Raw genomic sequence first — 288,358 nt, 5'->3', positions numbered from 1 at the left:
GGATGCCTGGAAACTGACGGCACTCATAGCTGGTTTTGATCTGTCGAAGAACAAGCAGCCGAAATAAGCAACTCTCACAACATATAATGGCATAGTTGTAGTCAACCAGAAAAAAGAAAACAATCTTCCATTTCCTCTGTGAATGCCCTGCCCTATAGAAGGTTAGAATGTCAACACTGGGCAAACCGCAGTTCGAGAGTCTCGGACATCTGTCGGGCTTAGATGTCAACAACATAATAAGGTTCGTAAACCGCACATACTGGATATAGTCATGCTTTAAATGAGCGTTAAACGAGGATGGTAATGAGGATGTGGCAACAAAATGGTGCAGAAGCGCTAGTAGGATTCTGGGTGAATCACCACTTCAGCCAACCAACACACAGGTATTTAAAGCTTACACCGTTAAGTTGGAAATTACTAAATTTAAAAATTAAAAAAAATATAAAATAAATTAAGTGATTACGAATTTATCTGGCCACTAAATAGTTAGATATAAATATAAGGAGGAAAGCCTATGCAAATGAAAAAAGTTCCGAAGTGAACGCACAATACAGCAAAACATTCATACCTACGTGTATCTGTACATTCAGGGGTATTTGGTATATATAATATTATTGTATTGTGGTTTGTTAACTTTAACATAAGTGTGTATTTAAATTGTGCAAGTATTGGTGTATTTGCCCTATGCACATGAGAAGACATATGTTATCGCGCAACGACATTGTGTTTTGGTCACAACGCCAACGATAAGGTGAGGATAATCCTCTTTACGAGTCTGTGCGTGTAACGAAGGCTTCTACTACCCACACACACCTAATGGCAAGTAAACATTGAGGAGAGTAACAACAATTCACAGGCAATCTATTGCCAATAATATTACCAGCTAAACTGGCAACTACTACTCACTAGCCAGCAAGGACATTGGCACAATTTCTAAACCTAAACAAGTTTGCCAAGACAATGTCTAAAAGGGTTGACAAATTGTGTGTGATTATAGTGATAGTAGTGGGTGGAGGTCACTGCGGTGGGGTAGTGGGAGTGCAAAAGGGATAAGCAATCGAGTAAATTTCGTCTATAAGTGCGTATATAATTTGAAATTCCGATTCAGAGGAGATTGGTAAACAATTTACGCAAAAGGCATTCATTGGAACAAACACAAGCGAAACACAAGGGGGGAACACACATGCGCATACACACACACACACCCACACATCCAATTGTGCGTACTTATACGGCATACTTGCAGAGGCAACGGAAAACGATATGCTCATGGGTGTTTATTTGTTGCTGTCTCCATCTGCATGTATGCAAGTGGGCATGTACGGGAGGCATTGTGCGACAAACCAATTCGCTCAGTATGCGATTGTGATTTACCATAATTGCGAAACCTTTTGGATAATTGGACCCCAGAGTCGTGTATGAAAGCCATTGTCGTTTATGCAACTTTGTTGTTATGCAGGGGCCTACGGCCAAGCAGGAAAAGGCTGAGCAAAAAACATTTTTTTTTCCTATATTTTACGAAATTTTTTCATTGTATTTATACTTGCGAGTATAAGAAGTTTGTACAAAGTGGCGTAAAAGTTATCCCCCGATATTTTTAGCTGTACTTTTTTTTCTTAAATGGAAAAACTTTGGTTCTACTTATGGGCAACGTTTATTTGAAGGCTTAATTTTTTTGTATTAATATGAGGAGAACTTGATTTTGTTGTTGTTATTGTGCCGGTAAAACCATTCCCCATACATGTACGGTGTGTGACGCAGGATGTTGGTCATGAAGTGCAACATAAATCAATTTTACGGTTAGGTGCCACTAATGCGATTCTACACTGAAGAATCCGGGTCGTTCCGGTAACGCAGAACCGACTGTCGGGGGGATGGGGGAGATATTGTCGGAGAAGTTGCTGTTCTCAGAATTTCTTCTCAGAATTGATGACCATACAAATGCTAGAAATTCCTGCGATAAGTTCGCGTACCTCCTTAGCGGATATTCCTTTTGAGGACTTCAAGTTTCTGAGGCGTGTTGACACAGATTCGTGGCTTTAAAAACTCCTTAAAAAGAAGTGTTGTCGCGCTCATTATGACTCCATAAAGATCATGCGTTGTTGCTCAATTGTGTGGCATGCCGTCTCGCCGAGACTGCGAGTTTTTCTGAGACATCTTCAGTCACAGTTGCGGTATTGTCAGCAAAACGGCCAGATCAGACAGAATCTCGTGTTGTTTCATACACTTTTAGGTGAGCGGCTAAGCGCGGTAGTCCTGTCCAGTTGGTATCGGGGACTAAGAAATCTACGACGAAATTCATGCTGCGCCAATACCACCTACGAATTGAAATTGAAAAAAAGAAAACATTATCGTGCATTCCTGAGAAGTATAGCAATACATGTCTTCGTGACGTGTATTTTTTAGCTGCTTACCTTACAAATGTCAAAGCAGAATCGAAATTTCCCGCCAATTGCAATTTTTTGCAGCTTTTGGAAGAAAACTTAAGTAAATCAACTAAGTTTGAGCTGAACGTAGATCTGCAGCCCGCGAAGAAAAAATATATCACCTTAACAACTACACCACTTTTGACTACTTTTCTATTTTTGCACACTCATACTTTTGTTTAAAAATATACTAAAATATATATACATATAAAATATTGCCTAGCCAAGCCTAACCTTTTCAAACTTTGTTAAAAAATGTATAAAAATTGGGTAAATTCCATCAAAGTTTCAAATTTTTTAATTAGAATTAAATACCAAAAATTGGATATGCACTCTTATGCCTCATTACATTTTAATATAATAATACTCTAGTTTGAATTTGCTAGAAAGTCCCGTTAAATTTTTACGATTTTTTTTGTTGACGGTGTTGTGCTTTTGCTCTATTAAACAAATCTACGAGTTTTTTTATATGGAGAAAATTGGCAATACTGTCAGGAGAAAACTGATCAAAAATCAACGAGGTGCTTGAGTCACTTCAGATTTTCTCTTTATTATTCTATAATTTAATGGGCTAAACTGCGTACGAAAATTTTTTTTAATTCTAATTAAAAACTTCGAAATTTTTCCGAAAATTTGTCGAATATTTATGCTTTTTGTGTAAAGTTTGAAACACAGATAGATATAGCAATATATTTATTATAAAATGAGCCATATTTTAAAAAGAAAATAATTTAAATTAAAACATAAATAAATAAATAGTCAAAACTTGTCAAAATGTTGAGGTGCTATATATTTTTCGCGGGCTGATATGCACCAGGTATGCTTGAATTTATTGAAGTCAGGAAAATTTTAATAGAAATTAAATAAGTTTTATATTTTTTATACAATATATATATTTTTTTTCTCCTTGTTCACTCTTCTCGGGAACATAGGGCCTCGACAAGACTCTTCCATCGTACACGTTTCTGTGCTGCTGTTTTTGCACTGTCCCATGAGATGTCGGCATCTGCTAGTTCACGCAACATCGAACTTCTCCAAGTGTTTTTTTAGTCGACCGCGACCTTTGCTCCCTTGCGGGTTCCAGTCCAGTGCCATTCTCGTGATGCTATCTGGTTGTTTTCTCAGTGTGTGACCTATCCATCGTCATTAGTAACTAATTAAAGTCAAGCTTTAGGTCTCTTTCTTTTTAAGATATGGTCTACCAAGGTTCTCTTGTTGGTTGGATCACCAGAATCTTACTAGCGCTTCCGCACCATTTTGTTCCCACATCCTCGTTACCAACTTGTTTAATTGTATTTATAGCATAACTATATACAGTCTGTGCGATTAAAGAACCTTAATAGGTTGTTGATGTCTAAGCCAGCAAGTCATTCGAGACTCTTGAACAATGGTTTGTCCTGGGTTGACATTCTCTCCTTCCATAAGGCAGGGCATTCGTAGAGGAAAAAGGAAGTTCTCCTGTACCCAAAGTGCGCCAGCTCAAGATCAACGAATTGATTTATTTATTTTTTTATATATTTTATAAATACTATTTTTTTATAGACTAAGTAGAATACACTGCAAAATTAAAAACAATTCGAGTAAGCAAAACTATATTACTTATAAAAATAGTTTTAAAAAATTCGTAATGTAAAATCAATATGAGAATATCTCTGAATTCCCTACAGGTCACCTTGACTTCACGATTCCTTCGATTTGTGCAATTGTCTGGCCGTTGCGTTTGCTTTCATACATACAAAATACTTATTTGTTAGCTTAGCAAATTATACGCAAGTGAAACAGTCACGAAATAATGCGCTCACAAACACTTAAACAGAGGAGTTAAATTCCGTACAGAGATAAGAGCAAACGCGACAATACACACGTACCAAGGACATGAACACATTTCCGCAGATATAAGAATATTTATTACACCACAAAGCACCCAGTATAAACACTTGGGCTCAGAATATTAAGTTCCTTTTTCTTTTTACAATACTCGCCATATTTTGCATGAACATTTTTTTTCGTCGGATTTTTATTAAATATAGTGCATTATAAATATAATAAAGAGCTTATAAATTAAAGCTTCACACTTTGTAAATCAATTACAACAATTCTTAAAATCTCATAAAAATTTTTACTTAGAATATTTAGAAAATTTCTAGGTATCCAATTTTTATATAAGGTTGGCAAAAAAGTCTTGCGGTATTTCCGCAAGCTTGTCTTTGCAAGCGCGTAGTTCTAGTTGTATTCGTCGCAGCGGTTCACGCTAGAGCTTTTTGGAAAGCTCTTTTCACATGCTAACACGTGTTTGATTAATTGTTGTTTGCTTTTAGTCGTTCGTGAGTTATAGCGTCGCAAACATGGAGCAAAATAAAGATAAAATACGGCATATTTTACAGTACTACTACGATAAAGGCAAAAATGCATCTCATGCTGCCAATAAAATGTGTGCAGTTTATGGACCCGATACAGTTTCCATTTCCACCGCACAACGATGGTTTCAACGTTTTCGTTCTGGTGCAGAGGTGATCGAAGATGCGATAAAATCGCTGAATTGATAGAAAGAGACCGGCATAGTAGTAGCCGTAGCATCGGCCAAGAGCTGGGCATGAGTCATCAAACCGTTATAAACCATTTGAAGAAGCTTGGATTCAAAAAGAAGCTCGATATATGGGTGCCACTTGACGCAAAAAAACATTTTTGCCCGTATGGATGCATGCGAATCGCTTCTGAATCGCAACAAAATCGACTCGTTTTTGAAGCGGATGGTGACTGGCGATGAAAAGTGGGTCACTTACGACAACGTGAAGCGCAAACGGTCGTGGTCGAAAAGCGGTGAAGCTGCCCAGACGGTGGACAAGCCTGGATTGACGGCCAGGAAGGTTCTTCTGTGTGTTTGGTGGGATTGGCAGGGATCATCCACTATGAGCTGCTCCCCTATGGTCAAACGCTCAATTCGGACCTGTACTGCCAACAACTGGACCGCTTGAATGCAGCACTCATGCAGAAGAGGCCATCTTTGATCAACAGAGGCCGAATTGTCTTCCATCAGGACAACGCCAGGCCACACATATATTTTGTGACGCGCCAGAAGCTCCGGGAGCTCGGATGGGAGGTTCGTTTGCATCCACCGTATAGTCCGGATCTCGCACCAAGTGATTACCACCTATTTCTGTCCATGGCGAACGAGCTTGGTAGTCGGAAGTTGTCCACTAGAGAGTCCTGTGAAAATTAGCTCTCCGAGTTTTTGACAATAGGGAAGCTAGCTTCTATAAGAGGGGCATTATGAAGTTGGCATCTCGTTGGTAACTCGTCATCGAACAAAACGGCGCATATTTGATTTAAATCGCATTATTATAACCAATTTTATGAACAATTGAAAATTCAATAAAAATACCGCAAGACTTTTTTGACAACCTTATATTTCATTCAATTTTAAAGTCGTAAAGTGTAGCTTTGAAGTCGTCGAAAAATGAATGTTGAACATTTTCTTCCATTTGCGAACCGGAGTTTTATATATATATAATTGGCGCGTACACCCTTTTTGGGTGTTTGGCCGAGCTCCTCCTCCTATTTGTAATGTGCACCTTGATGTAGTTCCACAAATGGAGGGACCTACCGTTTCAAGCCGACTCCGAACGGCAGATATTTTTATGAGGAGCTTTTTCATGGCAGAAACACAAATACATTGCCTGCCGAGGGGCGACCGTTATTAGAAAAACGTTTTTCTGAATTTTGGTGTTTTCACCGAGGTTCTCTCTGTGAATTCCGAATTTTAGTGAGTTTTTTACAAAGTTTGGAACTTTGACATATACAATTTTTATTATATCATGAATTATATTTTTATAAAAAGTTAATGAAAAAAAAATTTGTATGAAAATTATTGCGAATATTGCAAAAAGATGAGGTAACTTAATTATTCGAGCGCAAGTGTACATATGTCAAAATTATTACCAACTGGAAGCCAAAATTTTTAGCGGAAAAAGCGTCCTCTGTCGAAATAATTTATGATTCATAAATATTTCTGTTTTTAAATTACTCTGGCTGTATATGATAGCGTACAAGTTGAAATATGTAGAGCAAAACTTTTCGTTTATTTCATCATCGCTTATCAACTTCAGTGAATTTCATAAGTTATCGCTCACTGGTTTGAAGTGCCCGGTTACGACTGGTTTTACTTCTATTTGGTGTCTGATCCATTTTGCCTTCCTTGCACTGCGCTACTTCCAGAATACTCTACTTTTTATCACACATTGTGTCTATGGTAAAGAACTTTCCGTTGAAGGTGCCTAAACACTAAATTTATATTTATATTTGGGCTTATTGTTTACCTTTTTGGGTCACTAGGAGTGTAGTCACTTTATTCCAATCAAATGTTTTGGGGTATTCTTGAAGTTAAATACGATATAATATTTGGTTGTTTGTTTACACAGGTAGGTGGGCATATTTGGGCCAGTATCATGACTTATCTGCAAATGACATCTACATTTTCACTGAAAGCCAGGCGGCGATGACATCCCTCACAAAATAGTCGACAACCTCTTAAGTAACCATGAAATGCCGCACATTTCTTACCGAAATGGCTGAGTCATTTCGCTTACGGATAATATGAGTTCCTCGACATAGCGATATTGAGGGTAACTTCAGAGCCGATGAACTAGGGAGACTCTTCACCAAGTTGACAAACATATAATATAAGCTACTCATGCTTGAAGAAATCGTAAGGAAAGCAAACGAAAGATGGCATAGTGACGCCACCTGCAAAATCGCCCGTCAACTGTGGGGACTCTAAATGCTAAGCACACAGAATCTTCACTAAGCCCAAATAAACACAGTTTTAGCACACTGATAACGGGGCACTGCCTAATAGGTAGCCACGCCCAAAGGATTGGTGTGCAAGCACATGACTTCAGTAGAAGTTGTCTTGATGAGGAAGAGACAATCTGGCACCTTCTGTGCCATTGTCCAGACGGAGATTTGCTATTCTAGGCAGACAGTTTTTTAACGAATTGGAAGATTTCAGTTCTGTTCTGCAGAAATACAAGGTATTCAAAAATTTTTGAAAATCACACACCGGTTTTAGGAGAAATAAGGAAAGCTTCTCACGCGGCAACACAATAGGCTATGTGTCTGAGTGTGTTCTACAGGACAACCGCTTCAACCTAACCTGGCCTAACCTACCATGACTTATATATGGTAAGTACAATAATTAATATTTTATTTTATTAACTTTTTCATATGTGGATGGACAGTACGGAAACATATTTCCAACATTTCTAAGGTTGTTGGAAATTCAAATTCATTTTTAAAACTGTAAAAACTCGAAAATGCGTGCAGAGGTAAATTTGCTCAAGACGGAGTAACTTTTACAAATGCCAAACAATGGGGATAAAATTTTGTTAGGAGTGGAATTCTAATCAGAGGTATGACAACGTAAAAAAAACAAAAAAAAAAAAGAAATAGAACATCAAATAATTTGACTTAGAGCGTCACTTGGAGGTTGTTCTGGGAACTTTTTGATTAACGTGGTATAAAAACTTACATACTTATGCAAACTAGATAGAAGCATGAGAAATAAATTTATAAGTACTACATATAAACGGTTTTCCAATAAGAGGTGTTATTTTGATATTCAAAGAAAAATGCTATTTTTTATTGTAATATAAATTATCGGATGTTTATTTCATAATGAAGTGGAAGGTATGCCGTTAATAGTGGAAAATTACATCAAGCAGATGGCTACCACGACCACGCTTACGGGACAATATCCTTTTCATGAAATTTTCCATAACCGTTTTGCAAAGTGGCTGCCCTATGTCCTCGATAGCCTCACGAATTGCATCTTCTAGGACTTGAATCGACCCTGGGCTGTTGGCGTAGACCTTCTCTTTCACGTGGCGCCAAGGAAAAAAGTCACAAGGTGTTAAATCACAAGATCTCGGAGGCCAATTGTGATCACCTCTTCGAGAGACAACACGGTCCGGAAATTTTTCTCGTAAAAGATCAATGGATTCGTTGCTTGTGTGGCACGTAGCGCCGTCTTGTTGAAAATAAACGTTGTCAACGATCAATAGCATCCAATTCCGGCCATAAAACTCATTAATCATCTCTCGATAGCGATAGATAACACCTATTATTGGAAACCCCTTTACTTGTTTTCACAATAATAAGGGCGCAGCAAATTGCAATTTTTGACTATTTATTTTGTTTTAAAGAGCTAGCCCACCAGGAACCAAAAAACCAAGTAAAGCCAAGTCCTTCTCCACCTGATCTTTCCAACGCAGAGGAGGCCTTCCTCTTTCTCTGCTACCACCAGGTGGTACCGCATCGAATACTTTCAGAGCTGGAGCGTTTGTATCCATTCGGATGACATGACCCAGCTAGCGTAGCCGCTGGATCTTTATTCGCTGGGCTATGTCCATGTCGTCGTAAAGCTCAAACAGCTCATGAGCATGAGCTTACATTTTTTTACCGTTGAGTAAATGTGATCAAGGCGCGTGCCCGATTCACTCATGTTGATAGTTGAAATAATTAACACAAAAATGTGAAAAGGAGAATGCGTACATTTGTTTATTTGCATTTGAATGCAATGTGTTTTTGCCATCAGTTTTAGTCATTTGCTCTGCATATTCGACAGTATATGGACATGTTTTTTTATATTTCTTGTTTGAATAACATAGCAAAAAAAAACTAACCTTTAGAAGAGCTAATAAAAGTCTTGTCTTCGAAGTGCCACTCAGACGATTGTTGCTTGGTTTCAATATCAAACTCATGAACCCATGTCTCGTCGCCAGTAATTATCCGTTTCATGAAGGTTGGATAAGTTTGGGATTCAGAAATCATCTCCTCAGCAACTATCTTTTGGTGGTTTTTGCACGAAATTCAGGTCCTTCGGAACGAGCCTGGCTGTAACGCGTCTCATACCCAAAACATCAACGACAATGTGTTGTGCTGCTCCATATGAAATGCCAAGTTCATTAGAAATCTCTCTTAAGCTGGTACGACGATTTTCAGGCACTATTTCTTTCACTTTCTTCACGTTTTCATCGGTGTTCGACGTCGATGGGCGACTGGAACAAGGCAAATCTCCCACCATTATACGACCTATTTTAGAGTCTTTATACCACTCGTATGCTCTTGTTCTTGATAGAGCAGATTCGCCAAATGCTTTTTGCGACATTGTGAGTGCATCGGAATACGAAATTTCGTTCGCAACACAAAATTTCAAACAAACTCTTTGCTCAACAAAATTATCCATGGTAAAATGCGACAAATTGGGAAAAGTTGACTAATATAGGGTGGGCCATGTAAAATTTACTTTTTGAATCCACTATAAAATAAAAACTAATCAATATTTTTTCAAACTTTTTTTTTTTTATTTGGAAGATTGAACATTGTCATTTATGAATAAAAAATAATATCGTTCAAATGACTGCCACGACTGGCTTTACAGTAGGCCATTCATTCGATCAACCACAGCTCCGAGGCGGCCAATTGATATCGGAATTTCGGCTGATTATTCGGTTTGCAAAAACGGTAGCCAAAAGTTCGAGTGTAACTTTGGCAGTGTGACAAGTTGCACCGTCCTGTTGAAACCAAATGTCGTCCATGTCATCCTCTTCAATTTTTGGAAACAAAAACTCATTGAGCATGTCACGGTAATGCTCGCCATTTACTGTAACCGCGGCTCCTCGCTCATTTTCGAAAAAATGGCCCGATGATGCCGCCAGACCAAAAACCCCACCAAATAATGACTCGTTGTGGATGCATTTGCTTCTCTACAGTAACGTGTGGATTTTCTGAGCCCCAAATCCGACAATTTTGCTTATTGACGTAGCCACCGATATGAAAATGAGCTTCATCAGAAAAGAAGAAGAAGACTCACCACTTTGGAAATAGGTTTTCAATATTTCCAAATTTTGTTCAAGCGTACAGCGTCCCATTTCGTAAATGTCAAACCTTTAAGTAAATTATGAACACATTTGCCATGTCATTTGTGTTGCCATTCTCAAAAAAATAGGTGATTCAAAAAGCAAACGCTGTATGGACCACCCTGTATAAACAAACGACAGTTAAACACTAATGATCCGATGGCGCTAAAAGGTGACGTATGTGTGTCTTACAGTTCTACCAACATAAGGAAAAGTTTTGGGCCGGTTCCCACGTGCGCGGTTCGTTTAAATTAAACATTCCTTGTACTTTTTTATCTTAGGGTATATCAATATCACTAAAGAGCCTTATAAGTTACCTTATAATAGGCTCACATGTAAAAAGTATACGATGGCATTCTGGAGGTTGACGCCATATGGTGTACTAGGAGTTAAAGGAAATCATATATATAAGTATTTAGGTATTTATTGTACAAAGGAAGTGCTGGCCTCTCTTCAGTTGCCGAATAAGGATTTTTACAATATTCTTCTACAATATATTAATGTTATATCAAAATATTCGGTACGAGTAGTGCTTGGCAAAATCTCAATAATTTTTTGGTCTATCACTTTGTTTAAAAGTATATTTGAACCTAAAACGTAAAAAAAAAATTTTGAGAAAATGTTCAATAAAGCCGAAAATAGATGACTTTGAAATACTTTATACCAAAACTTTCAACATTGAATAAATCTTAAAATTATTAATTTTTTTTCAATTTTTTTCAATTTTATACACGACGGCACAAAATTAATCACACTATGGAAGCGTTATCATAATTGGGAATTAGTCACCTGCAGTATATAAACAGGCAACCAATGGATCAAAAATAAAAGGATCTAAAAATCAAAATCAAAAATTTCTATTATTAAGAACATTTTTCTTATTTGGCAAAAAAGTGATTCAAAAACAAAATTGGATGATTAATTTTGCGCCATTGTATATATCCATCATCGTGATTTCTATTACTCAAAATATTTTTTTTTTTACTTACGGCGGCCGCCGTAGCCGAATGGGTTGGTGCGTGACTATCATTCGGAATTCAGAGAGAGAACGTGGTTTCGAATCTCGGTGAAAGACCAAACTGAAGAAAAAAGTTTTTTCTAATAGCGGTCGCCCCTCGGCAGGCAATGCAAACCTCCGTGTGTATTTCTGCCATGAAGAAGTTCCTTACAAAAATATCCGCTGTTCGGAGTCGGCTTAAAACTGTAGGTCCCTCCATTTGTGGAACAACATCAAATAGGAGGAGGAGCTCGGCCAAACACCCAAAAAGGGAGTACGCGCCAATTATATGTATATAGAAGTTTTTCAAGAAAAATTTACGGCAGCGTCCAAAATACTTGGCTCACTGGACATAAAATCGCTCAAATGCTCCAGTGCACGCGAACCGCATGGCAAATATTTCACGTGCATTCAATTTCAAAAGTATTGTAACTTATATCAGACACCATAGGATGTCGCAGCAGATCAATACCTCCAGTGATGGATTCAGGTATTTTGAGCGTCCAACGATGTTTGTTTAAATCATAATTCATGCATGTAGCTTTGTTTTAGTCGAAGGTGACAAGCGCTCAGTCGCAGCATCTATAAATATATATTTACAAAAATAAAACAAAAAAACGTATGAATTTTACACTTCCCGCACACGCCAATATTTGTGTAACCAAACTACAATGGTGGGCGATGGGCACCTCATACGCTCGCCGTCCCTTATCTTGGCCTAAATTGAAATTTTTTGCCAATAGAAATGTTGTTCATTTGTCTGCCAGTACTGCTTCACATAGCTTCGCCATATCCAACAAACTTCTGTATGTTCCAATCGACCAAGCAACTGAGTACATCAGAACATTCGTGTTACACTAGATTGCGCGTTTTTGTATTTTTTGTGTGCTTTTGCCAGTTTGCATTTTGGTTATTTTTCTGTTAGGCGATTGGTTGTTTGATTGGCCTGTCAGCCAGCGATAAATTCACCAGTATGCAGTCTGCTAGGTCGGTAGAGTAGACAAATATTTGGCGTCCAGCATGACAAATGGTTGCTGGAATGCCACAAATACACTGCCATACGAGCAACGCGCGCACACATATAAATATACTCGTGTGTGTATGTATGTATGTATGCAAGTATAGAAAGCAATTGAATGGCTGCTTGCGAGCGGGTTACCGTTGTAGTCAATTACTCATACGCCGTGTATACATCACGGCCGGAGCCTTCCCCCACGCTTTGCCCTACAAATGCATTTGAGGCGAATTGAATTGCAATGTAAATCGATTTTAGCGCACAATTTGAGGTGGACTATCGCACAGATAGTCAGCTAAATATTTGCTGTGCATTACATTGTGCTGTATGTATGTACGTAGTAGTGTGTGGGTATGTGCGTGTGTAAGTACTATTTACATGTGGATATGTGTATGTATTATCGTATAAATATTTGCCTAACCATCACGATGGTCAAACGCAGCTTTCATATGGGGCGCGTGGTCGCATTTGGCGATGATTTGTCGGTCTTGGTTGGCAGTCAGTTGGCAATTTCCGTTTCCATACTCGCATAGAGCGACTCAGCAATAGCATCGCACTCAGCTGTCGATATCGTAAATTAAATTTTTACTTTAATCACGATGCCGATGTTGGTGTGGTTTGATTAATTGTTTTCCGTTGAAATACTGTAACTAGGCAATATGACAGAGAGTGTGTAAAGAAAGCAAAAACAAATACATACTCGTACATATATATGTTACATGTGTATTCGCATGAAGCTGTGCAGCAACTGTTACAATTTTGCCCTGCTACATTTTAAACGAATACAGGAAATTACATCGACCATTGTAATTGGCTGTATTCACAAGTGTGCAAATGTTCATATACAAATATTGTACATATACATTTATGGTAGCAAAGAAGCATACGATATTCACCTTCGCATAGAAAATAATTGGCTCCATTCTCAGCCGCAGATGAAGACACCACTAGTGGACTGGAGAAGCAGTTTGTAAAAATAAAAATAAAATAGAAGCACAAAATTATGTTATGTAATTAGAGAACAAGAAATTCACACATTTGCGGCTTTAAAGCACCTTTCTGGTCTAGAGACGTGAAAATTGAAGGCATCGAAAATTGAAAAAAAAAAACAATCGGTATCAATTCAAAATTGTGGCCCGCCGTCTCATCATTCTCTCCGCATACTGGGCAGAGTACACTGTCTGAGATGCCCACCCTTTCCATATGCTTCACCTATAGAAAGTGGCACGTCAATAGTTCAACCTACGTTGCCTACAGTCCTTACTGCTTAATATCAGGAGGATCTACCACAGTCAGTCTGACATGACAGGTAACATCAATTTCGTCCATCTGCAGCCTCTCTCAGCTTACCAAGCTCGCTTGTGGGTTGCAGTAACTCGTTTGCTAACCGTGATTTTGATGGCTGCAGAATGGAGTGGCAGAACGGGCACCGGGCCCAAGAAGTTGGCCTCAGATCCCATCCCAGCTAAAGAGGCAGTGGTCTCGTTACCCAAAAGTATTAGACACGCTATTGATTACAGAATTTTTCATTTTAAAAAGTGGAGTAATGAATAGATCAGTTCAAATTAAAGGTATTAGGGATCAAAACATTAGGGACATGTAGGTCAGCTCTGTGATCCATATATTGTATAAGTACAAGATGGCTCGGTAATGAAGGCTTGGAGCTGGCAGCCCAGAAAACAGAGGTGCTCGCAAGCAAAAAAGGATTCTGAGGGTCACGGTTGGCGGACGTGAAATATTCTCACAGGAGGCGATTAAATATCTCGGTGTCATGCTCGACACGAGGCTAAGATGCTGCCGCATCATTTGGCAGCAGTTAATTGTAAAGCAGTGACCGTCAATGGCGCACTCGCAAAAATTCTGCCTAACCCAGGTGGCTCGCTAGAAGAGAGGATACGACTCATATCGACTATGATGAACTGAGGCTAAGCATAGCCATATGCGTGAGATAGTTTGCACCTACTGACGCAGCGCACTACGTACTGCCTGCGCTTATGGAACGATATCAGACGACGCAATATGCGTTGTTGCTAGAAAGATATCAGTGGATATTCATGCGATCAAGTTGTATTGCCTTTATGGAGTAAAAGGAGTGAAACCGACGGTAGCAGAAAAGGCGGAAGAAAGAACGCGATCGATGGTCGAATGGCAAAGAAGATGGGATGAGTCAACCAAAGGCCGGTGCACTTAGAAACCCATACCAAACCCAGAAGAGTGGATGAATAGGCAGCATGGCGATATTGGCTACTACCTAACTCAGATACTCACCGACCATGGCTGCATCTTTGAATATCTACACCGTTTCCAGCTGGCCGACAGGTCTTTTTGGCCGAGTTGCTCGAATACAGTCGAGAGCGCAGAACATGTGGCCTTTCACTTCTGACGTTTCCGTGAAAAGCGAGCAATGCTGGCGAAGGCATTCGAACACCCGCCATCCCATGCAAGATTTCTGCATGATATGCGCTTGACCATTATTAAATGGGACGCCGCAAAACCGTTCGCGGCTACAGTCGTGACGAGGCTCAACCGTATTGATTGCGAAAGGAAGACCCAGAAACGACAGCAGCAGTTACAACTGCAGCAACAACAGCGGCAGCACCAGTAGAAGCAGAAAGATAGATTAAGTATTCAATACTATTAAAATATTAATTTAAGTAGATAGCAAGGCCAGCTAGATTAATTCTTACATAATGTATTTCATCTAGCTAAATCATAATTCGAGAGTTTTTAGGAGAAAAGGAATGTAAATAAAGTCTATTCGTTTATGAGAAAGTTTTTGTACCTTTGCAAGCAGGTGGACAGTGGAGATAAACTGTTTTAGACAAACCGACGACAGACACAGACGCTTGAGTCAAACACTCACAACAGTACCAAACTGAAGACAAGACAATAGTTTGTGAGTATCGGGCTATTGCATATTCTCCGATGTTTCATTCTCCCCACAACCGCTTTCGAAGACAGTGGGAGGAGTGAATACTATCGATGGCATAAAATCTCTATACGTCTACCTGAGCGGAACCTGTTGTGTCAATAGACATAAAAGCGGCTCCACCTTGAAGAAATGCTAACACGGTTTCAGGGTGGAAATCAGTCGAGGAGGAGGAATGTTATAGTGTTAGGGGGAGCATGCTCCACATACCATTCGTGTGACGGCACCTTTGATGATGTTTAGGACATTTTGATTAACACCCCCTGACTAAAAAAAAGTATATATATATACAGATGAAGGGATCTACAATTTTAGGCCACCACCGAGTGGCAGATGGCAAATGCTCTCGGACTTTTGCCATTGCCTGCCGAGGGGCAACCGCTATTAAAAAAATTCTATCATTTGGTGCTTCATGCCCGTGGTTTCTACCGAATGGTAGTCACGCACCAAACATCCGACTATGGCGGCCGCCTTTATACCTGCCACCTTATATGTATACGAGTGCAGTGTGGGTTCCCTATAGACTCCCAAACGAATAAATTCAATAACACTGTGCGACAGTGATATCATACTTTCATGGAGACCTAGTACAACTTGTAGGTATAGTAAAACTAAGAAAAATGGGATAGGAGAAATTTCCAATACACCCCCAAAATCTCATTTTATGGCCATAAAACCGTTTTTCAGTAGGTTCATGTGAAGAATCACTCCTAACTTCGTCAATTTCCATCCGATTTCGAGTTTGTTTTTTTAGTTCGAATGAACAAAAACAAGCCTTTTTGACAGTGTGTTGACAATTTTTCTGAAATGACAACTGACGAGACTGTAGGCGGAAGTATTTGGAATTTTTTTATTTTTTCTCTATTTTTTGAACTTTGACATAATTTTTACGATATTATCCGATATTAAGGATTTTTTTTAGTACACTACTGTTATAGTAAATTTAATTTTGCGTCGAATGAGCTATATTTGATTGTAATTGAATTAAAATTAATACAGTTGTGTGAGTTTTAAGATTTTGGCCCTTATTATGAGCAACATTCGATCTTCGACTATAGTCGAAAGTGCTGATCGAACGAATTTTCATTTGGTATTATGGTGCTCATTCGTTGAAGAATAGGACTATTGTGAATTTCGATCGCGCGACGCATTTACAATAGATAATTTTTTCTCAGCTGATACAGCAAATCAAAATAAAAGAAAAACCGATTGTGTTGAAATTCTTTGCTAACAACATTTTTAAAAGTTAAAAAAAGTATTTTTTGTGAAAATGAGTACAACGGAGTTGTGGTTTGACGATTTATCGGACGATGAAAGATTAGTGGAACTAGCTAGAAGTAGAAAACAGTTGAGGGGCGCATCCAACCCCCTAGAAATGTCTTCTATTGAGTACGTTTAGAATTTTCAAAATGTGTTGATGTACTTAATATTACAGAAATTTCCTTACAGATTTTTAAAGAACTTTAGATTATCTAAAGAGGCGTTTATGAACCTACTGTCCAGTACAGAAAACCAGTTGCAGCAGTGCACCCGAGCCAAATCCATTCCATATATTTTAAAGCTAGCCACAGTTCTGCGATTTTGTGCTCAGGGATCGTACCAATTGAGTATTGGTAATGAAGGTATGGTAGGACTTGCTCAACCCACTGTGTACGATGATGCTGAAGATATTGAAGTGGAGTCAAATAACGGAGAAGCAGAAAACATACGAAATGAAATTCTTAGACTATTATAGAAAAATCTAAAAAGTATTAAACAGAAGCCTTTACGCCACAGTTTCTGTTTTATTTTTGTTATAAATTTTCTTTATTCAATTATTCGTCATTCGAAAAAAATATGTATTTCAGTTCCTCTACGTATTTCAGCCCATACCTACCAAGGGAAAATAAAAATGTATTTCTATAAACATCACAAAAAAAAACCATTATTAACCTTAATACATTTTGCTGCCGTTCTAACTGGTGGTCCCAAGCAATTCAGCTCCGTTGTAAATTCCTCCCATTTTTTTGCTGCTTGAACTTTGGTGCAAGTCCCTTTTGCGAATTGTGGATTCTCTTCCATTAATGAAACTAGGCTTTCTAATTGCTGTTTGGTACTCACGACTTTCGACCTGCATAAAATTAACAAAATTAGTATATATTTATTATTTGGTTACTATAAAACCATAAATAATCGCAAACAACTTACATTTTAACAAGTTTACCCACAATACGCAACACAATCGAAAACAAAATTGCATTCGACTCTAAATTCGGTATTCAACGAAAATTTCGACAGGGCTGCACCGCTCATAATACCAAATTGACATTCGATTTTCGATCTTCGACAACCAACGAATATCGAAGATCGAATCTAACTCATAATAGGGGCCTTTATTTTTTTTTTACTAATTTGGTATGTAGGTATAACTTACGCTAAATGGGAATAAGGGCGCATTTCGAAGCATGAAAATGATAACAAGTGTCATTATAAGCACATAATATTTATTGGAGTATTGTGCAGTGCAGCACTGTACGGTATGTGCGGTACGGTGCAGTACACAACGGAACTGGTTCCAAACTAAAAAATGCATTGGAAACGGCCCTTTGGAGTTTAGTATGGTACGGTACATTTGTCATTCTCTTCATCAGTTTTGAATACTTCTCTGTAAGAAATTCGATCATCAACATTCATCTGAAGTCGTCATCAACTAAATTTCATTGTTTAAATCGAGAAGCGAGCGTTTCAGATTGTCTTCCCAATAGAAGTAAATCACGAGAAAGATCCTGAAAATCTGAATTTGATACAATGTGTCCTTCTGAAGACTTAGAACCAGACGGAAAGTACTATTCATCATCAGGTTTATTGTTATCAGTTTGATCATCATCAGCAATGAGTTGAACTTCCTTCAGTTCATGACCTGCAGTTGAGTCAATCATACCGTCCAAGATTACAGGGTTCTTAAAAGTTGCAACATCAGCATAATTTGTGTGCTTTCGAGTTTTATAATGATGACCGTTTACGTCCGTTTTACAAAAATAACAATCATCTGGTTTATGATAAGGTTGATGATGCCACATCATCGGAGAATATTGAGAAATTCGGCTTTTCTGGCAACGTTTTGATTTATATCTCTTGAATTTCAATGAACACTCAGTACAAGCAAATTCCGGTTCATACCAGCGATCCGAAGTATTATATGTAAGCTTGAAGAAATCGTTGTAGCCATCAACAAGAGCTTTATTACTCTGTAACTTCAAACAATGCTTTTGATCCACAAACCAAATTCGAAATCGAATGGAAATTGGCGAAGTTAGGAGTGATTCTTCACATCAACCTACTGAAAAACGGTTTTATGGCCATAAAATGAGATTTTGGGGGTGTATTGCAAATTTCTGCTATACCATTTTTTTTTTGGTTTTTCTATACCCACAAGTTGTGCTAGGTCTCCTTAAAAGTATATTTAATTTTTTTTTTTGTCTGACACAGTGTGATTTATCATCATACGGACTTTGAGTAGCACAAAGTGATATAAACTAGTTACGTAATAATTTCTGAAACTAAAAGCGAAACTCAAAAGAGTAAAAAAGCTGCTTTTGGAACAGAAAATTCATGTATACTGGCATGTAAAACCTACTATCATGAAAAATGTCCTCTAAGGTAGAGCTGGAAGTAGGGAAATTTGGTAATTTAATCCTCACATCAATCGGTTTTATGCTATTTTATTCAGTCGAAACCACAGATCTTGGAGTAGGTTTCTTTTATAGAGAACAACAAAAGGATTGCTACTCAGTCACTCTTTCGCTTATCTATTTAGTTTAGTTCCTTTTTGCAAGTAGTTAAGCTTTTATATCTCAAATCAAAATTTATTCCGCGATCACGTTATAAAAAATGGATACAATCCAAATTCAATTATTGTTCTGATATTAATGAAATTTTGCATGGTGATATTCGATTGTCTATGAAATTTAGAAAATACCACTAAATTCGCTTACTTGTGGGGTCTATCGAAACTTGCCCGCAATAGTATTATTAACCTGTCTATCAATTTCTAAGTTAACTTTGAGATTGCATCTCTATCTACGAAACACTGCTGGAATGACATGAAATTAATTTTTTTGTGTTTCCTGCTCAATGGATGATAATGTAACTTCGGAACGACAAAAGGCTTTATCTATAATATCATGGAATTAGCAAGTATTAAATTTTACTTAGATAAGATTTGCATAGCGCAAAGTATTCTTTGTAGTATATTCTTTCGAATATCGAGTCGAAGTATTATAGTAAATACCCAACAACCTGCGTGATGTCTCTGGTACAATCCCTGAATATCTTAGCAATCTTAGCTCTGCTACTGAAGAAATGCTAAAGCGGTTTGAGGGTGGAAATCATTTCTGCAAGTGAAAAAAGGCTAGGGTGGTTTTTAGAGTGGAAATCAGCTGAGGATGAGTAATATTATAGTGCTAGCAGGAGCATGCCCTATATACCACTGGAGTCACGGCACCTGTGTTAATGACATTTTGATATCAACCGACTTACAAAAAGCAAAAAATCTCTGCTACGAATAGTTATTCCACCTTTAAAAGTAAGTCTCCGCTTATCCTACCAAAGCGACCATATTTTGTAACACTCTATACACATTTTGCAATATAAATACCATATAATTAAATAATTTCTCCATATGCAATATTCATATTAACTTCTTATTTAGCCGAAATATGGCTCTCATATCCATCTACTTGTCCGCCTGTTATGCAGCAATTATCCTCTACCACGTCGTGTTATCAAAGTCAACTTTAACATCTCGTCGCTTTCATCTTCATCGCCGTTTGCCATTCAAAAAGTTTGCTTTGACGCCTGCAAGTGGAAAAACAGTAACATAAATAAATTTTACATGATGAATTTTATTAGAATTAACAATTTTTGAAGTTCGTTGTAGGAAAAGTTTGTGAAGTGCACTTTGCATGTTGCAGCTGCGGCTGGATTGTGAATGAGCGTTGGGAATGCTAATGTACCAACCGGCGCATATTTGTAGTATACATAAAAATATATATACGTTTGTATGCATGCATGCATTCGTGAGAGACTGGTGTAGTGTGCCAGCAGGTATGTATGAGTGGACGCTTTTGCAAGAGAAAGACTGCGTTGGCGCATGTACGTTTGTAAATATACATATGTGTGCATATGTAGATAAAATATATCGCTACTGTGTTGGTGGTGTTAATTGCCTCGAAGCCTCAAATATCCACCTAAGTGGTTTGTGGAAGTAGTAAAGCGGGAATTTTTAATGGCAGTGTGTGATTGTGTGTATGTATAGTACATACATTTATGCTTCGTACGATAAGTGACTCTAATCAGCGATGCAAGAAATCAACTACTACACGAATGAGTAGAAAATAACATGTGGGTAATAAATGCGTAGTAAAAATTTACAAAGCTGTGAAAATGTCACTCATACGCCACCGCCTTCTTGGAGTGGAAAAATGATTGAATCAATATACGCATACATACAGTGTGTTAAATAATAGCACAAGGACTTTCTTACAGGTTTTGACAACTACTTTATTTTTAAGTAATTGCGATAATTTATTTTGGAAAAGTATAGCTAATTTCCCTACTAAAATCGTATAAATTCAAGTTTTTAACTTAGTTTAAGAATTCGGGAGCTTGCTCTCGCTTATGCAACAACAAAACACCACACGTTGATGAGTCCCCGGCCACTTTGGAGTGAAGCGAAATGAAAGAGCGGATAAGTGGGCATGGAAAGGCTGAGCTTGACCTTCAGCGAGTAGTAGAGGACATAAGCTTTCGTCTACACGAACTGTACACTGTGATTGACTTGAACGTAACGCGGAAACCAATAGAAGGTGGTCTGTGACTTCTAACTGTAGGGTCTCCAAAGCTCTCGAAACTGAATTTTATAAGGACAAATAGTTTGCTTGGATTCAATATAACAACTACCAGCGTCCTCATATGTAGTATAACGGGTCACTACACTATTTGTGCCGTAGCCAGTAGAATAGGTGTACCTCACAATGATTTCTACAGGAGCTGTGGAGATGAAGAAGAAATTGAGTCGGTACAACATCTCCGCTGTGAATGCTCCGCACTTCAGAGAAGCCGTGTCAAATATATTATCTTCGCAATTATTTCTTTGAAGGCCTGGACAATTTGCGAAATGTTTCATTGGTGGGACTAGTTGCTTTGTTAAAAAGATCTAAGGCTTAAGCAGCTTAATTAGGGTATGGAAATTACATGCAGACATCAGAATGAACCTTTAGGCCAGCGAGTGTCTTGTCTTAGACAAGCAACCTGGTTAACCTAACACAAGTTTCAAACTTTGTACAAATTTAAAAAATTGTAGTAAAATTATAAAATTTTTAATTATCATAAATAATAATTTTTAGAAAAAATTCCGGTACGCAGTTCTACATTTTGGCGTAAAAAGTGAAACTTTGGAGTAGCTTAGAAATCGTATCGATTTAAAAAAAATTTTTTCTGGAGGTGTCTTGTGTTTCCTTCTATATAAAATTTTGTTTAGCATTGTTGTTGTAATAGGACTATGAATAAGTTCGTGCGGTTTTTTTCGAAATTTGAAACTTTATTGACGTAAAATGGTTACAAATTTAATATTCAAAGTATTGTCCATCGCTTACTACTACTTTTTCCCATCTTTCTGGCAATTCACGGATTCCCTTTGTGAAAAATTCGGTCGGTTTTGCCGCAATCCACGAATCGATCCATTTTTTGACTTCATCGTAATTACGGAAGTGCTGGTCAGCCAGGCCATGTTGCATCGATCGGAAGAGATAGTAATCGGATGGCGCAAGGTCTGGACTATACGGCGGGTGGGGTAGGACATCCCATTTGAGCGTTTCTAAGTATGTTTTGACCACTTGTGCAACATGTGGCCGAGCATTGTCATGTTGCAAAATAACTTTGTCGTGTCTATCGGCGTATTGCGGCCGTTTTTCTCGCAGTGCTCGGCTCAAACGCATCAATTGTCGTCGGTAGACATCCCCCGTAATCGTTTCATTCGGTTTCAGTAGCTCATAATACACAACACCCAGCTGGTCCCACCAGATACACAGCATAACCTTCAGGCCATGAATATTCTGCGCCGACGTCGATGTTGAAGCATGGCCAGGGTATCCATACGTTGCCCGACGTTTTGGATTGTCGTAATGGACCCACTTTTCATCGCCAGTCACAATTCGATGCAAAAAACCCTTTCTTTTGTGCCGTTGAAGCAGTTGTTCGCATGCCATAAAACGGCGTTCAACGTCTCTTGGCTTCAATTCATACGGCACCCAATGGCCTACCTTTCGGATCATTCCCATGGCTTTTAAACGTTTGGAAATGGTTGATTGATCAACTCCCAAAGTTTTTGCAACCTCTTCTTGCGTTTGAGCCGGATCTTGATCGAGCAATTCCTCCAATTCGGTATCCATGAACTTTGGCGGCGCACCCTCGCGTTCTTCGTCTTCCAAGCCAAAATCACCACTTTTAAAGCGTGCAAACCACTTCTGGCACGTTCGCTCAGCTAGAGCATGCTCACCATAAACTTCCACCAAGATACGATGACTTTCGGCTGCTTTTTTCTTCATATTAAAGAATTCCCCGCAAAAACACATTATTTGGCACGAAATTCGACATTTTCAAGTGTGGTAAAAATATTGTTGTTTACGCTTCAAATAAAAAACTTATACTGACGTTTGTGCCTTACGACAGTAGCTCTCCAATGAATGTTTGGAAATGTGGATCGATGGAATAATAATCAAGTTACGCCATCTGTTGTAAAACCGCACGAACTTATTCATAGTCCTATTAATTTAGGTTCATTTAATTTCCGGAACATGTTTTTGTGAAGAATCAATTATTATTACCAATTCTAGTAATTTTTTCACAACAATATTGTTCCTTTTCCTACAAAAACCATATAAATTCAAATTTAATATATTAAATAAAAATTTAAAAAAATTATATAAAAATGTCAAACCCTTTAAGCAAAATCTAGAAAAAATTTCAAATTATAGCTCGTGAATTTTTGTGGCTTTTGTAACATGGTTTACGAGGAAGTAACTATGTTGACCCATTTTAATATTTTTTTATGAAACTATTGCTCGTTTTTCTATAAAACCCAAATAAATCAGAGTTTCAAACTTTAAATTAAAAATTAAAATTTTAAAATGTTTATAAAAGTATTAAAACTTTCAACCTGAATTTTTAAGAGAATTTCAGCTATGTCATTTTATAACTCGTAAAGTATTGATATAAAAAAGTGCAAGTCCAAAGGGGCTCGAAAATCGTCTTGATATTTGACAATTATTTTTTCTGACGCTGTATTTTTTTTTTTGTTTTTTTGCTTTCACTTGTTCACTCCTCTCGAAAGCATAAGGCCTCGACAAGACTCAGTTTTGTATTGGTTTCGTAAATATATTTGATTTAGGGTAGGGTAGCTGATTAGCCTGCCTCTACCAGTCCTAAGTAGTGGGAATGCCCACCTGTCGTTGCTTAGGAATAACGCCTTCTTACTGCTAGGAGCGCCATCTGTGTTTCACATATTCTTGGCAGAAGGATCGCATAGATGGTTGACGACTTCGGTAAATTTTGTGCTATTACCGCGACTGCCCGCTTCCTCTTGCTGGCGCCACTGATGCAATGCCACTTATTTTGCTTGTTTTAGCAGTGACAATGCAAATAATGCGCTGAATATTGTGCGGGAGTAACGATGGAAAGTATGATGGATGATGGAAAGGAAGTTTTTGGAGTGAGGAATGATTTTTTTTGTTTTTTTTTTTAGAAACAATGCAAGTAGGTAAATTTGGAAAAGTGCGTGGACCGTGCTTCACGTGCGATTCGAAGCCACAACTTATGGGATGACAGTCTAGTGCACTTACGCTAGACGTCCAAAGCCGCTGACGGGTATACAAAAAAAAAATATATAGCTTGCATTTGAAGCTCGAATTGATGTGATTTTTTTGAACGGTTTGTGAAGAATGAACTATTTTGACCAATTTAAAAAATTTTCTTTACAAAAGTATAGTTATTTCTCCTACAGAAACCATCTAAATCCAAGTTTCGCATCTTGTGTGAACTAGATTTTTTTTATATACATTTCTGTTTTTTTAATATTAAAAAATAAATTATTGAGATATTAAATTTTTTCTAAAGTTACATTTTTTGACGTGATAACGTCTTATAATTCGATTTAACAGGCTGCACGCACGAAAAAATGTGTCGTTACCTTGCTCATTACTGTTCATATGTAGTTACCTTGCTCATTACTGTTCATGTGTAGTTACCTTACTCATTGCCGTTACCTTGCTCATATTAGTGTTACCTTGCTCATTACTGTTCATATGTAGTTACCTTGCTCATATTAGTGTTACCTTGCTCATTGCCGTTACCTTGCTCATTGCATTGAATGAACTGCAAGCGAAAGGGCGGAACGAACGACAAAGCAAACAAAGCAAACGAACGGCAACGTTCGATATCTTGCTCTCTCCTACTTAAGTGAGCGTATATATGTATGTATGTATATGCGCAAATGTACATATATAAATTCACGTATTTGTATTTGCATATGCCTTCTTATTGATTATTATTAATTTGATTCACTTGAAGAATTTAAAATAAAACCAAGTTTGTTAATAATACCTGTTGTTTTAATGTTATAATTATTAATTTTGACGTGATAACGTCTTATAATTCGATTTAACAGGCTGCACGCACGAAAAAATGTGTCGTTACCTTACTCATATGTAGTTACCTTGCTCATATGTAGTTACCTTGCTCATATTAGTGTTACCTTGCTCATATGTAGTTACCTTGCTCATATTAGTGTTACCTTGCTCATATTAGTGTTACCTTGCTCATATGTAGTTACCTTGCTCATTGCATTGAATGAACTGCAAGCGAAAGAGCGGAAGGAACGACAAAGCAAACAAAGCAAACGAACGGCAACGTTCGACATCTTGCTCTCCCCTACTTAAGTGAGCGTATATATGTATGTATGTATATGCGCATATGTACATATATAAATTCACGTATTTGTATTGGCACATGCCTTCTTATTGATTATTATTATTTTGATTTACTTGAAGAACTTCAAATAAAACCAAGTTTGTTAATAATACCTGTTGTTTTAATGTTATTATTATTATTTTTTTATTATATCTGAAGGAAAAAATGTATGGTAATATTTACCATATCTATACTTAATATTATAAAGAGGAAAACTTTGTTTGTTTGGTTGTAATGAATAGGCTCAAAAACTACTGGACCGATTTTAAAAATTCTTTCACCATTCGAAAGCTACATCACGAGTAACATGGATTATATTTTATTTTGGAAATAGGGCTCGAGATATAGGTCAAAACGTGGACCCGGGTAACCTTCGGATGTGTATGTACAATATGGGTATCAAATGAAATCTGTTGATAAGTGCTTTAATACGGGGTAATTTTCATACCTATTGATGACTAGGGTCTGGAAATATATGCCAAAACGTGGACCCGCCGTGTCTTTGAACCGAATTAAACCAAACTTACACACATTGTTAAGGAGGTATTGAAGATGGTTTCCGTATTGTTTGGGTACATATTGGTAGATATGGTCTCGAGATATAGGTCAAAACGTGGACCCGGGTAACCTTCGGATGTGTATGTACAATATGGGTATCAAATGGAAGCTGTTGGTGAAAGCTTTAGTTCAGAGTATTTCCATCCGCTCCATGACTAGGGTCTCGAGATAGAGACCAAAACGTGGACCCTAGAATGTGTTTGTACAATATGGATATCAAATGAAAGCTGTTGATAAGTGCTTTAATACGGGGTAATTTTCATACCTATTGATGACTAGGGTCTCGAAATATATGCCAAAACGTGGACCCGCCGTGTCTTTGAACCGAATTAAACCAAACTTACACACATTGTTAAGTAGGTATTGAAGATGATTTCCGTATAGTTTGAATACCCATTGGTAGATAGGGTCTCGAGATATAGGTCAAAACGTGGACCCGGGTAACCTTCGGACGTGTATGTACAATATGGGTATCGAATGAAAGCTGTTGGTGAATGCTTTATGATATGTTATGTTATGTTATGTTATGTTATGTTATGTTATGTTATGTTATGTTATGTTATGTTATGTTATGTTATGTTATGTTATGTCATGTTATGTTATGTTATGTTATGTTATGTTATGTTATGTTATGTTATGTTATGTTATGTTATGTTATGTTATGTTATGTTATGTTATGTTATGTTATGTTATGTTATGTTATGTTATGTTATGTTATGTTATGTTATGTTATGTTATGTTATGTTATGTTATGTTATGTTATGTTATGTTATGTTATGTTATGTTATGTTATGTTATGTTATGTTATGTTATGTTATGTTATGTTATGTTATGTTATGTTATGTTATGTTATGTTATGTTATGTTATGTTATGTTATGTTATGTTATGTTATGTTATGTTATGTTATGTTATGTTATGTTATGTTATGTTATGTTATGTTATGTTATGTTATGTTATGTTATGTTATGTTATGTTATGTTATGTTATGTTATGTTATGTTATGTTATGTTATGTTATGTTATGTTATGTTATGTTATGTTATGTTATGTTATGTTATGTTATGTTATGTTATGTTATGTTATGTTATGTTATGTTATGTTATGTTATGTTAATGTTAACTCATTCTCTATATCCATACAAAATATCTATCAAACAAATAAAATTAAAATTTTCTTTTGAAAAATGCAACCATTCAATCAGTATTTTCTTATGACGTTATCACGTTAAACTATCGTCAGTAAACCGACTTTACAAACAACCTCTTTTTTTTTAATTTTTAACAAAAGTTCGAGTAATCCGCTTTAAAGCTTATTAAATTCTGGTAAAGGAAGTGGAATAAAAAAAATTGAGCTATGACACTTTATAGCTCATTAAATTTTTACATAAAAAGTGCAATTTTGAAGTGGCTCAAAAATCGGTTTGATTTTCGACATTTGACTTAGCTTTCATTTGAAACTAGGATTGAAATGGTTTTTGTACAAGATGTATTTTAATGAAAAAATGGTTTAAATTATTAAGATTAAACGATAAGCAAATATATTGCCAAACCTCCTCAATAAATCTCTATGCTGCAATAATTTAAAGTACTGCACAACAAGAAGCAAAATAAAGGGTGGTTAAATTTCAGGGGCCAATGTTGAATGTTAACCAAACCTAAACGTCAACGACACTGTTGGACTTCTTTCTTTGGGGTTATTTGAAAGAAAAGGTGTACGTCGATAAGCCAGCAACAATTCAAGAGCTAAAGGATGAGATAATTCGGCACATTAACGGCATAAAACCGTTAGCGTAATCGAAAATTTGGAGCATCGGATGGAGGTGTGCCGCCGAGGTCGCGGCAGTCATTTGACCAATATTTTATTTTATGCGTAATTGAGCCATACCAATGTTATCATAATAAAGAGAAATGACAATAGTTTCCTAAAAAAATTGTATTTTATTCAAAATCAACACCGGTCCTTAAAACTGAACCACCCTTTAAACTAACTTGCAAATATTTTGTTTTTGTATACGAGTATTTTGGTTTGGTTTACTGCATTTTCGTATGCTTGCAAGCAATTCCGTAATAATGCAGATATCAAAAATATTGGCTCCATTTAAAATTGTGTCTCTGTGAAATATTCAATATTTTTCATGGGTAAACAATTTTCGCAATTGCCTGAAATATAAATTTCAGCAAATTCACAAAAATTGTTGTTAATATGTAAACAAGCAAACAAGTGATCTGGTAAGCTGATGAAGCCATCAAACAATTACGTTGCCAAAGCCATTGTATCTTGAACATTCAACAGAAAAATTCCTTTCCAAGTGTGTGTGTATGTGTGTGTAGTGAGCAGTGTGCATAAAGAAACTGCAAATTCAACAGATTTTTGGTAAAATTTCGTAAATCTTTGTTGTTGTATTTTTGTCTAAATGAAGTCCAAAGAGCAGCTGCTCAAAAACGGATATCTGGAGCAGTTTATCTTTGTTCACACTTGTGACCACAATTACATAAATGCAGGCGTGTGGGTATGTGTGTGTGTGGATGTGTGTGGATGTGTGTTATACATTTTACACATGTTAACGTAAGGATAACAACATAGCAAACACACACGACATTAGAAATATTTTCACATCTTCACATAAGCTTTTGTAGCGGAGGCAGATTCTAAGTATTTTATGCCATTCAGCCATGCTGAGCAGAGACAATTGCAATATTCCATTATTTTTGGTGATAGTAAGTGTTGTTTTAAGTGTTAGGAGTTTAGTTTATTGTTGCTTAGCTAGTTTTCGATTGTCATGTTTTTAACTCGATATTGTATTAAGTGAGTCTTCTTGAGAATAGTTGTGCTTAGCAAATTAGGTCTATTAAAATATGTACAGAAAGCCTACTTTCAGGCGAGTGTGAACACTTTGCTTGTGCAAGTACGGCCAAAGTGCATTCAAGTAGGTGCTTAATGAAATATGCAAGGATATAAATGTTATATTGAAAAAAATGAGCTACAATTGTTATATTGTAGAAAGACAATTTTTGTTTTTTTAACCCTTTGGGGACGAGTTTTGGTATATAGCCACCCAAGCCGTTTCACCGTTGAGGACGCGTGTCGGCGTTTAGAGAATCTGCTAACTTAACCACTAATAGAAGGGGTCACGCAAGAATACCAGACGAATACCCCTTCCTACAGCAAACGACAGACTTTTGTAGCGCAGTAGAGCTGTATTTAAACACATCCTTTACCACAACTTTCCCAACGAGAGAAAATTGGGACAATGCGGTAATGGACAATAGAAGCGGAATCAGATGGTTTCAAGCTAAATGATCAAGTAGGCGGAGGCCTTTCCGGTTACCGGATCACTGTAGTGCATTTCAAGCTGAAATTTTGGCTACCAGGGAAGGCCTGCTAGTACTTAATAAAAGTGCCCTCACCTGAAGAGATATAAACATATATTCAGATAGCCAATCGGCCCTGAAGGCTTTAAAATCGCCTAATATGAACTCGAAGGCATTAAAAGAATGTATCGACGTTTTGACGAAACTATCACAGTACTTTGTAATAAACCTGCTCTGGGGACCGGGTCATAGTGACGTAGAAGGCAACTGCAAAGCAGATGAACTAGCGAGATTGGGTACCCTATTACCGATCCAACCAGATAAAGGGAACATACCTATACCTTTAGCAACTTGTAAGATGCTTATAGATAAACACATTATCAGTGCTGCCAACAGGCTATGGTCTCAGTCCCTGACATGTGCAACTAGTAGAATGACGTGGGCGGAATGGAACATGGGCCGCACAAACCGACTGTTGAAACTAAACAAGAAAAACATGAGAAATCTTCTCGGGGCGCTAACAGGGCATTGTCTGATTGGCAGGCATGTCAGTGGACTGGGGGCGCCCTATAGCGACTATTGCAGAAGCTGTAACGACATTGAAGAAGAAGAGACTATAGAACACTTTCTATGTGGTTGCTTGGCTCTGGATACGAGGGTTGCCTTTTATTTGGCAGGATTTGGCAACCCTAGTGTTGCAATCTGGCAACTGACAGCTGTATCGCAAAGTTTGACATTTTTTGGCTTTTATGTACTCAGAACGTTTTGAAATACCAGCGCTATTTGTGTTGTTTGCAGTAACTTAAAAGATTCATCTCGGTCCAAAAATGGAATTAAATCGTGAACATTTTCGTGCGACTATCTTTTACAACTTTCGACGTGGATTAACTCAGCAACATTGCAGGGATGAACTTAATTCATTTTTTGGCGATGAAGCTCCATCAAGGACCAGTGTTTATCGATTGTATGGTGAACTCAAGAACAACGCAGAACATTAAATTCTGAGTGGTACACAACCATTTGTTTGCCAGTTGTCTTCCAAGAAATTAGGAAAACCAATCGCCAAAGACGGATCACTCTTCACCAGGACAATGCGAGCTCTCACACATCGGCTCAAACAAGTGCATTTTTGAGCACCCAAAACATCGAGTTAATGGGTCATCCGCCGTATAGTCCTGACTTGGCACCGAATGACTTCTTTTTATTTCCGCGGTTGCGGCATTCAGAATGCATGTTTTGGAGGTACCTCATTCAGAGTGGCAAAAGTGCTAAGTGTATAGATCTTCATGGAGAATATTTTGAAAAACAATAAAATGATTTTCGATGATTAAAATTTGTTTTTGTTCTCTAACCCCGAAATATAAAAGGCACCCCTCGTAGTAGAAGATTCAATATTTTAGGAAAAAGTTCCCTGAATAACTTGGCAGAAGTGGCCAATATAAAAATAAAAAGTCTTGTTAGATATGTTAAAAGCACAGGTTGGTTCAATGAGGACAATGTAGAGTGAGGAGAGAGGACAGCCAAGGTGGTATCACAATGGGCCTACAGCAGGCCTAGGTATGTCAACCAAATTAGTCGTTCTGAGTGATAAGATATGCATAGGTATTGTAAAAGAGTCACGTTTTCAATCAAAAACATTATGGGGGCATTAGCGAAGAAGTCTTATCTTCATTATAATCTAAACTTACGATGTGAGAGATGATACGTTGGAGAGTGACAGTTCTGACGAATATTACTTTGAATCTGGTAAGACGGAAGATGACGGAATAACTTCGTCAATTTGAACGACACCACACAATTCCAGAATATAAAACGTGTACATAAATACGGGTGGGCCATATAGCGTTTACTTTTTGAACCACCTATTTTTTTGAGAATTGTAGCACAAATGACATGTCAAATATGTTCATAATTTACTTAAAGGTTTGGCATTTACGAAATGGGACGTTATACGCTTGAACAGAATTGGGAAATATTGAAAACCTATTTCCAAATTGGTGAGTCTTCTTCTTCTTCCGCGGTTACAGTAAATGGCGAGCGTTACCGTGACATGCTCAACGAGTTTTTGTTTCCAAAAATTGAAGAGGATGACATGGACGACATTTGGTTTCAACAGGACGGCACAACTTGTCACACTGCCAAAGTTACACTCGAAGTTTTGGCTGTCGTTTTTGAATTCCGATATCGATTGGCCGCCTCGCAGCTGTGATTTAAGCTCGTTTGACTATTTTTTTTGGGTAGCCGTTAAGGACAAATGCTATGCGAACCATCCAGAGACGATTAATGCTTTAAAACACGAAATCGAAGTTGCCATTCGTGAAATTGGAGCCCAAACAATCGAAAATGTGCTAAAAAATTGGGTTGATCGAATGGCCTACTGTAAAGCCAGTCGTGGCAGTCATTTGAACGATATTATTTTTCATTCATAAATGACAATGTTCAATCTTCAAAATAAAAAAAAAGTTTGAAAATATTTTGATTAGTTTTTTTTTTTATAGCCGATTCAAAACGCAAATATTACATGGCCCACCCTATACAATCAATCTTCTTTTTGTTGTTTGTTTTTTCAATTTGTTTCTTTATTATTATTTTTTGACTGTATGAAAAAATTTACTTGTATTAAATAAAGCTTTAGTTTTGAATGTTGAACGTATTTATTTTCTTTACTGTGCACTCCAATACCTCTCCTCCTCAGCGACGCTCGCCCGTCGAGCGGCTCCATCCCCAAGGGTTATTTTATAATTATTTTCAATGCGAAGTAAATTTTGTTCGCCTAAATGTGTTGTGACACCCTATGCTCTAATGAGAGTTAAAGAAAAGTGTTAAATTCTCAATACATATTTTTTTAATTGCTTATAACTTTTATTTTGCTACAACAGCGCTTTATATGAAGCAGTGGTTGGCGAGCTCCAAAGAAGTAAGGCCCCACGTCGCAAATCGACAATTGCACTGTGCATCGGTTACGCTAGGAAGATTGGTATAACTTCCGCTTCACTTCGCCAAAATGTACTGTTTCCCCCATGGTTGATGAAAGAGCCTAATTTTATATTAAACCTAGTGAAATATGGTAAAAATCACACCAATGTTACTGTTTACCAACGTCTCTTTACAGAAGTCACAACTCCTCTACTTCCCGATTGGAGCTTCATTTTCAATGATGGGTCAAAAACTGATACTAACACCTCGTTTGCAGTTGTCAACTCGAAAGGAGAAACAATCACGGTCGGCATACTCCCTAGCTATGACTCCGTTTTTACAGCCGAAGCTGCAGCGATCCTTCATGGTATTACCTTCGCTGAAAACTCTTTACCGAAAGCAGTAATTTGTACGGATAGCAAATCAGTCATTTACTCGATAATGAACACAATGAACAAGACGCATATCATATCCTGTATCCGTAGCAAATTAGCATAAAACTTATGTGGGTTTCAGGCCATGCAGGTATAAGAGGGAACAATCCAGCGGACGAACGAGCTAAACTCGCTGGGAAAGAACCACTAATAACTTTCGACTATATTTCGAAAAAAGACCTATATAAATTTATACATCAGAGGCACTATAACGCACAAATGGTCAATTGGGGATCCTCTTCCCATCATTATATCGTAAATAATCCAAACAGGATAAAACCAAACTACCCATTAAATTGCAGTTGCAACGATATCAAATCATTTTTCCGCCTTCGTCTAGGGCACACAATCGCCACATATTTATACGTTTTCAATGGTTTCAGCCTTCCATGCTGCCAACACTGTCACTCACCATCTTTAACGGTCTGCCACCTACTCGACGACTGCCCACATTTTGAACAAATGAGGCAAAGTATCTTCCGAAACCAAAGACCTTCTACACTTTTAAGAACTACTTCCTCAGAAAATATATCAAAAATGTCAGAATTTCTAGTTAAATCAGGATTGAAAAAATTCAGTTGATTGTTGCTCCTCTAAGATAGTTACTATATTTTGACCATAGTCTTAATTAATTAAGGTTTCTAGTCTTCTTTTACATGTAAGACCTTTAAGCTAACTATCTGTTACTTTTACATCAGCGAGCCGAAGGTCCTGGCAGCCAGTGCTCCTTTTTTTACATGTAAGAATGATTTTATTATTATTTCACGTCTGTAAATAATAAATAAATAACTTTTATTTTCGTTTTTTTTTTCTTAACGTTGCACAGTCTCATATTTCAACAAGGTAGGTGGCCAATATTAACTCGGCTAAAATCGTGTAAGCATTCATTCCCCCAATCAAGAAGAAGAGAAGCTGATCAACATTATTTGCTTACGATTTTGCTTATTAAATGGATCAATTTTAAATAAAAGACATGTAATTTGTTCCTTTTCAATACAAAAATAGTCTAAATGAAAAGAAAGTCTAATACCAACCTACGCAAAAAAAAAACTAATTTCGGAGTGATACTTTGATACTAATTTTTTCGTCAAAAGATCTTCCTTGTCTACCTCAGATACCGTGCAAAATAACGATGAACAAATCTGTAGATGGACCAGTTTTGTGCTAGAAATCAGACATTAAGTAAAAAGAACAAAGTCAAATATTTCAAAGAATATGTAATTTTCAGAAAAATCTTCCGAGCAGTCAAAGATAACAGCAGACCATGAACCAGAACCATGAACTTTTCCAATTAAAGAAGGGAGAGAATGACGTACGCTTCATCAAAGCGTTAAGAGTCAAAAGGTTAGGTCATGCCATGAAAATGGAGCCAGCGGAAGCTGAACGAAAAATAATTCACGCTAAAACATTTACGAACAAAGCAAAAGGAAGACCAATATCAAGATGGATTGACGAACTGAAGGACGAGATGAGGAAATTCAAAGTAAAAAAAAACTGAGAGAAATCAACCAAAGTTACGGTCAAATGGAAGATTTTGTTCTGCAGGCCAGAGCGCACACAGAGCTGTTGTGCCAAACCATGATCATAAGCCACGTTGTGCTGTGAGCATAATCGAAAATTTAACCCTTATGTTGCCGGGTACCCGGGCGTACGTTTTGTTGAATAACTTTTTTGCTATGAGAGATAGGCCAACCTGCTCATGGATCCCCATGATTTGACTTATTTTGAGTCGAAATATGCATTAAACATATTTGAAAAATTTTTCGACTTTAAAATTTTTGCATTCGAAAAAAAGTAAATGTATTAGCCAACCGGGTGCGTGGGTACCTCTATACAGAAAACGCGAGATTCATATATTCACACATATAAATAAGTAATTAAATCTTAATGATTATTCTTTATCGTAATTCAAAATTATTGATCGCATCACAAACGGGCTTCTCGCACTCGGCACAACACTTCCTTGTCTTTCTTCGTTTACGAATAGGCTGCTCGTTGCAAATGCAGCATGGGTGCCCAACTACAGATTGTAGAAGAAAGGTAGCGGCAATCTGTAGATTAGCTCATCCACATTTGCTCCATAGTACCAACGCTGGCTTTGGTTTTGTTGTAGAATAAAATTATTTCTAGTTTTTGATGTGCTAAATCAGAGATCATAGCATCGTAATGCATCGTATTAAGAAGGATCACGGCTTTGCTTTTCTTTGGTACGTATGAACACATGGTAATTTGTTCATGAAAGCCAAAAAGAGTTGATAAAAGTTATCTGGAACTCGACGGTTTCATTTATGGAGGAATGTAGGTTTCTTTTTACTAACGAGGTTCCAAGAAAGAAGACCAGATCTTTTGTAAGCAACCACAAGTTCTTTCACAACTCGCTCTCCTTTGAATAGATTCACCTGTCGAGTATTTCCTTGCTTGCCTGTATAGAGAATCCCTTCCAGCAGATAAGCATTACTTGCACCGCTCACCCAAAATTCTTTGTGACCGTACTTAGCAGGCTTTGATGGCATGTATGGGGTAAACTTCGTACTTCCTCGATAAGGAAAAAGCTGTTCATCAGTAGTCCAGTGTTCGGTTGCTCTATACATCGTTGCTAGGTTTGCATTTAGCATGTTCCATACGTCAGTGATTAGCGCATCTTTGTCTGTGGCTGCTCATATACGGCATGTAATATGTTCATCATCTTTCCCTTAGACTAAAGGGGAGTACCAAAGATAGTGTATGAAGTTCGTACTACGTTACGTAGTTTGGAGAATATAACGTGATATCACTTATTGATATTGAAAAGTAGGTAAAACTCATAACCACATAAGTACTTTCTCTTGATCTGTAATTGAACCCTAGAAGCATCTTCACAATTCCTAATCGATGAGAAAACTGTTTGGTAGTCCGCGTAAAGTAAGTAACTAGAAAACGAAAAACAGCTTTCGGCCTGGGTAGTCTAGCGTAAGTGCCCTAGCCTGCCATACCAGAGGTTGTGGGTTTGAATCCCACGTAAAGCACGGTCCGCGCACTTTTCCAAACCTACCCACTTTCCTAGTCTATAAAAAAAAAAAAAAATCATTCATCAACCACCCCAACAACCTTATCCTTCCAAGCCTTACTCCCGCTCAAAAGTTAGAGCATTACTTGCATTGTGGATGCTAACACAAGCGACAGTGGCGCAAGCAAGAAGAAGCGGGCAATCGCGGTAATAGCGCAGACACACCAAATTTAGCGAAGTCCTCAATCATCTGTGTGATCCTTCTAGTAGAAAAATGTGACACACAGAAGGCGCTTCAAGCAGTAAGGAGGCGTTGTTCCAGGCACTACTTAGGACTGGTAGCCGCAGGCTAATCACCTACCCTGTCAGAAATGAAAACAGATTAACGAAACCAACGCAAAACTGAGTCTTGTCGAGGCCTTATGCTCCCGAGTAAAGTGAACAAGGAAAAAAAATCATTAATAAGAAGCAGAAAGAGTATAAAATTAGATTCTAAAATATTTCCCTGAGGTACGCCAAATGATGCTGATGACGCTGAACAACAAAAGTTGACCTTAGCGCGCGATGAACACTTTTCACAGGGCGTCGATTTTCATAATATAATTTTATGATTTGTAAATGTTGTCGAGGTGTAGGTCTTTCCACGATGAAATGTCAATGAATGCTGAAAAAAGTTGTGTATTTAGTTTGGTAGTAGTCACGGATGATCTGTTAATAAACCCTATTAGAAGAATTATCTCCAATCGGATCACCCTTTACAATCAACTTGGAACCCTGATAAAAACGTGTCAATGCAATATTCGCTAAAAGCCACTAGGTTGGTAAGCGTAGATTGTCAAGCGACAAAGCCATGCTGGTGAGGCGAGATTAAACTCTTAACGGCGAAATATATTTTCTCATTCACTATGCTCGTACAGTTTTACTACAACCTGTGGAATTTTTTGGAAATATTTTAATTTTTAATTGCCAATCAATCGCTGCTTGTCTCGCCCTGAAGTGATCATTTAATATTGAAAGTGTGTATGTATGTGATTGTATGATTTTTTATAGCGATATCTTTCTTGATATTAACGGTACATTTTTGTTTGGTATGCCAAAGTCTGTAATTGCAATCCAACTTAACTATTCGCTTGCAAAATTTTTCTTTAGTCACTATTCTTAGTATCGTTATTATAAATTTGTGTTGCGAAATTTGGTTTTCATATGAAATTTGTATATGGCAATCAGAGATCAGTATTGATTTGGCACGCATAGAGAGCAAGTTATCAAAAAATTTTATGTTATTTGCATTGGTATCATAAGGAAAAATGTAAGTAAAATTGATTACTTCTTTTGAACAAAGAATTCGAAGAACAAGGATTATTGATGGGTTAGTCTGTAGAATACCACGTGGAAGACATTTATCCGATGAAGAGCGTGGTGCGATTAAAGGGCTAAGCGAAAGTGACAAAAGTATTCATGAAATTACTGCTAGAGTACATCGGCATAGGAATACCATTAGCAACTTTCTTAAAAATCCAGAAACATATGGTCAACTCAAACGAAGCGGCAGACCAACTAACATCGATAGCAGATGCAAACGAGAAATTTGTCGCCTGGCTGTTAAAAAAGAAATGTCTTGCAAGGAAATTAAACACCATTTAAGTCTTAAGGTCACCGATAGATGAATACATCAAATTTTGGTCGGAACACTTAAATAGTGTTTGCAGGAGCCGGTAGCAAGACTATTAGCACGCCACATTAAGGCTCGTTTAGCATTTGCCGAAAAATATAAATTTTGGACTAACGAATTCCGAAAGTTATTTTCGGACGAAAAAAGTTCAACTTAGATGGTCCAGATGGTTGCCCGAAATATTGGCCGGACGTTAGTCAACCACGGCAAACGCGTCATAAGCGGAACCACGGTGGCAGGTCTGTGATGATTTGGGCCGCTTTCGGTCATGGTGGAAAGTCTCTAATTTGTTTCATTCCGACAAGAACTAACGCTAAATTCCATGTTGAAATATTAGCGGATGTTCTCATTGAATTTGCGGGAAACATATAATATATGGAGATGACGAGGTGTTCCAGCAAAGCAACGCCCCAATCCATACGGCTCGATTAACTAAGGTCTTCCTATCGTCAAGAAAGATTTCAGTTCTGAATTGGCCAGCACTAAGTCCCGATTTAAACCCAATTGAAGACCTCTAGGGAATATTGTCGACCCGTATTTATAAAAATGGTCGGCAGTTTGAGACACTCAAAGACCTCAAAGGTGCTTTAGTGGAAGAGTGCGATAAAATAGGTGATTCCACTCTTCAAAACTGGGCAGACTCTGTGCCTAAACGTATAAATGATATCCTCTCTCAAAATGGAAAACATATTAATTATTAGAAAATCGAAAGTTACAGAAACGTTGTAAAAACGTGTAAAGAAAAGCCGATGCACATATACATACTTATTTCATATGAAGTTATTTTAATTTCTTGTTTAATTTAATAAGTTTAGTCAAGTTGAATTTTTGTTGTATAATTTTTTGTTCCTATTTATATGATATAATATATATTAAAATTATTGGTTGAACCTTTCTCCTGCTTCTTTATAGTTTTTCATGTGAAAATATCCTTGCACATATTCTTATTTCTTTGAGGTATATATGCATGCCTGTGTATTAAGTTATTGTTGCCAGTTTTGCTTGTGGCTGTACTAAATCATATATTAATGTTCGCTTGTGGCTCAAAATTTTCTATTAACTAATTTTGCTATACCTTAGTTTTCATTTGGCTTTCATGGCTACTTCTAAATTTACGCCTTGGGTATAAAAAATGAGCATACCATTTTATATTTGCTCAAATCCTGCTCGTGCCCATTTCAATAAAATTTTATTTTACGAATATTTACTTCCTAATAGGGGAAATATGCTGGATAAGTAGAACAAAACATAAACGCATTTTGCAATTGAAGCCAATAATTGATAAGAACCAACTGGCAAGCCAACTAACCAAGCAAACAATGCATGACCCAATTCCAGTCCAAAGCAAATTTCTTGCTATATAAAATACCGTAAATTGGAGTACTTCCACTGCATACATAAATATAAATAAATATCTTCTCTAAACTGGCAACTATGGATAAAATTGCTGAATGTTTTTCAAGTTTAAATTCCATTGTAATGGTAGCAACTGAAATTATTTACTTGTATGTGGCAGTAAAACGATTTGGCTTATAAAGTATTTAGTATAATTAAGTTGCATGCAACAATATCCAATATTTCAAAGGAGATCAGAAAATTCACGGAGTGAAAGGAAAGTTAAATATCTACTATTTACACACTTAGGTTGCACTGCAACCGTATGTACGTTCTGGACGAATCTAAAACACTGCGCGAACTAGCTCAGTTCGCTGCCTGCTGCCGTCAGTTGGTGACGTCCAGTGCTGCCAGGTTATGCCTCGCTTTATATCCCAAATGCAGATTAGGCCTTAACAACCGCGCTGTTAGTTCTTCCTTTTCCAAACTAGATAAAGTGGCAAAGTGAATGGGTCTGGTGGTGAACGAGGACAAAACGAAGTATCTCCTGTCATCAAACAAAGAGTCGCGTATTGACATGGGTAATGTTGCCAGTCATTTCGAGGTTGTAACAAACTTCACTTATTTAGCAACCGGCATTAACACCGATAACAATGCCAGCTTTGAAATCTAACGGAAAATCTCTCTTGCCAACAAGTGCTACTTTTGACTCTCTCGACGAACAAAACTAACGCTCTACAAGACTCTCATCATGCCCGTGCTAACGTATGGCGCAGAAGCTTGGACGAAGACAACATCCGATGAAGCGACGCTTGGAGTGTTTGAGAGAAAGATTCTGCGACCTTTGCACGTTGGCAGCGGCAAATATCGCAGGCGACAGAGCGATGAGCTGTATGAGCTTTACGACTTGCATAGACATAGCGCAGCGAATAAAGATCCAGCGGCTACGTTGGCTGGATCATGTCGTCTGAATGGATACAAATGCCCAGGCTCTGAAAGTATTCGATGTGATACCAGCTGGTGGGAGCAGAGGAAGAGGAAGGCCTTAACTGCGTTGGAAAGATCAGGGGGAGAAGGACTTGGCTTCGCTTGGTGTGTCGAACTGGCGCTGGTTAGCAAGAGAAAGAAACTACTGGCACGCTTTCTTAAGCTCGGCCAAAATCGCGTAAGGAGTTATCGCGCTAATTAAGAAGAAGAAAAAGACTAGGTGTTCCTTTTCGTCGTCGTTCACCAGTGCGTTCCCTCCCGAAGGACTGCCGTGCCGGAGCACTTTCGTTCATCCGCTGTATTTTAATACAATGCACTAGGTCCATATCTCGGTATAGTTCATGCAGCTCGCTGTTTCATCCCATACGGAACTCATTATCACCTACGCAAAGAGGACCAACGACTTTTCGGAAAATTTTTCTCTCGAACGCTCTGGGTGCTTTCTCATGAGTTGTGTTCTTTCAAGACTCTGCGCCATATGCAAGGACGGGGATGATTAGGCTTTTATACAGCGTTGTTTTCGTTTTTCGAGAGTGGGCTCTACCTCTGAGTTGCTTACAGAGCCCAAAGTAGCACCTGTTAGCAAGTGTTATCCTTCGTTTAATCTCTAGGCTGACGTCGTTCTGGCCCTGACACCTAGATAAACAAAGTTCTTCACAATTTCAAAATTGCGCTTGTCAACAGTGACGTGTTGTCCAAGACGCGAGGATTCTTTGGATGTTGACAGCAGGTACTTTGTTTTACTCTCGTCACTTTTTTTTGAGAGCTCGATTCAAACGTATTAGTTGCAGTCGGCAATGATCGCCAGTGGTGGTTTCAGATGGTTAAAGGAGTTCATAATAGATAACACCCTCCTGATTCCATCAGATGCACAACATAATCTTTGAAGCATGAATATTTTTTTTCGCTGTAGATGGACCTGGTTCACTTGGCATTTTCGACGCTTAGGGTTATCAACTATCATCAGGGATCTATTTTTGATCGCCAGTGGCGATGTGATGTAGAAAATCTTTTCTTTTTTGCGGTTCGAGAAGCATCTCACACGTCACTAAAGGTCTCACAATCTCCGTCTCCTTCAATTTAAGTGTCACCCAGTTAGCTGCTTTCTGGACTATTTACATCGGATGTAAAAGTTTACCGACGGTTGATCAGTCAACATCTTGACTCTTTAGGCATATCATCATATCATCCACAGACATGCGTCTTCATCCAAAAATTGTTGTAGTTGAGCATCTTCGAATTTTTTGGTGCCCCTTCGCGATCTTTATCACTCCCGTCGAAATTTTCACTTTGGAAGCTTCGAAACCTCTCTTTGCAAGTTGTATTTGATGGAGCGTGATTACCGTAAATATTGGTCGATATACGACATGTTTCAGCTGTACTTTTCTTTAAAAGGTAATAATGAAGCACTCCTTCACGCAAATGGTTTTTTTTCGGGACGAACGTAGACATTTTTGACGTCCGATAAAAAAAGATCTTTACGCTTCAAACGAATGTCAACTACTGCGATCGAGACCTCGCATATACACCTTCAAATCACCAGTAAATTACTAGAGCGAACACAAAAATAGTATCAGCAGCGACACCTCTTTTATGATAAATAGTAAAATAGTAGAAAAACTATAAATGGCAAGGACTATCGGCCTGCTAGCTTTTTCGGTCAACGGCATCGATCATAATTCTTTGGCCGTGGAATATAAAATAATTAGTTATAATGAAAAGAATTCTATATGGACCGAAACCTAACATGTAACCCTTTAAATACAAGCTTAATACCTGACTGAATTTCTGTACTCGCAACTGTCTATAAATTAATTACATCTACGTATTAAGAAACGCATAGAAAAGCCAAAAGTTCAAGTTCATTTAAGTAATTAATATTTCATATACAATACACACGCACATTAATACATACATATGTATATGTGTAACTGTACCCTTCATTAGAAAACATTTTCAAGTGATGGAATAGACTCACAAACCCAATTACTAGTAAGTAAATCTTCTCGAATCGTTTCATACTACAAGCAAGCACATTTGCAACAATACATACATATATGCATATGAGCACACATACATACGTACAGATGCATGCATTCATCAGCTGTTTAAGTGCATGCTTGAGTGCGCTTGTATTTACTGTTGTTTGCGTTGATTGCTTGCAAATCAATTTCCTTTCACCTTGGCGCAAAAACATTGGAAAACTGCAGCACTTGGAAATGCAACGAAAACACAGATTGCAAATGAATTGAAGATGAAGAAGACAAATGATGCAATGATGCGAAAAAGGGGATGGGTAAATTGAAAAGTGAATCTGTAAATAGTGAAGTAAATGAGCAAAGCATTGAATAAACATATGCGTCTATGTATGTGTGTATGCGCATTAGGATGGAACAAAAACAAATTATTTTTACTTGATGCTACTCCCTAAATTTGTTTCTACTTGTTTAGTCAAAAAATTAGACCACTTTACTATTTTTATATTATAGACTAATTTATTATTATACTAAATAGACCTACTTTATTATTATTATTTTTTCTTTTTTTTATTTATTTATTTTTGAATCAATATTTACCCGTGCTGCCAACGCTTTGAAAATTGGAATCAACGCTGCTTCGCAGTCATACAGAAGAATGGATTTGACGTTTGAGTTATAAATATGCAACGCTTCACCGGCTTTTGTGATCCTAAACTTATTGTCATTTGCCTTTTTCTTAATTTTGGTGTTTCACCGAGATCCGAACCTTCCTCGATTTGAATTTGCTAGTTGTTGTTGTGAGACAGGCTTTGTGCCTTTTTGCAGTAAGTTTGCCTCAACCAGCTGACTGATTTATTATACTAAGCTCGTCTACAAGATTTTCGAACATCTTTTATCATTTAGCAGAATATGGACTTCGCTTCCTTCTTCTGTACCTCGTCCCGAAAACACTTAACTGGCCTGCGATGTTCGCTTAAGGCCCAAGTTTCATCACTCATCTACCGTTGCTTTCTAGAGAAAATTGATCAATATGCTTTAGCGTAATGCCACAAGTCGTTTATTATAATAGTTTCAGCCTACTGTGAGTAGAAATTGAAACGTCCAACTCTGCTACGAAATCATGTCGATTCGTCTCTCCTCTTAACTGCATCGTATCAATTTTCTGCTAGTTTTGTTTGCTTTTGGCGATTAGCTGTGGCGATTTTGAGTCGGACTATTGTCACAACAAGATGATGGTCGATTCCTATGTCGGCGTTTCTGTTCACGCTGACATCTAAAAAGCTCATTCGCCAAAGCTTGCTGACGCAAAGGTGGTCGGTTTGGTTTTCTGTCACGTTATCCGGAGATATTCATGTTGCATTATGGCAGCTTTTCGTGAAAGGAAAAAGGAAGCCCCGCAACGTTGCAGAAATCAATCAGAAGATCGCCGTTCGCATTTCTGACGCCAAAGTCGTGTTTGCCAAATATAATCGTATATTCCATACCGAGGTTAGATAACTTGCGTAACATTCATATTCGCCAATTTAGTGGAAGTATCTGGTTTATTTTTGGTAATATTTCGACACGTAAATACATGCAGCATCACAAGATTCTTTCTTTCATAGATTTCCAATCCAATAATGATTTTGCGGCTTTACACCTACAACGAGACGATGCATGTCGTTTCCACCAGAGAATAATAGTTCAGCGCCATTTTCAAGCTTTGTTTCTTCGAATCCTTGCATCTGTACACAGAAAGCCCTACAGTTCAAGTTTGAACCTTTGAAACTACGTTAAGAGCTGATCTTACTTTGCAGGGTTATTGAATATTCGAACATTCCAAATACAATTGATGTGTGTACAAATGTATGTGTGTACAACTGATTTTGCTTTGATTGTGAATCATACCGATATAAACGTTTTGTTTAAGTTTCAGTTGTAGAACTTCTTCTTCTTGATTGGTTCACACCAAGCTTACGTGATATTGGCCGAGTCGAGGTTTTCTTTTAATTTTCATTGGGAAAGGATTTTTACGCGGCGGGTCTCAAACCCAGCGCACAACCAGATACCCTGTGATGCTTCGCCTTCTCACATTAACTCGCTCTCCAACTTATGTTCGGGAGTTACCCAGAGGATACTTGGGCGAAGCCTGGAAGTTGTGAGGTACTTGGACCGTATGCAGAAGAATCGTCCTGGTTAGTTAAAATCGTTCCAAGTGAATGGCAATCAAAGACTTTCCACACTTGCGTGGAGTTTTACACACAAAACCGTCTTTATAGAACTATTTCCGCATGAACACAAATTATGCACCTCTAAATCCCATGTGCATGCATCCAGTGCCATAGCAGGTGGACTGTTCGCATTTCTGTAGGCACATCTTCGATAGTGCTGCACAAATAGTTGCACTTAATATAATAATTTTTTTTGCAGTTTTTTTCAGGGTTGCTATAGAAATTTTTTAGGTGTTAAATTGTTTTAAATAAAGATAGATTTTATGAGCATTTGTGAATTGAAATTAAAAGACGAGATTAAATAATATCGACCAATAGCTTTGCTGGCACTGGTAAATATCAAATAAAAAAAATAAAAATTAAAATTAAAAAATAAGTCTCCTTTTCTCTTGACCATGAAACAAATTTACGGGAACAAGAAAAAAATATCTTTTTTAGCCAGCCTAATGCCTATTATAACAAAAGTAGTCGTAGTTACTTGTACCAGCATGTATGTGTGAATGCATATATGATATGTATGTATGTGTGCATCTCTGTTCATGCTAAACAGACACCTTCAACATACACACGAACGATGTATACCAACTAGACATGTAAGTGAATAAGAGAGTAAATGATTGAAGAATCTAGTTAGACAATCTCAAGTGCAATCATTTGTAATGCAAAAAGATATAGCAACTACATACCCACACACACCGGCACACGTGCTATGTGGCATGCTGAAAGTTCCAAGGCTACAGGCAACAAGGCAGTTAGGATAATACGAGCGAGTGTGTTGTTAATGGAAGCTCAAAATTACATGCTTATACGTCAATACATAGACCTACTATGCACGTGTATAAGTATAAAAAGGAAACATTTCGTAAATGGAAGATATGTGGAAGGGTGGACGAGTTGGCGGCAGCTCCAACACTCTACTGCTGGTGGGATGTTTAGAAATTCACAGCAACAAATAAACGCAAAAATATAACCATCATTTTCATTGTTATTATAATTAGATATTTGTATGTATTTAAGCTTACGAGGGTCAAAGCAAAAAGTTTGCGGAATGGAGCGGTTGGGGAGGGAAATGACATTTTTTTTATATTCAAATTTTTTTTTTTACCGAGTGAGTAAAGTAGTGCATAAAAGGACTCATGCAAAAGTTCACAGGCTGGTGCGAAATTCAGAAAACTAAAAAAAAATTGGAAATTTAATTTATTTTATTCGGAATCTGTTAACCATTTTTTCGCTCTAGAAATATAGTGAACATCTTATTTGACTCGTTTTAGGAAATTAAATGCAATATGGCGATCGTCGATATGAATAACTTCAGGGTCTACGTAACATTGTCCTTTTATGGTGTTTTATGGAGTTTTCTAACAGAAAGCAGAATGTCAAAGTTAGAAAGTGAGCAGACGCTTTATCGCGCAACAAACGTTAACTTCCATTTTTACGGTATTCTGTTCGAACACGACGAATTTGACCAAAGGATCGGTCAAGTCTGAAAAAAAAAATACCAGTCTAACGGTTAGACTTGATAGAAGTGAAACCTTCCGTAAAACAAACTGAGAGAGAATAAGACGAAAGCAGCATTAGGAGCGGGATAATTATAGGTTCATTATAATATTGCTATAAAGTTCATATTTTATTTTCTTCATTTTATCATTATTCATCCTCAATGTTTTCAATTTCAACAAATCGCACCCTAAATACAAAAGGGTCACAACTCAAAATACCAAGATTTTCAGGAGAGACGAAAAACGTTTTATGTAAAAATTATTGTAATATTTAAAGAAAATATTGTTCCATCATGAAAATATACAACATTGAAGAAGGTTCTACTATATTTTTCTCAATTTTATTTTATGTTTGCGAAAATAAAACAAAATTTTGATTTATGACTCTTTAACTGAAATTTTTTCGATTAAGTAGTGATATTTTCTTAAGTTGTGCCTTTTTAACTGATAAAATGTTTTAATTTTATAAGTTCCCTAACCTAATTGAACTCACTTTTCACAACTAAAGAGGCACAATGCAAAATAATATACCACGAAATTTATCACTTTTTACAGTTATAGAGGCAGAACTCAAAATAAAACTCTTTATGTGTAATAAAAGTAATCAGCTGTTCTTGAGCCCATTAACGCAACTAAAAATAATTCTCTTTAATTGATCGTGCAAAAGCAACACACTTGACATAAAAATAGACATAACTGTATTTTTCCAGTTAAAGAAGATAGTTATGTGAACGAAATATTTGCAGCAGTTAGAAATGTGTACTCTGAATTAATTTATGCAAAAAACTCAGTTTTGGAAAATTTTGAGTTGTGACCCTTTTGTATTTAGGGTGCGAAATGATACGAGTGGCTTATGATAGATAAAATATGATACAAATGCTTTGGTTTCGATGTTGTCAAAAAAAAATACCCAAACGGACCGAAGAAACAGACTTACAAATTTCTTCCATTTTCGTCCACTTGTATTCATATAAAAATGTATGCCTCTTCCCACCAAAGCTAAATGTATTAGTACATTTTTTCTTGTATTTATTCAAGGCTGAAATCCCGGCGGTAATGTAATACCGGGTCAACCCGTGGCAGAGAAGGAGCAAGCCGCCCCTAAAACACTTCGCCCATTTCCAAAAATTAGTTTAACATTTGTTGTCCTCCGATGGAGGATCTATCAGATGTTAAGCTGATAACCACACTACCTAGTCAATACATTTTAAATAATAAACCTAATAAACCTTTTGAGAATTACACGCTCACAAAAAAAAAATTAATGTACGAAATATTTATACCGATTCACTTAAACTGACTTTCAGTATCTAAACCAAAAATAGAAAAGCCAAAAAACTGTTTTCAATAAATAATCAGAAATGTCCTACAATGCAAATTTCAAAAAAAAAAAAAAAAAAAAAATTATTTCTTGTGATTCGAACTAAGAATTTTGGATCGGAAGCTCACATTGCTAGCCGCTCGGCTATCGCGCCATACTGTCAGTGCTGGCCTAAAAGTTATTTAGTTCGTCGCTACGTTTATATGTTGTAATGCGTTTCACTTTTTCCCAAATCACTCCCAACGATTCTAAAGAAGTTTTCACTTCAAAAATTAATGTACGAAATATTTATACCGATTCACTTAAACTGACTTTCAGTATCTAAACCAAAAATAGAAAAGCCAAAAAACTGTTTTCAATAAATAATCAGAAATGTCCTACAATGTAAATTTCAAAAAAAAAAAAATTCCATTTTCGTCTACATGTATTCACATAAAAATTTATGGCTCTTCCCACCAAAGCTAAATGTATTAGTATATTTTTTCTTGTATTTATTCAAGGCTGAAATCCCGGCGGTAATGTAATACCGGGTCAACCCGTGGCAGAGAAGGAGCAAGCCGCCCCTAAAACACTCCGCCCATTTCCAAAAATTAGTTTAACATTTGTTGTCCTCCGATGGAGGATCTATCAGATGTTAAGCTGATAACCACACTACCTAGTCAATACATTTTAAATAATAAACCTAATAAACCCTTTTGAGAATTACACGCTCACAAAAATTATTTATATCAACATATAATATAACGCTTCGTAACTAAATAACTTTTAGGCCAACAACGACAGCATGGCGCGGTAGCCGGGCGACTAGCAATGTGAGCTTCCGATCCAAAATCCTCGGTTCGAATCACAAGAAAAAATAAAAGTTATTTTTATTTAGTTCGTCGCTACTTTTATATCAACATATAATATAACGCTTCGTAGCCAAGTAGGTCGTTTTTTTCGTTTCACTTTTCCTCAAATCACTCCCAACGATTCTAAAGAAGTTTTCACTTCAAAAAAACGGATGTTGTTGTTGTTGTTGTAACATAAACATTCCCCTTACGAGGAATGTGCTGAAATGGTTACGTAGAACCGACTGCCGTGGGATAAAGCAAACTGCTGTAGTTATCGTACTAAATGAAAAAGTTCGCGAATATTCCGAACAAACTCTGGATGATTACCAAGCAGGTTTCAGACCCAACTAAGCAGTCACAAACTTTCAAGACGCTATACGAATATGAAATTGACGTCTTCTGCTTTTTTGTGTACTTTAAACAAGCATTTGGCAGCATAGACAGAAGGCATACTAAATTATTGCTGCAGTCTATAGGCATCCCGCTAAAGCTAATGGAGTTTTCTATGATGACGCTTATAAATACCACGGCGAAGGTCATTGTGCAACGAGAGTGTTCTGAATCTTTTCCCATTATATCGGAAGTTAAACATACGCCTTATCAACATTGATATTTAACTTGATCATGCACGCAGCAATTACCGAACTAAATCCAAATGGGACTAAATGGGCCGTTCTAGCTTTCTGCATATGCAGATGATATACTTTTCATGGCAAAAAGTGAATTACAGAGTGCGTTCAAACAACTAGAAAAAAAGTACGAACTACTTGGCTAAGAATTAATACAGAAAAAACGAAGTTTATGGTCCGGTCCAGCTCCAGTTCAAGGCATGATGTCCTGCTTATCAAAGACTATGCATTCGAGAGTGTTCAAGAATTTACCTATTTTGAATATCAAAATATCAGCCAATAAGGATATGTCAATGACAATTAGTAGCAGAGTTTTTGCAGCAAATAAGTCTTAGTTAATGATCTTCCAAAGAAAAATTTTACGAAAAATGTATGGACCACTAAGACTGCAGGACGGTACTTATCGAATAAGAGCTGGAACTCTTAGCAAATCATGAAACTGTGATAAGATTTATAAAACCTGAGGGGATAACTAGAATTAAGAAAAACATTTTTCTAATAGCGGTCGCCCCTCGGCAGGCAATGGCAAACCTCCGCGTGTATTTCTGCCATGAAAAAGCTCCTCATAAAAATATCTGCCATTCAGAGTCGGCTTAAAACTGTAGGCCCCTCCATTAGTGGAACAACATCAAGACGCACAAATAGGAGGAGGAGCTCGGCAAACACCCAAAAAGGGTGTACGCGCCAATTATATATATGTATATAAGATGGCTTGAACACGTGTTAACTTTTCTTTAAGACTCATTCAACATTGCGCTACGCTAAGTTCGTCTTTGTTACAGACAAATCAATGATCTCCTGCCCTTGTTTTGGAGAGGTATTCTTTTTTTTTTAAGCGTCGCACACTGGGGATTTTGCGGAAAAAAGTCAAATTTGCAACATACCACCTACGCAATGTTTAATGGTATTTCTAAATTCCAGAATAGAACCAACAATAAAATAAAAAAGAATTACTAAACTCCGACTTACAGTTTTTTTTTATAGATATGTCAAAAGTATAATTTTTTTATAGTATTGAACTGACTAAGAAAAAACTTCAAAGCCCAAGGTGGTTTTTTTTCTTTTTGCTTGAGCCGACTTCCAATTTTTTATTTTTCATTTAGGGTACGATATTTTTATATATTTTAGCCGGAAGAACAAAGGCTGTAAAGCATTTGATTATCTATTTATAATTAATTTTACCAAGGTGGTTTTTTTTCTTTTTGCTTGAGCCGACTTCCAATTTTTTATTTTTCATTTAGGGTACGATATTTTTATATATTTTAGCCGGAAGAACAAAGGCTGTAAAGCATTTGATTATCTATTTATAATTAATTTTACGAAAAAAAAAATCATATTCCTTCATATTCTTGGATCTGCAAGTTGAGCTACATTTACCTACGGTCAGAAACTAGTATCAACGTGTTGCTTAATAACGTCTCTTTCAGTTTTAATCAATTGCAGGTGCCACCAGGCGCCACTGATTATTTTTTGGCAATGATAATAACTTAACGCTTTCTAGTGTGTGCATAATGATAACGAAACACTTTTAATTTTGTTTTGACATTTTGAGGGTAATTCAGAATTATGAACTTACATGTATCCTGTGCGTAAATATTTGCTGCCTTATATTAATAAAAACAAAAAAAAAAAAAATTAAAATTTATGAATTTAAAAAAAAATTTTTTTTTTAATTTTTTTAAAAAATAGTTTTTAGGCATGTTCTTTTCATACACAAATATATACAACTTCTTTAGTACTAAAAATGTAAATATTTTTTGGGATGTATACTTTTTTCCGCATCTCTGTACAAAAATCCCCAGTGTGCGTCGTCCAAGGAAGTCGCCAACATTTGAAACTTCGGTTTACCGTTGCAAGGATTTATTCATGACTGTCTTCAAAAACTTTGCTGCAGATGCACGTTACATTTTTGGACCTTTAGAGGGTGTACTCGTACAGGGGCACACTGCTTCAAATCATTTTTCATACGCAGAATTCATTTTGTAAAAATAACGGACGATTTTTAATTTTCTCACAAAACCAGTAAATTGCATAACTATAGTTGCTGTGTAGTAACATTTAAATTTTTTTTTTAACGGAACTCCAAGTTTGGATTTTACCGTTTTAAATTAACACAATAAAAAAACAAGCAATAGCAATAAGCAATTTAAATAACTTAAGCTAATAGGGCGATCTTGAAGAGCGCGAGATAGGTGAAGTCCAAGTTCACCTTTAGAATTTGCTCACCATATGCTCTAGAAATAGCATACTGAAGCATGAAGTAAGAGCCGTGACATTTTATTATTATTATTTATTTATTTATTTATTACTATTGTTTTTCTTTGTTTATATGATTTGAAGAGGTGTGACCCGTTTGAGACGCGGTACGTCGGTGTTTGGTTGAATTATTGGAGTGCATTTGAGTGGCCCGACAAACGACTGCTGTATTTGTCACTGAATCGTTTTATCTCTTTCCGTATTGAAATTATCCTCTTTTTGTTGCGTATTAGCTCGCTGCTGGACTAAATCGAATCTCCAGTGATTAATCGCAGTGTCTTTGCCTGAAAACTCTCTATGATGTCAATGTTCGTTTTCGTCGCCGCTCCCCATAGTATGCCGTGGATGCCGTAAGTCCAAATGGGTTTAATTACGGCTTTATAGAGAAGAAGTTTGTTTTCTAGAGACAGCACTGAGTTTCTTCCCATAAGCCATTGTAGAGAGGTGAGTTTAAGACCGAGCTGTTTGCGTTAGGTCATTATGTGTTTTTGCCACGTTAGGCGTCTGTCCAAGTGCATACACAAATATTTCACGTTATCCGCTGTATGTAACTTGTGTGGACTTTGTTGGGTTTATCTGTAAACGCCATCTATTAGGCCATTTCTGTATATTCTTAATATTTTCTTGTAGAAAATATGTCGCCAAAAAAAAAAAAACTGTTGTGACTAGTAGATATAATGACGGTATCGTCAACGTAAGTAGTTGCAGTTTCAACCAATTTTGAGAGTGGTAGATCCGCAGTAAATATTATGTATAATACTGGGCCAAGAACACTTCCTTGTGGTACACCTGCAGATATCGGGGCTAAATCCATGATTTCGTCTCCTAGTTTGATTTTGAAGTACTTTTCATTGAGATACGAGCGTAACACGTCATAGTAACTGTGCGGCAATGTTTATACAGTAAACCTGGGTGCGCCAAACTTTATCGAATGCCTGTGATGCAGCGAGGAAAGCCGCAGAGCAAAATTTTTTTCTTCTGGAGCTTTGCGTATGGTGTTATAGACTCGGTGAACTTGTTCCGTTGTTGCGTGCTCTTGGCGGAAGCCAAACTGATGATCAGGTATTAATTTGTTTTCTATTACTTTCGGCTTAAGTTGCGCTAATAGAATTTTTTCAAAAACTTTTGATAAGATTTGGAGTAGACTAATCGGTATGTAGAAAGTAACAGCTTCTACTGGTTTATCAGGCTTGGAGGTAAGGATAATTTCTGCAATTTTGAATTGCCTTGGGACATAACTTGTCCGCAGAATGGCATTCACGAGTTGCGTGATGTATTTTAAGCCTGCGTATGGGAATTCTTTTAGGACTTTGCCGGTTACAAGGTCACATCCTGGAGCCTTGTTTGCTTTGATGGCCATAATATTTTTTTTGATTTCCGATATTGTTGTACAGGGTGCCTAATGAAAGCCGCTACCAAAAAAAAGTTGAATAACTTTTTTTCTTTTTAAGTTATCTGTTCCATTTTTGTTTTAATTTGCAGATTGATCTTTAAAATTTATTAAAATGGATAACTGGGACACGCAAACAAGAATTTGGATAGTCCGCCGCTATCACGCACTGGAGTCCGTAGTTTTGGTACAGAGAGAGTACAGTCGGATGTTTGGCGGTGAGACTGGTGAATAATTTTGCTGAGCAAAGAACAGTCGCAAGAAGGCCTTATCATCGAAACCCACCAGTTCGTACGGAGGAAACGATCGCTGCTGTAGCTGCAGCTATACAAAGCAATCCAAGGGTTTCAACAAGAAGCTTATCTGCTCAACTTGGTGTCAGCCGACAGTCTTTGCAAACAATAATGCACACAGATTTAGACTTATTTCCCTACAAAATTCAAATGGTTAACAAACTGAATGCAGCAGACTTGCCGATTCGCTTGGAATTTTGCCAGAAGATCCTGCAAATGGTGGAAGAAGACCAAAACATGTTAAACTGCCATTTCATGTCTGATGAGGCCATTTCGATTTAAACGGCAATGTAAACAAACAAAATTTTCGAATATGGAGTACTTCTAACCCACAGATACTCCACGAGACGGAATTGCATCCTCTTCGCGTGACAGTGTGGTGTGCGGTTTCTTCACGCTGTATTGTCGGGCCTTATTTTTTTGAAGCCTTGTCTTTCTTTTTCTCGGCCGTGTAGTTTCTATTTTGTCTAAGAGATGGTTAAGCTTTGAGCAGTTATTTGCTGTGCTGATTTCTAAGACAGCAATCCAACAAAGACTGCTTGCAAATTACTTCAGCGCATCTCGTAGCTATTCAAAGTGGGGTATTCGCTTGATGTAGTTTCATTAATTGCATCCTATGAGACTCCACTAAGCCAATTGGTGCAGCAAAGGTAAAAATTTACCAATCAATTGCCTTTGTGCTGTCAGCAACATTTCCTTGCTTCCGACCCAAGTGCTGCCGACTTGGGTGTTGTGCACTTTGTTGCTGCTCGCTCTACACTTTGGTTACAATTGCACTTGTATGCAATAAGAAGAACAACGAGCTGTTAGAGGTAACACCTAAAACTTCAGCTTCCAGATTATATACAGTCAGTGCTGATATATCATACATCTTTAGGCCTAGCGCCAGTTTGACCTAATTCGCCTATGTTCTGATTAAGGCAACCATTGACTTCATAGGAAAGTGTGTGCGGTCTATTTGGCTTGGCTGACTCTGCATAATTGAGAAAATCTCAAAATGAATTGAAAATATTTTACTAGAGGACAATTTTTAATACAACTTACAACTTATCTTGCTTCTAGTGTCCTATATCAAAATGCAAAAATAACTCGAGATGCTGAAAATTCATCACAGTTTGTGGTTTTCATTAAAAATGAATGGAATGTTTGCTAGTTATTCTCCTTTATAACTCATCTAAAACAAAGGAAATGGAAAAAAGATTGAATAGGAAATGACTAAACCGAAATTAAATTCGAAACAATTAAAGCCCTGTGCATTCAAGCAAACGAATATGAAATGTTTGCACAAATGAAAAACAGCAAAAGACACATAAAAGCAGGAGAAGCAGAAAGTGTAGTGAGATGACGGAAACGTTGTGAACTAGCAATGGACAAACCTTAATTGCATTTTGAAGAATGTGGTGCGTCTATGAATGAGTAACACAACGAGTGAATCGAGTACGTGGAGGATCTGGGGGTGTAATGATAAATGATTTCGCACTGACAACTCAACTGGCCATCTAAAGGTACTCTGCACCACAATTGAAGGAATATTAAAGCAACTCAGGCTGCCCTAAGTCGGACAGTCGAACAGGTAGGAAGTGTAAGCAGCAGCAGAAAAACATGCCAGTTAGAATATTTTATACACTTCTACTGGAAATACATTTGTATAGGTGCCTGAGGTAGTGCTAAATAAGATAATATGAAAAGAGGCAAACATTCTTGCACCATTCACCACAGAGTTTTGGGATAGACATTTATGATGTGCAGTAATATCGATTAGACAAGCTCCTGCTATTCGACTGGCAAGCAAGAGTCCGCTGCGTCTCTTTCTGAGTTGGTTGGCGTTAAGTTTGTGATTTTTTGTGGTTTGTGAAATGAGTTACACATTTGAGATATAAATTAAAGTAAAATGAAACTTTTCTGAAGTAAATATTTTTGAACATTTTTACAGAAACTTCCATTAACCAGTTAACACCATATCGAATTAAACGCCCTACTTATACGAGGGGTGTTCAATAAGTACCCGCGTTAGAAATGAAGACATAATTTTTTGAAAATTTTTTTTTATTTTTTATTTTTCAAGGGACTATCGTTTTAGCAAGATACACTTCTCCCAAAAAATAGGATTTGTCGAATTCTCCGAAATACGCCTCTGTCTAGACGATAACTTCCTCGTTTGAACTCAATTTTTTTCCCCGCGACCCATTTCTTCATGTTAGGGACAAGAAAAGGTCACAGGGAGCCATATCGGGTGATGCTGCTGGAGAGATGAGGCTCGGGTCAATCAGCGAGCGCTAAGCTAGCATGCAAACGTGCAAGGTCGCGAGATCCTTCTGGCCACGGGTGGATTGGGGACGCTCGAGGGAACTCCTAAAGCTAACAAAGCCCCAGCTCTCGAGTTTGGTGGGTATCTTTAAGGGACATTGTCCGTTAGGTATCCATGCGGTGAGAATTGGCATTGCCTCAAGTCGGTTCTGCAAAAGCTGTCTTGAGGACGAAGTGAAATCATCTCAGCACCTTCTTCTCAGCTGCCCTGCTTTCGTCTGGCAAAAATTTCGACATCTGCGCTGTCATTTTTTCGCTACGCCTGCGGTTATAGCGGGTTTAAATATCACAAACCTGGTGAAGTTTATCGGTAGCTTATGGCGGCTGATTCCGAACGTAAATCAGCCACCGTCGGCGTCATTGTAGATGCATGATCATCATCCTCTAAACCCCAAGGCTTCTTCTTCCCTTCCTTCTCCTTTCTCCTTTCCCCTGTATGGCATCACAACGGACGAATTTTTGAATATTTGTCCAAGTGAGCGCCAAGATAGGGCTGCCTTTTATCCTAACCTAACATAACCAAATCAGGTGAATGCGAGGGGTGTGGCAGCAATTCATAACGCAATTCATGCAGTTTGGCGGCGTTAACTCCGGATGAAAGGGCTGGTGCGTTATCGTGGTGAAAGAGCATCTTCTTCTTCGCCAAATGCGACCCTGTCTCCTTAAAGCCTTGCGAAAGCGGTCCAATAACTCACTGTAGTATTTCCCAGTTACCGTTCTTTTTTTTGTAAAAAATCCATGAGGATGATGCATCCCAAAAATCGTCGCGATGACCTTTCCGAGCGATAGGACTGTCTTCACGTTCTTTGGAGCAGATTCACCGGGAGAAATCCATTGTTTAGATTGTTGCTTAGTTTTTGATGAATCCAGGATCCATCAACGGTGACAACTCGACGCAAAAAATCCTTCGGATATCGCTTAAATTGCTCCAAACACTGATTCGAAGTTAACAGGCGTATCCGCTTCAATGCTGCTTGTGAGCAATCGCGCCACCCATCGGCCTGACAAATCGAGAACTTATCTTGTAAATTATTAGGTGCGCAACTAAGTTCCGGCTGTTTGTCAATAGATGCCGCCAGCAGTGTGTGCTAATCTATTCTAACATAGCCTAAACGCCATACACCAAGCTTAAACAGGGGACTTGAGTTCCTTATGAGTTAAAACCAAAGGATGTTGAACGTCGTTTTTTCGCCTGTGAACAACTGCTGCAAAAAAGGCGAAAAAGGAAGGGTTTTCTTCACCGCATCGTGGCGGGTGATGAAAAATGGATTCTGTGTAGCAATCCAAAGAAAAGAAAGTCACTGGCGGGGACTGTCCGGTCATGCTTCTATAGTACGTCGTCGCCTCGGCCGAATATTCACGCTGCGAAAGTTATGTTATGTATTTGGTGGGACCGGGTTGGTGTTATTTATTATGAACCAAGCAAAACCATCACTGGGGATCGGTATCGACTTCAATTGATGCGATTGAGCCGAGCACTGCGCGAGAAGTGGCCGCGATACGCGTAGAGGCATGAAAAAGTGATTCTACAGCATGACAACGATCGGCCTCACATTGCCAAACCCGTTAAAACCTACCTGGAAACACTGAAATGGGGTAAGATCCCACCCGTCATATTCTCCAGATTTTTCGCCGTCCGATTATCACCTGTTCCGATCGATGGCATATGGTCTAACTGACCAGCAGTTCGATTCATATGAAGACATCAAAAAATGGCTTGATCCGTGGATAGCCGCAAAAGAGTTTTACTGCGATGGTATACGAGATCTACCAGAAATATGGGAAAAAGTAGTAGCCAGCGATGGGCAATACTTTTAATGATTGAAATGACTTGTAACCATTTTTTCAGAATAAAGTAGTATTTTTATCAAAAAAAAAAAAAGAAAAACAGCGAGAACTTAATTACGCACCTAATATGAATTGCCGTTCCGGTCGAAACACCTATGGCAACTCTTACTTCGCGCACATCGTTCATCGATCAACGGGAATCAAGTCGTGGACTTTCTGAATTTTTGATTCCTCGGTAACGACGTCTGCTGGGCGTCCTACTCGCTCCCCTTATGCGTATAGGAGTAATAGAATAATTTTGTAACACATACATGCACACTAGGGCGGGTCGATTTAAAAATTGCTCATTGCTCTATGAAAATCGTATTCTAGGGATCAAAATAAGAAACTTTGCCGAAGGAACCATACCTCTAAAACGAATTCTGATGTCCCCCAATTTGGGTCGAACGAAAAATCCCACTTTGACCCATTTAGAGTGCTCCAATCGAGTCCAAATGTATGACCGACCCCCACTAACTTTGGACGGCCGATCCACTCATGCCAGTGGCACACCCTCTGGAACTCCCCTGGGGGGTTCCCCATACAATCATTTCAAAATATCACCATTTTTGGCCTTTACATGAGAAAAGAAACTAAAAAGTTCGACCCAAATTAGGGGACATCAGAATTCGTTTTAGAGGTATGGTTCCTTCGGCAAAGTTTCTTATTTTGATCCCTAGAATATGATTTTCACAGAGCAATGGGCGATTTTTTTGCCTCCCCACAAATCGACCCGGCCTAATGCACACCATAAGTAAGTATGTCTGCGAGAAGGGTAGGTAAATTTGTATGGCACTAGTTTTTGAAACAGCTTTCCTGGAAGGTTAACACTTGAGCTATGCGCTAATTAAACTTTTTTTTATTATATTTCGCTAGGTACGAAATAGAGAAAAAACATTTTATACAAATTGACCCATCCTACTCTGTATGCTTACATGAGTTACAAAATCATGTATCTATTATTCATATACTATACCTATAAGATGTGCTTTAAACTGTTTTTCATCTACAACAATAAATCCACTATCCACATTCCGGCCGGAGTCAAGGTGAACACCACCTATGAAAAGTTGCACCATAAAACTCAGCCCTTTTAAACAGCAGGTGCTGCCACAGCGCCAATTCATGCCACCTGCGACTTTCGCTAGTTTTTGCACCAGTGGCAGCTATTATTCGCTATAAGCTAACTTTACACTTTTTTATTTTTAATGTTTTTCAGCCAAGTTCAGCCAAAGGTACATTAAATGTTACCGGCTAAAGTTTCGGAATGCTCCAGAGTGGCGCTAATTAAAGCTAACCTGCTGTTTGCGCTCCTACGCCCGCATGACTGCAATCAAATGTGTGAAAATTTTAAAACAACATACCCCACATATACCAACAACTTTATTGTAAAATGTTCGCTTTAACTTTAACAACAAGAATATCAGCAACACAAAGAAAAAAACCAACGAGAGGAAAAATGTTTTCGTAACTCAACTTTCAGGCTACAATTAGAAAATTGGTTAGTTTCGCGGGTAGTTTAATTAAAAATTGGCAGCGCTGGTACATTCGGACTATTAAATTAGTCGACAAATTTGTAAGCCGCAAAAAGTTATGCATTCGCACATTATGTGCGGTCAGCCGGGGCAGTTTTACAGCTCGAGCTGTCAGTTTTCGTTGCTCAACCGCTGTGCTAAGGTGGTAATGGGAACGTATGTGTGTATGTGTTCAGGCTCTTACACGTCTTTTGACTTCACTGAATAGCTTTAAGGTGTGACTTGCGCATATTTAGGCCCAGAAAATGGTTCACATAAATTTGAAAATTCAAAAATGCATTTATTTCTGCTATTTTACTCTTATTTGTCATTATATAGAAGAGCTTTTACAGGGTGCCGCTGTATGCTCGATTTTAAATTAGGGCATCGTTGCTCAAAGTGAAATCAGTCTAAAGAAGGTTGACCTCTGGAAGCAATATCTCAAGTGACATGGTAGACAATTTAAGCAACTAACACCGCATTTCGCTGAAATTCGTATAGATTTCTCTATCCGCAAACTGGAATTTGGGGATCGTGCCAGGGCAATCTTTCCAGGTAAGCAGGATTGGAATGAGGAGAAAATCTGTGCCAGCGCTGGTACCTCTGGCTTCACTGACGGCTCCACGATGGAATCAGGAGTCGGAGCAGCGCAGCGCATACTGCTAGTGTTTTGCAGGCAGAAGTCTTTGCGACACTGCAGTCATGCAAAATACGTAGGAGCGAGAAAGATATTAACATTTTTTCCGAGAGTCAAGCCGCCATCGAGGCTCTGACGACGCCATGATGCAGATTCAAACTAGTCACCTACTATAAGGAGGAGATCAGATCTCTTGGGTATGCAGGTAACATATCTCTGATCTGTGTTCCAGGACATAGGAACGTGGAGGGAAGTGAAATTGCTGATGAGCTTGTCAAGAAGGGAACTGAACTGGTCTCAGGGGCCTTCTACCAGGTCAACGGCATCCACCTGACTGTTGTTAAAAGGAAATTGCGCAACTCATTTCTCAGAAAAGTGCAGAAAAGATGGAGCTCCATTTCTTCGTGTGCTATTTCGAAGGTGCTGTGGCCTCAGTACTTTAGACGCAGGACATAGAAAGTTCTGGGGACGCCGCGCCATTAAATTTCCAAACTCGTAGCTATGTTCATCGGTCCATAGACGATCGGCACACAAGTAGAAAAGCTAGGGTTACCATTTACTCTCCATCGCAGAAGCTGTGGGAATTTTACAGAGGAGGTCCTTTCAGTGACGATTAAGGGTGCTTCTCTCTCTCTATCCTAGAGCAGTGCTCCAACCTAAATCCCATTAACCTTCTCCATTACGTCAACAGCTTTGATTAGCTGAAGACATCCGTTGGAGGTCTCATAATGGTATCAAAACGGGCTTTAGTAATGCTTGGGGAGTGCGAGACTGGTACTTCAACCATTTCGCCTACCTATCCACATAACCAGGTAGTTCAACGTCGTAACCGATGAGCCAAAACAACTAAATATATTGGCGTGCCACGCAGGACAATGACAAATAAGGCTTCTGACAGACTCTTCCTCCTACTCATTCTTGCAGCTTCAGCAATAATCGAAATGAGGTACTTTCAGTCAATGAGTATGCTGACCTGAGATACAGTAGCCTGAGATCAACGCAACTAACTTAGAGACATTTTTCTCTGACCAATTAAGTAACTCTTTTGAGAGCGTGGTATGCCATTTTCGTCAACTTCTTTTTGTACCGTTACATGTCAGACTATTAACCCATCTCCCGTTGGCTAAAGTGACAATGCTACTTGTACTATGCAGTTTGTAGGTTGAGGGGGTATATCTACATATCTCCATATCAAGAGGTATGTAATGAAAACTCATAAGACACGAAAGGGACAGTTGAGACAGCTGTTTATGCCAGTGAAGTTGACTCGATGAAAACCAGACATAAGGCTTCACCACCAGTTCGAACCTCGGTACCATCATCAGCAGCACGTTCTTCGACTTCGTCATCAATATCTTCGCTCTTAACCACATCTAAGAATTTGTATTAATTTCATTCAACAGTGATATTCGCTGCTGAAAATATACGGATGTTTAGCCGCGTATTATTCACCAGGGTAGTCGTCACAGAATGTTATAAGCTCCGAAATGACCCATGAATACAATGGAAACCTCATTTAGGTGGCAGATCAAAGAAATTTAACGAGAAACTCTAAAAAAGATGAGCTTCCCAGAATCTGCTATTAAACAGAAGATGAGGAAACTATTAGACATCGCCTTTGTGAGTGTAAGGAATTAGCTAAAAAAAGACTTGGTAGTCAACGCTTGGTAGTGCGAAGTTAAGCTCGTTTATAAAAGCCGCAAGATGGTTTAAAAAAGATCCCATAGTGTAAGGAAAAAGTTTCAGTCACAAGAGACCTACGACTGGTTTAAAGACCTTCCTGCTTACTCTCGGCAGAGCTTCTTTTTTGTGTGCGTGTTGATGTTTTCCACAAATGGGGTTGTTTATGAGCAGTTTTTTCATGACAGAAATACCCTTATAAGTTTCTCATTGCCTCCCGGAAGTCGATCGCTGCTATTTTTCTATCGTTTAGCATTTGATACCCGGGGTTTCGAATCTGGGCACTACCGAATGATAGTCATGCGCCAACCATTTGAAGCCATTCATCTTATTAAGCAGGCAAGTCTGAGTTATTTCGGCATCAGGAGAGTCTAGCCATCTAGCGTGTTCTGCATTCTTCTAAATACATTATTGAGTAAAAAATAATGTGGTCTCTCATTCTCCGGACCTTCCACAAAGGGACATGTTGAAAAGGAAAATGCTGAAGTAACTCCAGGTGTCTGCGAAATCGTTATGGAAAAGACCACTTTCTATTGTGCGATTCCATGTCAAGTGAACCAAGTATTTTGGACATTGTCGTAAATTTTTCTGAATATTATCTCATTTATGGGCTAGAGTATAAGAAGTAAGGGTAAAAAAGTTTTGAAAAACGAAATTTTATATTTTTATAAATTTTTTCAGCGCTGAAAATTTCTAAATAAAGTTCTCTAAAGAGAAATATCTTCGGTTTTCTTCAACATTTTCATATTTTTATTTTTCACGTAAAACATACTTTTTAAAAGAATTTTTACAATCTTATTTTGCTGTTGAAATAAATATTTTGTGTTGAAAATTTTTGTATAGAATTTTTTAAAGTATAATATCTTCGGTTCTTTCCAGCATTTTTAATTTTTTTTCATATTTTACGATAAAAAATAAATTTTAAAAGGGTTTTTTTTAATATCAATTTTGTGTTAAAAATATTATAATACCTCAAAAAAATTTCGTTTTTTCGGTAACATTTATTAGTTTCTTATTGAAAAATTATTGAAGTAATTTCATTTTTGGAAAATTTTTTATTCATACATATTTTTAGCGCTGAAAATTTTTAAATTGAGTTGAAATATTCGGTTTTCTACAGCATTTTCTTATTTTTTGTTTTTTAAAATTCAAGTAAAATATACCTTTTAAAAGAATTTTTCAATTTTATTTTGCTGTTGAAACAAATACTCTTTTTAAAAAAATTGAAAAAAATTTTTTTTGAAAATTTTAATATAAAATATTTTAAAGTGAAATATCTTTGGTGCTTTTCAGCCGTTTTATATACCTGTATATTTTTTCACGTTTTACGATAAAACATATTTTTTAAAAGAGTGTTTTTTAATATCGTTTTTGTGTCAAAAAAAAACAAATTCTTTTCAAAAAATAAAAAAAAACCTTTTTCATATAAGGGTTTTTTAATACATATCATTTTTGTGTTCAAAAAATTTCAAAAACAAAAATTTATTAAAAAAATATCTTTAAAAAAATTAGTTTCTTATTATTCAAATAATTTTTTTGTAAGTCATTTTTGGAAATTTTTTCCTTCAGATTGTTTTCGTTTTCATTAATATCCACTACTATGCTCAACATTATCTGAAAGTTTCATAGCCGAATTCTAACAACTTTTCGAGTTATATTTAAAAACATACCGCAAACCAGTGAAAAATACCGCGTATCTGCTTACAAATTTACGTAGTGACGCCTCCATCGACTTTTCAACGGACGTAAGACACACATAACACTGAGTTTTTCACAAATTTTACTTAATTTAAAGTTTTAGTTTCGAAAAACGTATCTAACTGTCACATCAAACCCAAAACTTACCCTGTACCCACACAAACGCTTACACATCTTTTTTTTGTGCCCTTTAGCTTTTTTTCAAATCCTCATAATTTACATCAACTCTGTTATAAAGTTAAAAATTGCCCGAGAGCATTTAAATGTTACTTTCAGTGTGCAAACAAATGTCGTGCTAGCCGCTACCGCTGCCGCCGCCTCTGCATGCGCACTCCACAGCTCCACGAGCGCCACTTGCGTGCCATTTTGAGCACTTCTTAATTCGCTCAACAATTGAAATACTGTAAAAGTTTTGCTTGCCATTTGAGTGTGTAAACAAAAGAGGAAAAAAAATCGAGAATGAGAAAAAAAACGGAAAACTTCATCCGTTACTGTACGTCTAATTAAGCAATTTTCCCGGAGTTTTACAGTGATGCCCTACGAGAAAGTTAATTATGAATTTGTTAAATTGCAGGAGTCAATAACTGAAGAAAATCGCATTTTTTTGCTGGATGTTTAAGGTCTGGCTTTTTAATTATTCCAACCAGTATGAAATAATTTAGCGTGCATTTGGACAGATGACAAGAATTCAGTGATTTAAATTGAAAAAGGTAGTATTAATAATAATATTTAAAGTATCCACTACTTTTGGTTTTTGAAGTGAAACTTCTTAGGCGTCGATGGACGAGCGAGAATGGAGAGTAAAATTTCAAGGCCATGCAACGTTTTGGGCATTTTCGTTCCGCGAGAGAGAAACAAGATATAACGTAGAGGAAAAGGAAAGAGAAAGAGCTATACCTTATATGATATGAATTCATCTTAGATACACTTTAGGCTATTTTTCCGGAGTTTTTTCTTATGGTTGCTAATTTATAGTGAGAAATAACACTGCCAACTTTTTGGCGTTTGTTTGTTGGTGCAAAATTGTAGGAAATATATTTTTGGTGCCTACTTTTTGGCGTTATATTTCCCTGGTGCCTACTGTTTGGGGCGATTTTGGTTTCCATTTTTTTGACGTTTTTTTTGTGCCTACTTTTTGGCGCTTATTTCCGTAGTAGACACGTGCATTCTCTTTTAGCCCCAACGGCCGCAAAACACGGCCACCAGATCTTAAAGTTGCTTAACCAGCATCCAATAAGGCAATTCCTGATTTAGTCGCACACAACTTTGATTATTTAGTTTTAGCGCATAAAATGTGTGCATATGTGTATATATTATTTTTTTTTGTCCGCGCTGCCTTAAGGCTTTAATCGTCACTTCTGACACTGATATTTTATTATTTTATTTTCTTTTCCACAGGCAAATGCGCATTGATTTAATCCTAGGCACATGCGTATTTAAGTATTAAGTCTGTTGTGGCAAATACTCGTAAAACAAATCACCCAGCAGCCAGTAGTCGCTCATTCATCCGTACGGCCATTTATTTATTTGTACTGGCAATAACGTTTGTACAAAAGTTGGCATCACTCCCTGGGGACAAATCAGTTTGAGTTTAACTTCACCTCACGCTGACTCTCGTTAAATGTTTGTGCTATTCTGTTTTTAACATCTTTTTCTTAGGTTACTCAGTTAGTCACGAACGCAGAACTTGTACGTAAACGCAGAAGGTACCAGTACTACGCTATGCTATTGGCATACGTATGCACTTTTCTTTTGACCAAAACCTCAAAATCGTAAAAAATGTTTTAAAAATCTACGATTTAATATTAAAAAAAAAAATTAAAACATGCTTTGATATTAGCATACGTATGAATTGTTGGTGAAATTTTTTTGCTTTTGTTAAAAGGAATGCTTTAAAAATTTTAAATTTAAAAGTTGAAAAATTATAAAAATTATGTAAATTTTTCATAAACACAAATATTAAAATGAAAAGATAAAATAACAAAATTGTCCTGATTAAAATTATTTTTTCTTTTCCACTTTGAGTCTGGAGAATAGTATTGTATTTAGTTTTATATATAGGAAACAGAGGTGGCAAATAGAGAAAAATCATACAGTATGTTAATTAACATAGGCTTGTTTTTGTACTTGCAATAAATTCTAATATATCTGTGCAAGTATTAGTGTTTGTTTTTACATTTTATGTAATGATGAGAACAGTAGATATTTGCATTGGGAATTACATTGTCAGAGCATGATAGTTGGGGAGAGCACCGTGGTTTTTTGTTGCTATTGTTTTTTTGCAATTTTTGGAATTTTTTGTTGCTCTTGAGTTTTCTTACCAGATGCCTTGGAGTATTTTTCAGGAGAAGTTTAATAATAGGGGACATTATAAAGGTCGGCGAGAGTGGTTCGGCTGCATCATATAGTAAGTACCGTTGTCGCGGTAATTGGCGATATGGTTGGCGATGTTATCTGATTGGAGTGTGCTCTTTGCTTGGTGGAGAGTTTGGTTGTCTCTGCTAGATTTTTTTCAACTGTTGCAGGTTACATCAGTGTTGTTATGCCGCTCTCTATAAATTTTTGTTGCTGTTGTTGAAGAGTTTGGTTGTCTCTGCTAGATTTTTTTTAACTCTTGATATTTGGGATATATTTGTTGTAGATCGTAAAAATTCAGCGCAGGTTACATCGGTGTTGTTATGTCTCTCTGTAAATTTTTGTTGCCGTCTTGTGGTTAACTTTTTCAATTGTTTTTATCGCCTCTCACGCTTTTTGTTGTAAAGATACTTCACATTTTTTATCAAGGGCATTGTGGTCACATTGTTCAAATTTGCTGTTGATACAGTTAATGCATGACGAAGGTTTGATGCATTTTTCATCGTCAGATAAGAATCAGAATCAGAATCATGTTTTATTTTAAGTATATGGATATACAGAAAATAACAGGAAAAAAGAACAGCACTAGCTCAAGGCCATCAGCTGCGTCAGATAAGAGGTGATATGCTTCGCTATAGTTGTGACATGTCTTCACACCGCTGCGCCATTTTGAAGTGTGATTTTATTTCCAGCATTTTACACATCTCATTGGAAGAGGATTGAAGGATCGTGCAATAGATTTTTCATAACCTACATATATTAGTTTTTTCTGGGAGAGTTATCGACTGGAATGTTAGAATAATCAATCAAGTTTCTTTTAGATTTTCATTTTCCCTTTTAAGAAATTCTCGAACCTCTTCAAACCTTGTTCATGTAATTCATTTAGAATTTCTTCTTCAGGTCATTGGTCAATTATTTTTTTGGTTCAATTTAATGTTTTGTGCTCAGTTACTTCAACTTGAATGGAAGAGTTGAGAGCGGTGAGACTAACAACTTTCTGCGCTTGTGTTCGATTTTTTGTAAGAAGTAGACGGGTACCGTTTTGAAGCTCTTTGCATTCTTTTATTTCACCGCAAATGGTTTTTTTGATTAGGAATGCAGAAATGCTCTTTAAATTTGTTTCACTATTAATTCGCGTCATTATAAGGTATTTGGCTCTGTGTGAAATCATAATTAATTTTTGTCCTTATTTAGTTGAAACCTATTAGGGTTTCGTATTACAAAAATATGGGGTGGATCACCCATTGCAATTTTCATAATGTGTAATCAAATTAATTCATTATTACAGGTATAATATATATTTTTTTAAATTAAATATTAGTTGAATAGTTAACTAACCAGACAAACAAAATTATACAGACAAAATTGTGTAACCCTTAGAGTACCGAGTCTATTTTGTAACATAAAGGACGAAGTGGCGTAATTTTGGTTCCCCCAAAGGAAAAACTTACCTTATAATTATAAATAAATTAATTATTGAATGCCACTAATAAGTTTTTATACAGGATTTAAAATAAAACTCTACTACCTAAAGGGAAAAAGAGAGAAATAAATTATGTACGAAGTTATTAAAGAAAAACTAATCTTGGGGGACCTAAAGTCCCCTACTCTGTACTCTAAGGGTTAAACTAGTATTCACAGAACTATAAAATAGTGTTTTCACAGTTAGAATTCGCAAATAGTTTTTCAGGCGAACAGTTGATGTGTCGATTTATGATCAAGCATACACGAATGCAATGCACGGAACTTCAAGAGAGTCCGACATTCCAACAATATTTTTGTTTTGTACAGGGTGGGCCATATAGGGTTTGCTTTTTGAACCGCCTATTTTTTTGAGAATGGTAGCACAAATGACATGTCAAATGTGTTCATAATTTACTTAAAGGTTTGACATTTACAAAATGGGACGTTACACGCTTGAACAAAATTGGGAAATATTGAAAACCTCTTTCCAAAGGTGTGAGTCTTCTTCTTCTTCCGCGCTTACAGTAAATGGCGAGCGTTACCGTGATATGCTCAACGAGTTTTTGTTTCCAAAAATTGAAGAGGATGATATGGACGACATTTGGTTTCAACAGGACGATACAACTTGTCACACTGCCAAAGTTACACTCGAACTTTTGGCTATCGTTTTTGAAAACCGAATAATCAGCCGAAATTCCGATATCAATTGGCTGCCTCGGAGCTGTGATTTAAGCCCGTTGGACTATTTTTTGTGGGGAGCCGTTAAGGACAAATGCTATGCGAGCCATCCAGAGACGATTGATGCTTTAAAACACGAAATCGAAGTTGCCATTCATGAAATTGGAGCCCAAACAATCGAAAATGTGCTTAAAAATTGGGTTGATCGGATGGCCGACTGTAAAGCCAGTCGTGGCAGTCATTTGAACGACATTATTTTTCATTCATAAATGACAATGTTCAATCTCCAAATTAAAAAAAAAAAAGTTTGAAAAAATATTGATTATTTTTTTTTTTTTTATAGCCGATTCAAAAAGCAAATTTTACATGGCCCACCCTATATTACCATTTGAAGTTCTCTAGCTCTTAAAATATCACCCGATAAGTTTTCTTTTACTAATATCTTCGTTTTTGCGCGCCGAACTGGTCTCTTTCTGTTTTCTTTTACACTTTTTCATTGTGGTTTCACCAACTTATTGTTTCTAGTTTCATTCTCTTTACCTTTCTTTACTCTTCTTTCGGCGTTTCTTAATTTTTCTTGTTATCGCTTCTGGACTTTTATGCGTCCCTCGCCGCACTTGTTGGGAGAATTAAACTCAAATCGGTTGCTGCTGCAGCCCGTGGATATTGTAAAAGTTTACCAAAGCATAGTAGAAGCGTGTAACGGAATTGAAGCTTCCAACTCCTTGAGCACCTTGGGCTCTGCATTGGGTTGAGTCGTAAAGTAAAGTTTTGCTTAATCTTACAGGATATGTGTGAACGCGAACGCTTGCATCAACGGCCGTTGGTGTTGACCGCATGTGCAACCATTCTTCGGTTCTTCTTCAGTCATGTGCGGCAAATAAAAGTAGCGGCTCAGCGCGGGGAATTGTAGCAGTTTGTTGATTTCGAGCGCACAATTTACGAGCAAAGTTCTTTGTGGTTTGCAATAACTTGTTTGTTTTCAGCTTTGAAGTTGAAATAGGAAAGAAAGAGAAGCATATTTTTTCGTCCTTTATAAAAATATATTTTAACTGGTATATTCTAGTGGCCAGTTACTGCTCCGCCGACTAGCCAAACGTTGCTTTGAATTAAATATACAACTATTCATAAGCACAAACACCTCAATTCAGCAATTTGACTCGTGTGCTATACTCGTAGGTAATGCAAACTTATTACACCATTTAGCCGCTCTGCCAGCACTAATACCATCATAACACTTTGAATGCTCGTCAAAATCGAACTTGTGCAAAGTAAAAACTTACGCATTACATACAAGCAAATAAATCCGCAGTCATGCGAATTTGAATAAATCGCCTCAGGTGTACTCCAAACAGCTTTGCTGCACTCTCAGCTCTTCAATAATACTCTCCTCTATCTTACACCCGCCTGTTGTGTTCTGCTCTTGTTGCGTGCGATTGCTTTGCATTGCAAACTTCCGGGAGAGATGGTATGAAAAATTGTTTACAATTCCATAAAAATGCAATTTAAATGCATCACATTCGAATGCATTTCAAGCGGAAAAATTGGATTTTATAAGTGTTTACGTTTGAATTGGTTTTCTGACTGCTTGACTATTACAGCAAGAGCTTCCACATATACTCGTACTACACTCACACAAGGACGTTTATATACACGAACGTGGCTACAAATCTAAAGGCACAAGAATGAAACGGTGGTTGGCAGAGAAATCGCAAATCTGTGGCTCATGCAACTTTCTCACTACAGTGGATACTTTGGTTAGTTATGTGCATATGTATGTGCATATGTATATGCATATGTAGTAGTATATGTGTACGGAGTCGCAGTGGTTTTCGAAATGTAATATAATTTGCTGAAGCTGATTTTATGCTGGTGATTGAATAACGGTTAACTGACTTGAGTAAAAGTTACTTTGGTGGTCAATGAAGTAAGTGAGATGAGCTTAGAGATACTAGGATTGCGTATCGATATGACAGACGAACTGGATACATTTGTGATGCACAGATAGCTGCCTCAGCTTGCCCTAAGTTTTCCTTGCTATTTTTTTATGTTTTCTCTAAACTATGTACGCCAGCCCCGTTGCTCCGTAATAAAAAAAAAATAAATTTAAAAGGAATGAAAAAAAGGTTTTTTTCTTTTAGCGATCGCCTCTCGGTAAGCAATGGCAAACCTCTGCCACGAAAAAGATCCTCATAAAAAAGAACCATTAAAGGCACCATAAAACTATAGGTGTCTAGATTTGTAGAAAAAAATATTAGGATGTATACCACAAATAAGCAGATGGGGTGCTAATTGTTTATACAGGGTGCATATACATAGTATTTGAGGCCACGCATATGTGCCGCTATAACTTCCAGAAACCATGGAAGACTATATTTAACTCAAGGAATGAAAAGATCGATTTAGAAATCTCTAATCATATTAAATGCGCCCATTCATTCGTTCATAAAGTTTGCGAATTGGAAGCATCTGAAGGCGATGCTGAATCTGTTGTAAAATACAAGAAGAGGAAGTCAACAAGTCCAAGGGATTAATGAGAGGGCCCTTCAAAATCAATGAGGGCCCTCGCGAGGGATCTTAAAGTTTCTGTGGGTCTCATCCGTCTAGTTGACTATGAAGATCTCCGGTCTCGAGATTTGCCGGCGATTACAAGCATCTGGCAGCGATGCAGAATCTGTTGCAAAACACAAGAAGAGGAACTTTCTGACACTGTCGAATCAGCAGAATTTATTCAACAAGTGCAAGGGATTAATGAGGGGGCCCTTCAAAACCAATGAGGGTCCTTGCGAGGAATCTTAATATTTCTGAGGGTCTCATCCATCCAGTTGACTATAAAGATCTCCGGCATAAGGATTACCAAGTAGTTGGCCTCCAGCTCGATTGGTTTGTGTGGAGAAGGCGCATGAAATGAGCCACAAGCAAAGGCTCCGATTGCATTTCTCTGAGGGGAAAAGCGAGTTGATCGTAGTAAAACTGGTGACTGAGTTTTAATACCTGGTCGAATTTGAAGCGGTTTTATAAAACTCCTTTCTTTTAACCGTAATAAAATCTACTGGAATAAGCAAACCTTTCTGAGTACTTCTTTTTCTTCTTTACAGAACTCTCCACGTATCCCCGGTAGCTTTGTTTTCGAATAATTATTTATCTTGTCAGTGCGTTTTATTCAATGAAAATCGTTTTTTGGCTTACAAGTGCCACGAGAAGTTGAGGAATTTTCCCCAGACTCATCTAGGTATCTGAACAAATGTACATATTTAAATTTGTTTTGCTTCAAATGATTATTTTGCGAGTTATGATGTACAGCGCAAAATAACTCATTTTCGAGGCTTTCCATATATTCACTGTCATTCGCTCAATTTGCCAAAATTATGCAATGAAAATGTGGATGAACCTGTTCTCGGTGAGCATTGCTGAACAACCCGGTATGCTCTAGCAATAGAGTCACATTTCTCACTCTCTGCGTACCGCCGCCGAAGAAAAAAATGGATTTTTACGATCACGAAAAATCAAGCAGCACAACTAGTCCTTCCAGTCATAGATTGCAGAAAAGAAAGACTCTGCCACGCTGTGATCGGACTGTCTGCGAGCCATGTACGATCGCTATCTGTTATTGCTAATTAAGAAACGAGATACCGAAACAAGTGAGTTCAAAGAGCTACCGATATTGACCGATTTCAAAAACGCTCGTAATTTTTCCAGTAAGCTCGGCGACTTATAGAAAGTTCCAAGGACAGTTCCATTCCCTGTAAGAACAAAGAAGGGTATCTTGTAATTGATGTCCAGAGCATGCTTAACTTGAATAGCGGTGGTAGTGGTGGTAGTGGGTGACACAGAGGAGGTGTTTCATCCCCTAATCGTTGATGATGAAACTGTCGATCTGCTGCTCGATCTTGCCCAAGTTACAATAAAAATAGTGCGGTTAAAGAAGAACAAAGCCTTGAGAATTGGGCGGTAAGGTATTCTCACATAAAAAGGTACATTCATCAGCTTGTGTGTCGAATAAGGTCAGCTGGATACATGCCTTTCGATTCGAATTTAAGTATGTCTTGTCCAAATCGTAAGCCCAGGTATTCATAATACGCCAAATCCTAGACATAGCTCCTGAGAAACGTGAATCGACGCACACCATCTCTTTGTCGATTCTAAAGCCGCTTTCGATAGCACGAAAATGAGTTCGCTATAGGCTGGAATATCAGCATTCGGTAGCGCAAAAAATGAATACGCCTGTATGAAATGACGGTGAGCAATACTAGCAGCTCCGTCAGAGTTTGTAAAGACTTCTCGTAGCCTTTTGATAGCAGGTTTGAGAGGTGTCAGATGGGATAGGCTACTGCAACAATTTAGCAGCCCTCGTGGAGGAAACTCTCCCATTAAACAAAACCACAAACCCCAATGATTCACTTTGGACTCCGAATATCAGAATGGAGCCGCGAAGCTATCTGGCGAACTCTGGATTCAATATTTCAATTTTTCGAAAAATGGCGTACGCTTCAAAGAGCTCGGTGTACTCATTGAATATGCTTTTGCTCTACCATGGAATTCTGTACCAGTCGAGCAATTCTTTCCAGCAATTAAAAGTATTTGGACGACCGAAAAACCCCGCTTCCATGTCAGAACTCTAAAGTCTATACTATTCAGTTAACATAATTTGGAACAAAGCAGCTTAAATTATCATCGCAATACAGTGGAAGTATCATGAGGGCGCTTCTATGTTGACTAATTTTGACGAAGAATATATGATTCGGCTTCCCTAAAATTTAAAATACGAGTTTATTAGAAGTGAAATACGTATTTTTTTCGTTTTAAATCAATGATTTCGTAAGTTTGTTTCATTAATTATTTCAGTGCATACTATTTCAAAAAAAAGTATCTCTCTTTAAAACAAAAAACCAAAAAATAAGCTACTCTTGACGCACCAAAGCCACACTCATCATGACAATTCTATTGTGTAACCTCTAAGATAGGACAATGGCAATGCCCGAAAAAAGTCGTCTTTTGATTCTTCGAGAGAAAAAATCCACGGAAAGTTTCAATTCCGCAACAGTATACCAATGGGCAACTCCGACAGGCTTGGGGATAAACACCGATAAAACGGACATGTTACTTTTTATTAGAAGGTACAAGATCCCGAATTGGCACCCCCTGGAGCTAAACGGCGTAAAACTGACTCTTAGAGACCACGACAAGTACCTTGAAGTAATTTTGGATAGCAAACTATCATGGAAGCACAATATATTGGAGAGGAAGAAAGAATGCTGAGAGGTACATGGGTGCTCTAGTGTGGTGGACTGTATTCAGTAAAACGACACACAGAACCCCTATAGAAAGTGTTCAACGTCTTGGTGCACTCTGCACTACAGGGTCAATTAAAACTACTCATACGGCAGCACGTGAAAGAATACTCAACCTACCATCGATTGACATTACGGCAGAAGGTCTAGCAGCTAGATTTTACCTGTAAAATATTCGCACATAGCTCAATAGGTACGAGTATGCGTTATCGGACCAATACGGACTATATGACTCCGAAATACAATTGGGTGAAGAGATTCCGAACAACAATAGAAGAAGAGGGAGGAAAAGTGGTATGAAACCTAGCCCCAATATGCTTAATATAGTTACTGATGGTTCGAAAATGATGGACGGAGTAGGTATAGGGATTTATTGCGCAGCTGACCATTGCAAGCTCTCTGGCCATTACAATATTTAGCGAATAAAGATCCAGTGGGTGGGGGTGTTCCAGCTCTGAGGGTGTTCGATGCGGTTCTTGCTGGTTGTGGCGAGCAAAAAGTCGGCCTCCTTTGCTTTGTAATGATCAAGTGGTGAAGAACGGGGCTACATTCAGCGCGTCGAACTGGCGCCGGTTAGCACAAGGAATATATGACTTGATTGGATTGCTAAATCTAGCCTTAGTCGCTTAAGTGATTATTTTCAAATCTCTCGTTCTACATTATAGCGAATTGTACATTAGGATTCCAGCCTACTTACCACAACATCTATGATATTTCAAGCCTGCCGATCATTTGAAGCGCCAAACTTTCTTCGACTGGACTCGGCAGGAGTTATATCATCTTTCTAGTTATGTTGAGCTATCCTGATTTTTGCAGAGATTTTTCATGTTTCGAGTCAGAGGCCCAGTGAGTTATGGCTCAATTAAATTCCCCACTTACATTGAATACTTAAGTGTGCATATCTTTTACACATCTCGATTCCATTATTCTCTCACTAATTTCCCCTTTGTGAACGCTGTTATTGCACTCCACTATATACAGTTGCCCTGTTCATTAAATTTTGCCACGCAATCGTGCAAACGAAGGTCAAGGCTAAACGAATTCCGAGCATCTAATAAATTTGACTATCAAAACGAAAACTGTAGAATTTATGCAACATCATGCAAAAAGGTAAATTGGGTTTGAAATTCACAACAAGTTTCACGCTCGCATTTCACAGTTTGCGCACATCAACTGTTTTGCAAATTATTTCATTAAGAGATGCTGAAAATAAACATGAATGGCGGGCTTATGTAAATGCTGTAAGTTCTCAATTGAGCTGAATGAAATTTTGCCAAGTTTAGTTTCGCTGAGTTGAATTGTCCATTCAGATTTGTCAACTCGCCTTGAATTGAATCTGTGCAAGTGTTTGTGCTGTACTGCGTGCAGTAGTGTGCGTGCAAATGAATCCGTGAACAACTTGAAGTGAATTTCCAATTTCATGAAATAGTGGCGTATCGTAGAGAGTGGCCAAGTCGTGGGAAAGGAAAGTGAGTGCGACACAGTGGAGAGGCTGATTGAAAATGCTACACTTAGCGGAAATTTAGTAACTTAAAGTAGCTTAGTAGTGTAAAAAAAAAATAAAAAATTAAAAACAATTTCAATTTGGCTGGCTTTTCATAGGAAAATCTAACGATTCAGCAAAAAGCGGAACTTATTTTCATTATTAAAACTAAATATATGAAAATCTCGTAGCTTTGGGTGGAATGTTGTGAACAAGTATGGACATCCCCAATAAGTGAGTGATTCAATGAGTGAGCCCACAGTGTCATTCTTTCTTATTATATGAACCGACGCTTCCCAAGTGAACTTCGAAAAATTTATCCAAAATAAAATTAAGAAAATAGAAGTAAAATTAAAAAAGGTAAAATTAAAAAGAAAAATTTTAAAACCTTATTTTTCTCAGTAGGACAACCAACATCATTCACAAAAGAAGAAAAAATGCCATATTTCTTTAGGTCTTGCCGAGATGATAATTCAGAATTTTACCTTGCAACATTTCATTGACGATTTTTGTTTGCCATAATTGAGATTAAAAAATCTGACTTGCTCTAAATCAGTGATCTTCACTGCTTGGCTCACCGAATATTTTATCTTTCAAACACATTTGATGTCAGAGAGGTGATGACCATAAAAGTAACTGTAATGAAGCATCTCCTATCATCAAACAAATAGTCGATCAATTCGCGTATCGGTATCCACGTCCCTTTTGAATGTTATGATTTCGAGGTTGTAAGAGATCTCGTTTATTTATGAATAAAATCAGCCTTAAAGTCCAACGGAGAACCTCCGAGACCTTGGACTAATCAGGCAATCGAGTAGTAAAATCCTCTCTCGGCGAACACACCTAGCACCTTCATACGTCTCTCATAATGCCCGTCCTATCGTATGGCGCAGAAGCTTGGACTATAATAGAACCGATAAAGCGTCAATAGAAGTGTTTGAGAGAAAGATTATGCGGGGGGAATTCCGGAATTTCACACGTTGGCGAAAGTGAGTATCGGAGGCGATGGAAGAAAGAGCCGTATGAGCTTTACATCGAAATATGGTTTATATACGAGGTTTGTTTGAAAGGTTCTTGCAAACTTAGAGAGTTCGCACTACTGGCGCGTTTTGAGGTTATGTTTAGTTAGTAGTATCTCTTGAACGAACACACACCAAGTTTCAGCCAGATCGATGTATTTCGCTGTGTTTGGCATTCATCTGAATCGAGGAAGTCGAGTGATTTTCAAGAAAGTCCTTTTCCATCACGACAACGCTCCAGCCACATCTGAGCGGTTGTGGTCGCAAAAGTAATGGAAATAAAATTCCAACTCATTTTCCATCCCGCCTATTCTCTAGACTTGGCTCCCTCGGACTACTGCTTGTTCTCTAATTTGAAGCAATGGCTGGCGGAAAATGACTCTATTCAAACAAGCAGGTGATTGCAGAAACGAATGGTTATTTCTAAGACTTGGGCAAATCCTATTATGCGGAAAGGATCAAAAAACTAGGAAGGCGTTGGACAAAGTATATGAACCTAAAGCAGATTATGTCCAAAAACAAAAAAAGAAGGTTTATCTCAGACAATTAAGTGGTTTTTACTTTTGAATTCATATTTGAAACGACAGCAGCAGCGAATGAAGATCCTGGAGCTGCGATGGCTTCTGAATAGATAAAAACGCTCCGGCTTTAAGGTACCAGCCCAGTCCATTAGTTCGTGCGTTTTTATAAAGGTGGTTTTAAATTAATAAAAAAGGTGTTTAAAGTATTTATTAATCAGTAATATATTTTCATTCATTATTTACAATGTCTTCCTAACGTTTAGGCAAATTTTTAATTCCCTGCTCAAAAAATTGTTTGTCCTTGGAGCCAAAATATGATTCGGTATCCCTTTTTATAGATTCTTTTCGGGAGTAGTTCTTATTACTCATATGGGATTGAAGTCCACGGAAAAGGTGATAATCACAAGGTGCAATATCCGGAGAGTATGGTGAATGGGGCATTAGCTCCCATCCGTGCTCGTTCAGCTTGCCTAATGTTTGCCTTGCGGTATGAGATCTTGCGATGTGGTGGCGAAACAAAACTTTGCGTCTATTCACTAAAGACGGTCGATTTTTTTCAAGTGCCTCATTCAGGTTTGATAGCTAATGGGAAAATTAATTAGCAGTTATCGTCTGGTTTGGTTCTAGAAGTTCAAAATAAATAATACCGGCCATATCCCACGAAATAGACAGGAGAATCTTCTTGGGGTGAAGGCTATCTCTAAGGGTCGGTTCTGGTGTTTCATCTTTATCTAACCATTGGCGTTTGCGAACAGGATTATTGTAAAGGACCCATTTTTCATTACCAGTAACGATACGGTTCAAAAAACTTTAATTTTCAAGCCGTTGGAGCAGCTGGTGGGCGACGGAAAGTCTATGCGGAACCCATTTTCCCAGCTTTGAAACCTTTCCCAACTGAACCAGATGTCTGTGAACTGTTCCATGCGATGAATTTAACCTCTGAGCTATCATATCGGCTGTCAAATTTGGCTCAGCTTCCACGAGTTCGAGCATCGATCGTCGGAGTTAAAGACTTCAGGACGACCAGCGCGCGGGGCATCCTCCACGTCGCAGTTACCACTTCGGAATTTTGAAAACCACTTTTTCGCAGTCCTTACACTCACGGTATCCTCTCCGTGAACAGTGTTTATTTCTGGAGCAATAGTTGTTGCATTTTTACCACTTTTATAAAAAATACAAAATATGCCTCTTATACCCGTCCGAATATTCCATTTTATTTTTTAACAACACGTGATTAAAATCACTTGTTGAATGCACAATATATCAAAAAAAATATAAATAGTTCCGTTATGTTCTGCGAATAGTTTTTTGTATGCAAAAATCGTTCAAAACTGAAATTATAGATTAAATACGTACGAACTTATGGACTGACCTGCTGTTTTATGCAGTTCCAGCTGGTGGTAGCACAGATAGAGGAATGCCTTCTTTGCGTTGGAAAGATTAAAGTTGAGGCGCCGGTTAGCACGAGGAAGAAGCGAATAGCGAGTTTTTTTAAACTCGGTCGAAACTGCTAAGCTTAAGAAAAAGAAGAATTTCTGCTTTAAATAAGAATTGTGAAAAAAAAAATCCATTCGGATACCTTTTAGTTTAATACGATTAGTGATCAGTCAAAACCACCTTTGTATCCATTCTTTTACTTTTTTCTGGTGTCGAAACAAAATATCGAAGAATGAATAAATGTCGGTAAAAGGTATCGCGTGTATGCTTATATTCACTAAAAAGTTAAAATTATAAAAATACGACAATTAAAAAAAGAATGATTGAACGCAAATTAATTGTTTGATATTTTGTTTGAATTTTTTGAAGAGAAATGCCCAAAAACTAAAATTTTACGTTTAGCATTACATATTGAGCTAAAAAATCTTCCTCAGAAACTAAGGTACAAAAAAGCAATTTCTCTAAGTATTTACCTGATAACCGGTTTCTTTTCCGCTGAGTTGTAATGCGTTTTCAGTACTGACAACCCAGAGTTTGCAGGGTGTGGGTTTGAGAGAATTGTCAACTGTTTTCACTGCGGATCGGATGGAAATTGTATTATAGGTTTGTATATATGGAAGTTCGCGAAATCCGTACCGAAAGAACTCGTTGCATTTTGAGGCTCTCCGTAATCATTCTGTTTTTGAGTTCGCCAGAGTATGTCCTCACCTGCACTTCTATGAGACTGGGCGTTATTATGTTGGAGAGTAACTGTCGTATCTTTCCAGTATACATTTTTCCTTACCTTCACACGTTTTTCAATATCGACCCCCTGTGGTGGTTTCATGCGGTTTTAATAGTCCATAACAAATCACATCGGGTTGGTCCCTTCAAATACGGAGCATAACCTTGATGCTGTGGATATTCGGTTCAGATACTTTGGTTCCATCGCTTACGAAGCAATTTTCACTAATTTCAGTCTAATTGTAAGTATAGACAAGCAGTGAGGGGAAGTTTTCTTCACAGAAATCGAAACTTATAATAACATGAAATATTTATATCTGCCTATTTTTACATTGCAAAAATTGTGCACATAATATTTGTGTCCCTTTAGAATTCGCAAACTCTCTATATTCGGAAGCATCCATAGTTGAAGATAATGTTTTACGGATCATCGATAAACTATAATTGGTTTCGGCAGTATTGAGTTTAGTATGCAAGCTTCGTGTAGTTTGAATTCACTGCATTTAAGCAGCGATAATGAAAGCCGTTAGTTCAGGTTTTCTTTTTTTCACTTGTGCCAAACTATATATGATAATTTTCCAGAGTTTGAGAATAAATAAATAATAAATTTAATATATTTAGTGGGGCCAATGGCCCTTTCGGCCACCATACAAGAGCGTATAGATGATGATCGGCCTAACCATCATGGTATTTATCCAATGGATCACTTTGCGCTCTAGACCCTACTCACACGTGTGACTTTTTCTATCACCGTTTCGTGGTGAGAGTTCGAATTTTGATGGTTATCTAAGATAACACCCAGGTATTTTAATTTGTTTGAATTGCTTATAGTAGTTCCTTCTACAAATATTCTTTCCACATATATGAGACGTCTTCGATTGGTCAAGCGTTAGCAAGTGGCGCCTGTGGAGAAAATAATTGATGAGGTATGGCCAACATCGGACTGCTAACCGGCTCTCAGCTAATTTGAAGAAACCAGCTGATTTGCTTACGCGACATGAGATGATGCGGAGATTTGAAGCTGGCATTGTATTTGTGATACAAGAAAAAATCGATGCAGGCAGTGCGCATGTAATTTGCTCATGTTCACGCTCATGTCGTCTGAACAACGACTGATTGAACGAAAGTCAGAATACGCACGGAATTACACCCAGATCCGAAACTATATTCAGATTTGTTGACTACAAGAAACAGCTTAAATGCTATACTTGTTGGTGATAAAATTCTTCATTTCAATAGACGCCACTCAAAAGCCACAATCAATGTTGAACACATGTTGTTGATCACATGACTGTTTTAAAAATTGGATAACTGATACCTTATGATCAGAAAGTAGCGGATATGTTTAAATGAAATAAAACAGAGTCAAATTTCAGGCAAATTTATTTTATCTCCATCAAAATATGACCCGTCTGAAGCAACACACGTTTATCCCAGTTCACCATTCACCCCTGGTAGGTCGACGAAGCGATGGCCTTCAGCTCCTTCGTCGCATTCTCTTTGATCTCCTCTATCGACGGAAATTTCCTTCCACGAAGTGGTAACTTCAACTTGGGAAACAAAGAGAAGTCGCACGAGGCCATATCAAGTGAATACGGTGCTTTCACGATGGTATTTACTTGGCGTTGGGTCAAATAATCCAGTATTGTTTGCATACATTTGCGGCCGTTTGCGGCGTACAACATCTCTCAAACGTTTCAAAGTGGATAAATAATATTCTTTATTGACTGTCTAAACCGATGGAAGGTTCTTATGGTGCACTACGCCTTAGCAATCGAAGAAAACAATCAATAAAACTTCCCGGTACTTTTTGATCTAGGTTATAAATAGTGACGAGACCGTCCAGGTCATCTATAGCAATAAAACATTTATAACAGACAATTATATTTGATAATTCTCCATATAACAATTGCACTATATTTTCCTGACACCGTCTCGGTAAAATAATGTTAACAGCCAATTTGCAGCATTTTCGACACTTTAACCCTCCGATGTTCATATGGGTCTGGCCAGACCCATTCGATCTTTAAATGTATGTAGATGTTTTATTTTTATATCTGAGGCTTCTTAGTCCATGACTTCCTAAAATGTAGTGTGCTAAACACAACGAAGTAGCAAAATTAAGATTTTTGCTATATTTGTTGTAAAAATAATAATCTTAAACTAATTCCGTTAATTAAGTTCACATGCGTCTGTGCAGACCCATATAAGCTTCTCATGTAAATTGGTTAACCGATAGGTGTAAACAACTAAACTGTTAGCGGAGGCAGCGGCAGCAGCACATCTATTACCCAGGGCCTTATATACAGGTCGAAAGATGGTAAGATGTGGAATTCAAATCCTCCACCACCTGGAAGGCCTCGTTGTCACAATGTTACAACTTTTACTCGTAAAGAGCCACTACGAGGAGCGTCACCGAGTCATAAAGCTCTTTTCAAGCTATTGCTGTCTCCTGAAATCGTAAGTATCATTGTGCGGGAAACCAACAGAAAAGCCATTGAAGCGTTTCGTCTATGGAATGAAAAGCATCCTAGTAATAAACAGCGTTCTTGGGTAATGACTAACGAAGAAGAAATGTATGCTTTTTTGGGATGCTACTTATTGCCGGTGTATTCCACTCGAATTCTCAGCCAGCGAAAAAATTGTGGGCCAGTTACAATATGCCAATTTATAAGGCCACTATGTCATTGAATCGGTTCAAGAGCAAGTAGTTATACTTTCATCCGTTTCGATAACAGTGGTGCTCGTGCTGAGAAGTTGAAGCAAAGCAAATCTGCTGCCTTGGACGATGTATGGCTCATGCTGTTGGCCAATTTAGAGAAAGCATACACTCCGGATTGACATGTAACCGTCGATGAACAGTTATTTCCATATCGTGGGCGCACTCGATTCACCCAATATATTTCGAGTAAGCCGGCAAAATATGGCATGAAAGTGTGGTGGATTTGTGACTTTGTTTCAAAGTACACTTTGAAAGGTATAATTTATACGGGAAAACCACCAGGTGGCCAGCGAGAAACGAATTAAGGTGAACGGGTCGTCATGAAATTAATGGAAAATTATATGGACAGCGGTATGACTGTTTATGCTGACAATTTTTTTTCAACATACCAGAAATGTTGATGGATCGTAGAGTGGCTTTCGTCGGTACCGTAAGAAAAAATAAGACCTTCATTCCGCATGAATTGCTTAACCCGAAGCGTGATGTTAAAAGCACTTTATTTTGTTATCACAATAATAATATCGCGCTGTGCTCTTATATGGCAAAGCCGAAAAACCCAGTAATTATTTTATCCACTGCCCATTACCGTCAAAGCACCGATCCATTGAAAGGATTCAAGCCAGATCAAATTTTGGACTACAATAAATTTAAAGCGGGGGTAGATACAATGGATCAAATGTTGACTGGCTATTCATGCAAACGCTCGACAAACCGTTGGCCACTGGCAATGTTTTATAATATGCCGGTTTGGCCTCATTCATCATCTATGACGAGCTGAATCCGGCAAAGCAGAGTGATAAGACGCGCTCATTTATCATTGAATTGAATTGATATTGAATATGACGAAACGGGCGACTAACCCATTAGTATGGAGGTTTGCTCATATAAGATAAGCAATGAATCTTTTCAATATCAAGGTGAGTATGAATTATATACACACCTACATATATCTCCGCGTATAAAGATATGTGTATGCATGTATTCATATTTACTAATTTAAAATAAATTATTTCGCTACTTTTAGGTACCGGAATCTTGTCCATCGACATCAGATGCAGCACAGCAACAATCATATGCTCAAGTTGCTTCAACACGGTCATCGTGCTACCATCGTGCTGCTTCTTCTTCGAAAAAACGACGTAAAACTCGTTATAACTGCAGCAAATGTAATCGTCCCATATGTCTTAATGAATATTCCATGCAACTATATAGTTGTAAACCCAATTGCTCTTCGTAATTAATACTAATCCGTTCAAATAAATAAAAAAAATTATTTTTAAAACCGTATTTCTTACATTATTTGTATGGGTCTGGGCAGACCCTTATGATGCACTTACCGCATCATAAGGCACCGAACATCGGAGGGTTAATGTGCCATCAAATTGCGTACTGAATTTTGTTTTTAAATTCTGATTAAAAAGTTTGAAATATTTACAGAACTTTGTCGAATTTTTATAAATCTTCAAAATAGTTTTAAGCTTTGACTTTGACGCTGTCTAGCGTGACCACCAAAATTCAAACTTAGAGCTCCGCTATAAAAAAATGTAAATGCTACTAAATGGCGTATCTTTTCCGCCATATCCATCGTGGAATTTGTTAGTTTTATAAGAAATTTAGAAGGCGTACGTTGTTTTAGAAAATGAGTTCCGCTCATGAAAAACAATTTGAAGCAGTGTTCCTACGTACGCAACCTAAAGGTTTAAAAATGTCACGTGTATCTGCAGCAAAATATTTAAAGAAGTCGTAGAGGATCATAAATAAATGGGTACAGCGGTATACCTAAGTTAATAACGTTGACGACTTCATTTGACGAGGTCTAAAAAAAATCTCTCGAAAGCAAGATCAGAACATCATTAAACTCTTTGTGTCCAAGCCGAACTTATCGTCGGGTTACGATAAAGCAGTTTTGTAGAAAAGTGATGTTAATGTGGCCAAAGCTATGATTCGATGATGTTTACGTATAGGAGACCTCAAAATTCTGGAGCACATCAAAAAACCACAACACCAAAGTTAAGAAAAACATTTTTTCTAATAGCAGTCGCCCCTCGGCAGGCAATGGCAAACCTACGAGTGTATTTCTGCCATGGAAAAGTTCCTCATAAAAATATCTGCCGTTCGGAGTCGGCTTAAAACCGTAGGTCCCTCCATTTGTGGAACAACATCAAGACGCACGCCAAAAATAGGAGGAGGAGCTCGGCCAAACACCCAAAAGGGGTTTACGCACCAATTATATATAAATATATACATATAAGACGGAAAGATCTTGTTGTAATACTTAACCCTAAGCTGCACTGGAAGCTGCACATAGAAAATCGAGTTAAGAAGGCTAGTATAGCCTTCTACGCCTATAAATCTATGTTCGGCAAAAATTTGGTCTGAAGCCACGTATCGTACTTAGGATGTACAACTTAGTGATTCTGTCAATTTTCACATATGGCTGCCTAGTTTGGTGGGTAGCTCTTCAGAAAGGCTACAACACCACTAAACTAGAGAGAGTGCAAGGAACTGCACGTGTGGACGTCACTGGGGCTTATAGGACATATACCACTGCTGCCGTCAACGTCATTCTGCACTTACTTCCCTTGGATATGCAAGTTAAGTTCATTGTTGTTCAGAGCGTTGTTAGGTTGAAAGAGATTGGCCTCTGGAGGAAACTTCCTGTAGGACATAGTATCATCTTGAAGTAGATCTCCCTTCCTTTTCTGTACTTCGCACTAATCTCTCCATCCGCAAACTAGGTTTTGAGGGATGCGCTAGGACTATCTTTCCGAGCAGGCAAGATTGGAAAGGGGTGAGAGTCGGCACTGATATACGTAGCTCTGTTTTTACTGATGGATCCCAGATGTAATCTGGAGTGGGAGCGGGGGTTTTCTCTAAATCAGCCAGTATTTCGGTATCCTTTAAACTGCCGGAAACGAGCAACGTTTTTCAAGCAGAGGTCTTCGCGATCTTGCAAGCATGCAAAATGCTTAGGTATCGCTGTTGGGAGAGAGACATAAATATTTTTTCCGATAGTCAAGCTGCAATTAAGGCCTTGTCGTCGCCGTATTACAGCTCTTTTCTGGTGAACTCCTGTAAGGAGGAACTCAAACGTCTCGAACGTGCAGGAAACATTTCCCTTATCTGGGTTCCTGGGTACAGGAATATAGAGGGAAATGAAATTGCCGATGAGCCTGCCAGGAAGAAGTCGACAGAACCGGTTTCATTTGTCCCCTTCTCAGACATTGGTGTCCTTTTGACCGTTTTTAAAGGGAAACTACACAATTTCTTTTTAAAAAAAGGGCAAGACAGTTGGAGGTCTGTCTCATTGTGTGCTATTTCGAAAATACTATGGCGTCAATACGATATAAATAGAACGCTTAAGGTGATGGGAGTTCCCCCCATTCAATTTCCTAACTCATTGCGGTGTTCACTGGTCACTGGGTGATCGGTACGCATGCGGAGAAGCTTGGAATTTCGTACAACCCCTATTGCGGAAGCTGTGGGGATCCTGCAGAAAAAGAGACTGTTGAACACTTTCTCTGCAAATGTCCGCCTCTGGCGGCTGGGCGCTTGAGATTCCTTAGCGTGCCCTTTGGGGATGGCTTGAAGAAATTCTTCTGCCTAAATCCCTTTTCTCTCCTCAACTACATCAACAGCACTAGATAGCTGTATCCGGTTTTCTCTTCCCTCAATTTTTTCGCAGGTCCATGTGGACCACATTATGGTATCAAAACGGCACGTAAGTGCTACTTGTAGTATACTTGGGGTACTCTTGCCATCTAACTTACTTACCTAAGACTGAACGATGTGAAGCCATCATAGATTATGGTGGTGACCATACATTTTATTGCATATATTTCGTCTTATAAGCCCATACAATGCAGTTTGTTTGTGATGCTCCCTGAGAAAGCTCGATTTTCTAGTTAACTAGCACTCCAATCAAGGATCCTATACGTCCTTTTGCTTCTGTTAATGTCGGCTGAAATTTACTCCCTTGCCATAAATTACCCTTACATAACTTCCATTCTAAGATGACCTAAGGGCGACTAAATCCTGAGAACGAGATTAATATTCGCATTACTTCAATAAGATTAAAGGTTTTATTGTTCGAATTTGATTTTAGTTGTTTTTGTCTCTTCAAAAATTTCACTTGAAATCTATTGTTATTCTTGTAGAATCATTAGTTAACCTAAATTCTGAACAAGGCCAGTCGAGTTGAAAGGCAAAAACATCTGGGACAACGATGTATTGTACTGTGGTTGGATACTCGCATAACACAACTCAACACAACAAGTCAACAACTTTATTTAATGAATTTCAATTGGCGGCATCGGTAGCAGCTGTTTGTCTGCGATGTTGTTTGCCTCTTCTGTGGGGTGGTAAGTGCGCTAGAGTGAAATTGTGTCGGCGCGCAGATAAACCACCGCAAAATATGGACTTGTCTTGCACATCTTCGCATTGACCTTCAGCGAAACGGCAGCGCAGAAGTTGTCGACAAGTGTGCCACTGGCATTGAAAGCAACAACAGTAAACTAATACACGAAAGTGAATGAAGAAAAGAAGCTTGGAAAGGCAACAATCTATAGAAAACCCCATTGGCAGTGAAACTGTAATGACAACAAGAAGCTACGAGACTTTGCCACAAACATGCAGGCTGCTGGCGGAAAGCGTTTACCGCAAAGTAGCAAAGTGTGAGGCGTAGAGGAAAACTTTGACGCATCAGTATGAGGAAGAGACACAGCGAAGAGGAGACACATTGGACAAACTGGTTAACAGCAACTCAGTCGCGAGTGGTTGTATGTTTGTATGTGTGTACAAGGGGATGACGGTAATGAAGTTGATAATTCATTAAAATTCCAGCGGCAAAAGCAACGCAAACAAATAAGACGAAGAAGACAGAGAGACAAGAGTACAAAAACAAAGATAAAATTAAAAAGTTAAAGATAAATGACAAAAAAGTGAAGGGCGAAAAAATGCACAGCACAAGAGCACAAGCACGAAGGTATAAAAAATTTGAATGGGTTAACAGGCTGTGCAAACAAATAAGCTGAGCAACCGAGCAACTGGAGCCAACAGGCCGTCAGGACAGGCCAGTCAAGCGCGGCCGACCGCAGAGTGTCAAGGATGCAGTAGTGTCGGCCAAGTAGTGGCTGCGTCGGCTAGTTGGTCACTTGGTCATCAGTTGAGAAGCAGCTGACACCTCAATTGTGCAACCGCACATTTGCTGCCGCATAATCGACAAGCGCACAGAAGTGATTTTCAAAATGAATTAAAAAGTGAAAAGGAGAAACCACTTCACTGCTCATCTACCTCGATAAACTATGTTACACTACATAGAGCGCAGCACTTCAACGCCTGGGGTGTAAATTAAAGTGGCGAAAGGCAAGTGGCAAAGTATCTACCAGCAGTTGAATTGCCGAGTTGTCATAGTGCAAGTACATGGGAGTGGGTCAAGCATTTTTGCGGAATGTTTTGCATACCAGGTAGCAGAGAAGTGCCGGAAAAGTTACCAAAAACCAAAAAAAAAAAAAATTGCAGCACAAACGACTATTAACGAAAGCTGGTAAAGTAAAAAAAAAACTAGCGTAAAAAAAATACCCGTTATTTTTCCAACGGCTATTCCGGCAATCTGCTAACTGTTCGGCCATTATTTGTAGTTGAAAACACTCAACAAATTTGGCCTCTACATTCAAGGTTGTTGTGAGTGTGCAGACGGACGGAGTGCTACGAGTCCACTGAAATGGCATATATGCATGTCTGTGTGTATGTATAGTAATTAGTAGTTGATGCAAAAAAGGCAGTCGCTCTTTAAATGCGCAGCCAGAGTCATTTGAGTGCAGCGCTGCCGTTAATTGAGTTTCGATTTGACTGCTGTGCTTGTGTCTTGTCAATCACAAGGCCAATCGTCAAATATCTTCGTGTGACGCAAGCCACTGTGGGCTGTCATGTGTCACTCGCTTGTCCCGCAACTCACGTTTTTTTTTTTTTGTTTTTTCATCGTATTCTTAATTTATTTCGCTTTTATACATTTTTGCTTCTGCTGTTTTTTAGAGCAACAACAAATAGCTCGCTGCTTGTTTATTCACCTCCTGTGTTTTTGGGTTACACAAATTTCTCAAAGTACGCTTTTGGGCGCATAGTAGCGCAAAGAAGTCTATCCCCTCACGAATACGAGTATAAGCACACACACAGCAACATCTTGCACTTTCGAAGACGTCCAAGGCATGTGCATAAACACGAGCACGTCTAGAACGTGTTATGTTATGGATGGATAGCTGGCTGCTTGGCTGGCTGCATTTAGAATTAGACAAGAATATGTTAGTGCACGTATTTAGTATTTCCATTGGACGGTGTTGCTTTTCGGTGAACTATGGCTTAAATTAAAATCTTTGAATAAAATAAACTATGTACATATATTATAAAGGAAAGTCAATGACAGTATATAAAGGGTGGTTAAGTTTCAAAGGCCGGTGTTGATTTTGAATAGAATACAATTTTTTTAGGAAATTATTGTCATTTCTCTTTATTATGATAATATTGGTTTGGCCGAATTATTTCATCCTTTAGCTCTTGAATTGTTACTGGCTTATAGTCCATATAAGTCCATAGTCTATATAAGTCCAACGGTGTCAAATCACATCATCTTGGGGGCCAATTGACATCACCATGAAGTGAGATATTCGGCCATCAAATTTTTCGCTCAAAAGAGCCATTTTTTCGTTAGCTGTGTGACAAGTGGCGCCGTTCTGTTGAAACCACATATCGTCCACATCCATATCTTCCAATTCGGGCCGTAAAAAGTTCGTTATCATCTCACGATAGCGAACACTATTCACAGTAACTGCCTGACCGGCCTCATTTTGGAAAAATACGGCCCAATGATGCCGCCGGCCCATAAACCGCACCAAACAGTCACTTTTTGTGGGTGCATTGGTTTTTCGGCAGTCACTCTTGGATTATCATTCGCCCAAATGCGGAAATTCTGCTTATTGACGAATCTACTTAGGTGAAAAGTGCCTCATCACTGAAGATGATTTTCTTCGAAAATTGGTCATTCAGTGTTGCCATTTCCTGCCACCATTCTGACCATTGATGACACTTAAAATGGACAAGCGGCTTTAGTCCTTGAGTCAATTGCACCTTGTAAGCGTGTAAATGCAAGTCTTTATGCATAATGTTCATCAACGACGAGCGTGAGAGGTACAATTGTTGGGCACGACGACGAGTTGAGGTGGACGGCTCTTCAACCACTTTATCGCGATCAGCAGCAATATTTTCTGCAGTACGAGCTGTACGAGCATGCACTGGTGTTTTCACATCTCTTACAGATCCGGTTTGCTCAAACTTTTCCACAATTTTGCCGATTGTACGCACATTGGGCAATTAAATTGACCGAAAAAATCACGAAGTGCGCGATATGCATTTTGATTTCAACGCCCGTTTTCATAATACGCCTGAGTAACTTTAACGCGTTGTTCGATTGTGTATCCTTTCATGGTTTAAATTGAATTAGTTTGAAATTGAAAAATATCAAACGAAATGCAGAAAAAAACCTGACGCTTAGGTGTGGTTGACCTTCAACATCGGCCCTTGAAATTCAACCACCCTTTATAATACACCATCACTTGAAAGCGACGACAATTCTTTAATTTTGAGAACAAAGTTTGTATGGCAACCACCAAAACCACAAGATTATCTCAAAAAATTGAACTTATGCTCCGATTTGGGTTAAGCCCCGAGTGTATGCAAACGATAGAAAGTTTTTTCTAATAGCTGTCGCCGCTCGGCAGGCAATAGCCAACCTCCGAACGTATATCTGCCATGAAAATGTTTTCGATTTTTCATTCCGACTCCTTAAAAAAAATATTTTTTTGCTTATACGCTTTCTTAAATATTTAATCGGATAAAGTGTTTGTCAATTAGCGCTTTCCAGAAACTAGTATAAGGTGGCGCAAAATTAATCACCCTTTCGGATGATTTATAATTTCTGCAAATGGCATCGTACGTCAATAATATTTGACACTTGTGAACTAAACAGCTGCAGTACATGAGTAGACAAGCAATGAAGCGGGTAAAGGTAGAAATAATGATTTCCATCACACAAAATTATTTTTTTTAGTTAGTACAAAAAGTTATTCAAAATTAAAAATGGATGATTAATTTTGAGCCACCTTATAAACTGTCCTTCAAAAGATGCGCAAAGTTGTTGTTCTAAAATAAAAACTAATTTTAATTCAGATTCTGTCAGGTTTCACTTTTATTTAAAATACGGCTAACATTATTTAAATATCCACCATGAGCACGTCTAGGCTGTCAAGCGAGAACAAAAACTTTCAAAGATTCGCTCACATATTATCGAATTAATTTTAGCATTCTCGAACCAAATATTTGTTTCGGCTCTGGAATTCTTCTTCTTCTTGATTGGCGCAGTAACCACTTCCGCGAATTTGGCCGAGTTTTACAAAGCGCGCCAGTCGTTTCTTTCTCGTGCTAACCGGTGCCAGTTGGACACACCAAGTGAAGCCAAGTCCTTCTCCACTTGATCTTTCCAACGCAGAGGAGGCCTTCCTCTTCCACTGCTACCACCAGCTGGTACCGCATCGAATACTTTCAGAGTTGGAGCGTTTGTGTCCATTCGGATGACATGACCTAGCCAACGAAGCCGCTGAATCTTTATTTGCTATGCTTTGTCTATGTCGTCGTAAAGCTCATACAGCTCATCGTTCCATCGCCTGCGATACTCGCCGTCGCCAAAGTGCAAAAGTCCAAAAATCTTACGCAGAATCTTTCTCTCAAACACTCCAAGTGTCGCCTCATCGGATGTTGTCATCGTCCACGCTTCTGCGCCATACGTTAGGACGGGCATGATGGGAGCCATGTAGAGTGTTAGTTTTGTTCGTCGAGAGAGGACTTTACTACTCAATTGCTTACTTAGTCCAAAGTAGCAGTTGTTGGCAAGAGAGATTCTACGTTGGACTTCAAGGCTTGTTATCGGTGTTAATGCTGGTTCCTTCGGCTACGGCGGCCGCCTCTCAGATCCGTAATCAGAGAGTTTTTCTTACTCTTTCGCCACTAACTTGGGATTTTTTATTTTTATTTTTCCGATGTGATATTTCAGTTTCTCTTTCACTTTTTCTTTCAGTGGAACATTTTCGAAACTTTACTTTGTGAAACAGTAAAAGTTGTCCAGGAAAATGCTCGCACGCACAAAGAACTTCGATTTTATATGGTATGGATTCTACCTGGTAATCCTGATTACTCAGTTTTTTATTTTCTCATATATTTATTTACAAATTTTTTTTTTTTTATTTACAAGTTACAGGGTACCAAACTTTCAAATATATTTTCAATATTACTATCAATGTGAAGCGAAAGGTGACGTACTCAGCTTTAAAAAGCAAATTTTTTAGAAAGAGAAAGAATATCCTTTGAATAATTTATACTTAGATATCCTTGAAGGTTCCTACTGAATTCTTTTGAAAAAAATATTTGTTAAAGGTATATTTCTTGCTGTCTGATCTTTTATACCTACTAATCATACTACCTTATCTGGACCCAGTTATTAAGGGGTTATACGCAGTTATGAAGCAAATAAAAGACGGGTTGTCAAGGATTTATCCTGAAGAAACTTCAGCATATTTTAATTTGAAAATTTTTGGCGGTTATAAAAGCATCCTTCAAGAACGTAACAAAATTTTTTATTTATGAAAATGTTGATTATAGAGATTTCTGGAACCTCCTTTAAAAAAAGACGATTTACGGTGTACATCGTAACTCAGAATTGGATTATCTGAAATCAAAAAACCAAACAAAATTTGTTAATATATTAGATTATCTAGTAATTAATCGTTCGGCTAATCAAAATAGTGAATTTTCACAAAATGGCAGCTTTTAAAAGAAATGATTTCGATTTTTACGTTAAAATTTGGCCGTAAATTGATTATAAAATGGAAAATAAGTATCAGATTTACAAAAGGAACGATTAATTACTAGAAAATGTATCTTTAAAGATTGAGTTAAAATGGTTGACCGATCAAACAAGCCGTTTTCAAGATATCGTGTACACCGACTTGAAAAATACCGTTTTGAAAAAAACACGTTTAAAGTTTCAATACCTACCTTAAAACGTGCCGAGGCATCTCTACATATTTAGGTATAACTCCGAAAGTATTGCTTAGATCTACTTCAAATTTCGTGCGTATACTTTTGAACACAAACAAATACATTACAAAAATGCAATTAAAAAATTCGATTTTTTGAAAGTCATAACTGCGTATAACCCCTTAAACTTAAGATAGAGCTGGGTTGGACTGAGCGTGTATGCTTTTCTTCTAGTTGCGACTGACCGATATGTCTTAACTTTCTCCGCGTTATAGTGCTGCATTCAAAGAGAAGGTGAATTGGAGTCTCCGGGGACTGGTCGCAGAAACGAAAATAGTCAGTGGACCATATCTCAATCCTGTGCAGACGAGTGCGCAACCTGCAATGAATTCCCGTGATCATTTTCAGTTTATTTTTAGAGTGGGTTATGTGTTTCTCAAACCTCTTTTGGGTATACGCACCCAGTAGAGACTTCGCCTGGCATAGCCCCATGATTTGGTGCCAGTTCACATCTCTTAGCTTTAGCTCTTTTCATATAGCAAGGAGAGGATTAGGTTCTATTAGTAGCGAACGAAATAGTAGATGAGATAGCAAAAAGTGCTGTTAGACTACCATTTGAACAAGGGAGCGACATATGTACCAAAACCGCTAAATACAATATACAACGAAATGTACGACTTCATGAAAAGGCGAGTGGAAGCTAGGTGGACTAACATGACCACATGCAAAACAGCAAAAGTCATGTGCAGAGCTAACGACAAAAAACTGACTCAATTCGAACGAACGCTCTCGCGAAAGGAATGAAGAACTGTAATAGGTATGCTAACAGGTCATAATCTATTGGTTGCACATGCGTACAAGATAGGGATTGCTAACACGGACAAATGCAGGAAATGCAGAGAGGATGTTGAGGAAACTCTAGAACACCTTCTGTGCGTTTGTCTGGCATTATCAAAAACGCGTTTAAAATGCCTGGGAGCTCCATTGTTTGAGGGTCTGGAGGACGTCCCTAAAGCGGATCTCCCAGCTCTGCTTAGATTCACCAAAGGCGCTGACATCCTACATGATGTCTACTTTCGGTATTCATAGAGGTCAGTCTTCATCTGGTATCGCTAGAGACCAAAAGGTGTATGCGTGGCTTATTGCCAACCCGTCTAACCTAACTTAACCTATTAATAACGAGACCTCAGCCTCTCTAGCCAAAGCCTTTATTTGCGTTTCCCCTTTGAAACTTTAAAGTAAATTAAAAATTTAATTAAGATAAAACTGTTTGAATGGTAAAAATTTTATTAATGATGATGATGTCAAATCGTACTTGATTCAGTTTTTTGCTAATAAAAACCAGAAGTTTTATGAAAGTGGGATTGCGATGCTGCCTGAAAGATAGCAAAAACAATAGACAATACATTACATAATAAAATTATTTAGTTCCATGAAAAAATTGTCTTTGATTTCCTAAAAAAATTCGTAATAATTTGTCATTTGGGTTTGGCATGGTTTGTCAAGTCATTATGAGCCTTTTAATGTCGAACGCTTCGAAATTGTTGAATGTTTTTGTAAAATAAAAATATAGATGCAAAGTAAATAAATAAGTCATTTATTTTGATATGAGGAAGGAGCTGCCGGAGGAGCGCTTAAAATTGTACTTATTAATTGTACTTATCGAATGGTTAATGCAACTTGTTTTCCTGGAGGATGTTTGCCGGATGTCATATTCAAAAACTAAGTGCCATGTAATTATCTACCATTGCATAATAGAAAATCTTCATTCTAACTATATTTCTCTTTTGTTTTACCATTTTAAGTTCTCAAACTCCTAAAAAAAGCGCTTGATAAATATCAATCGTATGCTTCTTGATTGGCGCCATAACCGCTTAAGCGATTTTGGCCGAGTTTAACAAAGCGCGTCAGTCGTTGCTTCGGTATTACAAAATTCGACATGACGAGATCTACATAAAACCTTTAATTTTACGTGCACATACAATTTATCCTCCATAAGAAAAAAAAAATCAATTTTTATCGCACTATATTTTTAAATTCAGAAAATGTATAATTTTTCCCACTTTTACCCCAGTGGCTTACTTTTTTTCCAAGTTAAACATTTTATTTTCACTTTCACTTATCTTTTTCTCTCCCTCAATTCACTTTTTCCTCACTTGCAAGTGTGCTAAGACACACTGTGCTTACAACAGCGCAACTAAAGCAATTTCGAAGCAGTTGTTGCTCATAAATTTGTCCGCTGTTGCCTGATGTACTTCATAAATTTTGGATGCACCCGAAAATTACTCCCGTGTAGGAGTTAGTTTTGTTTATCCTCCTAAGAACATACATATGTATGCGTCTGTGTGTGTACGTGCATAGTACTTATATGAGTCAATAAATAAATATGCATGTGCACATTTTCTGGAGTATGAAAAGAGAAAATATTGGGAACAAGCTTAAGTTTCAGTACTCGTAAGCGAAAATATTTACTCTGTGAGCAACGCATCTTAACCCACATAAACATTTGCATGGAAAGATGTCATTATATTTATATGCATAAATACAAGCACCAGCACTCTGCATGGAATAAAATGTATTTGTGTTAGTACATATACATATTTACATAAATGCATACATACCTACATATGTAGCTATGCAAGTTTGTCAAGCTTAAATAACTTGAAAATATGTACGAATGCTGAATCTATGAGTGTAGTGAGTGTGCGATGAGAGTAATTTCATAAAGAAAATCCTCTTTTGATATTGAAGAATGACTAGCCATCACTTGAGCTGCTTTTGGTCTAAGAATGGGAGTGCAATCTTTTAAAGCTTCCAAATGAAACTCATTTTCAGCTAATAAACAAACAAATGACAGCCATTCAAGCGAAAACTAGCAGCTTACACTGGCAAGTAAGGCGGACAACAAAACTGTTCGAGAGCCTTACAAGGCACATGCAACACAAGGCACAACCACGCGATGATGCTGTGCACATTTTTACAATTTCAAAACTTATCAAAGTTGAGTGGCACAGCATTTGTTTTTTTTCCTTTCTCGTACTTATATATGTGTATATATGTGTGATAATGGGGACTGTATATGTACATGTGGACAGTAAGTAAGCTAGGGATGATAATGATAAAGAATTTAGATGAAATAAAGTTTTTAGTTTATTAGAAAGTAAAAGGTTTCGCTACTATAAATGAAAATTATATTACACAGATTTCCACCACAACCACGGCTACAGATGTTAATCCTTTCATCAAAAATTTTCTAACACTTTCTGAAAAAATGGTGGCTCTATTTTTTTAATCACTGCCAGAAATTTGTTCAGACGTTTCTGGATGAACGATATGAAGTGTTACCAACTTCACACTGCTTGTATCTGTAAAATACCTCATGAAATCAATGTCGAAATTGTTCTGATGGCAGTTCAAAATATTGTTTATAAGCCATCAAAAGCATTTGCGTCTCAGTTCTGTTGAATTTTTTTTTCTGTGATGGAGCTCAAACGTTATAGTGTGATTGCGTTATATTTGGCTGGAAAATTACAACCAGCCATTGTTCCTGAGCTCAGTCACCTCAAAGTGAATAAAATGTTTGTGTATCGCACCATAAAACGTGACAATTATACTGGTAGCATTGCAAAACCCTATGGAGGTGGACCAAAAAAACCGCAACAACGCCAGAAATGGTTCGGAGAGTGAAGGCTCGACTTGAACGAAATCCACGTCGGAGTGGAAGAAAAATGGCCAAAGAACTGAAAATATCGCAAGACAGCATTCGACGCATATTAAAAAATGAGCTCAAGGTCAAGGCTTACAAGTTCCAAAAAGAACACAATCTTTCACCCCAGGAAAAAAAAGGGTTGTTGCGCTTGCACGAACGTGGCGAATTTCCTAACATTGTGTTTTCTGATGAAAAAAATATCCCAATTGAGCAGTTCATAAACACTCAAAACGATCGTGTTTACTTGATCGAACGCTCATACGAGAATTTGAGCCTAAGTATGGCCACTCGAAGCAATTTCCCATCGCAAGTAATGTTTTGGGTCGCAGTGACCGCTGATGGACGCTCTCCAATTATTTTTATCGAGCCTGGTGTCAAAGTGAATGCAACTTATTATCGGGAAAATGTCTTAGAAGCTGCTTTAGAGCCGTGGGCACGCAAACAGTCTAATAAAGCTCGTGTAAACCAAGAATGGTTAAAAAATCATGTTCCACACTTCATTTCGTCTACACAATGGCTTTCGAATTTGCCAGACGCAAATCCGATGGACTAAACAATATGCCAGTATGGATGCGCTGAAAAAAGCGATTATACGAGAATGGGCCAAAATACATACCTCAAGATCACATTCGTGTAGCATGCAACTTTTTTTTTACCATTGGAAGGCTATAGTCAAGGCAAAAGGTTGTCATATCGAGCTAAAGTGAATATATGTTAAAATTGTAATCATTTTTGAACAATTTTGTCTTTGAAATCAATAAAAACTAGTTTTACACAAAAAAGTTATGGTGTTTTGAATAGGTAACACTTCATATCGTGTAAGGTAGTTATGTGAAGAAGAATATTTTAGCCAAATCAGAAAAAAGCAGAATCCAAAGGGTAACTTCTTGAAATTATTTTAGCTACCTCTCTGTCAGCAAAAAAATTAAATTGTGTACTCTTTTCCATATTCTGAACTGCGAGCATTTGTGACGGAGAGAATTAATGAGATAAAATAATTTTAGCGGATATAAAAATGTCCCTTATAGGTATAGTGGACGTGGTAATCAATCCTGAGGGGCTGCTAACCGCTGATGAGAACAGTGATGAACTAACTATCGTCAGGGCCAAGCAAGGATGCTCCAAAGGGGCTGTTCTTTCTCCGCTGCTGTGGTGCTTCTTCGTAGACTCTCTGCCAACGGAGATGTTGGGATTCGGATGTCATGTCCAAGCATATGCGGACGATGTCTGTAAGCTCACATCGGATAAATCCTTAAGAAGGCTTTGACAACTGGTGCATAACATAAGGTCTTTCCGTCAATCCGACTACCTTAGACTTTTTCACGAGAAAACAGAAACTGCAAGGATTTAGTCTTCCAGCACTGAAAGGTGTGACACTCAATCTCTCTGAGAAAGTTGAATATTTAGGAGTAATCTTGAATAAAAAAATGACGAAAACGCATGTTTCGCTGAAGGTTGATCGCGCGCATTGAGAATCGAAGAGCCTTTGGCAAAACCTGGGGTCTGAAAACTGCTGTGGTCTCATGGATACGCACAGCACTTATCAGACCAATCATCACTTACGCTTCTGTGGTCTGGTGGCGACGGAGCATGGCTAAGTCCACAATCCGGGAACTATACAGGCTGCAAAGAAGTGTATGTTTATGCATCACGGGCGCCATGAGTTCAACCTCTGGTGATGCCCTAAATGCTATGCTTGGTTTGCTCCCCTTGGATGTTAAGACATAAGCGGAAGCAATAAAAGCAATGTGCAGACTCCATAAATATGGTTTCTGGCACGAAGACGGAACTTCGGGGCACAGAGAAATGTTTAAGGTGCTATCTGAGCAGTATCGACTGTTTTTGGCACCTAAGGATGACCTCATATCCATATTTTCATTTGGAAGGAAATTTTATGTCAGATTGCGTAGGCAATGGAGCAATCCGGAGTGCATTCAAGGAGGCTTGACGGATATTTTCTTCACCGATGGGTCCAAGAATGAAAGAGGTTCTGGAGCCGGATGGTACTTAAACGATAGTAATAAGTATCATTACGCCATGGGAGGAAATGCAACTGTTTTCCAAACGGAAATGTTTGCCATTCTGAAAGTAGCAGAACGGATAATTGAGAGGAGATGAGGCGAGAAACAGATTGCATCCTTTAGTGAAAGTCAGGTTACATTAAATACAAGAATAAGCTTAATTCTGTTGCAAGAGAGAAGAGGAAGATAAGATGCTCGGTTGATGGCCGGTATTACACCAAGACACTCTCTATGGGGTCAACATATGACCACCATTGGAATTATTGAGGACCCGATTTGCCTGTCTTACTTAGAAAAAGTGGACGGCACTGAGAATTATCTCTGTTAGTGTCCCGCATTTGCTAGAGCAAGACCATGCATTTTAGGTGCCGATGTCATGAGTACAAGTAAAATTCGTTCTCTCAAACTGAAGGATATTTGCAGATTCATCGAAGAATCTAAAAAATTCTTACAGGTCTAACTGCCTCTATTCCTCTATTCTATCTTATCTTTTTCCTTCAATTATTTCTCTCTTTTCCTCCTTGACTATCTGCCCTTTCACTTTTAAGAGCTTTAAATATAATGGGTTTCTTAGCCTGAGTGTTTAAGGAGTTACCAAACTGCGAGTTCTTGGCTCGACCATTCAAACTTAAAATTTCAGTTTCAATCACTTCTGATGAGAGATAAATGCGTGCCGACTTTCAGAGAGATACACTAAGCTTAATGGGTTTTTTTATCATTTTATCTCTTATTATCAGCGAATAGCGCGTTTGTCGTTGTTCGCAAAGAGCTCTCTAATACTTTGAATTTCTACCAGGTCAATCCTACTTAAACTTTTTTATCGCTAAAACTAATGGATTGCCATTCATCATCCGGGGAATGACATTTATTTCAGAAAATTCAAGTCGAGCTGCTTTAAAGTAAGGCGTACGCTTTGGAAGGAACATTTTTGAACCTTAGGAAGATTTTTGGTACAATGAGCTTTATGAGCTTTGCGACGTCATAGACAAACCACAACGAATAAAATTCGAGCGGTCCCGTTGGCTGGGCCATGTCGGCCGAGTGGATACAAACGCTTTGGCTCTGAAAGTATTCGATGCGGTATCAGCTGGTGGTAGCAGAGGTAGGGGATGGCTTCTTCTGTGTTGGAAAGATCAGGTGCAGTAGGACTTGTTGTGTCCAACTGGCGCGAGTTAGCACGAGTAAGAAGCGACCGGCGCGCTTTGAATAAGAATTGTCTTATTGCAAGAGAAACACCAGTCGCCAATTTAGAGTTTTGGGTCAGTTCTTTTGATTTTCGGGTATTTTCAAGTAAAAGTCGATATATTTTTGAAAAAATTTTGGTCAGTTTTTTATTTCGTTTTATTTTTATGCGCAACACCGTCAAGGAAAAAAATTATAAAAAATTCACGAAATTTTTCACCAACTTGAATATGATAATACGGCAGCCAAAGGTGTTAGACGGTTGGTTTGTTTTTGATATTCGAGGCAATGTAGTTCACAATTCGTTAGCAAAGCAAATATGAGTCAAGTAGGTTGCTAGCCTGCCTACCCTAGTTTGGTGATAGAATACGATCAGCACCTCCAATCAGGTGTTTTGCTTGTTTTGGGCAGCGAGTGGGATTTTAGGTATTTTCCACCTACCCTGCATATCTGACGAGCATTCTCCGATCGATGAGTGACAAGCAATTCTTCCCGCAGCAACTTGAGACTTGCACCTTATTATCCTAAAATTTAGTGAGCTATAAAACTTCATACAAAGTTTTTCTAGAAAGTAAGATTAAAACTTGAATTTATATGGTTTAAGAGACCCGAGAGAGAATGAGAGAGAGAGAGAGAGAGAGAGAAAAGTTTTTTTTCTTCAGGGAAGAGCTTTAGAGCAAACCTGCCGACTAAAGGTTCCTTTTCAAATAAAAGATTTTTATTTCGTTAGGGCAAATGACTGCCTTCCAACTATCAGGCTAAGACTGAACTGCCCGCCTTCTGATAGAATGGCTTTATTTTATACTTTCTTTTTGCCTTGTCATCAATAAAATATATACAATAATTACAACCAAACATTGTTACAAGTAAAATCAATAACAAAATTGTAAACTACAAGAGAGACCCGAGAGAGAATGACAAAGAGAGAGAGAGAGAGAGAGAAAGAATATATATCTAAATAAATTCGCAACATTTGCAAAGAATACAAATAGACAAAATTTGCAAATAAATTCTCCTTCATCGCTCGACATATTGACAACTCCTACTTTTACGATAGATAGTTGCATTATGTGCGGACAAGCCACTGAAGATACGACCCGTGTGCGGAGGCCCTAACTGCGTTGATGCCTAAACATTCTTCAAACTGAATTTGCCTTGTGAATACCTAGCAGCGACGTTGAAACAAAATTCTCTTCGGCATAAAAGTCTTGCTTTTACCTAATAGGACTGCTTACATACTATTCACAATATAGCAAGCGCATCCAACTTTGCCCTAAACATCAATCGGCTTTTTTTACAGACGCCCTCGGGGACAAATTTGTTTCTTTTTCGTAATATTTGAAGGTAAATTAGTTAAAAAAATTCTTAATTTGCCAATTATCGAGGAAAAAAGAAATACGGTACGCAATGACTATGCAACGATCTGAGCTTGGACGAAATAATTAAAACCAAAAAGCTTGCTCGACCATCAGCTGTTAAGAAATTGCAAGTATGTCGAAACATATTTCCCTGTATTCAAGTCTGAGCAATCTGAAATCTTTTGGTTAACGCTTTTCATTCATTGCAGAAACAATTCGAAAAACCTACGTGAAGGATTAACATTACGAAAAACTTTAAATAAGCCGTTTTTTAAACAGAGCGTTGGGACTGATGCCCGTAATAAAATAATACAAAATATAAACTGTCAAATATCAGACGGTCAACTGCAAATAATCAACCGAAAATGGATGGATTTATGATGCTAAATTACTATCAAATATATAAGGTATAGCTCTCTCTCTCTCTCTCCTTTTCCTCTACGTTATATCTTTTTTCTCTCTCGCGGAACGAAGGGCCCAAAGGCTTTTGCATGGCCTTGAAATTTTACGCTCCATTCTCGCTCGTCCATCGACGCCTAAGAAGTTTCACTTCAAAAACAATGAAAATTCAGAAGAATAAATAAATAAATAGAAAAAAAAATTAAGAATTTTACAAAATTTGTTTGTAACATTTGGATAATAATTTTGAACAAACACAGATTTTATTTGAGCGCCCGCGTTAATCTAATCTGCACCTTAAGGCTTTAACGCTTTGTAGAATTTTACCGTCGTCTTAAAAATTATTTGCATCTTCACAATGGGCTTTAGTGGATTAATGACGGGTTTTGTAAATACATTTCATCAGATTTATTTCAAAAGTAAGTAAATTACGCTGCAAAGTTGTAGCACCCTAATCTATGTGGCGCATTTCAAGCCGCAGATAACAACGCAAACAATGCTTGTGTCGCAGCTAAATAAAATTCATTCTTATTGACAATAAAACAGCAAATTAAATGAACGCCCATAAAGCCAATGGTAGTGGTAGTGGTGTCCATCATTGCCACTGTCAATGTGTGCGTGTGTATGTACGGTATTTTGTTGAATAGCGCGCAGTCGACCAGCTGCCCTTGGCGCTCCCCATCCATCGCTCAACGATGTCAAGCAATCATAACTTTTATTTCAGAATTTTTACATAACTGGCTTTCCTGTGCCCGTATTGAATGAACGACAGGCAGCGGACACAAATTTTGATAAATAGGTGATATGGCGCAGCAGCATTCCACGCCACGATCTCACTATTTAAACTGGCTTGTGAAGTAGAGGGACTTTTTAGTGGTGAAGGCTGCTGGGGTGATACAATTCAACAGCAGCTTTTCATTTACATTTTCAACGCCAGTTCTCGGTGCCATCGTTCGGTTCCTTAGCACCCACACCAACGCTTGCGTCCCCTTGACGCCGCGCCTGCTTTTGCTACAACAAGGTATTATTAAATTTTACACTTGCTGGCACTTTTATCGTGTCCGTTCTGCCTGCCAACCGCAGTGCACGTTCAAGTCCACCACGTCACTTTTATTATTTATACCAAAGCGTGACAGATAGTATTTTTTTTTTTTCGACAATTTTATTTTCGTTGCGGGTCAAAAGTTAAGTCATAATTTTATAAAATTATTGCGAGACCTCTTAGTCGGCGCATATGGTTTCATATCGCGGATGGCATAGCATAGCATTTATGCTGTGCCGTCTACCACACTTCGTGACTCTAACCTACGGGCTGCAATACGACGGTACATCCGGTGTCCGCGCGTTCTGCCCTGTCACATGCCACATAATCACAACAAAAGCGCGGGCGCCACTTCATTAGGCATGCAAATGAAATGCAAGCGGGCGTTGTTGCCATTTCAAGTGGTGGCCTGCCTTGCCTGTGGACCTCTGACGACGGTGAAATAGACAATCATTCGTCGAGGGGGCGGAGAGTGTGATGGTACGGATAGCGGCTGTGACATCGACGTCGGAAGTGTGACCGAAATGAACATTTTGTGTGCTATTTTATTTGATTACGAGTATTTTGTTTCCGAAAAAAACTTTTGCCTCAACGCTTTCACACCGTTTCCATCGTTTTGGATTTGTCTCAGTGCAAACAACTATCCTTCAGCTCATTGCTATGCGCACAGACGTCGCTAAATTAACTCAAACATTAGCTAGCGGTTATTTCGTTAGACACAGCCGGTTCAACCACTTGTAAAACTTATTTTGTTTTTGTCTCTTTCTCGCACTATGCGGTTGCGTTGTAATGTTTCATTTTGCACCATAGCCATCAAAAGCACATGCGGCACGTTATGAAGTGCGAAATCACGAAAGTTTTTATTTATTCAGGAGCCTACTTTGATCCTTTATTCTGATTGCACTCCTTGCCGTCATTCTCAACTTTTCTTTTTTAAATTTTTAAATTTTGCCCGCTAACCGTAACCGGCACTAGATAGCGCTTTTGCGACTAAAGATTTGGCAATATACTAATAAAACTTTATTAAAATTTGTCAACATCTTGATAGAAGAGTGGAGATTCTTGAACACTTTCTCAGCCGCTATCCCATTCTTGCCAGAACGCGCCGTCGATGTCTAAACGCTTACTACTTTGGTTGCCTGACAGACTTAGAATATACAGCCATGCACAATATTTCATGGTTTGTTAGACCGACGTTGTGGTATCACAATGGCCCTCCGGTCTAAGTGTGCCCCTCTACATCCTTATGAACAGTGACAACCGCCGTAATAAAACCTAAACTATGAATGCCTTTCCAGTTTGCGAGGGTTATATAAAAATTAAAAAACGTAAAATAGTAATTTTGTTCAGTCTTTTCTGTGCTTGTAATATAGGGTTGTTCAATAGGTGCGCTTCAACTTTTTTCCGATAGGGAGGGCGAAGGACGCAATATTTTTTATTTTTCGCTTGTCATTTGTAAACTTCTTTGGTATACATTTCATCATGGAAGGCTACACACTTGAGCAACGATTGCAAATCGTGCAAATTTTTTATGAAAATAATCGTTCTGTTGCTGCTACTTTAAGAGCATTACGGCCATTTTACGGTCTATTTAACAAGCCGTCCCGTTTTGGGGTTATGTAAATTCATTGGTCTACAGTAACAAGCCGGCGACGATTTGTGAGCTCAGAAGCAATATTGAACGCGAAATTGCTGGAATTTCGGCCGATTTATGCAAAAGAGTGGTCGAAAATTGGGTTCAACGATTGGACTTCGTAAAACGTGCACGCGGTGGTCATGCAACAGAAATCGAATTTCATACTTAAATGTATATGTTCAAACTCGATAATAAAAAAAATTAGTTAAAAAAGTCAAAGCGTTTGTGTTTTATTCAAAAAAGTTCAAAAGTTGAAGCGCTCTTACTGAAAAACGCTTTATTATAGAAGATATATCCCATACATTTTTAGAGTATGCTGCAGTGATAGCCCAGCAATGAAGAACCGACTGCCGAGGGAACTTGTGAATTATTGAATTATTACTTTACTTCTACCGTCATTCGACTGATAGTTGCAGTAAGTAAGCGCTGCGAATATACCCACAACACTACTTTAGTAAATTTGTATTTTTTAAAAATTTACTCTTGGTCAAAGTTGTCAGTTTTTGAGCCAAATAATTACAATAGCATTCGTCGGATTTTTCAGTTTTCTGTTTCTATGCGAAGAAAAAAACGCCGCCGCCGTAACCGAATAAGTTGGTGCATGCCTTCCTTTCGAAAGTGCATAAATTGAAACTCCAAATATAGAAAACATTTTTTCTAATGACGATTGTCCCTCGGCAGGTAATGGCAAGCCGACGGGTGTATTTTTGCCATGGAAAATCTCGTCATAAAAATATCTGCCATTTGAAATCGGCTTAAAATAGTAGGTCCCTCCATCTGTTGAAGAAACTCACGAAGACTCTCAACACAAATAAGAGGAGGCGCTCGACAAAACATCCAAAACAGGCTATAACCGCGAATTATATAAATGTATATATACATATATAAATATATTTGCGAAGATAACTGCATTTGAGGCCCACCGAAATTTCTTAAATACTTACGGCGAGGCTGTCAAGGGTGAAAGAACGCGAGAGATTGGTATTGAACACCGGTAATTCGTTAGAGAACCAGTGATCGTAAATGATTTTTTGAAATATCCCTACACAGCCCAAAAAAATTCCCTACTTTTCCCTACGCTTACAAAAAATTTTCCCTATACAATTCCCTACATTTTTCCTCCTGTGTTAACACTATAATGAGGCACTTGCAACGTCAAAATTGAATTATTTTCTTAAGTTTTGGACTTGGTGCTATTTTGACACTTTATAATAAAAAGAAATTTTATTTCAAATATATATAAGTACACATATTTATTATATTATAAACACAAATGTAAAGAAAAATTCAGCAAAAAGACTAAATATTAGACTTTTTCATTACATTCAGTTCACGGATTCTTTTAAGAGTGGGATTAAATGGTTCACCACTTGCAGCGCGACATTATGCTCAACGATGAACATGCTAAGTCTTAATTCGAAATGTCTGTAACCATTTGGTTTACTCGATTTTTTCTTAAAAAAATTCTGTTTATTTTAGGTGTCTTTTTTATTGCCTTCATATTTTTTTGGTGCATTTCTGATTCGGCGTGCTTCTGCAAATTGCATTGCATGCATTTTAAATGTAAAAAAAGCTAAAACTAAATTATTTGCAAACTTAGTTCAAAAGTGAAAAGCACCAGAAAACTAACAATTTGCGCGCGAAGAAAAAATCGCGTTAGCATTAACGAAGAAAAAAACGGCAATGTTGCCGTATTAACGCTTTTAAAAGGATTCTGCCATGAAGAAAAAAGTCTGACATGAAACCTTACTGCGAATTTTTATTTTAAACTTTTCTAATTTTTCCCACTATTTCAAATTTTGTTCTGTCCTTCCTGAAAATTCTTTACATTTACAGAATTTAACAAAATCTGTTTTTCTTTCCCCTACACCCACATTTTTCGACAAAAATCCCTAAATGTAGGGAATTTTCCCTACATTTACCATCACTGTAGAGAACAGAAAATTATTGAGGATTTGGAATTTGAAGCTGTAATTAATGCAAATGCAAAATTGGTAGAATAAGTGGAAGAAACTTAGCCAACAACCAAGCCTGAAAACCGTAAGAAGAATGCTGAAGCAATTTCAGCGGGAACCACGCGAGTTGAAATCGAGACCAGCCGCGGCAGATATTTGCTTGGAGTTAATAGAATGTTTGCCTTTTCTAGAAAGAACCAGAAACGACTAACGATATTGGACGTATATTTATTTTGTAGCGATGCATCGCCCACCCTTTGATTTTGTGAGTTTGTTTTTTTTTTTTTTTTGGTAAATAAAGGTAAAATTTAAGATTTATGTCTATAAAACTCAGTGGTCGAAAAAGTGGTTAATTGGAATATATTTTTTTTTGGTATGTTTTAAACATATCGTTGGAATTTTGACTCACCATTTACGAAGTATTATGCTTTAGAAAAAAAGAAAAATCCAAAAATCGATCTTCTAAAAATAAGTCTATACAATTCTTTTAAAGTTTGCTTTGTTTCAAGTTTCCCTAAATAAAAGTTAATAACTAATCAATAAAAATACATTGTCCATAAAAATGGTGAATAATCAATAATAAATTAATAAAAATTTATAATCGATAAAAGTCGGTTCTTATACTAAAAAATAATAAATCGATAAATATACTTTTTCTAATACTATTTCTGGGTGGACCTTAGCATATTCTTAATACTTTCCTACTTAAAAGTAAATCATAAAAAATATATAAAGGTTGTCAAAAAAGTCTTGCGGTATTTTTATTGAATTTTCAATTGTTCATAAAATTGGTTATAATAATGCGATTTAAGTCAAATATGCGCCGTTTTGTTCGATGACGAGTTCCCAACGAGATGCCAACTTCATAATGCCCCTCTAATAGAAGCTCGCTTCCCTATTGTCAAAAAACTCGGAGAGCCAATTTTCACAGGACTCTCTTGTGGACAACTTCCGACTACCAAGCTCGTTCGCCATGGACAGAAATAGGTGGTAATCACTTGGTGCGAGATCCGGACTATACGGTGGATGCAAAAGAACCTCCCATCCGAGCTCCCGAAGCTTCTGGCGCGTCACCAAAGATGTGTGTGGCCTGGCGTTGTCCTGATGGAAGACAATTCGGCCTCTGTTGATCAAAGATGGCCTCTTCTGCATAAGTGCTGCATTCAAGCGGTCCAGTTGTTGGCAGTACAGGTCCGAATTGAGCGTTTGGCCATAGGGGAGCAGCTCATAGTGGATGATTCCCTGCCAATCCCACCAAACACACAGAAGAACCTTCCTGGCCGTCAATCCAGGCTTGGCCACCGTCTGGGCAGCTTCACCGCTTTTCGACCACGACCGTTTGCGCTTCACGTTGTCGTAAGTGACCCCCTTTCATCGCCAGTCACCATCCGCTTCAAAAACGGGTCGATTTTGTTGCGATTCAGAAGCGATTCGCATGCATCCATACGGGCAAAAATGTTTTTTTGCATCAAGTCGTGTCGCACCCATACATCGAGCTTCTTTTTGAATCCAAGCTTCTTCAAATGGTTTATAACGGTTTGATGACTCATGCCCAGCTCTTGGCCGATGCTACGGCTGCTACTATGCCGGTCTCTTTCGATCAATTCAGCGATTTTATCGCAATTTTCGACGACAGGCCTTCCGGACCGTGGCGCATCTTCGATCACCTCTGCACCAGAACGAAAACATTGAAACCATCGTTGTGCGGTGGAAATGGAAACTGTATCGGGTCCATAAACTGCACAAATTTTATTGGCAGCATGAGATGCATTTTTACCTTTATCGTAGTAGTACTGTAAAATATGCCGTATTTTCTCTTTATTTTGCTCCATGTTTGCGACGCTATAACTCACGAACGACTAAAAGCAAACAACAATTAATCAAACACGTGTTAGCACGTGAAAAGAGCTTTCCAAAAAGTTCTAGCGTGAACCGATGCGACGAATACAACTAGAACTACGCGCTTGCAAAGACAAGCTTGCGGAAATACCGCAAGACTTTTTTGACAACCTTATATAAAATTTTATAGTTAATAGAATTAGTCTATCTTTCTTTTTTATGCTGAAGTACGTTTACACCAAATGGTTAATGGTTGTAAAGGGTTAAGGTATGGCCCTTTAGCACTGCGACCATATTGATCTATTGTGCACCCTATGCTGTCTATTGACTGTTAAGTATGCTTATGAATTGTACCAGCTCCTTCTGAGGAAGTGATTGAAGGTCTTACACCAAAAGTATGAATAATAACTAGTACATCAAAAAAATAATATAGTCGAGAAAAATGGTTAATCGAGAACTAAATTTTTCAAGGTAAGATTTAATATATTTGGAATTCATTTACAATTTAAAATAATTGAACTAATAAATCGATAAAAAGCCTTTCTTATGATATGAACAAATTATATAAATTACATTTGGAAATCGCTGCATAAGAAAAAATAATAAACCAATAAAAAATGGTAGTGTATACAAATCGTTAATCGATAAAAATCATTTTTTGGAGATCGGAGAAATACTTACGGAGATTCTTGACTTCATCCGAAATAGACTAGTTGGGGAAAGTTGGGCCATGGAAGACTTTAAACAAGTTTTTTGGATTTATTTGCAAAACATCGATTTTTCTCTCTCTTCTAAAGCAAAATACTGCCCAAATACTCTGCCAAAATTTCAAGTACATCGGAGAAATACTAACGGAGATTCTTGACTTCATCCGAAGTAGACTAGGTGGGGAGAGTTCAGCTGAAGGCCCAACGTAGAGTACAGGGTAAAGAAAGCGAATGTAGCACTTCGCACGCGTAGTAGAATGTTAGGTAAAAGAATGGGGTCTTCAACCAAAACTATCCAATTGGTTCTACACAGCCATTGTAAGGCCAATACTAACATATGCAGCACTAGTCTAGTGGTCCGCAATAGAAAAGAAATACAACTAAGCCCAGCTGAACAAGATACAAAGAACAGCGTGTATCTTAACTCAATGTACTAACTCATCTACTACCATTAGATTTACATATAAAAACAATCACTACTTGTAGCGCGGTAAGACTCAGAGGCATAGGAAGCTGGACAACAAGGTCTTACGGTCACAGCAAGATCTTCCTACAGAGACCCTCGCGTCTCAAAAACAGATCAGACTACACAGTCGCTGACCTTAACCTCAAGAAAGACTTTACGGTACGTTTTCCACCGAGAACCGACTGGAGCAAAGAGAAGGTGATTGGAAGACGCGATATCGAAATTTATAGCGATGGTTCTAAGATGAACTGGGGTGTGGGGGCTGGCTTCCATTCGGAGCCACTCAACCTATCTCAGTCAATTCGTCTTGCTGATTATGCCACCGTGTTCCAGGCAGAACTTCGAGCGATCAGAGAAGCATGCAAATCACTAACAATCAACAAGGAAGTTGGTGCAAGAGTAGCTATCTTTTCAGGCAGTCAAGTAGTTATCAAGGCCTTAGACTTCAACTCCATTTCATCCAAACTAGTCTTACAGTGTAGAGAGGAACTAGAAATGCTTAGTTGTTGACTTGAATTTACTCTGATATGGGTTACCGGTGATAGGAACATACGGGGCAATGAGATAGCGGATGAGTTAGAAGCTAGAGCAAGAAGAGGTTCGACACTAGACATAGCAGAGATGGTGGCAGTCTCCACCCCACTCAACACAATAAAAGCATCCATTGCTTCACACTATCATGCTTTAGCCGAAAGAAGGTGGAAGCAATTAACTATACGTATTACAACAAAAAACACATGGCCGTCGTACAAAATCCAAAGGACGAATCACCTGTTAGGATGCTCTTGACCAAACATTTCACGCATCACTGCAACCCCTACCAGGAATATTTTAAAACCTTCCCAAATGTCTTGTTTTTTCATCTGTCATCTGTCAACAATATTCAGTTCATTGTTTGTTACGTTTCATACAACAATGCATTTTTGTCGCTCTTAAAAATGTCGAATTTCGTGCCTTCAAACTATGATTTGCGGACATCGAAAAACCACTTGGGAAATGCTGCTTTCCCGTTCAAAACGAAGCCTTTTTTGCATCGAATCGTTAGGGGTGATGAAAAATGGGTGTATTTCTCCAACCCCAAGCGTAAACGATCGTATGGTTCGCCCGGCCCCAAACCAAAAACAACGGCCAAACCGAATCGCTTCGTCCGCAAGGCACGGGATCAGCGTGGTATGATTTGGTACGAGCTATTAGAACCAGATGAAACAGTTGACGGTGCACGCTACCAACGACAATTGGCCGATTTGAACAGCGCTATACACCGAAAACGCCCAAAATATGCCGATCGGCGTCTCAAAGTAATTTTTCTTGACGACAATGCACCGCCACATCGAACAAGAGCGACCCGGGAATTGGTGGAGACGTACGATTGGGAACCGCTGGTGCATGTGGCTTACTCACCAGATTTAAAGCCTTCCGATTATAATTTGTTTGCATCGATGGGCCACGCACTTTCCGAGCAGCGCTGCAATTCTCACGAAGAAGCCAAAAAATGGCTTGATGATTGGTTTGCGCCCAAAGACGGCCACGTTTTTTGGCGCGGCATCCAAAAATTACCTGAGAGATGGGAAAAATGTCTCGCTAGCGATGGGGTGAAGGAAAGTTTTTCCACTACCTATGCTAGAGCATGACTTCAATCCTTCGCTAAGCCTTTCTTACAGCAAATTAGTAAGATCTCAGACCTCGAGATAAAGAATTTGATCCTATACTTGGACCTCACTAAATGAATCCGACTTAGAATCAAAAAAAACAAAAAAACCAAGACATCATCGCACGAGAACAGTGGTAGTAAAACGGTGCTGGTCACTAATTAGGATTATTTCAGTGGAAATACTCAACCACTTCAACAACAACGACAACATTTATATATTAAGTTAATGTTGTGTAGAAATGTCGTGAAGTTTCATTAAATTTTGTTCAAAATAAAAGCTAATTAGTTTTACTCTAAAGTTGTCGCTTTGATACTAAACCTGGTCAGAATTGACTTCGCTTTTGATCCAGATAAAATTGCAGGCAAATGGGTAGATAAGTAACCGCACAGCATTGATTGGTATAAAAATATTTGGATCTATCTTTTAGCGAAGCTTTGCTAACCAAGCATTACAATTTGTCCCTTCATGATTTGAAGTGGAGCGGCATTTTGTTCATTGTGTGCACACAAACTCACACACACACATGAGGCTCGCTATGGTACGTCCTCATGACTCCTTATAATGCTATATTTTTTGATTTTTTACTTTTAAGAGTTTATTATATTTTAAGAAAAAAATTATTTTATTGTAGTGCTGTTGTTGTTTTAGGTATTAGGCAGAAACCACGTCAACACTTGAACAGCTTTTGAGTTAATGTTCATGGCCGTCGGCAACATAATAACAATGTAGGCAGGTCACGTTGCAAAGTGCAACTAAGTATAGAATAGCATCTAAAGGATAGCGTACGTAGACTTAGCTGTCGCTCTGCATGGCTGCGGTAGGCGGAGCGAAGGCAAAAGGCGGCGAAAACAAAACATATTAATGGCATAAACCGCCAAGGTCGCGACGCACACAATGCCAGCAGGCAACTAAAGCTAATGGGCGAAGGGGCGAAAGGGTGAGTGAACGAGTGAAAGCAGCTGCCAACCTATATTTGCCGTTATGTTAGTTGTGACCTATTTGCTACCCCCCCCTATTCTTCACCACTAACACTGTTGCCACTGATGCCATCCTGTTTACATCCACATGTACACAAGCAGCTAAAGTAGTGCACACGCGGCGTCAGCTTTTTTAAATCTTCTATTGCCTTGGCAGGCTTTGTAGTTGTTTATTGCGTCTCATATTGGCCCCCAACCACCCTTACCCTTTCATTACCTGGCATGCCTGAATTTGGATTTCGCTTTTTCTACCGCTGCTTTTTGCGAGCTTTGTATGCGCAATGCTTTGCAACGCTGATGCCAGTACTGCAACCGCAATCTTTTCAACATGCCACTTGCTACTTGATGTGGCACAGTTGCTTGCTCGTTGCGGCTATGGTTTGTATGGTATTTAAAATGGAGGCGGTGGTGGCTGCAGAGGTAGCAGAGAAAAAATCTCCAACATTCCATTGTGAGTGATTTACAGTTTCGCACAATTTGCTACGCAAGTGGGCATGGTTATGCAAGTGGGCGTAAGTGGTTTATTTTCGGGGTAAGGCAGTCGAGTTGACTTCGAAGAAAATGTTGCCAGCAGCTGGCATCGATGCAGTAAAACACATTTATATATATACACAAATATATATATACGCATATATACTCACATATACGCACACATACACCTGTTAATTTGCACCGCTAGCCGGTCAAGGCCCATTGCGAAATAATTTATGCCGTCAGTTGTGGCGGCGATGTTGCGTGCCGGCTCAAAAAATATAAATAAAAGTAAAAATTAAGGAAAAATAGTTGCTTCGAGTGCCTTTTCGCTGCAGTTGGTTGCGGTTGCAACGCTATAACAGCCGACATTTCCAACCATTGCTGGCAAAGGCTGCTCGCTGCATACGGCTCGGCGGTTGCAATTCTTGTTGTAGTGCACATAGTTACAGCTGCAGCTAATTTGCAACCATGACAGCCACCATTGTGCTGCAAAAATGCCAGTTTGTTTTTTATATATTTACCCATATGTTTGAACGCATACATATTTTTCATGTACAAATGGTGTATTAAATGCTGCCTGGGCGACGATGAACAATTTACCGCCGCAAATTCACCTTTCAACTGCAATTATGTGGAGCTTGTGTACATACCCACATATCTATGTATATTCTTACATATTGCGAAAGATTGAACGAAGAATGTGGGAAATTTAAAATTTAAGAGTCTATTTTTTTTTAATTTTTTGATATTCATTATAAAGTGAAACACATCTAAAGTCCAATTAGTGGTTTCTCTTAACGGACTTTGGCAGATTCTTTATAAAAGATAATCCATACAGTGATTTCGTGGGAGTTTGGCCGAGCTTTTCTTCATGTTTGTTCTTGTTTGCGAGGTACCTATAGTTTTATGCCGCCTCCAAATGGCAGATGCTTTTTATGAAGAAATTTTTCATGGTGGAAACACACTCGGAGGCTTACCAATTAACTACCGTTGGACGACCTCTATCAGAAAACACTTTTTCTGCCCGGTGGTAGTCATACACCAACCAGTTCCGCTAGTGCGGCCGCTTTCTTTCGAAATATTAACAGTTTATTCGAAAGAGATAGTCTTATTATTTATGGTTCAAGATTTCATTCATATGGCTGCCTCGGTTGGCTTTGCGGTAGCACATTCAGTTAATCCAATTTTCCAAAACTTCGGCAATGTCTTGTGGCTCTATCTCATGCATGGCGTGCTCTATATTCGCCTTAAGGCCCTGAGTTCGTTAATGGATTCTTCACCTAGCAACGATACTTCACGGCTCCCAACAAAGAAAAGAACTAACGGCATTAAATCGCAGCTGCAGGTTGTCTAATTGACATCGCCAAGATGGTTGATAAAACGATTACCCCACTTGGCATCCAAAATACCGTTTTACTCATAAAAAATAATTTATCACACCTCTGTAGCGCTCACTGTTGACCGAAATAGCGTTTCCAGCAGCATCTTCAAAGTCCAAAACGCTCCAAGGAGTAGGACCAGGAATAGTGGGGCCGAGAGCGCATAAATCCTTAACACTAAGTACAGATACCACGATTCTCCTTGCGGAGCTCTGGAAAAAAGTGGAGGTCACATACAAAAGAGCGTTCGAGAAGATAAACATTAAAATAATTTCGGACAACCAATCGGTTTTCATAGCCTTGAATAGCTTCACATTCAAGTCAAAGGTCCTAATAGAGTGTAACAATGCACTCATCAAACTGGCCACACATAATCAGGTCGCACTGATTTGGGTAACAGGACATGCGCGACACGAAGGAAACGACAGGGCAGACTATTATGCCAAAAAAGGGGCAGAAGGGCTCTTTCTTGGGCAAACCCCATTTTTCGGATTTAACAAAAATAATAGAAAACAGGAAACCAAAAAATGGATCCAAACTAAGATCAGGGAACATTGGAACGTCACAAGCGGCCTTAATCACTCCAAAACGTTTTTGAACTTCAATACCAACAGAGCAAAATCTGTAATAACCCTAGATAAAAAGGGCCTAAGATTACTCTGTGGAGTTCTGCTATGATCAAGAGGAGTCTATGGAACACTTAGTCATCAACTGTGAGGTATTAGGCCACAGGAGACACAGAATCCTGGGCTCGCACCTAGATACTAGAGGAGTAAGACCTACAATTGGTCACTCCTAAGGAGCTGGTTCGATTCCTCGATAAACTAAATAATTATAATTAGGTAATTGGGCGGACAATAGATCAATCTGGTCGCAGTGCATAAAGGCCAAGCCCGTACAACTATTACCATTACCATTACCAAGTCGTTGATGCCATCGAGCCAAACTGTTACTCTCTGATGATGCATTGGCCTCTCGACGCTCACACAATTTCCAGATGCGTTAGTTTTTCTTGTACTCCGCGATGAAAATGAACTTCGCAAGAAAGATCATTGTGACTTCCTTTCAGTAAATGCACTGTTTGGGCTACACAACATAAGTGTACAATATTTCTCAATGGCTCAAGTTTAAATTGATTCATTTCATTTTGCGGATACCGACTTTCTGTCAAGCTTTCCGGCGGAAAAGGAGTACCACTGTCAGAGTAACGCATAGTGTAAACAAATCTACTATACCGACCATCCTGTACGAGTATAGCTCTACATACTGAACCGGCAGTAGTAAATTGTAACTTACTTATAGACGTATAATGGTTGTGAACAGTAACCACTTGATCCAGAATAGGTTTGACCATATAATGATTTCTCTCTCCCTCAAGAAACTATTATAAAAGTTCAACGAAACTTGGGGCACAGCTTATCATTGCCCCAAAGTAGTTGAGTATTGAAAATGGGAAAAATCGATACCGTAGGATATATTAGGTTAGGTTATATAACAGCTCTCACTTTGACTTGAGTCCTAAATTCGTGCATTGTGGTGCCCTTGAAGGGAGAGAGGGTAAGAGGAAAAAATTAGGAAAAGGTTAGGTAAGAATGAAGTGAGAGAGCTGAAGTAGAAGAGAGGGTTAGATACGGATGAACCACCACTTGATTACTAGTTATGGTTGAGAGCTAATACCCAAACCTGCTATGCCCCAGGCGTAATTACGCAACGGAAGCTAAAATACCAGAATTTTAGTCACACGAGGGCAGACACGATGAAACATACTTGTTGAGATCATTGGGTATTATGATCCACACAACTGCCGTAAAAGGCCTCGAAGTAATGTCTCTTCTCACCGCAAAGATGATAGAGAAATACTTTACAGTTATTAGAAATTTATTTTAGAGATAAACCCGGAGTATCGGTTGACAAATCCTGCCATAATTGCGAATATATCATTTATGATTAATATGTAAAAGAAATGAGCTACATTATCTGCGGAACTAAGATTGATACCAGGCTACTCCACCTTATAATCGATTGCGTTCGCAACTGCAAAGCATGTATCTGTTTATATATTCCACAAATGGAGGGACCTACAGTTTCAAGCCAACTCAGAACGGCAGATATTTTTATGAGGAGCCTTTTCATGGTAGAAATACACTCGGAGGTTTGCCATTGCCTGCCGAGGGGCGACCGCTATTAGAAAAATGTTTTTCTTAATTTTGGTATTTCACCGAGATTTGAACCTACGTTCTCTCTGTGAATTCTGAACCCATTCGGCGTACGGATCTGTTTACTGAGATAGAATCTCTACAAAGACTGGCGGACATTGAGATGTATCAACATAGGTTTTGTTAATGATCCGTCTAAGCTTGATCTAGTTTAACTCCTAAAACAATGAAGCGTGAACTCACGAAGGGGCTAATCGCCCAAGTACCACAAATTCAGCTACCATTGAACTTTTAAACTTCTTTAGAGAGTGTGACGATGCCCCTGATGCTGAGTGTAAGTGCCATAATATTGGAATATAAAATATCATCTCAGTCCCAATGTGATATTATTACTTTCCTCCGTGTTATTTCATTGTTTTTTTTGGTTGGGACCCTTAAGGTTAACTTATATGAAACTCGCACACAAAAGTGGAGAAAAAAATAAAGAGAAAAAAGCAGGCACATTTTATGAGCCCCTTATGGATGTTAGATAGTTAGTTTTCATTGGGCACTGCTGCCTTTCGTGTAGTATGTTGTACTTCACCATGAGCCAATAATCGGAGGAATCTAATGAGTTTGCACTGCTTCAGCCTTTTTGTTCCATATCGCTAATGAACTTAGAGTCACACTACTTGAGAGAGTGGATCTTCATCATACGAGAGCTGCTTCTGATGTTTCACCATACACCATCTAGCTCCCAAAAACAATAGATGCTTTTTTCTACTAATCCTAGTTTGCGGAAACTACAAAATACGTTTAGTGTGCAGTGAGAGCTCTTCTCCATCCAGGCTAAGGAGCCCAGTTGGTGCTCTTTTAGAAGGGAGGATAAATTGTTTTGACTACCCCGTGTTCTAGATTTTACATCAAGTGTCTTGTGAATTCCGGTTTTCACTGTCATTAATAACTTTGGAAGCCCGTAGAAATATTTTTATTCAGAGAATCTTGATTTAGCGCCTAATTTCGTTAGGCAGTCCACCTATTCATTGACGTCATAGTTTTCATGTCCTGGCGAGGGTGATGGGTTACGAAATTTTGGTCATCCGCAGTAGAATTGTCAAAGTTATATTACTTCCGCTGCCACTTCACCGAGTATTCGGCAGCAGAATTCCGCTCATTTCACACGAATTCGCACACTCAAGCAATCAGTCGTTGTTCGGACGGCAACGAAGTGTCATTGGTTGATTTTTTTTTTCGTATATCACCAACACAATCTTATCGGCAGCCGAATTCTGCACGATCATTTCACAAATATTCACACACTCGTCCAATCAGTCATTATTCAGACGGCAACGAAGTGTCATTGGTTTATTTTTTTTCGTATATCACCAAATAATCTCAGTTTTTTTATAAAAAACCGCTGTCTTGCACTGAGAGCCGGTGAGCGGCCTGATGTTGGTCACATTTCTGCATTCTGTACATCGTGTGCCCTAGAGCTCAGCTCAGCAAGACGGTGCTCTTTGCTCCTTGAATTACTTTGGATATTATCATGTATGACTGCAGTGCACATAAGACTGCCTGGGTGTCGGACAAAATACAGATGCGCTCCGAAGGCACCCTAATGCCTCTTCGAAGGCATCGTTCACCATAAATTCCTATCTCATGGATCACCGCTTGAAAGACTGTGGGATAACCGCTCATTGGTATCGATCTTTTCAAGTTCGGCTTAAAAATACCCTCATCGGTCTTTCTATTGAAGGACTTATCCGTAAGTGTACCGAATCTCAAAGTTAGGTTCAATGTACGGATTACCTGTTTCCCAGAACGCCCGATCTAAAATAGATATTTTGCTAATTCTCGAGATCTTTAGCGGTGGAGTTATTGCATGACGCTTTTGTGTTTCAGGATTTTGTATACTTTTCAATGTGCTTCCCATGCCTCCAGTAAAATTTTCGATGCTTTGCTCAGAAATATTGTTAAGTCTTAGCACTTCTACGGTAGCTCTCAACTCAATTTTGATAGGGAAGTAGTCCTACTTGCCATCTTTTTAATGAGTTACTGCGTAGGATGTAACATCCCCAGCGGACTTCCAGCGAAAGCTTGGTGACTTTCGGTTCAGTGGAAGTGAAGTTATTGCGTCTAAAGTGTCAGTATGTTTGTGTCATCGGTACAAGAATGAGAAAAAAGAACTAATATCAACGTTTACCAAAACATTTGAATTTATGAAAAAAGTTTATGGCGATGATTATATATCTCAAGCCAGCGTTCAAGAGTGGTTTACACGTTTCAGAGATGGTTGTGAGGACGTAAATGACAATCAACATATGGGCCGCCCAAAATCAGTATCACGAAAACTCCATCGAAATTGTTCATAAATTTATCAAAAATGAACCGTTGAATGAATCGATTTGTCGCGCTTTAACTGATAATTTGGGCTTACGAAAGATCTGTGCATATTTCATTCCGCGAAAGTTAACGGAGGACCAAAAATTGCTCGGAATTCAACATTCGAAAGACCTCATTAAAGAGGCGAGAAAAGGTGAGAACTTCCTTTACAATAATAATAATAAAATGTGGTCTTTCCAAAATGAACCCGAAACTAAGCATCAAACTGCCGAATGGAAGGCCCCAGACGAGCCACCACCGAAAAAATCGCGTTTGGAGAAGTCAAAATTTAAGTTGATGCTCATTTGTTTTTACGATTCCAAGGGAATCGCCCACAAGGAGTTCGTGCCAATGGGCCCAACCGTATTACCGAAGTCTTGCTAGAATCGAACTGAGTGTATCCGTTGGGCAGGTTCCCATTGTTCCAGTTATGCAACGCACAACGCATATGGCGAATATTGAAATTTCGTAGGACATCGCCATTTGAAAAATATCTTTTCGCTCACCCAGAACTTTTTCAGCTGCAAAGTAAACTAGTATATACTCGTAATCAGGTAGAACAGAACCAGTCTCCATATTTTCCACATTTATTAGTTGTAAACAAAATAAAACTCAACATTGTATTTTAACTAATTTATTTGTTATTTCTTATTTTCTCAAAATCTCAATTCTCAATTACCTTAATTATATCTCCCTAGTGTAATAACTATCTTTGATTATATACTACTTATTGATGATAATTTACAAACTAAGTGTTAAGTTAAACTTGAATTGCACACAATTAACAATATTTTCGTTTTCCAACTCACATTTCCAAGTACAATTGGCCGCACGGCCAAACAGGACCAGCTGGCCAACTGAGGATCTCATGCATTTTAACGACTTAATGCGATAACTCACACATACATGCGTATGCCTCATGTGCACGCAGTTGACTGTCAGAAAAGAATACAAGATCGTAAGTGTTTCATAGATAATGGTTGTATGTATGTATGTAGTTAAAAATAGTTGCTTGAGTTTTCGTTCATGAGTACACTTTGATGCACCCCCTAATAGTTGTTGCTAGTCTACGCTGTTACTTTACTATAGTTTAATGTATACTCGTATGCCGTAAGGCAAGTAATTTAAATACTAGGGTTTTCAATTACAGAGAATCTTATGATTATAAGTATTTAGCCTTTAGGTATGAAATATCTGTATGTGTGTGTGTGTGTATATATATTACAGAGCTTGGCGCAGTTAAAACTATATAGTTGACATGAGTAATTGCGAGTTGAGTTTGATGTTTCGTTACTGTTAGATGACATAACTTAATTACATTTCAAGGTTTTCAAATAACTGTACAACATTACAAAAAAAAATTATATATGGATATTAGGGTGACTCACCGAAAACAGTTGTGGATTTGTCACCGAATTTATAAAATGTTTTGTATTTTTTATTTCCACTAAAATATTTCGGAAAAATATTAAAATTTACGTGCGCTCATGAAATTGCTGTTGAGCTTGCCAGGAAGGGAGGGACTGAATTGGCCCTCCTACTCGGGCATAAGCATCCCCCTAACAGTTGTTAAAGGGGAACTGCACAAATTATTTTTCAGAAAAGCGCAGAAAAGATGGAGCTCCATTCCCTCATGTGCTATTTCGAAAGCCCTTTGACCCCAATACGATGTACGAAGGACACAGGACGCCTTGCTATTCAATTTCTAAACTCGTAGCTGTGTTTACCGGTTACTGGACGATCGGTACGCCAGCGGAAAAGCTAGGGTTACCATTTAACCCCCATTGCAGAAGCTATGGAAACCTTTCAGAGAAAAAGACTGTTGAGCACTTTCTCTCTAAATGTCCTGGCTTAGCAGCTAAACGATTAAGGTCACTGGGTGCGCCTTTCTTCGACAGCCTGTGGCAGTGCGCCAACCTAAATCCCATCAATCTTCTCCATTATGTATATCAACAGCTTGGGCTGGCTGTAGATATCTGCCTGTTGGAGGTTTCATAATGGTATCAAAACGACGCTTTAGTGCTACTGCAGGAGTGTCAGTCTTCAACCATTTCACCTACCTACATACCTACGTGCGCTGAACCAATTTGTAAGTACCCCCAAAAATAAGATTTTTCATAAAAAAGTGAAAGGTTTTTATAAAAAAGCGTGGTTAAATTTCAAGGGCCGATGTTGAATGTAAACCATACCTAAACGTCAGGTTTTTTTCTATATTTGATTTAAAATTTTTCAATCTCAGATTAATTCAATTTAAACCATGATAAGATACACAATCGAGCAACGCGTCAAAGTTATTCAGGCTTATATCGCGCACTTCGTGATTTTTTCGGTCAATTTAATCGTCCAAATGTGCGTACAATCGGCAAAATTGTGCAAAAGTTTGAGCAAACCGGGTCTGTAGGAGATGTGAAAACACCAGTGCATGCTCGTACAGCTCGTACTGCAGAAAATATTGCTGCTGTTCGCTATAGTGTTTGAAGAGCCGTCCACCTCAACTCGTCGTCAGGCCCAACAATTGCACCTCTCACGCTCGTCGTTGATGAACATTATGCATAAAGACTTGCATTTACACGCTTACAAGGTGCAATTGACTCAAGAACTAAAGCCTCTTGACCATTTCAAGCGTCGTCAATGGTCAGAATGGTGGCAGTGAATGACCAATTTTTGAAGAAAATCATCTTCAGTGATGAGGCACATTTTCACCTCAGTGGATTCGTCAATAAGCAGAATTGCCGCATTTGGACGAATGATAATCCAAGAGTGATTGCCTAGTTTTTTCAAAATCAATACCGGCCCTTAAAAATTAACCACCGTTTATATACAGCCTTGGCCAAGAATATTAGGTACCCTGATAATTACTGAATTTTTCGTTTTAAAAATTGAAGTAAAGAAAGATCTTTTATTAATAAATCAGTAGAAATAAAAGGAATTAGGATGTCAACATTACTATTTCGTAGGTCCATCGTTTGATTTGATAACAGCAGCAAACCTCTGGGCCATGCTGCGTACAATTCTGGCACATTCGGCTGTACTTATGGCGCTCCACTCGTAGCATTTTTCAGGGTTGTTTGCGATGTTATGCTGTGCTCACTTATCTTACATTTTAAAAGAGCAATGTCTTGTTCGAATTGAGCTCCGCTTCTTCTTCCACTTTTTGGTTTATTATGGTGGGATTTTTTATCCGCAAATTGCATAATTGTACATTGGACTGCGCACCACGAACACCCCACCAAACTGGCAATCTCAACCCGAGGCTTCCCTTCCTCAATTAAGTGCCACTCTTTTGTCTTAACAAAGTTCACTTTTTTTTAGGCCTTTCGATAAAAATAAGTTATATATACCCGCTTGATAATTTTGCACTTAAGATTATTCAAAATTTGTATACCAAATTTAAAATGCCAAAATATTTTATTTATACCTTTAACTTTACTTTGCGCTTTTCCCATAATAAAATTTATTGTTTTAATCAAAGGTTGAACACACTAGCGACACATTTGTAAAAAAGCAGAGGTCACTGCGGTAGTGACATTAGAAATTACTTGTATTTTAGTGGGATGTCTAATACTTTTGGCCAAGGCTGTATATGTAATTGGTGCTTACACCATTTTTGGGTTTTTTGGTCGAGGTTGGCCTCCTATTTGTGGCGTGTCCCTTGATTTTGTTCCACAAATGGAGAGACCTACAATTATAGGCCCACTGCAAACGCAAACGGTTTTTTATGAGTGGCTTTTTCATGGCGGAAATACACTCTGAGGCTTGCCACTGCGTGCCGAGGGCGACTGCTATTAACACTTGGGTTGAAAAGACACGGACCTAACACATAGGTGGCACTAGTTTTATTGCATTTATTTAGTTCGTGAGTTATTGTGCTAAGAGTGACGCTACTTTGTTATTTTCAAAACAATGAATCAAAACGAATTTCGTGTTTTAATTTTACACTGATTCCTGATGGGAACAAATACCGTTCAAGAGAAGAAATAGCTTGAAAAGTGTTATGGGACTTTGCTTCAACATAAAAAACAATGACAAAATGGTCTTCTGACTTCAAACGTGGTCGTAGAGGCACCGATGATGCACAACCCAGTGGACGTCCAAATGAGTCGATAACAGCGGAAAACATCAAAAAATATGCAAAATCGTATTAAATGATCGAACAGTGAAATTTCGTGAGTTAGCAGGCATCGTAAAGAAACCAAAAGGATGTGTTGGCTTTATGTTGCATGAACATTTGACTATGAGAAAGCTCTGTTCAAAGTGGGTGCCGCATTTTCTCACTATTGACCAAAACCAAAAAGAGGTTGGATGAAATATGGACCCATCACTTCACTCCGGAATCAAACCGATCGTCATCTGAGAGGACGGCCACTGGCGAACCTCGTCCATCGCGCGCAAAATCACATCAATCGGCAGAAAAGGTTATGATGGTCTCGGTATTTTGGGATGTGCATGGGGTAATATTCACCGACAATTCAACACCATCAACAGCGTTTTTGGAGCGTTTGACGGCCGAAATTGCAAAGAAACGTCCGCATATGGCCTAAGAAAAAAATTATGTCTAATCAATTAAAATGAATTGAACTACGCATAGCTCCCACATCCACCGCATGCACCAGATTTGGTTCCCACCGACTACTGGCTATTCGCAGACCTAAAAAAAATGCTCGCTGGTAAGAAATTTCGCTCGAAAAAAGAGGTTATCGCTGAACTGAGGCCTATTTTGAGGCAGAATATAAATCGTTCTGCAAAAATGGTATTGAAATGTTAGAGCGGCCCTGGAACGATATTAAAATTTTTGACTTTTTAGGAGGATAAGGCTTCTAAGGTATTATTGAAAGATATTCTCTCACCTTTCTAATTACCAGAAAAATTTATCAGAGGTTATTTTTATGGGAATATTTTAATAATATAATATTTTTCTACAGTTTTATTTACAGAAAAACTCCATTTTTGTAGGTATTTTTAAATAGGTCCAGCTCACTTAAAACCAAATATAATATTTTCCGAATTTTTTTTGCAGACGTCTTAAAATATAATACATTTTACAATTCCGATGGAAAGACCGTGAGAAAATTTTTTTGTTTTTGTTTCTTCGTATGAAAAGTGCTTCACCCTAATGCATATATTTTGCGAGTACTTCTCGTTTGACAGTACAATTTTTTCAACTTTTTTTTTTACCCTAGAACAATAGTACTCTCAGTTTGGTTACTTGCAAAATAGTCCCTCCATGGCTCTCCTCAAGCCTTGTTGCTCACCAACCTGGCTGCTTCGTTTCACATCGTTTCACCTCACCTCAGTCTCATTAGCTCTTGAATATATCCGATTGTGACTCATTCAGCCGTTTAAGCATTGCATTGCGATGCAGCCAATAAGGTGGCGGATCGGGTGGTTGGCCCGGCAGCAACGTTTTGCTCTTCAACGTTGTCGTTTTGGGGTTCGTAGCAGGTGAATTGTTTGCCGCAAGTGCCGCATTGAACATCACAGGATCGGCCAGTTGTGCTGAATGTCCCACAGAGACACGCATCGGCGCTTCTTTCTTGCGTATCGTGTCGCAGGTCTCTTTCATTTTACACAACTGATCCTGCAAGTTACGATACTCCTCGAGAAAGCGTTCTAGTTGCGCCGCATGGTAGTCATAGGCTGCCACCGTCGATGTGTTCGTTGTGGGATGCATCGAAGACGACACGGCTGCAACACTGGGCGCAGGCGTGGTGGAGACACTCGTACGTGAGGTGAGCGTGGAGAAATCCAGCAATGGCGTTGCGGCTGAGCTAAAGGAACGCTGATGTTGATGTGAATCGTGTATCGGCGATGAGGGCAAACTGGGATTGCGTCGCACGCCACTACTTCCCATTGCCGTCGCTCCGATAGCGCCACTGCCACTCAACGTCAAATTTCCTTTATTTGTGCTTTGCACCAAGTTCAGAAAACTATTCGATCGCTGCCCACTGGTGTATGTAGCTGTGCCAACATAATTCGAGTAGGTCGACTCAGCGGAAAATCGTCTGCCCAAAGTTAGCTCATTTAGGAAACTGGCATCACCCAATGTGCTGCTACCATATTTGCTTGAATTATCCGCCAGCAGCGGTGACTGACTATCCGAGGAGCTTCTAAAGTATTTGCCGGTATTTTTTAATTTCCGCGGTAGCGTACAAAGTGCACCATTTGTTGAACTGCCCGCTCCTGCAGCTACGTTGTAGTGCACGCTGTTGTTGTTGCAGTTGGTCGCTTGCGCCACTGCATATTTGGCAATATCCAGCAGATCGGGGTAGTTGCTGTCGAAAAGATCATTTTCGACACCGTCACCACTACAAAATACCGAAGTGCTGACATCGTCGTTGCCATAGTAGGCATTGTTGTTGGCACCAACAGTTCCTTGGTGCTTACTGTGGGGTGAGGTTATTTTCGTTGTGGCGATGGGTGTGGTAGTCCAAGTGGGAATATGTTTGTAGCCACCCAAGCGTGCAGCTGCGTCCACTTGACTTGAAATCGAACTCGAGGTGGACTCAGATCTGAAATGAAAAGGTAGATTGGGGTTAGGAAACACAAAGATTCCGAGTGTACTTGAAATTAAAGGCTTAGGTTGAGTATAAAGGAGTTTATAAATAAATAATAATAATTTATATCTCAGACAAAGGTAAACATTTTGTAATTTATTAATTTTTTTGAAGCAATGCGGCGGATATGTTTTAAAAAGTCCTTAAAAGTACAATTAAAGTTAATAAAAAAAATAATAATTAAAATCTCGATATTTCGGGACTGCAAAAAACCCGAAATAAGTTGTTCTGTCCTAATTATTTTTCAAGTTCACTCAAAGCCAAATTACAAAGTTTGCCTTTTCGTATGCACATCTTCAACTCTTCGGAATGCATTTTAAGTGCAATAAATATACAAAATGGAACAGAATAAAATGGAGGCTTGCATTTCTACCATATAATCCTGCCTCTCATAATCTGACCCGTCCTGACCCAGTTCCCGTAATAAACTTAGAATAGGGCTAATGTTCCAAACCCAGTGGTGGAACCAATGAATTTCTGAATAAAAATAAAAATTGCCTTCTCGGGAAAAATTAATATATTTCATTCTTTAAGAGCCGACGTTTTAAAAAAAATTGGTTTTTCGAAGTTACCTTACAAAAATACTACCAGAGCGCATGGGTGTTCATCAAAGATCTAACAGCCTATACAAATTCGCACGTCCTTAATACGATATCCATTCGATAATTTCAGAAAGTTCAAGCCAGTTACTTAGTTAATTTAGACGGTATTTGAATGAGTGAATGAAAATGAGGTACGCACTTCCACCCCGTGGTATTTTGTGTCTTTCCACCATTATTTGAAATGAAATTTTGAAATTGAAATTTGAATCGGTCGAGCCAAGGAGCACCAAGAGATTTGGTGGCTCCTAAAACACTGAAGCAAAAAATCACTTTGTATTTAGAACTCTGGAAAGAGGGTAGGAAGAAGAAAAGTATCAGAGAAAGAGATAGGAAAGAATAGACAGAGAGATAAAGGTATTTAGTCCTATGAGAATTTTCCAGATTCTTTGGCAAATCTGTAAATATCCTCCAGTTTTAGAGAACGAGTATTACTCACTCAAACTACATCAGAACCCAAAACTCGTAGTCTTGCTCTAGCAAATGTAGGACACTCACAGGGAAGGTGCTAATAATACCGACCCTCAACCGAACGTAGTTCCTTCCAGGTTTTAGTAGAAAGTTTGACAGTTTTCTGTTCGGATTTGTCACAAAACACTTTGCAGTTCTGCAGCGTTCTAGATCGGGCCATCGCTCTTTATGTAAATTGCATACATAATCGCTGATTCCTTTCTTGATTTCTGCAGAACTGATTCCGATTATTGCCTCTGTTCCCTGTGGAGCAACCGCTGGTCCGCGGTTGGCCAATTCATCGGAAATCTCATTTCCTTGAACACCGGAGTGTCCTGGAACCCATATAAGTACAAGATTCTTCTTACATTCATGAACAAAGTTTGAGGTTTGCTTAGCGTTCTCCAGGGCGCTCAGTGCGGCCTAACTGTCACTGAAAACTCCAATCTGTTTCCCGCTCCATATCCTCTCGATTATCCATTCAGTAACTTTGAGGATGGCAAAAATTTCCGTTTGGAAAATAGTTGCCTTTCCTCTCATAGCGTAATGATACTTATTACTATCGTTTAAGTACCATCCGGCTCCAGACCCTATTCCATTCTTGGACCCATTGGTAAAGAAAATATCCGTCAAACCTCCCTGAATGCTTTCTGGATTGCTCCATTACGTGACGGCATCACGGAGGTTGTATTCATCAACATACACCTCTTTGCAGCCTGTATAGTTCCCGTAGTGTGGACTTAACCATGCTCCGTCGTCACCATATCACAGAGGCGTAAGTGATGACTACCTTTATCTACTTGCCGCTCTGTTTGTAGCAGCAAATTAGATTTTCGTTGCCACTATCATCTGTGATCTGTTTTCGCTATAGAGAAATTGGAAACAAAAGGATCGAAAAAGGATTTTAAAGATTTATATCAACGAGTAATATGTTTTTTCCTTCCAATTTTTTCCCCAAAAACAAAGTGGGAATATAATATTTTGTTAACCTTTATGGTTGATTTTTCGGTTTATAACCTCTTCAGACTATCGGACATATACTCACACCCTTTTTGATTACTTTAAAAGTCTTGCGGGTATGACTCCTTTAAAAACTAAGGAAGTAGTGTTCCGATGTTTTTACCAACATCATCCCCATCAATTGTTTTTATTCCGAATGGAACATAGGATCTCAAACACTTAATACTTTTTTTAATACTTTGGGAAATAATATTCTTAAAAGATGACTTTGAAATCCAAAGGAACAAAAAAAAAATTATTTTAATTTTTCCATATTAAAAATCAAAAACCAAAAATTTTTAGCACAAATGCACTTATAGGGGAAAAGTACAAGACGTCATATGTGGCTGGATATATAAAAAAACTCTAAAAAAATTACTAAAATTTTTGAGTTTTTAATGAAATTTTCCCGAATGAAGGATATTTTCTCATTTGGCCCTTACACCCTTTTTGGGTATTTGGCCGAGCTTCTCCTCTTTTTCATGCTATGCGTCTTTTTCTACAAATGGAGGGACCTACAGTCTTACGCCGCCTCCGAACGGCAGATGGTTTTTTATGAATAGCTTTTACACTCGTATGTTTCCCATTGCCTACTGAGGGGCGACCGCTAGTAGAAAAAACTGTTTGCATTGGTGTTTCACGCACGGAGATTCTAACCTGTGCGCTTCCGTATGGTAAGCCATCCTTTAAAGGCGGCTGATATTTTTGTTTTGTTGTTTGTGGCGGATGTTGCCACAACAAAAAAAAACTTACTGTCCGCTTTCAGTCGCACTCACGTGGTCTCATATACATATTAGTTTCAAAAATACTCTGTAATATTAGTAGTTCCCATAAAACTTTAACTAGCAGGATGATCTTAAGCTCTAAAGAAGGTATTTTCATATAAATTTCGAAAATTTTAGACAACCAACTTTTAGTTAAATGCAGAATGTATTCTATGCCCACTTCGACCACAAAGTCCACATCGACCACAAAATACGCATGCATGTATGTATGTGTCTATGTATGTACGTGTATCAAAGTTTCTTAACATGAAACTTTCTTAAATTGCATCTTCAAATTAATGAATGCCATGAAATACACGCGCTCAAAAGTTAGTCGACCATTGTCTTGAAGTAGGAAGCCGCCGCAAGAGAGATTTTTCTTTGTTGGAGTTGGTAGTTGTTGAAACCAGCACTCGAAACCGTAAGGCAACAATAGTGCGGAACAGCAACCCAAATGAGAAAGTACAAAAACAAAAGTAGAATTATTCTATGAAATTGCTCACCGTACAACAAAAGTTAAAATACGAGTATATACACCTATATACACATACATGCATAAATACATACACACATCTTAAACTACAAGTAGCCAATAGTGAAGTAAATTAACAAAAGAGCACGAAAGAGTAGCAACAAAATTAGCGAAAACAAAACACTAGCAAAAAGATGTAGATGAGGAGATAAACATGCGGAGTTTAGTAGGGAGAGGGAGAGAGAGCGAGAGGCACGCAGGCACAAACGTTAATAAACGAAGCGAAGAGAAAAAGACAAAAAGTCTACTGGTTTGGCAGCAGCCGACAGGAACACGGATATGGGGCTATTGTTAAGCTTAAAGTGCAGAGGGGAAGGTGTGCAGCAAGAGGTGAATGAGCAGCTAACCAATTTGGCAAAATGCCTGCAGTCAAGTGTGATACCTACTAAATGCAACTGAGGCAACAGTTAACAATAGCAAGGCAAGAAAAGCAGGAGGATCTAAGACACGTGATGTTTCTAAATTTAGCTACCAGCAAACCGACACACATAAACATGCACCGATGTACATGTAAATATGTCTCTCTGGCTATGGAGACTTGAAACGCAACAAAAGCTAGTGAGAGCTTTCAACTATCGAAGTAGCTATTCAAAATAAAATATATGTATGCTTATTAGGGTGGCTCATCAGAAAAAGTTGTGGTCTTGAAATTTGAGCAACGGAAAGAACTGAACGGAGGTGAGTCGATATTTGCGAAAAAAATTGAGATGCGAATAGGTTAGCTTTCCAGGAAACGGGGAGAGTGTGAAAATACATTTGTTGGCAGAGTTATTTAAATAATGGAACATAGTGAAATTAAATTTTACTAGACTTGCAATACTATACAAAAAATTTTGAAATTTTGAGAGCTTTTTTCGAATCCAATATTTCAAAAACAAAACACAAAAAAAAATAGTGGATAAAATTGCAAAGTTATTGAAGGGGTAACACCACTCTACATGCGTAAAATAAACACGATTTTTAAAGAATTTTTTTGTATAGAAAGAAAGGGGAAACAATCACTCTGATTTGGGAAGTTATTACTTATATACTAAAATACAAAACTACAAAGTTTGATCGAAAAATTTTACAAAATGGCGGTATTGGAGACATTTTTGTAATGTGGTTTCTCTTGAAGGAGCTCCGCGGCACGCAGCACAGAGGGTGCAAATTTTAATCTGGAACAAGGAAATTTGTTTTTTCTTAATCTAGATAAGAATAGCTAGAGAAACACGTAGGGGATTTAAAAAATATTTATTTTTGTGGAATTAGCAAGCATTTGAAGAAAAAAACTCTATTTTGGACTAAAAAACGGCACTTAAATAATTATAACAATCGTTTAAATTAATCTATCGAAAATCCCCTACGCTCTTCTCTTAAGAAGGTTATTATACAGACGTAGTGAAAAACCTGATTAAAAATATTTAAAATTGTTTGGAAATTTGGAGAAATCGTTAGGTAGCAGTCACTAACGCTTGGTTAAAAGCTTAAAATATTTATGAAATAAACTTCGGTAACGTATAAAACTTTTTGTTCTGTATTTTAAATGGTTCAAAGAATTTTTTAAGCTTATAAAAAAAAATCATTTTTTTGTAATTTCTACAGTGGTGTTACCCCTTAAATAATTCTGAAGTAAAGTGATCGAAGTATCGTAAATTTTACTAGATTTGCAAAACAATATAAAAAAAAAAATTTCGAAGTTTTCTGAACTTTTTTCAAATCCAATATTTCAAAAACAAAAAAAAAGGTGAATAAAATTGCGTACTTGGACTTAAAAGAGATTCTAATTTCTTGTAATCAGTTACAAAATGAAGTATATATATGTATATACATATAATTGGCGCGTACACCCTTTTTGGGTGTTTGGCCGAGCTCGTCCTCCTATTTGTGGTGAGCGTCTCGATGTTGTTCCACAAATGGAGGGACCTACAGTTTTAAGTCGACTCCGAATGGCAGATATTTTTTATGGGGAGCTTTTTCATGGCAGAAATACACTCGGAGGCCTGTCATTGCCTACAAAATGAAGTAGGCGTACAATTTACGAGATTTTCCTGCAACGTAACTTTTAAGGGGCTTAGCTTTCTAAAGCTAAAACTATCTTCATAACTCAAACACTGAAATCTAGCATTAAAAATATCATTACTTTTATTCTGTTAATTTATTTGTTCCAATTTTTAAATACTTTCATGCAGGCTTTTTAAGCTTAAACTCTTCTGACGTCTAAGGTAATTATTTTCAAAAAATATTTGCTTGGGGAAAGAGAAATCCATTTTTTTTATTTTGCTCAATTGGTTGAAAACTGTTTTATGGTCGATATTGAGCTCCTGGGCGATGCTACGACTACTAAAATCTTGGTCAACTGCAATTATTTCTGTGATTTCCTTGACAACTTCGCCATTATCGACATTTCTTTTGACATCAAAAAGGCCTGAACGGTATAGACGAAACCAAAATTGCACTTGCATCATAAGCAACATTCAAAATTTCTGCGGTCTGCCTTGCATTTTCGTTTTAATCAAAGAAAAACTATGAAATATACCGAGTTTTCTTTTTGTTGACTTCATTGTTAAGACCCTGTAACTGAATCGAACAATTAAAAAAAACAAAATTTTTTTTAGTGTGAAGTGTCATCTTCACAGCGAGCATAAACTTTATATTGTTTGATCAATACTTTACGAGATATAGATCTCTCCGGCTATCTACCGAGAAAATAATGGATTTCTTTTTTCCCAAAATAGTATTTTCAAAAATTAATTTTATTTATAAAAAAATCCATTTTTGGACATAGTTTCAAATCAGTCCAACTCACCTAAATTTGGTATTTTTCGAAAATATTTAAAATATAATAAATTCTATAATTCGTCATTGAACCGTCCACAGTGACTTATCTCGCCGGTTTTAGTGCATATTGCAATAGAGCCTTCTCAGTTGGGCTCCAATGCGGTCAACTGCATTTACATGGATTTTTCGAAAGCATTTGAGAGATCACAACATTTTGTTATATAATTATTTTCGCCCGGGTTTTTGCTCTATTTTCCTTCATTTTCCTATTTTGTGTGGTCACAATCTATGATATATCCTCCACACATTCATTGCCTGCTCTGCAGTGCCTCAAGGAAGTGTTTCAGCCGCGCTACTCTTTGTGTTACGTATAAAGGCATTAGCAACTGCTTCTCATTTGCCAATTTTCTGTTGAATGTTGACGACTTAAAAATATTTTCAGCTATAAAGAACACAACCAAGGAAACTTACATGGAAACCCAATATTGAGGAAAAAATAAAAAAAGGTCAACGTTGCATTACAAACTTGCAAAAAAGCAGTCGGTATCAAATGGGGGTTAACACCTTAAGTTCCACATTGGCTCTATACTTCTGTAGTGAGGCCTTCGACAGAGTCTTTGAACGGGCATACCGCCAGGAAGAGAGTGGCGGAGAGACACCAAGGTCATGTAGAAGGGGGGAATTAAGTTTCTATACAAATGGTCCCAAGCTCGACGATAAGGTTGGATATAGAGGTTTTTCGAAGGAATTAAGACTTGGACTATCCGTTCGACTGACAAACTATTGCAGCGTTTATCAAGCAGAAGTTCTCGTTATAAAAGAAGTGGGTGCATATCTAAAAGCGCATGCCGCAGAAAAAACAACTATACCATAAATATATAGTATTCTCGGGCACCCAGACGCCCATTAAATTAATTAATACGGTTCTACTAAGATCAAGGATTGCACAGCAAGCTCGGGCAGCCCTAAATGATATGAGCGTCAGCCTTATTTGTCAAGGTCAGCCTTATTTGGGTTCCGTAAGGGAGGAAAATTGTAAAGCCGATGAGCTAGCCAAGAAAGGTACTGGCTCTTCAACTGCTCACTGATAGAAATACAATTGAGATACCTGTGGGCATGAGAAAATTAATATATAAGAATAACATTATTCAAGAGGCCAATAGGGCATGCAGAGACGAAGACACAGCTAGGTTACTATGGCCGCAAACAAATAAGAAGAAAGCAAAGGAACTGCTTAGCCTTTCAATATGGGATATCTCGAAGGTTGTGGCTTGTATAACGTCTTATTCGCTATTTGGCAGGCATTACTTGAGACTAGGAGTTTTCACTCATGAATATTGTAGAAGTTGTAGAGATGAGGAAGAGGAAGACAGCTCAGCACTTCTTTTGCAATTGTCCAGCCTTAGCTAAAATCAGAGCAAGTTTTTTAGGTAAACATTTTTTTAGTTATATTACTGAACTGTCTGGCTTGGCGATGGGAGCAATTTTGCGCTTCATAAAAGCGAAGAAAAATAAATCAGGTTCCCGTGTCGCACAGTGGTGCCTCAATGAACCTGTACGGTATGAGTGAATTGGACGTACAGAGCGACTACCACCATAGCCTAACCTAATCTAACAACACAACTGATATAGACAAATTTGTTATGTGCTGTCGTTTATTTAGAGGCTATAGCATACATTTTTAATCGACAGGATGGAACGTGAGCAAAAGATTTCCTTAAAATATGTGCTAAGATTAGTAAACTTTTCTGATCCTATCCCATCTTACACGCCAGGTTTGCTGCTATTGATTAACTTGAAGTCTTTGGGAAGCAGAAGATCGATTCTGCCCCTTTCGTTTGTTTTCAGTGTCATTAAGGATGGCATTGACTGCCCATTTCTGGTTCAATGTATTAATTTTCTTACACCTCGCAGAATTCTTCGAAAACTCTTCGTTTCTATTTAAATGAGTTCAGTACAAATTATGCACGTAATAATCCTATTGAACGGGCACTTAATGATTTTAAAGAGATGGCCAATTCTTACTTCCTAGATCTCCCAGTTTCAAAGAAATCATCTTCTCTGCTATTGAACTCTATTTTTTTAGTTTAGTTTGACGCAAGTTTGCATTTTAATTCTGTATAGATTTTCATTATTCTGTAGTCTAGAAGTCAGTCCCAATATTCAAGTAAATAGTCAATAAATTCCCTTGTACAAACGATAATGATTCTATATTTTGGATATAGTGATCACCCTAATGTATATAAATGTACCTACATTTGTATGCATGAAAAGCAAAGGTGTGTGCTTTGTTCTTAGTAGATAAAAATAAAGTTGGAAGCACTCCGAACGCATGCGACAAATAGCCAAAGTGCTTCATTGTGAACGACTGGCAACTCCTGCGAACCGAGCACATTTTGCACATAATTAGCACGTGTTATTTCCGTGCGTTTATTACTTGAGCATTTCAAGTGGCAAGTAGCAGGTGTCAAGTGTATACACTAATATAGGCCACCATTATGGTTGCACACACACACACAAGTAAGTGCAGGAATTCACACGCAGATCAACAAGCTATGCACAAACTCATATGCACATCAGGGGAATGTGTACAATGGGAATGTATACAAAGCGAGTGAAGACGTGTGTTTTTAAGTGCTTATAAAAAAATGATCATAGGTGTGGAGAACAGCCCCTGCACTGCTAAAAGTGCATAGGTACGTCCTCAAACGCTACAGCAGCGACAAATGATTGGCTTGATAGGTTTACCTGATCACGATAAGCTAACTATTTATAAAACTATAGCTAAGGCTTTCAACTTTAATAATTGGTGGTTCAAAATAAGAGCACTACACAAACAAAAGTGCAAAGTGTTGCTGAGAGTGAGAGCAGTGTGTTTTGTTTTCACGTTATCCTCAATGGAACTATTCACCTAAAACTGTGTCCTTAGCTAGAGATCAGCAGGTGAGAGAAGAGAAAAATAAAATAATGAAGCCGATAAGTAACGGAACAAACGCAAGTGTATGACATCATGGTTACTCAGAGTTATTCAGCAATATGTCTGATAAATCTTCGAGTAGATGCGCTGAATCGAGCGATGTGCTCAGCCCGTTTCAGAGACGTGCGAGAATCGTTCACTGACCAGTGAGAAAACAATTACTCACTCCGGAGCAAAAGCGTGCCGACAAGCAGCAACAACAGCCTACAACTACAGGCACAGAGTGAATAACGATACACACCAGCAAAAAAAATGTGTGGGTGTGCAAGCGGCGAAGAAAGAACCCGGCGAGGATCCGCTATATGTGAAGGGGAGCGACTGAGAGAGCTTATCAATATGATGGAGGTGCAGAGACATCAGAGAGTACTAGTCATGTAAGTAAGAAAAAGCCACCCACTGAGCGCATCAATAAAAGTACACAAACAGAAGTAACTGAGAAGGCTACCAAGCAGGCACCCAAAGAGAATCCGTATAGCTTCTGATAGTAGTCGAGAGCAGCAAAAGTTAAAGAGCGTCCATTTGGAATTGTCTAAACTACCAATAGACGCGAAATTCAATCAGCAACAACAATATATCAACCAATCAAAAAGTGTGGAGGAGACTGTTATAAGTAAACGAAGCGCAGAGACTAAACGCATGAATGTGCTTGTAGGTGAGGAAGTCATTCAATCACGCGAAGGGTGGAACAAAGTCGCGAAGGGTAAACCAATAAAGTCAGACGCATCATTATTGAGTAAAGTCGGCAAACTCTCGTACGCGGAAATCTTGAAAAAGATAAAATCGCAACATGAGCTGAAGTAGCTTAGTCAATGCGTAAAGGGCATCCGAAAGACGAACTCTTATTTGAGTTAAAATAGCAAGTCGATGCGGCCATCGACAAACTTAAGGCAGTAGTGGAAGCTGTTCTCGGTGAAAGCGCTTTGGTCTGCTCCTTAACTCAAGAAACTTCCATCCAAATTAAAGACATCGATGAGGCTACTTCCAAAGAGGAAGTCTTAGAGGGGTTAGCAAATAGTTTCTCTGACAGAAAAGTCACACTATCTGCAATTCGCTCAATGCGCACAGCATATGGAGGCACGCAGACATGCACAATTAGTCTGCCGCCAGCGTCCGCACAAAAGTTGATAAGCTTGTCCAAAATTCGAATTGGCTGGGTTAACTGCTGGTTAAGAGGGAAAGTGATTGTAATAAGGTGCTACAAATGCCAGGATTTTGGTCGTGTGGCAAGAAATTGTTAAAGCGAAGAAGATCACACAACCAGCTGCTTTAGATGGGACGGGCAAGGCTATTAGGCCAAATGTTGTACAAACGCGCCGAGTTGCGCATTATGTCATAAGCAAGGCAAAAGCGACCCAAAGGTTTCCGGTATTCCAGAGGGCAAAATCTAAACACGTGGCAGCAATCCAGCACAAAGTATGAAGTTTTTGCAACTAAATCTTAACCTCTGAGAAGCAGCACAAAGCCTGCTTACCCAAACTATTTACGGAGCTGGGCATTGATGTTGCAATACTAAGTGAGCAGTATGAAAATAAATACGAGGCGACGTGGGCCTGCGAAGCAACAAGCAAATGTGCTTTGTGCAATGAAGCTGCGAAAGCAACCCAAACCACCAAGGGAACCCCGTCTTCAAAATTGGCTTCGTGTGTGCAAATACATGCGATATGTTTGTACTTTTATCAGTATTGTTGACGATCTGGTAAATGACGCTAAGCAAAGGAGTACGGCATTTAGAGCAGGAGACTTTAATGACAAAGGGCAGAAAGCTTCTCAACGCACTTTCAGTGCTTGATTTAATCCTACTTAATAGCGGCAGCCAAAAAACTTTCAGCAAAAATGATGCAGGTTCCGTCATCGACCTCTCTTTCATAAGCAGCGGACATGCACACAAAATTTCATTATCATTATAATTATACCCATAATTTCTATTTTTTGCCAAAAAATTTATTAACACATTCCACTATGCGCCATTATAATCGAAGAAAACAATGCAAGAACTTTGCATTCACATTTGGCCGAACTTTCGAAATCATTCAAGGTAGGCGTCCCTAATGCCAAGTAAGCATACAAAAAATACAAAATGACGCACAATTAATCACCCTTTCGAGATTAAAAACTCGAAACTTTGAAATGTGGCGAATGCGGTGGATGCGAGAGAATTTGCCATAGGTTTGATTGTCTGTCCTTTCAAGGTTAGCATTAACTGAGAAAGTCGTGAGCTCAATAAAAGTACGGCCATTTATGTATTAGCCCCAGGACTTTTTAGTACATGAGTTATATCTCATATAATCAGCTGAGATTTGATCAGAACATGAATTAGACAGGCGGCAGAGCGTGAACGTCGGTTCGAATCTCGGTGAAAGATAAAAAAATTAAGAAAAATATTTTTCTAATAGCGATCGCCCCTCGGCAGGCAATGGCAAACCTCCGAGTGTATTTCTGCCATGAAAAAGCTCCTCATAAAAAATATCTGCTGTTCGGAGTCGGCTTGAAACTGTAGGTCCCTCCACTTGTGGAACAACATTAAGACGCACACCACAAATAGGAGGAGGTGCTCGGCCAAACACCCAAAATGGGTGTATGCGCCAATTATATATATATATATATATTAGGCCGGGTCGATTTGTGGGAGGCAAAAGTCGCCTATTGCTCTGTGAAAATCATATTCTAGGGATCAAAATAAGAAACTTTGCCGAAGGAGCCATATCTCTAAAACGAATTCTGATATCCCTTAATTTGGGTCGAACTATTTAGTTTCTTTTCTCATGTAAAGGCCAAAAGTGGTGATATTTTGAAATGATTGTATGGGGAACCCCCCAGGGGAGTTCCAGGGGGTGCGCCACTGGCATGGATGGATCGGCCGTCCAAAGTTAGTGGGGGTCGGTCATACATTTGGACTCGATTGGATCACTCTAAATGGGTCAAAGTGGGATTTTTCGTTAGAGAGGTATGGTTCCTTCGGCAAAATTCCTTATTCTGATCCCTAGAATACGATTTTCATAGAGAAATGAGCGGTTTTTAAATCGACCCGCCCTAATATACATATATATGTATATGAATCAGATAGACCTGAAAAATGTCGTTTCAAAAAAAAAAAAAAAAGAAATTGTTCTCCAATTTTTGATACAGTAAGCATCGGACAGGTAATATAGAAAATAGATGTTTTAGAAAATTTTCGCATTTAAGTTCTTTAAGTTTGACACTTTTATGATTTTAGGGCAACTTTCAATCAAAAAAAAAAAAAAAATAGAAGTGTTTTAAATGGCTCACTATTGATTTTAGTGCTCAAATTACTTGTGGAAGTCATATTGCCTTGTGGGAGACTCGACTTAAACAGTGAGGTTTCGGTTGGGTTTCTCTGAAGCATTCCGATCTTCTTTTAAACTGGGTTTCGTATTTCTTTATTCACAAGTAACATTTTTTTAATCATTTTTTCACATACTCTTAACCCTTTGTGTACCACAAACAGAAGTTGCATTACCTACCATTCAGATGGTAGGTCCCGCTAGAAAATTTGTACTAACAAGACCAATTATTTAAAAAAAATAACATTGTTTTAATATGTTTTCTAGAAGACCTACCAATAATCAAAATGAAAGAACTACAAAGACAAAAACATCGTCGGGTCGATTAGACACATCAGCAAAGGCTTAATACAAAACTACCAAAAGCTCTGCTACCTTAGTAATATCAATTGAAATTTTTTTATTTTTAGATATTAAATTTAACCTTCGCCATTTAAGCATTTCGTTGAAATCAAAAAAGCGGAAGACTCCACATCGTACTTCGAAACGAACTTACCCGCCAATTTCGATGAGTCTTGGTATATGCAAGTCCGACTGCTGTGGCCCCAAGCTACCATCACCTTCCGCACCAGCGCTCCCCGCACTCGCTTTACGTCTGGTGTCTTGTGGGCTTGCCCGCATCCCCGACGCTACCGCCGCTGTCCCACCACCACTACCATTTACGGCTCTCCAAAGCGCCTCTGCTGATGCTTGATTTGCGTGTTTGCCGCCCGCATAATTCGTTTTCGTGGCCTGATAATTGGCATCCAAGCAGTCCTCGTCATCGTCGCAGTGTGTTGGTATATTACGGTAATCACCATTTCGTTTGGCACTGCCACCACTCGGGTTCACAATCGCCACACCAGTATCACCACCATCATCTGAGCCACAATTGAGCGGGGTAGTGGCCGTATGCAGGTAATCGTTTTCGTCGTTAGGAAACAAACTACCACCACCAACGCCATTAATATTGCAGAAGCCGCCAGCACCATCCGCGCCACCTCCTGTTGAACCGCCACCCAAGTCAGGTTTCCGATTACCCATTGCGCTGCCACCACTTCCACCATTCGGCCCATTTGCATTGCTACCGCAGACACGAGATGTCATCTCAATTTTTTCATAACTCTCTGTGCGCGCCGGCGGCACTGAGTTCCACAGTCGCATTTTGCGCTTACGTCGCAGCGAGCAGAAGCAAATTGCGGCAAATGATGAGACCACCACAAAAAGCAGCGCAATGAAAATGCAAAGCAGTACAATTTTTGCGCCCAACGGCGCTTCAGGTGGACGCCGCGAAACGGCCAACGTCACCGATGCTTCTACTTTGCCAGCTTTGTTCTCTGCTGCGCAAGTATAAATGCCCGCATCCTGCATATCGGCCGTGAGTATGGTCAGATTTGAGGCATTCCGTAACATATTTACCACATAGGTTTTGCGGCCTTGTGTGGCTGCCGCAGTGCGCGGACTTGCAGTTGGGTCACCCGTTGATGTAAGATTTGCAATCACCCGATTCTTCACCATCCAGCGAACCGATGGCTCCGGCACACCTTCGACGAAGCAGCTCATGGTAATATTGCGACCTTCCACGCCGTGCGCCGTTGTGTCGGTGGCAATTATCTGTGGCACACACGCAAAATCGTCTAGATCAATTTTATCCCACGTTTTACCCGCAAGACGCGTTGGCGCACGGCACAAAGGTGGTATGCCATATGGTATATTTTCACGCAGCATCCACGCTCGCAGCGGTCGTAGCGCGCAGGAACAATTCCATTGATTTCGTGCCAGCTCGATGCCATGTAAATTTGTAAGCGATGTTATTGTGCCTGAGCGCACCTCACTCAATTTGTTGCCATCCAACTTGAGCCATTCCAATGTGGACTCGAGTCCAGCGAAGGCACGCACCTCTACCGTCGCCAATTTGCAGTCGGACAACTCCAAACGCACCAGCTGCGGCACAAAACCGAAGGCATCATCTTGCACCCGCAAAATTGGATTACCGTTGAGCTTGATTTCACGCAGTTCGGATATGAATTCGAACGCTTGTGCGGGAATACTGCTGAGCAGATTGTAGCTCAGATCCAGTTCGACCAAATTGATGAGCTTGCGAAAGGCAAATCGCTCGATAATGCGCAATCTACATTTGGCCAAGTAAACTTTCTGCAGATTGAGCAAATTCACCGCAGCAAATGTGTCGTGTGGTATGCTGGCAATATCGTTGCCGGTTAAGTCGAGCACTTGTGTGCCAGCATCCAAGGGCACCGGGATATGTGTGAGATTCGCATTAAGGCACAAAACTGACTCTTTGCCGCTCTTCCACTTACACTCGCACATGCTAGGACAATCGGCTACCGTGGGATGGGCTAGACTAAGACAGCAAAGCAGCCAAAGTAATTGCGCAAGCGGGATCGTGAGTAGGCTCTGTAGCGGCGCTTGAAATGCGGGTAGAGGCAGATGAAAGCTGATTGAAAACTGGCGCCTAGGCGGCGAATGCCGAGATTTTCGACGCACCTTCGTAGCCAACGTTATCTGACACGCACTACTATCGATGCAATCGTTGCAATTTGATTGTACGCATCTATGCAGTTCGACTGCTGTAGACGCATATGCTGGTCGATCGTTGGCGGTGTTGTAGTTGTCCACACGATTGCATTGCAATATGGTTCGTTTGTGACGGGCCATGGCATTTCCGGTTGCAGTGGTGTGAGAACTTTGCTTTCAAGCTATGCCACATTGAGGCGACTGCGTACGGACGAGAGTTCGAGGAGCAACATGCGACCAGTGAATATACGCCGTGCTGGCTGAGTTCTTCAAGCTGTGGGCAAATGTGAGAAGAGCATACGAAGTATTGAATTTTGCGCGCGGAAATTTCGTTTTTAACTAACGATGTGCGCCTAGCCATGCCAGCTGGCTTGGTTTTGTTCAGCGTAAGCACGAAAATGGGTTAGCAGGAACCGACTCGGCATTTCTTCAAACGCTCCGCGTGATAAATGTTTATGGATCTGCAAAGAAAGTAGAGATATGTAGAGTAACGAAAATGGTAAATTTGCTGGGTTAAGATATAAATAATGCATGAGTTGGAATAAGGTGGCTACCTACATATCTAAAATGTTTATGCGCTAGAACGACACATTTCCTTTTTGCTTAAAAAATGTATTTTAGTGTATATTTTCCCTATCCGCATGTGCCAAGACAAAGTGTGGCACTGCTTTTTCTTGCCTCCATGCCTTTCTCTGCCTTAACCTACATAGCACAACTTCACCTACTTGCTTTACTGCACTTTTTCACTGCAACTGCCTCAAGGAGCCACAACATAATCTAAACAGTGCAGCTGCAATAAACTGTAAATATTTGACATTTTAATAATGTGCTTAAGTGGTAAAGCTAAAGTATGTACTTGCCATTAACTGACAGCGGTGGTGGTGGTGTTGCTGGTGGCAAACAATAAGTGCCACAACCATTAGTTTTTTCAACACCGAAGTTTCATTACACTTTACTTGTAAAACTGTTCTAGTCTGTTAGTATTTAGTAGCTGCTTATATTTGTATAAATTCATATGTGCATGTATTAGAGATGCCAATATTAGCAGTATCAATAGTTACGGGATTTCGGGATATTTTGAACAGATTGCCATTCGGCTCAATGACTCGATTTGAATAGTCCAACAAAAACAGGGTACATACGGCACGAAACCTTTATTTTTTTGTTTGGTCTTTTTCAGATAAGACACGGAGGACCATAACTTAATACAAGAATTTAAGAGGCATGCAGTAATCGGCACACCAATTCAGAAATCTCCAATTTCCTAAATGCGCTCCTTCATTCGTTCATGAGATTCGCCGTGAACTGGAAGCATCTGGCGATGATACAGAATCCGTTGCAAAACGAAAAAACGTAGGAATAACATTCTAACACTGTCCGATCTGTATAATTTTCGAGAGCAAGCGTTCATTGCCGAGGACACTTCAAAATCAATGAGGGCCCTTGCTTCAAACATCTCCTAGACAAAATAAAAAACTCTGAAGCGCCTGAGATGTTATGTGTTTTTTTATGTCAAAACAGTTTTGGCAAAGATCAAAAGACCAATAGCAGAAATGACCAAAATGCCAAATAGTTCTGTTTCAATCCCATAGAGGACCGTGTTGTCATGCACACAAAGTTTCCAGGCCTTGTTATGGTTTTAGGTGTAGTAAGCAACGAAGGGCATGTCATGCCACCACTCAAGCCACTTTACTCAAGGATTCCAAGTGAATTCTGTGAGAAGCATTAGATTAGATTTGTGGGGGATTGGACAAGTCGAAGCACGCAGTCAGGAGACCATTGTACTACACCCGGATAGATTTCAGTAGAAAAAATAGAGAGATAGAAGAGATAAAAAGTGGATAGTAAGGCGGATAAATAAGTTTGAGGTCACTCTTCCACAAATATTTTGAATTCATTGATGAATCTTAAGAGATCCGGAAGAGGAAGAGCATGAAATCCATACTCAGCGCATCGCAACCCAATACCCCAAGTCTGATTCTAGAAAACTGTTGACAAACGTTCTCCACTTTAAATGTTCGCGGATTGTAGAAAATATCCTACCCGGACGATGCTAAAGAAGTAAACGTCAAAAGCAACGAATGTTGCCGAAAACAATTTTGCCCGTGTGACCGCGAATGAAACATAAAAACAGAATTTCCAGTGTTTCCCTTCCAGATGTTTCTGTATGTAAATCTGGGAAACTATTTTCGAAATCGAAATTAAGGACATCGACTAATTTTGATTTTGAAAAATTGTATCGGAATGGAAATGGAGAACAGGGTTGTACATTTAAATATAGTCCCAAAATATCGGGACTCGTCCCGATATGCAAATTTATCCAATTTCAGTTTTAAAAGTTCATATGTGAAATGCCAGTGTTAGCAGTGAATTTTGATCCTGAAATTTCAAGATATATTTATTACAATCCCACAATTCTAGCGTTCGTTCCGAAACTCATCTTTAATTGCAAGCCAGATTGCCAATAAACCACGTGCGTGCTGATGTCTTCGCTCAACTAAGAGCTCGAAAACTGACTCAAAATATGCATTAAATAAAAATTAAAGTACTAAAAAAATATATAAAAAAATTCAGAAGAAAACCTGTTAAAAAAATAAAAATTTCTATAAAATATTTTAAAAAATAGTCGTCTGTGTAAAACCCAATCTGTTTATGTGATTATGAACTCAAAACTTCAGTAAAAAACTTGATATTATAAAAAATAATACGAGCTCTCGAAATAGGTATTTGAAGAAAATGAAATGATTTCACTATGCAGAAAAATATAATTATTTTATTAATAATATTTACCTTCACTGACAATATGATATTTACAAAAACAAATTCTCAAAAAATATTCTACAGGGTGGGCCATGTAAAATTTGCTTTTTGAATCGCCTATAAAAAACTAATAATATTTTTTGAAACTTTTCTTTTATTTTGAAGATTTAACATTGTCATTTATGAATAAAAAATAATATCGTTCAAACGACTGCCACGACTGGCTTTACAGTAGGTCATTCGATCAACCCAATTTTTACGCAAATTTTCGATTATTTGGGCTCCAATTTCATGAATGACAACTTCGATTTCGTGTTTTAAAGCATCAATGGTCTCTGGATGGTTCGCATAGCGTTTGTCCTTAACGGCTTCCCACAAAAAATAGTCCAACGGGCTTAAATCACAGCTCCGAGGCGGCCAATTGATATCGGAATTTCGGCTGATTATTCGGTTTTCAAAAACGGTAGCCAAAAGTTCGAGTGTCGTCCATGTCATCCTCTTCAATTTTTGGAAGCAAAAACTCCTTGAGCTTGTCACGGTAACGCTCGCCATTTACTGTAACCGCGGCTCCACGCTCATCTTCGAAAAAAAAATGGCCCGATGATGCCGCCAGACCAAAAACCGCACCAAACAGTGACTCGTTGTGGATGCATTTGCTTCTCTACAGTAACGTGTGGATTTTCTGAGCCCCAAATCCGACAATTTTGCTTATTGACGTAGCCACCGATGTGAAAATTAGAAAAGAAGAAGAAGACTCACCACTTTGGAAATAGGTTTTCAGTATTTCCCAATTTTGTTCAATCGTATAGCGTCCCATTTCGTAAATGTCAAACCTTTAAGTAAATTATGAACACATTTGATATGTTCTTTGTGTTACCATTCTCAAAAAAATAGGTGGTTTAAAAAGCAAACGCTATATAACAAATATTTGTAAAAAAGTAATAGTTTCAGTTAAAATGTTATTTAAAAAAATAGTAATCATCATGTCACTATTTGAAAAAAAAAATTATAACTTCAGTGAAAAAATTTCGGAAAAAAAAATTTTAATTGAGTTTGTAGGAATCCATATGCCCCGATCCCAACTTTTAAGGCTATTTTTACTATAATCTCGGAAACCTTGGGATCCTCCTAGGAAGAGGACATGCGTGTTTTTTAATTCTATAAAAATTCAACAAATTTTTATTTTTGATAAGTAGAAGTATTTTCTCATACCCCGTTGCACCATTAGAAAAATCTTTGCTTTAATTATACATACTATAAATATTTTTTAATCTATATACATATATAAAAGAAAGTCATGTTAGTTACACTATTTATAACTCGAGAACGGCTGAACCGATTTGGCTGAAAATTGGTGGAGAGGTAGCTTAGAACCAGGAGACGGACATAGGATACTTTTTATCCCATTCGAACGCGTTTCCGTGAAGTCACTATAAAATGTGGTATAACAAAAACGCATCTGATATGGAACAACAAAACGCAAATGACAGCTAAACGTAATTTTGTCTATGGTTAAGTAGAAAATTTGATAATATAAATTTTATCAGATATTTATAATCACAGTAATTTGTATTCTCTTTGAATCTTCATTATCAATGCCGCGACCAAGACGATCGAATCTTTCCCGACAAAGCCGTAATGCAAGAAGGATACGAAACATTGCGAATGAAACGACTGAAGAAGCACAAGGAATTGCCCGTGAAGAGCGCCGCGTTAGTATGGCTCGACTTCGTGCTTCTCAATCACAAGAGCAAAGCAAGGCAGCCCGTGCAGCGGCTCGGTTGGCAATGCGAAATCGTCGAGTGAATAACAGAGATCAACAATTAGATCATTTTCGACGCACAAGAAGAGAATTATCAAGTGCTGATTTGAATCGAGCAGCGTATCTATATGATTGCAACACTGATTACTGATTGCATCCTAGTGTTTGCATTGGACCAATGAACGTTGTTTGCGAGTATTGTGGTGCATTGAAGTTTTCCGGAGAAACGCCTGGATTGTGCTGCCTTAGTGGAACAGTGAAATTGCCATTATTGACTCCGCCACCTGAGCCATTGCGTTCATTGCTTTTTTTGGCGAAACACCAGAATCACGTCATTTTCTTGCAAACACTCAAAAATACAATGGTTGTTTCCAAATGACCTCATTTGGGGCAGACATTATCGAAGAACGAGGATTTAATCCGAGATTCAAGGTATTTATTGATTTGGTTTTGAACTTAATATAAGTATTCATACGTGTTATATTTGCTGATTATAAAAAAAAGTCTTTATAAATAAAAAATACTGACTTTGCTTTTTATAGATACAAGTACAGATTCACCATCGAATTGGATCATTGCAGCCTCTCGAAGATGCACAGCATGCATTTTTTCAAATATACTTCATGGGCAACATTGAAGAACAACTTGATCGACGTCGAGGGATCAATGCAGCAATAAAAAGAGCAACTCTTAAAGATCTGCAGCAACTACTTCATGAACATCATGCGTTGGTCAGGCTGTTCAAGAGTGCTTTGGAACGCATGCCAAATGATGAATACAAAGTCGTGATCAGAGTAGATAAACGACCATCTGGAACACACGAACGCACATTTAACGCTCCAATAATAGATGAAGTTGCCATCCTGATTGTTGGTGAAAACTTGGAAAAACGCGATATTGTGCTTACACGTCGTGATACTGGGCAACTGCAACAAATATCTGAAACACATCGTTCATATGACACGTTGCAGTACCCTCTGATGTTTTGCAAGGATAAAATGGATATTATTTTAATATCAAAATGATAAATCTATTGAATGGTGAGTATCAATACATAGTTCAACATGACATACATTTTACATTCTTTGATTTTAATATACAATGAAAGACCAATTACACTGCTTATTACCAGGAAAAGAAGATGAATTATGCTAAATATTATATTTACATAGGTACAAAATGCTGAATATAATGTTTTAATTTCAGATGAATAAACTACAAAGAAAGTTAGCTCGATGAATTATTACGCATATCGTTTGATGATTCGTCAGAATGCTGTTTCTTCTGCGGTTTCGTCGATTGTTCAGCAGTATTGCGTCGACAGGTACGTCAAAAGAGAAACGGAGCATTTAACTTTCATTAACTTAATAAAATCAAAAATCTTCTCTTTTATTCATTCATTTCATAAATTAATATATTTCTATAGTCGTATTTAAATAGTTAAATTTAAATTTAGAAACATCGGTCAGATGGCGAAGTTTTCTTTTAACCTATCGCTCAATATTTCTTTTGCTGCTCAGCGAAGCATTTACAATTAAGTATTTCTTTGTAATCTATGTCTATTTGTTGCATGATGGAAAGAATAATGAGGTGGCGCCTATCGTGGTCCCGTTACTTTGCACTCAGCGAATTTGACAACTAGTAACGTGATTTTAGCTCCAGTATGGCCAGATTACCATTTTCGTAACTTGATTTAGCATTTTTTTTTGTTATTTTTATTATTTTTTGTCTCGGAGTTTTAGTTCTTTCTTCATGACATTTTTCTCGCTGTTCTAATTAAAATGTCATGTTTATAATTTTGTAAAATATACATTTTTTAATAATTATTTAAATAATTCACTCAGTTTTATTGAGCTTTACTTTTTTTTAACATCTGGTGACATTGCCCGCGATTGCAGGTGTTGTTGGTGTTCTTCTGCTTTCGGCAGTCAAATCTCTCTCTCGCTACTGCAGTGTTGCCTAGCTTTTGATATAAAAACGCACTAAAATGCCCACTCAAAGAAAATAACCCAACAAATTTTTATTGAATCACTTAAAGAACTTTGTATGCGTGACAAATTGTCTTTGAAGGGTGCGTTTTTGTTAAATAAATGTGTTATGCTTATGTACAATTTAATTTATGAGTTTTTTTTGTTAAGGGAACGACTTTTTTGCTATATTTGAAGTTATGTAACTAGATAAGGTACTCTTTTTGTAAAAATGTTGGTATGGCTTCTTTAGTATTTTCTGGTATTTTGGTACTTATTTTTACAATGAATACAATGTCCTATGTCTCACTAAGGATTGATGACCGGAAGAAACGATTACACCTCTATGGTTTTAATTCGCATTCAATAAATTCAAAGGCTTTTCAAAATGTGTAAAAAGGATTTCAATCTTAAGAAGAGTTGAGAGAGGGGCATTTAATAATTTTGCATAACCTTAAATGGAGCCAAAAATTAAATTTGCACTTTGAAATTATCAAATTTTATAAGAATAAAAAAATTTTCATTAGCACTAAAATCTTCTCAGAGTGACCTTTTTTAACCTTTTTTTGTTTAAAAATATAGTTTGTTTTTTAACCTAAAGTTTCGGTAGCTTTAAATTAAAAAAAAGAAACAAACACGAAACTTCGCATTTTCGGTATAAAAAGCACTAAATTTATTGCGAAGAGCAAATGGTTGGCAATACTGCACAACTCAGCAATCGTGACGTCACGTACTGTCTGATGGGCGCAATCTTCTTTCTATCATTCTTGTATTTGTTGTACGCCCATGTATTACCTGTTTAAAAAAATACAACTCTCCCAATAAAGTTACATGTGAGCGTGTTTATGAATGGCACTCGAAAAGAAAAAGGCGAGAAAAGAGAGCAGTTTGCAATTTCTCTCAAACCAACTTAATGAAAAGTCTTATAAAAATCTTATCTTATATCTGGTTTCACACGTGCATTTTTTCGATATTTCAAAAATAATTTACTTATTTTAGTTTCGTGTAATTTTTTTATTTTTAAGCAATTAAAATATTTATTTCTAAATATTCGAAAAAAAACAATTCAAATATCAATATGTTCGCTATTTCCCGTTTTCCCATGTTTTCGGGACTGCCACCCCTAGTTTCTATCAAATATATGCGCGCCAGTGTTGTGTGGTGTTAAAGTCATAACTGTCACTTGGTGTTAGCGCGATTTCTTGCCAGCGGCTTGACACTTTGCAACAACTTTGCTCTTTTTTGCGTTTGCACTTTGGCCAGGCCCTGCGGTTGTATTGCAATATGCGAATTTGTTCCATAAATTCTTGTGTAAGTGTATGAGTGCGAGTATACTATACAAGTGGTTACCAGTAAGCAATGGTTAGTAGTCTTCTTACACAGAGTTTGAATGTATTTGTGCTTGCCACAGTTAACAATGATTTTGTTCAGCAACCTATTTACTGGAATTTCCCAGTAAGCGATAGATTTTAAATATATATATATGTACTAGGGCGGGTCGATTTAAAAATCGCTTATTGCTCTGTGAAAATCGTATTCTAGGGATCAAAATAAGAAACTTTGCCGAAGGAACCATACCTCTGAAACGAATTCTGATGTACCCCAATTTGGGTCGAACTTTTTAGTTTCTTTTCTCATGTAAAGGCCAAAAATTGTGATATTTTGAAATGATTGTATGGGGAACCCCCCAGGGGAGTACCAGGGGGTGTGCCACTTGCATGGGTGGATCGGCCGTCCAAAGTTAGTGGAGGTCGGTCATACATTTGGACTCGATTAGAGCACTCTAAATGGGTCAAAGTGAGATTTTTTAAAATTTGCCCCTACCCAAAAGTTCGACCCAAATTGGGGGACATCAGAATTCGTTTTAGAGGTATGGTTCCTTCGGCAAAGTTTCTTATTTTGATCCCTAGAATATGATTTTCACAGAGCAATGGGCGATTTTTTTTCCTCCCCACAAATCGACCCGGCCTAATATGTACATATGTATATGCATTTATTATATATTTGGTTGGATTTTATTTCATAAAAATGGGAAATATTTGCTTAAAGCTGAAGTTCGTCTGGTAGAAATATGACTGCCACACTTTATCTGTGATCGGCTTCTCTTAAAGCATACAATTTATAATCATTTACTTTGAATTGAATAAAGTTAAAGAATAGAACCAAATTAAATAAATATTTTACTTTTTTCCTGAAGTGAACTGTGCGCTTTGGCAGTTCCTTATCTGTTTAAAATATCAACTTTATTGTTTATTTTTTATATATTTTTTTTTTATTCCTAAAACTTAAAAACACAGCGCCAGCAGCAAAAGCATTCGACTGAACTTTATTGTTATATTTCATCTCATAAGTAAAATAAGTAAATTTTTGTAAGTTTGAGAAATGTTTTTTGTGGTATGAAATGTCCTTTCTTGATATTTTTCTACTAATTTTTATTTCCTCGGCAGAGAAAATCCACCAAAAAAAGCTTTAAATCAGAAAGAATATTTTCTTCCTTTTTTAACATATGAAATCAGAAAATCCAAACAATCAGCCAATCAAAAATGGTAGAATACGCGGGGTTGGGCATAAGTGGTTTTGACTTTGTTCCTAATAGTTAAGACTTAAAATTTGGCCACTTGCGCTTCATTTCATATGTTTCAAATAAGCAGTGAAAGCGAGTGCGCCTCTTTATAGTCCACGCAATTTCCGCTGACTGGGTTACAGTGTAGACACGCTTAGCTTAGATTTAAGCTATACGTTCTCTCAAAGCTGTCGTTCATATTATTGTTAGTGGCAGTTTTCGTGTTTTGGTTATGTCTGGCGTCTATGTTGCCGCAAATGTAAATATGTTAGCACTTACATATACATATAAACATAAATTGATAGATGTAACTGCGACAGAAAAGCATAGTTATTACTTATGAACATGCCACCAACAGGCATGCCCGCTGCTACGCCAATATTAGCCCGATTTGGATGGCAAGAAATATCAAATTTCTAGCTAAAGCATTTAGGTAACAGCAGCATGTGGCAACAAGCAAGTGGCAACAAAAAGCTGTGGTAAAATGTTAATGGCCCCAGCTATAGTAGTGGCACATTTGCATTTATTTAATAATAGTGGTGTCGAAAAGTTGGCTAATGTATGCCGCGGTGCATGTATGCGTGCGCACTTGGCTAATGTGGGTAAATGCTCCACCGCATGCGACGGGGCGTATGCGCAACATATTAGAACATTTCCGCGTTAATTCATATTGAGCTGCGAAAATTTCTTCATTTGGGCTTACCTAAATGCCGAACGGCACCTTGAATGCCAACAAAGGCTTCATAGAATGGAAAAAATCTCGTTTATGCGCAGAGTGTTGGCAGAATATGCGACAGGACTTGGGGGTTATTAAAATGGCTTACTAAAGGGTAAATTACTAAGAGTATAATTTAGAGATGGAAGGTAAATTTCAAAATTTTGTGGTTATGGTGAAGTACTCGCTGGCTATTAACTAGAGATTTATTATTAAATAACATTTGTTAAGCAGTAATATTTATTAAAAAATAATTTTTCAGACTTAGAAAAATGTATTCGTTCTATTTAGGAAACCAGCTGACGTCTGCGACTTCGCTTCGGTATTATATTATATATATATATATATATCGGCAGGCAATGCCAAACCTCCGAGTGTATTTCTGCCATGACAAAGCTCCTCATAAAAATATTTGCCGTTCGGAGTTGGCTTGAAACTGTAGGTCCCTCCATTTGTGGAACAACATCAAGACGCACACCACAAATAGGAAGAGGAGCTCGGCCAAACACCCAAAAAGGGTGTACGCGACAATTATATATATATTATATTTATATTTAATTAGTGCTTGCACTCTGTTTTGGGTGTTTGACCGAGCTCCCAACCCAATTTGTGGTGTGCATTTTCATGATTTTTCCATAAATGAAGGAACCTACGGTTTCTGCCTACAAACGGCAGGTAGCTTCTTAGAGACAAATATACATTCAAAGGTTTGCCATTGCCTGCCAAGGGTCAACCACTATTAGAAAATACTTTTTCTATCATTTGATGATTCATTCCCGAAGTATCGAGCCTGGAAGTCACGTACTAACCCATTCGACCGTGGCGAATTAAACTACAATAAATTTTAGAAGCGCAAAGCAAATAATTTCTAATTTCAGTTTACTTTTTTATTTTTAAAATATATCCACATATTTATTTAAGTGCCTTTCTGTAAGCAATATTTTTATTTATAATTATTATCGGAAGCGCGAATGCATAAATCGTTACATTAGCTCGAAAAGATTTAACATTTAATTCTTAACTCTCAAAGGTTTGCCATTGCACAACTTAACAGATTTTAAATTTCTGAAACTGATAGTGGTTGTTGTCTAATGCAGCTCCAAAAAGTATCTGTATATAAATATTTTACATTATAAAGCAACTCTACCTAAAAAATAAGTGGCACCGCCATTCAAAAATACGTTTTAAATAATGCTTTCACAATCATAATTTGCGTGATGCTTATTTACAAATATGTATATAATTAATCTGTTTTGTTATTTACCTTTTTCGCCTTAAGAATTAGGTGGCAACACTATATGCAAATAATTTTAATTAAAGCTTTGCTCATTATTTTAAGCAAATGTTATTTGAAGCCCATAACCGAAATTCTACATAATTTTGTTTTTAATAATATTTTATTTTTTAATTATGTGGCAACGCCAGTTAAAAATATGATTCCATTGAATCTATATTTATCTATATATTTAAGTAAATACATATTTTTTACGCATTTGTAATACATTTTTTAATTTCCAAAACAAACTAGGTGGCAATACCAGCTAAAAATATTCTTTTTATTGAAGCTAGTTTCAATACTTTTTATTTGATGCCTAAATATATTTTACTATTCTTATTCTACTTATGCATTCAAATTTAGGTGGCAACGCTATCAAACGCAATTGTTGTGGAACGATTTTTCTGGAAAATATTTGCCTTGATTCCCGTGCTGTAATACGTATGCCTATTTTTTAATAAAATGCTGTTTTCAATTGCAATGATTTTTTTAAGTTCTCAAAAAAAAAATCAAAAAGTGGCAGCACCCGCTGAAAATATTTGTTTTTTGAAATTAGTTTCAACACATTTGGTTTGATATTTATGTATTTCTTACAATTCTAAACAACATTTGGAGCTGTTCTTAATCGATTTTGTTTCAGTGGCAGTTGAGAATCACATTTAAGTTTTAAAAGAAAACATTGGTGCTGAAAAAACTTATCTTTTGAGCTGTTGGCTCATGGTTAGGTTCAAATTTACACGCTTTATTCGTTTTGGTCCTTAACCATGTTTTTTTTTTATTTTCACAACAAAAAAATACTAACGAACCATTTTCATCGAACAAATAAAATAATGGAAAGCCAGAAGATCTCAATAATTATAAGTTCAGAATGAATGTTTAAATATGTAAGGTACAGCTGGTACTGATAATGTACTAGACTAAACCACAACCACTGCTTCATCATTCATGCGTGCACTTAGACGTTGTCTGTGAGCTATGGCACACTTTTTTTCATGATATCAGAATTTTTTTTTTTTTTATTAGCGTTTTCATTGCAACTAGTGTAACATTACATATATTATATATACTAACGAGCAATTTTTGTGGAGTTTTGTTAAAATATAGAGGTTTTTTACGTTTGAGCCTTCATTTCCATTTTGTATTATTGTTAAGAATCAAGGCTTCATTGTTCACATGCTTGCTTAGTTGCTCTGCGTGCGACTTTGCAAATTTGTTTATGGTTGCCGTAACTGAATCAATATTGAGGTCACGTTCTAGATCTTGCGTCCTAATATACCATGGAGCACAAACTGCATGCTTGAGTGCCTTAGTCTGAAATTTTTGTATTTGCAGTGTGTTACTATAGCTGGTGCATCCCCATAGCTGAATCCCATAGGTCCAGATAGGTTTGAGAATTTGTTTATAAAGCAGTATCTTATTGTGTGCGGATAAAGCTGATTGCGTACCGATTAGCCAACGCATATTTTGGAATTTTAGGTCCAGTTCTTCTCTTTTCTTTTTCACGTGCGCACTTCACCTAAGTTTCGTGTCGAGCATTATACCTAGATACTTTGCTGTATTAGAGTATAGTACTTTAATGCTGTTTATGTATATTGGCAGGTAGTTGGTATTTTTGTTTGTAAAGTTGATGTGTACAGACTTTGTTTCGTTCAGTATAATGTGCCGTTTATCTGTCCTATTGTATATTTTATTAATATCAAGCTGCAGTTGTGAAGTACTATAGACTCTATTTCTGTCTTTCCGACAGTTAGTATTGCAGTTGCTGTAAAGCAATTTCTGCTGTTCGGCAGGTCGTGAGTAAAAAGTAGATAAGAAGGGGACCAAGCACACTTCTTTGCGGCACACCAGCTTTTATCTCTTTCAGTTCAAAGAACTCATCTTCGTATCTGACGCGAAAATAGCGCTCGGGCAGGTAGATTTTTAAGATATTAAAACAAGTTGTTGGCAGTACATTCTTTATTTTCCACAGCAGGAAACAGCAGGAATCGCGCGCGGAATCCAAATTGGTGTGTTGGTATTATATGTTTATTTTCTATGATATTGCTCAGGCGCTTTATCAAAAATCATGACATCAGTGACGAGTAGCATATCAAGAGCGCGATGGAGGTCGAGGTTTCTTACATAGTATGGAGCATTGATGATGTATTATTATTTTATTTAAAATTGTTGGATAATAACCATGCAAGATTCGCGTAAGCTCCCTCATAGCTGGATGCCATACCAGTTTAAAATTTTTTAACCACCATACTTAAGAGCTCAGTTTCAGGTTCGTACTCAAACCTCTATATCTCTTCAAAAATAAAAATCATTTTTAGAAATTTTCAGTCTCTACGACGCTTATATCACATTCAATGATGTACTGACAAACGCAATTCGATCGATTTTATGATCGCTCGCGCAAAATTTCAAGCCAATGGAGTCAAATGATTGGCTAGTTTGGTTCATTTTTCTGGTTGTTACATTTGAAAAAAATGTATGCCTCTAAGGCATCTATAAAAGCTTTGAAATTTTTATTAAGGAAACTTTTTCGATGAGAGTAAGGCAGAGAGCGAGAGTTGGATATAGTAAAGGAATGTATAAAAATTACCACAAATGCTTCTTCGTTTAATGTAAATGTATACCTGCAAGCCAAAGACATAGCCGAACAGAATTAGGCTCTTAAACTGAACTAAATCCTAAGAAAGATTCTGAAACTGCAAGCCTCACATTCATAAGACATAGTGGATTTAAGAGATTTACTGCAATAAATTCAAACCAGTTTCGCCACTAAACTTTATTTTTATCAGAGCCCTTGCGTGCGTGTGTCGTTTTCATAATGATTTTTGCAGTAAACATAAAATTAATCGCCAACAGCTATCAGCAAAGCGAATGACACTTTCGCTACAAATACAATGTACCATACATAGTTTCACATGGTTGCACAACTAAGTCATAGCTACTAAACATACACACATGCATATATCCACACCACACACACATATGCGACTACTCTGCTGGTAATGTCAATGGCGTGCGGTGAACTCAAACCCATTCTCATAAAAGCACAAAATTATGCGCTTATAAATTACAAACGCCGCGAGTGGTGAACTTAAAGAATGTAAATGTGTGTGTGTGTGGTTATGACACACCTACAAATATAATGTAAAAATATATAAAATGTCTAAAAAGTATAAAAAGAACATAAAACATACATGAATTGAAAAAACGTGATGAGCCCCCAAGCCGAGCCAATGACCCCGACTCCAGCAAACTAATAACGACGCTGATTGTACAAAAGCTCCTTCTAACTGCAATTCAACGTTGGAAAATTTTAGCGGTTTAACCACGTAAATGAAAGTGTTGATTTACAAGCGGTGATAAGCGATAACATGCAGCGAACCACCCACCAATCATGCCACTACCTCCCGTCGACGCAAGAGCTCCGTCTAAAGCTTGCCACATGTTGAACTTATTGTGTTGTCGCCGAGTCGGAGGCTAGCCCCGAGTGGCGTGCATGGGTTAATAAATGGCGGCACGTTAGTTGGAGACACCGAGTGGAAGTGCACACATACATATAGACTCGTTTACACGTATGTAAATACACATTTACTTGTCGCATGTTGCAAGTTGCAAACGGAATTAAAAATTAGAAAAATTAGCATGCAGATAAGATAAGAACACCAGCAACCTCCCATTTAACCTGCACATTCTCACACATTAAGCTTTGAGTTACGAGAGGCGGCTGATATTACTACGCCCTTAGTTACAAAGCGATGACTGTTCAACTCGTTACTGGCAATACTAATTTGTAGAGTCATTGTATTCATTAGTATAAGGTGGAGCAAAATTAATCACCCTATCGGAAGATTCATAATTTGCAAAAATGTCGTCGTACGTCAATCCTATTTGACAGTTGTGAAGTAGACAGCTGCAGTATACAAACAGAGAACCAATGCTGTGGTTACCATCTCTCAAAATATTTTTTTTTGTGTAAAAAAATTATTCGTAGATGATTAGTTTTGTGCCACTTTGTATGAATAGCAATTTCTTGTTAAATACGTTATTTTATTTTCCTTGTTCACTCCTCTCGGGAGCATAGGCCCTCGACCAGAGTCGTCTTCCCTTGGTTTCGTTTACCTATTTGATTTCTGACAGGGTAGGTGATGAGCCTGCGGCTTAAAAAAGACATTCATTGAACAAAATGTGCCAAGAAATATATCATTCATTCTTGAGTTCTTGAAAACTTTGCTTCCTTCTCATATGATAGTGAACAATTGTGCTCGGCTATTTCAACAAGGAAGAGAGAGCTGTAAACACGTACTCCGCCCGCCCGTGTAGCTCACTAAGAGTACTTGTCTCAATCACTAATAGTTCGTATCCTAAATATTTCTTCTCATATACAAACGATTGCAAAATTATAAACACTTACTATTTTTTTATAAATAATATAATTCCTATTACAACAAATATAATTTTCAAACTTTAAAATTTTTTTAAAGTTACATATAAATCAGTACTTACAGAAATTATCTGAGCATGCAGTTTATAGCCCATTCAATTTTAGTGCAAGAAACTGCTAGTCTCAAGTGACTAAAATGACTTGTTTCTTGGAATTTTTCTTTTTTGCTCGGGGTCTTCTTTTTTAGCCGCTGTTAGTCTTTTTTTTCATATAAAAAAATTCGAATATGAACTGAAGAAAGTATCCAGAAACTCGTGAAATTACTACTGGTCGATTGAATAATTACATTTTGGCACCTAGCAGAAGAACTAAAGATTAGCAAAGAATGAATTAGAGAAATTGTTTATAAAAAATTGGTGCGCATTGAGTACTGCGCAAGCACACTCCTTTCGACAAGCAGCGACGATTGAAGAAATATCGGAATTTTTTGGAGTTCTGCCATAGTCATTTGAATAGCTTTGTTACTGTCGATGAAACCTAGATTAGCCAGTGAGGTCGGTAGTACAAGCGTGGCCATCAAAGAAATTCAAAGTAGGAAAGTCGAAGTCGAAGATTATTCTTCAATTTCTGTTAAAACAAGGGAATTTTGTTAATGGAAATTTACACTTTCCTAAATATGAAAGCAATTTTTTTTCGTTTGCTGTTTGCATGCCCTTATTACGCTTATTAATTTTACTAAATTTTTAATTCTTATCACAGTTGCCTGTTATTTCGTGAAATTTGTTCTATAAAATTCGAGTAAAATTATGCGTTGTTAATTTTGTATAGAATGACTCTTACGGGCCGTCTGGAGTAATAGACGTGCCAACCATCAATAAAAGTTTAAAATTTTATTCAAGCCTTTCATCCACGAGCCGAAATATAATTTCAAAATCACCAATCTGACAAGTTTTCAGTTTCTGTAGCTGGGGTTCAAGCAGGAAACTTCTCAAATATTTACCGATATTTACGCCATTTATGGCCTGCTTTAAGTTCTCCTGAATTTTTTTGTTCCTTGTACACTCCTCTCGGGAGCATAAGGCCTCGACAAGACTCTGTCTTGCGTTGGTTTCGTTAATCTGTTTTGATTTCTGACAGGGTAGGTTATTAGCCTGCCGCTACCAGTCCTAAATTGTGGGAATGCCTCCACCTGTCGTTGCTTAGGAACAACGCTTTCTTACTGCTTGGAGCGCCATCTGTGTCTTACATTTTTCTGGCAGAAAGATCGGACAGATGGTTGATGGCTTCGCTAAATTTCGTGTGTCTACGCTATCAACTCCTGAATTAAAACCTCTAAATTTCTTTTTTTGAGAACGTTTGAAAACATTAGTCTATTGTAATTCAGTAAGTAGCCTGGAAGTGCTGCCAATTTCGAAAATACCATTAGATCCGAGCCACTAAAGGGTTTAAGAAAGCGTTCACATACATATGCTTCAGAAAAAGAGATCGCGTCTGCTTGTAAGTAAAGAAAGGGTTCTTTGAACAACTCATATAACTTTGATTTTTCATTTTCCTTTGCTCGTTTAATTCAGTTGTTTGTACTTAAAAAATAAGCAGGAGATTAGAAATACATAAATGTTTCGGAGAGGTTTAACTTGTCATATCTTCAAAATCTTTCGATTGCGGATCCACGTTTGTTAAAACTGGTTTGATTCTTCTGGTCTATACTTCCTTAAATATTTTGCATTCATTTTTGAGCACCCTGTATATATTTAACCGTACTCTTCATTCATTTGCTACCTTAAACCGCAAACTTATCAGTCGCCCCTCATTAGTACTCGTATATCAGATAGAGAAGGTGGATATGAGGTGGCGGCAAAGGAATTTCCATACATTTGTGGCAGTTGTATACAAACAAATGCAAATTATTAGCTTGTTAGTACATTTAGTTCTATTTCAAATGCGGTATGCCAGTTTTTTCTCATGATTTTTTAGTCTCATGATTTAAAAGAGTACTTGGGTTTGCAAAAGAGTAATAGAAATTTTACTCGTATGTGAAGTGAGGTAGTTGGATAATTTCAGATGCACGTGCATAGCTTCCTAGCTATGCTGATACAAATAAGTAGTGAGATAGCAAAAGTATTTCTAAAATATAATATGAAAAGAGTGAGAAAGCACAGGTTTAAGGTTACTGGAAATTCATTTCAATATTCATAATTTTCATTTTGGTACACCGTTCTTTTTTCCTGTTTTACATTTATTAAAATATTAGTTGAACTTTGTAAAATTCTTAGTGTAAGTTTTTGCTATGTATCCAAACTGTGAAGAAGAAATAAATATGAAATATGCTTTACGCTTTATACATTTAAAGCCCACATTTGAAGAACTCTACATAAATGGACTTTGAAGTTGACTTTAGAATTAGCAATTTTATCAAGGAAAACGTTATTGTTCTCAATTCAGCATCAATTTTACAAGGCTAAGTCCAAAATAAACCTCTTTTTAATGAGGTAGTGCGTCAGATGTTACATCCCTAGCTGACTTCCAGTGAAAGCTTGGTGACATTCGGTTCAGTGGAAGCGAAGTTATTGCCTCTAAAGTGCCAGTAAGTTTGTGCCATCGGTACAAAATTGAGTTTCGAACATAGAGTTAATATCAAATTTTGTTTTAAAATCGGTAATACTTTACCCAAACAAAAAGAGTTTATGGCAATGATTGTCTATCTCGTGCCCAAGTTCCTGAGTGGTTTACACGTTTCAGAGGTGGTTGTGAGGACATAAAGCTTTCGATCCAAAAAGTGTTGAGCCTTGTGAGACAGTGCGTTTTCATGGCGCATGATCAATGAGTTTTCTTTCCCCAAATTGGGCCGTTTCCTAGACACATTCCCTGTCAAATGTCGCATAGCGTTCAAATTATATTCTTTATTTACCGTAGAAACGTTTGGAACGAACTCCGAGTGCATGACTTTCACTTTCGTTTTTTTGGGTTCCGGCTCATGTGGTTAGCGGCACTCAGCCGCCTCTTGACTGGTTTGCATGTCAAACACATATACCCACTCATACACCTGTTATGATGCGCTGATGCGCTGGATACACGTTGGGTCCGAATTTATTTCCTCAAGCAAGTCTTTAGCAACCTTATTCTGATGAATTTTTTGAAAGAAATTCAACTCTATTGGAACGAGTCGAGCAGCCACGCGTCTCATGCCCAATTGATGGTATAAAGTGTTGCGAATTCATGCGTGAGACACACTATGATCACGAGTTACCTCCCTCAAACTTAGATGATGGTTTCCCAGCGTCATTTCTTTGACTTTATCGACGTTTCTATCCGTTGAAGACGTTGATGGGCGACCAGATCGGTGCAAACCTTTCAAGACTTCTCGGCTCTCTTCAAAAGCCTTATACCACTCGTGGATTCGTGTTTTTGATAAAGCACACTCGCCATAGGCTTTCTGCAATATGTTCAACGATTCGGCACACGAAATTCTGCTCAAAACATAAAATTTAAGAAAAATTCAGTCAGTTGGCACCATTCCAGCAAAAAAAAATTAGACATATGTGTAACATGCGCTTTTGAAATGAACAATTCCCGATATTTTTTCACAGAATGTATTTGCAGGACGTTTTAATTTCATAAGCGTTTTTGCTTTTAGCAGAAATTTACACAACGGCTTGTCATTAGCTGTCTAGAGCTCTGTCTAGGTATAGAAAATAGTGATCTTGTTCTCACTTCGAAGTTGAATTCATCTGACGGCACAAGCCAATCGACCGAGTGGATTTTGAAATTGAACCCAAAATTCGTAGCCTTCCTCTAGCAAAGGCAAGACACTCACAGAGAAAGTGCTTAGTGCTATCCGCCTCCTCCAAGCATAACAGGCACACCGGGTCCTCGATGATTCCAATGGTGGTCATATGCTGACCCAATGTGTTGTATCCTGTAATGATACCACCATCAACCGAATGTCTTTCTTTCTAAGTTTTAGTAGAAAGTATGACAGTTTTCTGTTCGGCCTCATCACAAAAAACACTTTTGACGTGATAACGTCTTATAATTCGATTTAACAGGCTGCACGCACGAAAAAATGTGTCGTTACCTTGCTCATTACTGTTCATATGTAGTTACCTTGCTCATTACTGTTCATATGTAGTTACCTTGCTCATATTAGTGTTACCTTGCTCATTACTGTTCATATGCAGTTACCTTGCTCATATTAGTGTTACCTTGCTCATATGTAGTTACCTTGCTCATTGCATTGAATGAACTGCAAGCGAAAGAGCGGAAGGAACGACAAAGCAAACAAAGCAAACGAACGGCAACGTTCGACATCTTGCTCTCCCCTACTTAAGTGAGCGTATATATGTATGTATGTATATGCGCATATGTACATATATAAATTCACGTATTTGTATTGGCATATGCCTTCTTATTGATTATTATTATTTTGATTTACTTGAAGAATTTCAAATAAAACCAAGTTTGTTAATAATACCTGTTGTTTTAATGTTATTATTATTATTTTTTTATTATATATGAAGGAAAAAATGTATGGTAATATTTACCATATCTATACTAATATTATAAAGAGGAAAACTTTGTTTGTTTGGTTGTAATGAATAGGCTCAAAAACTACTGGACCGATTTTAAAAATTCTTTCACCATTCGAAAGCTACATCACGAGTAACAAGGATTATATTTTATTTTGGAAATAGGGCTCGAGATATAGGTCAAAACGTGGACCCGGGTAACCTTCGGATGTGTATGTACAATATGGGTATCAAATGAAAGCTGTTGATAAGTGTTTTAATACGGGGTAATTTTTATACCTATTGATGACTAGGGTCTCGAAATATATGCCAAAACGTGGACCCGCCGTGTCTTTGAACCGAATTAAACCAAACTTACACACATTGTTAAGTAGATATTGAAGATGATTTCCGTATAGTTTGAATACCTATTGGTAGATAGGATCTCGAGATATAGGTCAAAACGTTGACCCGGGTAACCTTCGGATGTGTATGTACAATATGGGTATCAAATGGAAGCTGTTGGTGAATGCTTTAGTTCAGAGTATTTCCATCTGCTCCGTGACTAGGGTCTCGAGATAGAGACCAAAACGTGGACCCTAGAATGTGTTTGTACAATATGGATATCAAATGAAAGCTGTTGATAAGTGCTTTAATACGGGGTAATTTTCATACCTATTGATGACTAGGGTCTCGAAATATATGCCAAAACGTGGACCCGCCGTGTCTTTGAACCGAATTAAACCAAACTTACACACATTGTTAAGTAGGTATTGAAGATGATTTCCGTATAGTTTGAATACCTATTGGTAGATAGGGTCTCAAGATATAGGTGAAAACATGGACCCGGGTAACCTTCGGACGTGTATGTACAATATGGGTATCAAATGAAAGCTGTTGGTGAATGCTTTGTACAGAGTATTTTTCATGCCGCTCCGTGACAGGGGTCTCGAGATATAGGTTAAAACGTGGACCCGGGTAACCTTTGGTTGTGTATGTACAATATGGGTATCAAATGAAAGCTGTTGATAAGTGCTTTAATACGGGGTAATTTGTTATGTTATGTAATGTAATGTTATGTTATGTTATGGTATGTTATGTTATGTTATGTTATGTTATGTTATGTTATGTTATGTTATGTTATGTTATGTTATGTTATGTTATGTTATGTTATGTTATGTTATGTTATGTTATGTTATGTTATGTTATGTTATGTTATGTTATGTTATGTTATGTTATGTTATGTTATGTTATGTTATGTTATGTTATGTTATGTTATGTTATGTTATGTTATGTTATGTTATGTTATGTTATGTTATGTTATGTTATGTTATGTTATGTTATGTTATGTTATGTTATGTTATGTTATGTTATGTTATGTTATGTTATGTTATGTTATGTTATGTTATGTTATGTTATGTTATGTTATGTTATGTTATGTTATGTTATGTTATGTTATGTTATGTTATGTTATGTTATGTTATGTTATGTTATGTTATGTTATGTTATGTTATGTTATGTTATGTTATGTTATGTTATGTTATGTTATGTTATGTTATGTTATGTTATGTTATGTTATGTTATGTTATGTTATGTTATGTTATGTTATGTTATGTTATGTTATGTTATGTTATGTTATGTTATGTTATGTTATGTTATGTTATGTTATGTTATGTTATGTTATGTTATGTTATGTTATGTTATGTTATGTTATGTTATGTTATGTTATGTTATGTTATGTTATGACATGTTATGTTATGTTATGTTAAAGTATATTATGTTATGTTATGTTATGTTATGTTATGTTATGTTATGTTATGTTATGTTATGTTATGTTATGTTATGTTATGTTATGTTATGTTATGTTATGTTATGTTATGTTATGTTATGTTATGTTATGTTATGTTATGTTATGTTATGTTATGTTATGTTATGTTATGTTATGTTATGTTATGTTATGTTATGTTATGTTATGTTATGTTATGTTATGTTATGTTATGTTGTGTTATGACATGTTATGTTATGTTATGTTAAAGTATATTATGTTATGTTAATGTTAACTCATTCTCTATATCCATACAAAATATCTATCAAACAAATAAAATTAAAATTTTCTTTTGAAAATGCAACCATTCAATCAGTATTTTCTTATGACGTTATCACGTTAAGCTATCGTCAGTAAACCGACTTTACAGACAACCTCTTTTTTATCTCTGCAGCGCTCTATACCGGACCATGCTCTTTATGAAGATTGCCTACATAATCGCTGATCCAATTCATGATTTCTGCGGAACTGATTCCGATTATTGGCTCTGGCCGCTGTGGGGGCACCGCTGATCCACGGTTGGCCAATTCGTCGGCAATTTCGTTTCCTTGAACACCGCAACTCATATAAGTACAAGGCCGTTTTGATTTGCGACAGAATTGAGCTTCTTCTTACAATCTTGAACAATCTTTGAGGTTTGCTTCGCGTTCTCCAGGGCCTGCAGTACAACCAGACTGTCACTGAAAACTCCAATCTGTTTCCCGCTCCATCTCCTCTCGATTATCCATTCAGCTACTTTCAGGATGGCAAAAACTTCTGTTTGGAAAACAGTTGCCATTTCCCCCATAGCATAGCATTCCCCAAGGTAAAGAAAATATCCGTCAAACCTCCCTGAATGCTTTCTGGATTGCTCCATTACGTGACATCAAATTTCCTTCCAAATGAAACTGTGGGTATCAGGTCATCTTTAGGTGCCAAAAACAGTGGATACTGCTCAGATAGCAACTTAAAGATTTCTCTGTGTCCCGAAGTTCCATCTTCATGCCAGAAACCATACTTATGGAGTCTTCGCATTGCTTTTATTACTTTCTGTTGTATCTTAAGATCCAGGGGGAGCAAATCAAGCATAGGATTTAGGGCATCACCAGAGGTTGTACTCATGGCACCCGTGATGCATAAACATACACTTCTTTGTAGCCTGTATAGTTCCCGGATTTTGGACTTAACCACGCTCCGTCGCCACCATACCGTAGAAGCGTAAGTGATGATTGGTCTGATAAGTGCTATATATATCAGATAATGCTATATCCATAGGACCACAGCAGGTTTCAGACCCCAGCTTTTACCAAAGGCTCTGCGGCATTGTTGAAAAATCCTGAATGTGCGATTCACCTTCAGTGAAACATGTGTTTGCCAAGTCAGTTTCTTACCCAAGATTATATACATATATACATATAATTGGCGCGTACACCCTTTTTGGGTATTTGGCCGAGCTCCTCCTCCTATTTGTGGTGTGCGCGTCTTGATGTTGTTCCACAAATGGAGGGACCTACAGTTTCAAGCTGACTCCGAACGGCAGATATTTTTATGAGGAGCTTTTTCATGGCAGAAATACACTTGGCAGAAATACACTCGGAGGTTTGCCATTGCCTGCCGAGGGGCGACCTCTATTAGAAAAATGTTTTTCTTAATTTTGCTATTTCAACGAGATTCGAACCAACGTTCTCTCTGTGAATTCTGAATGTTAATCACGCATCAACCCATTCGGCTACGGCGGCCCAAGATTACTCCTGGATATTTAACTTTCTCAGAGAGACTGAGTGTCACACCTTTCAGTGCTGGAAGACTTAGTCCATTCAGTTTCTGTTTTGTCGTGAACAAGACTATGATTGTTTTGTTCGGATTAACGGAAAGACCTTGCCTCATGCACCAGTTATCGATTTTGTCAAGAGTCCTCTGCACTTTCGTGAAAAGCCTCCTGGATTAGTAAGTGTATAAAAATTTGCTGCACGGACGAAGTCATAGTGTTGTTCTGTTAAATTTCTGAAATATTTGCTTGAAGCTTTATAAAATATTTAATATTAACTTTTAACTTCAAAACTTCAGCTAAACGCATTCAAAATTACCTCTTAAACTAATAAGAACTTTTAAGAAGATTTCGCATAGGAAAGCTTTCAAAAATATGCATTCGCTTAGGTATATACAAACGAAAATAGCTACGAACTTACATTGTGACCACAAACTCAGCTGTGTGTCACAAACAGAAAGTATATTTTATTGCTACTAAAACTTGATCAGTGCCAAAAAATAATATTTTGTATGCATATGCATGTATGCAAAATGTGTTTAGTTGCAAACAATATTCATGCCCCTACACCTGCAAGCAGCGCTTTTGATCCGCTGTGATGCCTTTGAATTTTCCTTTTTGCTATTCTATTGGAATATTCTGATTTGAAGTACTTTTGCATACACACAAACATATTTGCATATGAGGGGATGTACACATACGCGTGTGCATGTATGTGTGTGCACATGTTTTAGTCAGTATAAGTTGCTGCATATTGTATATCATAAGCTTAGGAAAAGCAGCTTAAAGGCTCTGCCACCACAAAGGTTACTACTACAGCTGCTGCTCTTACGTCTTGGCAAGCAAGTAGCTGACGCTCTTGGGGTACACAAAGCTGCCAAGAGACAAGCACACGCTGCTCGTCTACCTGTCGGTCGGCTTGAGTGCCTCTACTATGGTGAGCTAATAATATTGCAAAAATATGCGCAATTTTTTCGACTTTCCCCACTTCAATGTATGCCAAAACACAAACACGACAAATGTAGTTGTTGCTGCTTTTAAAGAGCTCTAGCCGCAGTGAACAAAATTTCAACTGCTTCCTTTGGTGCTGCTCATATGCAGATGGGCATAGCTTTTATTTTGGTTCATAATGTTTTGCATTTGTTGGGGCTTGTAGCTCATGTTGCACACACACACACATGTACAATAAATATATTTCTCTATATACATACATATGTATGCGTATGTGTGTTAGTTGGTTTACTGCCCATTTGTCGTCTTATTTGTAACAACATTTGCTGCTTTCTGGCTTTGTGCTAAGTGTGTGTGTGTGTTGTTTGTGTTGTTTGTGCTCTTTTTTGCTGCCCAAGAAACAAATGAAATTATTAACCTCGCTCGTATGCAACATAAATAGGATTAGTGCCACATAGTAAAGTGCTTGCCAGCTCACCAACTCCGGGCAGCGCTGCCAAGTGCTCAGCGCGAAGCAAAACACGACTTCCGGCTTTTCTTTGCTTTTTCAGCCAAGTGGCATGTTGCACGAGCGCACTCACACACACACACACACATGCACATGCAAATGAATAAATACTTACTTATAAACGAATATGAAATAAAATGGTTATGCAGCCGACCACATTGCTTTACGGTATGTGGCCAGTGAGCGGCAGACAAGGAAATTAAGAGAAATGCAAAACAAAAAATGGTAATACTACGACATAGGTGAAGGGTTGAGTTGTTGCTGTTGATAGGGGTAAAGTGTGAAAATATTTCACATGCAAGGACTTCATTTGTCCGTGGCTGCAGTTATAAACAAACAGATATTTTTATTTATTCACACAAATGCAGATAAACATAACTGTATGAATGAATAAATTTGTGGGCTTGCGTGGTGCAAACGTAACGTAACCCAGCGAGCTAAAGATCGGGTAGTATTCGACATGCACGTGAAATCTATGGGAGCGGATATTGAATTGGGAAGCAGAAAGGGTCAGGGTTTTAAGTAGTTAGGGGTGGACAGAATTTTCTAAAAATTGGATTTTTTTTCCATATTCTTAAAGTAAAATATCTTAACGAAACAACTGCTGCAGACTACTGAAATGCATGCCCTTAGGATCATAGCTGGAAAAACTAGACTAGATCATATAAGAAACGAGGAGATAAGAACACAGACCGGGGTGACCAACGTGTAAAATTTATGTGAGCCAGAAGATGAACATGAAACGAATATGTGACAAGAGCCCCTAGCAATCGGTTGATAAAAATAGCTCGAGATCGGATGCCAGAAGGAAGAAGACGACCAGGAAGACCACCAAAACCAACCAAGGGCAGAAAGTTGGATATCTACCTCAGCAGAAATTCAATCACAACAACGATATGAGATTTGTACAGGAATGTACAACAATTTGTGTGTAACATCCCTGAATACTAAAATGTATTTATGTATCAATGTATATATTATATGTAAACTTTAATGTACAAATATGTATGTATCCAAACGGTTGTGTTAAGAAAAACAGGCAAAGCTTATAATAAAAGATAAAGAAGAAGCAAAAGAAAAAAATATCTCAAAAATATCGTGTGAAAATTTGAAGTGAATCCGACAAATGCTTTTCGAGTTATTCAACAATTAACAAAGGGCGCTCGGGCGCTCCAGAGTGTTCGAGAGGAAGTAGGAAAACTTAAATGCATTTTTCTCAAAACTATGTTTTTTGAACTAGTGATCACTGTAACTTAAAAACCGCTTGGTAGACTTCGATAAAATTTGTACTGCTTTTGAAAAGCAATAAAAGCTCGTGCATGATCGAACGATTTTTTCCCAAAAATTTCAATTTTTTTTACAATAAATAATTCAATGTCGGTTTTTTCTCGAAAATCTTAAAAATATTTCCTGCTGCCGCCATATTGTTAATTTAAAAAAAAAAAGCTTCAATCCCGCACACGATTATCTATTAACAAAACAAATTTCTCTTGTTCGATGCATTTTAGATGAATCTCCAAGGACTTGTGATGATCACCGCAAGGGACTTCTGGAGAAACGGGTTCCACACAAACAGCGATAACTTATACAATTATAAATTTTTAATTTTTTTTTGATATTTTGCTAAACATGATGAACTAATACATGATGAACTAATGCTATGTTTTTATTTTTGCAGAATATGGCAATTGACTAGGAAAGAAACTTAACTAAAAAACAGAACCTTTTCGGGCCACTGACTACCCCTAACCCCTTAATGTTTATGAGTATTTTTCATTGTTTTTTTATTGTCACCGAATTATGGGGAAATTAAAGGCTAATTACACCGTGCACAGTACTTCTCACTCACTCTCTTTATAGGCAGGGCATATTCAGCTTTTTTGTCAACACGTGAGATACTTTTTTTTTTAAGATTTTAGCGCTTCCTTTAACCCTTTACTGCATTAGTAAATAAAGTTTTGAAAAAAAATTGTTTCACGTTGGAAATGGCTTTATTTAATTATAAAACAAATAATAATATTAAAAGGAAAATAATATAATAACTAGTTGTAAAGTATAGAAAACAGTTGAAAAGGCAAAAATTATTATTCATTGGTAGGTAGGTAGGTTAGATGGCAAGATAACCCCAGGTACACTTCAAGTAGCACTTACGTGCCCTTTTGATACCATAAGTGGACCACCACCTGTGAAAAGATTAAGAGAAAAAGAAAACCGTCTTCAGCCATCCAGTGCTGTTGATGTAGTGGAAAAGAGAAAAGGGATCTAGGCTGGAGAGCTTCTTCCAGTCCAAAGGGCCCAAAGGGTACGGCAAGGAATCTCAAGCGCCTAGCCGCCAGAGCCGGACATTTGCAGAGAAAGTGTTCAACAGACTCTTTCTCTGTAGGATCCCCACAACTTCTGTAATAGGGGTTATACGGAATTCCAAGCATCTCCGCATGAGTACCGATCACCCAGTGACCAGTGAGCACCGCAATGAGTTTGGAAATTGAATGACGGGGGATTCCCATCACCTTAAGCATCCTGTTTCTATCGTATTGGGGCCATAGTGTTTTCGAAATAGCGCACGATGAGACTGACCTCCATCTGTCTTACGCTTTTTCTAGAAAGAAATTATGTACTTTCCCTTTAACAACGGCCAAGGGGTCCTGCACGTTTTAGATGTTTGAGTTAATCCTTACAGGAGTTATCCATTGACTCCATAAAAATGTACTTACAAAACTCTGGTATTGTTTTTCGAAAATGAATGACTCGAATTTCAAATCTGTTCTTTCACCCACTTGATCAAAAGTGAGGTTATTTCTAAATGTCATAAAATCATAGGCATTTTTTTGCATTTTATTATTTCTAAATTTTATTTGTGGGCTTAAAATAGTTCGAATTATTTGATAATTTTTAATTTGGAAATAAAATTCAACCAAAACTACAAGACCATATATGGGCCACCATATGCGGTTAACCCTTTACTTGGACTTAAAGATGTCACTGAGAAACAGTGGATTATTATTAAAAGTTTGTGCGAAACTGTTTATCATCATCACCATCACCAGCATTCCTTATTCTCCGTTGCGTAGTGTAGGGCCCAAGTAAAATTTTTCCATTTTGTGCGATTTCCGATATTTTTCACTTGCTGCCAGGCCATTGTTTTGTTCACTCCTTTGAATTCCTCTTCGGTACAGCGTCGCCAAGAGCCTCTAGGTCTGACTCTTCTACGCTGTCTTTGGGGGTGCCAGTCCAGCGCAAAGCCATCTCCATTTACGTTCTCTTACTTTAGTTTCGATTGGTTTTTGATGCGATCGTTGATGAAATTCGGAGTTAGATATCCAGTTGTCTGGCCACCAAACACGTAAAATGTGTATCAAGCAGCGGTTAACGAATGCTTGAAGCTTCTGTAGAATTTCCGCCGCTTCACAGGCGTACAGCAGCACTGATTTGACGATGGAGTTGAAAATCCATATGCATTTGCTTGGACTGCCACACCGGACGACTATTTCCAAATGCACCTCTTGCTTTTTGCACTGTTGTAAGGTATTGAAATATGTTTACATTTTCAATATTTTCCTCTCGGATATTGTAGAATGGGTCGTTCGTTTGAAATGCCAAATGTTTGGTTTCCTTTGCATTGCTTTTAAAGTCCAGCGGCACTAGAGAGGTTTACGAGATCATTTAGCTTGCTTTGCATATCCGATTTGCGTTGAGAGAATAGTACGTTGATGCCATCAGCAAAATCTACGACTTCACGATGTTCCATTGAAATCGGTTGCCATAGCATTGCCGAGTGATGTAGTTAGTATATTAGTATTGATGGGCAATGCCAACAAAGAAAAGAAGCGGCGACAAAATTTGTAAAATGTTTAATACTTATTTATAAATTGTGATTATTTATATTTTTGTAAGTTTTGTTTTATTATTTTAAATCCATAAAAGCATCTGATTCGCAAATGTGAGAAGAAAATTTGAAACATCTTTAAAACTTTTCTTATTTATAATTATTGAGATATTTTGAAAATACTTAAAGTACTTAACAATCTTGTTTGCTTTCTTTAAAAAAAAATTTATGATAAAGCAGCCTGTCTACATTTGCTGATTTATTGCTTCCAGGCGCAGCGAGTAGTTCGTAGTTTAGGATACCTCGCCAAAAGAAATCACGACTTGTTCACCGGCATTAAAAGTACATTATGTTATAATTGATAACCTCAGCCAGAATGTTTCATTAAAATATGAAGGTGAGCTTGATCGATCTGAAAATACCTCCAAAAGTCTTACAAACAAAAGTATTTAAAATTTTTATTTTCCGAAAAATCACTTTGTGCGATAAAAGAGATTAAACTTAAAAGCTATGAATAAAAATGTTTAAAAGATGGTTTTGAGGAAATCTATAATAAGTCAGCCAAAACTTGACTGATTAAAACTTCCAAAATATCATTGGAAATATATTTTGTGGCCCTTTTCGTTACTCCTAGATTTCAAGTGAAACTTTGAAGTCTGTTTTGAAAAAAACCTCGATATACTGATGAAGACGTAAAAATGCAGAGTTACTACAAAACAGATTTAGTAACACACACACCGATTTTTTCGTGGGTGAAATATATGGTAAAAAAAATTGGCAAATCAAACGCGGCGATGGGTAGGTCACACAATGAGAAAACCACCAGATAACAACACGAGAAGGGCATTGTACTGGAACCCAAGGGAAGCAGAGGTTGCGGTCGACCGAAAAAAAAAACAACACTTGGAGAAGGTCGATGCTGCGCGAACTACCAGACGCCGACATCTCATGGAACGGTGCGAAAGCAGCAACACAGAACCGTGTACGATGGAAGAGCCTCGTCGAGGCTGTATGCTTCCAAGAAGAGTGATCAAGGAAAAGAATATATATTTATATAATTGGCACTTACACCCTTTTTGGGTGTTTGTCCCAGCTCCTCCTCCTATTTGTGGTGTGCGTCTTGATGTTGTTCCACAAATAGAAGAACCTACAGTTTTAAACCAGCTCCGAACAGCAGATGGTTTTTTATGAGTAGCTTTTTTGTGGTGGAAATAAACTCAAAGATTTGCCATTGTCTGCCGAGGAGCAACCAGCTTTAGAAAAAAATTGAAAAACAGGCTTAAACCAGTAAACTGCAGAATGGTAGTTACGTACCAACACAGTCGGCCACTGCCTCTCCAAAACCAGCTCTTAGGCTCGCTGGGCACTCCAGTATACGCCCCAACATCTGAACAAATGCCGCTTTGCTCGTATTTTTGTTACTTGTTGTGGCTTCCTGTTTCAACTTTTGATGCAGCAAACAGCTATTTCCAACGCTTAAATCCAGTCACTGGACGGCAAAACAGAAGCATCAAGTGGCAGGAGGTGGCGGGTTAAGAGCCGTAAAACCGCAGCACATGTGGCGACCAGGCTGACCGTATGTATGTATGTATGTATGTATGTGAGTGACGATTGCATTCACGTAATATAACTGTAGTTATGTAGCGCGGTTGTGATAGTTGTATTTCCCTCCCCAACAGCCAACAACTCTAGCGCTGTATTCGCTCGTAATTACAATGCGGCACAGCGTTGATTTAAAACAAAAGTTGTTGCAAAGTTTTTAACTGTTTTAATACTTTTATCTCGTGATTTTCTGGCTTATAAATATTGCCTTGAAAGGACGCAAAAATACAGAAAAAATTATAAACCTCACGAACATGCAAAACAGAAAAGAGCAAAGCTACAAATGAAACAAGATAAATAACTAAGCAAACAAAATAGTTGGTTGCTCAAAAACAACAAAAAAGGAATAAACACTAGTTCAGGCACAAAAAAATTTAACTCATAATCAAAAGGATTTCGGATTTTTCACCGCAAAGCTTTGGGAAAAATACACGCCGGGAAAGCGGTACAGCAACCAAACGACGCTTATCGCATAGAACCACGTGAGGGCGAAGTAAAGAGTTGGGTTCTTAATGTGGGGCAATAAGTGGGATGAACACGACATTCACACATATAAACCTGTATGTATGTAACATAATATGCCAATAGAAAAATAAGTATATACTGTATATATAGGTACATATATACGAGTATATATACATATGTGCCTGTGTGTATGCACACCCGACCCCACTTGAATGTTTACACAATCGCCCTATTTATTCATATGTTTCTTTCTAATCCCATTTCCATATTTTCACGTATTCCCCATTCACTGTTTGCTCTTACAGCGTTTCGTTATTTTGCAAAATTTTATCTACTAAGCTTTGTGGTGGCATAAATAGGATTTGGTTTATTTATTAAAAACAAATGTTAGCACTTTTTTACAAATTGAATTAGATAACCAGTTTTAAGCATTTTGCTAATTCCATGTAAAGGCTTTGATTCATATTAAATCTCAAAATTATTACTATTTAAACTAATTTTGCTAAGTTCATTTAACGAATGTAGCTTAAGGGTTAAGACCACTTTGACGGCAGAAAAATTGGATGGTTACTAATAATCTTTTTTTTTTTTGACATAACTATTAGCCGTATGTATGATTTTTTACATTTATATGCGTTTAGTACATATACAAGGGTAAGTCCAAAATACACAAGACTGAGCTTAAATAGAAATAAGGGAAGATTTGTTCTGAAAACTTCGAGTTTATTTATTCAAAATAGTCCCCTCTGGCCTCGATACACTGTTTTTTGCCCGATTTAAAAGCTTTTCGAAAGAGTGTTTCAGGTCATTGACCAGAATGTTATTCAGGATGTGGGTACAAGCACTTTGGATGACCTCTACGGACGCAAAACGTGTTTATTTCATTGCCAAATGTAATTCTCCGAATAGGTAGCAGTCACAGGGAGCCATATCAGGCGAATACGGTGAGCGATTGATGGTTAAAATGCGATTTCTAGTCAAAACTTAAATAACAAGAGTGGATGGATGAGATGGTGCATTGTCATGCAATAAGCGCCAGCTTCCTCCTTCGCGGTATTCAGGGCGAATTCGACGAATGCGATGCAACAAACGCTTCAAAATGCCAAGATAGAATATTGCATTGACGGTTTGACCCGTTGGCATGAACTCCTTGTGGGCAATTCCCTTAGAATCGTAAAAACAAATGAGTATCGACTTGCTTTTTCACTTCTCCAAACGCGATTTTTTGGGTGGTAGCTCGTCTGGAGCGCTCCCTTGGGCACTTTGACGTTTAATTTCGGGCTCATGTTGGAAACACCACGTTTCATTGTAAAGGATATTCTCGTTTTTTTCTTTCTTTAATGAGGTTTTTCGAATGTTAAATTCTGAGCAATTTTTGGTCCTCAGTTAACTTGGGCGGAATGAAACGTGCACATGCCTTTCGTAAGTCCAAATGATCTGTTAAGTGCTATAAATCAATGTTTTGGAGTTACTCAACTCCGGTTCCATGAATTTAAATGATGATTTCGGTTCATTTTTGATAAATTTACAAAAAATTTCGATGAAGTTTTCGGTGATTACTGATTTTGGACGGCCCGTACGATCATTGCCATTTATGTGCTCACAACCATCTCTGAAACGTGTAAACCACTCACGAACTCTGGCACGAGATAGACAATCATCGCCATAAACTTTTGTCATCATTTCAAATATTTCGATAAACGTTTTATCCATTTTAAATCAAAATTTAATATTAGCTCTTTGCTCGAAACTCATTTTTGAACCAATGACACAAACATACTGACACTTTAGATGCAATGACTTCGCTTCCACTGCACCGAATGTCACCAGGCTTTAATTGTAGTAAGAAGTGGCATTTGACATAGCTCGTATCTATGTCCGTTATAAACATTATTGATGAAATTTTTCTTCGTATTTCTCAAGTTGGCAATGCTAGGAAAAGGCGTCTGGCAAATCTAGTGAAACGTTTCTGAACTTTCTCAAATCGTAAAGATCAACCCATATAGAGTAGATTCCAGATAATGCTACAAAATTCGAGGTTTGATCTTCCCAGAGAGAAGTATAAATTCTTCAGCGCAGAAATATCCTGGAACTCTTTTCATTTCCTCACAATGCCAAACATACATTTAGACTTGGCAATCATAAAGTCTACCATTTACGTTTAGAAAACGAAAAATATTTCCCCCAAGTCTCTCTTTTCATACATTTTTGTTATTGTGGTAGTGACCAACTTGTAGTCGAAATCAATCGCAACTTTGCGTCTACTGAAGGACAAGTGTTAGCATTTAACAGCATTAAGAGGTAAAGGGTTGTCATCACAACAAATTTCCAATCTTGTGAAAACCTCGTGAAGTCTTATGCAGTCAGTTACGTCCTCTTGCGATTGTAAATTTTCCGGTCATCGGCATACAGCAGACACCGCGATGCCACAAAAACGTCTGGAATATTATTAACAACTGTTAAAACAATAGTGGCCCGAGATGGCCGTGAATAACTTGTTGGCTTCCGATACCTCAATCGAAGCTGGTTTATCAAAATGTTGTGCGGTAGCGTTCGCCATTCGCTGTTACATTGGCGTCAGCCTCGCCTTTGAAGAAACATGGACCGATGATTCCGCCAGGCCATAGACCGCACGCACCAAGCGGTTATTTACATTGATTGTAATGGCTGTTGTTGAATGGCTTCGGGTTGCTCTTCAACCCAAATAGAGAAATTTTACTTATTGACGTAACCATTCAGCCAAAAATGGACCTCATTGCTGAACGAAATTCGGATCTTCGGCGAGTTTTTTAAGAGCCCAAGGACTTAAATTATAACGTTTTGGAAGAACGGCCGACTTCAAATCTTCGACGGCTGTATTTTATACGCGCTTTCAAATCTAGATCATTGCGTAAAATCGCCCAAGTAGTGTCATAAGATAAGCCAAGTTGTTAAGATCGACGAATTTTCCTGAATCGATTTTTCCGCATCTTTGGTAAAACTCTCAGCCGCAATATTCTCTTCACTACGGGCTATACGTAGTCTAATCGTTCGAGTATCATAGAATAACATAAAATTATTCTCAATTTTGCCAATTGCTTGCCGAATAGTGCGTTCGGTAAGACGGTTATGTACACTATAAGTTGGCCTGAGTGCGCGATGGACACTTTTCACTGAGCGTCGATTTCCGTAATACAATTTTACGATTTGTAAATGTTGTTGAGGAGTAAGTCTTTCCATGAGGAAATGTCAATGAATACTGAAAAGAATTAAGTGTTTAGTTTGACAGTAGTCATGCGTGATCTGTCAAAAAAATCCTATTGGAAAAAGTACCAGCTTCTTCGGTGGTACGCAGTCAACGGCCATGAAAATATTATTTTCACTGCTGAAAAGTTTTTAATAAGCAAAACGTCAAAATCTATGCTAAAACTTCTAAGGACGCAAAATATTGTGTTCCATGAGTACAGCGTGGCCACGATCTAGGCTCCGTAATGGTTTGGTGGGGAGTATCTTGTAAAGGCGTTACATCTCTCCATTTCTGCGAAAAAGGGGCTAAGACCGGAGCAAATATACAAAGCTATACGATACATTTAGTAACCCTAACATACGCGCACGATCACATTAGAAAGAATAACAACTTACACAAAAACTTAATTATAAACTATAAGAAACTAAAGCCACAAAAAAAAAAAATTTAAAGGGGATATAACCATTTTTTCTTAGAAATGTTTCACTATTAGCGGAATATCTAGAAGCTGAAAGGGAGAAAATAATTAAAAAATAAATAAGTAAAAAAATAGTTATGAATTAAAGGCATCTCGCGAAGTCATAAATATATTAAAAAATTCATAGCTGAAAGTTTAAACTCACAACAAGAGTTTGTTTATCAACATTTTGTATTTTTTTTTTTTTTTTTTTTTTTAATTTCCAACAGCGCGCAGTTTTGCCTTGATTCCTATAGCTCAATACCATAAATAATACCAGTTAGGTAAATAATGAAAAAAAAAGAAAAAAATGCGTATGTGTTATGCGCGCTTCGCCACCATAAACATAACAAACATAATACACATTTTCTAATCTTCAAGTTTCCGCTTGAATACATCAATGCTTTTGGCGTGACTTTTTATAAAAAAAAAAACAAAAAAAAAAAATAAATAAATAGGAGCACAAAAAAGTGCCAAACAATAGCATACTCAAACGACACTCACGCGGGCATATGTTTGTGTACATGTGTGTGTGCTAACGATATGATATTCATGATTGAATGAAGAGAAGCATTCAAGCACAAAACAGCAGAGGACAGGGAAAAGCAGTGTTAGGCAATATGAATGCAAAACAAGAGAAGGTAAAAATTAGCGATGGTAAACATTTTGAGAAAAATCGGAAAATGCTGTGGCTTGAGTTCCAGTTTCATATTGCCATTTTTGTACGCTTTAAACAATAAACAAAACGTTCGCATGGAAAATGTAAACAAAACTGACGCTGAAGCTGGCTGAAGGTAAACAAATTGTTGTACAAACTTCTAAAAATAGTTTAAAAAAATGTATTGTAATAATATAAAATACAATATACCCGTAAATGCATATTAGGGTGGTTCTAATTTTTAAAGGTTTTTCTTTTTTCGTGTTTTCTTTTGTTGTCTGCTACCCTTGACTTTAGTTGGTTAGTTCTGTTAGATGAAAAACGATGGAGCTCACGATTCACAGTAATTTTATTGACAAAAATTAAACTCCAGGAAATTTGCTGCTAAATTAAGAATCGGATTTTCTCTAAATAACAACCAAATATATTTGATATAGACTTTCTTACAAACTTCCCTGGAGTATTTTTTTGTTTTTTCATTTTTTTCTTTTAATTTAGTCAGCAACCATCGGTATTGAAGTTTTTTTTGTGTATATGTTCATGTTTTTGATGTCCTTAGTATTACGCGACTACCGTAGTCGAATAGGTTGTTGCTTAACTAACACTTAGAAGTGAAAAGGTACGAATCTGGGTGCATTAGAAAATTTTTTTTCTAATAGCGGTCGCCCACCGACAGGCATTGGTAAACCTCCAAGAGTATTTCTGCAAAGAAAATCTCCTCATAAAAAACCATTTGCCGTTCGGAGTCGGTTAGGTCGGACTCAAGTTAGGTTAGGTTGAAGTGATTGTCCAGGACTGATGGCTCATTGTGATACCGCGTGGGGAACTTTTCCTTGTCTCTCATAAGACCAATGTGCACTTTTCAAAAATTTTAGAAGATCCCTGATTTCCGCACTACAGAGATCTTCCAATTAATTGAAAAATTGTCTACCCCAAATGTGCAATCTACGTCTGAATAAAGCGGAGCAATGGCGCAAGAGCTGCGAGATCGTCTCTACTTCTTCCACATCTTTACAGCTTCTGCAGAAGTCCCATTCTCTGGACGCGTCTGCCTACGAGGGGTGCCTTTTATATGTCGGGATTAGAGAACAAAAACAAATTTTAATCATCGAAAATCACTTTATTGTTTTTCAAAATATTCTCCATGAAGATCTATACACTTTTGCGTGCGTTTGAATCAATTGTCGAAGCATTTTTGCCACTCTGAATGAGGTACCTCCAAAACATGCATTCTGAATGCCGCAACCGCTTCTTCAGGTGTCGAAAAACGTTGACCTCTCAGTTTGTTTTTTACGTACGGGAATAAAAAGAAGTCATTCGGTGCCAAGTCAGGACTATACGGCGGATGACCCATTAATTCGATGTTTTGGGTGCTCAAAAATGCAGTTGTTTGAGCCGATGTGTGAGAGCTCGCATTGTCCTGGTGAAGAGTGACCCGTCTTTGGCGATTGGTTTTCCTAATTTCTTGGAAGACAAGTGGCAAACAAATGGTTGTGTACCACTCAGAATTTACTGTTCTGCGTTATTCTAGTGGTACGGTTGCGACATGTCCAGTTTTTCCGAAAAAAACAGTCGACCATTTGCTTGGAAGTGCTTCGTGCGCGAACAACTTTTGTTATATTTGGCTCATCTTGAAACACCCACACAGTCGACTGCTGTTTACTTTCGGGCTCATACGCGTAAATCCATGATTCATCACCTGTCACGATGTCATAGACGTGTTTCGAAGCCCCGCGATCGTATTTTTTGAGCATTTCCTTCGACCAATCGACACGAGCTTTTTTTTGAGCGATTGACAAATTGTGTGGGATCCTACGCGAACAAATTTTTTTGACAGTCAAATGTTTATGCAATATTGAATGTATGCTGGTCCCACTAATGCCTAAGATTGTCTCAATCTCACGATAGGTCAGATGACGATCTTGCAATATCAGTTCGCGCACAGCATCAATGGTTTTCGGAACAACAACTGATTTTGGACGACCTTCACGAAATTCGTCTTGGAGTGAACTACGACCACGATTGAATTCACCATACCATCGATAAACACTGGTCCTTGATGGAGCTTCCTCGCCAAAAAATGAATTAAGTTCATCCATGCAATGGTGCTGAGTTAATCCACGTCGAAAGTTGTAAAAAATAATCGCACGAAAATGTTCAGGATTTAATTCCATTTTTGGACCGAGATGAATCTTTTAAGCTACTGTAAACGACACAAATAGCGCTGGTATTTCAAAACGTTCTGAGTACGTAAAAGCCAAAAATGTCAGACTTTGCGATATAGCTCTCAGTTGCCAGATTGCAACTCCAGGGTTGCCAAATCCTGACACATAAAAGGTACCCCTCGTATTAGTGCCGTGTTAAAACAGAAATCAGTGTGCTAAAATTTTTTGCCGGTTATTTACATCTCATTTTTTTCACATTTCACCATTGTGTGAAATTTTTTTAAATTGTATTAATGAAAGAAAATGAAAAAAAAAACTAAAAAACCACTGATGAAGTGGTCATTTGAAAAGTATGGCAGCACTTTTTTAAGGTCGCAATCTCTTAATATTCATTTTGACTATTTGCCAAAATCAGCTGTTTTCTTCAAATGTTATACAAAGTTGAGGCAAAGTTACCCAGTGAACTCTTGAAATATTCAGAAATTCTGCTACTATGCGAAACCCTCTTTCGTCTGAAGAACACTATTGAGCTATTGAAAATTTTAGATCATTCGGGTGAGATGAGCTCCTAAATGCATCCAAATTCTCAAAACCAAAAGAAAAAACAAAAGAAACTGCGCCCATTCCAATCCAGTATTTCTTTTTTACTTTAATTTAATTATCGCTACTTTGATACAGTTGTAGCGCAGCGTGCGCAGCGAAATGTAAAAAACAAAATAATGCCAGATCATGTAAAGAGTATTGTGGCCCTTTGTTCAACTCTGGAAGTCTAGGAATTTATGATGATGTAAAGAGTATAACAGAATATACAAAGTCCAGTTTTAAAAATTGTGTAATGGGCATTTGAAGACACTAATCACAGAAAAAATACACCGAATTTGATGAGACTTTCTCTCATACATAGATAGAGAACTCCTCTGGGCAAGTTATAAGACAGAAAATTAGAGAACATAAATACATATTATTATTATATTTTTCAGGGCATATTCTCGAGGCATCCACTTGTTTCTAAAAGTCATATTTCATATTTCAGAATTCGAAGAAAAAATATTGCTAACTATATATCACCGGGATCGAGATATTTTGAATAATGTTATCCATTTCAGCTTAAACTCACAATAAACATTAATTTTTCTATGGACCTTTATTCCATAATAGAGGTTAGAAAACAGTTACTAAAATTATGATATGAACTGACTATACTTGTATAAATTAAGGTGAGCCGATAGTGAGGATGAGTGTGAGTCTAATGACGAGCCACAACATGATGCTACAGGACACATCAAGCTAAAGGGTGGTTACCACCTGCGCAACCGAAGCTCCAAAAGGAAGAGAGCTGCTCGGCAAGAATGTCTCAAATGCAAGAAGCCAATCGGCGCCGAACATTGCCTCACACAAACGAAGTGCCAAAACTGTTTTAAGGAACCAACTTCAAAAAAACATAGTCTACGTGAATAAAATATGGTTTCATTTATTTCTTAAGATTAATTTTTAATATAAAGTCAGAAAAGCTTTAGATGTTTAAATAGTTGCAATATATCTATCTCAGTATATATCCATAAATCCTTAGATCGAGTGTTTTTTTTTAGTTGCATGAATCACCAAGTCATTTGACAAGTCATCAAGAATCGTTTAACGCCGGAACAAATGCTTCCAAATTATGAAAGTTTACTTAAGACAAAAAAAATATTTTCTCAAAGTTCATAGAACACTGGCAGCATCATCGATCTTATATCTCTCAAAATGAGAAAGGAGCTCTCGTTACGGTGAATGGTGAGCGCCAATGAGCCGTTCTGAATGAATTTTTATTTTCAAAAATTTTTCAGCTAAACTTCGGTGACTTTTGGTTCCAACAAGACAGCGCATCTTGCCTTACAAAGCGACTAAAAAAATAAAAATAAATAATTGGCGCGTACACTTCTGTTAGGTGTTTGGCCGAGCTTTCCTCCTATTTGTGGTGTGGGTCTTGATGTTGTTCCACAAATGGAGGGACCTACAGTTTCAAGCCGACTCCGAACGAAAAAAAAATTATTTTATGCTTTTTATAAAAAAAAAATTTTTTTTTAGAAAATATTTCTTTCATAAAATAAAATTTTTTTATAAAACATTTTTTTATATAAAAAACTGTGTTTTTACAAAATATTTTTTATAAAATATTTTTTTCTTAAATATTTTTTTATAAAAAAATTTTTTTTTTTAAACAATTTATTTTGATAAAAAATTTTTATCGTACATAACAGAAATACTTATAGAATGTTTAAATTTATATTTTTTAAAAATTGTTTGTTTTTTCATTAATATCAGAAATCAGAAAATTAGAATATGTAAAATTTATGTTTCTGCCAAATTTTTCTGAGATAAATACCAGAAATGTACACCCTTTGAAATAATTTAAAATTTATACTTAAAAAAATTGGTTTCCTTGCATAAATATCAGAAATGTACACTGTTTTAAAAGTTAAGAAAAAATTAAAAAAAGTTATGTTAACAACCATCGAAAATTACTCGCAAAACGCAACCGACTGTAATTTGAAATAAGAAAAAAGTCTCTATTTATTTTGCAGGAGTGAAGAGTGATCAAATTTTGAAGAGGTCATGGATTGTTAAACTTTTAACTCAAAAATTTTTAGGTTTTGTTAACGAGTTACTTTTGTTCTCAATTGTATCATGTGTTTTATTCCCTTTTAAAGCTTTATGCCTCAAAGCAAAACACCCTCTATAAATAAATACGAATAGCATATTTGCGTGATTTTGCCATCATCCAAGCATAATTAATATGGCTGCACAAAGAAATGAGCTCAAGGATATTTGCTTTTATTCACACGCAACTAGACACATTTATTTTTATCTGGAATACAACAACTAAAAAGGCAAGAACGCAAACATACATACCTACATCCATTCAAGCCCACATAGTTACATAAAAACGTGCCTGTAAATTTGCAATTTCCTTTTATATGCTAATTTATGGCCATTTTGTTTAATGCCTCATTAAAAGTAATATTAAGCATCAACTCGAGTAATTGCATTAAAACTAGTAAACAACCATTTTATGACAAAAGTTTCAAATGTGGTTTCCAAAGTAAAATATTTATGCGCCTAAGTAGAGTGGCAGTAAATTTTACTCGACATTATCTTAATCATTTTGACCAATGTTTTAATTGTCAGAAATATATTCAAACGATGGTAGAATAGCTTTTTATTACAGTTGCTCATTTTGACATAGACAATTTTTACCAAAACGATTTTTATTTTAGGTAAAAGCAAGTTTTTATTATTATTTTATTTCTGCCATGAACAAGCTCCTCATTAAAAAACCATCTGGCGTTTGAGTTTTGTAGATCCTTGCATTTCTGAAAGAACGTCAGGACGAGCATCATAAATAGGAGGATGAGTTCGGCCGAACCGCTAACGAAGGATGTAAGCGGCAAGCAAAGAAAATGTTCAGTTTCATCTTTAATGGAAACTGACAAACATTTTATTGATATTTTTTGGTTAATGAAGCGTGAGTATCGCATATGAAGCCATTACAAAAGCATTGATATTAGTAACTCCCCTAGATTTAACCTAATATGCGAGTCCTAAAACTTCAGTTCGAGAAAAGTCAGTAATACGAAAAATTATGATATGGCTGGGACGGAGGCTCATTCACTTGTTGCTTCTATTGTAAAAATTTTATAATTGGAATTTTTGAATTGAGATACTTGGATTGGAAATAAAAATTGCTCTCCCCAGAACTCCGCTAATGGGCCGTGTGAATGCATTAGTACCTCCTTCCTATTCGCCAATTCTGATCAGTGTTGCCAGAACCAATCGCAGCAGCGTACTAAAGCGATGATCAAAAAAGTAATAGATTGCTGTACTCCGTAATAGGAGTCTAAGCAAAATTAAAAAAAAAAAAAACAAAAACAAAAAAAAAACATTTTTCCAATAGCTTTTGCCCCTCGGCGGGCAATGGCAAACCTCCGAGTGTATTTCAGCCATGAACAAGCTCCTCATAAAAAATATCTGCCGTTCGGAGTCGGCTTGAAACTGTAGGTCCCTCCATTTGTGGGACAACATCAAGACGCACACCACAAATAGGAAAAGGAGCTCGGCCAAACACCTAACAGAAGTCTAATTTTCGTTTAATAATAAATCTGCAAGACAAAATACGGATTCCTTCTTATACATACATGTAGATATTCTTTTATATTAAATTCTTGTTCATGGTCCATTGAAAAAATAATCCGCAATTATTTCACGTGGGAAAATGTTCAGAAACACTCACCTTTCCATACTGATGTATCAACAGGATTTAATTGACTAAAACGAAAACAAAACACTCACTATCACACTGGCATGCTCATCACAGTGACAATTCTCGAACTGAATAAACTTCTAACAAAGCAGTAAAGCTCATTCAGAAAGGCAGAGTCAAATAAACGTCATAACACAGTCAGTAACACAGGATATCACTAATTAACATATATTCTTCCAACATTAGCGGGTTTAATATTTTAAGCCTTTATGGCCAATGCGCACGTTGCAAGTTGCAACGTGTTGTATCGTGTTGTTATACATATTCAAAATTGACGATGTGCAGTAGCGGAGAAATTATTGTCAAAAGGGCGAATGAAACAAAAATATCTCCAGACATATGTCCTTTTAGTATACATCATGTTTACTTTTATGGCTGCTGCTCGCCCTCTCTCGTTAACAATGCGACTTACATAAGCAGCGATGGATAAAGAAGGTTTCCCAATACGTCTTTTATAAAACATTTTTTTCAAAATTTCGCTGAAATTGTAATTTAAAACATGAACAATTTTTTTCCTGTTTCCTCTTAGAATTGGAAATTGTAATAGATTTCATATGAAGTGTAATAGCGTAATAAACTGAGAGCAAATGTAATAGATCTATTACAATTGTAATAGACTGGCAACACTGATTCTGATCACTTCTAGTCAAATGTTCAAGAAATGTACTCTCATTTAAAAAAAAAATTCGGGAGCAAACAAGAGCTTGAAAATAGCGCAAGTTCCATGAAGGTATAATTCTTCCAGTCTTATATAGTTTTTAAGGTTTCTATATCCAGGTATGAAATTCTATTTTCTCCATGGTTTAAGTTTTTTATTCGATTGACATATTTTTCTAGCTATATCACAAAAGTTAGGGAACCGATTTGATGGCAAAAAAAAATGCTTTCTGACATTTTAAATCCTCTATTCCGTAAACCTTTATCTATTCTCCTTTAATACTATTTTTTTTATTTGAAAGTCTTTATTTTGCACCACGAACAGCAGTTTTCTATTGCATAATCATTAGAAAGTGCTTCACCTGTAGAGCAAAGAAAATTAAATTTGCAGAGCTCAAATTTTAATGCTAAAAAATTTTAAGTTTAAATTCGTTTTGAGGTGAATCAGCATTTCAAATAAAGTTAGTCCCTTTTTTTGACTAGTATAAAATAGTTTTTGAAGTTTTAGCTGAAAGGAGGTGTGAATGAGAACTGGCGAATACTTAGAATTGTGAGTTTATATTTTGTCTCTTGCAAGCATATGATTTAGATGCTGGTTGTTGTTGTTGTAGCAGCATAAACATTCCCCATACATATACGGGGAATGCTGCTGAAGTGACAGTCCTGGGCCGGATACAAATCCGGGTCGTTCCGGTTACATAGAAGCGACTGTTGTGGGAACGTGAGCTGCTGGTAGTTCGCTTTGCTTAATTCATAAAAAGTGTACGTACTCATTTCTATGCATTTAAAAAGTATAATAATAAACCTGCTTTTATGAAGCTTGGCTGTAGTGGAGAAGATCATAATTTATGATGCACTGCCAATCTCATCAAACGCCATCCAGAACGACAATTCAGGCTTGGCCGCCGTTTGTGCCGACTAGTCTCAATTCGACCAGGAAAATTTTATTTTGGCAATGTCATAAAAGGCCCATTTTTCACAATTTTTCTGCTTCAAAAATGGGACAATTGGTATCACAAGCAGTGGCGCATCTTTGGTACCAGAACTAATGGAACGGAAGCGACGAACGCTAAATTGCAACTCATTGACTGTTTTCGTGCATATAAAAACAAAAATATGTCGAGCATTCTTCATATGGAGAAAATGCGCGACAACGTATACGAAAAAAAATTATCAAAAATCAATGAGAATTTTAAGCCAAATCAGATTTTGAAATTTTGATACAAATTCGTTGAATTTTTATTAAATGTTGTACAAATATTAATATAGCATTGAAGGTACGGGTATGGAATTGATCGAAATGCTCACATATCGCCATGGAAAGATAACATTTTTGTATGCATTTAGAGCCTGTTGCCTCCAAAAAACTATACTCATAAGTTCATGTTCAAATTGTTTAAGTAGAGGGTTCCAAAATATTGATATGACAAGGTGCAATAAACCAAGTCACTTAGACATGACAGCCTGATTGATCTTAAGCACAATTCGCTTACTTCCAGCTGACTGTTTCGTTAGCGCTGTACGACTGTGAAACTTACTTTCAGAATTTGTAAAAGCTCAACTGAATGAGAGCAATTTCGAAAGAATCATACTTTAATGCTTCGGTAGCATTGATGTGTCGTCGGCGCTTTGAATTTTGAACTCCAACGAAAAAATTTAAAGTGATTTTAACTTAAGTGGAAGCGCAAACCGACCTGCCAGCTTGTTTCTTGTGCGCCAATATTGCGACTTGCAAACTGAGCAAATTATTTTAAATACTACTTTAAATAATTTCGTAGTGTGATATTCATATTTTGAGACATCCGACGCTAATATAAACTTTAATATACTTTAATGGGTACGTCTGTTTCAGCTCTTTGAAAGTGGTAATTCGCAGAAAAAGATCGCCGAAAATTTTAATTTAAGCACCTGCACAGTTTAGGACATCGTACAATAATTCACCTGTTAAGGGTCGCGGAGTTCAGCTGATACTCGGAATGTCCTGTTATCCAGAAACTCTAAGAAGAATTCTTCTTGATAACGATTTTCATGGAATAACAGCTCGAAATAAACCAATTGTTACTGCGTGAATATAAAATTCAGAGCGCAGTCATGTTAGTAAGGGAAAATAATTTTGGAATGATGTTATTTTACAAAATAAAAATGTTTTTTCCTTGGAAGTTATTTATCTGGTGCAATTGACTCAGAGCTGCAGTCGAAGAACCTGCGCGGAACTGTAAAACATGGCACGTCATCAGTAGGAGTCGGAAACTTAGTTACCATAGAGGAAACTATGGGCAAATTAATTATTATATTTAAATTTATTGAAAGTCAATTTATAAAAAAGTGCCAAAAAATTGAGTATTCGGGACAAATTTAAATTTTCTCAAGACAAGAGTCCGAAACACAAATCAAATATTGCTCAATCGTGGCTGGAATTGTGTCCATGAGATTTAAAAACAAGCGCAATCCCCCGATCTTAATGTAGTGGAGAGTTTAATGAGCTTTATCGAGAGAAATATGAAAACAAAATTATATAACAACTAAAAGGGTACCTTAAAGGGTACTGCAAAAAGAGTGGGAGAAAATAACACCCGAATATACGAAAAACCTGGTAGACTCTTTGTGGTATCGGTTAAAATAAGTTTTAAAACAAAAAAGCTATCCTAAAAATTATAAATTAGTAAAAATCTTCCTACAATTTTTATCATTTCCAAATTATTTTTTTGTTTATAAATATCGGAAATGTAAATCCTTTTACAATGTTTAACATTTATACATTTAAACAAAAAAAAAATTTTCATGCACACCATTTTATATAGTGTTTAAAATTTGTACTTATCCAAAATGATTTTTTTTATTTTTACTAAAATTTTTCTACTTGTCACAAATATTCGAAATGTAAACTCTTTGGAAATATATAAAATTTATACTTCAAAATGTTTCTTTTTGTTCACAAATATCAGAAATATACACCCTTTTAGAATGTTTAAAGTTTATAATTTTTGAAAATTTTTATTTTTTTTACAAAAATAACCAAAATGTACACCCTTTAGAAATATTTAAAATTCGTAGTTTTTCAAAATTCGCAATTCAAAATTCACAAATATCAGAAATATACACCCTTTATAAATATTTAAAATTCATACTTTTTCAAAATTTTTCTTTTTTTTTACACAAATAACCAAAATGTACACCCTTTAGAAATACTTAAAATGCATACATTTTCAAATTGCTTATTTTTGTTCACAAATATCAAAAATATACACCCTTTTAGAATGTTTAAAATTTATGTTTTTTCAAAATTGTTCTTTCTTTTCACAAATATCCGAAATTTACAGCCTTAATAAATATTTAAAATTCATACTTTTTCAAAATATTTCTTATTTATCAGAAATATTTTTGTAAATTCTTTTATGTATCCGAAATGCACACTCCATAGAAATATTTAAAATTCATACTTTTGCGATATTTTTTTTCAGAAATATACATCACTTTAGAATATTTAGAATTTATACTTTCACAAAATAAAATGTTTGCTGTTTGTAAATATTCGTAATGTACACCCTTTAGAAATATTTAAAATTCACGCTTTTTCAAATTTTTTCATTTTTTTCACAGATATTAGAAATGTACACTTTTTTTAGAATGTGTAAAATTTCTACTTTTTCGAAATAAAAATTTTTTATACATATCCGAAATGTACACCCTATAGAAATATTTATTAAAATTCAAATTTTTTCTTTCTTTCACAAATATACACCCATTTAGAATGTTTAAAATTTGTACTTTTTCAAAATTAAAATTTTTTTATAAATATACGAAATGTACACTCCATAGAAGGGGTGTAAAATTAATAATTTTTCAAAATTTCTCTTTGAAATGAAATATTTAAAATTCATATTTTTTTTTAAATTTTTCGTTTTTTCCATAAATATCCGAATGTACACCCTTTCTCAATTCGGCAACTTCGATTGCCCCTGTCAATATCCTCGATCTGTCTGAGTAGTTTGCTTAACTTTCAACCACATATTTCTATGTTTGTCTTATAGAACTCTCCGCCACCGATTGATTTTCAATCTCTCGTCTTTCCACACTTTATTCTTTCTAAAAGTTGTTGTTTCTATTTTACTGCAGCTGCTTGTTATTGTTTTCTTACCCTTTGACTTAGCTGTCTTTTATCCGCTTTTGTGTTGAAAGTTTCGCAAGTGACTGAGTGTTTGCATCTTGTTAACCTCGCATCAAAGGATAAGTGCGGGCACATGAGCGTTTGCATCCGCAAGCAAAAAATGAAACAGCAGACTGAGATGCGAGTGTCTTATTGTATTAGTATGTATGAGTGCGCAAGGGTATGGGGGCGAGAGATGAATGCAAAATCTTACTAGCCCACTATTCTGAATTCTTAAAGAGGGAAGAGTGAAATCGAGCCGCCTCCGCCGCTGGCGCTTCTACTGTCGCAGCTTTTATGCTCGCAGACGCTTTGTTTGAAAGCGGCAAATTTTTTGAAAGCAAAGCTTTTGCGTGCAGCAAATGTACGCGTGTGAGTATGTATGAGTAATCAATATCTTCAAAACAATAAGTTGCCTTGAAGGCGGCAATTTATCTATGAATTTTGAACTCTTCGTGCAGAGAATATTTTATTATCTTTTTTTCTTTTATTTGGATATTCCAAGGCAAGGTTTCATGGCTTTTCATGTGTGAAATACAATATCATTCGCATGCTCGCATCAAATCTGCTGATTTTATCTTTTTCTATTGTGACTGCAGTTTTCTTGCATTTGAGTGCAGCAGCAAATCAAAATTTAATTTGTAATGATAACGTAGAGCTTGCAACATATCGCAACATGCCCGATGAAGCGTGAAAACGAAAAAATAAGATGAAATACAAAAAAAAAATTATCTACCGACGGTGAAGCAGACAATCACTTGCCAGTCGTGCAGCAGAAATATTTGTAAAATGTTGCCACCCGCATTGCATTAGCCGCCAGAAACTTCGCCAGCAGTTGCTGAATTGTGCAGCAAAGCGTAAAAGTAAATGCGCATTAGCCGCAAACAAACAACAACAAATTAAATATGAATCAAATTTGTGCTTATACTTTTATGGGTTGCCGCTGATGCGCTTCTACTTCCCTCCTTGTTTATTCAGATTTGATTTCTTTTCGATTATATGCCCACGATTACTGTTCTCCGCTTTTCGTCGGTATTTGAAGGATGCTTACATATTATATATATATGTGTGTATATATATGTATATATGTACAGGGTTGGCCATATTAAACTGACCCATTGAGTAACCCTATAACTTTTGACTGTAATTTGAAATCTAAGGTTTACGTCAACAAGCCAAAGACACTAGGCGCACTTAAGGCCAATATCCGACGGGAAATAGCCGCCATATCGGCCGAGACGCTGGCCAAAACTATGGAAAACGCCGAAAAACGGGCACATTACGCTATACGAGCTAAGGGCGACCACTTGCGCGATATCATATTCAAAAAGTGATGTAAACGAATCTCCTTGAACTAAATTAAATGTTTTTCACAATGAAACACAAAAAAATGTTTCTTTTTCCATATTTTTTTAATAATCACATGGGTCAGTTTAATATGGCCAACCCTGTATATATGTACTTATATATGTATATATGTATATATGTACTTATATATACATATAACATACATATTTATTTTACCCGAGCGGCCCAATGTGTGAGACAAATTCTAAACAGCCTAAATTTCTTTGGGTTCTAATTCAGTATGCTCAAAATTCTGTAAAGATAAAAATTTATGTGGTGTTTCCAATGAAGGAATGAGTTTTTTCTGAACTGAAAAACAAGCGAAAAGAATTTGTAGTTCAACAATAATGCGAGGAGTTATGTTTTTTTTTTTCAATATCCTCACGGTTCTCAGAATTTTTAATACAGCATTTTGCAAGGCAGAACTTTCACTAAATCATAGTTTTGAATTGAAGAAATTTGTGCAGTAGAATTTTCTAAATTTCTGTATTTCAGTTAAAAATATACGCACGGAGCTTAAAAAAGGAAATTTGAAACTTTAAGTCTCTAAATTTTGAGATCTTTTTACGAAATTGGAAACAGCTCTTAAATAATCTGTGCGATCTGTGGCTGATGGGATAACAAAAATCGATTGCATGACAATCATTTTCGATTCAAAGTCCGACATCTCAACGAGAAGTGGTCATTTTCATGTGAACAAACAAAATTCAAACCAGATAAAAACGTTATTTGTGCCACGTAAGGGGTGAGTAAAGTCCTCTCTCGACGAACAAAACTAACACTCTACAAGACTCTCATCATGCCCGTCCTGACGTATGGCGCAGAAGCTTGGACGATGACAACATCCGATGAAGCGACGCTTGGAGTGTTCGAGAGAAAGATTCTGCGTAAGATTTTTGGACCTTTGCACGTTGGCAACGGCAAATATCGCAGACGATGGAACGATGAGCTGTATGAGCTTTACGACGACATAGACATAGCGCAGCGAATAAAGATCCAGAGGCTTCGTTGGCTGGGTCATGTCGTCCGAATGGATACAAACGCTCCGGCTTTGAAAGTATTCGATGCGGTACCAGCTGGTGGTAGCAGAGGAAGAGGAAGGCCTCCTCTGCGTTGGAAAGATCAGGTGGAGAAGGACTTGGCTTCACTTGGTGTGTCCAATTGGCGCCGGTTAGCACGAGAAAGAAACGACTGGCGCGCTTTATTAAGCTCGGCCAAAATCGCGTAAGCGGTTATCGCGCCAATTAAGAAGAAGAAGAAGAAGGGGTGATTTTTTAGCTATTATCTTTTAAAACGTTTCGTGTTTTGTTTCACCGTCAAACATCTTCAGTTTGGTCTATAATTTAACCACGAATCGCCTTACAAACGAACAACGCTTGCAAATCATTGAATTTTATTATAAAAATGCGTGTTCTGTTAAGAAAGTTTGAGATCCACTTTTTTATCGAAAAATTGTGTTCAGCGAAGAATCTCATTTTTGGATCAATGGGTACGTAAGAATTGTAGATTTGGAGTGAAGATCAGTCAGAAGAATTGCAAGAGCTACCAATGTATCCAGAAAAGGTCACAGTTTGTTGCGGTTTATGGGCTGGAGGTATCATTGGACCGTACTTCTGCAAAGATGCTGCGAATCGTAACGTAACTGTGAATAGTGAGCGCTACGGTGAAATGATATCCAACTTTTTTTGCCCAAAATGCAAGAGCTTGACTTGCATGACATGTGGTTTCAGCAAAACGGTGCCACATGCCACACAGAACGCGTAACAATGGACTTGTTGAGAGGCGAGTTCGGTGAACATTTTAGTTCACGTTCGAGACCTGTCAATTGGCTACCCAGATCGTGCGATATAACACCTTTAGATTATTTTTTGTGGGGCTATGTTAAAGCTCATGTCTATTCAGACAAGCCTGCTTCAATTAACGCATTGGAAGACAACATTAAAGCTTTTATATGTGAAATACCGGCCAAAACATTGGAAAGAGTATGCCAAAATTGGACTAAGCAGATGTACCATTTGAGGCGCAGTCGCGCTCAACATTTGCATGAAATCATCTTGAAACATTAAATAAAATACAGTCCATATACTGCACTGTCGATTTAAATAAAAATGTGAAGCATTTTTCTGAGTTTTACGTGTGTTTTTTGAAAAACTTTCCTATAGCTCTTAAAAACTCACACTTTAGTAATTAGGTTAGGATAAATGGCTACCGAGCAGAGGCCCGCTTGGACGAATAATCGAAATTCGTTCAATATGATGCCCTAGAGAGGAAAAATAAAGAACCAAACAGGTGGAAAGAAGAAGAGAGGACTTTTTAACGGAGGATGGCCACCAACGGTGGCTAATTAAAATTAGTACTAACCGCCTCAAGCTGCTCATGAAATTCATCAGTTGTGTAATATTTAAACCTACTATTTGCTCAGGTGTAGCTAAATGTTGTGAAATGATTCCCCCTCATCCTCCAGACAGCTTCTGCAAAGAGGAATTGAAGCAAAAAACAGTTTCCCCACATGGATACGTAAGGGACAATATCGGTAAAAACACCCACCAAATTCGAGATCTGCGGCTTTGTTAGCCTTAGAAGTTCCCTCGACTACCCTCGGTCTACCCGTTGCCAGAAGTATCTCGCGACTTTGCACATTTGCGCATTGATTCAGCGCATGCTGAGTTAACACGAAGCTCAGCTTTCTAGGACTAGACCACAGGAAACCCAATTCTCTAATTTCATGGCATCTCCAGGGTCCCCCGTCTAGCCAACTCATCAGCTCAGCAGTTTCCCGTTATGATCCTGTAACCTGGTCACCCAAATATGTTTAATATCGAAGTATCCACATGCAGTAGAGAGAAAAATCAGGCATTTCCCGACTAATTTCGAAAGCACAAACAAGGAGCCTAGAGCTCTAATTGCCGCCTGGCCGCCAGAGTAGATATTTAGCTTTCTTACAGTAATTACAGAAGTAAGCAATCAATCCACTGCTTCTTTAATAGCGTCTACCTCCGCTTGGAAAACACTATAGTGGTTTGAAAGCCTAAAACTGAACTTAATGGGAAGCTCCTCTCCAGCAGAATACTTCCCCACCAATCCTCTCTTCCAGCTTCGATCCGTAGTAGCGCAGTCGGAAAAAATGTCGCCAAGTCCGTTTATACAAAAAGGAACCACGCTATACTTTCAACAATAAACAATGAAAAGGCATTAAGTAATCGAAATTAAAAAATAAGTGAGAATAAGTGGCTCCTTCTAGCGCGATTTCACAGCCTCAAATACTTTACACAACTTTGAGCAATGTATCGCAGGTCCACCACAGAAAGCTGATCCTTTTACCTGCGCTACCACATTTGCTTTACACTCTTAACATTTTCCTATCGCGTATCATAAGCTGCCATAACCGAAGTGGTTAAGATACGTACAATTCGAACAAGGAAATTACATACTCAAACCTTTAAACACGGAATACAATGACATCGCTGCGAACATGAAAATACAGATAGACAGGAGGTGGAATAATCTAGCCACTTGTAAAACCGCGAAAATCATGTGTAGGAAGACGCAAGCTTATTACATGCTCCATCTGGTACCACTAAGGACCAATAGGTCTATATGATGGCTTTCAGTTAGCCAGGCCAGCCTAATATTGTATTACTTCGACTTCTTTCTGCGCCAGCTGTTTGCAGGATAAAGTGAAATCATTTCAGCGCCTTCTTAGTAGTTATCGTTCTCTTGCGTGGCCATGATTTAGGCATTTTGGTTCTCACTTCTTTGTTACAGCTGCTGATATTGCAGGCTTAGTTAATAACCAGTAGATTAATTTTGTTAGTAGTGTGAAGCGGTAAACACCAAAATGATTAGTAATTCTGCGATTCTTATTTGTTTTTATAATCTTAAATCTCCAAATGTTGCGCGACATATTTTGTAAATGCTTTGTCATAAACTAAATTTGTACCACATAATTGTTCTTATTACACAAAGTCAAAAGCTGATAGTTCAATTTCCAAAAGCTAGAGGGACTACTCCGTACCAAAAATTTTTGTTCGATCGAATTTCAAATTATTAGAGATCAATTGCTCTACATTCAAGAAACTAAGTCGTGAAAAAGTGGTATGCACCTTCCAGAAAATATTTTTTATGTCTCACTCGCTCATTCTCACATTCAGGTTTGAAGATTTGGTAAATCACATTTCCGGTTGTTTCCTTCGTTTCCGACGACAACGAAACTTTTCCGTTTCTTTTTTGCTCTTTTTCATCCTGCTGCTATTGACATTAAATGAGAAATCATTTAGGCAGATGGTAGCAGCAGTGGAATGTAAGACGAACCAAGGCATAGAAGTGGCAGAAAAGAAATCCGTTTAGTAGATTTTGTAACAAAAATATTTGTTGCTATTGTAAGCATCGACAACGTCTCACCAGTCAGGTATACTTTTATCGACATTGGCAACGGCACCAGCAACCAGCAGCAACAGCGACGTGTGCCAAAGCAGAGTAAATTTTATTATTGAGTTGCGACGTGGCAAACGGCAGGCGAAAAAATGGGAAAAAAGTTTGAAAGTTTAAGAAAAGGCAAAGAATGCAGGGACACAGAGAAGGAAGGCTGCATAGAAGAAAGGACCAAAAAGTTCTGCGAATATCTGCCGACTGTGTGGCAAGCGCATACTCGCCTACTTGCCACTTTGCTGCCGACAACATGAAGATTCGCACACCAAGACTGCTAGAAACAATATTGTGTCAATTTTACCCTTCGCCACAATCCCCTGACTGCAAAGTGACAATGTAACAGAAGCACGTCGTCTTCCTGCTGTGCTATGCTTTTTATATTTCTACGCTGGCAGTCAAAGCACACAGCGGGATGTTATCTATTTTGTGTGTATGTGTGCGAAGATGTGTACTATATATTTTTGGCACACATTTATGCCATTCAACTACTTATTTGGCATGCCACCTGTTCACTCCACATGCCGTTATAGCTGTGGTCTCGTACTCGCATTTAATATGCGGGTGTGCGGGTGTTGTGCGGCTTCTGTGGTTGCGCCCAACCAAATATTTTAGAGCGCCGTTTCGCATTGGGCCACTAAAGTCATATAAGTTGGCAATTTTGTATTTTATATACAACTATAAATAAAAATTTAGTTTTTCTCAAAGACAAAATTGGCAGCGCCCTTGGAACTACGAGTCGATATATTTAATGTGCGGCAGCAGAGCGCTGCGAAATTCTTTGCTATTTGGCGTGTTTTTAGTATCAATGTGGCATGCGTGCAGGTATGTGCCGGTGCGGAGCGCTTAGTTTTTATCATTAGCCGAAGTATATTATTATTTTCTGATTTTAAGTAACTTCATATGCCTGTACGGTGTACCCTCTGAAGGGGACCGGGTCGTCTACAAATTTCCAAAAATCGACTTCTTGTTTTTTCGATATTTCGCATATCTTAGGCATACACTGTGAAATTTTCATGCGGAAATCCCCAATATTATAGCTTCTACATCCCATTCACTAGGTAGAGAGCGGTGCCTCAAACTTGAAACTCATTTATTTCGAAACGACTTTTCCCGATCTGGTGTTGTCAAAAACCAACAAAAAAAAAAACAACTAATCAATCGAATCGTCTGAAATTTTAATATGTTGTTCACAACATCAGTGGCTATCGCCCGTACTAGAATAATATGTACTATTATTTCAATTATTTCGTAATTTTTTTAATAAAAAGCTGAAAAGAACCCAATTGTTTTTAGAGTGTCAAATTCAAAACCGTGCCATTTAGTAAATTTTTTTTTATTATAGTTTTATAGTGTAGTATATAGCCACAGTCATACTGATTAATAATTATTTTGGTTTTTGTGTTTCAGATAAATAGAAGAGCCAAAATGGACAACATCGTCCAGGTCTATTTTTTCGGGAGGGTCAACTTCAGCGCCAATTTTCAAATTCTTAAAATAAAAAAATAAAAAAATTTGCATTTTTGTATGTAAAATAAGTTAAGTAAAAAGCTTAAAAAATTAAAATATCGTTTTAATTTTTTTTATTGTATAAAAATATTCCTGAAAATACCCAAACTTTTCGAGCTCTAGACCTCTTAAGCGGACACTTAGGGGACGGAAAAGTTTGCGCTTGCTTATGGGAAAAGTGCAAATGAAATTAATAACAATTTTTTTAAAAATCTTTAATTTTCTATCAATGTTATTTCACATCCAATACATAAATCTTTTTCTGTGACTTTTTTCTTTGGGACCACGTGAAAGAGAAGGTCTACGCCAACAGCCGAGGGACGATTCAAGACCTCAATGATGCAATTCGTGAGGCTATCGGGGATAGAGGGCAGCCACTTTGCAATTCGGTTATGGAAAATTTCATGAAAAGGATATTGTCCTGTAAGCGTGGTCGTGGTGGTTAATTGCCTGAAGTTATTTTCCACTATTAACGGCGGCTGCCGTAGCCGAATGGGTGGGTGTGTGACTACCATTCGGAATTCACATAGAGAATGTAGGTTCGAATCTCGATCAAAGATCAAAAATTAAGAAAAAATTTCTTCTAATAGCTGTCGCCCCTCGGCAGGCAATGGCAAACCTCCGAATGTATTTCTGCCATAAAAAAGCTCCTTATAAAAATATCTGCTGTTCGGAGTCGGCTTGAAACTGCAGGTGGTGTTGTGGAACAACATCAAGACGCACACCACAAATAGGAGGAGGAGCTCGGCCAAAAACCCAAAAATGGTGTACGCGCCAATAAAAAAAAACGGCATAATGAAATAAACATACGATCATTTATGTTAAAAATATCATTTTTCTTTCAATATCAAAATAACACCTCTTATTGGAAAACCTTATACCAAAAATGCAAAAAAAATAATTGTTACTCAAGTTAGTGAAATAGATTTGAAAAAAGGGAACAATTTTAGTCTGCTAATTCTTCCTTTAATTTCCATATTTTGGAGGAGTATTTGAAGATCAGAAAGCGATTCAATATTCTTGAGGTCGCTGTGACATAAAAAAATTTTAGTCCTTTTATCTTTAGTCTAATTATCTTCTAATATCTTCTAATGATAAATAGATTTAACTAAATATAATTATTTCATAGTTAATTATTAAATACATTTAGTTAGTTGTTTCAATTTTTAATTAATTATTAAATTCATAATTATTTTTCCTTTTTTATATGTAACATATAATAAAAGAAAATAATTGGCGCGTACACTTCTGCTCGGTGTTTGGCCAAGCTCCTCCTCTTAATTGTGGGGTGTGTCTCTGCTTTGCGCTGCTTTAACCAACAGCTCAATAGTCATTGGTTCTGTCCACTCTCTTATATTACGTAACCAAGACTTTTGCTTCCTTTCAATTCCTCGTTTGCCTTCGAGTTTACTTTGCACAAAGTGGTGAGTCTTCTTCCTTTTTTCTGATTTTCACATCGGTGGCTATGTCAATAAGCAAAATTGTCGGATTTGGGGCTCAGAAAATCCACACGTTACTGTAGAGAAGCAAATGCATCCACAACGAGTCACTGTTTGGTGCGGTTTTTGGTCTGGCGGCATCATCGGGCCATTTTTTTTTCGAAAATGAGCGAGGAGCCGCGGTTAAGGTAAATGGCGAGCGTTAACGTGACCTGCTCAACGAGTTGTTTCCAAAAATTTAAGAGGATGAAATGGACGACACTCGAACTTTTGGCTACCGTTTTTGAAAACCGAATAATCAGCCGAAATTCCAATATCAATTGGCCGCCTCGGAGCTGTGATTTAAGCCCGTTGGACTATCTTTTGTGGGAGCCCTTAAGGACAAATGCTATGCGAGCCATCCGGAGACGATTGATGCTTTAAAACACGAAATTGAAGTTGTCATTCATGAAATTGGACCCCAAACAATCGAAAATGTGCTTAAAAATTGGGTTGATCGAATGGCCTACTGTAAAGTCAGTCGTGGCAGTCATTTGAACGATATTATTTTTCATTCATAAATGACAATGTTCCATCTTCAGAATAAAAAAAAAGTTTGAAAACATATTGACTAGTTTTGTTTTTATAGCCGATTCAAAAAGCAAATTTTACATGCCCCACCCTGTATAAAACTGAACGTTTGTCTGTATGTTATCGATGAACTCAAAAACTACTAGACCGATTATTATAAAAATTGGTATATATATGTATTTTTCCACGGAGAATGTTTGTAGAATATTACATTGATCCCACTCGGCACCAAGTGACGCTGCAGAGTAGCATGACCATGTATTTTTACACAGAAGAAACGAATATGACATGTTCTTAAATGTATTTTAGTTGTTGACGTAGCAACGCACGCCGGGCTTAAGTAGTACAATATATGTTAAACTAATAAAATTTTAAATAAATTTGAAAAATTTTTTTCTGGCTGTTTCCAAGTGGTGACCCGCACATAGTAACATGAAAACTGCTTACGCCCTATACCTCTTCTGCCCTCAATCTTGCCCTGCAATATGAGTTGTAGCACTTCATAGTTGGGGTTTCTCAGAATATGACACAGATATGATGCGCCTGAGTATTTGTCTGTTCCGTGAACTCTTCACAGCACTTCTTCATTAGAAACGTGTTCAATTCAGCGTATTTTAAGTGATCTTCGGAGAAGCCATTTTTCAAATGCTTCCAGTCTATTCATGTCTGACAATTGTATGGCCTGCCATGCTATATAGCAGAGAGACTAAACATAGTTATTTATGAAACATATTTGATTTAGATTGAAGAAATATTTAAGAAATATGGAAATTGCCATTTCAATGCGACTTCTTACTTCTGTTCAGGCATCCCAGTTTTTGTTGAGCCGGCAACCAAGGTATTTAAATTTGTTTACTCTCTCTAAAGGAGCATTGCTGATTGTTAAATAAGTATTGTCGTATGAATTTTTTCGCTAATAGCCATGCAGTTAGTTTTGCAGATGTTGATTTTGAGGCCATATGGTTGACTGTGCTTTGCCATATTGTCGACCAGTTTTTGAAGGCCAGACATGATGTCAATATTAGAGGTGTATCCTCGGCGTAACCGATATTATTTACATAGACACCATTTACTTTGATACCATTCTCAGTGTTTTCTAACGCTTGAGTAATAGAAAGAGAGTATGCAGCCTTATCGGACAATTTTTGATATCGGTACGTCTTCCGTAATGTCCCAAAAACTATAATATGCATTGTGTGGTAATAATATTTACTTAACTTAATATGTCATTAGTCTTATTAGCTAGTTCATCTTCAGAAGAATTAGTCAGAGATGTTTGAAGAACAATTACCAATTCAATATTCATATTTTCAATAAGGATTTGTTTCTGAACTATATTAGTAACTTTGGAGAGCTGAGCATCTACTGTAAGTAGAAGCTTAAACTCTGCGGTCTAGCCGCTATCGTTATTAGAAATGCTTGTTTTCCCAAAATGCCTGTTTTCTCAAAAAATGTTGCTCTGTCTGTAGACTCACTTGCTATTCTGCTCCGTGTATGAAATGGCGAACATCTAATAAGTCAATAATTTCAAAAATTTATGAGTTCATAGTCAGCTTTCGCGTATAATTGACGAGAAGTATTTAGCTCACAGATACTATGAAATTTATTGCTTTGTAGCAACGCGCCTTAATGAAATAATTTTGTGAATGAAACGAGTAGCAGGGTTTGTTAGCTGTCCGCTTATAAGGGAACTAAAATACCTCTGCTGGGAAAACAGGTGCCCACATTCTGTTATAAGAAAGTTACCCGCTCAAAAGAGAAACATTTAACGAATCCCTGAAGATATTTGTGTTACTGAAAAAAGCGTTCGCATACCTGCCGTATATGCGCTTAAGAGTGGTGCCCGTTAGGAAAGAGTTCACTGCATATGTTCCTGTACACACACATATACAAATGCATATGCGCCTCTTCTATGTTTACTTTACTGTTTGGTTGGCAATTTTAATTAAATTTTGCATTTTTAATGCATATTTGGCTGTAAGGAAATTTGCACTTGACTAGCTTTACACTTCTCATAAAAGCACACACACGCACACCCCAAAAGTTACTCATACGCACGGTACGCCCAATGTACACACTTTTGGCGTCTGCAGTAAATTAAAATTTGATGCGAAAGAGTTTAGCGAGCTTTTGGTAAACTTTAAAGTGAATTCGATATGTGGAGTAGACTGATTCAACTAAAAGGTAATTACAGCCTGGCCATTATTGGAGACTAACTGACGTCGGGCTCTCGTTACTGAGGATTTTTCAAGTCAAACTACAGGTGAGCGCTGTAAGCGATTCAAAGTTAAATTGATATTGTTCAATGCTATAAACAATTTTTGTGGTTAAGCTGCATAGTTCTGAATTACTTTAGTGCTTGCAAATTTGCTAAGCAAGTGAAATAGTTTGTGTTTTATTTTTTTTAATGCTAGCAACTGGTACTTACAACACCGTAATGGCCAACGATATATCAATTGTCAGCATCAATACGATTCGACATCAGTTTTGTATCAGTTAATGAACTAGTAATGCTCACGACTATTCTTTGTTTATCCTGAGTAGCCTGGACCTCTTTTCATTATACCCCCCAGTAAGTATTTCGCTTGGCGTTGCCCACAGCATTAGATAATAAAGGCGAGAGAGATAGAAGCGTATACTATTTTATTGCCCATTGTACATTTGTGTATTATTCAACGAGCAAAAAAAGGGAATTAACTAAATATATACGTAAATATATAAGTACTTGAAACGATATTTAAAGCGAATACGTACATAGTAGCTTATGGGTAGAATTCCGGAGAAAAGCTTTGGTTAGTTTCAAAAATATTGTAGCGAAATCCGTTCAGAAGGTATCTAATATGCGCATTGGTGTTGTGATATTTCCTCCTCTGGGCACAGTTTCTGAAAATAAGAAAAAATTTAAATCGTTTAACAGATTTATTATAAAATGCATATAGTTTAAAATTTAAAGTTTATGAAAATTGTTATGTACTTTAAAGGGAATATTCAGATGATTTTCTTTACTTGATTTAATATAATATCTCTGGTTGTATTATAATTATTTGTAATCCTAATTCAATTAAAGTTAAGTAACTTAAAAAATGTGTAAATGAATTTATAGTTAACCTTAAATAATTTAAAATAATATTAATACCAAACAACGCAAAATAAAATAAAAGTAATAAAATTGCAAAAAGATAAAATATAGTAATGAAAAATAAAAAAAAATTCTTGCAATAAATTTCGAAGCGGTTTTGCTTTCTCCTTATAAAACAAAAAAGTGCGTGTAGCGTGGTACACATAACAGAAATAAATCTTTCAAGGCAGACAAAGAAAGAGCGAGAGACTCGAAAGGGAATGAGAGAGAGATAAGAATATATATCTAAATAAATTCACAACATTTGAAGAGAACACAAATAGACAAAATTTACAAAAAACGGAGAAGGGTCGACCGGTGTAGGTAAAAGCCGGACACAAACCGCGGCAATAACGCGCACTACTCCATGCGCTTATCACTCGTACAAACACAGCAATTCCAGAACCGCAGCAGCGGCACAAATTACCGCACGGCAATACCAATAAATCCGACGCCAGAATGGATAGTACTTTATAGTACGCACAAGCACTAGGCCATAAATGGAAATAAGCGCCAAAAAGTAGGCACCAAAAAAAACGCCAAAAAAATTGGGACCAAAAAACGCCCCAAACAGTCGGCACCAAGGAACTATAATGCCAAAAAGTAGGCACCAAAAATATATTTCCTACAAGTTCTCACTAGAAATTAGCAACCAAAAGGAAAAACTCAGGAAAAATAGCCTAAAGTGTATCTATTAATAGGCCAAATAAGATCAACTAATGTTAAGCACAAATAACTTTTTTATTTTTTGACATATTTATTTTTCTCTTTTTGTAGGTTATAATTGAATTGTTGAAAATTTATTATGGAGCCCTCCGCGTTAAAATTATCGAGTTTATCTATTCTTACACAATTAGCCACACAAATTGATTTTTTATATAATGTTTTGATGTCGGATGAAGCCCATTTCCATTTAAATGATTATGTCACAAACAAAACTGTAGATTGTGGGGCTCTGAAAATCCAAGGGTAACACACCAACATCAGTTGCACCCATCTAAATGTAATGTTTGGTACGGTGTTATGGCCACTAGAGTTATCGGTACATATTTCTTCGAAAATAAGGATGAAATGCCGGTATCGATTTCAGGAGCTTCTTACTGAACATTGATTGAAAACTTTTTGCGGCCAATGGCGGAGCAGTATCCTAATTTGTGGTTTCAACAAGAAGGAGCAACTGCGCATACTGCTAAGCTGTAGTGTTGAGTCATTAGTAGGTTTTATTTGACCCATCCGTTATATAAGGTATAGCTCTCTCTCTCCTTTTCCTCAACGTTATATTTTGTTTCTCTCTCGCAGAACGAAAATGCCTAACAAAACGTTGCATGGCCTTGAAATTTTACTGTCTATTCTCGCTCGTTCATCGGCGCCGAAGAAGTTTCACTTCAAAAAGTAACACAAAAAAAAAAAGGAAACTATATGCTATTTATGTAATAGTTATTTTTTAGGCCATACATTTTTCCATTTCTTTTTTTTATATTTTATTTTAACCTTATTTGATTTTACCTGACTTCATTAAATTCCATTTTCTTTTATACTTTTTTACTGTAATTCAATGTAATTTTTATTATATATTATATTTATTTTTATTAATTTTATTTTACTTTAATTTTAATATTTTATTTTATGTTATAAACTACAACTTATTTCATTTTAAACCAATAAATAAAAGATTTTTTAAGTAAAATTAATTGCAGCAAATTCAATAAATAAGTAAAATAAAATAATATAAGACAAAAAGTCAAAAGAAAATCCCTTTGATAGAAAAGGGAAGTACATAAAAAATGGATAACTAAGATAAAATAAAAAATATATTTCTTTGTTATTTATACACAAAATAAAATATGGCTATAATTTAAGCCATAGCAGCTATTACACATTGCTTGTATATCTAATAAGCATTTTTGGTATATCTAATAAGCAATAATATCAGGACAGTCCATAAGTTCGTGCGTTTTTTAAAGGTGGTTTCAAAATTAATAAAAAGATGTTTAAAGTATTTATTAATCAATAATATATTTTCCTTCATTATTTACAATGTCTTCCCAACGTTTAAGCAAATTTTTAATTCCCTGCTCAAAAAATTTCTTGTCCTTGGAGCCTGGATATCCCTTTTTGTAGCTTCTTTTGAGGAGTAGTTCTTGTTACTCATATGGGATTGAAGTCCAGGGAAAAGGTGATAATCACAAGGTGCAATATACGGAGAGTATAGTGGATGCGACATTAGCTCCCATCCGAGCCCATTCAGCTTGCCTAATGTTTGCCTTGCGGTATGAGGTCTTGCGTTGTCGTGGTGAAGCAAAACTTTGCGTCTATTCACATAAGACGGTCGATTTTTTTTAAGTGCCTCATTCAGGTTTGATAGCTGATGGGAATAATAATCAGCAGTTATCGTCTGGTTTGGTTCCACATTCATAATAAACAATACTGGCCATATCCCACCAAATAGGCAGGAGAATCTTCTTAGGGTGAAGGCCATCTCTAGGGGCCGGTTCTGGTGTTTCATATTTATCTAACCATTGGCGTTTGCGAACAGGATTATTGTAAAGGACCCATTTTTCATCATCAGTAACGATACGGCTCAAAAAACTTTCATGTTGAAGCCGTTGCAGCAGCTGAGAACACACATTCACTCTCTGCTGAAGGTTGGCGACGGAAAGTCTATGCTGCACCCATTTTCCCAGCTTTGAAACCTTTTCCAACTGAACCAGGAGCCTGTGAACTGTTCCATGCGATGAATTTAACCTCTGAGCTATCATATCGACAATGTTAAATTTGGCTCAACTTCCACGAGTTCGAGCAAGGCGTCGGAGTTAAAGACTTCAGGACGACCAGCGCGCGGGGCATCCTCCACGTCGCAGTTACCACTTTAGAATTTTAAAAACCACTTTTGCGCGGTCCTTACACTCACGCTATCCTCTCCGTGCAAAGTGTTTATTTCTGCAGCAGCAGTTGTTGCGTTTTTACCACTTTTATAAAAAAGTACAAAATATGCCTCTAATACGCGTTCGAAGGTTCCATTTTATCTATCCGCTATTAAAATCACTTGTTGAATGTATAGGGTTTTTTAATAAGTGCGCTTCAACTTTTTTCCGATAGGGAGGGCGAACGACGCAATATTTTTTATTTTTCGCTTGTCGTTTGTAAACTTCATTAGTATACATTTCATCATGGAACGCTACACACTTGAGCAATGATTGCAAATCGTGCAAATTTTCTATGAAAATAATCGTTCTGTTGCTGCTACTTTAAGAGCATTAGGCCATTTTACGGTCCATTTAACAAGCCGTCCTTTTTTGGGGTTATGTGAAGTCATTGGTCTACAGTAACAAGCCGGCGACGATTTGTGAGCTCAGAGCCAATATTGAACGCGAAATTGCTGGAATTTCGGCCGATTTATGCAAAAGAGTGGTCGAAAATTGGGTTCAACGATTGGACTTCGTAAAACGTACACGCGGTGGTCATGCAACAGAAATAGAATTTCATACTTAAATGTATATGTTCAAACTCGATAATAAAAAAAAAATTAGTTAAAAAAGTCAAACCGTTTGTGTTTTATTCAAAAAAGTTCAAAAGTTGAAGCACTCTTACTGAAAAACCCTATACTATATATCAGAGATATATATAATATAAATAGTTCCGTTACATTCCACGAATAATTTTTTGTATGCAAAAATTGTACAAAAGTTAAATTATGGGTAAAATACGCACGAACTTATGGACTGACCTAATATTTTATATTTTTTATTTTACTTTATGTATTTATATTTCTTTTTCGATAATTCTTTTTTTTCCATTCATTTTGAGTTTATTTATTTGATTTTATTTTTTATTAAATTGTAAATATTTTTAGTTGATGCACTTCACTTCATTAAATTGTACAATATATAATTTCATTTTCCTTATTTCTTTATTGTAATGAATTTAATTCTTATTTTTTAATTTTACTTTATTTTTCATTTGAAATTTTAATTTAGTACTTTCGCTCGAAACCAAACTTATCAAAATGTGGCTGAAAAATAAATTGACGAAAATTTTCCAAACCTCGTATCTCACTCTTCATGCTCTATTGTGTAAATAGTTTTAAAATAAAAATATTGTTCTACACAATACAAACAAATCTTCTCACACAATCGTATCAATGGCAGACAAATACTAACGCAATGGGATTTTAATCCAAGCGTAACAAAAGGTTTCATTTATTTATGTATTTACTTCAAATTTACTCTTAACACACGCTGAATCTACCATTCAACATAAATAATTGATTGTTGAGTATTTTTCTATGCACTAGATAATATTAGCAAATATTTATGGCACAAAAAGTTAACAATAAGTAAAAAAAAAAATTGAAATGCGGATAGAGTAGATTAAAATCAATGCATGTAATTCGGTAGTGTAAGCATGAATTTATTTGTGCAAGTGTATACAAACTTTTCCAAATACTTTCCATTCCATATGCAGAACGCTGGTGTATTAATAGAAATAATTTTTTTTCAAATAATCCTTGGAGTACGGCAGTCAGCGCTGAGTACGTTTGGGCGTAACTGTCAAACAGCTAGTGCCTGGTTGAAAGCCAAATGTGGGCATGAAATATCAAATTAAACCTTGGGTCTGCCTTTCAACCTTGGGTAAACCTTTGAATGTATTTCTGCCATGGAAGAGCTTTTTCTGAAAAACCTATCTGCTGCTCGGAGATGGTCCAAAACGGTAGATCTTCCCATTTGTGGAACAGCGACAAAATGCACTCCAAAAATTGTAGCAGCAGCTCGGTTAAACAGCTAATAAAGGACTTATTTGTCTGCCAATTAATTATGTATTTATGCTTGTATATTTTCATATAATCCCTGGAGCTCATATGCTTATCACGGATGTGCATTTTTGTTGACCTCAAAAAGTAAAATCTCCCTTAGGATAACTATGTAAATATTTGATAGCGTAAACTATGGAGCGTAACAGTGTAGCAAAATCCATTAGTTCGGAATCGGTGATTTTTTTGTCGTTTCCTTTCAAGTAACTGGAAAATTTTTCGCGGCACTCACAGCACACGACAGTTCCAATAGAATTTGGAGCCAGTATTCCTTCTCCGATTATTCTGAGTAAATACAAGGTGGCAAAAAATTAATCAGCCTATCGAAATATTTATATTTTTAGTTTCAGCGCCACTCTCGCAACCCATTCGCTAAAAACAACAACGCTTCCCGGCCCGACAACATCAGCCACGAACTACTCAAAGCTGACCCGAAGCTGAGCGCTCGTATTCTTCTATATATATATTTGTAGTGTGCATCTTGATGTTGTTCCACAAATGGAGGGACCTACAGTTTTAAGCCGACTCCGAACGGCAGATATTTTTTTATAAGGAGCTTTTTCATGGCAGAAATACATTCGGAGGTTCGCCATTGCCTGCTGAGGGCCGACGCTATTAGAAATAAATTTTTCTTAATTTTTGATCTTTAACCGAGATTCGAACCGACGTTCTCTCTGTGAATTCCGAATGGTAGTCTCGCACCAACCCATTCGGCCACGGCGGCCGCCGCTCGTATTCTTCTACACTTACTAACAAAAACATTTGGAAATCGGAAATAATAAGACCTCACCTGAGAGAAGGGGCATCACTCTTCGCCCCTATCCAAATGCAAAAATTGGAGAGGAATTACGTTGCTAAATATGACAAATAAAATCATCGCACCCATCGTTAACAAAAGGTTATCCAATTAGCTGATGCAGCGGCTACTGGCTTCCGCGCGCGTTGTTCATGTGTCGGCCATTATAAATATCTAGATGGTGATAGTGGAGCAGGCGGTTGACAGGCCGATGCCTCTCTGCCTCTGCTTTATCGATTTTGAAAAAGCGTTCGACTCTCTTAAACACGAAGCAATTTGCTGAGCACTTGAATGCAATAGAGAGCCTGAAAAAAATATCATAATTATAAAAGAACCGGTTGCTGGCGCTTCCTGCCCTTTGCAATACGAAAATATTTTAGATGATGCCATCGAAGTTCAAACTGGTCTAAGACAAGGCTGTGTATTATGTCTGTGTATGGAGTATTATCTCCGCTTTTGTTCAACTTTGCCCTGAACCTAGTAGTGCGGCAAGCCTGTGCCAGATTCCCGGTACTTAGCTAGAAGAAATGGACGACTCACATGTCCATACGAACGAAGCTAAGTACATTCGATGCTAAGTTTAATTCAGTACTCTTTTAAAGGTGCGAAACATAGAATATAACAGCTTGCGTGCTATATACGTTGCAATCATTCCTTCCTTTCTTCGTCAGATTTATGCGAATTAAGCAATTTAATGGACATAACGAACTTGACTCTTTTATACGGATGCGAAATATGGGCAGATTCGCTAAGGGTACAATGCCGGAAAACTCTGCAATCTGTGCAACGCACCTGCGCTCTCAGAATGGCTTCGTCATACAGAACAGTATCTAAAGCAGTGGTGTTAATTATCAGCGGAACCCCCCCTATAGATATTCTAGCACAAGAGGCCAAACGAAGGTGGGTTGCAAAAAACACAGGAATTCCAGTACCCCGCTTCTCCGATATTAGAGTTCGAACGCTCGCACTTTGGCAGGCAAGATGGAACTCTGAATGGTATGGTAGATGGAGAGCGAGACTAATACCCGATCTAAAAAAGTGGGTAGAAAGAAAGCACGGTGAGGTTAACTATTACCTCACATAGTTTTTGTCCGGACATGGGTCCTTTCGCAAGTATTTGTGGCGAATGGGAAAAGTGAGCCTACCAAACTGTATATATGGAGTACGGAGTATGATTATGCGGACCACACCTTCTTTAAATGCGAGAGGTAGAACATAGAAAGAATAGCCCTGCAACGACCTATTGGTGTATTTACACCGGAAGAAATTATCGAGAAAATGATGATAGGCGAAGAAAAATGGAACTCCGTCGCAAATTTCGTGGAGGATATTATCTGAAAAAAAGAAACGGGAAATGGAAAGTTGTGCTGAAGAGCATTGAGCATTGATTTCTCAAAATAAGCAACCCTGGACGCAGGGTGAGTAAGTAAGTATCCTTCTTAGGACGCCGTCTTGGCCCTCTACCTCGAAGCAATGCAGTCCCTTGGTGGAGGGAAAGATCCAAGAGAAGAGGAAGGATATTTTTAGTGGCATCACCACACACTTAGTAGCGACGGTTACTATATGGTGCGAAGGCATTTTTAACCCAACCTCACCGGCAAAAAAAACCTTTTAAGCAATGCTGGCCTTTGGGATGCCCAATGAAAGAATCCAAAAAAAGGTGTTTACCTTGCGTCCAATAGGAGGAAGGAAGAGAGGCCGACCTAGAAAGAGATGGCTTGATAACGTCGAAGCACACTTAAATGAATGTTGATAGTTGGAGAAATGAGGCAAAAGAGAAATGAAAATCGGTTCTCAAATAGCAAAACTGTCAAATCTCCTCGGTAAAAGTGCTGTAACTCCCTCAATTTTGCTCTGATTGGCCTGAAACTTTGACTGTAACCTTCCAGTAAAAGAGTTATAACCCGCTCAGCCTTGCTCTGATTGGTTTACAATTTTGACATGTAATTGCAGAAGATAACGTCATAAGAACAGCGCTAGACTGGAACTCTCATGGAAGTTGGACACTCGCAACACCAGCAAGTTGAAGCAAAAGTGAAAAAAGCAGCCCGTTTCTGGAGCCAAATTAAATTCTTAGTGTCAAATAAACCAAATTATAATATGATTACTGGGACCTTATGGTTAAGCTACGAAGCACGGGAAAAAATATATAAGGATCGCCGTTTCAACTGGGCGTGGTTTCATACAATTTTCAAAAGGTGGAAAATAACACCTTGCTATTTATAAGGAAACACAAAATACAGTATTAATTTCCAATACGAGTACGAGTGATACCCTCAAAATTATTCTATCGCTGGAGATATTAGTGAGTCGTGAAGCGCTTTAATTCCACTCAACTTTGCTACTTTGCTGCTACATAGCCAACTTTGCAATTCCACAAATGCATATTTTTTATAAATTTTTCTTTTTATTTTATTTTTTCCTCCACACCGACATTCCTGCATATTATTTCTTTAAATTTACTGTGCCTATGCAAATACACGAAAATCGTTAAATTTTATTTCGACTGTTAAAAATGAATTTAAAAATTTTATTGCTAAATCTACTTAAAAATCGTATTTCTTGTCATTCAATTTATGCAAACAATTTATTATTTGTGGAAAGGAAAAGCCATGACTGGTGAGCGAAATAAAAATGGTTTTCACTGTCGAAAGTTGCATGAAAAAGTTGGGTCGACAAGGCATAAAAAGCCACTTAGATTCGCATCATTTACAGCAGCCAACTTTCAGGCCTGCTCGCTATCTACTCGACCATTCAATCTGCTGCGTCCTCTACGACTTTTTTGGCAAGCCTGTGGATATTATTTTCACATCAAAATACACATTTCCTTCTCCCTTTCTCATGTATTATTTTTAGATATTTTTCAGATTTCCCATTTTACATATTTTATATTCCTAAGCACATTTTTATCCATTCTACTATTTTTCGCCTCCTTAATCTCATTGATTTTCTCGACACCTCCGCAAATTCTGATTTGCTGACTCCTTAAGCCATCGCACTGAATTCGAAATGAAAACGACAGCATGCAGACGTTGTGAGGAAATCATTGCTGCATATGTGTATGTATATATGTCTGTTTGTACGCATGTATGTATGTATGTGTGCACATGCATATGTTAGTGTCAAACCAAATAAACAAATAAGCAAATTGAGAAAAAATGAAGCCAAAGAGACCGAAATACTGGCTATATAAACTCAGTGTGATAAGTAGTGCGATTGCGAGTGAGGTTCATTTGACGTAGTAAAAATATTTGCAAAAGAATTGCTGGTCATTTATTTCTGTCTTGAATTCGTTTGGTATCCTCTTTGCATCCAACCCACTACTACCCATCTTAAAATACTGCTTGTGTCGGGTGGAAAATGGTTTATTGACTTTCAAATTTGTTGGGTTTCATGTGAAAAATATTTTAAATTTTTGGCCGATTTTGCATTTTTCAGCGCTCAAAAGATTGGTGTTTCCGCGTTAGGTTTTATTTGATACATATTTTTTTTTTTTATTTTTTACTTATTTATTTATTTTCTTTTATTTTCGTTCGTAAAGCCAAAGAAATATTTTAAATTTAGTGATAGCAGTGCTGCGGCAGCATTTGTTGTTGACAGCAACCTTTATTGAATCACCGCCAAAACTTATACACATTTTAACCTCACGAGATTTTACATGAATTGTATCAGCATTTATAATGTGAATATTCTGCCTCGATATCAGACAAATATTTTTCACCTACATCTGCTGCTGGCTGCTGGAATGTATAAAATCCACTTGGATATAGATATCAGGTAACACCTGCGGCCCAACAAGAATTCTAAGAGATTACAGCTTAACGATGTGAGTAGAGTTCAACATGGCCGACCACAATATTCGGTTAATAGAATTCTTAGAGATATTCGAAAAAATCGTCAAACTAAGCGTGGCGCTACGATTTGTATTTTGTGGAGGTCTCAAACAGATATTAAAATTTATTCCATAAAAAACAAAGTAAGATGGTATAAGATGAGCTCAAGTTTGCTGCTCCAGATTCGCCAAAATATATGTTGTGGGAAAGAAAAAATTAAAAGTGTATAACGAGATTCTAGAATAAGCGAGTGTGTAAAAAAAAGTGTAAAAATTTCAAGCATTTGACGATCAAATGCTGGCCTACATAGTGCAGTGTAAAAGTCAATGGCTTGCAGTTTTGATGAAAGTGCGTCCCCGACAGTCGGTTCTACGTTACGATCCGGATTTACTATATGTATATTCGGGCAATGACTGTCACTTCGGCAGTATTCTCGAATATGTATGGGGAATGTTTATGCTGCTACAACAACAACAAAGAGTAGGATAAATTTATTTTTGAGTGCAAAATGAAGGTAAGCTTGGACACACAAAAAAATATTTATATTCTCATTAAATCTATCTGGAATTTACAAAACGGAAATTTTGTCTATTTAAATTTGCCTCGAATCTATAAAACGGATATATGAATTCTCTTAGGTTAGCCCTAACAGTTGAAGCAGTTTTCCTGCGGGCCACACTCAGGCTCATAGCTCATTGTGATGCCGCTTGGAGAAATTGCCCCTATTTCTCCTAATTGTCCCTATTTCTGCAAAGTTTTAGAATATCTCTAATTTTTCCCGATCTGAGATCTTCAAACCCATCAAAAAATTGTTCACCCAGAATAGTAAACCTGCGTCTGGATAGACTAAGACAATGGCACAGAAGGTGTGAGATCGTCTTTTCTTCTTCCTCATCTAGACAACTTCTGCAGAAGTTATGTGTTTGCACACCCATTCTCTGGGCGGGCCTACGTATTAGGCAGTGCCACGTTATAAATAAATTAGAATTTCTGGTTTCATTACGCCATTTTTCGTTCGCTGCTCTTACCATTTTCTCAAGGAAAAGTAGCTTACGTGTTTGCAGGGGTACGCCCATATCAGTTTCTATGTACTCATCAGTCAATTTGGTGCCGAGTCTGGCTAGTTCATCGCCTTTGCAGTTACCCTCGATATCGCATTGGCCAGGAATCCATGTTACCTTTAGGTGAAATGACTCCTCCATCTAGTTAAAAGATGCGCGGCATTTCTTGGCTACCTTGGAGGTGGTCGACTGATTTATGAGGGATTTCATCGCCGACTGGCTATCAGTGAAAATGTAGATATCATTTCCACGTATCGCAACACACGAGACCAGTGTTGCGGCTTTCATTATTGTCATCAACTCAGCCTGCAAGGCACTGCAGTAGTCGGAGAGCCGAAAACTGAAAGAGATACCGTAATGTTCGGAATATATAATATACCTCCGCTCGACCTGCCCTCGAGCTTTTGCTGAATTCTCTAAGGATCTATTTAGTACGTATTTTTTTACAATATTCGCAATATCTTCCACGCCGAGTTTTATTCATTAATTCTGTATAAAAATGGAGCGACCTACAGTTTCAGGCCGATTCCGAATGGCAGATATTTTTTATGGAGGGGCATTTCAATTCACTCGGAGGTTTGCCATTGCCTGCCGAGGGCGACTGCTATTAGAAAAATGCTTTTCTTCATTTTGGTGTTTCACCAAAATTTGAATCTACGTTCTCTCTGAATACCGAATGGTAGTCGCGCAACAACCCATTCCGTTACGGAGACCCAAGAATAGTTCACTTTTATTGGCTTAAGATTTGCATAAGTGCCGTCGCCCGATCCTCTGTAAGCAAGAACTTTAGCTTATCTGTCTTGCCGTACCTTATCGCACGCCTGAGCAACATGGAGTAATACGGAAGAGTAAACTTCTTCCGATTGCCTATTTTATTACGTCTTTGATTCTATGCACTGGCTCAATTGTTGAGGGTTTTAACGGAAGTCCGATTTGCTAGGTAGGATTAAGCCATTTATTTCTATAAAAGACTAAAATCGCTTAGACATTATAGGTACCAAGGGAATCGGACAGTATGATGACACGGCGTGAGGACTTTTTCCAGGTTTTGCTATCATTATTAATACCTTTCGGTTTACTTGCATATGTTTGAATTTACTAACCAAATGCCTTGTTAGTCTTTTTGCCTTAATTAAAGTTGCATGTTGAATGTTTTTTAAAGAGGGCAGCTTCTTCATCACTTTAAAATTTTCAATTTTTTTGTTTAGCTTAAAAAATTCATTTACAATCTAAAAAATATCTTTTCAATGTTTTAAGCGAAATATAAAGTCTAAACAGTCCCTATAAAGTCAGTGAAGTAACGAGCGTCGAAAGAAAGTTGAATAAGAACGAAAACTTTAATCGCATTTTTCTCGAAATACGTTTTTCTCCGCGCTGTCGAATATAACTCAAAATGTGATCAAGACATCAACTTGAACTTTTACAGGTATAGCCTTAAACATATTGGCCTTTGCATGTACCTCAAATTCTATATTATCACTGAAATGAGTGTTTTGAGCAATTTGTTTATAAAAAAGTGAATTTTTTTTCTTTTTCATTTCAAATTAAAATATTTTTTTCGTAAGTGCAAAGCGGAATAATTTATTTCAATGAAACATTTTTGTTTGGTTGGTTTCGGTTGATTACAAGAGGCTGTACATTCCACGGCGCATATTAAAGCAGCCACGTTTGAGCTGCTCTAGCATCCCCATTTTGCTTTTCTGTATTTCAAAAAATTTTCTTATACTCACTTAAGCATCAATATTAATATACAATGTATTTTAAGATAATAAATACTCTCAGTTTTTCGCAGAAATGATTAAAAAACTCGTTGTCTGGAAGAGCTGCCCTCCTTAGGCTTTCTATGGGTAATAATATGGGTGTCAAGTAGAAGAAAAACCTTCCTGGAATTAAAAAAAAAATTAAAAAAATTCCTTGTGTGAAAGATACCTATTCCTATTGAACGTTGTCCTTTTAAAAGGTTATCTTAAATATTCTTGAAGATTTCCGATAGTTATTTTTGAAAAAAAATATAATCAGTTAGAATATAATATGTACACATTCTCGAATTTCATCCTTCTACATTCATTAATTTTGGAAAAAAAAAATTTATTTTCGAAAAAAAAAATTTATTTCCCAAAAAAAAAATTTTTTGAATCTTTATTTTATTTTATTCGTTAACCAATAAGTGAACACTTTTACATTTATACAAGCAGTGAAATATATATATATATAATTGTCGCGTACACCCGTTTTGTTGGGTGTTTGGCCGAGCTCCTTCTCTTCCCTGTATACACACAGCTTTTAAAGCAAAACTTTCTTGCTCTTTTTTCGTTTTTATTAGAAGCAGAGCAAACTTTAGGCGCAGAAAGCAATCGGACGACAAGAACTACAACAACTGCGACCCAGCAGTTTTCTGCAAGCTGGGAAGAGTTGAACTTTTTGCGTATGATGACAAATAGTATTTTCTTTATAAAACTATTCAACAACAAACTCAACCTATCAGTTTTCTTGAAGCTGATGATTTCTTAGCAATATTTTTAAAATTAACATTCCTTAAAATATGTTTTTCATATATAAATATTTAACTACAATTCCGAAGCTGGGGATTTCTTAATTGAGAATAGTTGAAATTTTTGCCATTGATTAAAAATATTATTTTCCGTATAAAAAGAAAAAAAAAAATAAAAATATTATTTTATTAAAACAAAACATGCCACCATACATCTATAACATTTTTATACCCTCAGGTATTGCAGGAAATAATCGCTTTTATGTTTAGATATACTTCTGACAGTCCGGCATACGCTGCCCATTAATAACAGCAAAGTGTGCATAGCCACCAGCATACGAGATGAGGATCGCGTTAAATATTAATTATTAACTATGCTATATAAATACTCCAAATTGCGCTCATACAAATAAAACTCAATATATGCAGCAATAAAGAATTAATTAAAAACTTACAAACGCTCGCTGCATTTAGCCTGAAATAAAGCGCGGACATGTGGGCAAAATTTTTTTCCTCCCCTTGATATTCTCCTATTTCCTTTTTGTACGTATATTAGAGCAAAAATAGCTAAAATAACGGAAAACGAAATTTTTGACTTTTTCCATGTTGAGTAACTTGAACTGATATGGTAAAATATTTTTGCCATACATTTTTTAGGACAAACTTTTGGCATGCAAGACTAGCAAATGGAAATAATTTGCCTTCCTGATTGAAATAAAAATCATGCCATTTGAAGCCAATTTATTATTCTGCCTATTCAAGTAATGCTGGAAAAGTTACATTTGAAAAGTTCAATCCACAGCTACGGTGTCTCTTTGTGTTGCCCTTGAAAGAAGAACCCTAGCAAATATGTAATAATATTTTTGTATATTCCTAAACGCTGACCACCTCTAAGCGATATTATACCTCAACTCTCGAAATCTTCAAAAAAATGTGTTTTCGGAAATCTGAATAGAGAGCAGTCATACAAGTGGCGATTTCAACTTATCAGCCTACGCTCGTGTAGGTCAAAACGAACTACTACTAAAACGAAACTAAGCTAAAATAAAAATAATCGTAAATATGTAAAATGAGAAAAACAGTACGCCAAAATCACTTAATAGCAATCTGGCATAAATAATACTCGATGCTTTCCATTTCAATTCAACCGGGCTATTCGGGACATGATCTTCGATTTCGATGTAACTCAAATATGTTGCTCTCTGGTCAAAATAATGAGACACGTATTTTTTTGTTCGCCCGAAAAATTTTTTTTTCATGAGTTATCGGCAATTTTGTTTTTCGGCTCAAAATCGATTTTTTTTTAATAATATAAGAAATTTTTTTTTTTAAATGCTCATAACTTAGTCAAACATCAACCGATTTTAATAATTTTGGGTTCAAAATGATCGTCATTACTTACACGATCGATTTCATTTAGAAACAGTTGCAAAAAGGTAGTTGAAATTTTTTTATTTTCCAAAAAACAAAAAGTGCGAAACAGGTTTTTTACTCAAAAATTCATTACTCAAAAACAACGCATTTAGCTACTAGGCATTCAGCTCAATTAAAGTTTGAGATGTCCTTTTGATTTGGAAAAAGTTATAAACAAAAAAAAATACACTTTTTGAAATATTGAATTTCGAAAAAATTTCAATTTTTTTCTTTTTTGCTAAATAAAAAATTTTTAACTACTTTTCTGCAATTGTTTCTACATGAAGTCGCTCGTGTAAGTAATCACGATCATTTTGAACCCAGAATTAATAAAATCGGTTCATTTTTGACTAAGTTATGGGCATTTAAAAAAAAAATTTTCTTATATAATAAAAAAAAATCGAGTTTGAGCCGAAAAACAAAATTGCCGATAACTCTTGAAAAAAATTTTTTTCGGGCGAACAAAAAAATACGTGTCTCATTATTTTGACCAGAGAGCAACATATTTCAGTTACATCGAAATCGAAGAACATGACCCGAATAGCCCGGTTGAATTGAAAATTAGCTCCAATCTAGGAGGATGGTTCCATGTGTAGAAGTCCACGCAAGTGGGGAAAGTTACTGATCGCCATTCACTTGGGAGTGGCCAGGACGATTCTTCTACATATGGTTCAAGCAGCTCACAACGTCCGGGATTAGCCCACGTATCCTCTGGTTAGCTTCCGAACAGCCGTTCGGGAGTGAGCTAAAGTGAGAAGGCGAAGCATCCCAGCATAGCTGGTTGTGCGCTGGGTTTGGGACCCGCCACTTAAAAAGCCCCCCCAATGAAAACAGCAACAAAGCCTCGGATGAGAACTCCCAACACTGATGACGACCCCTGCAAACGAAATAAGGAATACGATTTGAGGGCATGCACCTGGAATGTCCGGTCCCTTAATGGGGAAGGTGCCTCTGCCCGGCTGGTTGATGTCCTCGTGAGAGTAAAGGCTGACATCACTGCCATCCAAGAGATGCGATGGACGGGGCAAGGTAAGAAAAACATAGGACCTTGCGACGTCTACTACAGCTGCCATGTAAAGGAGCGCAAATTCGGTGTCGGATTTGTTGTGGGAGAGAGACTTCGTCGCCAAGTACTGTCGTTCACTCCGGTGGACGAGCGTCTCGCAACAATCCGCATCAAATCGCGATTTTTTAACATCTCACTAATTTGCGCCCACGCCCCGACGGAAGAGAAGGACGATGCGACCAAGGATTCTTTCTATGAGCGCTTGGAACGTTCCTATGAGCGCTGCCCCCGCCACGACATAAAAATCGTGCTTGGCGACTTCAACGCCAGGGTGGGCAAGGAGGGAATTTTTGGTCCCACAGTCGCAAAATTCAGCCTGCACAACGAAACATCCGGTAACGGACAGAGGCTGATCGACTTCGCCGGGGCCCGAAACATGGTAGTCTGTAGCACCAGATTCCAGCATAAGAAGATTCACCAAGCTACCTGGCTGTCTCCAGATCGAAAAACGCGAAACCAGATCGATCATGTTGTGATAGATGGAAGACACGCTTCTAGTGTATTAGATGTACGTACGATCCGAGGATCCAACATCGACTCGGATCATTACCTTGTTGCAGCCAAACTGCGCACACGCCTCTGTGCAGCAAAAAACGTACATCTACCTACGCAAAGAATGTTCGACATCGAAAAGCTGCAATCACAACAGACAGCCAGAAGATTCGCCACTCGACTCTCACTCCTGCTCTCGGAGAGCACTGCCCAACACACCGGCATGCGCGAGCAATGGAGCAACATTTCTCGTTCTCTACGTACCGCCGCCGAAGAAGAAATCGGATTCCGGCGAGCCCGAAAAAACAATTGGTACGACGAGGAATGTCATGCTGCCGCCGAAAGAAAAGATGCCGCCTATAGAGCCACGCTGCGATCGGGCGCAACGCGAGCCATGTGGGATCGCTACAGAGAGCTAAAAAAGGAAGAGAGACGTATTATCCGACAGAAGAAACGAGAGGCCGAAATACGTAAGTGCGAGGAGCTTGAGATGCTGGCCAATAGGAACAACGCCCGAAAATTTTACCAGAAAGTTCGGCGGCTTACAGAAGGTTTTAAGACCGGGGCGTTGTCCTGTAAGAACAAAGACGGTGATCTGGTGACTGACGTACAGAGCAATCTTAAATTATGGAGGGAACACTTCTCGAACCTGTTAAACGGTGACAGCTGCGCATGTCATAGAGAATGTGAAGATCCCGATACCCCAATCGTTGACGACGGAATTGTCGTTCCGTTACCCGACCATGACGAGGTGAGAATAGCAATATCACGGCTAAAGAACAACAAAGCCGCGGGCGCCGACGGACTGCCGGCTGAGCTATTCAAACATGGCGGCGAGGAGCTGGTAAGGTGCATGCATCAGCTCCTATGCAAAATATGGTCGGATGAAAGCATGCCTGCCGATTGGAATTTAAGTGTGCTCTGCCCAATCCATAAGAAGGGCGATCCTGCAATTTGTGCCAATTACCGCGGGATTAGTCTTCTAAATATCGCCTATAAGGTTCTAGCGAGCGTATTGTGTGAAAGGCTGAAACCCACCGTCAACCAACTGATTGGACCTTATCAGTGTGGCTTCAGACCTGGAAAGTCTACCATCGACCAAATATTCTCAATACGCCAAATCTTGGAAAAGACCCATGAAAGGGGAATCGACACACACCATCTTTTCGTCGACTTCAAAGCTGCATTCGACAGTACGGAAAGGAGTTACCTGTATGCCGCTATGTCTGAATTTGGTATCCCCGCAAAACTAATACGGCTATGTAAGATGACGTTGTTCAACACCAGCAGCGCCGTCAGAATTGGGAAGGACCTCTCCGAGCCGTTTGATACCAAACGAGGTTTCAGACAGGGTGACTCGCTGTCGTGTGACTTCTTTAACCTGATGTTGGAGAGCATCGTACGAGCCGCAGAACTTAATCGCTCAGGCACAATTTTTTATAAGAGCGTACAATTGCTGGCGTATACCGATGATATTGACATCATCGGGATTAACAACCGCGCTGTTAGTTCTGCCTTCTACAAGCTGGATAAAGAGGCAAAGCGAATGGGTTTGGTGGTGAACGAGGACAAAACGAAGTACCTCCTGTCTTCAAACAAACAGTCGGCGCACTCGCGTATCGGCACCCACGTCACTGTTGACAGTTATAATTTTGAGGTTGTAAAAGACTTCGTGTATTTAGGAACCAGCATTAACACCGATAACAATGTCAGCCTTGAAATCCAACGTAGAATCTCTCTTGCCAACAAGTGCTACTTTGGACTAAGTAGGCAATTGAGCAGTAAAGTCCTCTCTCGACGAACAAAATTAACACTCTACAAGACTCTCATCATGCCCGTCCTAACGTATGGCGCAGAAGCTTGGACGATGACAACATCCGATGAAGCGACGCTTGGAGTGTTCGAGAGAAAGATTCTGCGTAAGATTTTTGGACCTTTGCACGTTGGCAACGGGGAATATCGCAGACGATGGAACGATGAGCTGTATGAGCTTTACGACGACATAGGCATAGCGCAGCGAATAAAGATCCAGCGGCTTCGTTGGCTGGGTCATGTCGTCCGAATGGATATAAACGCTCCGGCTTTGAAAGTATTCGATGCGGTACCAGCTGGTGGTAGCAGAGGAAGAGGAAGGCCTCCTCTGCGTTGGAAAGATCAGGTGGAGAAGGACTTGGCTTCACTTGGTGTGTCCAATTGGCGCCGGTTAGCACGAGAAAGAAACGACTGGCGCGCTTTGTTAATCTCGGCCAAAATCGCGTAAGCGGTTATCGCGCCAATTAAGAAGAAGAGAAGCTCCAATCTTGAGTGACATTTAACCCATTTTCGGCAGCTGGTCGATTTTTCGACCACCAACTTCGGACTCCAATATCTCAGAAACTAAATGTAAATTTATTGATCAGTTTTCACAAGTTTTCAATTTGGAATTTAGTTAATTTCTAGAGCATAATTTTTTAAGAAAAAAAAAAGGTTCAGGGCAGATTTTTCTAAAAGAATGAAATTATCACTATTTTTACGTGTTTTTTGTGCAGATAAAAAAATAATGAAAAACAAAAAAACGAATAATTGTTACTAATTAATAGCTAAATTAAATATATTTGACGGTTTTTGGCCAGCGGTCGATTTTTCGACCAGTCCATATCTAAAACACCGATGGTCAGAATTTTTTTTTTTTTTTTAATTTTTCTTGATTATGGTTCTATAAGCACTGACTAAAAAGGAAATGGAAAAATTATGTCGAATTCTTGTAGCAGCCGAAGATGGGTTAAAAAAACTTTCGACAAATTTTGGTCACTAAAAAACCAAAATTGGATCTGAACACTTAGCGCCACACAGAACCAGTACTATCATCACAAAGTGAATTATTGCTTATGCATGCTCTGGCTACTCGGGCTACAATGCGTATACGTAATCATTCGCTTGTTTCAAAAATCTAGTAATTTCATTATAAACAAAATGTAAGTGTTTTATGTGGTGATTCGTTCACATATTAACTACCTTAAGGGCATTAACTACCTCGGTAGCCGCCGTAGCCGAATGGTTTGGTGCGTGACTACCATTCGGAATTCACAGAGAAAACGTAGGTTCGAATCTCGGTGAAACACCAGAATTAAGAGAAACATTTTTCTAATCGCGGTCGCTCCTCGGCAGGCAATGGCAAACCACCGAGTGTATTTCTGCCATGAAAAAGCTCCTCATAAAAAATATCTGCCGTTCGGAGTCGGCTTGAAACTCTATATCCCTCCATTTTGTGCAACAGCATTAAGACGCACACCACAAATAGGAGGAGGAGTTCGGGTAAACACCCAAAAAGGGTGTGCGGTGTATATATTTATATATAAGGGCACAAATATTATCCTGTCTTGTAAATGTCTACCAAAAACGCTGTTTTTAGGTATAGCAACCTCATTTATTCCCAAAAAACGTGACATGATTGACTTGAATTATTGTTTCATTTATTCAGCCACATTGGGTCTCGAACTATTCGTGAAATCTATGTTAAAATATATGGCTATATTGTTTGTAGAGATGTAATAATATTAATGAGCTATTCTATGTCGAGTTGTGTAAGTGTATTTTATATTCTCGTCAATTCTTCTTTAAATCTTGAGTAGATTTGAGCAGGGAATGAAAAAATTTGGATAAAAATTTCATGTTCAAAATTTGATTTTATACGATGTTAAAAATTTTGGTATAGAATTCTCTAAAGTAAAATATCTTCGGTGCTTTTCAGCATTTTTTCTACTTTAATTCATATTTCAAGGACAAAAAGGATATTTATTGGATTTTATTATTTTATAATAGAGTTTTTTAAAGTGAAATATATTTGATGTTTTTCAACATTTCATAATTTAATATAATTTTAAAGTTCAATACATATTTTCAGGATAAAACAAATAATGTTTTCATGTCATTCAAAGGAGAACCGAAGAAATGTAAAAAAAAAATTGATAATTCTGAGATTTTTTTTTAAATTTTAGTATAAAGTTCTTTAAAGTTAAATATCTTTGTTGCTTTTCAATGCTTCCCTAATTTTTATATATTTTGAAGATAAAATATAACAAAAAAAATTATTTTCGTTTAAAAGTAAACTGACACAAATTGAATAAAATTTTAAAAAGTTTTGAAAATTTGTCATTTATTCAATGCTGAAAGTTTTAAAAAATTTTAAATTTTTCAAGTGAAATTACGTCGGTGCTTTTCAATATTCTTTAAATTTCTTATATTTTTAGGATGAAATATACTTAATGAAAAAATTTTGGAAAAATTTAGGAAAATTTTCTTTTGTCATTAAAAAAAATTGAAAAATTCCACGCATCTGCTTATTAATGTCCGTAACGACTCGTCGTAGCTGATCATAGCCTAAAATATATAAGGTGGCGCAAAATTAATCACTCTGTTGGATTATTTATTTTAGCTAAGAAGAAGATAGTTTGTGCAAATGGTATCATACGTCAGTCAATTTTGGTACTACTGAACTAGACAGCTAGACAGGCAAGCAATGGAGCGCGGAAAAGTGAAATAGAGGTTAACATTCCTCAAAATTAGTAAACCAGTTTCTCAAAAATACAATTGGATGACTAATTTTGCGACCCCCTCTTTTAATTCACAAAATAAGAAAAACAACTAAGGAGTGATTTTTTTTCAATAATAACAAAAATCAAAAATTTTCGGAAATTTTTAATAAAAAAAAATCATTTATTTCGCAAAAATTACTCAAAGGAAAGTCAGTAAGAAGCAATTATTAAGGGTATAGATACCTCTAAAATTTTTTTAAATTAAATTTTAATAAAAAAAATATATCAAAAAAGTTTCATAACGTACCTAAATTTAAGTATTTCTGATATTATAGATCGTCAACTGTGACGACTCTATTCTTTCCGTTCGAGCGCCCGTGAGGTATAGTTACGTTGCCAACTTTAGACGCGTTTTTCTCAAAACTATATTTTTCGAATTGGCGCACACGGTAACTTATTGACCGATCTCCCTGAAATTTTGCACACATCTTTTTTATGATATTACTTTCTATGTGAATTTCCAAAACAAGAATAGTAGGAAAATTCGCCACAAAATTCATTTTTTTTCTTTTGAAGCATTTTATTCCGCAAATTTTTTCCCCCATTTTTGTTTAACTCATATAGATATTATGGCATTAAAAAAAAAAAAAATTTTTGGTTTTTGCATTCAGGTCACTGACGCCGATGCTACAATGCCCGCCGATTGAGAAGCCCGCTGCGACCTTGAGGAAGAATTGAGTGTACATCCGCCATTTTAAATGATTAAAATAAAAAAAAAAGTTTATATTATTTTAATGTATAAATAAACTGTATGCCGATTTGGAAGAAAATATACTGACTTTTTCATTTTAAATAGTTTTAATGAAAGTCAGGGAAAATATGGCCGTTTACAGGTATCTGTTTCCTTAAAACTCCAAAATTTTACAAAAATTTCAGATACCATATAAAGTTTTAAAACAAAAATTGTGGCAATGCTTCAAAAGCAAAACCCTTTTGGCTATTCATCTGGGCTTGACATTTCGTCCGACTTAATGTGATTTGAGCGCAATCTGTTTCGAATGTTGTTTTAGTTTGGTACCCATTTATCATGTTTTCAAAAAACAAAGGTCGACTACGTCACATTTCAGCAAAGAATCGCATTCGAACTAAAAGTCCATTTTAAGCCAATTCCGTATAGTAAAAATTATTAACAATATTCACACCAATCTTTAGTTTTTTAGGCAGCGAAGTAAGTGCGCATAACGCTCATTTACTTCAATAGCATCCTAGTCCGAAAAAAACTGTTTGTGTAAAACTTTTTTCTATTTACAGTATTAGATGAAAATATCTTATTTGTGTTGTTGTTGTGGGAACGCTTTTGCTGCTACAAGGGGAATGCCGCTGGAGTGACAGTCCGTGGCTGGATAAAAATTAGTGTCGTAGAACCGACTCCCGTTGGATCGGAATGAAATAAAATATTTATTTACTTTTACTTAGGGAGGCATATAAAATTGAAAATTTGAAGCCATTTTTCTCAACTTATGGTTTTTTGGCTTATGACACTATTGAGTTAAATGACGACTCGTGGAATTTTATGATTTTATCGAGATTGACGATTCGACGATTGGGCCACCAGAACATGTCTCAAGTCTGTTTTGCTATTGCATTTGGCACCATATTGAATCCATAAATGGCGCAAGTTTAAAAATGAGAAATTAGATTATTGTGCTACACATTTTTACATAAATACGTACTTTAAATACTCGTAGTTTGAAATTCAAATCCAATTTTAATACTGTGAAATACTAAAAATATATGCAGAGGTAGATTTAATGAAGACGGCGGTTACGGCATTGCAAATATCAACCAATGGCGAAAAAATTTCGGTAAGACAGATGTGGCAAACTAACAACAACAAAAAAAGACATAACTCAAAGCAGTTGAATTAGAGGATCCGAGTACTTTTTGGTCAAAATAGTACTATTAAATTTTATTTTTGAATTTTAGTTTTTATTTCATATATTTTTAATCAATATGGATCAATTTCTGGTCTATGTGCGATCTGCAGGATCAACCAAGTCTAACCTAATCTTACCTATAGCTTTAGTATTTCTTTCAAAGTTCTACTTAGTATAAACTATTAAAAATTATTGACTAAATTAAAAGATTAATTTAGAATAAATTGAACTTATCTAAATTTCAACCAGTGTAAACACAGTGTATGTATGTATGCTTTATTTCCAGCCGTATATAAATAAGCCAATAAAGAAATTAGAAAAAAAAAAGAAATAAAAAAAAAAAAACCAAAAACCGAAAACTTTGTAAAACAGTAAACGCACACAAACAGCATTTCAAATACAAATTCTATTTAACTTTGATGGATACTCTGCAATCCCCTTCCTTACTTCTGCCATGTATTTAGCAAAAATAAATTTCAGGCAACCTCCAATTTTCGTAACGGCATCAGTGCCCATACGCCTTAGGCAGTTTAGCATTTTTTCTACCGATCCTTGGAAAAGCTAAAGGAATGAAGTACGTGCCATAGGAATGACAGAGACAAAGTACATGTATGCCTTTGTATAGGGTTCACCATTAAGAGTGGTTCGATTTTAGTTCTTTTTTGTTTTACGAAAGTTGTTTGACAGCTGACAAGTGGAAATACAAAGGTTTAGTGTGGTTAATTATGTGGGCATGTAATGCATAGAAAATGACAAAATTAGCTTGAGATATGATGAGAGTTTGAAAGTGTGAATTTTTAAGATCTATAGGAAATTTTTTCAAAAAAACACACGCAAAATTCAGAAAAATGCATGAAATTTTTTTTTAAATCGATAGTACATATCGTCCCCTTAGTATTAAAAAAGCCTATACATTTTTTGATGTTTTGAGAAAATGAATTTCAAACTTTTTGTCGAAAGTAGCTCTCACTCAAATCTCGTTATGTTTGTAAATATTTATTATTTTTTGACTGACGTTTTGACCCACTTTGTGGAACTAGAATTTGACAAAATTTTGACCACATATAAAATCGACGATGGAGAATCCAAAAATTCAAAAAAAAAAAAATAATAGCCTATGAGCACATAGGCTATTGTTATACTAAGAGGACGATATAATTTAATGTTTCAAGATTATTTCATGCAAATGTTGACCACGACTGCGCTTCAATTGGTCCATCCGCTTAGTCCAATTTTGGCATACTCTTTCCAATGTTTCGGACGGTATCTCACATATAAATGCTTTAATGTTGCCTTCCAATGCGTTAGTTGAAGCAGGCTTGTCTGAGTAGACATGAGCTTTAACATAGCCCACAAAAAATAATCTAAAGGTGTTATATCGCACGATCTGTGTGGCCAATTGACAGGTCCCGTACGTGAAATAAAATGTTCACCAAACTCGCCTCTCAACAAGTCCATTGTTACGCGTGCTGTGTGGCATGTGGCACCGTCTTGCTGAAACCACATGTCATGCAAGTCAAGCTCTTGCATTTTGGGCAAAAAGTTGGAAATCATTTCACTGTAGCGCTCACCATTCACAGTTACGTTACGATTCGCAGCATCTTTGAAGAAGTACGGTCCAATGATACCTCCAGCCCATAAACCGCATCAAACTGTGACCTTTTCTGGATACATTGGTGGCTCTTGCAATTCTTCTGGCTGATCTTCACTCCAAAATCGACAATTCTTCTTATTTACATACCCATTGACACAAAAATGACCTTCGTCGCTGAACACAACTTTTCGATAAAAAAGTGGATCTTAAACTTTCTTAACAGAACACGCATTTTTATAATAAAATTTAATGATTTGCAAGCATTGTTCGTTTGTAGGATGATTCATGGTTAAATTATAGACCAAATTGAAGATGTTTGACACTGAAACAAAACACGAAACGTGCGTCAGCTATTTTAACCAACTGTTTAAAAAGATAATAGCTAAAAAATCACCCGTTACTATGGAATTTTTAAAGCTGCCAGAATTAGTACATCTTAAATAGTCTGAGTAATTTATAAGTTCTCTTTTTTGAAAATTATTTCCGTAATGGTTCCTTTATATGTTCAAAATAAATTTCCAAGGTAAATTCCCACGGCCACGGACTATCACTTCAGCAACTTTGCATAGACATTTATGAGGGAGTTTATGATAATACAACAACAACATCTCAAACGCTACTTTTTTTAAGTTATTTTTTCGACTTTCAGTTCATGGAGTTGCACTAAGAACATGCCACTTTGACTGGACCTGTCATATAGCGCATGAAAGCTATAAAGAAATTGCAAAGAAACTGGAAGGGGAAGTCACCTTAGTCTTCACCGATGTGAACTAGCTAGCAAGATCATGTGATCCGCTGCCGCCAAATTTCTGGTTTATGTAACTTTTTTCAAGAAAAGTTGTATGTCAAAAACTCAATCACAATTTCTGATGCCACTTCGAACAGCCTCGGATGAAAGTGTGCCGGTTTCATGCTTAAATATTATCTACCTATTTTTCAATCTATCCTGTCTAACAATAAATCTGCTCCACCATTCATGTTTCACACACTAAAGACATTCATACAATAAAGACATCAAAACTTTTAAAACCAACATAAAATTTCAAAATGTGTGTTGTTATGGCACACCCTGTACCAGTGTACAAACACACCTTTATATACAAAACTAGAAGGCGCTAGAAGAAGTAACGGTAACAATTAAAATTTCTACTCGGATATGCTTGCTGTAGCAGTATAAAAATGCGAAAGGTTCGCTTGTTTGGCAAAGCAAATAATAGAAAACTCGGAAAAATTTCGTAGGTAGACAGAGTAGTGTAAAAAATAATCAAATAAAAAGCGTTAGAAAAAATTGTATTCCAACAATCCTCCAACATGCAAACCAAGCGGTCAAACAATAGCTTTGTGAAAAAGTTTAATGAAAATAGGGCAGCCCAACTGGTCAAGCAGCACAGCCTTCGCTTGTACTCTAAAGCTCAAAAAATGTTGGCAAGTGCCGACTGCGAAATGTGGAATAAAATCTGTAAAAATTGAAATTTTATGCACCTGAACGATAGATTTTTATATGAGAGAGTGGAGAAATACATATGGATTAAAAAATAATACAATTAGGCTAGTAGTCGACCCTCAATGAGCCTCAATTTGATTCTAGTGTTATATCAGTAATGGGATGATTACCCCTGTTACGTATATTGAGATTAGTAAAGAGTAAATATCCAAAAAGAGACGGATCTTGTCCATTAATGTCGCTGCTGCGCCATGCCGAATGGTGCGCATTCGCATCCCAATCTACTACCAGTTCTTGTCCTCTTCCGCTTGTCCATCGGATCAGGTCTCTGAGCAGCTGCGATGGCGGGAACGTTCAACGATGTTAATATGAAATCGGTAAATTCAGCATTGACGAACATAGGTAGATTATTTGATGGATAGAAAATATGTTATCTAACAGAGCAATCACCTCGAACTTAGGTATTACTGATACCTAGTCTAGGAAAAACAATTACCAGAGGAATCCCACTCTTTATCTCGTCGTTACTGTGAAAGTTAGTCTTACATGAATTGCTTATTACCATAAGCAAGAAAAGGATCAAGATAGTTGCTTATGTGGACGATGTAGTCCTCCTGATCATAGGGAAGATTCTCTCTACTATCACGGGGATCATGCAATCAGCGTTAAAGGAACTATCTAAGTGGGTGACCTCAAACGGTCTAATGGTTAACCCGGCCAAGTCAGAACTAGTGATGCTCACAAGAAGATATAAGATACCAAGTTTTCAGTTACCGTCCATACATGGCGCACTAACCCTATCGAACGAGGAAAAGGAACACCAAGAAAATAATGAAGAAAGGCAAAAAATGGGGTCTAAAACCGTATTGAAACCACTGGGCGTACAATACGACTATCAAACTCATTTTCACTTATGGAGTCTTCGTGTGGTGAGAGGCGGTGCAGACACAATCTCATAAAAGCCCATCGATTAGCTGTGTAGAAATAATAGATACATTCCGATCGACGCCTAAGCCGGCGCTGGAAGTGATGCTACAAATTCAACCCATTGATATATATATATTAAAGGGATAGCGGCAACATCTGTTTCCAGGATTAAAGCAGAAAACATGCTAAAAGAAAACACGCACGGTCATGCATCAGTTCTACTATCTATGGAACACTTGCAAGACGCATCGAAAACAGAATATCTGGTACCCAAGAAAGATCTGAAGAAAGACTATAAAACAAGAATACCCAACAGAAGGAACTGGCAGACCAGATCAAATCAAATCAGATTATAATGGCCACCATATTTATACTGACTGCTCAAAGATGAACAAAACGGCACTGGATCGGGAGTGTACTTGGAACAATTACCTTTAAATTGCTTCTTTAGACTCCCTAACTGGCGTAGCGTCTTCCAAGCTTATATTTATACTATAAACAAATCAGCAAAAATCATAAGATTAATGGACTCCCCACTAGCAAACCATACCATTCTTGTTGATAGTCCAGCAGCGATCAAGACACTAGCCTCAACGCGCCCTAATTCCAGATATGTTAAAGAGTGCGGGAAGTCGCTCTCGTTCAGCACACTCTGTTGGGTCCGCGGTCATTTTGAAGTGGAGGGTTATGAAAGAGCGGATTAGTGTGCAAGTAAAGGTTCTAAGCTTGAGCCTCAGCGAATGGTAGAGGACATAAGCAAACTGTATACTGCTTTTGACTTACTAACTGCAGGATCTCTAAAGGCTCGAGCCGAAACTGAATCTTAACCACCAGCATTTTCATAGGTGTTATAACGAATGGGTGTACCTCACAATGGCTTCTGCAAGAATTGTAGAGATGAAGAGAGATTTACCTCATCTATGAATGTCCCGCACTTGAAATTAGCCGTGCCAAATGTTGTGCCGATTATTTCTTCAAACTCCTTGGCAATTTGAAAAATGTATCATTGGATCATCAAGAAAAATTACTTTGTGACGCCGATCGGCATATTCTGGACGTTTTCTGTGTATAGCGCTGTTCAAATCGGCCAATTGTCGTTGGTAGCGTGCACCGTCAACTGTTTCATCTGGTTTTAATAGTTCGTACCAAATCATACACGCTGATCCCAGAAAACACACAGAATTGCCTTGCGGCCGAAGCGATTTGGTTTGAGATTGGGGAAATACACCCATTTTTCATCACCCGTAACGATTCGATGCAAAAAAGACTTCCTTTTGAACCGGGAGAGCAGCATTTCACAAGTGGTTTTTCGGTTCTCAACAATGTCCGCAAATCGTAGTTTGAAGGCACGAAATTCGACATTCTTAACCGTAGATCGTTCTTTGTATCAAAAATGATACATTTCATATTTTAGAAGCCAATAAATTCGTCCACGTTGGCAACACTTACCTCAACTTTTATGACTTTGTTTGTTCCGTTGATAGAAGCATTTTAAACTGAGTTTCAAATTTTAAAACCAAGTAGGCCGCGAGAAAAACGAAAACTTCATAATTCTACTCATTGTATCATATTTGATACATTTGAAATTTTTCATGATTTTTCGTGCGAATAGTTTTAGTTTCATCCTTGTTTTGACATTATTCGGACGGTTTTTTTGTGAATAAGTGATTGTTAGTGAAGTTTGGTTCAAAAATGTCGCGTCCGCAGTATTTAACTTCAGAGGAGCTGGTGAATGAAGTTCTGGATAACAGTTCAACCGATGAATCTGAAAATGGAAATTTTTCCAATGGAGAAACTGAGGCGGAGGACTATGTGTTTGAAAATGACTCAAATGAAAGTTTTTTATCAGATATTTCTGAGAATATTGGTCTCAACTTTGATATTGATCCGTTATATACTGCAAAAGATGGTACCATATGGAATCCAGAGCCATACACCATCGGTCGTTCAAGGGCGTAAAACGTCATTAGTTTGAGACCAGGTTACTAACTGTGCTTTTTTATATTACGATTTTTCAATTTACATACTGACTTACTTCTTTTAGGAGTAACAAGAAACGCATCTAGCCGAGTTGGAAACATCCGAGATTCCATGCTATTATTTTTCCCTACATCGATTACGAAAATAATAATTGAAAATTCGAATAAGTATGGGAAAGAATTGCATGGAGATAAACATTTAGAAATTGATGAAGATCTACTTCTGGGTTTTCTGGCTGTTTTGATATTGGCTGGTGTATATAAGTACGTTAATACATATATTCAAAAACTAAAATATCATAAATAAAAAATTGTTTTTTTGGAATACTTATATAGATCTAAAAATGAAACTTTGCATGATTTATTTCGATACTACATATGGGCGACCTATATTTCGCACAATTATGACCGAAAAAACATTTTTATATAACAGGTATTGAAAGTAATACGCTTTGATGACGTACTTAGTCGACGAGAGAGAAGAAGTGAAGATAAATTTGCACCAATTCGCGATCTTTGGGAACGCTGGGTAAAACTACTCCCTACTTTCTATAATCCTCATGATTGCATCACAGTAGACGAACAATTATTGGGTTTTCACGGCCGCAGTAAGTTTCGCCAGTACATTCCGTCGAAACCCGAGGAGTACGGTATAAAGTTTTGGTTGGCCGTTGATTCCGAAACATGTTATGTTTGGAAAATACAGACTTATTTGGGAAAAGGAATTACTGGAGTTCCAGAGCGCAACCAAGGCGAGTGGGTCGTACTTGATTTAGTGGAAGGATTGAAAGGTCCCAACGTTACCATGGACAACTTTTTCTCGTCGCATAATTTGGGTCAAAAACTTTTAAAACGAAATCTAACAATGGTTGGAACATTCCTCCAAAGTTACTTCAGTGCAAAAACATTCCTAGATTTAATTCAACTTTTGCATTTACTCCGGACACTACTCTTGTTTCGTATATGAGCCATAAAAACAAATGCACAATTGTTATGAGCACAATGCTCCACGACGTGAATGTTCTAGGTAACTCAAAAAAATTTCCAGAATTAATTTCCTTTTATAACTGGACGAAAGGAGGAATTGATACGGTGGACAAAATGTTAACCTGTTACAGTTGCAAGCGAAAAAACAATCGTTGGACTATGGCAGTTTTTTCCAATATGATTGACATCTCAGCATTATTATATATATTATATACAATGAAATAGATCCAAACTGGAAGTCTACAAGGAAGCACACAAAACGCAAGTGTTTTCTTCATGAACTTGCCATTTCATTAGCTAAACCTTATGTTGAAAAACAATCCCAACGTACTCAAAATGGCATGCTTTCGTCGATTTTCTTTACTGGCGTCGTCAACAGTGCAGACGAGAACGAAGCTGGATCATCAAAAAAGGCTAAAATGGAAAGTTTGGAAAAAAAGAATCGAGCAAGATGTTGTATGTGTTATAGTTCCGGAGAAAATAAAAACAAATGGACCTCTTTATATTGCAGCAAATGCAAAAAACCTTATTGTAAAGACAAGCATATGGAAAATATTTGTACAAAATGCGTCAATAAAGTTTAATTTTATAACTATCTCAAAATCTAGTTAAAACACATTGGTTTGTTTCATTTTTAATAATAATTCGGTATGTATCAAAAAAGATGCACGGTATAGAATTGTGAAGTTTTTTGTAGGGCTGATCTACGGTTAAAAGCGGCAAAAATGCATCGTTGTATGAAACGTAACAATGAACTGAATATTGTTGACAGATGACAGACGAAAAAACAAGACATTTGGGAAGGTTTAAAAATACTCCTAGCGACATCTATGGACCAATAGCTGAAAGTCTCATTTCATAGGCAGACAAGCAACCTGGCTAGTCTAATCTAAAAAAGTTCGAGTATTCAGTTTCATTCCTCATTGAATTCTTTAATAGCAAAGTAATAATTTTTTTTTGTTGTCTACGGTGTTAAGCATTTTTTCCATATACCGAGTAACCATGGATGGAGAAAAAGAAAAAAAAAATGTCAAAAATAATGGTTATTTTGAAGTCGCTTAAACATGCACTTTATTTTGCTAAAATTTATTAAGGTATGAAAGTGCACACAAAAAATCTTTTTCGAAATTCTAATTAAAAACCGTAAGTTTAACTCGCCGATCTATATGATTTTGGTTAGGCAATTAGCTATGCTTATAAATATAATATATATAACAATATATCAACAGACGGCGCACTCGCATATCGGCACCGACGTCACTGTAGACAGTTATAATTTCGAGGTTGTAAAAGACTTCGTTTAGACCGCATTAGACTAGCATTAAGACCGATAACAATGTCAGCCTTGAAATCGAACGTAGAATCTCTCTTGCCAACAAGTGCTACTTTGGACTAAGTGTGCAACTGAGCCTTAAAGTCCTCTCTCGACGAACAAAACTAACACTCTACAAGACTCTCATCATGCCCGTCCTAACGTATGGCGCAGAAGCTTGGACGATGACAACATCCGATGAAGCGACGCTTGGAGTGTTCGAGAGGAAGATTCTGCGTAAGATATTTGGACCTTTGCACGTTGGCAACGGCGAATATCGAAGGCGATGGAACGATGAGCTGTATGAGCTTTACGACGACATAGACATAGCGCAGCGAATAAAGATCCAGCGGCTACGTTGGCTGGGTCATGTCGTCCGAATGGATACAAACGCTCCGGCTTTGAAAGTGTTCGATGCGGTACCAGCTGGTGGTAGTAGAGGAAAAGGAAGGTCTCCTCTGCGTTGGAAAGATCAGGTGGAAAAGGACTTGGCTTCACTTGGTGTGTCCAATTGGCGCCGGTTAGCACGAGAAAGAAACGACTGGTGCGCTTTGTTAAACTCGGCCAAAATCGCGTAAGGGGTTATCGCGCCAATTAAGAAGAAGAAGAATTAGCTATACTTGCGTAAAAAAGTTCCCAAAAATTATAATAAATAAAAAAGGCAAAACCAAATATTGATTTGCTATCATTAGTCGCGAACTGTATACGCCGATAAGCGCCCATTTGCATACACATATATGTATATGTATACCCGCACAGCAGCTTCCAGATATCAATTTGTGACCTGCCCAGTAAATTCAAAAAAAACCGAAATCCAAACCAAACCTATCCAAAGGACATGAGCTTATTGAATTCTTACGTGTTTACTTATGCATACAAGTAAACCTTTAAATCACATTTTATATGCATTTGTTTGATCCTTTTTTGCCCTATTCTGTATGCTTGAAATAGGTTATGCGAATTTTACATGGCTTACATGGCAGTTTAAGCATCCATCTCGCACAAATGACAATTTATGCCAAACCCAATTCAATTCGATTCACGCCGAAAATCGGATTTGCAATTGAAATTTTTCACTGCATGAGATTTGCTTTGCTATGCATGAAATTTTTATGATTTTTTTGCCATTTGACATTACGACACTGCCTGCGGTTAGCGCAGCTGCATAGTAAACAAGAAGATGTATCTGCAGAGAAACATATTAGCAACCCATCTACGAGTATAAATATGTGTAGATGTGCACATGAAAAATATATGCAGAATTGTGAGTAGATAAAGTAACTGCTGATTGAATGTGTAGGCGGTATCAATATTTTTCCACTGATGACAAAGTGGAGGTGTGTGTTGGCGTGCCAGTGTGTGTGTGAGAGTGATAGAAAGGTAATAAACTGTAAAGGATATATATTAATATTCTGTTAAAAACGTGAGTGGTTTCTGTTCCATTGCCTTAATTTTATATTAACGATTTATTTTATAACCCTTTTATCATTTTTCATATACGCACTTAAATGTGTGAGTTTATAATACTCATAACATAAGCACTTAAACAGGCAATTAAATTCACACCACTGCGTAGTAAAGTCAGTTGTTCAAGTTAAGTGAAAAAAATAAATTTTTTATTTCATTCATTAATGCTTAACATAAACAAAAAAAAATATCCAATGAAAGTCGTTTATTTCCTCATTTAAAAACGTCATCTTCAAGTCATCTCATTTTAGTTGCATAGTAAATTTTCATTTAAACGAAAAGTAACTTTAAATGCTACCAACCACACATCATCCCAGCTTTACTTCCTTTACTTTGCCACCCTTGACTCTTTCATTGCTTTGCCTTTTATTTTTCTACTCACTTATCACTTTGTATATATAGCACAAGTGTCTCTACAAAATATAACTAAACTAAACGCTACTAACCCCATTTTTATGCATCACATCATTCACAACCCCTCTGGCCGCCGCCAAGCATCTGCTGCTGCTGTTGCTGCCCTTTTGCTACCTGCAAGTTTACTACCGACTCTTCAGCAAATGAGAGTTTGTTCCAAAGTACAGGCAAAAGAATAGGTAAACACTGGGGAAAAACACTGCAGTGCTAGCGGCGACAACAAAAACAACTAACTATAAGAGAAACACACAAAATACAACAATGAATGTAAATGCAACAAAAAAAAAACGTCTAAATACTAGAACTGTAAGTAAATCAACAAAGGATAATTTTTTTTTAAGTGTGAACTCAAGCGAAACGGAGGGAGCTGGAAAAGGAATAAAGCGGCTGGTTGGTTAGTTTTTGGTGTCTACTATATTACAGGAAATAAATCGGAGCAAAGTTCAGAATGATTTTTTTCTAAAATCTGCTGGTTAAAGTTTGCGTAACCAGCTCTCTCATAGTGACGTTTGACGCTTATTCGAAAAAAATGCCTTATGCTTTTTCGTAATATTTCGAAACTGAAAATTTGACTTAGTTTATAGACAAAGAAGGCGAAATGAAAATCATGAGCATAACCAGCACAAGAAAAAGTTGTCAGAAAGTTAAATTTATCAGAAGCACTAAGATTAAAAAAGCACTTACTGGTACCACAACTTAAGTCCATTGCGGAGTTAGGGAATAATTTTTTATTATTTCAATATAAACCCATTGTTGAACTCTTCCAGTAAAAGTTTTAAAAAGGCACTTTAACTTGCAAAAGTGGCGCCTAGATGTGAGTAGTGAATAATTCCTAGACGATACCTTTCTTTACGTCATTTCTGACATTCGTCAAATAGGCAGTTGCACAATTTGTGATTCGTAATTTCCTTTGTGGAAATAATTATCAGAATAAGTCGATAATTCAAAGTCAATTCAAAAGCCAAAAATTTCCACAAACTGGTTCTTTAGAGGATTGCAAAAAGAATGGCAAACCAAAAACTTGGTTGAAAATTTTACTGCTGTAGCGCAAGAGCTTCCGAACAACGTTCAACACCGATATCTCCACGCTCTCCACAATTAGGTATTCATGATCGATATTTGGTGGATTTTACCTGCAGACGAGTTCATGGTGGACATTTAAATGATGCCATTTTCTTATTTTTTCATATAATTTCCAAGATCCGTATTTTGAATAAAAATAGCGAAACATGAAAGAACCTAAATTTTTACTTATTTTATTTTAAAACAACACCTTGGCGCGCCTTTTGAGAGACAACTTATCTCTTATATGAAACTTCATCAAAAATGCAATCCGAAAGGGATACAGCACTGATGGAAATATGCTGATATGCAGTGGAATTGCTTCAAAATAATAAAGTTTACAAGATCAAAAGGATCTGTGTGAATAATACGAAGAAAAAAACTGTACGAGCTCTTCAACATTCTCGGTGAGCGATTCCATGTTAAGCGTATGTCAATTCTTCTAAAAAATTGGTTATTCTGGAGTATACAATTGGGTAGGGGAATAAGTTACCGCTCTCGTAAAAGAAATCTCGCTGCTGATATTCGTCATTTGAAAGTGTATATGTGAGACCTCGAGCGCAGTAGTTGACATTCGTTTGAAGCGTAAAGATCCTTTTTGTCGTCGTCTATGACGTCATGCTGTAACGTTCGATATATCGGACATGAGTTAAATTAAATTTGTATCAAGCAAGTGTGATGTGGAGGTGACTTAAAGGTTGTAATCGAAAGAAAACTATTTCTTCAACAATGGCAACCCTTCATTTGTCGACCCCTCGCAAAGAGTTCCCGTTATTTTAAATTTTTCAGTATGGCGGATTGCAAGCAGACTTTTTCCCGTAAAGGGTAAACTATTTTTTTATATTTTTTTGGTATATTTTTAGCGAACAATTTTAGTGACAAGTAGGTATTAGTGCATAAGTGTGTTAGTAAGCAAAACATAAAAAATTGTGAAGTTTGCCTCATTATCAAACATTTACTGTAGTATTTAGTTGTGGCGTCCGATATAATGAACCTTATGCATAGCAGGTTCCAAGTGGTTTGGTTTTTTGCGTTTTCCAGATTGACTGTAGGTGAAATTTTGAGCCTTTTGGAGAGCGATGATGGAAATATTAACAATGAAAATATTATTTACGTAGAGCCACCAATCGAACTTGAAGGCCAAGCCACAGATAAGGACAGTGATAAATCGGATGAAGAGCACGATGCTAATTTGAACCATTTAGGACGTAAGTTATTGCGAACTAAGTGCGAACTCCGTCGTTTTCACATAAATAAGGTATCTAATCAAGATCAGATAACAATGTAGTTACGGTCGCAACCAATTTCGAAAATATGACAATGACAACTGTCACACGGTGGTCACACGTGAATAAAGCAAAAATTGCACTCCCCCAACCGTCTTTAATTTCTAACTATAATAAGTATATGGGTGGAGTGGATAAATGCGATCAGGCGATTGCAAGTTTGCGTACAAGGATACGGATAAGGAAATGGTGGTGGCCAATTTTTGCCTATTTCGTTGATGTTTCAATTGTACATGGATGGTTACTTGCGAAAAAACTTGGCTGTAATAAGGACACTGAGTCCTTGTTTGCATTTAGGAGGTATGTGGCTCGAACTCTGTTTGTGACACACGGAACACCCCCACATCAAGGATGAAAACCAGCTACACCATTGTCCACTACACGGTTTGATTGCCTCAACCATTGGATTGTTCCAATAAATTCCGAACGCCGTTGTGCAAATAAGTGTGGTGGGAAGTCAAAATACAAATGCCAAAAATATGAAGTAGGCCTCCATCCTAAGTGTTTCATGGAGTATCATGTAGAGCCCAATACCTAAATATATTTTATATATAATTAATTTACTTGTATTTCTTCATTTTCAGTAATATTTTAAATAAATTTTGCTAGAAGCATTTGGTTTTTTTTATTTCTCATGAGATAGCTTGAGGGGCCGGTATGCATAACGTTAGATAAATCGGACGGCTTGTTTACAACAAACTACAGACAAATGTGTAACTTTTCTTTCACCACTCGATTTATGTGATCTCCATGACCTGAAATTTTCACAGAAATTCATTATAAGTATAAGGACAAACTTTATGCAGTAATGGGTTAATTTTTTGGAATAAAAGAACCTTAAAAAATTTGCTTTGCCAAATATTACATTGAAAAAAAAAATTTTTTTTTGATGCGATGCGTCCGGACAGCTGCTATACAATAATACAAGACTAATTCAAAGCTTATGGGAAACTACACTTCTACTCACTTAAAAATTTATAAACAAATTAATAACAAACATGCCAACTATTGCTTTTATATGCAATAAATGGGCAGCAAAGAGATGAAGATAGCAACAATGCTCATTCCATTCATTGACTCGCACATTTAAAATTTTATAGTATTCAGTAGTTGTACGCGAATCGGCAACAGAAATAATGTCAATACAAAATGTATTATTATAAAATAATAAAATCGAAAATTGAATTTTAACAGACGAGTAGAAATTGAAACAATAAATTTTGTTCAAGTATTTTGAAAATTTAAAATGATTTTCTGAACGAAGAGTATTATGAAAAATTATTTGTAAATTATTTCGAACGACGACTCATTTTGCAGAACCGCTATGTACATTGTAAAAAAAAACAATAGACATAATTGTATTTATGCGTACAAATAAATGTAACTTGATCAACTCCATTGCGATTCCATTTACCTCCTTCTCTATATCCATACAAAATACCTATCAAACAAATAAAATTGAAATTTTCTTTTGAAAAAATGCAACTATTCCATCAGTATTTTCTTATGACGTTGTCACGTTCAATAATCTTCAGTAAACCGACTTTACAGACAACCTCTTTTTTATTTATTTAAATTTAAAAAGATACCACATGTGTCTCAGGCTAGCTATTACCATAATTACCAATAAAACCACAATCAGCCTGAAGTAATGATTAGATGGGTTCATAATGAAAATTTTATTGAATAATTTCATGGATATATAATAAATGAATGTTGCGTAAAAAAATCGTGAAGCCCCATTAAACTTTGTTCAGAATAAAAGCTAATTAGTTTTACTCGCCAGCTGTCCCCAAATACTGTACACACCCCGTCTATAAAAGCAACAAAAATTTCCCTTTCTTCTACAATGAGAACTAACAAAAATTTAATTGATATACTTTGGTTGATGGAGGGAGAATATCGTAAACGAAATTTACAAAAGCATTAATATTAGTGGCTCATCTAGATAAATAATTGGCGCGTACACTTCAGCCAGGTGTGTCTTGAATTTGTGTCACATATGAAGGAATCTACCATTTGAAGCCGACTCCGAACTGCAAATGGTGTTTTATGAGGATATTTTTCATGGCAGAAATATACTTAGAAGTTTGCCTGCCGAGGGGCGACCGCTATTGGAAAAGGACGTTTTCTACCATTTTCCGTTTCATGCACGGAGATTCTAACCTACGCACCCCCGAATGGTAGTCACGCACCAACGCATTCGGCTACGGCGGCTGAATAACCTAATACGAGTATGCGCGTCCTAATAATTCAGTTCGATAAAAATCAGTATTACAGAGGGTGATGATACAATTATTATTTCTAGTACGATAATTTTCTAATTAACAACATTTTGATCGAAAAAGATAGGTCTGTATATTGTATTAATTTGTGAAGGTCGGAGCATAGAGGATCAGGTTTATGGTGGATTAAATAATGAAACTTAAAATTTCGAAACTCAAATTTCCCATTCGGGGCGAGTCGAAATGGAATAAAATAAACTGTGGGTTTTTTTTATATGAAAAATGGAATAGGACATCATTCTGATTTAAAAGTTGGACTTCACGACTGCTTCATAGTTTCGATTGAATTTGAACATGACCAGCCAAGAAAGAATCGATCAATTGCAGCTTATTGTCATGGACCTTCGACTATGGATAACGCTATTAAGGAAAAGTATAGAGATCTACCGATATTGGTGGCCTATTCGGGTCACCTACGCAGGAGGTGCCTCAAATCGGGCATAATAATTTTTTTTTTCATTTCCACATACCGCCCATATGACTCTATTCGGATTTACTAATTCAAACTATCTTAAATAATTGTGGGAAATCATCATTATGATGACTTGGCATCAGTGACTGAGGAATAAACAACATATTTGGCAAACGCTGTCGCCTTAGCTTGTCACTATTTTTTTTTTTTTTTTTTTTTTTTTTTTTCGTTTTTAAAAGACTTGAAATGATTGATGTTTTGGGACGATATTGATTAAGTGTGTTATCAAAGAAGGCAGGCTTTGCCTAAATATATATTTTTTTGATACCAAATATTTTAAGTAACAGAACTCAGTAAAAAATTTCTAGCGATACGCATGGTTAGGCAACGTCAAATTATTGAATATCACCATATGCATTAGATTTAGGCTTTGATTTATTTAAGGTTTGCACTTCGACCTCATGTCCTTTTGTGACCCACTCTATTCATAGTAAAATCATCTCTACTCAAAAGCTATTTAAAATGAAATTATTTAATTCGGTTCACTTCACAGCATGCGAAAATTCCTTCCTACCTTTTACAACATTCACTGTTGATTTGACATTTGACGAATACCGGCGCTGGCAATGACAGCTTTCTCTTCTATGTAGCTGCAGAGAAGCTGACCTATTAGTCAGCCCTCTAGTCACTTTCATAACTTTCTCTTCTCTTTCTGTTCACATTTCCCCCCAGTTAGGTTCATACTCTTTGCGCACTTCTCCACAGCGGCGTTGTTGCTGTCAATACATAGAGTGACGTTGACATTAATGTTGATGCAGGCCACAGCGGGGTTTGTTCACTGTTTTGCGGACAATGGGTCAAGTGAATTGTTTTAGTAAACTATCAAAGACTACTTTAGAGGGTGAAAAAAAAACAAAGCAAACAAAAAAATACAAAAGCAAAAGCAAATAACAAACAACAAAAGCGATTGCATTTATTTGCCGAGCAATGAGCGAATGATGTGATTGACTTGGGTTTTCCAGTCGAGTAAATATATTTATTAAGTAAATGTGTTCACAAGGCTATTATTTGTGTATGCACATACACACGTACATATATCCGTAAGGTTGTAAATTTAATATTTTAATGTTTTAATGTTGCCGTCGTAGCCGCATGGGTTGGTGCGCGACTACCATTCGGAATTCACAGATAGAACGTAAGTTCAAATCTCGGTGAAACACCAAAATAAAGAAAAAGATTTTTCTAAAAGCGGTCCCCCCTCGGCAGGCAATGGCAAACCTACGAGTGTATTTCTGCCATGAAAAATCTCCTCATAAAAATATTTGCCATTCTGAGTCGGCTTGAAACTGTGGGTCCCTCCATTTGTGGAACAACATCAAGACATACGCCACAAATGGGAGGAGGAGCTCGGCCAAATATCCAAAAAGAGTGTACACGCCAATTACATGTATACATATATATTTATAATGTTGAAACGCGGTGATTTGATTCTCTGCACTGAAAACCAGCAAACAAAATTTTTAAATTAAAATACATTTAAATGTTGTTTCAGTCTAATTCAATGATACCCAAAGCCTGTACTTGCGAGGTCGTCTCGATTTTATAAATCTAGCAGGCACCGATTCGCATGTAGCGGTGATTCAACTTCCGCCGTCAGGGATGGCATCAACGCCACTAACAAAGCGTATTACGCCCACCTTAACTTGTTCAAGTCCCGACTTTTGTCTAAAGCTCCAAAGTTCACTATGTACAAGACTCTTATTCAACCAAACCTAACATATGGTTGTGAGGTATGGACTCTTAAGGTTGATAATTGTGCTCAGATTGCTCACATGGAAAGAAAAAATTAAAGAAAGATCTTTGGCCCAATAAGAATGGATGATGGTACCTATAGAATCCGATTGAACTCTGAACTGAACGATCTAACTCAGAACGAGACAGCTGTGCGTTTTGTTAAAGCGCGGCGCATACGATGACTAGGTCATGTGATCCGTATGCCTGTTGACTGTACCGTGAAGAAAGCCTTGACAGGAAAGCTAATGGGCATGAAGGCCAAAGGCACACCGAAGAACTGTTGGACAGACGCAGGAGAACACGATCTTAAGAAGCTAGGAATACGTAACTACGAAGCAACAGCTCAAGATAGACCATTTTGGAGGAGCATTTTGAAGGAAGCTTTGACGCACCCCGCGTTGTAACGCTATGAAAGAAAATGAAAGAAGTAGGCACCGATTTTCCAAAACGATTGTTCGCCTATGCTACTGATAAGACATTATTTGAAAGAGCCGTATTTAAAGGAGCATGGGAAATTAAAGTCCTATATGCACCAAAGACTTCAACTGAATTACTAAAACATTTTTTTTTTCGATTTGAGCAGGTATAACCCAGCAAAGAAAAATTTCTATGGTTTTAATTTGCCTATGATTTTAATCATCATCTATTGCGATTTACCTGTTTTCAATAATAGCATCTACATCTCCAGTCTGTAGCAGAAAAAAGGAACCGCGACCATTCATGCAGATATATATCACAAAACTACAAGTCGCAATTATTCAATAAGCTGTGTAGTCTTCATCGTTGTCGAGTATAGCTTGACATCTCCTCGGCATGCTTTGAAGCTTTTCTGCGTGGCTCGTCGACAAGCAGGACCTGATTTTGCAAACTTGACGCACGAGTTGCTTTAAATCATAGACTGGCCTTCCGGCAAGATGAGTTTTCATAATATTCCCCACACATTTTCAATGGGCTTGACTTCTGGGGCCTGGGAAGGCCAGTCCAATATTGTGAAGCCATTTTCTTGTGTTGTTGTTTCTCAATGTGTTTTTCTGAGAGCAGTGGTTTTGATGATGTGGAACGGCAGGATATGTTCACCGTCCCTCTATTCCCTTTTTAGCAAGAACTGATCGTGCTTGGCGTAGTCACAAAGAAGGGTGGCGTCTAAAAAGTTGGACGATCACTTTATTCTGCTTTTTTGTCGTCACTCGCTTCAAGCCGCACTCGGAAAAGTCATCAACATTTTTATACACCTTTATCGCTGATTTCACATTATAACGGTTCTTTTCTTCTGGCACAGATTGTATTTGTACATTTGTAGTTGATATTTGTAAAAGTGATTAATGTTGACTGTTTGAAACTGTATGTGTGTGTTTTTAGATTTGCTTCATGTCCATTCCCTATTTTAGTGTTGGCTTTAAGAGCAAAGCATTTTACTCTAGCGACTTAGAATTTCCTCCTTTTTTATTAATTACACAGGCCTGCGAAATTTAACTTCTTTCAGTTTCTAGAATGGCTGTACTTGTTTCTTGTAGTTTTTTATGCGCTGAAAACGAATCTGACCTTCAAAATGCTCCATCACGTCAGGATTTTTGGTAAATGAAGCCTAAAAGGTCAAAAAATGGCCATTTTAGCCATTCTTGATAATTTTTTTTGGGATAGAAAATTTTTTTTTCAATTTTCGACGAAAATGTCGCATAGTACAACTCTTTAGCTTTAAATCCCATTTTTTTAAATTATTGTACGATTTTTTAAAAAAAAGTTATGACATTTTGAAATTAACAGTTTCAGTTACGCCAATAGACGTTATGACCAACGTATACAAAAGTTGTATATCAGTGCTGCCAACACACATTAAAATTATTCGGATTGTTTCAGTGTTAATAGGCAGGCATGCCAACAGACTGGGAGCACCCTATAACGACTATTGCAGAAGCTGTAATGACTATGAAGAGGAAGATACTATAGAGCACTTTCTCGTGCTTGACTCTGGGTAGAAGAAGGTTCAATATTCTAGGAAAAAGTTCTTTGAACAATTTGGCAGAAGTAGCCAATTTAAAAATAACAAGACTTGTTAGATGCATTTAAGCCATAGGTGGGTTCAATGAGGATAATGTAGAGTGAGGACACTGTCCCCTCTCTCCTGATGGTATCACAATGGGCCTACAGCAGGTCTAGGTATGTCAGTTGACAAACACTATATCTACTTACCTTCAGTAGAAATTTATCGTGATACTGAGCTGGATAACACAAGGAAACGTGCTACACATATAACTTAAAATCCAAATTAAATTTGTTATATGCTATCATACCAATCATTAGCATTAAAGTATTGTGCAGACCATTACTTCTGCAACTACAGCTCTCTTCTTCGATCGATCCTCTACTAGACTTTCCAGTTTGTGATTCCCCATTTTCAGATGTCAACTATAACCACATCAATCCCGCTTTTACTTGGCCTGCCTCGTCCTCTCCATTTAATCGGTATTCTATGGAACGCTATACTAATAGCTCTGGTTGTAAGCATTCTGCAAATATGCCCTAACCATCTTATGCTTTGAATTTTAATGGAAGGCATCGCATTTTCATGATGTGTCAATGCATCGAGATCGTCATTATAACTGATTCGGTATATTGCATCATCCAGTCACTAGGGATCATATATTTTCCGAAGTTCCTTTCTTTCAAATCTCAGTTCTTGGGTAGTCTTAGTATGGTCCTCACTAGCGCTTTATATCAGTATAGTAATCGCGATTTGAATAGCTTTAAATGAGCGAAAAGAATTTATTTGCCACATTTACTCACTCATTTATTAGTACAGATAAGTCGGCATTACTACTGATATACAGGCCTAAGTATTTAAACTTGTCGACTCTCTCTACGTTCTGTCTGTCCATTTCAATATGATCATCACCTCTTTTTTCTACACAGAAAATATTTTAAAATTTGACATTATTAAGGTTTGGCTTGAAAGGGGCACAAATCCCTTCCAAGCAACAGTAAAACTGTTCTTTTTGACCTGCTACCCCAGTATTATAAAAAATAAGCTAATTAAAAGAGATGTTCTGCAATATGACCCTTGGTTTAGAAAAAACAGAAAACATTATCAAAATACTCACTACGGGAGAAGCTCAATTTACCGCACATTCCAGCACCAGATCCTAGCCTAGGAATGCTTAAAGACTACTAATAAATAAAACTTTCAAAACTTTAGAAATGAGAATTTTAAAATAAATAAATAAAGTAAAAAGTTTTGAGTTGAAAGCTTCGACTATTGCTTTATTTATTTTAATATAATAAAAATTGTATATAAATAAATAAACTAAATAGTTTTAAATTTAAAGCAATAGTTGCATATCGCATCCTAAGTACCAGAGTATCCAAATTTAAAAAAGCTAAGAAAAAGAAATCATATTTTATTGTAAAGCTTGTTATACATAAAATAATGCAAAAACTTCCGCGAGCTTAGAAAAACACATTTTCGAGTTCTGGCACTTTAGAGGTTAGCCAGCGACAGGTAGATTAAAAATAAATTAAAATGTCCAACCACTAGGGCATTTCATTCATCCGCTCCTATGTTGCATGCTTTCAACATTTTATTACGTATATATAAACATACATATTTTGAGTACCTGTATGGGCAGTGCTACCCATATATTCATATATGCCAAGTGCAATAGTGCCTCTAACAAAAAGTACCAAACATTAGGGGGACTCACTAAGAATACGAAAGGTGTTTGAGACAGATAAAATATTGAGTAGCTTGCGAGTTAAAGGGCATAAATGCATTTTCTGGCTAAAATATAATAAATAAATTCTTCAAGAAACGCTGGGAGTTGTGGAATAAAAAAATTGACAGATCTGAACTAAAGGTGTACTCTATTTTTTACAGATGTTTTATAGTTAGAAAAAATGAAATAGGATGAATGAAAAAAAAAATACTGAAAACGCACGGATAAGTAAGTATACATGATCATTGTAGCACCGTTCAGATAAGACGGACCGCCACTCACTGGCTCGTTAACTCCAAAATGTGCATTTTAATTATTGTTTTTTTATAATAAAGGAACATGAAGCAATTGTTTATGAGTTTGCTGGCCCCTTGAAGTTTGATAGTTTGGATCAATATTACATAAATTATGAAGGCATTTAGCGGAAATATCAATAATATTGAAAAAAAAACACACACACTCGCCAACAATTTGGTTTTCGTTTCGAACTTAATCCGACTAGCATTTTGTTCGCATTTTCAACACCATCTTTTATTTATTGTAATATTCGATAATGTGAGGCATCTTCTTTGGCTCAGGTCTATCCATCAGGAGATTCTATAGTCCGAACAATAAAGGGGGCATTAGCTTACCGGCTTCTTCAGATTCAGTTCCACTTCCAGGTGGTTCATATCCAAAAATCTGATTTACTTGATTATTTCAGTTATATGTAAAAAATAAATGACATTATCATGCAAACCACGCCAAAGTATGACGGGTCTAAAACGACCCAATCTATAAAAACAAGTCCCAAAACTAAATCAAAGCTCTGCCACATAAAAGAATTTCGTTTCCTGAATTCGTTAAGAAAAGAAGTCATAAATGCACAGGCAAGCACAACAGTAGATTTAAAAAATATTTTTGTTTAAAAAAATAATTTGGTCGAAATTGGCAACAACGTAGGCCTACGTTTAGGTTAGGTTGACCTGGCTGACAGAAATCCAACATATGGACTTTTTGATCCTTAGTGTTACCAAATGAAGCTAGACCTGTACGTTTATTTGTGGTAGGCATCTTGTAATACGTCTGCGTCTTTTGCGAATCTAAGTAAGCTCTGAAGCTCTATTCCCGAGAAGCTTTCTAACTTCTCATTTTTTAAAGCTCTGAAACATTTTAATCTAGTTCTAGCTAATGCAGGGCAAGAACATAGAAGGTGTTTCCCTCTCTTCCAGTTCATTGCAAAATCTGCAGCTATCGTTGCTTGTAATTCCTATCTTGTATGCGTGCGCCGCTAGCAAATTGTGGCCTGTCAGTATACATACGATAGTTCTGCTAGTAGAATCCGACGCATTTATCTGCATTCTATGGACACATGATTTTTGCGGTTTTGCAAGTGGCTAGATTATTCCACCTCCGTCTATGCGTATTTTCATCTTCGCAGTGATATCACTGAAAAGGGTTTTCCAATAAGAGGTGTCATTTTGATATTCAAAGAAAAAAACTATTTTTGAATATAAATGATCGGGTGTTTATTTCATTATAAAGAGGAAGGTATGCCGTTAATAGTGGAAAATAACATCAGCCGAAAGACTGCCACGACCACGTCTACAGGACAATATCCTTTTCCTGAAATATTCCATAACCGAATTGCAAAGTGGCTACCCTATATCCTCGATAGCCTCATGAATTCCATATATTTATGTCTTACTTGATGTCTTTTACAGCAGCAAAGACTTCTGCTTGAAAGATACTGCAGTGGTCAGGAAGCTTGAATGGCTGTCTGAGCCTGCGCAATAAATCCCTGCCCGTACTCCGCCCAACAATTTCAAGCCATAAAGTAAATATATTAAGAGTATTTGGGTTAGGCTTCATTTATCATTCCTCTTCTTCTATAGTTGTTCGAAATTTCTTCACCCAATTGCATTTCGGAGTCATTAGTCCGTCTGGACCCTGTAACTTATGCCTATTGAGCTAAGTATGTCCGAATGTTTTACAGGTAAATTCGCCTGTCGTGCTAAATCTGACGGCGGATTTAGCTGCTAGATATTCCGCCGCAATATCATTCGGTGGCAAGTTGAGTATTCTTTCAAGCGCTGCCACTCCAACGGCACCTAATGCACCTGTTGTGCAGAGTGCACCAAGACGTTGAATACTTTCCATAAGCTTTTTATATGTCGGTTTTCTTCTTTCTTTCCACCACCCCAGAGCACCTTATAGTAATATTGGCTTTACTATAACTGAGTAGCACCAATACATTATAGCAGGAGATAGTGCGTTACTTGCCTTTTTCTTGCTCTCTAATATATTGTACTTCCATGATAGTTTCCTATTCAAAATTACTCCAAGGTATTTTTTGTGGTTTTTAAGAGTTATGTACACGTCGTCTAGCTTCGGGGGCTGCCCATAGGGGATCTTATATCTTCTAGTAAAAAGTATCATATCTGTTTTATCAGCATTTATCCATAGGCCTGCCTGTGTTGCCCATTCGTGCACTGCTGCGAGTGTATTATTCATTATGTCACTCACGGTGTTTAAGTATTTGCCTGTCACTACTATGGCTATGTCATCTGCATATGCTACTAGTTTTGATGCCGTACCTTCAAATTTGTTTAGTAACTCATTAATTGCGAGTAGCGAGAGAAGTGGCGATAGAACACCACCCTGTGGCGTACCCTCACATGCTACTTAGTGAGTTTAGCTTCGTTCTATTCCGTCCTTATTGTTCTACAACCTAACAGATTCTTTATACATGTATAAACAGCGGGTTCTGTATTTGTTGTATTTACGCTCCTTAAAATGGCTTCTCTCGACACAATGTTGAATGCTCCCCTATTGTCTAGAAATACCCTTAAAGCATATTCCTTGTACTCTAGAGCTTTCCCTATAACTAACACTAGTGAATGTAGTGCAGTCTCTTTGGATCTGCCTTTAGTATATGCATGTTCTGCCTTAAACATAAAGTCTGACATCCTATATTCTCTGATGTGTGCGTCAAGGATTTTCTCAAGCGTTTTCAGAAGAAACGAGGCCTATGAGCCTAATGAACCTATATTCCTTTGAGGTTATCGGGTTTTTCTTACCTGCTTTCGGTATAAATACAACTCTTGCTTCTCTCCAGATAACAGGTATATATTTAAGTCTCAGACACCCTGTGTATATCGCTTTTAGCCATGGTACCAACGGCCTACGTTTAAAATACTTATATTTTTACGCGCCACCCTAATGTTTACTTGGATATACATATACAAAGAAATTTGCATGCATTTATGTTTACACGAGTGTTTTGAATATAGTTTTCACTTCCGCTATGTTAGCTTTTTGTTTCTGTATTATTGCTGTTGTGCTAGTCCCCATTTCGTGCCTCCCACCTTACTGCTCACAATCTATTGTTATCACACACATTTTTTTACGATTTTTTGTTGCCATTTTAATTCATATTTTTCGCATCACGCAATCTATTGCACACGCAGCTATACCAGCCTCACTTACTCCTCTCTCTTACACTCCCCTACCCAGATGGCTCGGTTTAGTGCCGCATAAAAATCTGCATACATCAGATAGGTAGGTAGATGGTCCATATCTAAACGAGAGATTTATTTTTTGTGTTTTGTTTCGTATACAGATTTTTCGTTATTATTTTGCTTACTTTTGATTATTATTTCAACATTTTTTTCTCATTTCTCTGCTTAACCATAAACAAAGCAGTAATTTTGCTTCGCTCTTCTAAGGCGACGCATTGTTTTGTCATTTTTATTTTTAATAACAACTTCCTTCGCCGAGCACACCTGACTGACCACCCGACCGCTGTGCGGCTCCCTTCGGCCTATCTGCAGCGAGTATTTGCGCATTTTCTTCATTTGCAACGTCGAAGTAGAATTGTGCTGGGCTTCATTTATGTACCATTGTCATTGTTTTAATATATTGTTTCTTCTTCTTGCACTGCTACAACTTTTGGCGCTGTTTTTGTTGATTTTTTTGTTTTGTGTTTATTTTTGTCAGCGAGTTGAGGTCAGCACACAGCAAATTTTCATTTCTCAACTGTGTGGGTGGGTGGGTGGTTTGGTGGCATAATGACCCATAAAAATAGAAGTAAAGGAAAACTGCAGCAGCCGGAGAAGAAATGGAATACAACTAACGAAAACAAAATAAAGGAAATGAAAAATGAAACAAAAGTGAGGTATTTTAAGAGCAGTAGAACAACAACGCCGGCCAAGTGGTTAGTAGTCAACAATGAAAAATTATGCTGTGGCAGTTGCAATTGAAGTTGTGACCACGTATAAGTATGCGGCCAGGCGTTCCGTAGGGTTCCGTCGTATTCGAGTGTGGCGAAATAGTACTTCACATTTAGGAAGCCCGTTTGCTCTATTTTATTGCTACCGAATTGTTTGAGCATTGTTGCCAGTTGTTCTAGCGATCTTTCCTCTGTTGGCTCAATGAGTGCTTCATGCCTCGGCTTCATCTCCAGCTCTATCATCTACATCGAACACAACTTTAGCTTCACCATCCTGAACAATGCCTTAGCGTGCACACATTCACGCTGAGCCGCACGCATTGTTCGAACGACCGCGGAGCGTGAGTAAGAAGCCCGACTCGAACTGCTATTATAGAAGTTTAAATGTAGAAAATATTACAAAATACACACACAACCCATACCAGAGTATGAGTGTGTGTATATTTATAATTATTTTCTTAGGCTGTCTATACAGGTCACTAAATGGGCAAGTGGCAGGCCAAGTGGGGGCGAGTGGGTAATTATAAGTATCAAACCAACTTTTGCGGACTATCAAAAATGGTAATTAAAAGACGCAGTTCAGACAACGCCAACAAAAAGAAGCTGAAAGCCAACAAAATAGAGAAATGGGTAAGAAAAACCAAAAAAAAAAAAAAAAACAAAAAGCAGGAAAGTCGTGATAGAGGCACGTAGAAGGAAATAAATATTTTATTTTTGTGTTTGCACTTTGTATTGCATTGTTGTAGGAAAAGTAATTTTGTTCAAATACAATGCCGTGAGCATCGAAATGGAGATTTTAATTTTCATTATGAGAAATGAGACGGCAAAAATATTAAGGAAATAAGTTAAATAAAAACTTTAATACATTAATGCAACTTAGTGAGTTATGCAGGCAAAGGAATTTTAAAGGGTGTGATAAAAGAAGTTCAGCCATGGAAGTGCCGATTGGTTGGATAATACTGAAAGCATCTCGGGAGATACGCGAACGAGATCGCGGCAGTAGTATCAGCGCGAAATACCAAGGACGCCAAGAGGAAGTTAAATAAAAAACATGATAGGGACCCAATTCTGACTTGAGGACCATGACACCGAACTCGCCAAACATAAGATCGAAGTCATCCTAATGACACGAGGTCGTATGCCACTCGAGGCCAGTATGCAACTAGGCGACACGTCGTAGGGACTCAAAGAGCGGTGAAATATCTGGGCATTCAACTTGATTGCAGGGTAACATTCTGAGCCTAGATACGGCACGCGGCTACTAAAGCAGAAAGTGCTAAACTGACTAATCTCGAAAATCGGTTGACCAACCCCTAGCAAAGAAGGCTGATCATGGCGACCACAAACGCAATACTCCTGCACGGGAGCTTAACATCGGGAGATGCGCTAAGCTGCAAAATCAAACGGAAAACACGGGAGGCTGTACAATGAACGGTGGCACTCAGAGTGGTTGCAGCCTACCGCACTGTCTCAGGTGTAGCAGTTTTTGCGATAAGCGGCGAGATACCAATCAACCTCAACCGGAAACGAGTGGATGCGTGGGACTCTAAAAAAAAAACGTCCACCACTAATGCCGCGGACCGGAGATTGCGGAGACAGCGGTGGCAAAACCGATGGGACACTGAATCGACTGGCAGATGGACAGCAAAGCTGGTTCCTACAATAGGCAAATGGGCTCAAAAGAGCTTCTGGGAAGTGGGCTATTTCATGACTCAGTTCCTCTTCGGCCACGGCTCCACATGCGAAAGAAACGGGATTTTAATTCAGAAGTCAAAGTGAATGCAAGTCCAACTTACACTGCGAATCCAAGATGGATAGCGGCGTCGACGCCTGTAAATATTCGAAAGACTTCGAAACTTCCAAGTCTATTTTCCAGCAGAATTTCTCAGTATAAGGAAAGCTTGAGAGATAATTAGGAACCATCCACACCAACTATCAGAAATATGATTTTTTCAGATAGCCACGAAGCCTTCTTAGCTTTAAAGATACCTACAACCAATCCAAAAATCGTCAGACAATGCAAGGAAGAACTTAATGCTTTAGCACGCACGTCAGACATAACTCTCATCTGATTACCTGGCCATAGAAACATAGAAGGAAATGCGTAAACTGATGAACTGAGAAGAGATGAGGCATCCTATAAGGAATTCGAATCGGTAGAATTAGCTTGTCTCCAAAGCGTGCGTTAAGGGGAGATCTTCCCGCTATTCCAGAAGCAGGTCGTTGATAGATAGACTAACACGAATACCTGCAAAATAACTAAACAAACGTGGCCCAATTTCAACAAATATAGAACTGGCAAGTTGTTACGAGCAGACATATTCAGAATAACGACAACAATAACCGCCCATTGACCTTTGGGTAACCATGCTAGGAAGATGGATCGGCCGTACGACGATAGATGTAGAGGCTGGAATCAATAAGAATCTAAGGAAATAGTTTTTCACCATCAATGTGAATGCCGAAATCGGAGTGCACTATGACATAGAATGCTGGGGGAATTATCGATGGTCAACTCGAAAGAAATTGCAGAAATGAAAAGAGACGAAATAGGCAAATTCATTGCCAAATCACTATGGTTCGAATAACACAAATCAGTGGTTCACTAGTGATGTTTGATACGTGGCATCTTTTGTGCTAATTGGGTCTTTGGGTATTTCCTCAAATGAATACATGCAGATCGGTTCAAAAGCATTGAAAGCGGCATTTACTAAACAGTGGATGATCCAAGACTACCTTGCCATTTTATTTATTAATTTATTCACTTAATTGGAAAAACATTTCAAATGCTTTTTGCATTTTTATTAACAAAGTGCTGCTTCTTTTCTTCACTACGCTTTCAAATCAACTTTTCAGTCACATATAAAACAAATCGAAAGCAAAGCATATTCTTATTAATCTCGCCCATAAACGAAATCACAATAAAAAATGGTCAAGTGCCAAGTGTTGTAAAAATTGTGTAGGCTTGTGCATGAAAGCAATTATGTATCTATGTTTATAAAAGTGCTTCTTGTTTGCTACATTCGATTTTCGGATTTGCCCTAATTCCTTTCCGCTTTACACGCCCTGCTTTCCTTTGCTGCTAATGTAAATATCCCCAAGGAGTCGACCACACCAGCAACTCCTTTGCCGGGCATATACGAGTATGCACACAAAGGCCATATAGAGAAAATGGAAATGTGAGAAAAAACAGGGAAGGTTGCTCAAAGGCTGGCATACAGGCGGACAAGTTTGAGTGAGTAGATGTTAAAGTAGAAAGAAAGATAGGAGCATGCATATATGTATGTGTGTATATATTTGACCGTAATAACGTTACTGTTTTTCATACATTTTTTATAAATTTTTTCTTTGCATGTTCGTCCATGCATATTGGCCGTAAAGCAAGCAATTTACAATTAAGGCTAGATTTAGTCCTTAGCGCCGCTTCTAACACTACTTTTACTATTACTGTGAAAATAAAAATCGTTACTCCAAAGGAGTTGAACAAGATGGAAGGGCTCAGATGTACCATTAGATGAGTAGTAAAGCTCTGTGTAGAGTAATGGAGAGATTTGATAATACGATTATGGAATAAAGACTCTTTGTGAGATGGAACACAAAAAATAATCGAAATTGTAATATATGCAGCTGGAAATGTGTATTTGTTATAACCAAATGCCTCAACTGCAGAAGACCTGCTATATGTTAAAACAAATGTTCTTCTTGTTAGAATGAAAAAAAAATTAACAGAGGTTCAAAAATTCTCGAATAGCTATCGGTTGGCAATTATAATATAACATAAAATGCTTCTTTTAAATGCTTTAAAATACAAAATTTTTTTGAGTGCAAGTGATGGGCTTTAAACCTTTTTGTGGTTAGCGTGTTGAAACAGATGTGTATGCTAATTTGTAGTGGAAATTTATTTTTTAATAGTTGGGAATATTAGCTCAGTTTCTTTCGTAGTCAATTTCATACTATGTGAATCTAACCCAATTTTTATCCTTGTCATAATTTGAGGTACTTACATCTACTGTGGCAAGAGGAACTATACGTCTGAGTTAAATGTATACTTCCTCTGCCTTTTCTACGCTGGTTATAATGGTTTTATTAATCATCCAGTGTTCCCTATAGCTGCGGCCAATCTAGGCTTGATAAGTATTTCAACGGAATACTACCCGGCAGCTTCTGCGCGATAGCTTTCCTTAATAAGAACTACAAGTTTTTCTGGGATACCCCTTCTCCGCAGAGCTACCTACATGCGTTCGCGCTCGACGCTGTCAAAGTCCTTTTCGAAGTCAATGCACAACAGGTGTCATTTTGATTTGGTCAGCGCATGAAGAGGCGGTACGGAAGCCTTCCTGACAAGAGCTGATAGTTGCTTCAAGGTAATCCTTAAGACAGTTCAGTATAATTCTGGCTACTATCTTAGAAATTGCGGGAATAAAACAAAAGGAAATAAAAAATAATAATAAATTTGAAAAATGTTTACTAAATTTAAAAAAATTAATAAGTAAATATGAAATAATATAAAATGAATCAAATGAATAAAAATCAAATAACAATAAAAAAATTTAAACTAAAAAAATTGTACTAAAATGAAAAATAAAGCAAAATTAAATAGCAAAATAAAACAACACAAATAAAATCTAATGGAGCAAAATAGAATAAAATAAAAAAGCTTGAATGAAAAAAAAAATAAATTAAGAAATAAACGAAAATAAAATATAATCAAAAATAAAACAAAGTAAAATAAAATAAGAAAAAAAGAAATTGCAAAATTTAGAAAATTATATAGAACAAAATACAATAAAAAATACTATAAAAAAATTTAGCAAAAATAAATAAGAAACTAAAAGAAAATAAAAACACAATTAACCGAAAGAAAAAAATAAAAAAAATTGAAAATAGAATAAAAGAAATAATTTCAGGAATAAAAAAAAATATATAATAAAATGAAATGAAAAATAAAACAATATAATATAAAATTAGGCTAATAATTAACAAAACTAAGAAAACACTTAAAATACCATAAAAAAATAGTATAAAATCATTAAGCAAAAATACATGAACAACAAAAATAAAATAGAATAAAAAATTAACTAAAACAAAAAAGAAGAAAACCAAAAGTAGAATAACAAATTAACTAAAATAAAATGAATCAAATATAAAAAATAAATTCAGAAATAAAAGAATATAAAATATAATAAAATAAAAAATAAAATAAACATTGAAGTCAAGTGAAAAAATAAAATAAAGTAAAATAAAATAATACAAAACAAAATAAAAAAATATAAAATGGAATAAAAACGTACAATAAAATAATTAAGCAAAAATAAATAAGGAAAAAAAATAAAACAAAACACTAACTGTAACAAGAAATAAGAAAACTAAATATAGTATAAAAAATAAACTAAAATAGGATAAAAAAAAATAAATTCAGAAATAAAAGAAAATAACACATAAAAAAACAAAGTAAAATTAAATAATGAAAAACAAAATATCAAAAATTTAAAATGGAATAAAATACAGTAAACAAATACTATAAAGTAATTAAGCAACATGTTAATTGCTCATTGATCGAGAATTTCACAGCATTGCCGATCGGAGGTGGCGAGTGGAAACTACTTGCGTTACGACCAGACAAATCTGGCCATCCTACAATCTGAAACAGACAAAAACCCTTATAAGTCTTTCGAAACACGAACTAAGGCATATAATATCTCTTATCACCGGCCACTGCCTTTTGGGCACTCACGCACGTCGGCTCGGGGCTCCCCAAAACGACCTGTGCAGATACTGGGAGGACGAAGATGAGGAAGTATCGAGCAGACATTTGCTGTGTAGTTGTCCCAGTCTAGCCAGAAGTCGACTCGCTCTTCTAGGCTCCTGAAAATCGAATCTCTCATCAAATTCTCGAAACGAATTAATATCTTTGACCAAAATCTACAATAAAAATCTCGGTTAGGTGGGGAAATCATATAACATAATGAGCTCTAGGGCAACACAACGGACCCAACTTGCGGTCTATGTGGCACTCCGATGCGGGGTCACCCTTAAACCAACCAACCAACTAAAACAAAAAATAAAAAAACTAAAAATAGTATAAAAAATGAACTAAAAAAAGATGAAAAAAAATAAAATATAAATTCAGAAATAAAAGAAAATAAAATATAAAAAACAAAGAAGAATTAAATAATGCAAAACAAAATACCAAAAATTTAAAACGGGATAAAATAAAGTAAAAAATACTATAAAATAATTAAGCAAAAATAAATAGAGAATTAATATAAAATACAACATCTAAAACAAGAAATTAAAAAAATATTAAAAATAGAATAAAAAATAAACCAAAAAATAAATAAAAAAAAGGAAATAACATACAAGAAAGTAAATATAATAATAGATGAATTTCTGAAGCAGGAGTGGAATTGGATAATTTTAAGAATTAACTTACCTTAACTAACCTCTCTGCTTAACTAACCATCACTGCACTATCTGCTTCATCTTAACGCGCTATGCTTCGAGGTATGAAGTTTTGGTTGAATACTTTCAAATTTTTTTTAATGATTATGCAGAGAGTTAAAAAGGAATTCAAAATATTTAAGAACTCAAAGCAATAGCGAATAAGTCTCCAAGCCCGTCAGCTTGCAAGCCCATATTCAAATAAAATATGTTTCGTTTTTAAGAAAACAAAGTAATTTTCGATTTACCAAGCTTTTTCTGAATAACCAAAACACCCGCTACACGCGTAAGTTGGCGGCGAAGTATACCGCATGCCAAGTATTAAATAATGTCCTCAAGTACCACGGGCGACTTTCCCGGAAACCATTTATACACAATTTTATATTTGTAACCCAATTGAAAATCAGTTGCTTTAGGCTCTTTCCTACAGCGCTTTAATATATTTATGCCCTATGGGCAATTCGAATGTATTTACCGCGCCTCAAACTATGTAACATAAAAATGTAACCGGCATACGAAATGAAAGGCTGCGTCAGAATGACCAAAGTTAAGTAGCCCTACAGGCAATAGAGCTCTTTAATTTAATACTTTATATGATTTTGACATAAGCACTCGTACGAAAGTGTTATTGGTTATTTTTGATGTGTCACGAAAATATTGTAATGAAAATATAATAATAATGTTGGCAATGTGTGAAGATGTGAGTGTGTACGTGAAATTCATTTCCTTGTGGTTGATGTTACTGATGATGGCACAGATACTATGCATTACACGTACATACATATAATAGTACAGTAAGTTGTACACAATAAGAATTTCATATTTGCTATTAAGAGATGAAGGCATATGCGTGTACCGTGGAGATAAGTATTGGTAAATATCAAATGTAGGCAGGGAATTCTAGGCCATAATTGGTGTGCTTCTGATGAATTTGAAACCATGACTAGTTCGCGTTAGTTTTCTACCCTACACAGGTGGCTGGTAATTTGGATACGGCATTCTTTTAGAAAATCGAAATTATACAACTCTGAAAGCCTTTTTCGATAGTCTGAAGTAGCACTAAGCTCTATAGATATATTAACAGTAGAGCGCTCGACAATTTTTTGAGATATTTGTAAACCAATTCCAATTTTATTGAAATATAAATATGTTGTGGGCTGCAGTTATCACGTTTCTACTTGGGTGATCCTAAGCCGTAATAGCCATTTTTTCTGTAATAGGTAGGTAGGTGGGGTGGTCCTCCCAATGACACACTCAGACCTTTCATATGTCTATTGTGATACCACTGGAACTTATCCTTACCCTATGGGTTCCTTTTCAAACATCCGATAGCTTTTATAAACGAGGAAAGCTTCGTTAGGTTTATATGCGGTATGTCCGCTACATAAATTAAAAATGCCATGTCAAGTGAGCGGAGACTCCTTGTCGCTAAGCTTTCACACTCACATAAAAGGTGCCTGACTGTTTCCTCTTCTTCTGTATTTAGACAGCTTTTACAGAAATCGAAGTACGGGACACCTTCTAGCGTGGCTGGCTATCAGACAATGACCAGTTAATACCCCTATCTTTTTTCTTATAGCTTCTTTGTCAGATCTTAACAAGCTTTTTGATCGACCGCTGCTCCATTTCGGCCATTGAGAGGATTTGCCAACTTGTATTTACCTTACTGATGGTTTCCCTATCTATAAGTAGTTTAAAAGTGGCTAAAGGCATGGGTATTAGCGTCTTATCCACTTGGAGGTCGTTGTACCAATTCGAGCAAGTTCATCTGCCTTCCAGCAGATGCTATATTCCTGTGGCCTGGCACCCAAATAAGGTTCACTTTGTAGCACTTAGAGACGTCATTTAGAAGTTTAAAACATTCTATGACTGTTTTTGACGAGTGTGTTTTAGCGCTTTTATTGCTGCTTGACTGTCCGGGTATATGAAGACTTCATTTGTGGATAAATAAAAACGAGAGTATTATTACCGTAAGTCCCTCTTTTATGGCATTGACTTCCGTCTGAAATACACTGAAATTATCAGGTAGGCCCCTCCACCTACTTTGTTGTCTAGTAATAGAATCGTATTTTATCTCCATGCTGTTGATGTTCTTCATTAGAGGAAGATTTTTTATAAATAACTTCCTCATTCCCTCATTTCGTACCATTTTCTTCCACATACTCTGGAACTAAGTCACTAAATTCTTCTAGCATGTCTCATTTAATACTGCTTCTATGGGGTTGCTAAATTTTCCGTAGCATATTCGTAGCGGCCGCCGTAGCCGAATGGGTTGGTGCGTGATTACCATTCGAAATTCACAGAGCGAACGTCGGTTCGAATCTCGGTGAAACACCAAAATTAAGAAAAACAATTTTCTAATAGCGGTCGCCCCTCGGCAAAACCTCCGCCCCAATGGCAAACCTCCGAGTGTATTTCAGCCATGAAAAAGCTCCTCATAAAAAATATCTGCCTTTCGGAGTCGGCTAGAAACAGTAGGTCCCTCCATTTATGGAACAACATCAAGACGCACACCACGAATAGGAGGAAGAGCTCGGCCAAACACCCAAAAAGGGTGTACGCGCCAATTATATATATATATATATATTCGATGGGGTCTATCGCCCATATCTGCGAAGCTAAATTATAATCACATGAAGGGAGACGTTGATTCAAGCAAAAAATTTCAAACATTTCTTTATATGGACAAAATGCAGATCGTCAGCAATTACCACTTACTTACCTATATGGCGCTACAATCGTATATCGGTTTTGGCCGAATCCAAAATAGCGCGCCAGCTGTTTCTGTCTTTCGCAATTAGAAATCCTGAGCACTGATAGTTCCTATAGCACTTGATCCTTCCAACGGAGATGTGGTCGTTCTCTTTTTCTTTTCTTTTTCTACCATGTCGTAGATTTGCTGGAGCACTGGAGCGTCTTCGATCATTCGGGTGACAGCCAGCGTAGACGCTATATTTTTAAACGCTTAGATATATCCATGTCCTTTATAAAGCTCATACAGTTCGCTGTTTCAGCGTACACGATATGTTACTCCACACGAACGCGAGGGCGACCAAAGATCTTATGAAGAATTTTTCTATTGAAGGCTCCCAAATCTTTCTGATCTGCTGTTGACATCATTCATTCCTCTGCATTTTATAGGAGGACGGGAGGAAGAGCATTTTGTAGAGTGTCAGTTTGGTCCTTGCGAGGGAATCTACTTCTCAATTGCCTAATGGACTCAAATTAACACCTGTTGGCAAGAGTTATTCTCCGTTTAATCTCTAGGCTGATGCTGGTTCAAAGCTAGAAAAAGTCCTTTACAGCTTGACATATTGCCCAAGACGTTAAGACTATTTGTGTGTTCACAGAAAGTACTTTGTTTTGCCGCTCAATCACCGCAAGACCCAGCTCGTGCTCATCTCTGACTTTAAACTGTAGTTTCCGAAGCATGCAATGCGGTTGGTTTCGGCGATAATTTCGATGTCATCGGCATATGCTAGTGGCTTAGAACTCTTGTGCAAGATGGTACCAGTGCGGTTTAGCTCGGCGGCGTGAAATACGTCTTCCAGTAAGAGGTTGAAAAAGTCACAGGATAGATAATTACCTTGCCTGAAAACTCGTTTGGTATCGAGCGACTCAGAGAGGTTACTTCCAATTCTGACGGAGCTTGCGATAGCGCTTACACAGCCGTATTAGTGAATTAGTTTTGCGGTTATACCAAACTCGGACATAGCGTCATAGAGGTGATTTCATAGCGTAAAAACTGCAGCAGAACAAAGGCCCTCTGGCAGATCCCCTAAGAGTAGATGGCAGCATGAGTTCATATCCATTGAAAGAAACCATGGGGAAATAAACTACAACCTAACTCAATTCCAGTCAGGGCTCGGGGTACAGATTTGACTATGCTTGTTCACCAAGTTTCCCAATCTGCACGAAGAGGCAGAAGATGCCCATCACGACTTGTCTCAATGCGCACGCTATGCTCCCAAAATCTTTAAAATCTTAAACGGATAAAATATTGTACATTATATGCTAAAATCAACTCGTAACTTTGTGTACATGCTGAACATATTCATAATCGCCTAAGACACGCGGAGTTTTGTAGATGTCCACAATAACTATGACCCTTTGAGCTTACCAACGCGTGACGTAATACCTTTTTGGCAGTTCCCCGGTGAGAGCAGTAGATTGTGGACAGGCTGTGAGTATACAAGTCGTGCATACTGCTATGCTGGTAAAGCAGCACTCATGAGAGCTTTCTCTTCATGGGCGTAATCCAAAAAAAAGGTAATTTCTATCTGTAGCATTGAAGGTTGCTTTAAAATCGACGAAAAGATGGATTTAGCGATTTTTAAAAATCTGTTGTATGGTGGACTTCCCATTAGCACTTTTTCCACTATTTGTTCATTCATGTCCAGGGTTTCAAACATATCCGGGGTACCGAGTGGTAGCCAGGGCCCACACATGCGGATACTACGCCCGCATTTTCGAAATGTTTGGTGGAAGTCTTAAAGTCTAAAGTCCATAGCTTTTATGATTCCTACGGAAAAACGGTAACAATTTTTTTTTAGTGGAGCCCCACATAGTAGTTTTAGCAGGGAGTATAAACATGTAATAGGAGTACAGACCCCACTTTCCAGTGGATACGTCAGATGACACATGACTACACTAGAAGTTCTCAAGGCGACGAAATAAAAGTAGCAACCCTCGTAGTGTTTATATCACTTCAATTTTATGCCTACCATTTTCCTAATAAAATAGTACGAGTGGTATGGCACTGCTTTTGAAATTTATGCAACTGTTTTCACTGTAACTGTTATTTTTGTTTATATTTCGATTTTATGTTTATTTTATTTTACAACTACATACACATGTACATACATACATATATACATATGTACATGAAAATGTAGTTTGCTGCAAGCGTAGGCGTATCTGGCGACAACTCAAATATACTTGTCTTTATTTTTATTTTTTATTTTTATTTGTTTTTTTTTTTTATTTGTAGGCACTTTTACATCGCTTTAAGCTTCGATAAATGTGTCCTCAATATTCGCAATTACTTGTACATATGTATGTGAATATCCTATATTTATATTTTACATGCACATTTCCATTTCCATTTGTGTGTGTGCCTATTAATGTGCCATTCACGCAAATGAATACTAAGTAGCTCATATAATCAGCTTTGAAAGCACTCAATGTTCCATTTAGTTGTAGGGAATATGCAATTCAATGATATTTAACACACATTCATACACACATACATATGTACATGGGTATTCCTATTAAATGAAAATCTTTATTCACACATTTTTTCTGTGTCACACCATTTTTGTGTTTTTTTTTTACTTGAACACACAAATGTGTACATGTATATGTATTGTAAATGCTAATGATTGCTTCCATTCATTTGCCTATCCCTCGGACACTCAAATCTATTCCTTTGTGCAGCAGCTGGCTTAAATGAAGCATGGACAATTTAAAGCTTTTAATTCTGTTTTAATTTATAAGTACATTTTTCAATCAACACATTCGCTTTGTTACAACTGTTTTAGCAAAAAAATTCAGCACTGCCAGTGTCAGTGTCTATGGCAGAAAGGGAGAGCGAGCGAAAGAGAGTGAGTGTTTGATAGAGTTAAGAAAAAATACACTTATTCCTTTAAAATTTTTTTATTCACTGTGAAACTCCATTTGTTTAGCCTTTGCAAAACCACAGGCGACCCCAATAAACGATAGCATTTTTTGCTTCTCTGCCTGCCTGGTTGCTGCTTCACCTTTTATAACCCTGTTCGTTGCCTTTATTTTCTCGTTAGCTTTTGTCTCTCTTTTGTGGCAGCTACAATTTACGCTTCACAACAATGCATTGCATCGTTACACTGTGGAAAATTTCATCATATGAGTGCGCATATATTCGTATATTTATTTCGTTAAAACTTTCTGCAACACCGGCTGCTATACGTGCATGCAACAAAAGTGGCTACAATTTTAACACACAAAAATGGGTAATGAAAATAAATGAAAGTAATCTTTGGTCACAAAAAATTATCCAACTAACGCACTGATGCACAAAAACCAATGGAAAAATCCACAAAAAAATTTTTGCAAAAAAAGAAATGATTGAGCATAAAATACCATACCATGACAACATGGCAACATTTGTAACAAAAACAATGTCCGTAAAATTGATGAAAAATAAATTTTCATTAAATTCGATGTGCAAAAAAAATTTACGTAAATAAATATAAGCACCAAATGCCATGAAATCGCTGCACCAAAAATAAAAATAATATGTACATGCATACCTAAAGGGTGAGTCCAGTGCAAGTTTGTGTTAGTGGCATAGAGTGTGTTGACTATGGTAGTTCTTGACCGGCCGAAAGCTAGCCTGTCGCGTCATGTTATATCTCAACAGAATGAAGTGAGCGGACGTTAGGTTTGAACGAGGTGATAAAACTTTCAAAACTTCTTTCAAAGTGTATTTTTACTTGAAAGTTGTGTTTAAAATGCGAGTACCAAAGCCAGTGTGCTACCAGATATTTTTGAAATAGTTTACTTAAATATACCTTCAAAGAAAATGCCATTCATACAAAACTATGGGAAAAGTCATCCCAGATACTGGAGAATATTTTTAGTTAGGCCATTTCCGATTACTTTGCTCAACCCTCTGCTACTGACGTAGTATATAGCAGACACCAAATACTACAAAATACTATTTTGCTCCGTTCTTTTTTAAGTAGATACTCTCGAATTTTTAGTAGCTTCTTATTAGGTTCTCATGAGTACGTTAGTGTATAAAAGGCAGTTGAAGTGAGTACACGCGTCGGTGTGAGTGAAAAAGTGTCTACAAGTGTCAATCAGTATTGACGTAGGTGTATGAGAAACAATCACCTCAGTATTTTTGTTATATTTTCGTAGTGTCTCCTGAACAAAGTATCAGTGAAATTGTTTCATTACCTTATATTTTTTTAGTTTTGATTTGATGGAGCAGTTAAATACAAATCATAGGATACACTCTTCCAAGCGAACATATTCTGGAACTTCTAAAAGCCGTGACGAGCAGATACAATAGTGGTTGGAGAAAGAAACCGAGCATGAGTTCAGCGATTTTGATGACGAAGGCACTGACCCCAATTTTCAGCCACAAACTGAACTTTTAGAAAACGATGAAGTTTTAAATGATGAATCAGATGAAGAACTTATTGTTTCAAGTCAAGTCAGTTCCATCGCTGAACAACAACGTACTTACAATCAAGGAAAGGATGCTGACCAACCAAAAACCAAGATTACAACCATAGCAAAGGAGGAATCGACGAAATTGACAAAAAATGTGCGATATTTAAGCAGCCGTAAAACTCGTCATTGGCCTATGGCAGTTTTAAATCAAAGGTGTTCAGACAGTGATGATAAAATGAGAAGAAAAACTTTTTTACTCAATCTGGCAGGAGAATTGGCGTTAGATCACATGAAATTTCGAGTGTATAATGAAAGATTGCCAAGAGAACTAAAAATGACGATAAAAATGACATTCGATCTAACTCATCGAGTGGAAGAAAACTTTGCACTATTTGTCCGCCAAAAATAAAAAGAGTAACTAGATATTGTTGCTGCAATTGCTTAAAGCCAATTTGCCTCCAATGCTCTAAGCCACTTTGTGAGACCTGTCAACAAAATTTGTAACTTTTTATTACGCGATTCATTTGATCTCTTTTTACTAGACTGATAAGTTTAAGCTTAATATAGAATGAACTAATGAATGAATGGAATAATGTTTTTTATAAATACATAACTTTTGGTTTAAGTTTAAGTAAATGTACAATAAAACATTTGTTGAAAAAAACAGTATTTGGAATAATTTTCGATGTTTTTGTATAGATATAAGTTTTAAGGTTTAATTGGGAAATGAGAGCAAAGCCTGTTTAACAAAAACTGCCGATTTAAATTGAATAAATATGTTAATAAATAAAAATATAAGTCTTTAAGCAAAAAATTAAAATAGTTTCACCAACTTTACAAGCAGGAACTTGGTAAAGGCAAGTCGTCGGAATGGTGTCTGATATACTACCATGTCAGTGGAGTTGTGAAAATTAAGTCACGTCAGTTGCAGAGGGTTAAATGGCATGATGACCAAAACTTAACTTTTTTGAGATTAAGAATTTTGATTTTAAAGATTATTAAAACTTTTTCTTTTTGTTTTTGCTGTTTGGTTTGGTTCTATGAATTGATGTTCAAAATTTAACCGTTTTTGAGATATTTAATTTTAAAGATTATTAAAAAAACATTTTTTTTTTACTCTTTGGTTTAGTTATATGAAAGCTTAAACTTAACTGTCTTAGAGATATTCAATTTTAAAAATTAATTAAAAAAATTTTTGCTTGCTTACACATCCACTTTTTTTTAAATGTTAAAGATTAATCGAATCCAGTTGGGGACTTCCGATTTCATTGTTCATTGGCTTTACACTGCAATAGTAGGACCAATCCTAACTTACGACGTACTGGTATGGTGGCCGGCTTTAGTAAGTAGGTAAATCAAAAAGACTATGTACAAAGGATGGCCAGTCTTTGTATTTGTGGAGCCCTTAGAACTAAACCTACAGATGCTTTAAATATTATGCCAAACATACTAACCATAGAGCTATTCGGTAGCCAATGGCAATTGGCAAATCAGCGCTTAGATTAAGGGAAATAAACTCATTCCAAACGAGCCATAAGGGTTATTTTAATATAATATAAACGACATTCATTTAAATAAATCCTTTATCACAATGATTCCTTTGAAAGAAGATTGGAATAACAGCCTTTTGAAAATAAAAATGAAATAACTATCGTTACAGATGGCGCAGAATTAAATAATAAAGTAGGTGGAGAAGTCTACTCTGAAAAACTGGAGACAAAGCAATAATCGAGCCTGTACGATCACTGTAGTGTATTTCAAGTGGGAGTCACTGGTATTAAGGATGGGCTTACAGTGATAAATATGAAGGTACTACCCATCAGGAAAGTCGTCATTAATTCAGACAGCCAGGCAGCTATTAAAGCGCTGAGTCCAAAATACACTCCACCATTCATAGAATGTTATAAACTCCTAAATGACTTATCTCAGTATTTCATGTTAATTATTACTGTGGAAGTTGCTATAATACTAAGGAAGAGAAAACTATTAGACACCTCCTTTGTGAGTGTGAAGAATTTGCAAGAACAAGACTCTACATACTCGGTAGTGTACTTTTAGCAGATGTAGTTTATGTAGAGCATCTTAATTAATACTAACGAAGATAAGCGCCTTTACAAAAGCCGCAGGATGGTTTAAAAGAAATCGCTTAGTAAACGGATAAAGTTCCGGTGGTATCCAACGGATCTACTACAGGTCTAAGTATGTGATATTGGCAGCCACTAGACTTACCTACATAGTTCAAGTATCCGATTTGTTCTATTTTTAGTTGAAGGGTATGCCAATTAAGAAAAATCTGCTATAAAATGTTAACTAATTTTTGATAGTTAAAAATAGTTTCTTTAAAAAATTTTTGAATGTACGATTTTTCCCTTTCTACTTCCACTTGTTTTCTACTGCACATCATGAGAAACAGAACAATTTAGTGTAGAAACTGTTCTGAAAATCATTTAAAAAACTAGTATGTCTAAATGATGGTATCTCTGTAAAGCTTGGTAAAATTTACTGAATTTAATCTTTTTAAAAATTGCTGGCATATGCCGATGATACCAATATCAGCAGTCTGTCAAATAAGTCGGTCTGTGGGTAAGTAAGGGCAAGACGAAATACATTCTTAACTTTTCTTCATACTGGTCTGACTCCTTATTATATCTGAAGGGCTTGTTCAAGAATAGAGAATGTAGCTGACCTTTTGACAAAACATCTAACCCAAATAAGGTTCTCCTTAGTCCAGCGACAGATATAGGTATATACTTATAGTGAAAGTGCTCTGAATTGTCATTCTTTGCCCATTAGTTGCAAATAGTTATTTTTATTATTGGGCCATAGTGCAGTGCAATCTCTATTGTGGCATCTTGTGCTAACCTGGAAGCCTATAGTTGAAGGCTTCTGACAAAATTGAACAATTACTCAGGCTTCTTGTTCTTTATCAGTAAAAAAATTCGAGTCACTATTGTACTATGGCGCTGCACCGCCCACCACGCAAAAATGGCCGACGCTGAGTTTTGCTAATTTTAGTTTCCTAAAATGCGTATAGTATACAGTGCGAGTTCCTAAGTCTCCTCCTTCGAGGTTCAGGAGGCCAGAATAAAGGATAAACTGCTATTTAAGAACAAGGGATAAACTATTTTGCCCCCTCATTGTCCAGGACTCTCGATCAATGATTGAAATTGCAACAGAGGGGGCCATTAGCAATAGCTGGATTATATAGCAAGAAATTGCCAAGTAGCCGACTCCAGGTTCTTTGCTATTACTTCAATTACAGACAGCATTTACATTTTTTTTGACTATCGCTCTGAGCGACTAGCAGTAATGAAACGTAGCTTGGAGTGGAACAAAACAGTTGATCGTGAGTTTTGGGCCACCTGCTCTACTACTCATCTGTCCAAGTTCAGAGCAGCAGCGACAGCAGAGCAATGGTTTTGTTGATATACAAACACTATCCTCGATCTAGCGACTTATGAGCACTGTCACTTCTCAGTCGTTGATAATTGCCTTTATGTGGGCTTTGGTAAGCCAACTAAAGAGTTATGGTCCGCAAATTTTTCATGTAGCCTTTGATAGTCATATGTTGGTCTCACTGACCCCTGTGATCGAATTTTTCAAGAAACACATAGTTAATACGCTAGGATTGAGTATGAACCAAGCGTCTCTGTTTCTTTCCGCTAAACATGAATAGATAATTGACTCTCGTTCTATTGCGTGAGTCGCAGACGCTCAGTTCGGCAATTCATCAGTCAGTCTGTTAACAAAAGCACCAGAGTTTCTAGTACCCCTGATTGATCAAACGTGTTTTCATTAGCTTAGGATATGATAGAATAAATGGCTGCAGACATGAGGGAGCTCAGCTAGACAAATAATTAAAATTCGTCCATTTTGATACTATAGGAGAAAATACCATACAGGAGGAAAAAACATAAGCAAAAGAACCAAATAGGGAGAAAAAGGAAGAAACTGCTTTGGATTAGGGAATGACGATCAACAGTAGCTAATTATGTTTGGTTTAAAAGCTTCAAGCTACATATAAAATTCGCCAGGTTTGCGATATTTAAACCCGGAATATCTGCAGGTGTAGCCAAAAATATGTTTAAATCTTTACCCGAAGAGAGCAGAGCAGCTAAGAAGCTGCTGAGATGATTCTACCTCATCCTCCAGACAATTTCTGTAAAAAGGAGTTCAAGCAATCCCAAGTCTTACCGAAAAGATACCTAACGGACAATGTCCGGCAAGGATATCCACCAAATGCGAGTGCTTCGGCTTTGTTAGCCTCAGAAGTTCCTTCGAGCACCCCCGATCTAACCGTAGCCAAAAGGATCTCGCGACTTTGCACGTTTGCGCACTAGCCCCTTTTTCCGAAATAGACCACTGATTTTCAGGGACCCAAATCCTCTCATTTTGCGACAAAACCGTCTCCAGGGTCTCCTGTCTAGCCAGCTCATCAGCCCAGCAGTGCCCCTCTATGCCGCTGTGGCCGGGAACCCAGATGAGCCTAATATCGAATTATTTGGATGCAGTCGGAGAGAAGTCAGGCATTCCCCGACTAAATTCGAGAAGGTAATAATATGCTACATACTAGACAAGTTAGGAGTAGAATGCCCACTTGATGAAAAAAATTTCACTTTATACATTCCCCATCAAGTCTGAGCACGGATCCAGCGGCCACCTTAGCTTATGTCGTATGAATAGGAAAAGATCACACAATCTGAAAATATTTCACGCGGTGCTTGCTGCCAATGCAAGAGGTTGAAAAAAGTTCTCTTGCAGGTGAAGAAAGACTTGACCTTTAATTGAAAATCCACAAGACTTCGAACCTAGCAGAGGCACCCACTAGCATCAAATCGTAGTCGTAATATATTGCTGGAGATATTTAATCTCGATATGTAAATATAATTGGCGGATTCAGCGTTTGTTAGGGGTTTCAGCAAACTTTTCCTCGACCTGGAGTTCAATGCGCTTCCCAACGGCACTCAGCGGTTTGCCATTGTCTGCTCAGGACCGTAAGTTATTAGAAAATAGAGACTCTATCAGTTGATTTTTTATGTCCACAGCGTTTAGTGAACCAAGTAATAGGTGAATGGAAGTCACGTATAAATTGTATCGTCCACGGCATTTTTATAAACCGAATAAATTAAAAAAATAAACGTTTATTTGTATCACCCTTTGTTTGGAACAAAAAGATAAAACTATAGGGAGACGAAATGCCAGCGAATAAAATCAGCGCAACCAAGCAACGCTTGCGGCATGCGACCTGTGGGCAAGGGACGAGCAGTACACAACAGAGGAGGTGAGCAGGTGGCTGTAAAATGGCAAACAAGCAAATCAATTTCATTAAATTTGTTGGTCGCTTTTAGTATTTTTAATTTCTACCCTATTGCAACTTCGAAAGGTAGTGGAACGAATGCGCGGGTCATCCACAATGGCATGGGGAGTTACCTCAGTTGCCTCAGGGAGCGTTGTTATACAACAAAGCAGAGCAAACTAACAAAAGTTGCAACTTTTACACCAGTAACAACGGTTATATACATATAAATGAGTGTACGTATAAATGAATGTACATATATAGAAGCAAGTAACTACGATAGCAGAGACAAAAGCAACAACTGCAACAACAATGCTAACATATCTCCAATTAATAAACCATAAAAACAAAAGTAACTCAAAATGACGCAAAAGCGCCAGGGCGTGCGAGGCGGCAGCAGTGAGTGGTTACAGCACAACTGCCACCATATCAATTACTCGCACTTTTAGATAGTCGCCCTCGCCTGCCATGCCCGTGCATCTGCTGCACGTACACTCTGCCACCAGCACTCTCTTTTCTGTTTAATGGTTGGTTGAATTGGCTCAATTGGTATTGCAGTTGCATTGCAACTCAGCGCTGATTGTGTTCATCCAGCTTCACGTAATTCCCTCGGGTAGAGCATCGAACCATCTCCATTTGCGCTAAGTAAAGAGATTCAATGAATTATGGAAATGACTGTGACAGTGACACAGAATAGGTATTCGCTTGCGCGTGTGTGTGCGTTTACATGGATGTTATGACTAATGCATATAGGGGAAAGTTAGGGGTGTTCAGGTAGGTGTGGAAAACTACTTTGATCCCACACCTAACTACTTGAATCCCACAAAGAGTGACTGTTTGGTGCGGTTAATGGGCCGGCGGCATCATTGGGCCGTATCTTTTCCAAAATGAGGCCGGTCAGGCAGTTACTGTGAATAGTTTTCGCTATCGTGAGATGATAACGAATTTTTATGGCCCGAATTAGAAGATATGGATGTGGACAATATGTGGTTTCAACAAGACGGTGCCACTTGTCACACAGCTAACGAAACAATGGCTCTTTTGCGCGAAAAATTTGATGGCCGAATAATCTCACGTCGCGGCGATGACAATTGACCACCAAGATCATGTGATTTGACACCGTTGGATTTCTTTCCTTGGGGTTATTTGAAAAAAAAGGTGTACGTCGATAAGCGATCAACAATTCAAGAGCTAAAGGATGAGATAATTCGGCACATTAACGGCATAGAACCTCAATTATGCCTCAGCGTCATCGAAAATTTTTGGACCATCGGATGGGGGTGTGCCGACTAGGCCGCGGCGACCATTTGGCCGATATTTTGTCCTGTGCGTAATTGAGCCATACCAATATTATCATAATAAGGAGAAATTACAACAATTTCTTAAAAAAATTGTATTTTATTCAAAATCAGCATCGCCCCTTGAAACTCAACCACCCTTTATTATTTATTTCAATAGTCATACTATTGTGTATGGGAATAAGAGTCCACCCTCTCTTCAGCATGTTTCATGTCAAAGCGATTGACTGAGTTTTTGACGTGATAACGTCTTATAATTCGATTTAGCCGGCTGCACGCCCGAAAAAATGTGTCGTTATCTTGCTCATTCGTCGTTATCTTGCTCAATCGCTGTTACCTTAATCGAACGAACGATAAAGAGTACAATCGGCCCCCGCGTTCGGCAAAGTTCGACATCTGGATCTCTCCTACTTGATCATATATATGTAATATATGTATATGCACATATTTGTATTGGCATATGCCTTCTTCCTGTGTGCATGGTAATGAACCATTTCTCTGTTGAGAATACGACGATGATAGGAAAAGTAGGAAATGAAAGGGGATGTTTCGAGTGTAAAGTGTCTTGAAAAAGGCAAATCGATGATGTTGCCTCTTAGTGTTGTTGACTTATTAACGTCTGATGCACAATCGAAATTGAACATATCTTTCATGAATTTGATAAATGTCTCGTCATTTTTCACGTTTTTGTTAATGTAACTTGACCTATTCCATTGCGATTCCATTTACCTCCTCCTCTATATCCATACAAAATATCTATCAAACAAATAAAATTAAAATTTTGTTTTGAAAATTGCAACCATTACATCAGTATTTTCTTATGACGTTGTCACGTTAAACTATCGTCAGTAAACCAACTTCTTACAACACAACCTCATTTTTATATCTAAATATTACGTACGTACCAAGGAACTTTAACGATTCCCCGAATTGCTTTGTTTTGGAAAAACTGTATAACATCAATTTTGGTCTTTATTGTACATCCCAATAATTGAAGACCGTAGGGAGGAGCTTGTATTGAGTTGGTCTATTAGTATACATATAGTATGCTTGGATTGGGCAGAGCAAAGTAATATTTGCTTAAACGATGTTATGACGCTGCAGAGGCTCATAGACTGTGTTGTACTGATCAAACGTAAATCAGAAATTTCTTTAATTTCAAATGAAACTTATCACTTTAAGATTTATTTCATTAATATAATAAAAACAAATAAGCCTGGACTGCTAACTGTAAAAATGCTCATTTAACTTGTATGAAAGAACACCTACTTGTGACAACCTCGAAACTTGCACCAAGCCCGGTTTTCATTACGTGCAAGAATCGAGTTTCTACTGTAGAAGATTCGTGGTCTCTAGCTGCTTCTAAGAGGTGATCCACACGTTCTATGCCGGTCCACTGTCTTATATTCCACAACAAGAAAACTACCCGGTACCTGATCTTCGAGGAGTTGCTTCGCTTGGCCAAGAGCGGTACATTTCCGAACATTGTGTTTTCTGACGAGAAAAATTTTTCAAACTGAGCAATTCGTAAACTCCCAAAGCGATAGGGTTTATATGAAAGTTTGAGAATTTAAATTTGATTAGGCACCAGGAGGTAGCACCCGCCACAGGTAATGGTTTGGGCCCCTGCAACCGCAGATGGCTGCTCTCCAATCGTTTTCATTGCGCCTGACGTCAAGGTAAATGCAAAATATTATCGGGAAAGTAATCTGGAGGTTGCTTTGAAGTTGGGGGCAGACAAACAGACCATGGACATTTCAACAGGACTCGGCACCGTCTCACAAAGCTTGAGTGAACCGAATGACTAAAAAACACCGTTCTGAACTTCATAACGTCCACACAATGGCCCTCAAATTCAGCACACGCCAATCCGATGGATTATTTTCTTTGGACCATTTTGGAGAGCGAGGTCCGAATTAGAAGATTCACCAGTCTCCAGACGCTAAAAAAAACCTTTGTTCGCGAGTGGGCCAAAATACCTGCAAATCACATTCGGGCAGTTCGCGATTCGTCTCTGGATCGTCTCGAGGCCATAGTCAAAGCAAAAGGTGGTCATATCGAGGAAAAGTAAATTGATTCTTAATTTTGTATTATTTTCACACATTCTTTACTTTGAATTGAATAAAAGTAATTTTTCAAACAAAATTTATGGTATTTTTAAATGGTTACACTTCGAGTCCGGGCCCTGTATTACAAGTCCGACGTAAGTCGTTCAAATTTTAAAATGGCCAACGTAAAATCGAAAAGTTGAGAGCTAAGAACGACAAACTGAGTTCTAAAAGATTTTAGGAGCCGCTAACTATAGCCGATCGTGTTAAGCGCCAATAAATACATCGGGAACCAGTCGCATAGCGTAGAAAAAAAGGAAAAACAAAAAGATACAAAACAAAATACCTGTGTTATTAGTTATGTGTTCATTTTTGCGTACTCTCTCGGTGTATAGCATTAAATGCTTCAAATTGCTCTGAATTGACATTAAAGTATGCAAATTCAATTGCTAAAGTTTTGCTATGATTCCATTAAACAGATTGAGGAGGAGCACCCTGTATAAAAACTGGGAATTCCCGTGGTATTTTCACACTAACTGTGTGTATAATTCCCACAAGCGGCTGTCTACGTCATTGGTTTGCGGTGGCGTAAAGTATATAAATTTTTGCTTAATTTTAGGCGCTTAGCTTCTGCATGTAAAATTTTGGCAGAAGTAAGATAAAAATACAACGATAAGGATGAAAACAACGTTAGAGCCCTTTTTTATATTCCTTGATAAATTATGCATGTAGATGACTTTTTCAATTGAAAATAAAAACCTATTTAAGAAAAACATCCTAATGCATGTTATGGACAATATATTCATCCTAGTCGGAACATAGGGCGGGCAAGAGCATATATTTATTTTATAACGACGGTCTATTTCCATTTTTTTTTTTACTTCTAACCAAATTTGGGATTGCAAACTTAAGTCTTAGGTCGGACATGCAGATATACCTACCTATGTATGTATAAAAGATGTTCAATTGAAAACAACCAAAACAATCCCAAATGAAGCAATAAACATAAATAAGCGAAAAGCTGGTATATGTTTGAAATTCCAATAACAAAAAAAGGGAGTTGTTAAGTTCATTTGAAATTCAGTAAATCGTTTGTAGTGAAATATTTAGCTACTTCGTCTTGAATGCGGTAGAATGTTTCGCTTTCTGTTAACATAACGAAAAGAATTCGCAAACGAATATGAAATGTGGGCGCGTAAAAGCCCAACGGGCGTTATGCTCCCACATGCGCTTGTGAGGAAACGAATGATTGTCTGCACCACAGATATAAATAGTATGCGCTCATAAATTTCGAGCGGAACTGCAACGAAATTGAATTTTATTTACAGCACAGCGGCACAGCAGCCGCTCAACTTTTCCGCACCAAGAAGCGTCATTGGCGCGATTTAACGAAGCGTATACGTATCCTAACGTAGTAATCCGAAGTAGCGGGAAGTGAGCGTTTGCCAGCGATTCAAACAAAGCATGGTTATGGTGCGTTGCGAGCTGAGATTCATTGCCAACTCACAGCTCATTCGCCGCTATTCGTGTGCACTCGCCTTCACGTTGTTTTGCTGCTGCTGCTGCTGCTACTACTGATGGTGCTTTTTGCTGCTGTTGTTGTGTTTTTTTGTTGTGTTTTGTTTCTTTCATTGCGCTGATTCCACCACTGTGCTTTCTTCATATTTCATTTCTCATCTCCATCACTTTTTTTTGCATTTCATTCAACAAGCACGGACGCTATTCCCAAGCAGTGGCAACGTTGCGCGGCAGAGGCAGCGGCAGCGGCAGCGCGCATGATAGCAAAGTCACGTGATACACGTTACCATTTTCGTTTATTATTTGTTTTGGGCGAAAACTGCTTTGATTGTGCAATGATGCATGGCTGCAAGGATGCGCGTAGGAAGTAAAGGGTAACTGTTTGTTTGTATTGCTTAAGAGCTCAGGTTGTAGCAGAGTTAGTAAATTGTTTTTGCGCGCATATGAACGCTGATGGTCTCCAGTGGAGGCGACGGGAAGCAAAAAATAATAATAAAGGAGAATGACGGAGCAAAGTTTTAATGCTATTTTTAGAAGTTTCAAAAGTGGGTTTTTATATTTTGCGTTCGGTTGAAGAAATTTCATTTGATATGAATTTATATTTGTAATAAGTTCAGATTTCCTTTTACATCATACGATACGTGCGGCAAAATCAACTTTTTATGTTATGAAGGAAAATTTTCACATACAACTAAAACAATAGACTACATAATCAAGTCAACAATTGATCTAATAATAGATCTTCTAAAGGGTGGTTAAGTTTGACCGGCCAGTGTTCATTTTGAATAAAATAGCATTTTTTTAGGAAATTATTGTCATTTATCTTTATTATGATAATAGTGGTATGGCTCAATTACGTATCAAATATTTTTTTTCTCAATTTAACTTTCTTATGACTTTAAAGCTTTAAAGAATTCAATACTTACGTTCACTCCTTGATGTTAGTATGGACATCAAACATAAGGGGATTAACCCCGCTTTTTAGAGAAACATGTCTTTTCTTTCCAACTTCTTTTTTCACCTGCAACAAAAAAAGAATTTGTTCAACTTTACTCCAGTGAAATAAAATAAACGCAATCGATACGATAAAAAATGCAATCCTGTAAAAACGTAAATTTCTTGCCAAAAAAACCTTGACATGTGAATAGCTATAGAAGTACGCAGAATTTATTTTAAATATCGGTGTTTGCAAAAAAAAAAAATGTAAATTTAAACAAAAAAATTGTTCGGAAATTGTTAAAAAAAACTATGAAATACATCAGCAAAAAAAATATCACCACTTTCATATTAACTATAATTTTGAATAATAAAAACGCTTTTGTAGGACATTTGGCTTAGCTCCTCTACAAAAGGGGAGACCTACATTTTATAGTAGTAGTCTTTTTTAAAAAGAAAATAAGATGCGATCGTTTTAAAGTTTTTACATGTTTTTATTGGTATTTTGAAGTATATATATTAAAAAAATTTTTTTTAGTTAATTTTATATTAATTTGTTTGAAATTTTTGACGTCAAAATGGAGTCCTTAAGAAAAAGATGAGTTGGTTCGGCGAAACACGCAGCCTTCCAAAGTCATCTGGAATAAAAAATTCAAAGAGATTATTATTCTGTAGACTTTATTTTAGGTCCCGAACCTAAAATATACATGAAAATATAAAAATAAAAACAAAATGGCGGACTTGTGAAAAAAGTTCTCAAAATCTAATTTTTTTCTTCATAAATTGTTTAAATTAAATAGTTTATTATTAAAAAATCTAGATATGTGTGTCTAGAATAACAAGTTAAATTTTTAGCCAAATCGGTTCAATAGTTTTGAGTCTGTGATTCTCCGAAATTTCGAAATTATGGTTTTGAGAAAAACGTCTATCTAGGTCGAATTCGCTTTCATACACACTACGGTGCGCTCTCTTATTTTAGCTATAACTTTAAAAATAATTAAAATTTCTGTCTGAAATTTTTATAGTATATTTTTAAGATTTTTTTCTTCCGAAAAATGCAAAAACAAAAAATCGATTCTTTGAACCCGTCACCCGGCCTTATGGCACTTCCGAGCGCCAGATATTTTTTATGAGGATCTTCTTCACGGCAGAAGTACACGCCGATGTTTGCCATTATCTGCCAAGGGGCGACTTCGAATTTTTTTTATTAATTAATTATGGTACTTCACGGCAGGGGTCTCGAGCCCGGGCATTACTGAGTGTTACTCACTCATCAAGCCATTCGGCTACGATGGCCGCCGTATAATTGTGAATACGGGCTTAAAACTTCAAGTCAATCTGTCAAGACTTGTTCAAATTTTGTGTCCAGCCGATTAGAAAAATGTAGATTCGTGAAAATTCCTTTGACATAGCAGGCATCGGACTAAGAGAAGCTCTGAGGAGAATTCGAAGCAGAAGTATTTAGAACTTAAATTTAAGACATTTTCTTCACCTGGTGGCTTGAGTACGTACTTTCTAAGTTCACGGCATATTTTAAGGTACTTGACCACCTTGGAAAGCTAAAAAGTACAACATATTCAATAATTTTTTTTTCATGTTCTGTATAATATATTAAAATACATTTTTTTTTTTAATTTTTATTTAGAGCTTATATAATACAAAAAAAATTGATTTATTAAAATTTCTTTTTTTAACATATATCCAGGAGGCGCCAAAGTCGAGGCCTGAAGAAAATCATGTCTTGCGGCGGACAGTTAATCTTAGAAATGGTAATTCTAAAACAAAAGAGAGAAACAAAATTTTCAAAAGGAAGGTTCCTTGCGTGAGAATTTACCACAAACTGACAAAAAAAAATAATAAAAAAATGGCGGATATTTGAAAAAAAGTTAAGAAAACACCCCTGTTTTTCACAATGTTATGCTTAAAAAGCAATACTTTATTAACTTTTTTTTTGCAAAATGTGGTAAATTGGCATACAAAACATCTTAACAAATAAAACAAGACCAAAATCATTAAAATCGGCTAAGCAGTTTCGGAGATAAAGTGTCCGCCATTCGAAAAAAAGTAATTTCTGGAAAAACGCGTTTAAAGTTAAAACTTGCTATTTTCTTTCCGCTGAGTCAGCAAGTAATGAGTGCAGGATGCGCCTGCACATTTTCACTGATTTCACTTTGTTAGAATTCGAATTTAAAAAAACAGTTTCAGGTGATGATTTTTAAAAGTATAAGGATTGAAAAAATGTAAAAAAAAAAATTTAATTTTTTGAAACTTATAAGGTGGTCAAGTACCTTAAAGAAAAACAAGAGCTGATTTTTTTTTTTTTTTCAACAGAGACTCATTGCAAAAGTATAATAATTAGGATCTTGCCCTGAAATAGAATGAAGTGGAATGGAATTCTGGATGGACGAAAATCGTTCAAGCACTCAGGCAGTATTGTCCACTCCTAAAGCTTCCCTCTTGGCTCCTCTCTCTGGTTGATGGAGTATTATTACTTCTTCCTTCCAAGATGTTTTGAGGTATTCTAGCAATTCGTTGAGGAAAAAAGCATTGGTAGGTAGGTAGGTAGGGTGGTTGTCATAATGCCATATTGAGATCCGTGGGAGATCCATAGATGTGATAGATAGGTAGATAAGTGAAATGATTGAAGTGCCAGTCTGGCACTCCTCAAGCACGAGTAAAGCGCCGTTTTGATACCATTATGAGACCTCCAACAGGCAGATATCTACAGCTAGCCTAAGCAATTAATATAACGGAGAAGATTGATTGAATTCAGGTTGCGCACTGCCCCAGGCTGGCGAAGAAAGGAGCACCCAGTGACCTTAGACGTCTAGCTGCCAAACCAGGATATTTACAGATAAAATGCTCTATAGTCTCCTTCTGTGAAAGGTGCCCACAGTTTCTGCAATGGTGGTTAAATGGTAACTCCAGCTTTTCCGCGTGTGTGCCGATCATTCAGTGACCGATAAACACAACTACGAGTTTGAAAATTGAATAGCGAGGAGTCCAAGGGACTCTCTGAGTCCTTCGTATATCGTATTGGAGACAAAGGGTTTTCAAAATAGCGCATGAAGAAATGGAGCTCTTTAACAACTGTCAGTTGGATGCCAATGACCGGGTAGAATACCATTGTGGTCCACAGGAGCTTTTCCATACACAATGCGTTCCTTTTTAAACCATTAGATATCCATTTCATCTGTTAAGAATGCAGTACCAAGAGCGCGAAACTTTCTTCTGGCTAAGCCTTCACACACCCATAGGAGGTATCTGATTTTTCCTCTTTTTCTGTGTTTAAACAGCTTTTACAAAAATCGTAGTTCGGGATTCCAAACCTTCTGGCGTGGTTACCTATTAAACGAAGGCCAGTTAAATCACCCCTACCATGTTTCTTGTAACTTCTCTATTAATCCCAACAAGCTATTTGAGCGTACTCTATAGGTAATCGGTTGAGCATAATGCTTAGTGCCTATGTAGATGAAGTCCTAAGTTCTAATATAGCTCGTTTATTCTCTATACATCCGGTCTCAAACTGTACCATCTAATTCTAGCAAAAGCCAAGCAGCAGCAAAGAAAGTTATTCTGGATGGATGCAGTGGACCTTCGATGAAGGTTAAGTCGTCATATGTCGTCACCATGGATTGTTATCCGTATTTAGTTCTATCAAGGTATGTTGTTGTTGTTGTAGCAGTTCCTTAAAACCCACAAGGAATGGTTAAGTCATGTTTTTTCCACCTAACGGTAAGGTAGGCTCAAAGAACATGCATTTTCGACGAGATGGGTTCAAATGAATATGGGTGTTAAATTTTGTTTTTAAAAGGGCCGGGAATAGATGGTGAGTGTCATGCGGAGTACCTTCACATGCCGAACATAAGTAAGTATATTGAGTATGTCGGGATCGGCTCGGAATAGGCAAGTATTTAATCTGCTACAACATCATGAACGCAATTGTGGCGAGATGATGCTAGTCTCACGAGGCAGCTGAGGCTCTTCGTCTGCGATGGGTGATGGTTGAATGCCAATTTTGGGGATTGAGAGTTTAAAAGTGTGGTAAAAAACTCTCTATAAATGCCGTTTATAGTCTGTATAAAAACTTGTAGGTTCAATGGATGGTGCATAAAGTTCTGAATCTCATCAATTAAGTCTCCTCCTCTTCATCAATTAAGTGCCTTCCGATGCGCTTGGAAGGTGGTACTTCCTCCAGCAAGTGGCTTCAGGGATGGTTCCTGTGGTGGCATCCTGGCAAGAATTGCTTACTGAGCATCATCTTATGCTCCTCTATCAGAGAAGATATTTCGTTAACACTCTAAGGTGGCATTTAAAAAAAAAACTTGGTTGTTTTGTAAGAATCAGTCCTATACCAACGGTTCTCATGAGCTTTTTAAATGAAAGCCTTGGTACCGCTATATATATGTGCCTTCTGCTCAAATATGAACGAGACGTTATCAATAAAACGGTCCGCGGATGACTGTTATAAGCTTACATGGCAAATTTCAGCGTGATATGTCACATAGTTTGTTTTCTGTGCTACTGTAAACAAGTCAAGCTCGAGTGTGTTCTTCCAATTTAACGATGGAAATTCAAGTTGAACAAAGAATTTGTTGGAAATTTAGAAAAAAAGTTTCCTTCATTTTTTGGTCATTCACCGAGACTCGAACCTCGCACCAACCCATTCGGCCACGGCATCCGCCGCTTTGCTTGGCCCTTAAATTCACTCCAGTCAAATTGAATACCCTAAAAACCCTCAGTTACGCAACTCCTGAGGCAGTTCGTGGCTTTAAACACCACAATGTTCCGTTACCTAAATGTGTAATCTTAAGCCCATTCCACTTTGTAACTGAGTTTAGCCTCCACTTGCGTTTCTGAACTATTCTACCTTGAAGAGTTATGAACGATTTTTAAGGTCAAAAGCTCTTATATTACTCTACTTCTTATAGTCTATTCGGTCAGTAAACTAAAGCTCTAGGGTAAAAAGTCAACAATTTAACAAACTCCAAAACTAGTAAAAACAGTAAACTAATTTCTATAGATATAAAAAGTTTGCTCGCGAAATGGAGCTGACTAAAAAAAAAAGAAAAAAAAAAAACACACACACAGACAGACTTCACACGAGAACAGTGGTAGTAAAAAGGCGCTAATTGCTAATTAGGATTAATTCAATAGAAATACTTTATAACTTCAACCACAACAAACAAATTTCTCGCTTTTAAACTCGTTCCAATTATCCTAAGCCAAGCCATCTTACTTCAGTTTACTGAGGTGAAACCAGACAAAGCATTGCCAGGCGTAATATGCAGTTAGAATTCGTGAATGCTTTCTTTCTGAATTCAATAGTTCCTAAGATCCCATCTTTTATAGGAAGTTAAGGAGTTTAACATGTCTCTGTTCAAGATAAAACAAAATAGTTGCTTAACATTTTTTTCTTCCCCCTGTCAATCATACGCTTTACGGGTGCTTTAGTAAGTCTAGAGAAGGATTTTAAGCCTAATTAATATACCTATGTGATATAGGACCTCACTAGAGCCACTAGAAGATATATAAATTAGATTTAGTGCATGAATTTACTGCCCACCAGAGAGCTTAATCTGTGGACTTTAGATATTTTAGGGTCCATTAAAACCTAGATTTATTTTAAGTGTCTGGGTATTGACTTGCTTTTTTAAATGAAAAGTCATTCTTACATTTCTTAGTGATCACATTTTCTTTTAAACATAGAGCTGCATATATTATAAAAATCGGTCGTAATATTTCACAGTAAAGCGAAGACATTTAAATGGTATGAAACATTAAACCAATTTTCCAACTCATCGCACCCAATGTATTGTAAAGCTACCATATAAAGACAAACAGATAAACGTTTTGTTCAGGCAAATGCAACATTACCGTTTATGACAGCGGAAACAGCACCAGCAGCAACAGTTCAACCCTCCCGGTGCCTCTATAATTCGATTGGCAGTAATATCGTTTGCCGCATAAAAAATACGTTGTGTATATACAAATACTTCCAGCATAAAGAAGCCAAAAAAAAAAAAAAACAAATACAATACAACAACCTGAATAAGCCAAAAAATGAACAAAACGAATATAAGTTTAAAATATTCGATGAAATATGGCTTGCAATTGTGACAGTTCAATGGGCAACTTTAAAGAGGATGAGTAAAAAAAGCCTAACTTCAGAACTACACCTTTAACGCCAAATGTATGTGTGTTACTATGTTTCTCAGTAATCTGATAAAGAGGTGGGATGAAATATCTTTAGGCCAACTTTAAAAGGTTGATACCAATGGTGGGTTATGCCATGGCCTTCTATCGGAGATGCACGGCGTAGAGATACGTGGCAGAGAATGCCTTCGACCAGGCACAATCAGCCAAGCCGTGTCATTTAGTAGCATCTAAACTCATTGAAAAATGATTCACCACGCTCAATACCTTGGCTTCAAATAACACCATTTGGCTGGCTGGGTAACAGAAAATTAAAGTATTGACGACACCGAACAGGGTAGACTACTTAGCAAAATAAGTAGCTACATCAAAATTATATGGACGAAAATCCTTTTGCCGGCTTACCAAAGCCCACATAAATTAAGTTCTCAACGAATAGGAAGGAACGGAATTTAAAAGGCGCTTGATGGAAAGTTTAGGACAGAGGAAGATTACACAGCTCTAGAAAAGTCGTCTAAGCCTGGATAGAGAGATCATAGGACCATTCACTGGATACTCATAGTAAGCGGAATCTTATAGCTTGGTTATCATTCCAGGAGACTAGAATTAGTAGAAAAAAGTTTGTCGTTTTTGCGAGTTGGGTGATGATTCGCCATAGCACATCTTTTTTAAATGACTCTTTCAAGATAAAGATTCACTCGCCTAAGTTATGCCACTCTAAATTCACTGGTAATATAGAGCAAATACGCTGCAGAAATACTCAAATTCGTGAGAAGCCTTCAATTATAGGCACGCATTCAAGCATAATAGACCACATCAGTGCTTGCGGCCCACTATGACCCAAGAAAACCTAACTAACTGTAAAGATGTACTTACTGTTTTTTAACTCTAAGTTATCCAATGCTTAAATACCATTTCCGTTTGGTCCCGGGTTTGATACTCACTGTGAGCATTAAATATTAAATCGTAGAAAATGTTTTTCCTAACAACTGTTGCCCTTTTTCAGGTATGGGAAACCTCCTAGGATATTTCTGTAAGGAAAAGGTTTCCCATTGATTTAAAATTATGTGGCGTTACTTAATACAGCAAGACAAAAGCAAAAATTGACAAAAAAAACCATCAGTGATCATGCAATGCTTAATGCTCACCAAATATCTTAACATAATATCGGTACCAAACCTCATCAACCATCACTGTCACACTCAGTGGCAAAACCTTAAGGCTTCATTTATATGCAATACTCGTATGTTCAAATACCAAAAAAATAACACTAACAATAACGAATACATACAAATATTTAACGAATGCGCTGAACCTTACAAGTCAGAGGGGGAATTTAAATATACCGACGGCTCCAAATCAGATACCCACACCACGTTTGCAGTCACAAGCGACCAGAATACCGCCATAAAAGTTGGCGCTTTGCCACAGTACTGCTCTATATACACAACAGAGGCAGCGGCACTGCATGAAGCGGTTTCCTTCGTCTCGCGATCAGATAAAAAATGTATAATTTGCACAGACAGTAAATCGGCAATAGAGGCTCTCATAAACCCGAGAAATAATTCAATCCTCATGGATAATATTCGTGATATCCTACATTGCTGCAAAAGCACAATACAAATTATGTGGGTTCCGGGTCACGCTGGATCACCTTGCAGACGAGAGGGCTAAAGAAGCAGCGAGAGAACCACTAGAACTGTTTACGTATATTACCACGAAAGATATTCGTAAGCATGTGGCAAATTACTTCGCTGCTAAACATAATACAGAGTGGAGAAACTACCAACACCACTACAAAGAACATAACCCTATTAGTTTGAAGCTTAACTACCCACCAAATTGTTTATGCAAAGATTTAAGAACGTTTACTCGCCTTAGAATAGGCCACAATTTAAAAACACATTACCACCTTTTTTTAAATGGTTCCGACAGTCGGAACTGCTTACAGTGTAACTCAAGCTCCCAACTGTTATTCACATCCTAGATGAATGTCGTGGCTTGGCCCAATTCAGAAAAATTTTATTCGGGAATCTTCAACCATCCAACCGTCTTAAAGCTACCACCTATGAAAACATCAGTGCCATTAACAAATTTCTTAAACTATGTAATATTACAGACATTTAGAAATAAGTATTTCCATAGACATAAGGTATTTATTATAAAATCAGTTTGTAAACCAATTTTGTATATAACGTAAGCCGAAGGCCTTAGCAGCCAGTGCTTATTATCTCAGTGTATCAACTTTTAACATTTATAGTTGGTGCTCTTGTAAATAAATAAATAAATAAAAATACTTAATACTAATTGAAAAACAACAACAAGGTGATTATCACATATTAGCACTAGTGTGGGAAAAGGAAGCTCATTATTTTCTCAGTAGATGGCTCCAGTGTTCGATATCAAGTAAAGTATGTATAAACAATTTATCCTTATCGTTAGTGTGATTTGAGTGTTACGAGGTGAGGTAAACAATTTTACGGTATAAGGAAGAAGTAACATGAAATGAAATAAGCTGCTTTTTTTTCTTTTATGATACGCAATATTCCTTTTTCTTCCTTCTCAGATCCTCTATAATGTTTTATATTATAAGGAACAAGTGTGTCATGGCTTTCACAACAGGTAGAATTAGCCATATCACTTCTGCAACATCAGTAAACTTCTCATGCATAAACAAAATGTTTTTTTAATTTTATTTTTTTTAATTTTTATTTTTTTTTTATAACTTTAGAAGTCATTTGAATCTGGAATATTGTCAGCATTATTAAGTGTTATGAAATAACACTTGCGTTGAGCAGCCATTGCTAAAAGACTCTTAGAAACGGGTGCATTGTCGTGCAAAAGAAGAAGTCAATGTTCCGCTTATTTTTTATCTTAATGACTTTTTTTAGATTACCTTAAAGTGCAGCGAGTGATTTTCTGTAAAATTGGCACCTTTTTTATAATCGAAGAGGAAACCCATTAAAATCCATAGCCATCAACTTTCCAGCCACTGCTACATATAGCTTCTTAGATGCATCTAGTCTGTATTTCCACAGACTTCTGCTCCGACTTAGGTCCATAGAGACCAGTAGAAATCGAGGCATTGCTAACAAGTCGGTTCATAAATTCTTTCCTGCTCTCGGTACACATATTCAAGCACTGTCGTACACAATCAACTCCCAGTTGCTTCAGAAGTGAATCGGCTTTCATCGCACCCACTTTGCGTTGCAAAGAAATATCCAAGACGATACTCCAATGATCTGGTTTTTTGTTTTTTGCATTCTTCATTCTCCTTGAATGGGCTTTTCGACTCTTTCAACAACAACTTCTTTCACCCCCATCGGCCGTCCCAAAGCGCTGATCGTTTTCTATTGGCTCACTAAAATAAAACTAAATAAATAACTAGCGAGCACATTTCTGTTTGGTGTTTGGTCGAGCTCCTTCTCGGTCTTGACGTTGTTCCACAAAATGTATATTGCCTCTCCTCTACTTACTTAATTACGTCATTTAAAAATTACTATCAAAAAATTCTGCCAAAAATAGTTAGTATTAACACTGAGTTTTGTTACAATTCCATTAGAAACTCAATGGGAAATATTCATAGTCAAGTGTACATAACGTCCCATAAAACAAAGACTCCTTTAGAACTCTTTAAGAGTATATTCAATTTTTGTTTGTGGATGAGAGGCTCCCCTAGCAGATGACATCTCTGCTTTAGGAATTTTTGGTGATGTTCTTTGTTTAGCGTGAGAGTGGGAGTGGGTATTTACTGCTCAAAACTAGGGATAAGGCAGCCTATCAAGCTGCCAGACCACAGCAGTATTTTCCAAGCGGAAGTTTTTGCTGTGGGGAAAGCCGTGGAGCTAGCCTACACTAGAACAAGAAAGACAGTCAAGCAGCAATAAAAGCAAAAAGCTCATATTGTATTAAGTCCAAAATAGTTCGACGGAGCAGGGAGGCCATAGAAAGGCTAGCCGCAAACAGTAGACTGCATATCTATTGGGTACCTGGTCACAAAAGCATTATGCGGAACGTAGTATGTAGTAGATCAGATAGCAAAAAGTGCTGTACGGACAAATGTAGGAAATGCAGAGAGGATGTCAAAGAAACTTTAGAACACCTTCCGTGCGTTTGTCCGGCATTATTAAAAACGCGTTTAAAATGCCTGGGAGCCCCATTGTTTTGTGGGTCTGGAGGACAACGCAAAAGCGGATCTCCCAGCGCTGCTTAGATTCGTTAAAAGCGCTGACATCTTACATAATGTCTACTTTCGATGTTCATAGAGGTCGGTCTCCATCTGGTATCGCTAGGGACCAAAAGCTCTATGCGTGGCTTGTCGCCAACCAGGTTAACCTAAACTAACCTCCTTGTTTAGTGAGGAACTTTGTCATGACATGAAATTCTCAATAATTTTTTAAGGAACGACTTCTTGTTGAGTCGAAATAATATACATATTATATTTTATCACCCCAGCTGTTCAGCAATATACCAATGTTTGTTTTTTATGAACAGAGTAAGAACCGAGGAATTCAAATGCTGTTTAACGACTGACTTTATTAAGAATGACAAAAAAAAAGAGAAATACAAGTACAGGGTTGCAAGTATGCATGATTGAAATATTTACTACGAACTACTTTGCCTCCGCAACACAGAGGAGATTCCAGAAGTCTCTAGATTATATATATAATTGGCGCGTACACCCTTTTTGGGGGTTTGGCCGAGCTCCTCCTCCTATTTGTGGTGTGCGTCTTGATGTTGTTCCATAAATGGAGGGACCTACAGTTTCAAGCCGACTCCGAATGGCAGATATTTTTTATGAGGAGCTTTTTCATGGCAGAAATACACTCGGAGGTTTGCCATTGCCTGCCGAGGGGCGACCGCTATTAGAAAAATGTTTTTTCTGAATTTGATGTTTCACCGAGATTCGAACCGACGTTCTCTCTGTGAATTCCGAATGGTAGTCTCTAAATTGGGAAACTCAAAATACACTCGAAAGTGTTGTCTTTACTTGTCAAGAGGCGACTGCTGTTAGATAAAACTTTTTCTTTCATCCAGTGTTTCATGCCCGGAGTCATAAACCTATGCACTATCGAATGACAGTTCTGCCACGGCGGCTTTAACAATAAATTACTTGTAATATTACTATTCAAAATCACTTTTTTCTCTATTTAATAAAAGAAGAATTTATTAGCGTTATATGCAACTCTTGAGGCGACTTACTCTTAAACTCTTAATATTGTTAGTGTGCATAAGTAAATGTTTCATTTGTATGAGTGAGCATTGCGCATTTGTCTATTAAGTAAAAGTCAATGTGCGATTATTGGCAGCCGATATAATTTTTGTTGTATATTTCCTTAACTTAACTTTGAATACGTTTCACGCTTATGATTCTCTTGCTTCACTCAGTAATAAGCTGACTAGTATTTGATGTCATATGTATTTATGCACACACATAGCTATTCGCGGATATTCATGCTTTACATTTTCCCTTTCCTTGAGGGCGCACAGTGCTCTGACTTCATACAAACAATGAACAGAAATAGAGGAAGTGGTCGGAAATTATTGAAAATTTTCTTCTAAAAGAATTGCATTACGCTGATTTCCAAAATTAAATGGTTTTTTCGTACCGGTTACCAATTTTGAAAAAAACGAGTTATTTTTACTTTTTGATATGGACTTTACCTCCCAAGGCAAGATTATTGTTGACATGTACAATTACAGGTATATTATAATAAAAAATATGAATAAAACTGTCTGCTGAAAACAACAGAATTTTCTTTAAATTAAGAAAATAAAATGAAGATATAAAGCGGTTATATATTCATTGTGTATTCTGTCTCAGTTTTCGAACTTAAAACCTCAGAGGAGGAACTTCTAATAAATGGAAAAAGTTTCATGCTATTATTCGTTTTTTAACAACGAATTGCTTAGTACTTAAGTCGGATCCCCTTGCTGATTTGTTTCCTTTAGTCCGTGAGCCAGGTGCTAATTTTTGTCAGTCATTTCCTCTCAGTCGATAATTCGTAAACTACCTCAGATAGTTGCATTATGAAGCGTTGTGAACGTCAGCTGCGGCTCCGAGGGTGGGTTGAGCAGTTATAGCCACCCTCGCACGTAAAAAAAAAAATTATTTTTAGTCATTTCCTCCCGATTAAAACATTGATCAAATTAAAGTTAGACTAATATTTTGAAGAAATAAAATTGTCAGCTGATTATAAAGTGGTGGATTATACGTCAGCTGGTCACACAAATATGAAAAAAAAATATTTTTTCAGTGATTTCCTCCCAAACGAAAATTTATCAGATGATAGTTTATGTATTGTTTTTAATAAATAAATAAGTCAGCTGGCTATATGTAGGTGGAATGTGCGTCAGCTGATGCCCTGAAGGTGTAACGTAGGAGCTAGTCGGAAACATTTATAGCCTAAGTAAATGTATCAGCTGACGAGATTTCCCCCAACATACTACCAGCTGATTTGTTTTATTACTTACAGGATCATTTCAACAATCCGCACAAACATTTTTTTTCGGGAGGAAATGACGTACTTGAAGTTATTCAACATTACATTTAATGTGTAAACTGAAATGTATAATTTTATGGCAATGTTTCGATTGAATTGAATTGAATTTTTTATGGGAACTTTCCGCTTCTTAAGAATAGAAATAAATAAATATTTTGTTAAGCAAATCAACTAATTTATAATTTTTCAGTACTTAAATTAATAATGTTTAAGATTTAATACAAAAAGTTATTTAATTATGTTTGGTAATTTAATCATTTTCATTTTCGCTTCTGCTCATCTCACTTTCTTCTCTTTCTGACTCACTGTCAGAGTCGCTGTCAGAGCTGTTTTCCACCATGTCTTCATTATCGTCATCTGTTTAAAAATACAAAAAATAATTTAGGATACATGTTTAACGTTACACGAATAAAATAAAAAAAAAATTCTTACCTTCTTCTGATGGAGTTATTTGATCAATGGATGTTGGTAACTGAGTACCAGAAAACCACATGAATTCATATCTGTTATCTATTTCTACCCAGCCATAGTCAGAAGGCTCATTGACAGTTGGTACTTTCAGGTGTGCTTGAGACCCAATTTCCGAAATATAACACGTCCTTAGAAAATGATTATATAATTCCGTTTTGCACGGCGGAAGAGATGAGCCATCAATACCTTTCTTAGGTAATCGAAACGAATTGTCATTATCAAGAAATTTGTATTATATGTATTTTGAAACAATGCTACTCTCGCCTCATTTATAAATTTTAATCGTTTCAAACCATACCTATTCATTACATACAAACTCTTGTATTTCGTCAAAAAAGTCAAGTCTCTTCTCAGATGATTGTGACAATTGGATAAAACATTCAGTGAATTCTTCAGATTTTGACATTATTGAAAATGGGCGGTTTTTGCCCTTCTTAAAAAAGGCCGGGTTGTAATCGCATCCTGTGAATGCGTGAAATGCAGGAAGCGCTGCACTTAAATTTACTCCTAATGCTTTATGTGATTCTGTTATGTTCACAAATTTTTGATTTTTTCCGACGCCGACTTTCATACAAATTTGAATATCTTCTGCAATATTACCCATATTGGCTAACATAACTATCAATACGTCAGTATCCGAGCAACGAATCGTTACATTTGTATTAAAATCTAACTGGCAAACGTGGAAAATTATTTTTGTGTCGGCTTCTTCGTGAGCTGGACACGAAAGTGTTTTTTCTACCGTTTTTACCACTTTAGAATCTGTAACTGTACTTAAAACAATCGTCAGCATTGACATAAATTATTTTATTATTAATATATGGTGCCATATAATTTTCTTTCCAATTTTCAATGAAAAACTGTACAAGTGCTTCTTTAAAGTTGGTATTTTTTAACTCAATTGAAAAATCTTTTTTTTGCACATGATCCAGACCATCGATACGGAAGTTTACTTGTTCCATGTCTCGGAGTTTATGCTCAGTGTCTTTAATCGATGGGAAAATGTATCTATCAAAGGCAATGATAATGACTTTTTCTCTGTTTGCACAAATCATTTGCAATACTTTTTTTGAAATGTTTCCAATTTTTGCAATTCCGCCGTGCAAAACGGAATTATATAATCATTTTCTAAGGACGTGTTATATTTCGGAAATTGGGTCTCAAGCACACCTGAAAGTACCAACTGTCAATGAGCCTTCTGACTATGGCTGGGTAGAAATAGATAACAGATATGAATTCATGTGGTTTTCTGGTACTCAGTTACCAACATCCATTGATCAAATAACTCCATCAGAAGAAGGTAAGAATTTTTTTTTTATTTTATTCGTGTAACGTTAAACATGTATCCTAAATTATTTTTTGTATTTTTAAACAGATGACGATAATGAAGACATGGTGGAAAACAGCTCTGACAGCGACTCTGACAGTGAGTCAGAAAGAGAAGAAAGTGAGATGAGCAGAAGCGAAAATGAAAATGATTAAATTACCAAACATAATTAAATAACTTTTTGTATTAAATCTTAAACATTATTAATTTAAGTACTGAAAAATTATAAATTAGTTGATTTGCTTAACAAAATATTTATTTATTTCTATTCTTAAGAAGCGGAAAGTTCCCATAAAAAATTCAATTCAATTCAATCGAAACATTGCCATAAAATTATACATTTCAGTTTACACATTAAATGTAATGTTGAATAACTTCAAGTACGTCATTTCCTCCCGAAAAAAAATGTTTGTGCGGATTGTTGAAATGATCCTGTAAGTAATAAAACAAATCAGCTGGTAGTATGTTGGGGGAAATCTCGTCAGCTGATACATTTACTTAGGCTATAAATGTTTCCGACTAGCTCCTACGTTACACCTTCAGGGCATCAGCTGACGCACATTCCACCTACATATAGCCAGCTGACTTATTTATTTATTAAAAACAATACATAAACTATCATCTGATAAATTTTCGTTTGGGAGGAAATCACTGAAAAAATATTTTTTTTTTCATATTTGTGTGACCAGCTGACGTATAATCCACCACTTTATAATCAGCTGACAATTTTATTTCTTCAAAATATTAGTCTAACTTTAATTTGATCAATGTTTTAATCGGGAGGAAATGACTAAAAATAATTTTTTTTTACGTGCGAGGGTGGCTATAACTGCTCAACCCACCCTCGGAGCCGCAGCTGACGTTCACAACGCTTCATAATGCAACTATCTGAGGTAGTTTACGAATTATCGACTGAGAGGAACTTGGTCGTGAAAATCTGTCGCTGGCTTACGGACTACTTCTTTTAAGTTACTTCAAAGTGAAACTAATGAATCTAACGCTAATAGCAAATGTGTCATTAAACCAGACACAAATCTTAGAATATTTTATGAGCTTTTTTTTGTGTCTACAACTTTTACAATTTTTGGGTTTTTTGTTTTGTATTTAAATTTTTTTCATAAGACATCTATTTTTGGGTTTATCATTATTATGTTTGTAAAAGTACAGCAATAATTCGAAGTGTAACCAATTAAAAAGGCCATAAATTAAGTTTGGAAAATTATTTTTATTAAATTCAAAGTGAAAAATGTGGGAAAATAATACAAAATTAAGAATCAATTTACTTTTGCTCGATATGATCACCTTTTGCCTTGACTATGGCCTCGAGACGGTCCAGAAACGAATCGCGAACTGCCCGAATGTGACTTGCAGGTATTTTGGCCCACTCGCGGATAATGGCTTTTTTCAGCGCCTCGAGACGGATAAATCTTTTAGTTCGGACCTCGCTCTCCAAAATGGTCCAAAGAGAAGAATCCATCAGATTGGCGTCTGGTGAATTTGAGGGCCATTGTGTGGACGTTATGAAGTTCAGAACGTTGTTTTTTAGCCATTTTTAGTTCACTCGAACTTTGTGAGACGGTACCAAGTCCTGTTGAAATGTCCATGATCTGCCACTTAAATATTTGTCTGTCCACGGCTACAAAGCAACCTCCAGAATACTTTCCCGATAATATATCGCATTTACCTTGACGCCAGGCTGGATAAAAACGATTGGAGACCGCCCATCTGCGGTTACAGCGGCCAAACCATTACCTGTGGCGTTTGCAGCCTCCTGGTACCCAATCAATGACTCAATGACTCAAATTTTCATATGAACGGTCGGTCAAATAAATCCTATCATTTTGGGAGTTTACGAATTACTAAATTTGAAAAATTTTCTCGTCAGAAAAAACAATGCTCGGAAATTGGATGCTTTCGGCCAAGCGAAGCAATTCCTTCACTTTCTCAAATCTGACTTGTTGTTGCTTTGGTGTTACTTTCATATGCGAAGCGTGAAAATGAAATCGTCCCCTTAGTATAACAATGGCCTATGTGCTCATAGGCTATTATTTTTTTTATTGAATTTTTGGATTCTCCATCGTCGATTTTACAACTGGTCAAAATTTTGTCAAATTCTAGTTCCACAAAGTGGGTCAAAACGTCAGTCAAAAAATAATAAATATTTACAGACATAACGAGATTTGAGTGAGAGCTACTTTCGACAAAAAGTTTGAAATTAATTTTCTCAAATCATCAAAAAATTTATAGGCTATTTTAATACTAAGGGGACGAAATGGTGTGTGCAAATTATTTCCAATTTGAGGGGTTGTATACGGCTTAATGTATATTTCATCACAAAATTGGCTAGAAACTTTTCATTCAAATGATAACAAGAACTCTAAGTTCCAAGACTTCCGATTCCGACTTTGCATTTACGTCCACTTGTTCGGAGCACTGTGAGGGGGGTCCGAATGGAATAAAATGAGACGTGCCTGAGTTATTAAAAAAAAGTTTTTTTTTATTTAGAAAGTCCATATACAGCTTACCACAAAATGACAGCGGCAGTTATGAATATTTTTCTTGTTTTTCTTCTTTGTTTTTTTTTCTTAATTGTAGCTCATTTTCTTTCAAAAACTGCATTGATCCAAAATTCAAACTTTATATTAATAAAAAAAAAATTGTATACTAATACCTAATTAAAATAATAATAACAATAAATAAATAAAAATATACAATACTAATATTATAATTAAAAAAATTAAGAAATTATGTGGAGAAAATACAAAAGATCGCCAGGAAGAAAAAGCAATCGAAAATCGACGCAATTCTTGAGATACTTAAAACTTCCACTTTGTTAAATCAAAACTCAACTGCCTACAACTCTGCATACTGGAAATGTTTGCAAAAGTTCTAAGTGTGAAATTATAATGGAAATTTGTTCAACATTTTTTTTGCAAATTTTACACAAGGTTTTGTCGGAAAATAAATTATATTTTCATAAAAAATTTATTAAAATTAAACAAGAAACAAATAAAATGTAAAACTTTGTTAATAAGTCTTAGTTTCATAGTTATTTATATGAATTACCGAAACAAAGCTGAAGAAGGTTGCAATATTCTTACTTCATCTAATATGAGAATATCTAAAAAATTCTTTTAGTTTGTCCTTTTTTCATAAGTTTCCTCGAATATTTACTAACTCGGTGAACTTAGATTTTAAAAGAGCTTCAATACGCATACCAATAAAAAAACACTATTTTTGAAATATTTAGTCACGCTCACTCATTATTTACTACAACTTTCTTACTACAACTTGCTGTCAAATAAAATATTCCTTTAAAATTTCAACCAAACGCAATGGGGAAGTGACTCACTCGTATGAAATCGGCACCTTTGTTTTGAAATTTGTTTTTGTGCAAGCACGTCGCACAACATACAACTAAACAAGACAATGCTGCTAATAGACTTGTTGAACATGACAACGGTTAAGTAGTTTATTTAAAGTGCGAGCTGATAACCTCAACTATGTACCGACCTCTCTCTCTCTCTCGCTCTGCGCTGGTGTTGAGATAAAATCCCAATGTTTAATGTAAAATTGTCCAAGCGATTAGCGTTAAAGACAGAGGCAAAGCCAATGCCAACCAAACTCACCAACTCTACCTACTCGGGCAAAGCTAAGGTAAAGGTATTTCATGGTGTCCTTGCAGCATCCGAGGTGGCAAGGCAATCACCTGCAGTCTGTTGAAATTAGGCGGAAGTTGTAGCAGTGAGCAGAAGGTGCGCGTTACGTTGAATTGTCTGCGCTGCTCAAGTGAAATATGAGCTTTTATATTTACGGGTATACCTACATTTTCACTCTTGCCGTGGCGGGGTCGAAAGTAATAACAATAGCAGTGCCAATGACGACAGCGACAACAACTACAATAACGTAATGTGCAAATGGGGAAATGTAAATGCAGGTTGGCGAATGAAGGAAAGGCGAACAAAAGCATGGAACTCAGTATGAAATTGTACCCAATGCATTTGTGCATTTGGAAAATTCACAGAGAAGAGTGTTAATGTAGAGCTTAAGGTAAATAATTAAATTTTTTTTATATATATCTTAGACGGCATGAATTTGAATGATGGTGTGAATTTATACGTTCGGACTCAAACGGCTTCGGTCATCCTAGTCGAATGACTGTTACCATTCGGAAACGTCCGGGTTCAAATCTCCGCGCATAAAACCAAATTATAGAAAGAGTGTTTTCTAACAGCGGTCGCTCCTCCGCTGGCAATGACAAACCTCCGAGTTTATTTCTGCTATGGGAAAGCTCCCCATAAAGAGTCATCTGCCGTTTGCAGTCGGCGTAAAACTAAACAATGATGTGTTAAATAAATAAAATTTTATTTTTTTTTTGTTTTTTTTTTTGTTTTTTGATTTTTGCTAATTGATGGCTTCTTTTTTTAGAGCTAACTTTCGCATTACACAAAAGTCAAGCATTTTCGTTCTTTCATAAAAATTTTAAATATTACATAAAGAGTCATCTGACTTGCTAAGCAACATGCTTTCAACAAGACAGTTAAACTCCAACTCAAACTCAAACAGGATTTTAGAAAGTAATGCAAATAACTTTTCCTTTTATAAATTTAATTTTTGTTTTTTCAAAAAGTGACTTGCAGGTGTAATAACGGCACTGCATAGTATTAGACTAGGTATTGCACCAAGCCAATAGTTTTTAAGAGATTGAATCATAAGTTAGAAAGTAATCTTTGCACTATAACGGCAAACGGCGGAGCAGATGAAGATTTCCAATGTAGGCTGAAAAAGCAAGAAAGGCGTTCGGGGGAATGCATACAGTTTGAGCGAGTTCGCAAACCTCCAGGCGCTTTAAACTGCGAACATTCACCCCATGCGAGCAGTCAGTATGAGGCTTCAATCTTCTACCGTCAACAAATGCCTACACATCATCTGTAGAATATTCTGGCGGAACACCATAAGCTACGACGCACTGTGGAGATTAACGCAAGAGGAACCCATCCTTAGGCAAATCAAACGCAGAAAGTGGCGATGGTTAGGTCACACATTGAGAAAACCACCATATAGCATCACGAGAATGGAACTGGACTGGAATCCCCAAGAGAGCAGAGATCGCGGTCGGCGAAAGAGTACTTGGGGAAGGTTGATGTGCGCCAGCTAGCAGATGCCGACACCACATGGGACAGCGCAATAACAACAGCCTTGAACCGTGTTCGATGGAAGAGTCTTGTTAAGGTCATATTTTCCCAAGAGGACTGAACAAGGGGGAAAAAACATAAACATAAAAGTAAATGGAATTTTTTGTTTTATATTAATAATTAGCAATTTCCCTTTTTTTAAATATATTTTTTGTTTCTTTGCGAGGGTAATAGATTAGACACAAAAAGAACTTACACACTTGGTAGTGCATTTTTAACAGATATAGCGCATATAGCGCATCTTAAGGGGTTATATACCTTGTGTTGGATTAAAAAATCAAAAAATTTTTTATGGTATTTATATTATAAAAGTACATCATCTTAAAAATATAAATTCAAAAAATCATAAAGATCGGAGCACTAGGAAGAAAGTTACAGACCGTGGAAGCGATATCAACAATAAATAATAACATTTGTTAAAATAAAAACATCAAAATGTATTCTTCGAGAGTTACCCTTCAGTATGATTTTTACTTCATTTGAATAAAAGTTCTAAAACATATTTAAAAAAATTATGACAATCGTCCATTTTTTCGGGCTCAAATGGTATATAACCCTTAAGCTAACGACGCTAAACTCTTTTCTAAAAGCCGCAGGATGAAGTTGCAGTGTTATCACAATCAGACCTACCTACCAACCTTCTTACACTGGACTATATATAATACATATATACTTATATATATATCTGGTTAAAATTGCTTTTTCGTCATTGCCTGTTAGTTTTTTTTGCGAAAATATGGGTTCAGTTAGTTATAAATATAAAGAAAGTTCTCATCAAACGTTATTCTCTACGATCGCAGATAACTATTCGAGGTGCCCCTGAAATCCTATACAAGAGAAAAACCATCTCTTGCAAAAATCATTGTCATTTCATTCAAACCATTAATTAAAATCGATACGACTATTTTACTTAGTAAGAAATTGTGATTTTAGACTTAGATTTTTATCTGTAATGTGAGATGTGATAGAAAATCTTGATTGACGTATTTTTATGGTTTGCAAGGTCAAAAAAATCATTTTTTTTTTCGTTTTAAGCGATTCCTGATATATTTTAGAATATTCACACAAAGTTACAGAGCCTAATTCTCAATATTTCCGTAGATACAAAGCCAAAGGTAGGCGAGCGTTAGGTAGTTACGCTGTGACCGGACAGCTATAGTACAAACTTTATCTTCTTTTCTCGACTTTTCGTTTTTATGATTTCTTTGAATTGGCGTACATGACTGAAAAAAACTAACGAACCTTTTGAAATGAATCATAGCTTATTCCCTTCAGTATTAAATTCTCTTCTATTTGAACTAACAAAATAGATAAAAAAAAAAATTTCAAGATTTTTATATCAAGTTGAAGTGCATTTTTTTTTTACAGAAAGGCATTTTTTTGAAATTTTGGAATTTCTCTCAGTTCTCTTAGTTCATCTAGAATAAAAAATCATGATAATTAGAAATCCATTTGAATTTTTTGCTTTAGATAATAATTACGAGCTGTATCTTGTACGCCAGTTGGAAACTCCAGCGTTGCAGCGCTCTACTAATTTCTATGTTAAACATTTTTTTCAACTTATTTTAACCAGTACAAAAATTTTTTAGACTTTTTAAATGTTCATTAAAAGATAGAAAAAACTTTGCAGTGCTAAATTAATTTTTTCCTTAAAAAAAAATCGCAAAGAGATTCAATTTTTAGACCTCATAAACCAGGCTCCCCCCTCAATACCAAGGAAGAATCATTACATAGTGCGACATCAGCT

The 288,358-nt window shown here is 37.2% G+C and overlaps 1 protein-coding gene and 2 pseudogenes across 1 annotated transcript; all 3 read right to left on the bottom strand.

Annotated features, from left to right (window-relative positions):
• Positions 1-46,204: 46,204 nt before the first annotated feature.
• LOC129249571 (U2 spliceosomal RNA) lies at positions 46,205-46,391 on the bottom strand (annotated as a pseudogene).
• A 596-nt stretch (positions 46,392-46,987) lies between these two features.
• On the bottom strand, positions 46,988-47,174 carry LOC129249549 (U2 spliceosomal RNA; annotated as a pseudogene).
• Positions 47,175-118,498: 71,324 nt separating this feature from the next.
• Positions 118,499-267,031, bottom strand: LOC129248467 (uncharacterized). Its single transcript, XM_054888021.1, has 4 exons — positions 266,950-267,031; positions 194,605-194,733; positions 134,083-136,561; positions 118,499-121,158 (listed from the first exon to the last, which is right to left on the bottom strand). Exons 3-4 carry the CDS (start codon positions 136,239-136,241, stop codon positions 119,949-119,951), a joined length of 3,369 nt encoding a protein of 1,122 aa, XP_054743996.1. The 5' UTR covers positions 136,242-136,561; positions 194,605-194,733; positions 266,950-267,031; the 3' UTR covers positions 118,499-119,948.
• Positions 267,032-288,358: the final 21,327 nt, after the last annotated feature.

The sequence above is a fragment of the Anastrepha obliqua genome, chromosome 5, assembly GCF_027943255.1.
Source record: "Anastrepha obliqua isolate idAnaObli1 chromosome 5, idAnaObli1_1.0, whole genome shotgun sequence".
NCBI lineage: Eukaryota > Metazoa > Arthropoda > Insecta > Diptera > Tephritidae > Anastrepha > Anastrepha obliqua.
The sequence above is the reverse complement of the archived record's forward strand: the minus strand, read 5'-3'. Positions and strand labels throughout refer to the sequence as shown.

What these genes read in the sequence shown, in the direction of transcription:
- LOC129248467 (XM_054888021.1), bottom strand. Translation starts at nt 136,241, where the DNA reads ATGGCCCGTCACAAACGAACCATATTGCAATGCAATCGTGTGGACAAC. An exon ending in AGACTCATCGAAATTGGCGG is followed by an intron (nt 121,159 to 134,082) that starts GTAAGTTCGTTT and finishes TTTTCATTTCAG; the next exon opens with ATCTGAGTCCACCTCGAGTT.